General features: G+C 32.6%; 4 protein-coding genes and 2 long non-coding RNA genes across 18 annotated transcripts in view; 4 read left to right on the top strand and 2 right to left on the bottom strand.

Annotated features, from left to right (window-relative positions):
- Nucleotides 1–34,364, top strand: part of LOC143070753 (uncharacterized) — a 73,053-nt gene extending 38,689 nt beyond the window's left edge. The window contains exons 2-3 of the long non-coding RNA XR_012976681.1: nucleotides 33,456–33,580; nucleotides 34,057–34,364. This is a non-coding gene — a long non-coding RNA (uncharacterized LOC143070753). The remainder of the gene's footprint in view (nucleotides 1–33,455; nucleotides 33,581–34,056) is intronic.
- A 14,235-nt stretch (nucleotides 34,365–48,599) lies between these two features.
- Nucleotides 48,600–98,113, top strand: LOC143072902 (exocyst complex component 6B-like). Of its 6 annotated transcripts, XM_076248053.1 has the most exons (27): nucleotides 48,600–48,779; nucleotides 55,200–55,365; nucleotides 56,157–56,295; nucleotides 57,161–57,206; nucleotides 58,147–58,351; nucleotides 59,104–59,265; nucleotides 59,925–59,960; nucleotides 60,776–60,844; nucleotides 63,776–63,859; nucleotides 64,306–64,350; nucleotides 66,159–66,205; nucleotides 69,224–69,344; nucleotides 69,980–70,051; nucleotides 70,592–70,641; nucleotides 71,827–71,980; nucleotides 74,104–74,118; nucleotides 74,795–74,904; nucleotides 75,595–75,706; nucleotides 76,603–76,682; nucleotides 77,509–77,563; nucleotides 79,636–79,708; nucleotides 80,391–80,497; nucleotides 81,683–81,703; nucleotides 85,050–85,191; nucleotides 86,344–86,417; nucleotides 91,496–91,608; nucleotides 92,501–98,113. In XM_076248053.1, exons 1-27 carry the CDS (start codon nucleotides 48,622–48,624, stop codon nucleotides 92,640–92,642), a joined length of 2,598 nt encoding a protein of 865 aa, XP_076104168.1. In that variant the 5' UTR covers nucleotides 48,600–48,621; the 3' UTR covers nucleotides 92,643–98,113. The 6 variants fall into 6 exon arrangements, with proteins under 6 accessions (XP_076104168.1, XP_076104170.1, XP_076104169.1 ...); XM_076248055.1 differs by lacking the exons at nucleotides 59,925–59,960; nucleotides 74,104–74,118 and adding an exon at nucleotides 72,755–72,787; XM_076248054.1 differs by lacking the exon at nucleotides 74,104–74,118.
- An 8,676-nt stretch (nucleotides 98,114–106,789) lies between these two features.
- Nucleotides 106,790–148,289, top strand: LOC143072901 (uncharacterized). Its single transcript, XM_076248052.1, has 4 exons — nucleotides 106,790–107,039; nucleotides 111,084–112,208; nucleotides 138,088–139,970; nucleotides 148,180–148,289. The coding sequence occupies exons 2-4, from the start codon at nucleotides 111,755–111,757 to the stop codon at nucleotides 148,195–148,197; spliced, it is 2,355 nt and encodes a 784-aa protein (XP_076104167.1). The 5' UTR covers nucleotides 106,790–107,039; nucleotides 111,084–111,754; the 3' UTR covers nucleotides 148,198–148,289.
- Nucleotides 148,290–152,100: 3,811 nt separating this feature from the next.
- On the bottom strand, nucleotides 152,101–171,749 carry LOC143072896 (nucleotide exchange factor SIL1-like). 5 transcript variants are annotated; one of them, XM_076248046.1, is made up of 10 exons: nucleotides 171,731–171,749; nucleotides 169,323–169,474; nucleotides 168,636–168,731; nucleotides 167,881–167,997; nucleotides 158,414–158,511; nucleotides 157,542–157,730; nucleotides 157,034–157,155; nucleotides 156,346–156,607; nucleotides 155,641–155,696; nucleotides 152,101–152,539 (listed from the first exon to the last, which is right to left on the bottom strand). In XM_076248046.1, exons 2-10 carry the CDS (start codon nucleotides 169,465–169,467, stop codon nucleotides 152,248–152,250), a joined length of 1,377 nt encoding a protein of 458 aa, XP_076104161.1. In that variant the 5' UTR covers nucleotides 169,468–169,474; nucleotides 171,731–171,749; the 3' UTR covers nucleotides 152,101–152,247. The 5 variants fall into 5 exon arrangements, with proteins under 5 accessions (XP_076104161.1, XP_076104159.1, XP_076104157.1 ...); XM_076248044.1 differs by lacking the exon at nucleotides 171,731–171,749 and adding an exon at nucleotides 171,070–171,212; XM_076248042.1 differs by lacking the exon at nucleotides 171,731–171,749 and adding an exon at nucleotides 170,833–171,057.
- LOC143072898 (mitotic apparatus protein p62-like) lies at nucleotides 171,374–211,424 on the top strand. Of its 4 annotated transcripts, none has more exons than XM_076248048.1 (10): nucleotides 171,374–171,533; nucleotides 178,201–178,298; nucleotides 179,809–179,931; nucleotides 180,325–180,421; nucleotides 181,858–182,009; nucleotides 182,650–182,694; nucleotides 183,080–183,168; nucleotides 184,012–184,033; nucleotides 198,231–198,281; nucleotides 211,277–211,424. In XM_076248048.1, the coding sequence occupies exons 1-10, from the start codon at nucleotides 171,482–171,484 to the stop codon at nucleotides 211,334–211,336; spliced, it is 789 nt and encodes a 262-aa protein (XP_076104163.1). In that variant the 5' UTR covers nucleotides 171,374–171,481; the 3' UTR covers nucleotides 211,337–211,424. The 4 variants fall into 4 exon arrangements, with proteins under 4 accessions (XP_076104163.1, XP_076104162.1, XP_076104165.1 ...); XM_076248047.1 differs by having other exon boundaries at nucleotides 181,858–182,021; XM_076248050.1 differs by lacking the exon at nucleotides 182,650–182,694.
- On the bottom strand, nucleotides 200,249–206,794 carry LOC143072900 (uncharacterized). The gene is made up of 5 exons (XR_012977344.1): nucleotides 206,231–206,794; nucleotides 202,978–203,041; nucleotides 202,401–202,482; nucleotides 201,574–201,707; nucleotides 200,249–200,826 (listed from the first exon to the last, which is right to left on the bottom strand). It is a non-coding gene; the product is annotated as an uncharacterized LOC143072900 (long non-coding RNA).
- Nucleotides 211,425–288,358: the final 76,934 nt, after the last annotated feature.

Here is a 288,358-nt window from a genome sequence, read left to right as displayed (position 1 = left end):
AAGGTCTACTTAACTTTTGAGCTGGGGAGTCTGCGCAGTGGCGGTCTGGACCCCTTCCGTCTTGTCTGTAGGTCTGTATCTGCAAGAAAAAAACAAAGTGCACATAAGTTCCACATTAATACGACAATTTTGGAAAAAGGGTCCACTAACATTAAGGTCTACTTAACTTTTGAGCTGGGGAGTCTGCGCAGTGGCGGTCTGGACCCCTTCCGTCTTGTCTGTAGGTCTGTAGGTCTGTATCTGCAAGAAAAAAACAAAGTGCACATTAGTTCCACATTAATACGACAATTTTGGAAAAAGGGTCCACTAACATTAAGGTCTACTTAACTTTTGAGCTAGGGAGTCTGCGCAGTGGCGGTCTGGACTCCTTCTGTCTTGTCTGTAGGTCTGTAGGTCTGTATCTGCAAGAAAAAAACAAAGTGCACATTAGTTCCACATTAATACGACAATTTTGGAAAAAGGGTCCACTAACATTAAGGTCTACTTAACTTTTGAGCTGGGGAGTCTGCGCAGTGGCGGTCTGGACCCCTTCCGTCTTGTCTGTAGGTCTGTATCTGCAAGAAAAAAACAAAGTACATTAATACGACAATTTTGGAAAAAGGGTCCACTAACATTAAGGTCTACTTAACTTTTGAGCTGGGGAGTCTGCGCAGTGGCGGTCTGGACCCCTTCCGTCTTGTCTGTAGGTCTGTAGGTCTGTATCTGCAAGAAAAAAACAAAGTGCACATTAGTTCCACATTAATACAACAATTTTGGAAAAAGGGTCCACTAACATTAAGGTCTACTTAACTTTTGAGCTGGGGAGTCTGCGGAGTGGCGGTCTGGACCCCTTCCGTCTTGTCTGTAGGTCTGTATCTGCAAGAAAAAAAACAAAGTGCACATTAGTTCCACATTAATACGACAATTTTGGAAAAAGGGTCCACTAACATTAAGGTCTACTTAACTTTTGAGCTGGGGAGTCTGCGCAGTGGCGGTCTGGACCCCTTCCGTCTTGTCTGTAGGTCTGTAGGTCTGTATCTGCAAGAAAAAAACAAAGTGCACATTAGTTCCACATTAATACGCCAATTTTGGAAAAAGGGTCCACTAACATTAAGGTCTACTTAACTTTTGAGCTGGGGAGTCTGCGCAGTGGCGGTCTGGACCCCTTCCGTCTCGTCTGTAGGTCTGTAGGTCTGTATCTGCAAGAAAAAAACAAAGTGCACATTAGTTCCACATTAATACGACAATTTTGGAAAAAGGGTCCACTAACATTAAGGTCTACTTAACTTTTGAGCTGGGGAGTCTGCGCAGTGGCGGTCTGGACCCCTTCCGTCTTGTCTGTAGGTCTGTATCTGCAAGAAAAAAACAAAGTACATTAATACGACAATTTTGGAAAAAGGGTCCACTAACATTAAGGTCTACTTAACTTTTGAGCTGGGGAGTCTGCGCAGTGGCGGTCTGGACCCCTTCCGTCTTGTCTGTAGGTCTGTAGGTCTGTATCTGCAAGAAAAAAACAAAGTGCACATTAGTTCCACATTAATACGACAATTTTGGAAAAAGGGTCCACTAACATTAAGGTCTACTTAACTTTTGAGCTAGGGAGTCTGCGCAGTGGCGGTCTGGACCCCTTCTGTCTTGTCTGTAGGTCTGTAGGTCTGTATCTGCAAGAAAAAAACAAAGTGCACATTAGTTCCACATTAATACGACAATTTTGGAAAAAGGGTCCACTAACATTAAGGTCTACTTAACTTTTGAGCTGGGGAGTCTGCGCAGTGGCGGTCTGGACCCCTTCCATCTTGTCTGTAGGTCTGTATCTGCAAGAAAAAAACAAAGTACATTAATACGACAATTTTGGAAAAAGGGTCCACTAACATTAAGGTCTACTTAACTTTTGAGCTGGGGAGTCTGCGCAGTGGCGGTCTGGACCCCTTCCGTCTTGTCTGTAGGTCTGTAGGTCTGTATCTGCAAGAAAAAAACAAAGTGCACATTAGTTCCACATTAATACGACAATTTTGGAAAAAGGGTCCACTAACATTAAGGTCTACTTAACTTTTGAGCCGGGGAGTCTGCGCAGTGGCGGTCTGGACCCCTTCCGTCTTGTCTGTAGGTCTGTATCTGCAAGAAAAAAAAACAAAGTGCACATAAGTTCCACATTTATACGACAATTTTGGAAAAAGGGTCCACTAACATTAAGGTCTACTTAACTTTTGAGCTGGGGAGTCTGCGCAGTGGCGGTCTGGACCCCTTCCGTCTTGTCTGTAGGTCTGTATCTGCAAGAAAAAAACAAAGTGCACATTAGTTCCACATTAATACCACAATTTTGGAAAAAGGGTCCACTAACATTAAGGTCTACTTAACTTTTGAGCTGGGGAGTCTGCGCAGTGGCGGTCTGGACCCCTTCCGTCTTGTCTGTAGGTCTGTATCTGCAAGAAAAAAACAAAGTACATTAATACGACAATTTTGGAAAAAGGGTCCACTAACATTAAGGTCTACTTAACTTTTGAGCTGGGGAGTCTGCGCAGTGGCGGTCTGGACCCCTTCCGTCTTGTCTGTAGGTCTGTAGGTCTGTATCTGCAAGAAAAAAACAAAGTGCACATTAGTTCCACATTAATACGACAATTTTGGAAAAAGGGTCCACTAACATTAAGGTCTACTTAACTTTTGAGCTGGGGAGTCTGCGCAGTGGCGGTCTGGACCCCTTCCGTCTTGTCTGTAGGTCTGTATCTGCAAGAAAAAAACAAAGTACATTAATACGACAATTTTGGAAAAAGGGTCCACTAACATTAAGGTCTACTTAACTTTTGAGCTGGGGAGTCTGCGCAGTGGCGGTCTGGACCCCTTCCGTCTTGTCTGTAGGTCTGTAGGTCTGTATCTGCAAGAAAAAAACAAAGTGCACATTAGTTCCACATTAATACGACAATTTTGGAAAAAGGGTCCACTAACATTAAGGTCTACTTAACTTTTGAGCTGGGGAGTCTGCGCAGTGGCGGTCTGGACCCCTTCCGTCTTGTCTGTAGGTCTGTATCTGCAAGAAAAAAACAAAGTACATTAATACGACAATTTTGGAAAAAGGGTCCACTAACATTAAGGTCTACTTAACTTTTGAGCTGGGGAGTCTGCGCAGTGGCGGTCTGGACCCCTTCCGTCTTGTCTGTAGGTCTGTAGGTCTGTATCTGCAAGAAAAAAACAAAGTGCACATTAGTTCCACATTAATACGACAATTTTGGAAAAAGGGTCCACTAACATTAAGGTCTACTTAACTTTTGAGCTGGGGAGTCTGCGCAGTGGCGGTCTGGACCCCTTCCGTCTTGTCTGTAGGTCTGTATCTGCAAGAAAAAAACAAAGTGCACATTAGTTCCACATTAATACGACAATTTTGGAAAAAGGGTCCACTAACATTAAGGTCTACTTAACTTTTGAGCTGGGGAGTCTGCGCAGTGGCGGTCTGGACCCCTTCCGTCTTGTCTGTAGGTCTGTAGGTCTGTATCTGCAAGAAAAAAACAAAGTGCACATTAGTTCCACATTAATACGACAATTTTGGAAAAAGGGTCCACTAACATTAAGGTCTACTTAACTTTTGAGCTAGGGAGTCTGCGCAGTGGCGGTCTGGACTCCTTCTGTCTTGTCTGTAGGTCTGTAGGTCTGTATCTGCAAGAAAAAAACAAAGTGCACATTAGTTCCACATTAATACGACAATTTTGGAAAAAGGGTCCACTAACATTAAGGTCTACTTAACTTTTGAGCTGGGGAGTCTGCGCAGTGGCGGTCTGGACCCCTTCCGTCTTGTCTGTAGGTCTGTATCTGCAAGAAAAAAACAAAGTACATTAATACGACAATTTTGGAAAAAGGGTCCACTAACATTAAGGTCTACTTAACTTTTGAGCTGGGGAGTCTGCGCAGTGGCGGTCTGGACCCCTTCCGTCTTGTCTGTAGGTCTGTAGGTCTGTATCTGCAAGAAAAAAACAAAGTGCACATTAGTTCCACATTAATACAACAATTTTGGAAAAAGGGTCCACTAACATTAAGGTCTACTTAACTTTTGAGCTGGGGAGTCTGCGCAGTGGCGGTCTGGACCCCTTCCGTCTTGTCTGTAGGTCTGTATCTGCAAGAAAAAAAACAAAGTGCACATTAGTTCCACATTAATACGACAATTTTGGAAAAAGGGTCCACTAACATTAAGGTCTACTTAACTTTTGAGCTGGGGAGTCTGCGCAGTGGCGGTCTGGACCCCTTCCGTCTTGTCTGTAGGTCTGTAGGTCTGTATCTGCAAGAAAAAAACAAAGTGCACATTAGTTCCACATTAATACGCCAATTTTGGAAAAAGGGTCCACTAACATTAAGGTCTACTTAACTTTTGAGCTGGGAGTCTGCGCAGTGGCGGTCTGGACCCCTTCCGTCTCGTCTGTAGGTCTGTAGGTCTGTATCTGCAAGAAAAAAACAAAGTGCACATTAGTTCCACATTAATACGACAATTTTGGAAAAAGGGTCCACTAACATTAAGGTCTACTTAACTTTTGAGCTGGGGAGTCTGCGCAGTGGCGGTCTGGACCCCTTCCGTCTTGTCTGTAGGTCTGTATCTGCAAGAAAAAAACAAAGTACATTAATACGACAATTTTGGAAAAAGGGTCCACTAACATTAAGGTCTACTTAACTTTTGAGCTGGGGAGTCTGCGCAGTGGCGGTCTGGACCCCTTCCGTCTTGTCTGTAGGTCTGTAGGTCTGTATCTGCAAGAAAAAAACAAAGTGCACATTAGTTCCACATTAATACGACAATTTTGGAAAAAGGGTCCACTAACATTAAGGTCTACTTAACTTTTGAGCTAGGGAGTCTGCGCAGTGGCGGTCTGGACCCCTTCTGTCTTGTCTGTAGGTCTGTAGGTCTGTATCTGCAAGAAAAAAACAAAGTGCACATTAGTTCCACATTAATACGACAATTTTGGAAAAAGGGTCCACTAACATTAAGGTCTACTTAACTTTTGAGCTGGGGAGTCTGCGCAGTGGCGGTCTGGACCCCTTCCATCTTGTCTGTAGGTCTGTATCTGCAAGAAAAAAACAAAGTACATTAATACGACAATTTTGGAAAAAGGGTCCACTAACATTAAGGTCTACTTAACTTTTGAGCTGGGGAGTCTGCGCAGTGGCGGTCTGGACCCCTTCCGTCTTGTCTGTAGGTCTGTAGGTCTGTATCTGCAAGAAAAAAACAAAGTGCACATTAGTTCCACATTAATACGACAATTTTGGAAAAAGGGTCCACTAACATTAAGGTCTACTTAACTTTTGAGCTGGGGAGTCTGCGCAGTGGCGGTCTGGACCCCTTCCGTCTTGTCTGTAGGTCTGTATCTGCAAGAAAAAAAAACAAAGTGCACATTAGTTCCACATTAATACGACAATTTTGGAAAAAGGGTCCACTAACATTAAGGTCTACTTAACTTTTGAGCTGGGGAGTCTGCGCAGTGGCGGTCTGGACCCCTTCCGTCTTGTCTGTAGGTCTGTAGGTCTGTATCTGCAAGAAAAAAACAAAGTGCACATTAGTTCCACATTAATACGCCAATTTTGGAAAAAGGGTCCACTAACATTAAGGTCTACTTAACTTTTGAGCTGGGGAGTCTGCGCAGTGGCGGTCTGGACCCCTTCCGTCTCGTCTGTAGGTCTGTAGGTCTGTATCTGCAAGAAAAAAACAAAGTGCACATTAGTTCCACATTAATACGACAATTTTGGAAAAAGGGTCCACTAACATTAAGGTCTACTTAACTTTTGAGCTGGGGAGTCTGCGCAGTGGCGGTCTGGACCCCTTCCGTCTTGTCTGTAGGTCTGTAGGTCTGTATCTGCAAGAAAAAAACAAAGTGCACATTAGTTCCACATTAATACGACAATTTTGGAAAAAGGGTCCACTAACATTAAGGTCTACTTAACTTTTGAGCTGGGGAGTCTGCGCAGTGGCGGTCTGGACCCCTTCCGTCTTGTCTGTAGGTCTGTATCTGCAAGAAAAAAACAAAGTGCACATTAGTTCCACATTAATACGACAATTTTGGAAAAAGGGTCCACTAACATTAAGGTCTACTTAACTTTTGAGCTGGGGAGTCTGCGCAGTGGCGGTCTGGACCCCTTCCGTCTTGTCTGTAGGTCTGTAGGTCTGTATCTGCAAGAAAAAAACAAAGTGCACATTAGTTCCACATTAATACGACAATTTTGGAAAAAGGGTCCACTAACATTAAGGTCTACTTAACTTTTGAGCTGGGGAGTCTGCGCAGTGGCGGTCTGGACCCCTTCCGTCTTGTCTGTAGGTCTGTATCTGCAAGAAAAAAAACAAAGTGCACATAAGTTCCACATTTATACGACAATTTTGGAAAAAGGGTCCACTAACATTAAGGTCTACTTAACTTTTGAGCTGGGGAGTCTGCGCAGTGGCGGTCTGGACCCCTTCCGTCTTGTCTGTAGGTCTGTATCTGCAAGAAAAAAACAAAGTGCACATTAGTTCCACATTAATACCACAATTTTGGAAAAAGGGTCCACTAACATTAAGGTCTACTTAACTTTTGAGCTGGGGAGTCTGCGCAGTGGCGGTCTGGACCCCTTCCGTCTTGTCTGTAGGTCTGTATCTGCAAGAAAAAAACAAAGTACATTAATACGACAATTTTGGAAAAAGGGTCCACTAACATTAAGGTCTACTTAACTTTTGAGCTGGGGAGTCTGCGCAGTGGCGGTCTGGACCCCTTCCGTCTTGTCTGTAGGTCTGTAGGTCTGTATCTGCAAGAAAAAAACAAAGTGCACATTAGTTCCACATTAATACGACAATTTTGGAAAAAGGGTCCACTAACATTAAGGTCTACTTAACTTTTGAGCTGGGGAGTCTGCGCAGTGGCGGTCTGGACCCCTTCCGTCTTGTCTGTAGGTCTGTATCTGCAAGAAAAAAACAAAGTACATTAATACGACAATTTTGGAAAAAGGGTCCACTAACATTAAGGTCTACTTAACTTTTGAGCTGGGGAGTCTGCGCAGTGGCGGTCTGGACCCCTTCCGTCTTGTCTGTAGGTCTGTAGGTCTGTATCTGCAAGAAAAAAACAAAGTGCACATTAGTTCCACATTAATACGACAATTTTGGAAAAAGGGTCCACTAACATTAAGGTCTACTTAACTTTTGAGCTGGGGAGTCTGCGCAGTGGCGGTCTGGACCCCTTCCGTCTTGTCTGTAGGTCTGTATCTGCAAGAAAAAAACAAAGTACATTAATACGACAATTTTGGAAAAAGGGTCCACTAACATTAAGGTCTACTTAACTTTTGAGCTGGGGAGTCTGCGCAGTGGCGGTCTGGACCCCTTCCGTCTTGTCTGTAGGTCTGTAGGTCTGTATCTGCAAGAAAAAAACAAAGTGCACATTAGTTCCACATTAATACGACAATTTTGGAAAAAGGGTCCACTAACATTAAGGTCTACTTAACTTTTGAGCTGGGGAGTCTGCGCAGTGGCGGTCTGGACCCCTTCCGTCTTGTCTGTAGGTCTGTATCTGCAAGAAAAAAACAAAGTGCACATTAGTTCCACATTAATACGACAATTTTGGAAAAAGGGTCCACTAACATTAAGGTCTACTTAACTTTTGAGCTGGGGAGTCTGCGCAGTGGCGGTCTGGACCCCTTCCGTCTTGTCTGTAGGTCTGTAGGTCTGTATCTGCAAGAAAAAAACAAAGTGCACATTAGTTCCACATTAATACGACAATTTTGGAAAAAGGGTCCACTAACATTAAGGTCTACTTAACTTTTGAGCTAGGGAGTCTGCGCAGTGGCGGTCTGGACTCCTTCTGTCTTGTCTGTAGGTCTGTAGGTCTGTATCTGCAAGAAAAAAACAAAGTGCACATTAGTTCCACATTAATACGACAATTTTGGAAAAAGGGTCCACTAACATTAAGGTCTACTTAACTTTTGAGCTGGGGAGTCTGCGCAGTGGCGGTCTGGACCCCTTCCGTCTTGTCTGTAGGTCTGTATCTGCAAGAAAAAAACAAAGTACATTAATACGACAATTTTGGAAAAAGGGTCCACTAACATTAAGGTCTACTTAACTTTTGAGCTGGGGAGTCTGCGCAGTGGCGGTCTGGACCCCTTCCGTCTTGTCTGTAGGTCTGTAGGTCTGTATCTGCAAGAAAAAAACAAAGTGCACATTAGTTCCACATTAATACAACAATTTTGGAAAAAGGGTCCACTAACATTAAGGTCTACTTAACTTTTGAGCTGGGGAGTCTGCGCAGTGGCGGTCTGGACCCCTTCCGTCTTGTCTGTAGGTCTGTATCTGCAAGAAAAAAAACAAAGTGCACATTAGTTCCACATTAATACGACAATTTTGGAAAAAGGGTCCACTAACATTAAGGTCTACTTAACTTTTGAGCTGGGGAGTCTGCGCAATGGCGGTCTGGACCCCTTCCGTCTTGTCTGTAGGTCTGTAGGTCTGTATCTGCAAGAAAAAAACAAAGTGCACATTAGTTCCACATTAATACGCCAATTTTGGAAAAAGGGTCCACTAACATTAAGGTCTACTTAACTTTTGAGCTGGGAGTCTGCGCAGTGGCGGTCTGGACCCCTTCCGTCTCGTCTGTAGGTCTGTAGGTCTGTATCTGCAAGAAAAAAACAAAGTGCACATTAGTTCCACATTAATACGACAATTTTGGAAAAAGGGTCCACTAACATTAAGGTCTACTTAACTTTTGAGCTGGGGAGTCTGCGCAGTGGCGGTCTGGACCCCTTCCGTCTTGTCTGTAGGTCTGTAGGTCTGTATCTGCAAGAAAAAAACAAAGTGCACATTAGTTCCACATTAATACGACAATTTTGGAAAAAGGGTCCACTAACATTAAGGTCTACTTAACTTTTGAGCTGGGGAGTCTGCGCAGTGGCGGTCTGGACCCCTTCCGTCTTGTCTGTAGGTCTGTATCTGCAAGAAAAAAAAACAAAGTGCACATTAGTTCCACATTAATACGACAATTTTGGAAAAAGGGTCCACTAACATTAAGGTCTACTTAACTTTTGAGCTGGGGAGTCTGCGCAGTGGCGGTCTGGACCCCTTCCGTCTTGTCTGTAGGTCTGTAGGTCTGTATCTGCAAGAAAAAAACAAAGTGCACATTAGTTCCACATTAATACGCCAATTTTGGAAAAAAGGGTCCACTAACATTAAGGTCTACTTAACTTTTGAGCTGGGGAGTCTGCGCAGTGGCGGTCTGGACCCCTTCCGTCTCGTCTGTAGGTCTGTAGGTCTGTATCTGCAAGAAAAAAAACAAAGTGCACATTAGTTCCACATTAATACGACAATTTTGGAAAAAGGGTCCACTAACATTAAGGTCTACTTAACTTTTGAGCTGGGGAGTCTGCGCAGTGGCGGTCTGGACCCCTTCCGTCTTGTCTGTAGGTCTGTAGGTCTGTATCTGCAAGAAAAAAACAAAGTGCACATTAGTTCCACATTAATACGACAATTTTGGAAAAAGGGTCCACTAACATTAAGGTCTACTTAACTTTTGAGCTGGGGAGTCTGCGCAGTGGCGGTCTGGACCCCTTCCGTCTTGTCTGTAGGTTTGTAGGTCTGTATCTGCAAGAAAAAAACAAAGTGCACATTAGTTCCACATTAATACGACAATTTTGGAAAAAGGGTCCACTAACATTAAGGTCTACTTAACTTTTGAGCTGGGGAGTCTGCGCAGTGGCGGTCTGGACCCCTTCCGTCTTGTCTGTAGGTCTGTATCTGCAAGAAAAAAAACAAAGTGCACATTAGTTCCACATTTATACGACAATTTTGGAAAAAGGGTCCACTAACATTAAGGTCTACTTAACTTTTGAGCTGGGGAGTCTGCGCAGTGGCGGTCTGGACCCCTTCCGTCTTGTCTGTAGGTCTGTATCTGCAAGAAAAAAACAAAGTGCACATTAGTTCCACATTAATACGACAATTTTGGAAAAAGGGTCCACTAACATTAAGGTCTACTTAACTTTTGAGCTGGGGAGTCTGCGCAGTGGCGGTCTGGACCCCTTCCGTCTTGTCTGTAGGTCTGTAGGTCTGTATCTGCAAGAAAAAAACAAAGTGCACATTAGTTCCACATTAATACGACAATTTTGGAAAAAGGGTCCACTAACATTAAGGTCTACTTAACTTTTGAGCTAGGGAGTCTGCGCAGTGGCGGTCTGGACTCCTTCTGTCTTGTCTGTAGGTCTGTAGGTCTGTATCTGCAAGAAAAAAACAAAGTGCACATTAGTTCCACATTAATACGACAATTTTGGAAAAAGGGTCCACTAACATTAAGGTCTACTTAACTTTTGAGCTGGGGAGTCTGCGCAGTGGCGGTCTGGACCCCTTCCGTCTTGTCTGTAGGTCTGTATCTGCAAGAAAAAAACAAAGTACATTAATACGACAATTTTGGAAAAAGGGTCCACTAACATTAAGGTCTACTTAACTTTTGAGCTGGGGAGTCTGCGCAGTGGCGGTCTGGACCCCTTCCGTCTTGTCTGTAGGTCTGTAGGTCTGTATCTGCAAGAAAAAAACAAAGTGCACATTAGTTCCACATTAATACAACAATTTTGGAAAAAGGGTCCACTAACATTAAGGTCTACTTAACTTTTGAGCTGGGGAGTCTGCGCAGTGGCGGTCTGGACCCCTTCCGTCTTGTCTGTAGGTCTGTATCTGCAAGAAAAAAAACAAAGTGCACATTAGTTCCACATTAATACGACAATTTTGGAAAAAGGGTCCACTAACATTAAGGTCTACTTAACTTTTGAGCTGGGGAGTCTGCGCAGTGGCGGTCTGGACCCCTTCCGTCTTGTCTGTAGGTCTGTAGGTCTGTATCTGCAAGAAAAAAACAAAGTGCACATTAGTTCCACATTAATACGCCAATTTTGGAAAAAGGGTCCACTAACATTAAGGTCTACTTAACTTTTGAGCTGGGAGTCTGCGCAGTGGCGGTCTGGACCCCTTCCGTCTCGTCTGTAGGTCTGTAGGTCTGTATCTGCAAGAAAAAAACAAAGTGCACATTAGTTCCACATTAATACGACAATTTTGGAAAAAGGGTCCACTAACATTAAGGTCTACTTAACTTTTGAGCTGGGGAGTCTGCGCAGTGGCGGTCTGGACCCCTTCCGTCTTGTCTGTAGGTCTGTAGGTCTGTATCTGCAAGAAAAAAACAAAGTGCACATTAGTTCCACATTAATACGACAATTTTGGAAAAAGGGTCCACTAACATTAAGGTCTACTTAACTTTTGAGCTGGGGAGTCTGCGCAGTGGCGGTCTGGACCCCTTCCGTCTTGTCTGTAGGTCTGTATCTGCAAGAAAAAAAACAAAGTGCACATTAGTTCCACATTAATACGACAATTTTGGAAAAAGGGTCCACTAACATTAAGGTCTACTTAACTTTTGAGCTGGGGAGTCTGCGCAGTGGCGGTCTGGACCCCTTCCGTCTTGTCTGTAGGTCTGTAGGTCTGTATCTGCAAGAAAAAAACAAAGTGCACATTAGTTCCACATTAATACGCCAATTTTGGAAAAAGGGTCCACTAACATTAAGGTCTACTTAACTTTTGAGCTGGGGAGTCTGCGCAGTGGCGGTCTGGACCCCTTCCGTCTCGTCTGTAGGTCTGTAGGTCTGTATCTGCAAGAAAAAAACAAAGTGCACATTAGTTCCACATTAATACGACAATTTTGGAAAAAGGGTCCACTAACATTAAGGTCTACTTAACTTTTGAGCTGGGGAGTCTGCGCAGTGGCGGTCTGGACCCCTTCCGTCTTGTCTGTAGGTCTGTAGGTCTGTATCTGCAAGAAAAAAACAAAGTGCACATTAGTTCCACATTAATACGACAATTTTGGAAAAAGGGTCCACTAACATTAAGGTCTACTTAACTTTTGAGCTGGGGAGTCTGCGCAGTGGCGGTCTGGACCCCTTCCGTCTTGTCTGTAGGTTTGTAGGTCTGTATCTGCAAGAAAAAAACAAAGTGCACATTAGTTCCACATTAATACGACAATTTTGGAAAAAGGGTCCACTAACATTAAGGTCTACTTAACTTTTGAGCTGGGGAGTCTGCGCAGTGGCGGTCTGGACCCCTTCCGTCTTGTCTGTAGGTCTGTATCTGCAAGAAAAAAAACAAAGTGCACATTAGTTCCACATTTATACGACAATTTTGGAAAAAGGGTCCACTAACATTAAGGTCTACTTAACTTTTGAGCTGGGGAGTCTGCGCAGTGGCGGTCTGGACCCCTTCCGTCTTGTCTGTAGGTCTGTATCTGCAAGAAAAAAACAAAGTGCACATTAGTTCCACATTAATACGACAATTTTGGAAAAAGGGTCCACTAACATTAAGGTCTACTTAACTTTTGAGCTGGGGAGTCTGCGCAGTGGCGGTCTGGACCCCTTCCGTCTTGTCTGTAGGTCTGTATCTGCAAGAAAAAAACAAAGTACATTTATACGACAATTTTGGAAAAAGGGTCCACTAACATTAAGGTCTACTTAACTTTTGAGCTGGGGAGTCTGCGCAGTGGCGGTCTGGACCCCTTCCGTCTTGTCTGTAGGTCTGTAGGTCTGTTTCTGCAAGAAAAAAACAAAGTGCACATTAGTTCCACATTAATACGACAATTTTGGAAAAAGGGTCCACTAACATTAAGGTCTACTTAACTTTTGAGCTGGGGAGTCTGCGCAGTGGCGGTCTGGACCCCTTCCGTCTTGTCTGTAGGTCTGTAGGTCTGTATCTGCAAGAAAAAAACAAAGTGCACATTAGTTCCACATTAATACGACAATTTTGGAAAAAGGGTCCACTAACATTAAGGTCTACTTAACTTTTGAGCTGGGGAGTCTGCGCAGTGGCGGTCTGGACCCCTTCCGTCTTGTCTGTAGGTCTGTATCTGCAAGAAAAAAAACAAAGTGCACATTAGTTCCACATTAATACGACAATTTTGGAAAAAGGGTCCACTAACATTAAGGTCTACTTAACTTTTGAGCTGGGGAGTCTGCGCAGTGGCGGTCTGGACCCCTTCCGTCTTGTCTGTAGGTCTGTATCTGCAAGAAAAAAACAAAGTGCACATTAGTTCCACATTAATACGACAATTTTGGAAAAAGGGTCCACTAACATTAAGGTCTACTTAACTTTTGAGCTGGGGAGTCTGCGCAGTGGCGGTCTGGACCCCTTCCGTCTTGTCTGTAGGTCTGTATCTGCAAGAAAAAAAACAAAGTGCACATTAGTTCCACATTAATACGACAATTTTGGAAAAAGGGTCCACTAACATTAAGGTCTACTTAACTTTTGAGCTGGGGAGTCTGCGCAGTGGCGGTCTGGACCCCTTCCGTCTTGTCTGTAGGTCTGTAGGTCTGTATCTGCAAGAAAAAAACAAAGTGCACATTAGTTCCACATTAATACGACAATTTTGGAAAAAGGGTCCACTAACAATAAGGTCTACTTAACTTTTGAGCTGGGGAGTCTGCGCAGTGGCGGTCTGGACCCCTTCCGTCTTGTCTGTAGGTCTGTATCTGCAAGAAAAAAACAAAGTGCACATTAGTTCCACATTAATACGACAATTTTGGAAAAAGGGTCCACTAACATTAAGGTCTACTTAACTTTTGAGCTGGGGAGTCTGCGCAGTGGCGGTCTGGACCCCTTCCGTCTTGTCTGTAGGTCTGTATCTGCAAGAAAAAAACAAAGTACATTAATACGACAATTTTGGAAAAAGGGTCCACTAACATTAAGGTCTACTTAACTTTTGAGCTGGGGAGTCTGAGCAGTGGCGGTCTGGACCCCTTCTGTCTTGTCTGTAGGTCTGTAGGTCTGTATCTGCAAGAAAAAAACAAAGTGCACATTAGTTCCACATTAATACGACAATTTTGGAAAAAGGGTCAACTAACATTAAGGTCTACTTAACTTTTGAGCTGGGGAGTCTGCGCAGTGGCGGTCTGGACCCCTTCCGTCTTGTCTGTAGGTCTGTAGGTCTGTATCTGCAAGAAAAAAACAAAGTGCACATTAGTTCCACATTAATACGACAATTTTGGAAAAAGGGTCCACTAACATTAAGGTCTACTTAACTTTTGAGCTGGGGAGTCTGCGCAGTGGCGGTCTGGACCCCTTCCGTCTTGTCTGTAGGTCTGTATCTGCAAGAAAAAAAACAAAGTGCACATTAGTTCCACATTAATACGACAATTTTGGAAAAAGGGTCCACTAACATTAAGGTCTACTTAACTTTTGAGCTGGGGAGTCTGCGCAGTGGCGGTCTGGACCCCTTCCGTCTTGTCTGTAGGTCTGTAGGTCTGTATCTGCAAGAAAAAAACAAAGTGCACATTAGTTCCACATTAATACGCCAATTTTGGAAAAAGGGTCCACTAACATTAAGGTCTACTTAACTTTTGAGCTGGGGAGTCTGCGCAGTGGCGGTCTGGACCCCTTCCGTCTCGTCTGTAGGTCTGTAGGTCTGTATCTGCAAGAAAAAAACAAAGTGCACATTAGTTCCACATTAATACGACAATTTTGGAAAAAGGGTCCACCAACATTAAGGTCTACTTAACTTTTGAGCTGGGGAGTCTGCGCAGTGGCGGTCTGGACCCCTTCCGTCTTGTCTGTAGGTCTGTAGGTCTGTATCTGCAAGAAAAAAACAAAGTGCACATTAGTTCCACATTAATACGACAATTTTGGAAAAAGGGTCCACTAACATTAAGGTCTACTTAACTTTTGAGCTGGGGAGTCTGCGCAGTGGCGGTCTGGACCCCTTCCGTCTTGTCTGTAGGTCTGTATCTGCAAGAAAAAAACAAAGTGCACATTAGTTCCACATTAATACGACAATTTTGGAAAAAGGGTCCACTAACATTAAGGTCTACTTAACTTTTGAGCTGGGGAGTCTGCGCAGTGGCGGTCTGGACCCCTTCCGTCTTGTCTGTAGGTCTGTATCTGCAAGAAAAAAACAAAGTACATTAATACGACAATTTTGGAAAAAGGGTCCACTAACATTAAGGTCTACTTAACTTTTGAGCTGGGGAGTCTGCGCAGTGGCGGTCTGGACCCCTTCCGTCTTGTCTGTAGGTCTGTAGGTCTGTATCTGCAAGAAAAAAACAAAGTGCACATTAGTTCCACATTAATACGACAATTTTGGAAAAAGGGTCCACTAACATTAAGGTCTACTTAACTTTTGAGCTGGGGAGTCTGCGCAGTGGCGGTCTGGACCCCTTCCGTCTTGTCTGTAGGTCTGTATCTGCAAGAAAAAAACAAAGTACATTAATACGACAATTTTGGAAAAAGGGTCCACTAACATTAAGGTCTACTTAACTTTTGAGCTGGGGAGTCTGCGCAGTGGCGGTCTGGACCCCTTCCGTCTTGTCTGTAGGTCTGTAGGTCTGTATCTGCAAGAAAAAAACAAAGTGCACATTAGTTCCACATTAATACGACAATTTTGGAAAAAGGGTCCACTAACATTAAGGTCTACTTAACTTTTGAGCTGGGGAGTCTGCGCAGTGGCGGTCTGGACCCCTTCCGTCTTGTCTGTAGGTCTGTATCTGCAAGAAAAAAACAAAGTACATTAATACGACAATTTTGGAAAAAGGGTCCACTAACATTAAGGTCTACTTAACTTTTGAGCTGGGGAGTCTGCGCAGTGGCGGTCTGGACCCCTTCCGTCTTGTCTGTAGGTCTGTAGGTCTGTATCTGCAAGAAAAAAACAAAGTGCACATTAGTTCCACATTAATACGACAATTTTGGAAAAAGGGTCCACTAACATTAAGGTCTACTTAACTTTTGAGCTGGGGAGTCTGCGCAGTGGCGGTCTGGACCCCTTCCGTCTTGTCTGTAGGTCTGTATCTGCAAGAAAAAAACAAAGTACATTAATACGACAATTTTGGAAAAAGGGTCCACTAACATTAAGGTCTACTTAACTTTTGAGCTGGGGAGTCTGCGCAGTGGCGGTCTGGACCCCTTCCGTCTTGTCTGTAGGTCTGTAGGTCTGTATCTGCAAGAAAAAAACAAAGTGCACATTAGTTCCACATTAATACGACAATTTTGGAAAAAGGGTCCACTAACATTAAGGTCTACTTAACTTTTGAGCTGGGGAGTCTGCGCAGTGGCGGTCTGGACCCCTTCCGTCTTGTCTGTAGGTCTGTATCTGCAAGAAAAAAACAAAGTGCACATTAGTTCCACATTAATACGACAATTTTGGAAAAAGGGTCCACTAACATTAAGGTCTACTTAACTTTTGAGCTGGGGAGTCTGCGCAGTGGCGGTCTGGACCCCTTCCGTCTTGTCTGTAGGTCTGTATTTGCAAGAAAAAAACAAAGTACATTAATACGACAATTTTGGAAAAAGGGTCCACTAACATTAAGGTCTACTTAACTTTTGAGCTGGGGAGTCTGCGCAGTGGCGGTCTGGACCCCTTCCGTCTTGTCTGTAGGTCTGTATCTGCAAGAAAAAAACAAAGTACATTAATACGACAATTTTGGAAAAAGGGTCCACTAACATTAAGGTCTACTTAACTTTTGAGCTGGGGAGTCTGCGCAGTGGCGGTCTGGACCCCTTCCGTCTTGTCTGTAGGTCTGTAGGTCTGTATCTGCAAGAAAAAAACAAAGTGCACATTAGTTCCACATTAATACGACAATTTTGGAAAAAGGGTCCACTAACATTAAGGTCTACTTAACTTTTGAGCTGGGGAGTCTGCGCAGTGGCGGTCTGGACCCCTTCCGTCTTGTCTGTAGGTCTGTATCTGCAAGAAAAAAACAAAGTACATTAATACGACAATTTTGGAAAAAGGGTCCACTAACATTAAGGTCTACTTAACTTTTGAGCTGGGGAGTCTGCGCAGTGGCGGTCTGGACCCCTTCCGTCTTGTCTGTAGGTCTGTAGGTCTGTATCTGCAAGAAAAAAACAAAGTGCACATTAGTTCCACATTAATACGACAATTTTGGAAAAAGGGTCCACTAACATTAAGGTCTACTTAACTTTTGAGCTGGGGAGTCTGCGCAGTGGCGGTCTGGACCCCTTCCGTCTTGTCTGTAGGTCTGTATCTGCAAGAAAAAAACAAAGTACATTAATACGACAATTTTGGAAAAAGGGTCCACTAACATTAAGGTCTACTTAACTTTTGAGCTGGGGAGTCTGCGCAGTGGCGGTCTGGACCCCTTCCGTCTTGTCTGTAGGTCTGTAGGTCTGTATCTGCAAGAAAAAAACAAAGTGCACATTAGTTCCACATTAATACGACAATTTTGGAAAAAGGGTCCACTAACATTAAGGTCTACTTAACTTTTGAGCTGGGGAGTCTGCGCAGTGGCGGTCTGGACCCCTTCCGTCTTGTCTGTAGGTCTGTATCTGCAAGAAAAAAACAAAGTACATTAATACGACAATTTTGGAAAAAGGGTCCACTAACATTAAGGTCTACTTAACTTTTGAGCTGGGGAGTCTGCGCAGTGGCGGTCTGGACCCCTTCCGTCTTGTCTGTAGGTCTGTAGGTCTGTATCTGCAAGAAAAAAACAAAGTGCACATTAGTTCCACATTAATACGACAATTTTGGAAAAAGGGTCCACTAACATTAAGGTCTACTTAACTTTTGAGCTGGGGAGTCTGCGCAGTGGCGGTCTGGACCCCTTCCGTCTTGTCTGTAGGTCTGTATCTGCAAGAAAAAAACAAAGTGCACATTAGTTCCACATTAATACGACAATTTTGGAAAAAGGGTCCACTAACATTAAGGTCTACTTAACTTTTGAGCTGGGGAGTCTGCGCAGTGGCGGTCTGGACCCCTTCCGTCTTGTCTGTAGGTCTGTATTTGCAAGAAAAAAACAAAGTACATTAATACGACAATTTTGGAAAAAGGGTCCACTAACATTAAGGTCTACTTAACTTTTGAGCTGGGGAGTCTGCGCAGTGGCGGTCTGGACCCCTTCCGTCTTGTCTGTAGGTCTGTAGGTCTGTATCTGCAAGAAAAAAAACAAAGTGCACATTAGTTCCACATTAATACGACAATTTTGGAAAAAAGGGTCCACTAACATTAAGGTCTACTTAACTTTTGTGCTGGGGAGTCTGCGCAGTGGCGGTCTGGACCCCTTCTGTCTTGTCTGTAGGTCTGTAGGTCTGTAGGTCTGTATCTGCAAGAAAAAAACAAAGTGCACATTAGTTCCACATTAATACGACAATTTTGGAAAAAGGGTCCACTAACATTAAGGTCTACTTAACTTTTGAGCTGGGGAGTCTGCACAGTGGCGGTCTGGACCCCTTCCGTCTTGTCTGTAGGTCTGTATCTGCAAGAAAAAAACAAAGTACATTAATACGACAATTTTGGAAAAAGGGTCCACTAACATTAAGGTCTACTTAACTTTTGAGCTGGGGAGTCTGCGCAGTGGCGGTCTGGACCCCTTCCGTCTTGTCTGTAGGTCTGTAGGTCTGTATCTGCAAGAAAAAAACAAAGTGCACATTAGTTCCACATTAATACGACAATTTTGGAAAAAGGGTCCACTAACATTAAGGTCTACTTAACTTTTGAGCTGGGGAGTCTGCGCAGTGGCGGTCTGGACCCCTTCCGTCTTGTCTGTAGGTCTGTATCTGCAAGAAAAAAACAAAGTACATTAATACGACAATTTTGGAAAAAGGGTCCACTAACATTAAGGTCTACTTAACTTTTGAGCTGGGGAGTCTGCGCAGTGGCGGTCTGGACCCCTTCCGTCTTGTCTGTAGGTCTGTAGGTCTGTATCTGCAAGAAAAAAACAAAGTGCACATTAGTTCCACATTAATACGACAATTTTGGAAAAAGGGTCCACTAACATTAAGGTCTACTTAACTTTTGAGCTGGGGAGTCTGCGCAGTGGCGGTCTGGACCCCTTCCGTCTTGTCTGTAGGTCTGTATCTGCAAGAAAAAAACAAAGTACATTAATACGACAATTTTGGAAAAAGGGTCCACTAACATTAAGGTCTACTTAACTTTTGAGCTGGGGAGTCTGCGCAGTGGCGGTCTGGACCCCTTCCGTCTTGTCTGTAGGTCTGTAGGTCTGTATCTGCAAGAAAAAAACAAAGTGCACATTAGTTCCACATTAATACGACAATTTTGGAAAAAGGGTCCACTAACATTAAGGTCTACTTAACTTTTGAGCTGGGGAGTCTGCGCAGTGGCGGTCTGGACCCCTTCCGTCTTGTCTGTAGGTCTGTATCTGCAAGAAAAAAACAAAGTGCACATTAGTTCCACATTAATACGACAATTTTGGAAAAAGGGTCCACTAACATTAAGGTCTACTTAACTTTTGAGCTGGGGAGTCTGCGCAGTGGCGGTCTGGACCCCTTCCGTCTTGTCTGTAGGTCTGTATCTGCAAGAAAAAAACAAAGTACATTAATACGACAATTTTGGAAAAAGGGTCCACTAACATTAAGGTCTACTTAACTTTTGAGCTGGGGAGTCTGCGCAGTGGCGGTCTGGACCCCTTCCGTCTTGTCTGTAGGTCTGTAGGTCTGTATCTGCAAGAAAAAAAACAAAGTGCACATTAGTTCCACATTAATACGACAATTTTGGAAAAAAGGGTCCACTAACATTAAGGTCTACTTAACTTTTGTGCTGGGGAGTCTGCGCAGTGGCGGTCTGGACCCCTTCTGTCTTGTCTGTAGGTCTGTAGGTCTGTATCTGCAAGAAAAAAACAAAGTGCACATTAGTTCCACATTAATACGACAATTTTGGAAAAAGGGTCTACTAACATTAAGGTCTACTTAACTTTTGAGCTGGGGAGTCTGCACAGTGGCGGTCTGGACCCCTTCCGTCTTGTCTGTAGGTCTGTATCTGCAAGAAAAAAACAAAGTACATTAATACGACAATTTTGGAAAAAGGGTCCACTAACATTAAGGTCTACTTAACTTTTGAGCTGGGGAGTCTGCGCAGTGGCGGTCTGGACCCCTTCCGTCTTGTCTGTAGGTCTGTAGGTCTGTATCTGCAAGAAAAAAACAAAGTGCACATTAGTTCCACATTAATACGACAATTTTGGAAAAAGGGTCCACTAACATTAAGGTCTACTTAACTTTTGAGCTGGGGAGTCTGCGCAGTGGCGGTCTGGACCCCTTCCGTCTTGTCTGTAGGTCTGTAGGTCTGTATCTGCAAGAAAAAAACAAAGTGCACATTAGTTCCACATTAATACGACAATTTTGGAAAAAGGGTCCACTAACATTAAGGTCTACTTAACTTTTGAGCTGGGGAGTCTGCGCAGTGGCGGTCTGGACCCCTTCCGTCTTGTCTGTAGGTCTGTATCTGCAAGAAAAAAAACAAAGTGCACATTAGTTCCACATTAATACGACAATTTTGGAAAAAGGGTCCACTAACATTAAGGTCTACTTAACTTTTGAGCTGGGGAGTCTGTGCAGTGGCGGTCTTGACCCCTTCCGTCTGTAGGACTGTATCTGCAAGAAAAAACAAAGTGCATATTAGTTTCACCGTAATACGACAATTTTGGAAAAAGGGTCCACTAACATAAAGGTATACTTAACTTTTAAGCTGTGGAGCTGTGCTGGCGGTCTAGACCCCTCCCGTATTTGTAAAAAACAGAAAAAATATATATATTTAGATTCACATAAATAAGACAATTTGGGAAAAGGTTAATTAACTTAAGTTTTGAACTGTGGGCTGCTGTCGATTTATAATGAACTTGGCACATTAGTTAAAGAGGAAATTTTTTTTTTTAAATTTACAAAAATTTACAAAATTTACAAAATTATTAAAAAGTTGACTATAAAGGGCATAACATTATATTTGTATAAAAAATATCTGTCCATCTGTCTGTAAGAGTGTTTCATAATTTAATTCAACTTTATAGGTCAAAGGTCAAAAACTAACTAAATTAATTTACAGTTCAGAAACCTATGTCCTATGTATGGTAAAGATCGTGTATGCTCTATAACTGAAAACCCTTATGCGTTCAGTGTTTATACTTGACACGTATATAAATCAACAGAGGATGTGTCATAATTCTTGTATAAACTTGTAGGTCAAAGGTTAACGTCTTGGTTTGTTTTCTTGAAAAATCTTTGATTTTAGATATAAAAAAAAACTATTTTAAATAAAATGACAGTGCTGCATTGTTGTTTTATGTCTTTCTTTAACGGTGAACTTTATTGCATTTTATTCTTGTTTTGGCTTTCTGTAGCGGGAACAAGGTATTAATATTTTGAAAAAAATCTTTGTCTTATATATATATATAATTTGGGATTATTTCCCTTGAATTTATAACTTTGGCTATTTTTAGGCTTTAAACCTAAATAAATGTGACAGATGGACAAATATCTTTAATGGGGGAGTTTCAGAATAAAAATATCTATCTTATCTGAAAGTTATAGACTAATCTAATAACACATAATTAGTCGACGTGCTGTATTTGCACAGCATGAGATTTTTGGGGCAGGATAGTAAATATCATGAAACTTTTTAAAACGCACACTAACCCATATCTAATTGTTTAAAATTGTTTAAAATGTTAAGTGTAATTATGCTTTCAACTGCATATGTGTTGTATGATTTTTGATCATGAAACAAGGTATTGAAAAGATAAAACACCCAAATTCGGTTATTATTATATTTTTCTTTTTTAAATCCATATATTGCATTTTTGTTAGAAATGTGATTTTTCGGGCGGGTTGGTCATAGTAAATAACTAAGAACTTTTTTTAATGTGCACTAACCCCTAATGTTTTTTGGCTTAAAATGTTTGTCTATGCTTAACTGCATATTAACTGTGGAAAAAAGTGAACAGAGGAAGTGTGCCATTTTTTATGTAAATGTATGAATTTAGGCCGGTTTTGGTTGAAAATTTCTGATTTTTGGGGTGAAAATTATAAAAAAAAAACCAATTTGTATGTTTTTATACTCTGTGTTTTATGATTTTTTTGTCTTTGAGGCAGATTATTAAAAAGATGAACCACCCAAAATAAGTATTTCTTAGACAGTTTTGGAAAATTCATATTATATTATGTGTTTTATGATTTCTTGTCTATGATACAAGGTATTAAAAAGATGAAACGTCCAAAATGAATTTTTATTAGATAGATTTTGAAAAAATCCATATATTGCTGTTTTTGTTGGAAATTGGCATTTTTCTCATACTCTGTAAATTTCCCTTTTTCAGATGGCCATAGTTTCTTAAAAAGAGCACAAGCCTATGATTTTTTTTATGAATTCACTTCAGAAAACACTTATCTTCCAAAATATTAAATGACCATTTTAAAACTTTAACACAGGAAAAATTTGACTCCTCAGAAGTGTACATCCTTAAGGGGTCACATGACCATTTTGGTCATGTTAACTTATTTGTGGATCTTACTTTGCTGAACATTATTGCTGTGTACAGTTTTTCTCTATCTATAATAATATTCAAGATAATAACCAAAAACAGCAAAATTTCCTTAAATTTCCAATTCAGGGGCAGCAACCCAACAACCAGTTGTCGGATTCATCTGAAAATTTCAGGGCAGATAGATCGTGACTTGCAAAACAATTTTACCCCCATGTCTGAATTGCCCTTAATGCGTTGGTTTCAGAGTTATAAGCCAAAATCTACATTTTACCCTATGTTCTATTTTTAGACATGGCAGCCATCTTGGTTGGTTGACAGGGTCACGGCACACATTTTTAAACTAGATACCTCAATGATGATTATGGCCAAGTATGGTTAAATTTGGACCAGCATTTTAAGAGAATATTTTTGTAAAAGATTAGAAAAAAATAGGAAAAATTGGTAAAAAATAACTATAAAGGGCAATAACTCCTTAAGGGGTCAACTGACCATTTTAGTCATATAAACATATTTGTAGATCTTACTTTGCTGAACATTATTGCTGTTTACAGTTTATCTCTATAATAATATTCAAGATAATAGCCAAAAAACAGTATAATTTCCTTAAAATTACCAATTCAGGGGCAGCAACCTAACAACGGGTTGTCCGATAAACGACGACGGACGACCATGGCGGACCACACCGGATGCAAAATTATGAGAAAAGCTCACTTGGCCCTTCAGGCCAGGTGAGCTAAAAAGTTGATCAACCACCATTTTAGAAATAGTTTGATATTGCTGATAATTACAAAGTATAGATTTTATAAAAATCTGGCAAATATTGTATCCATGAGAGCACTAACAAGGCCATTTTCCACAAATTCAATATTTCCAAGGGACATAACACTTTTAAAAATTGTTTATCGGCCCCAATTAAAGAGCTTGTCAAAAATAAGTCTGAATCGCTCACCCTTATTTTTTGGCATTTATCTTCCGTTTAAGAGTGTAAGTGTCTAATTTCATCATATTTTTTTTTTAATATACATTAATAAGTGTTTGAAAATGTAGTTTTTTGTCATACTTTCTTCAATTTGGTTTGAATTGGTTCAGTAGTTTTAGAGAAGATTTTTTAAAGTTAGAACACATGATAAAGAAATTGTGTAAAAATTGTCCTTAATGAACAGTTGGGACAAGTATGGACAACTTTCAAGCGTTAAACAACTCTGAATTTGGATTGTGATTAAATATTTTACACAACATAGGTTTTTGACACAAAATGAATGTGTTCTAATTGAACTTAAAAAAAAAATTAACCTATTATGGTCCAACACCCAAAACTAAATATATATATATATGGTAAGTTTCAGTATATCAAAGAATCCCAAGAATTATTTTTTTGATGAAATCCAACAAGGTTTAATGTTGTGGACCAATTTAATAATGGGGCCCAAAAACAAAATCTAAAATTAAAATACATGGTGAGATTTAGCATATCAAAGAACCCAAAAAATTCATTTTTTTAAAGAATTACTCTAAATTAAATTTTGGATCCTTTGGACCTTAAAGTAGATCAATTTGTAAAAGGACCCTTGGCCCAAGATTAAAAATCTAAATACAGTAAGATTCAGCATATCAAAGAACACCAATAATTCAATTTTTAATAAATCAAACAAAGTTGAAATTTTGGACCCTTTTGACCTCAATGGGGACCAATTTAATAAAGGGGCCCAAATATCAATAACTAAATACATTGCAAGACTCAGCCTATATTCAGTTTTTGTTGAAATAAAACAAAGTTCAATTTTGGATTCCGATTTGGACCAACTTGAAAACTGGGCCAATAGTACATGTTTAGATTCAGCATATCTAAGAACCCCAAGAAATCATTTTTTGTTAAAATCAAAACTAAGGTTTTATTCTAGATCCCTTGGACCTTACTGTAGACCAATTTTAAAATGGCACCAAAAATTAAGAATCCATATACATTTACATGGTGAGATTTGGTATATCAAAGAACCCAATTCATTTTAATTCAATTTTTTTATGAAATTCAAACAGTTTAATATAGGACCCCAATTTGACTCAACTTGAAAACTTGGTCCAAAATGAAAAATCTAAAAAATGTTTAGATTCAGCATATCAAAGAACTTCAAGAATTCAACTTTTATTGAAATCAAACTAAGTTTAGTTTTGGACACTTAAGACCTAAATGTAGACCAAATTGAAAACGGTCTTTTTCCAAAATTAAAAATCCAAGTAAAAGCTTTCTTCTTCTTCTTCTTTAGGTTTCTAGCGATCCTTCAATTATTGAAGATTATTACTCAGCATATCAAAGAACCCAAATAATTTAATTTTTGATGAAATCAAACAAAGTTTAATTTTGACCCGAATTTAGACCAACCTGAAAACTGGGTACATAATAAAAAATCTAAAAACATGTTTTAGATTCAGCATATCAAAGAACCCCTAGAATTCAACTTTTAATGAAATCAATGGACCCTTAAGACTTTAATGTAGACCAAATTGAAAACGGGACCCAAAATTAAAAATTTAAGTAAAAGCTTTAACTCAAATAATTTAATTTTTAATGAAATCAAACAAAGTTTAATTTTGGACCCCAATTTGGACCAACTTGAAAACTGGGTCCATAATAAAAAATCTAAAAAAAAGTTCCAAGAATTCAACTTTTATTGAAATCAAAGTAAGTTTAGTTTTGGACGCATAAAAGACCTAAAGGTAGACCAAATTGAAAACAGGACCCAAAATTAAAAATCTAAGTAAAAGCTTTGAATAAAATAATTAATTTTTGATGAAATCAAACATAGTTTAATTTTGGACCCTTTGAACCTCATGTGGACCAATTTAAAATGGGGCCCAAATTCCAAAAACTTAATATACGATTTAATCGGATTAGATTCAGCATATTAAAGAACCCCAAGAATTCAAGAATAAAACCCCATTGAAATTAGTCAAGAACCAAGAAATTTATACAAAATATTAAAAAAGTATTGTTTTTGGCCCCTATAATTCCTAAACAGTTTGGGCTGTAACACCAAAAACTAATCCCACCCTTCCATTTTTGGTATGGAACCTTGTGCTTCAATTTCAGAAAGATCTGTACACTTACAAACAAATTATTGTCTGGAAACTAGAAAAATGCTTATTTGGATCCCTTTTTAGGCCCTTAATTCCAAAATTGTTGTGAACATAACCCATAAAATCATTCCCTTAAACTAAGTTATTGTCTGGAAACTAAGTGTCTTTGGAAAACACAGACAGCTACAATGTTATACCAAAATTGTTTGCTGTCTTATATAACAATCTGTTAAAAAAAATTGCTGTAAGAGCGCTAATGCAGCCATTTTCCATAAATTTGTAATTTCCAAGGGGTATAACTTTCTTCAAAAAAGTTAATTGGCCACCATTATAGAAAATAACAGTAACCCTAGTTATTTGAGATCTCTGATGATTTGTTATTAGGATATTTTGACAAATCACAATCAAATTTTAACCATCTTGACACTTACTCATTAGTATGTAGTAGCAGAAAATGAATGCTTGACAACTGAGTTAAAGAACATTTCTATCCTCCTATATAAGGGAACAGCAAGTCTTATAAAGTACATAAAATTCAAAAACTGAAGCGATGAAAATTATCATGAAAGTCAGTGAAGTTGAAAATTAAGTAAGAATGATGTTTAAGAATGAAACATATTACTGAAGCCAAATTAAAATCTGTGTGGTTCCAGTTACCCTACCTATTTTACATTTTAGTCTTAATAAGAGCCTACTCTAAAGATTTAATGGGGGATTTTTCATTAAGTCGGAATAATTTGCTCCTATAGACTCAATGTAAAAAAAAATTTTAAATCCCTACCTATCTACAATGTACCCTACCTTTTGTTTAGATGTAACAAGTTGGGGTCAATATAAAAAAGATGTTGTATGATTGCCAATGAGACAACTATCCACAAAAGACCAAAATGACACAGACATTAACAACTCTAGGTCACCATACGGCCTTCAACAATGAGCAAAGCCCATACCTCATAGTGAGCTATAAAAGGCCACGATAAGACAATGTAAAACAATTCAAACGAGAAAACTAACGGCCTTATTTATGTAAAAAATTGAACAAAAAACAAATATGTAACACATAAACAAACGACAACCACTGAATTACAGGCTCCTGACTTGGGACAGGCACATGCATAAATAATGTGGTGGGGTTAAACATGTTAGCGGGATCCCAACCCTCCCCCTAACCTGGGACAGTTGTATAACAGCACAACATAAGAACGAACTATAAAAATCAGTTGAAAAAGGCTTAACTCATCAGATGGACAAAAATACAAGTGGACGTGGCCCGGTGTCATATGGTATTTTGAACCCCCTAAAAAGTTAACCCGGGGTCAGGTAAAATGACCCCGGGGTCATTATACCGCATGATATTTTGACCCTGGGGTCATTTTTCACATATGGTATTTTGACCCCCCCTGCGGTATATTGAACCCCCCTGTTTTTGATAAATAGTATTGCAGATAATCTAATTTACAATTTATTGGCTATCATTTTTTTTAATTTGTGGGTTTAAGTATGGGGTTCAATATACCACAGGGGGGTCAAAATACCATGGCTAAGCAAAATTTTCAAAATATCTTTTCCAGCATGTTTAACACATACAAACCACTTATTGGAGTATTATAACTATGTTAAGGAGTTAGAATAGCTTGAATTTTTGAAATTCAAGGTCTATAGTAGGGGGGTTCAATATACCGCAGGGGGGTCAAAATACCATGGCTAAGTAAAATTTTCAAAATATCTTTTCCAGTATATACAATACATACAAACTAATTACTGGAGTATTGTAACTTTGTTAAGGAGTTAGAATAGCTTGAATTTTTTAAATTCAAGGTCTATAGTAGGGGTTCAATATACCGCAGGGGGGTCAAAATACCATGGCTAAGTAAAATTTTCAAAATATCTTTTCTAGTTTATTAAATACATACAAACTACTTATTGGAGTAATATAACTATGTTAAGGATTTAGAACAGCTTGAATTTTTGAAATTCAAGGTCTACAGTAGGGGGTTCAATATACCGAAGGGGGGTCAAAATACCATGGCTAAGTATAATTTTCAAAATATCTTTTCCAGTATATCAAATATATACAAACTACTTATTGGAGTATTATAACTATGTTAAGGAGTAAGAATAGCTTGAATTTTGAGATTCAAGGTCTATGGTAGGGGGTTCAATATACCGCAGGGGGGTCAAAATACCATGGCTAAGTAAAATTTTCAAAATAACTTTTCCAGTATATTAAATACATACAAACTACTTACTGGAGTAATATATCTATGTTACGGATTTAGAATAGCTTGAATTTTTGAAATTCAAGGTCTATAGTAGGGGGTTCAATATACCGCAGGGGGTTCAAAATATCATGGCTAAGTAAAATTTTCAAAATATCTTTTCTAGTTTATTAAATACATACAAACTACTTATTGGAGTATTATAACTATGTTAAGGAGTTAGAATAGCTTGAATTTCTGAAATTCAAGGTTTATAGTAGGGGGTTCAATATACCGCAGGGGGGGTCAAAATACCATGGCTGAGTAAAATTTTCAAAATATCTTTTCCAGTATATTAAATATATACAAACTACTTATTGGAGTATTATTACAATGTGAAAAGTTAGAATTGCTAGAATTTAAAAAAAATTAAGGTCTGTAGTAGGGGTTTCAATATACCATGGTAGGGGGGTCAAAATACCATGGCAAAGAAAAATGTTCAAACCATCTTTTCCATCATGTTCAATACATACAAACTACTTATTGGAGTATTATTACTATGTTAAGGAGTTAAAATAGCTTGAATTTTTGGTCTATAGTAGGGGGTTCAATATACCACAGGGGGGTCAAAATACCATGGCGAGGTATGTATTAAACTTGTTGGAAAAGATATTTGAAAATTTTACTTTGCCATGGTATTTTGACCACCTGCAGTATATTGAACCAGTTACTCTAGATCTTTAATTCAAAAAATTCTGGCAATTCTAACTTTTTTTATGTAGTTAGAATACACCAATAAGCAGTTTGTATGTATTAAACTTGCTGGAAAAGATATTTTTAAAATTTTACTTTGCCATGGTATTTTGACCCCCGGCGGTATATTGAACCCCCTACTCTAGGCCTTTAATTTCAGAAATTCTAGCAATTCTAACTTTTTTTATGTAGTGAGAATACACCAATAAGTAGTTTGTATGTATTAAACTTGCTGGAAAAGATATTTTGAAAATTTTACTTTGCCATGGTATTTTGACCCCCTGCGGTATATTGAATCCCCTACTCTAGGCCTTTAATTTCAGAAATTCTGGCAATTCTAACCTTTTTTTTATGTAGTTAGAATACACCAATAAGTAGTTTGTATGTATTTAATAAACTGGAAAAGAAATTTTGAAAATTTAACTTCGCCATGGTATTTTGACCCCCCTGCGGTATATTGAACCCCCTACTCTTGGCCTTTAATTTCAGAAATTCTGGCAATTTAAACTCTTTTATGTAGTAAGAATACACCAATAACTAGTTTGTATGTATTAAACTTGCTGGAAAAGATATTTTGAAAATTTTACTTTGCCATGGTATTTTGATCCCCCTGCAGTATATTGAACCCCCTACTCCAGGCCTTTAATTTCAGAAATTCTAGCAATTCTAACTTTTTTATGTAGTTAGAATTCACCAATAAGTAGTTTGTATGTATTTAACTTGCTGGAAAAGATATTTTTAAAATTTTACTTTGCCATGGTATTTTGACCCCCTCCCCCTTTTTTTACCATGGAAAATCAAAACTGCCCTTATATATATATATATATATATATATACATATGTTATAATTACAAATAATTAAAGCATTCAAGCTACATATGGTCTAGTTATAATGTGTCAATAAGTATTTTGAATGACATTTTGTTGGTAAAGACTTCAGAGCACTTATACCAAGCAAAGATATTTCTTTTAATTAAGCATGGAAAATGTACCTCCCCTTCTTGTATGAATGATTTTTTAATTTATGATAAGCTTTAGAATAATGTAAAATGTTCTAATATTCATCTAGGATGAAAAAAACAGGGGGGTTCAATTTACCATGGGGGTTCAATTTTCCATACAGGGGGGGTTCAATTTACCATAGCGGTATTTTGACCCCGGGGTCAATTTACCATGGGGTTCAAAATACCATATGACACCGGTACTTATACATCCCGACACAAAAAAGACACAATGAACAGATCTGAGAGTACATGCAGTTATCTGACAGCTAGTTCAAAGCCACTAACAACTAATAAAAAATCATGCAACTAAGACTAAACTATCAGTCCGTACACATCCAACATCCAATGGATTTAGTGTAAAGGCGTCATAAACAGCCAGAGAAAAACATGACCTTTTGCAATGCCAAGTTACACTCAGGTATCGACAGATTGTAGATCCATGAATATGTATTTACATATAACATACTAGGAATATTTAGTTAGCTTTTAATTTACTGATAACAAAATCAATAGTTATACCAATAAAAACAATATTCAATGATCTCATTACAGTGCTGAATAGGTAACCTTTTAGAATAAGTTTATTTAATGGAGTGACAAGTTTGCATGGGTCATTTCTCAATTTCCGGGCACGGTTAACAACATTTCCGTAAAAATGAGGATGTGCTATCCTGTTTGAAATAAGTTTTCTACAGATACAACCAAACTTCAAAACCAAATCTTTATATCTATGGAAAAATTTAGTAAAAGTTTTAAGTAATTTATGGTAACGATATCCCTGGTTTAATAATTTACCAGTAATACATAGTCAAGTCAGAATAAATAGCTGTGCCACGAGTGCATGATATGCCCTCGTCTTGTGTAAGAAGTTTTATGCAATAAGCAGAAATAGTTTTGAGATACAGCACGACATGTGAAAAAAGGAAAAAATATACAGATCTTTAGATTAATATAACTAAGATGTGTGTAAAGTTTTAAGCAATAGTCATTAATGGTTTTTAAGATATGATGAAACATGTGAAAGTCCCCCTTTTTTTTTTTTTAAAACTCAATAACTCTAAAGTAAAATTTTGAATCGCCAAAATGTATAGTTTTAAGCAATAATTATAAATCATTTATGAGATACAAAGTGACATTAACCCCCCCCCCCCCCCCCCCTTTTATACAAAAAACTCAATTACTCTAAAATAAAATTTTAAATCATCACCAAAAAGTATACAGATCTTTGGATTAGAATAATTAAAAAGTATGTGAAGTTTAAAGCAATAATCAGAAATCATTTTTGAGATACAGCGCAGCATGTGAAAAAAACACACCCCTGTTTTAGTTGTAGAGTCCCGTTACTCAAAAAGTTTGAATCCTATTTTCACCAAAAAGTATACAGATTGTTTGACTATCATAAGAAACAACTGTCTTCAGTTTCATGAAATTTGGACAAGCGGTTCTCAAGTTACAGTGCGCCATGTGGATTCTGGACAGACAAAAATGTAATACAGTAAGGGACAGACGGACAGAGGGAAGCCAGACATTTGTATACCATTATATGTCACGTCAAAACTTTGCCGTGGGTATAAAAAGTTGGGTATTCCCTGTTTAAGAGTGTACCAGTGTTTAGAAAAGGTATACAGGGTCTTCCTTTTCTAAAATTTATGGTATGAAATTTACCTATGAGCATTTTCAACTACATATCAGTTGTATTTGTAAATACTTGAAGCATTTCAGGAACAACAACGCATGATTAACTGAAGCATTGTTTTTTTCTAGAACTAAAAAAATGCAAATCTTTTATTTAGAAATCAATTGATCAAGCTACATGCTCCAGGTGTAACTGACCAGAACTGAATTATGTTCACCTCTATTGAAAAAAAATCTATTGGTTGAATTTAAATGCCTAAGTGATTAACTATCTTTTTGTCATCTCATAATTGATAAAGATCAACCTTCTTTCCTATTGCTTCTTCTGTTTCTGTCAGATAATAGCCATAATCAACGAACTGGTTATACTGCCATGGTTTGGTGCGCATATTAGACCACCCCTCTCCCCAAAAATTTTAAAATTTAATTCAGCTTTGTCATATGATACATATACATGCCTCATACATTTCAGATCTTTTCATTCATTTCATTCATTTATTAATATATAAAATTGTGCAACATCTTAAACTCATAGGCGGGTCCAGGGGGGGCCTGGGGCATGACTTAAGCGGGCCCTCTCTTAGGTCAGTCAGCGCCCCCCCCCCCTTTTAGGAAAAGTTCTGGATCCGCCACTGATTAACTGTCTTGTAATAATGTTAATAATTTTTAAAATTTATTGACAACAGAGTGGATTGGGGGTACGGTTTTTTTTTTATATTAATCGGTTAACTTCAATTATAGCATTTACTGGTCTACTCGACTCATTTGAATTTGTCAACTTTTATTGGCATGAGAAATTTGGACTTGAAATAAATATGGTGGATCGAAGGTAACAATAAAAGACATTAATCTAGCCATAAACAGAAGGGACATGAAAAGTAGGCTTGGCAAAATACAGGTTAAAGTCCCTAAATATACTTAAAATTCGTTCTTCATCTTTTTGTGATATCCAGTTATCCATCACATTGTTCTGTGTTTACTAACTACTGCGCATGCGTACTAGGATAAAAATTAAAAAAAATATTTATAAAAGAATAGTACCAGCAAAAAATAAATAAATCCTAACATGACGTGGTTAAAACTATTTACATACCTGCTAAGGTTTACTGTTCAATATTGTAGATAATTGTAGGTGTCAACTTTTCTCTAAAATATTTAGTGTAGCGGAAAATCAAATTAACGTGGGAGAGGGGGGAGGAGGAGGTCACATTTCAGTGGCGGATCAAGAAATTTTCATAAGTGGGGGCCTACTGGCTGATTAAGAGGGAGTCCGGCCTACTGGCTGATTAAGAGGGGGCCGCTCCCGTCACCTCTCAGTGATTCCCTATATAATCAACCAAATTTTTTTCTCAAAAGAGGGGCGGGTCCCCTGGCCCCCCTAAATCCTCCTCTGCATTTGGAAGCAGTTAATTCCATTGAGTAATTGTTAAAGGAAAAAAGGAATAATTTTAACAGTAATTTTTATGTCACTGCGACAATATGGTCACGTGAACAATTCAAACAGAAAACTTAAGGCCTTATTTATGTCTGAGACTACTATAACACATAATAGTAGTCTCAGTTTATTAAGTACATTATGAGTTTAGTTGGGTTTTTTTTTAAGTCTGCGTTGTTGTAATAAAGGAAGGCCATTTAAGAGTATTTAGCATGCCTGTATGGTAACGATTATAGTCATACCTAGTCGCACTCCGGGTCACCTCAAGTGTATTGTATTGTTCACCAGTATGAGGGTTCCAAACCAAACAAGCCGCATACTCTAGTTTTGGTCGAACATGTACAAGTGTCGTAAGTAGGTATTCCTGAGACTTAATGACGTCCTTTATGTTTGGGATAGATGTTTTGATATTTCTTTTAACGAAGTCTATGCTTTTGTTTGCATTTTCAATAATATTGTTTGTGTGTTGATCAAGTCCATTTTAAATCAGGTTGAGTAATATCAAGATATTATGATGAAGAGATGATTCTATACAGTATGACTGCGACGAATATAATTATGTTTGACGGTAGCTTTCTTGTTTGAGGCAGTGTCAGGATGAAAAGCCATCAGCCAGTCTTCTGTTATCAATGGTTGTATCATATAGTCTTCGTGTGTTTTAGAGCTTTTTCCTAAAGCATGTAGTTTAAAGGTTTGATTTGCTTTGCTTGAATAAACTTTTTCTCAAGCATCAAATAACATGTAACAAGCTGCATGTGCATATTTGGCAATGAGTGAATATAATTTCATTTATTCATAATTGCTATTAATATTATGGCTGTGGGCTAGCTATTATTCGTTATTTTGCAACACTGCAAATTAAAATAGATCTGGAGACCGGCATTCAGTGGCGGATCCAGAACTTTTCCTAAGGGGGGGCCGCTGACTGACCTAATGGGGGGCCCGCTCCAGTCATGCTTCAATGATTCCCTATAAAATCAATCAAATTTTTCCCACGAAAGGGGGGGGGGGGCGGGCCCCCAGCCCCCCCCCCCTTGGATCCGCTTATGGCATTGTTGATTGTATACTTATTGAAATTTACCTTTTATAATGAATAATTGCTTATCATAAAATTTTATAGTTTTTAACTAATTATTATTCCATTATTGTATTTTCTAGCACTTCTTTTAACATGATGGAGTTGCGAAAATTTACCACAGTTCTATGGACAGCTAAAGGAGAATAATTTCATTTGTCAAAGGACAGGAGACTTTCCATGCCTCAAGACTTTAAAAGCTGAAATTGTAAGGCTTTAAGAAACTAATGTGTATGTATATGGTCTTGTCTTAAGTTTCCATAAAAAACATTAAGTATAATTTAATTTTTTATTTAGACATATTTTTAAGAAAAATGTAAATAATGTTTTAACTTTGTTCAATGCATTTTTATAATTTCTTTAATTGGAAGAAATAAAGAAATAATTTATACCAATAACCTTTTTGATTTAAGCTTTCATATGAACCTTTTTTAAGATCATTACATGGAGCTTACACTGTTTGAAGAGATGTGGGTAAATGCCAATGAGACAACAACTCGACTACAAGAATAATCAAAGGAACATATCAAGATACTTTTTTTAACTGTCTAATCAAATCTAATGCTCCCTACTGTCATATACCAAACAATTAAAAGAGTAAACGCATGCAGTACTTCTTTAAATACATAATGTTTGTCTCTAATTAATAAAGCAGTTGTCTGAACTTGTGTCATATCTTTGTAGGGAAATAAGATGCAGAGAACCATTCATGAAGTGTATACTTGAAACTGATATTTACAATGGTCTTCAGAGCTATAACCCTTAGCCCTAAAGATTACATTACACTACTATTGCTTGCTAATTCTACGAGTATCAACAGTAGAAGAGAAGATTCAGGACTAAGAGATTTTTGCAATTTGATGTGGATGGTGACTTAATCAAATTTGGATGCATTGATGAAATTCATACAACGATGACAGTTAATTCTTTGAACAAGAAAAAGCTGTAGATATTTTCAATGGTAAAAAATAAAAAAGTTATGAACTATAAAATGATTAAAACTGTGTTGAGTTTACAATTTTTATAAAAGTGACAACATTTATCTACATGTAATGAAATATAATAAAACCGAAAGATGCTTTTATTTAGATTGATTGTAAAGTTTGCATGTCTGGCTGGCATGCATCATTTGTCTTTGTTCATGGTTCATAAGTCAGTATAACTTTTCAAAAGGTGGATTGTCCTCTAAGATACTAGAAACAAAATGTCTCTAAATGTCTATTTGGTTTATGGAATGATTGCAAGGTGTACAAGTATGTCAGGCTTGGTTTATCTGTCAGACCTTGACCTCATTGTTATGAATCATTAATATCTTTAAACTTGTAGTAAACTTTTATCTGTTAGACTAATAATATAAATCATTAGCAGGAAACACGTTTCAGCTTGTTTTGGACATCAATCTCTTGGTGAAATTTCTTATTTTACAATTCTTGCAAAAATAATTTATGATCAAAAGAAGATATTCAGAGCAGAATATTTCATTTCTTGTTGCTATATTATACTCATAGGGTTGAGTCTTTTGTAATTTTTATATAAACATGAAGATTGCATTTTTGGGTTCATGCATAATTTTTTTAAGTCAAACAGTCCTAGAATGTAGATGGCAGATTTGCTTAAAATTGGTGTAAGGAAGATATTATTTGAAGCAAACTTTATAAATATATCTTTTCATTTTTCCGTCTTTTAAGTTTTTGCAGTGAACATTTATATATAATTGTCAATACATTTTTTATACATAAATAACTTTGTTAAGAAGATGCGGTTATAATTGCAAATGAGACGACTTTCCACTAGAGAGCAAATGACATGGAACTGAATAACAACTACATGTGACCATATTGCTTTCAACAATGAGAAAAAACAACATTGCATAGAGAGCTATAAAAGGCCACAAAATAGAAATGTCAAACAATTTCGGAGAGAAAAGTAACAGTCTGATTTATGTTAAAATGAATTAAATACAAATATGATATACAGCCGCTTAAGTACATGTTCTCGACTTGGGACAGGCACATCAGAATTCAATAGTGGTGGGCTTAAACATGTTGGCCAGCGCCAAACCCCTTCTAACCTGGGACAACGATTTAACAGTACCATATATGAGAAGAACAATAAAAATCAGTTGATTAGGACTGAACTTATATTGTATTTACTGGCAGTTACTGACAGCTAGTTCAAAGTCAATAACAACTTGTAAAAAAATCAAAATTTCTAAAGACTAAAGTATCAATCAGCACACATCCAATCAATTTAAGTGTAAAAATGTCATTAACAGTCTAATTTATGACTGTGCAACAAGAAATATTACAGAAATCCACCTATAGGATAAAAACAAGTTCATGACAAATGAATAAAAGCACTGATGTCTGATGTCAGAAGATGTAACCAAAGAAAATAAACTGACAATAATACATAAATAACGTCAGACTACTAGCAGTTCACTGACATGCCAGCTCCAGACTACAATTAAACTGATTGAAAAATTATGTCTTCATCATATGAGTATCAGGCACAGTCCTCCCCGTGAGGGGTTTAGTATCATACCATCATAACATATATGAGAAGAACATAACCCGTGTCATGCCAACAATTGGTTTTTAAATAAATGTGTTTAGTTCCGATGCAATGACCCTATAAGTTAATCAATATTACCGCCAAAATATGCAATCTTTAATGACCTGACAACAGTATCGTAACTATCCTTCTTAATAAGTCTATTTAAAGGTTTTGTTAGCTTCTGAGGTGAATACTGACGCATATACAAACAAATGGATAGCGCTATTTTCTTCTCAAAACCAGCGAGGCCGTCCACAAGGACCAACAATAGCATCTGTTTCGTTCGATAATAATTCCCCCTCTTTCTTCCTAAAGATAAACAGAGGGGCCTTTACCATCGCATGAAACTATTAGCCGTGTAAAACAGCGGGACAATGTTAGCATTTAGAAAAAAAATCCGTATAAAATGAAACATTTACAATATTGAATTCGAAGTGTTTTATTTAAGAATTGAATGCTTCTTTTTGTAACTTCATTGGGGTGTAAAAGCGTTGACCGAAGTACATTTTGTATGAAGCGCGGAAGCGCTTCATTCTAAAAATTTGCGCACGGTCAACGCTTTAACAACCCTATGAAGTTACAAAAAGAAGCATTCAATACTTATAATTACATTTTTTAGCTATGATTATGAAAACATGAATTTTATATAATTGTTTTATTTAATTCACCTGTGCACTTTATTGTGGGACCACGTGTTATCATGAATGAAAAGTTTTATTGAGTAATGTAATATTGCTTAAGAAATGACACATGATGTGCAGTTAGCCAATCAAAATGAAGTATTATAATGAAACATACATCTAATTAAGAAATAATTCATTCATGTCATGCTCTATGCTCATTTTAACATGGGTAGGCATTATATGTGTCGATATTTTAAACTGAGCGTTAGCGAGGTGTAAAATGTGGTCATATATAATGCCTACCCATGTTGAAATGAGCATAGAGCATGACACGAAGGAATTATTTCGATTCTAATAGGACAAATACAGTATTTTTATAGGTCGAAGCGTACTAAAATACCGTAAAAATGTTTGGCTTTCACGTTTCCTCCCATGGAGTCTGTGCATTACATTTCATATTTGATAAGTTTAAAATCTACGAGGATGAGCAGGGTAAATATATGTTGTTTTATCAAAATATATAATAAAAGTTTATGCTAGCTGCTTAAATGTATATATTTAAAGGATAACGATGGCAAAAAAGTTAATATACACAGTAAGTTCGTGCGCATGTGTCAAACATATTTTGTGCTTTTAATTGTTTACAAAACGTAATAAGGACGTCATATTAGAATGTAATTATTAAATCTTAATATTATGTAAATGTGAAAAATATTCATTTTATTAATTTCAAATGCAATGGGTTACCCACCTCTCCATCCGAATTATTTTTACTTAATCATATACAACAAAAAGCACCATGATGTATTTTATATATTTGAGGTATAGCAGTTATGTCCAATCGTGTCAGGATAATAGCTAAACTGAAAACAAAATAAAGTCAATATGATTAAATCTATGAGGTTTAACTATTTACTAAGGCCCTTTCCATTTTGGAAAGATGATTGATTTGTTGTTAGGAAAATAGTGCATGCATTTTCAAGAAGGATAGAATATATACAACTCCTTGGTTTGACGTCACAGTCAAAGTATACATAGTACTATCTTGAAAATTGAAAGAAAATAAAAAAATAAAAAGTAAAACATTATTTTTGATACCAATAATGACCAATCGGTATATATATATACACGGCCGACACTCGGCTAACCGAGAGATTGGTCGGTTAATCTATATTGAGTATACGGCTATATGGGAGATTGGTCTGTTAATCGGGTTGGTTATACGTCTGTTAAGAGTAAAACGCACAATTTAATGTTAAACTCTATTAAATATAAAGATTTTTGGCATATTATAAGAACCAAATCAAAAAAAGAAAACTGTCTGACAAAATGATATATATCATAGAACATTTTCCACTTGTAAAAACATTTCATAGTCTACGCAGTTTTCAGTAAAATCAAAAGGCGTCGCGCAAGTATGTAGTATTTATGCTTATACGCATAGCATTTTTTTTAATAAAAGTCGGAACAAACAATTTTAGATATCATTTAAAGGACACAAATAGTACTTTGGTTCTAAAACATAAATTTACATTGGTAAATATTTCATAATTGTATAAAAAGTGAATATTACCACGTTTTAGTGAAAATTATGGGAATAAGTAGATATAGGAAGATGTGGTGTGAGTGCCAATGAGACAACTCTCCATACAAATAACAATTTAAAAAGTAAACCATTATAGGTTAAAGTACGGCCTTCAACACGGAGCCTTAGCTCACACCGAACAACAAGCTATAAAGGGCCCCAAAAGGTCTGTTAATGGGTTGGACATTTGAAATTGTGTCAGTTAAGAGTAATTTAGCCAGTTATTTTTGCTACCTTTATATTTTCCTATAGAAAAAGTTAAGAATGAGATGTTCCTGAGTAAAAAAAAATGATAATACGGTGCAACAGTATCCTACGGAAGCGAATTAGCGCAACACATTTTAAAAAAAAAATTTCGTCCTATATTTGCGTTACAACGCAAACCTTTTGCGTTAAAATGCAAACCTTTGCGATAAAACGCAGACCTTTGCGTTGTAACGCAAACCTTTGCGTTATAACGCAAACCTTTGCGAAATAACGCAAACCTCAAATATCTTGATTTCAATTGTTCATTTAGTTTTGTAAAAAATGTCCGTCTGTCATTCATTTCGGTTGTGATTTACTAGTAAGAGCATTTTTATTTTGACTTTCTTTGCATTTTATTGAAGGGTGTGTCACTTCAATATAGTGTGATATGGATTGGCCGCTGGAATCCGCATGAATTTATTATTAACGTTTTCAATCAGCCTCAATTTTTGTGTCTGTTCAGAGTAGCACGTTCTCAAATCCGACTGAAAGTGTCTTTCTAATACAACACAGGGTACTTATAACGTGTTGTCATTATCATATGCACATGATATTTGTCACTGAACGTTTAAACCTAATTCGTAAGCATCGTCCAATTGGTTCTTTATTTCTAATACTTAATCATATGTTGTTAAAAAAACAGTTTACAAATCATTCTCAAGTAGTAAATGGAAATGAGCAATGCAGCTACATTTGGTCATCTTGAGTTTTAATACATTTTATTCCGTTTAGTTCCTTTCTTCATAAGTGTAGAGGATAACGGCAGTTGTCCGCATGCACGTAAACTTCTAGCATTTGTCACCAATTAGAGTACATCGAAATCTGTTACTGTTTCAACATTGCATGTATTTTCTAGAAGGATAGAATACCTTTATATTTTCCTATAGAAAAAGTTAAGAATGAGATGTTCCTGAGTAAAAAAAAAATGATAATACGGTGCAACAGTATCCTACGGAAGCGAATTAGCGCAACACATTTTTAAAAAAAATTTTCGTCCTATATTTGCGTTACAACGCAAACCTTTTGCGTTAAAATGCAAACCTTTGCGATAAAACGCAGACCTTTGCGTTGTAACGCAAACCTTTGCGTTATAACGCAAACCTTTGCGTTATAACGCAAACCTTTGCGAAATAACGCAAACCTCAAATATCTTGATTTCAATTGTTCATTTAGTTTTGTAAAAAATGTCCGTCTGTCATTCATTTCGGTTGTGATTTACTAGTAAGAGCATTTTTATTTTGACTTTCTTTGCATTTTATTGAAGGGTGTGTCACTTCAATATAGTGTGATATGGATTGGCCGCTGGAATCCGCATGAATTTATTATTAACGTTTTCAATCAGCCTCAATTTTTGTGTCTGTTCAGAGTAGCACGTTCTCAAATCCGACTGACAGTGTCTTTCTAATACAACACAGGGTACTTATAACGTGTTGTCATTATCATATGCACATGATATTTGTCACTGAACGTTTAAACCTAATTCGTAAGCATCGTCCAATTGGTTCTTTATTTCTATTACTTAATCATAATTTTTTTTATGTTGTTTACAAATCATTCTCAAGTAGTAAATGGAAATGAGCAATGCAGCTACATTTGGTCATCTTGAGTTTTAATACATTTTATTCCGTTTAGTTCCTTTCTTCATAAGTGTAGAGGATAACGGCAGTTGTCCGCATGTAAACTTCTAGCATTTGTCACCAATTAGAGTACATCGAAATCTGTTACTGTTTCAACATCCAGGGACGTTTCTTAAACAATTATTATTTTTTCTCTCTTTTTTAGCAATGCATCACTCTCTACTGTCCTTATCTATTATTCTATATTCTGTTACTCCATCCAGATTATCGTGTATACCATGAGGGTTCGGATTTGGGGGGGGGGGGGGGGGGGTTATTTCTGTATTATTTAAATTGTTATGTCACGTTTCCTCCGTGACTTTTTTTCCTTTTACCTTTTATTTATCTTACTCATTATTCTTTCTCTATTCTTTATATTTTAGCATCCCAATATATTTTACTTACTGATGTTTAGTTACATTACGATGTTTATCTCTGAATTATATACTGGTTACCAATGTAGATGACAAGTTGGTGTCATGCATGACAATTAAACAGAATCCACATGACATATGCGACCATTCTTGGATGAAATTATACACTTTTTGAACCGTTTTTATCAATTTTCAATTTCCATTGTTTAAAATGTTCATTGTTCATGTGTTGTTTCCGTATATTTTATGTTTCATTGCTCATGTGTTGTTTACGTATATTTTAGCCGCTCGTCTTGAGCCTACCCATTTGATCCGATAACACCCCATATAGCAATAAAATTATACTTTTATTGCCATTCATAACTCTTAACAGGCCAATTAACAGACTGGGTTTTATACATCCGACTCATTAACAGACCAGGTTTTAAATAAAGATTGATTTATGTCACCAAAATACAGATTTTCGTGAAGATTTTTCACACAATGATTTCTTTATGGTTAACAAACATAATGCCTGTCTTTTCTCGATGTTCAAAATATTGCATGTACGTAATTCAACCAACGTGTCATTTTGTGTAGAGTTTGTGTGTGTAAAATGTGTATAAATTTATTGATGAGTAACCCGCCTTTTCATTTTATAGATCGTACATTGAAGCTAGAAAAATAATAATTACACCACTGGATTCAGTACATTGAATTGTTTTGTTAGACATGAATATTTTTTATGATAAAAATATATTTAAAAAGTTATACAAGAAACATGCTAACCTTTCAATGATTTTCTCGATAACACCTGATTAACAGACTTTAGCCAACCCGATTAACAGACCAACCACCGATATAGCCGCATACTCAATATAGATTAACCGACCAATCTCTCGGTTAGCCGAGTGTCGGCCGTGATATAGCTGCTTGGCATGTCATACAGCCTGCATCCTCTGGAAAATGCATGTATGAACTATTTTCCTAATTGATCAGGTGGAGAATGGGTTCGAGATTTATAATGCTTCTTCTATACCAAAAACAATATATATTATTTTTTAACCAAGGATTTATATGGAAATACTTATAGAATCCTTATTTAAGCTTCTTTTATATCTAAATACAGGAGTTTTACACATTCAATGAAAATATTTTGTTCATCTCGCTTTAAACACAAATCATTAAGAATTGAATGCTTCTTTTTGTAACTTCATTGGGGTGTAAAAGCGTTGACCGAAGTACATTTTATATGAAGCGCGGAAGCGCTTCATTCTAAAAATGTGCGTACGGTCAACGCTTTTACAACCCTATGAAGTTACAAAAAGAAGCATTCAATACTTATAATTACATTTTTTTAGCTAGGATAATGAAAACACGAATTTTGTAATTATTTTATTTGATTCTCTTGTGCACTTTATTGTGGGACCTCGTGTTATCATGAATGAGAAGTTTTATTGAGTACGTGATACAATTGCTTAAGGAATAACACGTCATGTGCAGTTAGCCAATCAGAATAACGTATTGTAATGAAAGATACATCTAATGTAATTATTTCCTAATAAAACGCATCTAAAATAACAAAAAGTCACAGGACATAAAGTCACAAATTTGGTAGGACAAAAAGTCACAGGACAAAAAGTCACAAATAATCTGTGGACAATTGCTTGAATATATAAGAGAAATATCTTGAAATATTTACTTTTTAATACATATTTCCATACTAAAGTTTAAGAAATGTGTCATTATACTTGAAAAATGAAGATTTATTTAATTTTAATCATGCAAAAGAAAGATTTCTTGGCACCATGAAGCCATTTAAGTGCCAAGCCACTATGACATTTTGTTTTTTTAACATTATTTGATCATCTTTGATATTTTTTTGATAAATTTTGTGAACAAAGTTGGTTTATACTATACAATAGTTCAAGAAAAATACAAAATATTTTTAAAGAAATAAGCATTCTTTTATTCAAAGAAAATAATCAGAAAAATGAATTGTGACTTTTTGTCCTGTGACTTTTTGTCCGTGACTTTTTGTCTGTGACTTTTTGTCCTGTGACTTTCTGTCCTACATTCCATGAATATAACATACATCTCAACAATTGCCACTGACGTTATTGTTGTCTGTAAGACTGATAACTCTGGTGCATCAAAACTACTGAAGAAGAAGAATAAGAATATAATCACTGTGCTTAAACGGCTGTTGGTAACTTAACTTAAAGGGAAATTCCGCGATTTTTTACTTATCATCTAATTATGTTCATCTTAACATAAAAAACACATTTGCAAAGTTTTAAATTTATATTCCTTTTAATAACGGAGAAAATCAAGTATTTGTAACTTTTTTGGTTGAATTCTCGAGTGGGTCGTGACGTATTAGCCCGATTTATTGAATTCTGGGAAAAAATAAAATCTGTTTAACTCTTATAGCTTATCGACAATATACGTAATTAAAAGCGCACAGCTGACGAATGGTCGAAGTTATTAACCACAATATAAGAATGAACGAAAATGAATATGCATATACCGTTTTGTATTGATTGAATTAAACTCCTATAAAGTTATCTCTAGTAAATGTTTTTGAATAAATTTAATTAATTATTGTTGAGATTTTTTTCATAAAATATTTATTGAACATTTTTACTGATATTGAACTGAAAATATTTCAGTTCTATTTACCGTTATTGTTTTGATAATCATTTCAATGCAACTAATTTGTGAGCAGAGTGTGTATATTATTTTGTAAAGGTCACTGTATATTTCTCGGCTTGAGGTCAATTCGTTTACCTTGTAGCTATTTAGCCGCAGGTGTGAGTTCAAGCGTACACAGGTATAAATGTTGTTATTTGGAAAGGATAAACAGAAAGGATTAGAAAGAGTATGCTGTCACGATGTTAATACACTAAGATTTAATACACGATGAGAATAAAGATACAATAATTAAATTGTGTAAATTAATTGAAAATAAAATTCAGATTCGTAATTCCGAAAGTGTATAAAAATAAAAGGAAACAATTTTTGATTACTTTCTTAGCGGCAATTGGCGTAAAGATTCAAATATGAAGCAAAAAATAGTAGTTTTAATCTTTTATAAAAACTAAATGCAATATTACCCAATTTGATATACCATTGCACATCTGTTTGATATCATTGACTTTACCGGAATTTCTTAACTTGTATTCAAATCTGGCTGTGTTTAAATGCTAATAAAACTATTACAATTTTAAAGTTTTTAATTGACAAAAAAATACAACATACAACATGCATGATTTTTTTTAGTTTCTTTTTAACATTTTATTCTTACATAATTAAATTCATTTGACAATCATTTACACGAACTTTTTGTGAAAAGAATATCAATTATCTAAGCTAAGGCATTATTTCTTTTGAGGATTTTTGAGGATTTTTTTTAAAATTCTATGATAATATTTGTGCAATGTTGAACATGATAGCCGTCATTAATCCAAATAAGTAATACAGTAGTTGTAATAAAAGTTATATTTTAGTCATGCATAACTGATATTGACGAATTTATAACAGTTCGTCCATACATCGTTGTTCTTGAAACAATCATTATTAGTATACATGTAAGTTTCCTGACGTATAAGAGCCATTGAGGATGAGCTCCAGAGAAATCAGACTAGTGGCGTTTCGTTCGTTTGTTTGTTGGGAAAGGAGAGGAAATGCAACCGCTTGTACAGATAAACGACAGAATTACCATACAAGCATTTATAGTCAACACAATCAGAAAGAGTTCCCATCGTTAGACGGGGAATATGAAGGCTTCCAAGAATGAACAAGTGACATGTCTAACTCTGAACAGTTAGAAAACAGACTATCGACATCGACCGCTTGTTCTTAATATTTGAAACTGTATGCATATATATACGTATACGTTTATGATATATATAGCGATGAGTTCTTGCGTCTGACAAAAACTAAATTCCTTCATGGTTATATCTTGCCATACGTTTATATTGGTTTGTAAGGTGATTACTCACAATCGTTATTTGAAAATCCTGTTTGTGAGATGTAGATTCATTTCAATACAGAAATTTCGTCTATATATTTCACAAGTGTATAACACGGAGAAGCTCTGAAGGTCCATTACTCCCATTTTGTTTGGGTGTGAACTATCGATGTTTACAGCAATATCACAGAATAAGATGATGATGGTAGAAAGAACTATGGGCGTCATGTGGCAAATATTACATGCATATCGGACAATGAGTTGTCAATCTGTATGAAAAGATTTCCAATACAACCATATTATTGAGAAGGAATGTTTACATGCTATACTCTCGTACTAGTATTACAGGGTTCTTGTGGCATTCACCTTAGACACACATCTTTTTAACGATGTTAAAAAAAAAGACAGAACCAATTTAATGTCATATTTCCCTATTTTTTAAATATAACTAAAAGTCTTTTATCTGACAAGAATACCCCTATTTAGCGAACAAGTAATTTATTCTTTTTTTTCTGTTATTGAATACCAAGAAAGAAAATAAATCCCGAAATTAATTTGAAACTTTGATACTCAAAAGTTTCCCAGCAAAATATTCACATTCCCTGGGGATAATTAGTGTTCGTCCAGTGGCATATATAACAATTGTGATGACGAATTACTTCCTTTGTTCGAGAACAATCTTATTGAAATATAAATCTGGGATTTTACTAGGTCCACAGCTTCAATGAACCAAAGCAAAAGTTATACATCGACCTGTATTTAAATCAAATTGGTTCTCTTCTTCTTCTGGTATACAATAGTCTATCGACATTCAATGATTACATACTGTTGGCATACGTGGACTAGTCTATTTACAACACTTTTACCCCTATTTATTCAAAATATATGTTTTTTTCTTATGTTCAATGTATACATGTATATATTTTAAATTGCGCTATAGTTCCGTAACTTTCTATCCAGTCGTATAAACGAATCGTCGGCAAGTGCGTACATTTTTTAAAATCAATATTTCTGGTCTGTTCCAATCTGTCCTTCACTATTGACAATGACTATATATTACATTTTCCCAAATTCACCCTTGGAAAAAATATTTAAATAGATTTTAATTTCATCAAATCTTATTTTTTGGGTATTATTTATATGTTTATGAATTATATTCTTTACACCAGAAATGTTATTTATAAACAAGCGTATGAGTTTAGTAATGACAAGTAAGACAGAGTTGTATATTATTCATCTGATAGTTCAAAATGGAAAGTTATAAGTTATAAGTTATTAGCCGTGTACACTGATCAATACCTGCAGAAGTGAAACGATGCATGAACTTGCAAGCCCGACAGGAAATCGCTTGAATACCTGGACGTGTCACCTCACACCCCTCACAATACCTTTGGAAGTAATACCTTTAGCCATGCTGGTGATCAGATGAGGGAAGATCAAAATATATTTGTTTATTACTTTAAAGAATTATGAACAAATTAGATTTTCGAAAACAATTTTCACGGAACACTTATTTATGATTTCAACTTTGACTTTTCACCTAATTCCAATATCAACAGTTTAAAAACAACAGACCATGGTAATTTAAAAAAAGTAAGAATATTTTTCGTATCAAGTTAGTTAGTCGGATAAAACAGCCGGACGATTGACAAGATATCGACACGCAATTACGACTACATCGGTTACTGTAGTTTTGTTTCTTTGTGGTTTATAGACATATCGTTTTTATTAATCGGGAAAGAAGACAAAATGGCGGATCGCAGAGAATTGATACTCTAAATTTAAAATCGATGGTGATCGCTTATCTAGCGGAATAAAACTTTAATATCTATGAATTTGAGCATTTTTATACAGAATGAACATAATATCAATTTTTGATTTTTTTGCGAAGTTTCCCTTTAAGATGGAGCCGCCTTGAGTCGGTTAGATACGTTTCTTCTATAGAATAACAATACCACGAATGCATCAATTAAACAACTGAATTTAAAAGTTGTATTAATTGTTTAGGGAAACCCCTAAACGGGAAAGGTGATTAAATTCTACAAAGTAAACGATCACAGCACGATTTAAAAAACACTTAGGCTGTCCGTAACTTCAAAACAACTTGTCCGTAACTTTTTTCATCATACCAATAGAGATATCCGTAACTTTCAAAGAATCGACATACGCGGATGTAATGTTTAAATTGATGATAGAGATTGCATCGAATACATATTCACAAAACGAAGTAGATGTCTAGTATGATATAATTCATTGTGTCGATGGAAGACAAAATTGGGAAAAATATGAAAAAAAAACGATAAATCCGCAAAACTCGGGTCTCATTTTGTATAACGTCGGGGTACCCGAATCGCCTAGTTCGGAGGGTTGTTTCCGATCATAGCAGATAAACTGTTGAAACATCATTGTTCATTTTTATTTTTGAACACGTAGACTTCACAAATATTTTTTACACATACATGTAGCATGTATACACTTACTGACTTTCTGCCAGCAACGACAAGGGTAGCGTGAATCCGGGATTTTGGAGGGGAACCCAAATTGCCCAGGCATGCAGTGGATAGACTATACGAGACTTAAAGTGCACAAACTTTTTCCGTCTTTTTGAAAAAGTCAAAAACACTTTTCTCTCATCCCCACAAAAACAAATCCCATCAGCATTGACAGTAAAATAAAAGGGCTGTCAATCTGGATACACTGGGACGTTGCGCACGGTGATATTGCGGCACCCTGGCCAAGATTTACAGTAAATGGGAAAACTTTCACCAAGTTTTCGGGCACACGAAATGACTGTATTGTATTAGCGCCGCACAACAACATGATGAACTAATGACGTGACTTTGTGTTTTTTTATATTGGGGTAGTGAAGGATAAAGGTTGTTTTAATTTTTCAGTAGGAAGTAAAATTTAACATTGCATTGTTAAAACATTGGTTGAAGTTGATTCTATGGATAAAGAAAGATAACCCCAATTTTACAGAATACCATAGGGTTTTGATTGCATTTCATGCAATCTTCACCCCAAAAACCAGTAAGTTAGTAAGTAAGTACAGTCATTTAGAGTCGGCATATATAAACACAATAACAGACAAAACATCTTTCACCGACTTTCAAAATTTCCCCTATTCATTTTTGAATAGTCCGTGAAATTCTAAAACGGCGAATAATTACACCCCCCCCCCCTAATCCCCCGGGGGAACAGTGGAATTTTTTTTAGCCTTTATCCAATCCCTTTGTTTGAATGCTTAAAGACATACGATACAGTTTCGATCCCATAATGATTTTTTGCGAAAATTAGCATACAAGCTTTTTTTCACCTAAGCAATACAAATATGTCAGAAAAAGTCTACCTTTAGGTGTTACTTTAAGAGATATAAGGGGATCGACATTTTAGACATCGTTACTAAAAATTTCGTTTATTTTTATACCATGATCTCTATTCTTTGGATAGACACACCTAAGGCCAAATAAAAATATGGTTCCAGTGACCCTCCCTTCCCTACTTTTTCGTCTTGAATAGCCTATCCTAAAGATTTTATTGTCATTTTTCATTAAGCACTGTTATTTAAAGTCAGAATGATGCTCCAATAGACTTAATGTAAAAAAAAACATAAAATAAAAAAAATCCCTACCTACCTACCCTAACTTTTTTTCAAATATAACTGGAACCACATATACTATTTAATTTGGCCTAACTTTTTTTTATTTCAATAGATCAACACAAGCAGATTTTTGTAGAAACAATATGAAAATCTTCCGTGTTTACATAACATGATATGGTCATAACATGAACGTAACAACCTTTTGGAAATAACTAGTTTTTAACCAAGTTTCAGGATTTTAGGAAAAAACGGCATTTTTTGCGGTATATTTTATTTATCAAATTGAAAAAAAATCAATGTTCACTTTTTTATTATAATTGGTACAAATAAGAGGGAACCATGTACTCGTTTTCAAATTGAATCAGTTTAATAATGAATTTAAAAAAAACAGTCGGAAAATGCATCTTTTCCGGATATATCACAGTCATCACAGTTTGACGTCGCGATACTGGAATAAGCACGGTCAGACAAACGCTTTATATACGAATCAGGCAAGCTTTTTAAAAAAGCTTTTACTTGTTTTTCATTAAACAAGTTTCTTCTTGAATATGTGATGAATTTGTTTTAATTCACCATTTTAAAGGAAAAAAGATTCGAATTGAAATCGAAATATTTCTTAATTTAGGTAAAAGGGGGTGGTGAAGTAATTTTACCACCGGAAGTTGCCTTTGCTTCTGCTCCAAAAATAAAAATAAGATGGCGGAAGCAACACCCAAGAAACCTCCTGATTGGAAACATATAACTGAACCTATTCATGACGCTGAATCCTTGAAACAAGAATCAATCAATGCCAACCATGACCATCTTATAACTGAAATTGAAACTTCTGATGGGCCTTTAGGGACGACGTTGAGGTATACTCCAGTTGTTAATGCAATAAAATGTCCCCTATTTTAGTATTTATTTATGAAGACTTCTCTACTCGGTAACTGGATCTGCCAATGCGTTTTAATTTAGCTTATGTTCTTATTCAATACTTATAACAAACATAATTTTCGTTAAGAAAACTCAACTTTGTTTTTTCGTTATCAACTCGACATGACAACACTAGCTGCGGAACCGTAGCTCTTAGGTCCTTATGTTATTTTTTGACTATGGTCCGCAAATAGTCAAAAAATAACATAAGGACCTAAGAGCTACGGTTCAGCAGCTATGACAACACCAGCTGCATGATCACTGAAGAATTATCCACTATTTGAACTATTTCCCAAAATAATAACAAACAAAAATCCAAACACAATGATGAAAAAAGATTTATATTTACAATATATTCTGTCAGTCACTAAAAAAGTAGCTGACCTTCCTAAATAGTTGACTAAGTTGAACCAGAGATTATAGTACTAGTCTAGTACAGGATCCTAGCTTATACCAGACATATGCACTCCGGTAAATCAGCCCACCCAAGGCTATGGATCTAATATATTTCTGATTAATTATAAAAAAGGATGCATTGTCAATTTATTCACTGAAAACTCATTTTACTTATAGAAGAAGAAGATATTTTATTTCCAATTATGGGCCCCAAATGGCATAAACATTAATAATTTTCATAATACAATACACCTTATCGCTATTTAGTCCATTCCGGGAAAACAGTCATTTATACAACTTTCTGTTTGGGTCACCGGCCGAAAAATGGAGGTCATCAGTAGTGAGCTGAGGGAGAAAAAACTTTAGAAAGTGATCATCAAGAAACTTTGATATAGTATGATCCACTATTTTCGAAATTAAAATTGAAGTAAAAAGATATTTTGTTTGAAGTATTTACGGTAGTTTAAACAGGTCTCATTAAAAAGTATCATGCATGGTGAATTGTTTAAACAGGGTCCCAGATAGCTTCAACTGGATGAAAAAATTGTGTAATTTTAGAACTTATCCGGAATAGAATAAATAGCAATTAGGTGTATACAAACAATGAGATAAATTTTTTTATATTAGGCCCAGATTTTTTAATTTGTTGGTTTACAAATCCGCCTACCCGATTATGCCGATTTGCAGAATAAAAATAAAATTGACTTTTCATGCTTTTTTATCCCCGGAATTGTTAACACTTTATGTTATGAAAACTTCCAATTTACGTTACTTAAAATAAACAAATCAATCATGACTGACCGTGAAATGTCTTTTGCGGATTGAAACCTGTGTAAACCTATTTCACATTAAGTTCGTTATCCATATTTGTCATCATTCCGTAAGCTGGTAAGACAGAAAAATTGAAAATAAACTTGTCCAACCATGGAAGATGTGAAGTTGAAGAACTTAATTAAAACAAATCCTGTGGAATTTTCTACCGACTTGTGTCATTGATAATAAAAAAAAAAATTGTCCATTTGGATAAAAAAAAAAACGGGAAAACATGATAACTGATAAATCGGATATCCTCGTTTTTGCAGTGGACAAGTCTATTATGTTTTTTGACATGTGTGTCCATATTTTAAAAACATCAATATAAACATAAATTGTAAAATGTTAAGAAAAATATATCAAAATGATAACCCCATTTTGAAAAAATGTTAGGCACAATATATTAAAATGTTAAACGCAATATATTAAAATAATATGCTTCACATCTGTTTCTATCACAATATCCACATTTAAAAAAAACCTTTTCCTTCACATATCGAATCAAATTTTTCGACATGCCTAAGAAAAATGAAGTGTTCAGTAAAACCATCACAAGGTATCCCAAAAAAAATGGAATGAGCAACCTTGAACCTCACCGTGTATCATCCTCCAGCGGATATAGGTACTAACCAAGCGGGCATGAGTGATTTTGATCTTACACGGTAACAAAAAATCTTTGTTTTGTTCACATAATATCAATGTTTACTTCAATCTAAACATAACTGCTGTTTTAAGAAATGATTTGGTCGTAGGTTCATGATGATTAGAGATGTCTCATTATTTTCCCAAAACAAGAGGGATTACTAAAAGCATGTGCAAATACTTGTAAAAGAAGTTGGCCCTCGTCTCATCCGATATAATTCTATGTTCATTGCAGCTCTTTTTTTGATAGAAGGTCAATGTGTGTGTGTAATAAGTATAGCTGTTTCAATAATTGGCATTGAAATCTTTCATACATATGGTCCCAGTACACAGTTACCGTCCTTTGATTTTCGTTGTCCACGAAATTGTCCTTAGTGTGGACAGTGTGTAACCAATTTTTGTTATACCTCTTCTAAATTTATTTCTCCATGTTTTTTTCCTCATATAGCAAGTAGAGGGGTGAAATGACACTGTAAAAAAAATTAGGTCATAAATATTAATGTAAAGTAGTGATTAGGTCCAGCTGAAAAAGGTAAAAAATTAGCACTTCGGATGCTGTCAAAAGATTTAGATAGATCTATTAAAAGCAAAAATGATTAGCAGACCGGGATCAAAGAATAGGTGAGCATAGCTGAATCTTCAGTCAACTAATTACAGTTAATGCCCTTGATGAGTATTTTCATGATTTTTTCCACTGTTTTGGTTTATTATCTTGAAAATTGTAATATATAGTATAGATAGAAAATTCAGTTAGCACAAGTTATCAACAATACAAGTTCTACAAATCAGCCTCATTTGTAGAAATCCTCAGTCAACTCATTATTTGAGTTATTGCCCTGAAATAAGAATTACCATCCACATGGGTAGTCAAGGTCATTAAAAAAAACTTTAATGTCATTAAATTAGAATGTTTATCATATTTATGCATTTTTTGCCTTATGTCTTGAAAACTAAAATAGATAAATAGAAATTTTAACAAGAAATATTGATAGCTGGATAAGATCTACAAACAAGACAACATGACTAAAAATAATTTGTCAGTTAAATATACATGTCTTAATTAACTCTTAAAGTTGTTCCCCTTTAATCATGAATTTTACTAAAAAGTTGACATTGTTAAAAGATGCAGGTTAGTGACGCAGGTTCATAAAGCCTCTAGTTATAGAAATACCTGCAGTGTTCTGCCAAGCCCCAGGGCCTTGAAGCACTGTGATACCCTGGGGCTATATTTTCTTCCATAGTATCATCTTGGCTGATTTTTATAATAGAATGGATATGGGCCATGGTGCAATACATTTTGGAAGACCAGTGCTATGTTTATTTCCATGGTGCTATTTGAAAATTCTGGGGAGACTCCGAGATCACAGTACCTGTATTTAGACCTTGATCTGAATGACTTTAAAATAAGGTTTAATTATAGTGGAGTGACAAATCGGGAAAAGTCGCTTAGTTGAGGAGTTTAATGGACCGAAATACCTCACGGCTAAAAATTCACATGAAGATAGAGTAAACATTATACTTTCATTTTATCCCTGTCGTAGAGTTTTCCCACGGTGCAGTTTTTTGTAAAATCGTGTAAAAGTGAGATTTTCTGATTTTTTTCTTTTTCATTTTCAAACACGAGAACGCTTATAATAAATTCCCGAATGAAGATATCATAAACAAATTTGGCATCATATGAAAGAGTGATGTATCAGCTTTTATTTGACATCAAGCTTTAATATCAGATGGACATATAAATTGAGTGAATTGGCCGATTTTCAAATGTATGTAATATTTTTGTCAATCTTACCGTCTATCAAAGTCTATTACATTTCTTATATATATCACCAATAGTAAATTTTCACAAAATATAGTGGAACAACCAATACTTAAGAAGTTTTGATATATAAAAGTTTGATAGAAAATAAAAATCAACTTTTACGAGCATGATGTTTTAAATTAATCGGGACATGAAGTTGCTTTTCAATTACTACAGTGCAGCATGTCTTCATTCATTAAGTCTACAGGATGATTTGTTAGCGGAAGAAAGAAAAAAACATGTTCGTTGTCGTATAGTTTGTGCCATAAACATTTGTTTACAGATATTGCATTTTGTGAGAAAAAAAATCTAAAAAGCTGTTTATGATCGTTTGAGATTTCAAATAATTACAATGAATTCCAACCTCTCTCAGACTGGTAAATATTTTGCCTGGTTAGTAGATGACAATTTTTTTCAAATGGCTAATGATTACAATGCACTCTCATTTGATACTGAACGGAAATGTATACTTAGGCTGAGTGTGTGATATTCCTTTATGAAGAACCAGTACACCCCTGATTAAAATATGGTATTGGTATTGTCCAAAGTTTTTATGTAAAATGGTACAACAGTTATTGAGATTTGGCCAATGACTGCTTTAAAACCATAAAAAAAAATTGTGGTATGATTGCCAATTCGAAAAATCGCCACAAAAGACAAAAATGCACATACATTTACAACTATAGGTCACCGTACGGCCTTCAACAATAAGCAAAGCCCTTACCGCATAGTCGGCAATAAAGGGCCCGAATTGACAAATATAAAACAGTTCAAACAAGAATGTGGCGAGGTTAAACATGTCAGCGGGAGCCCACCCCTCCCCTTACATCGGACATTGGTGTATATAAAAAGAAGATTTGGTATGAATGCCAACGGAATAACTCTTCACAAGAGACCGAAATGACACAGATATTTACAACTATAGGTTACCGCACGACCTTCAACAATGAGCAAATCCCATACCACATAGTCAAAGAGACAATAAGGTTTATTTCAAATGGTGGTAGATCCAAATTGTTATTCAAGTCATTGAATGCAGATCAATAAGGGACTGTATGAAATGTCTTTGTGCACCTGAAAATAAACATGGGTTGATAAGATTTGAAGGTATACTGTAACTATGCACTATCCCACTACAATGATTTTGATTTGGAAGAACATGACAAAATATATATCGGGATATTTTCAAAATCTATATAGACTGTGAAGCAATTTTGTGTAGGATTTGTAAGGGACTGAAGCGGCATATAAGAATTATTCTGCCGCCTCTTTTTGCCAATGAACAGATATTGAAAAGTTATTCCAGGGGTTGCATCATGTTAAAAGCATGACAGTAATGTTTTTTTTCTAATAAGGTCTTATTCTTTGATGTCAAACAAGATGAATTGTGATTTTAGACTGGAGACGTTTCTTCAACCAAAGCCACAAGACAGTTTTTACCTACTCACGACATATGCAACTTTTTAAAAGGATGTCTGGCACACCAACAGAAACTCGTGGCGCTCTTACAGGATGCGATACGTCTTCTACAATCGAGATAGGCAAAAGAAGACAATAACAAGGGGTCGGGAAAAACATGCATGTATCAAAATTTGTCATTCTAGCTGGTTCTTATATTGACACATATTTTGCAGTGAAAATCACTTCACCGCGGATCAAATGATCCCAGAAGCAATGGTCAATCAGTACATGGTGATCTGAATAAACTCATATTGTCGGCGCCATACAATGACATCCACTTTTTTTCTCTAGTATTCCGTTACCTTTTCAAATTGATGTGCATATTGATGTCTAGTGATAGTGTATTATAATTAAACATTGACAACACCTTTTGAAGCGTAATATCCATGTCAATATTTATTTACATATGTATCGGACTTAAGTCTACTATATATTCCATTGTTTATAGATATAAGAAGATATGGTATGAGTTCCAATAAGACATCAAGGTCATTTAACCATTAATGGTCAAAGTTCGGTCTTCAAAACGTAGCCTTGGCTCGCACCGAACAGTAAGGGCTTCAAAAATTGATTAGTGTTAAACCAATGCAATGGTATAATCTATATAAAAACTAAAACGAGAAACATTTATGAACCACATCAAAAAACGACAACCTTGTCTGTTGTTGTTTTATATAAAATTAAAAAAAACGGGGGACACTGTGTCTGTATTTGTGGAGCATTCGTAGCGCATGCTTCCATCTAAAAAAAATCTCAGTTAACATGAGAGACTACCGAGAAATTGTCCAAAATGTCACAAATTTGCAATTTTTTTAAATCCCCCCTTTTGACCTTTGAACGCAGTTTTCAAAAATCTGCACCACTTTGGCACTATACGACATGCCTTAATCAAAGGATATTATATTTATCTACAAAATAAGACCAAAATTAGCCATGAGGTATTTCGGTCCATTAAATTTTCAAATTTACCTTATTTGTCACCGTACTATTAGTAAAGCAGGTAAGGCATAAGATTGTGCAATCATGTAAAAGTTAATTAGATTAGATTTTGATATGAGTAAATAATAGCTATTTTCTAGCTTAAATTTTAAACAAAATAATTATTGAAGTTTCTAGTTGTGTTATACTATTAATTTGAGTTGCTTCTGATAGAATTTGATAGTAATAATTAATAAACTGATTTTAGATGAAAGTATAAAAAGCAAGTTGTGGACATGATAAGCATATGTTTTATGTCTTCTTTTAGGGCTGTTTATGAAGGAAAGGAATTAAGTAAATTCAGAATTCGACTTGATGACAAAATCAGAAACCATGATCGTGAAATTGAGCGCATGTGTAATTTTCACTACCAAGGTTTTATTGACTCAATCAGAGAATTATTAACAGTACGACAAGATGCTGCAAAGTTAAAGGTAAGGTCAATCTTTTATTTGCTGCTTCATAAACATTTTACCAATACATGTATCTCTTTTTATGCCCATTTATGTTTTCTGTGCCTCCATCCATCCGTCTGTTCGTTCGTCCGTTTGTCATGCTTCAAGTTAAAGTTTTTGGTCAAGGTAGTTTTTGGTGAAGTTGAAGTCCAATCAACTTGAAACTTAGTAAACATATTCCCTATGATATGATCTTTCTAATTTTAATGCCAAATTATAGATTTATCCCATTTTCACGGTCCACTGAACATAGAAAAGGATACTGCAAAGTTCAGGTTATAGTTTTTGGTTAAAGTTTTTGGTCAAGGTAGTTTTTATTGAAGTTGAAGTCCAATCAACTTGAAACTTTGTAAACATGTTCCCTATGATATGATCTTTCTGTTTTTATTAGAGATTTCCCCCATTTTCACGGTCCATTAAACATTAAAAATGATAGTGTGGATGGGGCATCCGTGTACTTGGGACACATTCTTGTTATTCATATATTGCACAAATGAATACAACACAATAAAATGCTAAAATACTATAGTTCAAATTTACTCAACATACATGTACATGTAATTATGTAAAAATGGTTAATGATACTATTACTTTTTCATAGGAGTACATGTTTTACATTATTCTGTTCAGTAAGGGATGGGATAAAATGTTTTAAACAGTTTTCTGTAAGAATAGACATTTTTAAATATAAGCTGTTAGGTTACAATAATAAAACTAGTTGGATATTATGATAATTTTGGAGATTGACATGGAATTTTTGTTTTCTTAAGGATGAAGTTCAGCAGGTAGATCAACATCTCCAAGAATCATGTGTTCCACTAATGACAAAAGGAGAAGAACTGGTCAAATGTAGGAGAATACAAGGCAATATTGCAACAGCTGTGGAGAGTCTTAATTTATGTCTGCCAGGTAACTAATAATTTAAAGGGAACTTAAGTCATTTATTTGGGCATTAAATGTTAAGCAACCTATTTTATTCTGTACAAGTATTGAATATTCATCATATAACTGTAAAACCTTAGGGTAATAAACAGGTTTGAAAAATTACCTCAATAGATAGTCAACACTGTGTTGCTTTGTGACTTTGGTATAAACATTTGTGTTGTTAGTGGTGTCCTGTGTTCTATGGAAACTATAAAACTAATTAAAAGGCTAGAATGCAGCTTTTTTTTTTAGAAAATTGTGGTTTTGCTGTTTTAAATTTTTGATAGTCATAATTATCAAAGCAAAACATATATTATTGCTAAGTACAATGTACTGACAAGATTATAAAAAGGATCAAGGTATACCTCAAACTTTTTGAATTTGTATTACATAATCATTTGCCTACTGCACCTCTTAGGATAGTTAGTAGTATTGAAAAGGTTCATGTTAGTCAAATATGGCATTGGATTTCAACTTTATCTTATTTAAAATTTCAAAATTGCAGTTATTTGGTTCTTAGATGGATCTATTTCAAAAGTCCTACCACTAGGTTAAACAAATCTCTTCATAAGATAATTTTTTTGGCTTCAGAACATTATATTTGTTTATATTGTTAAAATAAAATGATGATGTACATTTTTCAGACCTAAAAGCTTTAGGAAACCCTTGACTGAACCTAGAATTGAAAATGTTCTGTTAGGCTTGACTGACAAAAACTTCAAAATCTTAGTACCAATTTTAACCCTTTGGAAACTTGCTCCTTTATATGCATTGACTATGCAATATTTTAAATTTCTAACTGTTGTATTAATGTATTTTGATAGAAAAATCTTTTTAATTTTTTTTTTAGTTCTTGAAATGTACCGTAAACTACAAGAACAGATGACAAGTCGAAGGTAATTATTCAACTTCTACATTTAGTTTCCTTTTATTTTTACATACAGGTATGATAATGACACAACTCACAACTTAAATCTGGTTATCTACAAAATATTTAAAGAGTATGCTTTTCTATATTCCATGTCTGAAACTACACAGAATGTAGGATAAAAGATACAGAGGTGTGGGGGTTTAAAGGGTTGCACAGTTGGAAGAAAAGTGGATAATGCCATGACCCCAAGAGATAAGACGAAGAGACTACATTCAATACACTGCACAAAAAAACTAAAGTTAAGGCAACTTAGATGCAACGGAAATCTGTGTTGAACTTAAGCTTGAGTATGGTTAGCTACTCTTTCTCAACACCATGATGTGTAGAATTTTAAAAAAAAACTCCATTTTACTGACGTTTTATCTGAATGCATATAAGTACTGTAGAAACTATAAATTTTCTTGAGGTTAAAATTTCGTTGTTTTGTCTCTCTATAAGATTTCATGGGGATTTAATTTCGTTGTTTCCTTAAATGTAAGTGGTATTATATGGAGGTTGAATTTTCGTGGGTTTTTTAATTTCGTGGATATATTCTTTCCACTTGACGAAATAAACAAAATTAAATCTCCACGAAATTTATGCTTTTACAGTAATTGAATAACCTTCAGCTTGCAATTGAGAGTTTTCATTTTGATGTCATGTCTTTCCATGTTTAGGATCGCTTTGATAAATTGATTACAATAAAATCATCAATGGATCAATAAATATAGTTTATTTGGCAACATGGTCTATGGAAGTAAAAACTAAGGGAAACAATTTTAACAAACCAATCCCATTCAAGTATAATTGGATATGCAAATCATATATGAATTAAAGACATCAATGTATGTCAAATAAGATATCAATAATACTATCATAATCAAGATATTATGAATTTCTTTGACAATAAGTCTTCTTTATTCTAGGTTTTATCCTGCATTGAAAACATTGGAACAATTAGAGCATACATACCTACCAAGAGTTAACTCCCATTGGTTTGCTCAGACAATGGCTGATGATATTCCTAAACAGAGAGAAAGTATCAAAGAAGCTTCTATGTCTGATCTGAAAGATTTCCTAGAAAATATCAGAAAGCATTCTGGAAAAATTGGAGAAGTAGCCATGTTGCATGTAAGAATGGAGTTAATATTATAGATGTCTAATAACCACCTCATGCAGTATTATAAATGACACAATAAAAAAGAAATATGATATACAGATATTGTACTGAAAAAAAAGTTTGAATACCATTTTCATTTTTTTTTTTTATTAAAGTAACAGTAACCATGGTAACTTATAAGAATTGATATTGCATATCTTCTATCAGAAATTTAAAACTACTGGTATTGCATTCTAGGCATTCCCCATTCACAATACCAACAGGCCAAAAATTTGATTTATGTTTCAATGTGAATAAATCTCTTTATGCTGATCAACTGGTGAGAAAAATGAGCCCATTGATACTGAAAAATGTAAATTGAAACCTGAATTCTGTGTAATAAAATTTTTCTAACCATGCCATTTCAATGAATAACATTCTTAATCTTTTCATGTATGTATGTATATAAAACACACAAGAATTTAAAAGTTCTGACTTTGATAGGTCAAAACATTGTTTTATTGAGAGTAAATTATTGCTTTGTTTTCTAAATTTTTTTTTTTTTTTTTTTACATTTGAATATACTTGTCTCTCACACAATGTGACATAGAAATACTATACATCCATCCATCTGTCTTGTCATTTAAGCCCTCTTATTCAGTTTCATGTCAAATTTCTATGAAAAGATAAAAACAAAATTACATAAACTATTTGAATTATTGCCATTTTGACAATAAAATATTCTATCTTTTTTTCTGTTTGAAACATTTTCTTTATGTTATAGGCAGCTGAACAAAATAATATGGATCCTGCAATTGTAAAAGCTACTCGCAAAAAAATAAAAAAGAGAAGAGCCCCTCCCCCACCAAACCCCTTCACAGGGGAAGTAGATGCCCCACCCCCTCCAGTCATCCAGGACGAAGAGGATGAAATAGAAGATAGTGCAGTAAGTTCATATATAACAAATTATGATCCATTATCATTTTCATCAATGATTGCATTTTTACATAAATGTGAAAAGCTTGAATTAAATAGGACTTTGTCCAAAACACAAAGTTAACCAAAAATAAGGTGTTAGTGTAGTAGAGAATATAATTTTTATATAAAAAAAAGATGACATAAACATATTGTTCACACACGTTCATTGTATAATTAATTATTTTAACATCGTTCATGTGAGTAAGTTTGAATGATCAAGTCTTTTAAGTGTGTATCAATTTCTAAAGAGACTATATATGAATATTTATTTTTGTTATATGTTCTTAATTCAATTTGCTGTTGGGGAAATAGCTGTATTAAGCCTAAGTTTAAAACTAGCTTCAATGGGGAAAAAAGAACATATACTGTAAACAAACTGATTTTGACGAAGTTTTTTTTCACAACGAGAGTAGAAAAATAATGCAAATATAAATCTTGGAGTGGTAAAACTTGCATTTTTTTTTTTAAACAACTTATAGTAAATTTAAAAATTTGAAAATAAAATGTCAGCAAATGGGTTAGAAAGGGCCAAATAGGAAAAAGGTAACGTAAAAATAAGTTTGTTTACAGTGTACATTGTATAGAGTATCACAAGTGATAAATAAATTAGACATACACATTTTACAGGATAGTGATTTTCTAAGTGATGATGATGATGTTTGGGTGAGATGTCTTTTGAATATTTCCTGACCATCTCCTATCAACACAATGCTTGACAAAATGTTTGAAATTACATGCATTTCCTGTTCATAGTTATTGAATTGTGAAAAGAAGAAATGTTAAACAGTATTTAAGATAAGAATTGCATTGCACTTTGATTTGTTTGATGAAATCAAGGAAAAATATGCACGTGCTGATGTTCACCATACATTATTCCAATAAGGGAAATTATTCTTTGCAGAGAATCAGGATTTCCCCTAGGTCAATTTTCTTTTTCATTACCTCTTTTGCCAAAACATCATATTTTTCGTCAATTCATTATTTTTTTTGCCAACTAACAGAAATATATTTTTCTTTTAAAATTTCTTTCTTTCTAAAAAAAAAAATTTGGAATGCCGCATTGTGTCTGTTAGAATTCTACGTATCTATTTTCTAATATACATTGTGATATATAAACACACAATAATAGCTAACATTTACTTTTCAAAAGATATTGTACATTTGCAACATAGATCATAAAATTATCATTTCTGACTACAATTTAAAAGTTAACCATAAGTGATCTTGTTCAAGAACAAAATGACAATAATGAGTGTTGTTTTTTTATTAATCTGTCTTTTTTTTAAATAAGCCTTATGATCACCAGTCTTCCACCAAAAATTTGCCAGAAACCCCCCTTAATATTTATACCTTCCAGTACACTATGCCTTTGCACACAATTTAATTTATAAAAATATTGTATGTTATTTGTAGATAAACTGAATCTGATTAAAGTTGTTAAGAAAATTGCTTATATATTTATTAAATGTTTATTACAGGAATTAAGTGCCCAAGATCTGATAGATTTCTCTCCTGTGTATAGGTGTTTACATATATACAGTGTATTGGTGAGTAAATATATTTTGATTTAAAGGAGACATCTTTTCCATTCTTTTATTTTTCTGTTACAATAGATCATGGATGATTCTTGATTTAATATCTTTTAGAGTAAATGTCTGTGGCCACTGTGTAAAAGTTATTTTGGAAAATGTTTACAATATTGTTCCAATTAATAAAATTAAATTGTTTCCTGGTGACAACTATGAGATTGCTTTAACTCAAAACCTTTAAATATTGGTTTAACTAGAACACAACCATGATATTGCGGGTCAGTGACTGAATTAAAGTATATAACTATGCGTAAGCCTTATTTTAGTATTGGTATTGTAATCTGATAAAGTCATGCCGATGATAAGATTATAAGTTATATGGTTCGCTACTGACCCTCTACAGATCCATAGAGGGTTAGTAAAATCCATAGGGGGTGAGGCTGGAGGCCGAATCCCCTATGGATTTCATTCACCCTCAATGGATCCGTAGGGGATCAGAAGTTAACCGTATAACGAATTTATCGCAGGCTGGATTTTTTCTGCTGCGTTTTGTTGAAAAATAATGAAACACAACAACATTAATAGATGACGTCACCATTAAAGTGTCATGAACCCCCCATGAATTTTACTAACCCCCTACAGTGATAATTTACCAGTGGTGCGATAAGCACAGTTGTATCTGCTTTCAAATCTTTCTGTTTGAACCAGCTGTCGACCTGGAACTTATCAATCATTGGTAATATTAATTATTTGGAAAACAAAAGGTCCTGGAATGGAGTATTATTTAATCAACAGCATTGTCCTATATAAGTTATAAATTAAGTTGAATTCTTTGATTCGCTGTTTTACGTCATGCCTGATAACAAATTGAAAACTGTACCTATACGCCTTATTTTAAGTCCAGATTTTTAGTATTCGTATGGTCATCTTAGAAAGTCTTACTGATTAAAATACTACAATAGGGACAATTTGACAATGATTGAATTTAGTAGTATCAACCCTGTGGTTATGACCCGTGTATATAGCAAAATCCTAAACACACCGTTAGGTGGTTCACCTGTCATATGCGGAACGTACAGATAAGGTAAAAGGTAACAGGTGAATATACTATTGGTATCGGTATCGGATTAGACCCGGAACTTGTTAATTATTGGCAATATTAATTACGTGGAAAACAAAAGGGTCTGGAGTGGTGTAATTTTTGGGGAAAGACGGCTTCAAGCTGTCAATCCCCAAATAGGGTTGACGAGAGTGACATTCCCTCACATCATTCATTTTGTTTTTATAGTGTGGAAACCCCCCCAACAATTCTTACTGAGATTGATGAGAAGAAAACACACAAATGAATAGATTGACTTTAAACACTTTTCTACATATTTCCCTTCTGTTTCTAGCGAAATTATCGTATTTTGAGCTCTCTTTTACACTATTTACGTTTCTTTTACAATCCGGAAAAATCAGTATGACGAGATATTCTAAATATATCCAACCTACATTATATTTTATAATGACGTCATTGTTGGAATGCCACACTATGCAGAAGCAGGGATATTCTTCACTGGTTATTTAAATCATTCTCAGAGTTCGTGCACTAATTATAAATTGTTATTTGTTAAATTTAAACATAATTATGTTTGCTGTAGATTATTCAAACATCAACATGCAATACTTTAATGTGTAGGTCATCAACTTTCAAAGTAAACAAAGTTCGTGGAGAAAATGTGACATTTAGTATATGATTAGTAGTCTTCCATTAAAACTAAATTGTGTGTACCAACAAATAAATCATTGTAATGGTAAAAAAATTTTTTTAAAAAAAATGCATTTTAAATTTTAAACCTATTTATTCATGAAATTTACAAATATTTCAAAATGTAGGATCTGGAAACAAGCTTCACACAGTTTACATCAATCATATTATTTATTATTAGTACCTGTATCCCTGCTGAGACTACTGTGTTATAATAGTCTCAGATCCCTGTGATGAGAGTTGTAACTGGGAACTTTATCAATGGAATTTTAAAATTAAATGGATTTTTCAGTCCTAACTTTCTAAAGAAAAAAATTAAAAATCTTAGAGTACTGTCACAAAAAATGGAAAATGGCCTAGCCTGCAGTTCAGTGGTACACAATTAAGATTTCAGAAAACATTGTAGTTGTTGTTAAATGACAGAAATCAGTTGAATTTTACAAATTAACTTTAATCGAATGTTTAGATTTAGAAGATGCAGATCTCTTGGTCCAAATTGAATCCTAAACTAAGGAAACAAAATTAGATTAAACAACAACAATTGACTTCAATATTGTCAACCTTTCTACATGTTCTAGCTGTTCTTTTTTTCATTCTTTATATGAAGACTATCAAAAGATACCCTCCTTCCCCCTCCCCCCAAAAAAAGAGACAAGGGCTGTCTTTCCCCTCAGAGCTATTCAGCTCTTTGATTAATCAAGACCATTGTCCTATATTAGCTATATATAAAGTTGAATTCTTTGATTTGTCTTTTTTACCCCATGACGGCTGACAAATTTGACCTCGTTATTTTAGTATTATAGATAGATATTCAGATTACAGTTTTTACAATTAAGCAGTGATGTCCCTTAGATAGATGTTAACCAAATTATAGTGTTTTAAGAACTTGTGTTTTTTTTGTCAAATCCATTTTATAATTAGATAATGCTATGATTAATTGGTACTCCAAGTTAAGGTTCTAACTTGCAGCTGTTATTGTTCAGGAGTAATGCCCCAGTATGCCCTTGACAGAAATACTGAGAAATCTGCCCTTTCATACTTCCTTCTTCAGATTGCTGTAAATAGTTCTTTTATTAAATATTCATGAGTAATATGTTGTTCAAAATAGTTCCACAAGAATATTTTACATCTGTGTCTGTATTTGTCAAAGTGGAAAAAACATCTGTTGTTTGCATCAAACCTTTTAATATTTTTTTTAGGGAGATCGAGAAAGATTTGAAACATATTATAGAAAACAGAGATGGAAACAAGCTAGACTGTCATTACAACCTCCGTCAAATATGGTAAGATTAAATATTGTTTGGCAGCTGAAGCAGGCATCACAACAGTCTGATTTGCTGATAAGTAAAATTTCCAAATTAGTTCCCCATAATTGCATTTTTGTTGTCTGCATAATGGATGCAAAGAATTCCTATCTGTCAAAAGTAAATTTTTAAACAACATAAAATATCAGTTGTGAGTCATAAAGGTGCTTTGTAATCAATAAGAAATTGCTTCATATATTACAATAAAAAAAAACTTTGTACAAGATAGGCAAATTACTATATACGAGAGAAAATGCACATACTTTTGAACAGTGGTACTAGAGTGGTTTTTGTTTACAATTTTATACGAAAATCATCCTTTTACTGCTTTAGATGTTAAAAAAAAGTGAATATTTTTATTTGAAATAGATTAAGCCAAAACTATTATTATAAGGAATTGGATAATGGGAAAACTCATGTTTCAGGTCATGTCAATAAAAGATCATACTTCAGGCCAGCAGCAAACAGAAGTGAGATTCAAATTACAGGAAAACAAATATAAGCATTATATTTTCTGTCTTGTTTTAATTCATTTGTATATATCACAACTCAAGCATTTTATTAAAGTCATTCTCTATTGATTATCTACATAACATTTTAATCCACAACTTTTGTTTCTTATTATGTATGATTCTATGACAATATATGTATTTAACATGTACAGTGACTGACTCTTGTCTATATAATTCCCTGTGTTAACAGGAAAATGCCTGTGTTAAAGCGTTGTATTGGCATGACATCAGATGAGCACTATAAGGTGGTATACTTTTTCAGAGTTTACATTTCACTATTTCCACTAAGTCCATCCCAACACTAATATAGCCTCAACTTTATTTCATGGGTCAGTGAAAAGAGGTGGAAATTAGGGTGTTACAGGGAGTCCTGGGCAATAGTGCAGAAAAACAAAACACAGATAAAGTAAGACTGAGCAACACGAAAAGTAAATTGAAGTCTAATATTTTTGTTGACAAATTAACAGACAAGTCGTAGTATAGAAAATACCAACTCAACAGGAACAGATGATACATATTGTATACTTTGTCGGACTTTGTATGCAAATACTTTTGATTTAATTGGAATTAGGTTCATGAACACGTAGGCAAACAATAATTGTTATTATGATAGGTTATTTGTAGAAACAGCGGACAGTAATTCATTGTTTAATTGACATTAAAAAAAACCTAGAGGAGCAAGCTTTGTTTGTAGTAAGTTTGTCTTTCGTTAATATGTTTATGAAAGGTAATGACAAAAGCACTGCATCCCGCCTACAATCTAAACTTTTCAATAGACGTTAAAGATTCATCGAGTACTGGCGAGTACTCAAGCATCATGACCGAGTATCTGAGTATTAAATTTCAGATTGTTTGCCATCCCTAATTATAATTAAAGCAGGTGAGACAGTTCAGCATGTGCACTCTTATTATGAAATAGTATTATATGGCAAAAAAATATGCATAAAATCTTATTCATATGTCTTTTTTATCAAGCTGCATATTATCATGGCAATCTGTTGAATATTCTGCAGGTTTACACCTGAAATGTGAACATAAGCTGCTTATCATTTCTAATGTAAACTTCAGTCATTAAGCTTTGCATAAGGCCCATCCATCAAGGCTTGCTGATTTCTATCATGGCTGTAAGAATTTCTACTACTTGCCACTGGAACAGTGTCTGGCCTTTGGCTACAAAATGTTTACGTGAAGATACTGTATGGCTACAAAATGTTTACGTGAAGATACTGTATGGCTACAAAATGTTTACGTGAAGACAGTATCTTTCTTTTGGCATTAAGAATTTACAAGCATATTTATTATTGCATTTAGAGTTTCTTTCTCTTATCAATATGTGAGAAATTGTTTGTATTACAAGCAATGTACATAGTGTTAAAAGTTTTATTTATGTCCTAAAATATTATCCATGACTTGATATTCAAACGAATCTCTTCACTGAATTGTGACATAAAATTTGTGAGTACTATAGAATGAAATTATGTGTGCTTGTATTTTCTTTGTTGTTAGATTTTAATTGACCTTTAGTTGATCATGCTACCAAGAAGTCATTGTTCTTATGTCTAAAATAAAAACAGGAGTAAACTTGAACCATAAATCTTACATGTAATTATTAATCAATAGATAAAATGTACTGATACTGAGGTTACTAAGTGGAACTCTTTTCCCTATTGATAAGAATGTTTTTGTAAATCAGAGGCATTTGTATAATGTATCAGATTCTCAAACAAATATTTGCAATCTCTTATTCTTTTTTCTTGTCTTTTCAGCATGAGTCTTTAGATAGTTTTAAAAGATATTTTCATGATATTGTTGGGTAAGTACACTTAAAGAATAACAGTTATGTGTTTAGATAGTTGCCACTGTCAATCTGTGATTTGATGGTTAGTTTTACTGGTGACATGGAGTAAAAAAAATAGATGTTTGTGCTTGTCATATTTACAGACCTCATCCAATCAAAAGTGCCTTTATACATCATATCTAATTTATGTACTAGGATATATCAGGGGTGTGGAAATGCTATGCCCGACTCGCCCGACTCGTACATTTGAACAACCGGACAAGTAATTATTTTTGTCTGGGTTGCCCGTGGACAAGTAAAATAATATAAAAGACAAAGTTCAATTCCAACAGAAATATAGAACTAATTTCAACATGTTCAAAATATATAAAGATGTTCAATTTATGTAAAAGAAACCAATGGTTCATGACGATAAATATTACATAATACCGAAAATAGATAGATTAACAAAATAAATAAAAATAAGTATGCGAACCCGAGTTGTGTAACATTGCATTGGTTATGTCCGTTAACACGGGATGGTCGATTAGGTTTTATCCATCATGTACCGGAAGTGTCATTTTATATGATTTTGTATCGAGATTCAGATTGATAAATACTTTATAAAACACTAGGCAAGCAAGACAAAAAGAGTAATGAGTCGAGTAAAAACCCTAAAACGCAAATGGAGGATAAGGAGTATTAAAAAAAAATACGGAAGCGAGAATTTCAGACATCGTGAATATCAGATTGCACCTGGCTATCTAGGATGGAAATTCGGAAAATAAATATTTTTTTTGTCTTTATATTTATAGATCAAAGGTCAACATTATTTGTTGTCAGAGTGGTAAATGGAAGGGACGGTTTAATTGCCCATCAATACAATTATAAAAAAAAACAAAATAAAAAAACCAAGTGTGTTGATCAGTTGAGAGAAACAACAAAAAAGTCAATAGTTTATCCATTATTTAATTTCCATTTCTTCACTCACTGTCCTCTAAACTTGTATATCATTATATGTACCTACTGGCTACAATTTTTATTCCAAAACTGCTGCAAAAATTACCTTTACATGTTATTTCATTGGTTGGTTTGCTGTAAGGTCATGAAGGTTTTTGTCCCATAGATGTTGACCTACTTTACTAAATTTTTACACATAATAAACAAATGGATTTCACTTGTTTGTGATGCAGTTGTAACAGTACTAAGAATCATATATTAACTACAATGAAATACTTTAATATTTATTGGGACCATCAGGGCAAGTAACTTTTTTTTCCGGACAAGTGAACTTTACAGTTTTACTTGCCTAGGGACAAGTGCCCACAGCAAATATTTCCACACCCCTGTATATGTGCAATAAAAATTCTGTATCTTGTGCCCATTACTCAAATAACATCAGGATTATACCATTGTCAAAAAACTATGATAAGTATCAGTGTTATCCCCAGAATTTTCAAATAGAAACATGGAAATTAATATAGCACCGTTTTTTATCAAAAGAATATAGCACCATGGCCCCTGTACGTTCTATCCTGATAACTGCACTCTATAAATTTAGGGTGAAAATATACCTTTAGAATGGTCATTATGGATTTATTTTGTCCATCATTCACATACCTGCCAACTTTCACGATTTAGGCGTGTACTACACGATTTTGACCCTTTGTCACGATTGCACGATCGTGTTCCTGAAAAACCCTCTAAAACACGATTTGGTGAAAATCTACACGAAAAATATTGTTGTTCCCGATTTTGAACTGTGTACAATGGAGGAAAATTGTGTTCAGCCAATCAAATTGTGTGTTTCTCATGATCAAATTAATCAGCCAATCAAAAACGTTTTCTCTCAAGATTGTTTTAACATGCTAGATATTGAACTTGTGTTGTATTCCTGTGTTTGTTGGTCAGAATTGAAAAAACGTGAATGGCAAATGATTTTTCAACTGCAAGGAGGTTCTTACACAGAATAAGAATAAAAGCATGGCTGATTGACAAACTTCAATCATGCATGAATATAATAAATAGTAGTTTATTCACTAATTTATTGACATTACATGTACACTTGCTGTAACATAATTTTATTTATGTATTCAATCATTTAAAGTATAATGTACTATTCATTATTTTTCACATGGACCCCACCCACATTAACATAAGGAATCCCTTAAATGAGGGACTACCCTTAGTCAAGGGGTCACTCTTGTAAAAAAATAAAATAGAAAAATGTAGATTTATTAACTTAAAAATGGGAAATTCTAACATTATATTTGGAACAGCTTTTCTAAATGAAGAGTTCTATTATTTTGAATAATAAAGAAGATATAAGGCCAAGAACATATCAAAATTCTTGGACATGTGGGAAAAGTTTCTTCAAATAATATGAATGTGTGCTCATTTGTACTTAAACAGTGGTTTTTAATGTCCTAAAATTGAGGGGGGATCCCTATGTGTTGTTCCCAACATGATAAAGGTCCTTCTTTGTGTATAATTTTTAATTGGAAAAGTCAACAACTATTTAGTATCCTTACACATGAAAATCATTCCTGGTCTTACAGCTACATGTTCATATTTTCTGCTGATATAATAACTAGAATCATGCAAATAAACTTAAAAAAAAGGGATGTAAGCTCATCTTACAAATATGACACTTTTTCTAGACTACAAAACAGCACGTGCAAAATAGTCGTCGCAAAGAATTTTAAACTTTGAAATTGTTGTCGCGCGCTAAAACCCCCATGGGCATTTTCAAAAGTTGGCAGGTATGCATTCAGTGTATTTTTTTCTTGATTTTGAAATATAACATAGAACACTTTAAAAAATATAATTTGTATGTCGGAGCAATAAAATATTTTATATAAGAGGATTATGCATTTGCCTTGATTTTGTTGTTTATCCAAAAAACTTGAGTAGTTAGTTAAACTTGGTAAATTGTAAATAAATCAATCAGAAAATAGTGTTTGTTTAAAGAAAAGAATTTTGAATATGAAGGTTTGTCAGTTAATATTCATATGTGTACATGTATGTATTTGAAATAGATTTCTTTCATTATAGTTTTTTCGTTGTTGAAGATCATATTTTAAATACAACCCAAGGACTTGTTAACCGGGCATACATTGATGAACTGTGGGAAATGGCAGTGTCAAAACTAGCAGCATCTCTACGAACAAACACAGTATGTATAATAAATATTTTAGCTTGAAAATAGCATACCAAATTAATTACTGGAAATCAACAAATTTTAAGGTTGAGCTATTTACGTGTTTTTCAATAGTAGGAAAAGTAAAATGAATTTAATTCTTGCAAACATGTTTACATAGATGTTCTCATTTATGAATTCATCTGCAAAGTCTCAATATTTCCAAAATAGATTGCTGCTAAAAAAAAGGGGGCACTCACAGTGACACATATTTATAGCTCTCATCCTGCATATGCTGATTGAGAAGCAACTGTCAATAAGTCAGAAACTATAATTTAACTTAGTCAACTAATTTTTACCATGGAGGATCTGTTTCCCAACACTAAAATAAGATAAAATAGAAAAAAGAAATAATGTTTTCAAGCATGTTACACACAATTGAAGAAAAAAGAGGAAGTATTGTGTAAAAAATTACAAAGCTGCTTAAAGTTTAGAGATAAAATAGATAGGTATATACTACACAGCAAACATTTTTACCTAATCCATACATAATTTGCTAGTGAGGAATTCACCTTATAAAAGGTTACAAATGTTAATTTGTATGATTCAAATAGTTATGTCTGTTTCACTGTTTTTATTTACATATTTATTGTTGATATGGGTCATTACAGGTACAATGTAAAGATACCAGTATGCTGTTGGATGTCAAGAACTTAATTATTTTGTTTTGTCACACTTTAAGGGTAAGATATCTTTAATATTTGATGTAGTATGTGTAATATATTGATGAATTTGATTTTTGGGGCAGGGATGCATTTATGTGATCAAAACTCTTACATGGCTGGCTCGGTAGTTTTCAATTTTCCAGACTTTATCATAAACAAAACATAGTGTATTAAGCATAATATTATATACCTCCTATCATTGAACATAATTTATCAATGAAATATATACTCTGATAGTCTGATACTCAAGTTACATTGTATAAACATACTTAAATTGTGCATTATGAATCTTAGTATCTGTTCTAAGTAATATTTAAAACTTGAGTTATCCTCCTTTATCCATAGTTGTACTGGAACCTATTCATAGTATTGCCTTTTAATGCAAAGTTTATTTTTAGATCCCACCTCAAAATGGATGCAGTCTTTACTATTAAGTGAAAACAAGCACTTGATTAAATAACTATTATTAAAGATATTTTGAATTTTCTGTTTTCTCATTTTAACAATTGGTCTAAAGTATGGATCAATCTTTGGTTATAAGGATTATTTTAATTTCAGGGCTATGGTTTTAGTGTTGGTCATGTGCTGGAGCTGCTCCTTGAAATGAGGTAAATATGAATATTTATAATTAGTCTAAATGAAGTATGAAAAAAAAAAAACCAACATATTTTTTTTAAATTTTATTTTTTATAAAAATAATCACTGATATAATTAATCATTAGCATTGGTTAGGTTAATTCCTTGTGACGAGTGATGTTAGCACAAGAAAAAAAAACCTTGATGAATTTCTTGTTTTCAGTATTCTGTGAAATATTTTGTTCGAACTTCTTCTGGATTTTAGTCTTATCTGTAAGAAAGTCTTTGAATTCAAACATGGTTTGTGTTGTTAACATTTAAATATCATGTATGGTGCATGTTCTTTTAGGCATCATAATTTGTAGACATTTTAGTATATTGTTTCCTTTGTCATCACATTTATGTAGCTGTATGAACATACTGAGTTCTGGATGGATTTGCAATCACTCACTGCACTTATGACACTATTACATCAACGGAATAATGTGTCATGATAGTATTACACATCTTCCTGAGGACCTTGCACATTAGAATTCCATATAAGAGCTTGCCTGTTTAGTTATGTTTATGAAAAGAGTGTTCATATTTATATTCATATCACATCAACTTGTTCTCATCCTGAGATGCATGTAGTATTTGCCACTTGAAAATGAATACAAATCCATCCATTCATCCTACTAAGAATAAAAACACTAAAAAAAATTCTTGATCTTTATTTTGCAAACAGTGTAATGTATTATTTTTACAAGAATAAAACTCCATTTGATAAATCGTATTCACAATTTCCTGAAATCGCAATAATTAATCTCTCTTTTTTATGCCCCATTTATGGGCATTATGTTTCTGGTCTGTGTGTCCATGGTCCGTCCCTCTGTCCTGCCTCAGGTTAAAGTTTTTGGTCGAGGTAGTTTTTGATGAAGTTGCAGTCCAATCAACTTGAAACTTAGTACACATGTTCCCTATGATATGATCTTTTAAATTTTAATGCCAAATTAGAGATTTTACCCATTTTCACAGTCCACTGAACATAAAAAATTGTAGTGTGGATGGGGCATCCGTGTACTATGAACACATTCTTATTGGTCATTGTTCAACAAAGGCATTATAATAAATACACACAAACATTTCTGAATAGATATTATGATATCAATATTTTTAAAAAACTTATAGAATTTGCTTTGATGTATCAACAGTATAATCAAATATTTTGATTCCAGGGACCAGTATAATGACGTACTGACACGACAGTGGGTAGACATTTTTAATGAAATCTTCAGTGAAGATAATTATACACCTATCTATGTTGAAAGCATAGAGGAATATACAGCAATAGTCACACAGTTTCCGATCCAGGATGAAAACTTGGAAAGGGTTAGTATTTTTAAAGGGTACTGTGTTATGTTTTCTTATATTTTGTTATTTATTATTCTGTAATTTAATGAGTTATTAGACGGAAAATTAGGTATGCACGTTTAGTAATTCCATTGAAAAATAGGAACAAAATAACAAGCCTTACCTCAAAAGACATCTTGTGTGAAAATTTTAAATGATAGTCAAGTTTCTTTTCAAGGTAGACAAATTAATATTGTCAGATATCAACTGCTTTTATTTGCATTTTGCAAATAATGATTTATTGATTTAATAACAAAATTACTGGCATCAGTTTATAGAACAGTCAACATTTTTGTAATATTAATTAAAAGGAAATATTTAAAATTCTGAGACATTGTCAGGAAAAATTCCTTCAAACTATTTTTGAAGTTCTGATATTATGCAAGTGCCCAGTTGAGTATTATTTAAATTCTATATCTGTAAACCGGTCTACTTAAAATATTCATGAATAAGATGTGTTTTAGTTATCTCCCCTACTTTGACAAATTAAAGTGCCTTCTGTACAATTCATATATAAAAAAAGTTTTGTTAGTGTAAATTAATGAATATACTTATTTATTCTCAGAAATAAGCTTTGTGTTTTCATCAAGTCAACACTTTTAATTATAACACTGTTTTAACCTTTATCAAAACCCACCAGAAAATATTTAATCTTTAACTATTTTCCCAATAAAATATTAAAAAGTGTACCATAATCCTTAGACAAAAAATATCATCATAATATTTAAAATACACAAGTCCTTTTGATTATAGTTATCTTTACGATTGAGTATAAGTCAAAATGGTGTGAGTACAAAGTGGGTCGTAAATAATATTGTAAATTTATATGAATGTTTTCTCTGTATTAATGTTGTGAACTGATTATCATACAAACAATTTCATAATTCATACACATTCTGTGGAAGTTCTTTTATTTGTGGATATTGATTATTTTTAAACTTAGGTTTTGAGACTTCCCTCTTGTCAAAAGAAGTCTGAGACTGTTTTGGGTATAAACTTAGGCCCTTATGTTATTAATGATGCTTCTAAATTGTTTATTAATTTGTCTTCCTGGACTCTTTAGTATTCCAAATGGAAAGCTTTTTCAGAAACTGTGTTGTACTCACTTAAATATATATCATTTGTTTATCACATGTAACAAATCCATGGAAGATATGCAATTTGTTTTATATTGAAATTCAAGATAATTGATATCCAAAAAATATAAGGTCTTTCGCAGTGTTAATATTTACCCAATATTCTTACAACTTATGTTCAATAGTAATTAATTAGTGCTGTTTCCCATATGAGAGAACAGAAAATTTCAAATATACTATACACAAGGACATTATTCAATTCAGGAGAAATTTTATTTGAAGATAAGTTAGATGGTCAAGGTCACAGCAGCTTTGAATAATTGGACTTATGCACCATGTTTTTCCAGTAATTTGTGGTAGTAAAATCCTAAACATCTCCGTTACTAAACTCAATTACATTGTGTAATTTTTCCATATTTTAAATAATTTAGATTTTCTGTTTTCTCATTTCTTAAATCACTCAGTAGCATGTAAACAATAAAATATGTTTAGATCAGATGTCTACCATAGCTTTGTATAAAACTTGGTATTTTTGCATAGATTAATTTTTTTTTATAAAATAGAACTTCACTACTTAAAAAAGTGAAAGAATTCCCAAACTGCCCTTTCATCAGAATATGCAATATTGTATGGATGAAGGAGAAAAGTAGTAAATGTCATTAAGATATCAATACAACAACAAATTGTTAAGTTCACATTTACATGTATGTTGGTGAATATTTGCTCTCTTGAAATATAAAGTACACTTGTAAGCTGTTACAATTTTATATTCTACTCAGGACAAAACTCCTCATATATATATCTGCAATAAACCTATACTAAGATAATAATTAACATGTAAAACAGGTTGCAGCTCTTGTGAGTAAATACATGAAATGTCCTTTTATTTGCATCATATACAAATCCCATGTTTCACATGTGTATATATTCCTTCTGATAATTCCCATTAACTATGAATGCATCAATACCGCTTTGTAACACACAGGAGTTTTAAGTAAAAAAATCTTATGTGAAAATTTTATGTAGTTCATCAAACTGGAGGTATGTATTTTAAAGCTTTAAATAAAAAAAACAATTTTTCAAAGGAATGACATTTTAAAAGCTTTAAATTATTTATCAACTTTACTTTCTCTGACTATTTTTTGAATGAACCATTTATCATCTACCTAAATATTCATTTCGGTATGCATGTTGAAATCAAATATCATTTTTTGTCAGATTTTTTAAAAATTTGTTCCTGCTTTATTTCTTTTTTCTGAAAGAAAGAATAGGTTGATTATTTTTCTTCTAAAAAACTTGTTTACAGGTGTAAACATTGCTTAAAACAACACTGCCTGTCTGTTGCTTTCATATCATATTTGTAAATTATTCTTTTGTTTTTATCTGTTTTATGTCATAATGGTTTGAATTACAGATTTTGTATTTAAAGATTATTTCTGTCATCTGTTTTAGATGAAACATTTGTGGTTATGCTAGGCAAAGTGATTGGCAAATGTTAAGTTTTGATTATTTTTTGTTGAATAGCTGCCTCTTCCTTTTACAATTCAATTTTCTAATAAACATAGTACACATTTTACTCTTAAATTGATACATGTAGGTCTATAGGCATTAGGATGAGATAATATATATTCAAATGTCAAAACATACTTTTATAAAACCTTGTTTTATCTAAGAAAATTACATTTATAATGTATAAATTGTTTTGTTTATTTTTCAGGAATCTTTTCCAAAGAGATTTCCATTCTCTCAATTTGTCCCTGATGTTTACAATCAAGTCAAAGCATATATCAATGCATGTTTAAAATACTCAGCAGATCTGCATTTAAGGTAAGTAAATAAATCATGATAATAAATATAAAGTCAACATTTACGTTTCATGTTCATTGAAAAAATGCACTGTTGCAACCACAATGCCATTGAAAACATCCATGAAAATTAACAAAATAACACATTACATTACTGTGGATTCATTTATTTTCATGGGTACCAATTTTCGTGGTTGGAGGAAAACTTGCATATTCGTGGATGTTTAATTTCGTAGTTTTGACAAAGTATGCATATATTCCTTTAGAAAATTTGCAATTCGTTGAATATTTAAATTCGTGGTTTCCCGGTACCCACGAAATCCACGAAAATTGGTATCCAACGAATAATAATGAATCCACAATATACATAAAAATAATAAAATACAAGACATGAATTTATATAGGTACATTTCATGCAGTTGATAAATTATGGAGCAGCAAACACATTATGTGACAGATGTGTAAGCCATAAAACCAATAAATAATTAATAACGAGGTTTTTGATTCAATAATGAATAATTAAAAATAACCTTTCTTTAATTCTTACTCGATTTATCCATTTCGTATCACACTTGATGCAGTGGTAGAATCTATATATATATATAAACTCTGTATTTTCATTTTCAAATATAAATAGATATAAGACCATGTGGTATGAGTGTGAACACACTTATATTCTTGTGCTTGTGACTGTTTATTTATATCATTGCAGTCACACAGAAATAGATGATATGATAAGAAAATCAACTAATTTGCTGTTGACTCGAACACTTGGGAGCTGTTTGTCTTCTCTTATAAAAAAACCTAGTCTTACATTGTTACAGGTAAGTTTTATCCTTCAGATGCTATTAATTATTGCTGTGCCTTTTTAACATGTATAGTTCTCAGAAATATGGGCTGTTCCAGAAAATACTATGTCCCCTTCAGGAATGGCACTTTTTTTTTTACCCCTACCACCCACAGAAATTAAAAAAAAAATAAAAAAACTGTCCATTTGCATTTTGGTATTTCAGATACAACTACCCACATGATATTAAATAAAAATGCTTTCCCTCGGGGGGGGGGGGGGGGGACATAGTATTTTCTGGAACAGTCCTTTTAGGGCCTTACCTAATTTGGGACATAAAACTATGGTTGTTTGAACAAAATTATGAGATATATTAAAATTGCACTTTTGAATAGGTAACCAATTTTTAGATTACTATCACTGGATATGGTGAAGTTTTAGTTAAGCAGGCTGACCTAAGATATGAGTTGGGTTTTCTATAAACAAAATATTCAATATCTATTCAAAAAGTTTCCTGTATTATATTGTAATGATAATAACAAAACTACTGTTTTCATAGTTTTTTATTATCATATCTCAGGGCAGAATGTATATTCCTTAACGGTTTAAACACTTTGAACAGATTCTCAGTCTTTATACATGTTTAACAATATTTTTATCTTAACATACCACATTTTTATTGCTCTAAAGGAAAGGTATACCATACTCGTTTTCATTTATCTGTCCATGTGTCTTGTACCAAAATCTGTTTTCTATCGTTACTGCTAGTAATTTGGATTTCTATTATCAGGAAGTAGCAAATCTCTATGTAATGGTATTATTGAAAAACTTGACTTTTACTTTGAAGTTCTCCAAAAATGATAGTTGATATGTAAAGATATCCTTACAGAAACAAAATAGTTCATAATTTTTATTATTTTAATTTTATTTTAGTTAATACAGATTTCAATAAACATGAACTACTTAGAGAAATCATGTTTATATTTAGAAGAATATATTTCCAGTATAACTGGGTAAGTCTTTGTTGTATGTGAACATGCTACATATTAAAGAATTTTGGGAGTTTTTTATGAGACACAATATTTATTATATCCCCGCTTTAAAAAATTTGGGGATATATGGTTTTACCTTTGTCAGTCTGTATCTCTGTCCAATGAATATTTTTCGGTCGCATCTTTCTTAGGAACTACTTCATGAGGATTTCCGAAATTTGGTTTCAGGGTTAACATAAGTAAGTTATACTTGTAAGATGTGCTTTCAGATTCATCCCTCAACTTCCTGTTTGCGGAACATTTGTATCATTTAACACATGATAGCCAAACTTGAAAATTTTGGTCACATTTTTCTCAGGAACTACAATACAAGCATTTCTGAAATTTGATTTCAGGTTTTAAGTCAGATATACCGTGTGATGTGCTTTTAGATTCATTACTCAACAACTTCCAGTTTTCTGAAATATTTGGGCGGGGGTATCATCATTGAGCAGTAGCTGACAGTTTCACTTGTTACATTTACTTTTAGCATTTATTTGAAATATTAAAATATCCATGTCACTCTCTCTTCACACATACACTTCTTTATATTTATATTACACTAGTGAAATATCCCTGTTATTTATGACATTTAATTGGTAACCTTAACATGGGATATTAGCCCTAATAATATATATGTATATAAATACATTTGATTTAGTGTAAACAATATTTTATTCAGAAACAGATAAATAAATAGGTACATAAATACAATACATGGATTGGAAAACAATTGACAAGGTACTTATACCAATTCCTCTCCTTTTTATAAAGTTTTTAAGTACACATGTGTAATGTTTCATTACAGTGCTCAAAATGACAGTGTTCATATGGCCAGATTACATGGTACAACTATGTTTAAGGTTAGTACATCATAGGAATAAGAGGGTCTTAGTAGCTGAGTGGTCTTAGTAGTTCATCCACTGTATCAATAACCTGTCAAAACTGAGGTCATGAATTAGAACACCACACATGACAGGTACATTGGACACCACTGTATCAATAGTCTAACAACACTGAAGTTGTCAATTAGAACACCACTGTATCAATAGTCTAACGACACTGAGGTTGTCAATTAGAACACCACACATGGCAGGTACATTGGACTCCACTTTTTCAATAGTCTAACAACACTGAGGTTCTGAATTAGAACACCACACATCATGGCATGTGCATTGGACTCCTATCTTCATTGACTTAGATTGTCAGTTTTTTTCCTGTCAAAGTGCAGTTTTTTTCTCTCGCAGAGAACTCCAGGTTCTTCCACTAATATAAACTTACTGCCACAATGTAGCAGATAGGGCTGAAAATAGTATTAAAAACAATTATCAACTCATCAATCACTCATGTTGTCAAAATATTTATATTAGCTATGAGCTCATTGAATAAGGAAATACAATTGCATATATGTTTATGATTTAAGGTATTAAAGATTAAAAATAAAAAAAACTGTTATATTCCTAGCAAACTACCTTCTGTCTATGAATTTTGTTTCTTTTCAACTGTCTTTTGGATTTCATTGACATTCATTCAAAGATAGATTGCTATATGAAGCATTGAATGGAAACGTGTAATTATATCTCTGACATCTTAAAGGGGAGATAATTAACTATGTGATAAGTAGAAGGTAAATTGTATAGGTTGTTTTTGCTGTAGTTCACTCCCAGCAGTCAATCATGTGTTCAGCATGTACTAATTATTAGGGCCCCGTCAAAGGCGGGTCCCCTATAGTGATCAGTCTGTCCGTCCGTCCATCCGTCCGTCCGTCCGTCCGTAACACTTTGTGTCCGCTCCATATCTAGAGAACCATTATGATTTCATACTTTATACTTTACATGTTTATTAACCACCACCAGAGGGCGTGTCATGATGTATGTACAACTTCCTAGGTCAAAGGTCAAGGTAAAAAAACTTTGGTTTCAGTTGACAACCCTGTGTCCTGTGGTGAAGATCGTGTCCGCTCTATATCTTGAGAACCGTTATGATTTCAAAGTTTATACTTGACATGTATATGAACCAACACCAGAGGGTGTGTCATATTTTATGAACGACTGCCTAGGGCAAAGTTCAAGGTCAAAAACTTTGGTTTCAGTTGACAACCCCATGTCCTATGGTAAAGATTGTGTCCGCTCTATATCTTGAGAACCGTTATCATTTCAAAGTTTATACTTGACATGTATATAAACCAACACCAAAGGGTGTGTCATAATTTATGTGCAACTTCCTAGGTCAAAGGTCAAGGTCAAAAACTTTGGTTTCAGTTGACAACCCCATGTCCTATGGTAAAGATCGTGTCCGCTCTATATCTTGAGAACCGTTATCATTTCAAAGTTTATACTTGACATGTTTATAAACCAACACCAAAGGATGTGTCATAATTTATTTACAACTTCCTAGGTCAAAGGTCAAGGTCAAAAACTTTGATTTCAGTTGACAAACCCATGTCCTATGGTAAAGATACAATTTTTTAATGCACATTATTCACAGCGGGGCCCACAGAGATGGCTCCCATCTCAATGATATCTAGTTGATTTTAATGGCCCATATATTGGCATTATGTTTTCTGGTCTGTGTGTTTGTTTGTCCGTTAAATTGTTCGTCGGTCTGTTCGTTTGTCCATCTGTTCTGCTTCAGGTTTAAGTTTTTGGTTAAGGAAGATTTTGGATAAAGTTGAAGTTCAATCAACTTGAAGCTTAGTACACATGTTCCCTTTGATATGACCTTTCTAATTTTAATGCCAAATTAGAGTTTTGACTGCAGTATCACAGTCCATTGAACATAGAAAGAGATTTGGGCATCCATGTACTATGGACACATTCTTGTTACAGTATAAAATTAAGTACAAATTTAGGTTCAATTATTAGCTTGTGATGTTAAGATTGCAATCATGTTATCAATATTCAAATATTTTTTTATTTTTTTTTCACTATTTAAGGATGCAAAAAGTGATGCAGAGGAACATATATACAAACAGCTGAATTTGAAAATAGATGAATTTATGGATCTTGGTGAGTAACCTTATGACTCGTAAATATGCTCATATTCTTTGCTTGACATACAATGTATATGCATCATAAATCAATTTTAGAATTATGGCCCTTTATGATTGATATAAGAAAATGTGGTATGAGTGCCAATAAGACAACTCTCCATCCAAGTCACAATTTGTAAAATTAAACCATAATAGGTCAAAGTACAACCTTGAACATGGAGCTTTGGCTAACACCGAACAGCAAGCTATAAAGGTCCCCAAAAATGACTAGTGTAAATCCATCCAAACAGGAAATGTATTTTTTAAAGACATGTGCCATTTTAGGTTTTTGGCAACATCATTATTACACTTTTACATTGACAGCACTCAGCAATTGGAGATGAAACACACTGTTCCTCAGAACCCTTTGTAGTGGCAATAGGACATATATAGATATACAGCCGTTCAAGTCTACCATTTATTAACATATAAAATTACTTCCACCCATGCTGACGTCATTGATGTTCTGACGTAGACAAACAAAAGTACTTTAACATAGGAACGTAGTTCGCCCTATATTCACAACACCCTTTAAAAATTTAGACATTGAAGGATGTTTGGTTACTGCATAAAATCTGGTTTAGATCTACAACCTATTCAAGAAAACAGTGTTTATACACTTTGTATTAGTTTTATTAAAACAAATCTTTATGTTACAGCAAGCTATGATTGGTTGTTACCAGAAGCCAAAGGTCATGCCAGTGGCTATGTCATAGATTTAGTGGCATTCCTACAAAGTACCTTTATGTCTTTCACTAATTTACCTGTAAGTATATCAATAACGTATGTAGTACTGTAGTATTATTACTAATGGTGTATTGTATTTTTATTGGTGCTATATAGTATTATAACTAGTGCTGTCGTGTCTGTTTTATTTCCATATTTTCACCCATAATTTACTTTTCTCTTTGTGTTTCTTTTGTGATTCCTTTCATCTTTTTAATGTGTTGGTTTGGGGACAATTTATGCTTAAAAATATAATATAAGAACATGAATTTATTTTACTTACTCAAAAAATAAAACCAATAAAATCAGTGCATAACTTCTTGGTGCAGGAGTTTCTCGCTACATTGTAGACCCATTGGTGGCCTACGTCTGTTGTCTGCTCTATGGCTGGGTTGTTGTCTCTTTGACACATTCCCCATTTCCATTCTCAATTTTATGTGTAATATTCTTTAACAAATTTGATTTTAATCTGAAAAAGAAAGAGAAAAGATGATTACAAGAGATAGTTTACATTGGTTGAATGAAGTTTTTATGTACAATGTATTATCAAACATCACATTAGCTTGTGCTCTTTTAAAAAAATTAAGTTTATCCCAAGTTCGAAATTTCCAATGTTCTTAGCATTGCGTGTTGTATTAAAAACAGAAGATATTCTGATGATATCTGTAATAATTCTATTATCAATTCATAAGCTGAACTCTGTTTGAATTTAGATAAAATTTCTACCCTCAGTATTTGAAACTTCCATGATACACGCATGTTAGAATTTGAAAATTAACACAGGAACAATCAAATTATTTGAAGCTGAGATTAAAAAAAAGTCAACCTCATTTTCGTATCATTGGCAATCATACCATACCACTAACACACATCACTGCCACATTTAAACTTAAAAAAAAGATAAAAAATAGATAGAAAGTTGCTGCAGAAAGATTTTACTTCAAAATAATAAAAGATAATAAATTGAAGTCTTTGGTGATATTGAGTTTGTCATGCATTTTTTTGGAGGGTACAATCACTATTTACTCTTAAAAAACACTGTGGAAAAAAAACACAATGAAGAACTGAAAAATCCAAAAACAAAACAGAAAAAAATTATATAAACTGATTTGGATGTATATTTGAAAGAAAGATTTGTTAAAATGTCAGTAATAACCGTTTTATATTAGTGTTACATATTATATTAGTTAGAAAATATTCATTCATACATGTATACAACTTTCAGGATATATATTTACATCTATTGGTAAAATATTCTAATTCTTTAGCATCTTGTTAGTTGCATTTTCTTGTATTTAAGACATCTTTTGTTATACATGTATTTTAATGCTTCAGTTAGATTGTTCTTCAGCAGTTCTTTTAATATAGAAATTAATTTTTGAGAGAGAAAATAAAGTTTGCTGCCAAAGAATGGTACCCTTAGTATGACCTTGACACATGGTTATCTGTATAATTTGCATGCCTCTACATGTTAATATATTTAAAAACTGATTACGTTTTGATAAATGCAACTTATTTTGACAAAAGGTATGAAATTTAAAAATATCCTGATATTTTGTTTTTAGCAATAAAGAAAAGTTAGTCTATGACTCACTCAACCACAATATAAAATATATATGATAAAATTTCTGCAGTTTTATGGTAATGTTTTTGAGAAAAAGTTATAACTTAAATGAAAATCAGATTGAATGTTCAATACATATTTATCTAGTAACTAACCTTATTCATAACAATATCAATATCACATGAAATGGTGTAATTTGAATTTTCATGTTTATATAATAATTTCCTTCATGATTTCCCATTGGAAGACGTTTATTTGTGGACTCATAAATTGAATTATGAATCATGAAAATGTAAATTTACCTTTACCTGGGGAAACTATGAAACAAAAATTGATGAAATTTGTTAAGATCAATGAAATGTGCTCCTTGTATATAATAAAGTGAAATTGTGATGATGTATTTTTTTTTATCAAAGTCACATCATAATTTTGTGTGTAAAAAGTTCACATTTCCATTTCTTTAATACCGTATGTTGAATATCTTAACCAAATTTCATTAATTGGCCATTTAGGGTCTCTGTGACTGAGTGCAAACCCTCCTCATGGCTGGTGTGCTCAACTTCAAATTTTATTGACTAGAGTCGGCAGTTTCTTGCCAATGTTCCTAGTTTTCTATGGACACTTTGGCTTCCGCATCAACTGGCAACAAATAGTGTTGAAAGTGGCTTTGAAATACAAAAAAGAATTATTGGCCATTCATTAATTATTATAGATCTACTTAGAATGAATGAATGAATGTTTGTTGTTTAAAATGAACACTGATTAGATGTGAACAATGACAATATGATATAGACACTAAAATTTGAAAAATTAAAAAAGATCATAGATAAAACTTTATATACCTGATCTCAGAATACATAAACATGTTTATATATAGATAAAGCATGATTGCACTTATAGAGTACATGCATTTCCCTTTTAAACATAAACAAAAGTATAAATTGTGTTCTTTTTAAGAGATTTTAGTTTACATTTCGTTGCATGATATGAAAAACAGCCGGTATGTATCATGTATGTCCCCTCCCCTTGTATTGTTTCAAATATTCTTCTAAGAATAAATTGTGTTAAGTATGCACTTAAGTTGTTGAAACTTGGAAGATATGGTCCAGTGATGAAGTTTTTTCAAACTTTTGCCAAAGCCAGGTTTAAAATTAAAAAAAAATGAATAAGCATTATATATATTTATAGGAAATGGATTATATTTGTATGACTTTCCAGGGTATTTAACACCACATTATATATCATATGAAAATAAGGAGATGTTGGTATGATTACAATTGAGACAATGATCCATTAAAGTTCAAATGAAGTGGATCTAGGCAATTACAGGCAGCCATATGACCTTCAACAATAAGAAAATCCCATAACGTGTAGTCCTCTATAAAAGGTCCATGTAAATATGAAAGAATTAAATTGAGAGACTAACGGCCTAATTTATAACAAAACAGTTTCCTAAAACAAATATGACAGACCTGAACAAACAACAACAATTGAAATTATTTTCTGACATGGGACTGGCACATAAAGAATGTGGCAAGCTTAAACATGTTTGTGAGTGATCAACCCTCCCCCTAACCTGGGACAGTTGTACAGCATAAAAACAAACTATAAAAATCAGTTGATAAAGACTGAACTCATCAGATGGATACAAATAGAAATACATCTAACAAAAACACAAAGTGGACATGGATGGGTAATTGTACATCCCATATTTCACATAGAACAGAATGAAAATAAATAGCTTATTCTTCACTGCAGCTTTAATATGAAATCGAACATGCCATCTTGTGTCAGGTTTAAGCAAGATGTCCTAGAAAAAAAAAACATTAAGAGACTTATTGTATACCTGTTTTATAATTTTTAAAGAATTTCCCAATTTAAACATCAAAGAGGCATAACGAAAAAGCTCTACAAAAGAGTTTTAGCTATAAACAAATTCTGTAAGAGTGATTGCACATTTTTTGTGGTATATTAGGGTTTAATCTGCACACTAAAAACTAAACAGAAATCATTGCTTACAATTTCCATCTTGCTTGTGACATCTACCATAAGTTTCTATGACCTTTGCCAAACCCTGTCATTAATGCATCAAAGTTCATGTTATAATGCACATTTCTTCATGCCACATTATGTAAACGAATCTTGCTTCATATTAACATATTCTCCTTTAGTATTTATAATCAAGATTAAGCTGGTTTCAGTGTTCGTTAAATACATTATATGAAACTGATAGAAATTAAATTTTGCATCGTCTTAGAAACCATTTATCTATGTTTCTATTGCTCCTTTTGGAAAATAAGGGTATATGTAACTGTGCTCATTAAAAAAATCTACAATCCCTCAACAAATGAATGCATTCAATTATTGTGCATAGGTACGTTTATGTTTTCAAGAAAGTAAACATTTTTAAAATTCATTGACTAGTTGAAAATATGGTTATCCCAATAATAACAACAACCATCATGTACTTTTCCAAAACTAACTAAGATGACATATTCAATTGTAGGTTTTTTTGACAATTTAGAGTGAAGATTTCATATATAAATATTACACAGTGGCCTGTATTTATCATTGTTTAGAATGTATTTTTGTAAGTTCTGCATTTCATAGAAACCAAAAAATGCTTTTAGAGAAATAGATCTGAATTATTTATCATGTCTTTTAACAGACCACATCTTGAATAGGAACATCTCATATATATCATTATAAGGTACTGTAAAGTCAGAAAGTATTCAATGTTTTTATTACAGTAATGTGAAAAATGTGACACCATCAGGGACCAAATGAAAAAACTTTTCCTTAAAAAAATTCCTTTAAAAAATTATCACATTTATTAGATTTTGCGTTTTCTCCATTTGTCATGGATTCCCAATAATGAATGCAGCTATTCTTCTTTCTAAATTTACAGTACATTCCTACAGTCAGTCAAACCATTGCAATAATAAACCACAGTAAGGCAATTTTATAAGAGTTTTGAAAAATATACTGTGGTTGAAAAAATTTGTAGCTTTTTATTTTATTTTTTTAGGAAAAGGTAGCCAAAACTGCCTGTATGTCAGCTTGTAAACACATAGCTAACAGTCTTAAAGAATTCCTGTTGGACAACGAAATACGACAACTGACAATGGGATCACTTCAACAATTCAACCTAGATCTTATACAATGTGAACGTAAGAATAGTTATTATAATTATTTATATTGTAAAATGTGTGATTTTCTTGGCTTAGTTTCTATAAAAGTGGTATGCTAAACAAACTCTTGTTACGTACTGTGGAAACATTATTATTTGTAGGATACCAATTTTCATAGATTTGTTGGTACAGATGAATTTAAATATTCAACAAAGTTCATATTTTCTGTTGGCTTGTATGCAGACTGTTGTAAATGCTTAACCATAAATCAAATATCTACAAAATCCCTATCTTTCATTAATTCACATCAATAAATGATTCAGTGATATAAAGATAAAAGAATTCATGTAATCTGAATTCAGTAAGACTATCAGATTATTACATGGCATTTTTCATATCGCATGTATTAGCAGCCCTAGGTTCAATATCAGCCCAAGAGCCGCATGGCTCGAGGGCTGATATTGACTGAGGGCTGATAATACATGCGATATGAAAAATTACATGTTATGATCATTTTATCATATGCTTCAACAGTAGAGAAAAATAACACATTCATACATTGATTCTTTTATGTGGTTCCCGAAAAGAAGTTCAAAGAGTGAAAAGTTCACGGACGTCGGACCCCAAATGTAATACATTCGATATGAAATCTTTCTATCATATGCCTCAACAGAGAAAAAAAACATATTAATATGGACAAATCTATAAAAAAAAATATTCAACAATCTACATACTGAACAGTGTTTGGAAAAGTCAATGTTTTTTAAAGTAACTTTCTAAATTGTTTGAAACTTAAAAAATGCATTTATTTTATAATTTGTTTGGGTCTTTTTTTTTTTTTACTATTAATTATTTAACACAATTGTCTTAACAGTATCCAAATAATTGTTTAGTACATTACTTTGTAATGTTTTTCACTGAAAACGTAGCATTGTGTATTTTCCGGAATTTGTCGAGTATCATTGGAATGCCATGCGATTACGTTACAGAAAGGCATGTAATAACAATCGAAGCATGTGATAAACTTTTCATATCAGCCCGCTAAGCACCAATTCGAAAAATATGGAATATACGTTAATTTAATGATATTATCATACGGTAAAAATCATATGTTATTTAGTCTAAGTATATGATAATTAATGTTAACACATGATTAAATCTCATTATGATTTGATGTTATTGTTTTTACAGAGTTTGCAGCATCAGAACCTATTCCTGGGGCAAATGATGGCAATCTGCTGCTTGCCTTTGCTGGCATTAGACAGGTAAAATTTCTTCATGTAATATAAGTCTACAACAAAGCACTTTTTATACGACTGCAAAAATTGAAAATTTTTTGGTCGTATATTGGTATCACGTTGGCGTCGTCGTCGTCCGAATACTTTTAGTTTTTGCACTCTAACTTTAGTAAAAGTGAATAGAAATCTATGAAATTTTAACACAAGGTTTATGACCACAAAAGGAAGGTTGGGATTGATTTTGGGAGTTTTGGTCCCAACATTTTAGGAATTAGGGGCCAAAAAGGGCCCAAATAAGCATTTTCTTGGTTTTGGCACTATAACTTTAGTTTAAGTAAATAGAAATCTATGAAATTTTGACACAAGGTTTATGACCACAAAAGGAAGGTTGGGATTGATTTTGGGAGTTGAGGTCCCAACATTTTAGGAATTAGGGGTCAAAAAGGGACCCAAATAAGCATTATTCTTGGTTTTCGCACTATAACTTTAGTATAAGTAAATAGAAATCTATGAAATTTAAACACAAGGTTTATGAATATAAAAGGAAGTTTGGGATTGATTTTGGGAGTCCCAACAGTTTAGGAATTAGGGGCCAAAAAGGGACCCAAATAAGCATTATTCTTGGTTTTCGCACCATAACTTTAGTATAAGTAAATAGAAATCTATGAAATTTAAACACAAGTTTATGACCATAAAAGGAAGGTTTGGTTTGATTTTGGGAGTTTTGGTCCCAACAGTTTAGGATTAAGGGTCCAAAATTGAACTTTGTTTGATTTTGGATTATTGGCCCAGTTTTCAAGTTGGTCCAAATCGGGGTCCAAAATTAAACTTTGTTTGATTTCATCAAAAATTAAATAATTGGGGTTCTTTGATATGCCAAATCTAACTGTTTGTGTAGATTCTTAATTTTTGGTCCCGTTTTCAAATTGGTTTACATTAAAGTCCAAAGGGTCCAAAATTAAACTAAGTTTGATTTTAACAAAAATTGAATTCTTGGGCTTTTTTGATATGCTGAATCTAAACATGTACTTAGATTTTTGATTATGGGCCCAGTTTTCAAGTTGGTTCAAATCAGGATCCAAAATTATTATATTAAGTACAGTGTTTTCCCAAGAAATTTTGGATAGCATCACATTTGACGTAAAAAAATAAATTGTATTTTTTTTCAATGTAATTTATCGTGTCGTGGCAACGCTTTATTTCCTTTATGTTATATATATTATTGTTTATTACAAAATGTATTACATTGTTTGTATGCTATTGGCCCTTATTTGGTAAATAAAATGTTCTATTCCACCCTATTCTTTGTTTTTATATTGTTGAATTCATAACTGAGAATACAATTAAACTACAACCATGATAACAGTATTTTCAGTTTATGTTTTCTATATCCCTTTATGGTTCCAGAATTATTTTTTTCCTCTTAAGTCTAAATAAAAATATATGTGTGGTTCCAGTTACCCTACCTATACCCAGCTAAATGAATGAATGGTTTACTATAGTGCAACCTGTATAGATACAATTGCACTAAATATGTAGGAAAAAACACGGGTTCTTAATAAAAAATTTGAATAGGAAAAATTCTTTATCATGTCTTTGAAACGTATTGGTTCATGGTCCCAGTTGTTTCTTTTTACAAAATGATATATTTTGAACAAAGTTATCTACATTTAGTAGTCTGTTAATGCTTAGTTTTCTATTAATGTATCATTGTTTTCTGTCTACTGTGCCATTTGTGCATTTGTAGTTATTATTGTAAAATGCGGATTTTTGTCATATCTGGTCCGGTTCCGATCAGTAGTTTACACTAAAATATTTTAAAATGGCAGCAGAAAGCAATGAATAATACGAAAATAAACAATGTTTGACAAGAGATTGGGAATGAATGTGGCGTTTTTAATGCATTAGATGGATGAAACATATACACAAGCCAATTTTGATCACTTTCTAAAGAAAGTACAAACCTTATTTAGCCCAAAATCAAAATTTTCACTCTCGATTTACAAAAAGCAATAGGAAGAGAAAGAAAGTAATACTAATATATTAAAAGTCGTAAAAATATAAGACTCGACCTCATTTTAAAAGAGAAAAATTGTTTGTTTCTTTGAAATTTCATTTTGCAAACATATATTTCGATTTTTTTATGATTTTTGATTACGTTTTCTCCTTGTTGAAATTTGCCGATTGCAAACCATGTGGTATTAATCATGTCAAAGTGACAGCTTGGGGTATTCGTATCCAAACAGTTATCACCCAAAGGGCAATTAACACCTATTTAACCACTCTGAATTGCCTCTATTGTCTGACTTGAAGGGATTACAATTAAAAGTGATATATTTTTTTTATGATCATAAGTGGTAATTAGATGAAAGTTCAAAATTTAGGAATGAGAAAAATAACATCCTGAAAATAATTATAGCGTCGCGGTAATTATTAAAGCATCACAGGAAGAAATATAGCGTCGCTGTACCGCGACGCTAAAACAGTATTGTTAGCTAACTTCTTAAAAGCTTTATATTTTAGAAGGTGGAAGACCTGGATGCTTCATACTTTGTATATAGATGCCTCATGTTACGAAGTTTCCGTCACTCACATGTCCAATGTCCTTGACCTCATTTTCATGGTTCAGTGACCACTTGAAAAAAAAGTTCAGATTTTTTGTAATGTTGAATTCTCTCTTATTATAAGTAATAGGATAACTATATTTGATATGTGCGTACCTTGAAAGGTCCTCATGTCTGTCAGACAGTTTTCACTTGACCTCGACCTCATTTCATGGATCAGTGAACAAGGTTAAGTTTTGGTGGTCAAGTCCATATCTCAGATACTATAAGCAATAGGGCTAGTATATTCGGTGTATGGAAGGACTGTAAGGTGTACATGTCCAACTGGCAGGTGTCATCTGACCTTGACCTCGTTTTCATGGATCAGTGGTTATAGTTAAATTTTTGTGTTTTGGTCTGTTTTTCTCATACTATATGCAATAGGTCTACTATATTTGTTGTATGGAATGATTGTAAGGTGTACATGTCTAGCAGGCAGATGTCATGTGACCTTGACCTCATTTTCATGGTTCAGTGGTCAAAGTTAAGTTTTTGAGATTTGGTCTTTTTATCTAATACTATATGCCATAGGTCAACTATATTTGGTGTATGGAAATATTTTATGATCTTTATGTCAGTTGCGCAGGTTTTATTTGACCTTGACCTCATTTTCACAGTTCATTGCACAGTGTTAAGTTTTTGTGTTTTGGTCTATTTTCTTAAAATTAAAGTAATAGGTCAACTATATAGGTTGTATAGAAGCATTGTTAGCTGTACATGTCTGCCTGGCATGGTTCATCTGACCTTGACCTCATTTTCAAGGTCTTTGTTTAGTTATCTTGGTTAATGTTAAGTTTATGTGACAGTTGTATTAAAGCTTAGCTTTATACTTAGGACTATCAACATAATATCAATGATTAGTATAGAAGGCGAGACATTTCAGCATGTGCACTCTTGTAATATTTTATGATGTATTTAAATGAGTAGTTATTGTTGCAAACTCCATTAGAAATTTGAATTGAGATCAGTTTTGGAAAAAGGGAAAGGGGGATGTGAAAAAAATTGGGGGGGGGGGTTAAATTTTTCTCATTTCAGATTTCATAAATAAAAAGAAAAAATTTCTTCAAACATTTTTTTGAGAGGATTAATATTCAACAGCATAGTGAATTGCTCAAAGGCAAAAAAAAAATTTTAAGTTCATTAGACCACATTCATTCTGTGTCAGAAACCTATGCTGTGTCAACTATTTAATCACAATCCAAATTTAGAGCTGAATCCTGCTTGAATGTTGTGTCCATTCTTGCCCCAACCGTTCAGGGTTCAACCTCTGCGGTCATATAAAGCTGTACCCTGCGGAGCATCTGGTTAAAAACAAATTCAGAATTTAGCTGAAAAAAATGGTCATACTGTTTTGAATACATTGAATTATATTTTAATATGTTTTGATATTGCTGAAGGCAAATTTTTATACCCCTGCTTTGAAAAAGGGGGTAGACTGTTTTACCTCTGTCTGTCCGTCAGTCCATCCGTCCCATGAATATTTTCGTCGCATTTTTTTCAGGAACTACAATGCCAGGATTTCTGAAATTTGGTTTCAGGGTTTATGTAAGTCAGCTATACCCTGTGATGCATTTTCAGATTCATTACTCGACAACTTCCTGTTTACCGAACACTTGTATCATTTTACACATGATGGCCAAGTTGAAAATTTTCGTTGCATTTTTCTCAGGAACTGCAATGCCAGGATTTCTGAAATTTGGTTTCAGGGTTTATGTAAGTCATCTATACCGTGATGCGTTTTCAGATTCATCACTTGACAACTTCCTGTTTACCGAACACTTACATATTTTTAAGTTGTTACTTCATCATATGGTACAAAAATCATTAAAAAAATCAATTCTGTTTGGCTGCAGATGACTTTTAAAATGTATATATCATTGAAAAAGCTCCAAATGATCTCCCTTTGGTGCAAAACTTTTTGGCATTAACATTGAAATATCTTTTTTAACTCATTGGTAACCTATATTTTTTATTGTTATTTTCAAATAAGCTGTACTTAAACTAAACTATTGTAAAATTTGAGCAATTTCTGTTATTTAGTTCTTTTTTTATTTCATATTACCTCTATTTCTTCTTTTATTTTAACAGAAAAAAGAACCTTTACTAAAATTTACTAATCTTTCGAAGGCAGATTGTGAGCATAAATGAACCGTGACTTCACTTATTTATTTTATTTTTCTATTAAGTATAAGACAAAGTTCATTTATAGAAAAATATAGCAAAATCGCATATTAGGGACAAAAATTGATTTAGACCTTCCAGCCCCCTTAACACGAAAATTCTCAGCAACTTGCCAAATTTCTGAATTTTCACATTTTTTGCCCGTGTATTCACCTTTACAAAATATTGAAATTCTAACTATTTTTCTTGATTTTGACACTTTCTGTACTTTCACCTGTACTTTTTTTTTTATAAAGCTCAATGTTGGAATTGTGAATAATTAATTGTGTATATATTTTTTATTTGAAAAACTTCATGGTTGGCTACTTTTTTTACTTACAGTTACTTGATTTGTTCCTGAATTGGGATTGGTCTTTGTATTTAGCAGATTATGGACAAACAAATTCTAAATATGTTAGAGTACAACCACAAGTGGCATTAAGTTTATTAGAAAAGTAAGTTTAGATCATTGATAACTTAATAATAAGTATGGATGGTTATTATTTCCATTAGATTGAGTCTGTCTATCAGTTTGTGTTAACTTGTAAGTGTTCTTAATTTTTATAAAATCTGTATCAAATGTTAATATCAGCAATATCTCAGTCTAGTTAGAAAATCAATACTTTTTTTTAATGGATTTATGTCCGTTTGGAAATATTGGAAAGTTGCATTGCATTATCTCTTAAGGCTGCATTTATGGTATGAAATTTATATTGGGTTTATATTGGCATAGTCTAGAAAGAGATCCAAAATCAGCACTTAACAATTATTTTACTGGAGTTATGTCCCTTGAAAATGTGTATTGTATAAGAAGTTGCAGTAAAAGTCTCAAGCCTGCATTTCTATTCAATTTTTTATGAGTTAATATCAAAGGTTTATATCTGTAATGTAAACTGTATGTCCCTTTGTAATTTATATTGAACATTGCATTGTGAGCACTCTCATACCTAAATTTCTTTTTGGATTTGGATTTACTGACACTTTAGTTTATATCAGCAGGGATTATGCACCCTATCAAAATAACATTGTAAGCCTTCTGAAACCTGCATTTGCTTGTAGGATATTTACAGTACTTATGAAAAATTTAAAAGAGCAAAAACAGTTTTGTTTTTGAGATGTGCCCTTGTTCAAACGAAACGTGTGCCTCGGCAGGGGACATTGGAATTCTGGTATTTTTTAACTATTTTTTTCAATATAACACTACAAATATAGAATTGTGTTTAATTTTAGATTCAAGTTTCTCTAAAATTGTGATAAAATTTTGTAAATAAAGTCCTACATGAAATAACGGACCCAATTACGATAATGAATAGAATATTGTATTACACCTTCATTGTTTCATTTTAGGTTGCATAATGCTGATAAAAAGAAGAACACTATTTTCGGTTCCCTGAATAAAAAAGAAAGAGACAAGAAGAAATTATTGGACACTGTTTTGAAACAGTTAAGAGGTTTGGTGAATGGCTCAACTCAACAAATACAAGGGTGACATTCCCTCGCCTAGTAGACAAGTTAACAAAATATTTTAAGATGTGCCATGTTACAAAACCAGTGGATGGCAGAACGAAGTTAGCCAAATTCTCTCGGAGAGAGAAATAAGATTTAATCACATCAGGTTATTTATTACAAGGGAGATAATTGAGAGGCTGGAGTTTCAGTGGAATCACTGCCTCTAATGCTATTTTGCAGACCTGTGATCAGATTTCATGATAACATTGTATTTTGATGATCCCACAATTTCCTATACTATCTGTGATCATTTCCATGGTATTTTATAATAGTATTTGTTAAGTTTGACTTTAATTTACTTTGTTGACCAGTATGTTATTGCATAGCAACTAAAGCAGTCTTTTCCAATTTTCCAATTCCAACTTTTTCACATGTCCTCAAATTGTCCGTTATCAATAGAAATATAATGTTCAGGATTTTTCAGGAATTTCCTGGACAATTGCAATCATCCATGCATAAAACTGCCTCAAGCTGGGAACATAAGCACGTATCAATTACAAATTTTCCAAGTCATAATGGAATCACATGTTTTTCCTCAAACAAAATCTGAAAGTAAAAAAAAAAAGATTCTTCTGTTGGTGTTTATATATATTTTATTGAAATTTAGCTGCACTGTACTAGTCTGTTTATTATTTAAATGGTAGCTTGAACTGAAACCATTAAACACATTTCATTCACAAGTGGCATATTTTACTGCCAATTAAAACTAGTTCAGGGATAGTCAATCTGTATTAAAAAGATAACTCTATATATCCCGATTCAATATAGCAAGCACAAAGATAATAACATTGTGAAGTATGTGTCTGGTTCACAATGTCCAAGGCTTTTTGGCTATGAATACAAGTTAATTAGTAATTTACATCAGATATGTTTAAAGTCGTACAATGAAAGCATAGTTTAAGTATATGGAATTCAATTATTTTTGCTGAATGCTACATTGTGTAGTGCCATTAAAAAGAGTTTTAAAGATAAGTTTTGTGTTGGATTGGTATTTTATTCAGCTTGTTTTCATCAATATCTATAGATCTGCAAAAGTCATATCATTTAACATGTTTCAATAGTTTTTGATCATATCAATCAATCATTTGTTAAAAATATAATTAGTATTTTAAAATGGCCATATATGTTTCATTTACTTGTATTTATCTGTCAGACTGTTATTAAAAGATATGCTGGAATGATTTTTTAAATAATTATGATTTAATTACAAATTATCTTGCATTTTTAAATGTATTTCTACAGCAAATTACTTCTTCAGTGATAGGAAATAAATAATATTTTGTATGTCATGGTGAGATTTATTTTCAGTGTAGATGGTTTTTATTTATTTAAAATATGCCAAATAAGATTTGTACAGAATAAAATTTTATAAAATGTCATAATTTCTTTACAATATTTTGATACAGAATTATCTTGGTAAATGATAAACTTACATTCCATTACTATAATATTGAAACTGTGAGAAAGAAAGAACTTTTCACTTTCTTTTCATGTCCTTATTTTATTTCAGACAGACCAAATAAATGAATATAGTCGTTTAGTTTTAATGTAACAAGAAAGCCGTTTTTGTGCACATGAAGTAGTAAATACAAAAACAAATGTTGAAATTTATGTTTTGCCAATTTTTGCTTTTTTTCAGTTGTCCTACAAAAGTGAGATGAAAAGTATCCTTGAAAACTATATTTAAAGTTAAAAACATATCATGATATTGTCAAAACCTGAAAGCAAATATATAAGTAATTTGATACTTTTAAAACCATGAAGATATGATGTTGTAAAATATTAAAATATATCTAAGAAAACCAGATGATGTAGGAATACAAAATTTATTTAAATGGTGTAATTGTTATGGTCAAGAAATCTCATGTTAGATGTTTAATTTAAAACTATGATGAGTGACATCTTTGTTGAGATTTCATTATTATTTATGAATCTTTCATGGATTAAGTTGATCCACAATTTCAGTAAAAATTTCAATTTTCATAGAAGCTCTACTTTGATGAATTCTGCATCCCAAATCTAAGAATTTGTACATGTAAAAACAAAAATAAGTGAGTCTAGAGCATGTTTACCTAGTGGCTTCCTTTAAAATTCACTCTAGCATAATCTATGAAGCTCAGACTTGTTATTGCATAGTCAGCATCTTTAACTAGAAAACCTACACAGCCAAAGTCAATGTTAATAATTGTATCATTCTGAATATTATGCAATACTCTATGTAAAACAGGTTAAAAAAGATAATCACACTTTTTAAATATGGCTTTGTGCTTATTAAATATGGCTTTGTGGTAAGATTAAGTACAATGACTTATTTTGGGGTCTTCCTAATACATGGCTCTGCGACATCCATCATTTTAGTACAGATTTCTTAATCGTTGATGATTTATGAAGTGTTTTGGAACACCCATCACAGCAAGTTTAGGGATTCATTTTGACAGATTTGAATTTACATACAATGTAGATATATATCAAAACTACTGAGATTTCGATTGGCCACTTCAACCGTGAAATTGAAATGTACGACGGAATCCACAGGTACAATGGACTGTCAATTAAATTTATATTAGTCACAAATTAAAGCACCATTGACCCACAGATATGAAAATCTGTATCAATAAAACCTAGACAAATTATTAAAAATACCTCCCAGCTTTTCATGTTTTATGTTCAAATTATTAATTTCTGTTTAAAGAACATGCTACTAATGATTTTTTTTTTGTCAAATGCTTTATTGAAATGACAGGTATTTTTAAAATTATACAACATTTTGGAATGATAAAGAGTTTGCTCAATTAAATATAAAGAATTTTAAAATGAAATTATAAAAGTAAACTAAAAGAATCTTTTATCTAAGAATGGAAAAGATGCCAAGAAAGTTTTGATACATAAAAAGTGCATTTGTAGATGAAATGAAATTGAATAATTAATTTTAGATTAATGAATTGAAGTTACGTTTGATGCATTGCTTTTTTTCTGATTTTTTTTACGATTGATAGTTAAATGATAAGCTGTTCCAGATAATGACCAATAATATTGAACCTGTATGACCTTTATTGAGAGGTTTCAAAGTACTTTAGGATTAATGGATGCAATAGATTTTTGTTGTGGTTTAAATGTCAATTTAGGTGCCATATTGATTCCTAACAATATATAAACATTGGACATCATGCTTCTTTGCCACTATTTAAATATTAAAATCACACCTTATGAATATTAATATGGATTATTTTGACACTTTGTGGAATGTAAAATGCCATTTTATTGAAAAGGATGAATTTTAGATAATAAAGAAAAATAAGACCTGCAAGTCAAAATTAATGGCCTGAAGTACAGTGACCCTTACATAAACACTGTAAATTGTTCATTGAATGTGATGGTTTTTGCATTTATGAGTCTCCTGTTTTCGAAACCTTTAGTTGGGGAAACTAACTTTGCTAGGAATATTTGAATTTGAAAGTGTTGCACCTATTTCCCATATTGGTTTCAGAGACAGGGGCACTATGTACAGTAGAAACGATAAGCCAAAAAGAGTAGGAGGAAATTTGAAGAAAAGTTACAAAAATAGACGGCATCCCCCCTCATAAGACATTTTGATATAGAACATGGCATTAGGTTTTAGTTTTTTTCCAAATTTAAACAAGGGACATATAAAGTACCACATTTTTGTTATAAATAAACTGATATTACCAACACATGCTTTAGCTATCTATTTTGGGCATTTTAGTATTATGCTAGTGTAGTATTATTTCAGTAAGTATTTGCATTAAATATATATCAAAAATATTTTATGTCAGTTAATATGTGCTCTATAGTATTGCTATGCAAATATTTGTTTTCTTAATTGTTATTGCATACAGATAAGTGCTTTAGATTGTAGTGAGGAAAATATGTAGTTTTTGTCACAAATAGACATACATTTTGTTGAGGGCTATTCCAAAAACAAAAACAAAAACAATATGATGGTCAAGGCACTTTTTTATGGCCGTCATAAAAAACGATTGAGTTTAAGTTCGCAAACATAAACACACAATTGCAACTTCATGACCTACCCTAACCCTTTCAAAAATAATCAAAGTGGCTTTCAACCTCCAATTTATTTTTTTCTGGAATAGCTTTAAACAAAGATTTGAGATGATAGTGCTATTGATCAGAGGTCTTATAGTGTTACAGTATTATAAATTTGAATGTTATGAACAAATTTGTCCTTCCTTGAATAATTCTGTGATAATGTGGCCTACATGTTAAAATTCCAAGAAATGACCCTGAAAAGAAGGATCATAATAACATTCAAATTTAAAATCATCTGTTTTATGATAATAGATCATTTTAGAAATAGATACAGATTAAAACTTTCTGGTATTCATCATTCTAGACGGAAGTTGGCTTCAAAGAGAAATGTTTGAGGCATCATAAATGAACAATCTGCTTCTGTTTGAACATTTATAAGGGGACACCTGTAGGTATTTTAAATAAATTAAAGTGGTTTTCCTCTCTTTTGAGGTCTGTAATCAATATTCAGGTGGCCTTCAACTTAGCTATAGTAGGATCATTGTACTACATTCTGTGTATGTGTATGTTGAAGGATTTTATCAACTTCCTATCTTTTAGTTAATAACTTTGAATTTAAAAACAAATAGATTTTTAAACTAATTTTGTGATATCTTTTGCTTCTGTTCTGTTCTGTCTGTCTTGTTGGAATGATTCATACTTTAATTGCTAACAGAAATTTCTTTTCAATCCATGTTTCTAAATTGATTTGCATTAAGTACATGGGCTGATAATTTGATTGTCTTGTTGCGATTTGATTTTTTTCTCCATTTTTGTATTTATAGCCTCCCACTCATTAGAATTCATTTTAATCACAGTTTATTTTTTTCTCTTAGAAAAAAGAATGAGGCAAATTGAAAAGACAGCAAAGATTGAACTGTTTGCATTAAGTACATTTGCTTATAATTTGATCTTGTATAGTTGCTTTATGATTTTTTGTGTGTATAGCCTCCCACTCACTATTATTCATTTAAGTCAAAGTTTATTTTCTTTACGAAAGGAAAAGAATGAAGCAAATTTAAAAGACAACAAAGATTGATATAACGGTAAAAAGAAATATTTTCTGAAAAGAAAAAAAAAAAGAACGAAGCAAATTTAAAAGACAAAAAAAGAATGAAACAGAAAGCATGTATTCAATTAAAGTTTCCTTATATCAACAGATGCTTCCTGGGAAAAGTAAATTCTCATCTGTCAAGATGTTGACACAACCTTTTCTGTGTATGTTTATCTTACATTATTTATTGGTGCACTACTGTTTGTGTTAACTATGTAAATTGTATAACTTGTTCATAATTGTAACATATTGTTGATTGCTTTTAATTTGTGTAAGCTTCCATTATGAAAGCTGTATTTGAAAGTGCAATATCAAATAAAGACCAAATAAAAATACATAAAGACACTTTGTATCTTTGTTCATGTTTTTCCTTGTTTGTATAGTCTTTAAGGTTTTGTATGGATTTAATATTTGGAATGTGTGTACCCCACCTCAATGACAGGTGGTGTAAAAAAAAATGAAAATATGACTAAGTGACATAAAAGACCGTTATGTTGACATGAGCTTTCAATTTCTTAACCTCTGCATTTCTCATCATTGACACATTTTTTCCCTCCGATTATCAGTCGGTTAAGAAGTGGTGATTATAAGTAATTTAAGCTTGTAGGATGTATTCTGTCAACCATTGTGCTGCATGAATTCAAATGCATGTTTGGATCAAAGTCGTAGATAAGAAAAAATATAGATGTGGGATTATTTTCTGATTTAAGTAGAGGAAGTGTGAATTAACTTTAAAACTGAAAGTAAAGATACAAAAAAGAAAGGTTATCTCAGGTCAGGTTAGTAAAGTAAAGTTCTTGTATATATTCTCCATAAATCTGTATAGTATTGAAAGAAAACCAGGGTTGATTGTGATACATATGATATAGACTTCTGTTATTTTGTCTGGCAGTAAGACCTGTTCTGAGATGTGTCTGGCTTAGCAGAGTGTTAATATGGCAAGCTACACCCATGTGAACAACAATTTGATTAAAATCATATCTTTCACTTAGGAATAATACACTAAGGAAAGCTGGTTTGTGAAATACGAGTATTTGAAAAATTCTAATTTTTTGGCAGAAAAAGATCTTGATTTTAGTATAAAAACCTTACCTTAACAAGTTCTGAAATCAGCAACATTAAAACACAACAGGTGCTTCTCATTTATCATAGACTTTTTTATGCAAAGTAAAATGGATAAAGGACAAAGTGCTTGCAATCTGTTCTGTTAAATCAGACTGACATTGTTATAGTGGTATTACATAAGTTATGTAATAGGTTTTTAGTCCACTACTGTATACAGACTAACATTGGTATAGTGGTATTGCATAAGTTATGTAATAGGTTTTTAGTCCACTACTTTATACAGACTGACATTGGTATAGTAGTATTACATAAGTTATATAATAGGTTTTTAGTCCACTACTTTATACAAGTGTTATCTGTAGAAAATCTAAATGTATTTGTTTCTAAAGTAAGAGATGAAACATGAATATCATGGTGACACTTCTTTATTATCACCCCTCGTAGTTTCTAGCAATTTTGAAACCTACACAATGTATTTCATCCACCTTTTCCTCCAATAAAGTACTTTTTGCATCCCTCACTTTATGTGTGTATTAGGGTTGTTTTCAAAAGTCATTCGGGAATTCCCTGTACTTTGAATATCTTTACTGCATAATTAACTATGATTACAATAAATGGACACCATATATGAACATTATTTCTTTATGTTGTGAATTGTGCATCCTGTTTTTTTGTTGTATTTATTGAGAGTTTTCAATACAAAGACTTCTACATTCTTTTTCTTTCAAACCACTGAATTGAATGGAGAAAAACGTTATATAAATTATATACCATGCTAACTATGCAGTACAGTTTTGTAACCTGTATTGTGAAATAAGATTGGGTTCAAATAAGATAAAGTGAGATACTCCTATATACCTGGTGTATATTTATATATGATCATCAGTCCTATCCCCCAAACTCACAGAATGAACTGCATAAAACACATTTGATTTGAAACAAAATAACATTACCTGAAACATCTGGACTAAACTTAAAAAAGTGGCAAATATGTCATACATATTCATGACCAGATGGATTAAATAATGTCAAAAGTGTCATTGTCAAATATCTTCATAAGAATACCTTTATAAGTGGTAGGTATTAACTATGACATGTAACACATTGTTATTGGTTTAGAATTTTAGTTTAAAATATTTGAAATCTAGGACATTGGAAAATCAATAATAGGAACATTAATGTCTTCAACTATATCAAGATACCAAATCCGTAAAGAAATTATCATATGTATATGAATATGGGATTAACTATTTGAACATAACTATCTCATAAACAGTATCACACAACAGTCGGAACATTTTCGATGAATTTGTAAATGTAAATATATAGAATATAAAAAATGTAACATTATTTTTTCGTTCAATGATATAAGTGTTAACTATTGGACTTGGCAATACAGTTTAAACTAATGTTAACGTAAGAATTATTTTATGATATCTGTTCAACTCTTGGGAAAATACCACAAGACGATAGATGGTTATGTATCCCAACAGTTTTATTTTAAAGTTTTATGGCAACAACAGATTTATCCTTAGGTTACTAGCAAGGGTATAAAAAGAGCTACATAGAAACTGTTTGATGCATTTGCTATTACATCTAGCAGTTGGCCCTTGATTTTTCTTTTATTCTGGTTTGCATGGGCAATATTAAAAAAGGTCCTCTTTCGGTTGTAAATTGTACCAATTGGAAATATCATGGCACGCTATAGGTTACAACATTTACAACTATATTGACAACACTAGTTTTATTGATGCATTTATACTCCCAGATCCGAACATCGTCCTACTTGGATTTATAAAGTTGGTGTGTTGGACGTTAAACACCCTTCCCTGATCTGTTGTGTATTTGTAGCGTCTGTTTGTTTGCCTTAAAATATGAAATAACAACCACAAATTGTTTTGTTATTTTAACATAAAACGTTTTGGCTTAAACATAGCTCAATCATGTTCTGTTATTTTGTTCAATGGATGAACTTGTTTTCGTTACAATGACACAATGTTTTCTTCTCCAAAGTATAGTCTCATGCATGTATTTGAATTTGATTTCATCTTCTTTTGCAATACTACCAACGTTAATTTGATTCTGTTCGCCACCACCACTATAGCATATATAAGTATCTTCCTATATCTACTTGTGTATACCTTAAATACAGTGTTTCTACTGCTCAGCTGGTTCCATCATTAGATGGGTCCCCTCTCCTCGACTGTTTCATCGCTGTCAACGACAATCTCAAGGGGTATGCCGACTGAGTTGATCAGGCTCAATCAGGAACCAGCTAGCTCCTCCACTGCTTTTCTCTCTTCCTCTATACTCAACCAGAGTCTTCCACCGCTAGTCGCCCAACTTTTCCAACCAAACTTCTTCTTACTGGCCATGGTCCAGTTAGTCCTAGGGAATCCAAGACTCCAAAATGTTTGAGAAACAAAGCCTCTACAGCCTACCTCCACTGCAAAATACTATGTCCTCCAAATCTTCTCGTGGATGTCTATTACCAATTTCCTGGTACTTGGCAAGCTTTCTCTCATGGGATTCTTCCATTCTTGTTTCCCATGGCACTGTTGGCTCTACAAGAATGACCTGTCTGCTGATTCTGGACCACGGTACAATGTCTGTTCGGAGAGTAGTTAAAATCTCTTTTTGGAAGTTGGTCATTCCCCTAACGTTGGCTTGCATCTCCCGGTCATTTGCTGTTGCTAGAATACAACTGGTTTTGCTGTATGTGCTTCTTGATGACTCTTCACCTCCTTTGATGAAGTTGATGAATTTTGGCTCCTTCTCTAACTTGGTATTCTTTCTCTTCTGTGTGTCCAAGATTGCTGTTATTTCTCGAAGGACTTGGTCATGACTCCATGTATATCGACCATCCTGCAGAGCTGTACTGCAAGACGACAAAACATGTTCTATGTTTGCTCGCTTACCGCACAACTTACAACTAGGGTCTTCAATCAGTTTTTACATTGTAAGGTTTGTGGGTGTTGGTAGTACGTCGTATACTGATCTTAGTAAGAAGCTTATCTTCTGGCCGTCCATTCTCCACATCTCATACAAACTGGTCTTGCCATTTTCCATTTCATATATTGCCCTTGCTTTTTCATACTGACGGCTCTTGCTTGTCGATCATATTCTTCTCCACGACGAACTTCTTGCTGAACAAATTTCCTTCTATATATGTCTTGCATCTGCTGACTGCCATAATGATTGCTGAATGTTGCCAAAACCAAGTTGCCCTGATGTTACCACTCCCACTTTGTCTCTATGTCTTAATCGGCTCTCTGCATCTTCAACAGCGCTCTTGGCCACCCATTTCTTTCCTGTCCTGAAATCAACATTGGCCTCTTTCACCTTGTCATCTTTACTGTCTCTTAGCATCTTATCTTGTCTGGTTTTTGGTGACTTTGAACTGCTCTGTATTAGAAATAAACTCATCATAGATACCAGGACTAAATTTAGTATATACGCCAGACGCGCGTTTCGTCTACAAAAGCGTCATAGATGGAATTTTGAACTGGTGCTGTACAAGCCAATGCTGCTAAAACTTTTTAGAACCCCAAGCCATTTGCGTAAGTGTCTGTTGAACATCCTCTCTAAACTTTCAACCTTGGTTAGAGGTACTTCGAACATCAACAGAGACCATGTTATCCTTGGTAAATTTTCAACGATGATAGCACCACGCCTTGTATTTCCCAGGTAAACCGGACTTGTCAATAATCTTCATCCACTTTCCTGCTTTTGACTGGTTTCTCCATCCAATTCTGATCTTTCTGTCCTCCACCTTTCCTTTCTTTAATACCAGACTCCTTGACTTTGAAGGCTTGAACTTCATATGTGCCCAGTCTATAATCTCACCTAGCTATTGCAGCATCCACTTGCCTTCCAGATATAACTTTACTGTTATTGTCATGTCATCCATGAATGCTCTTGTTGGTGGCTGACAGGTCTTCTGCTCATCTTCCCTGCTGATTCTACTACCATATTCATTGCTGCGGAGAATAAAACTACTGATATGGTACATCCTGTAAATATTCCCGATTCTAGCCTTTGCCACGCTGTTGTGTATTCTGCAACTGTAAACCTTATTATACAGTTGTTAAAATAGTGCTGAAGCATTTCTCTAACCTTACCAGGTATGTTGAATTTCTCCAAGGTTAAGTCTACTAGCTTGTGTGGTATACTTCCGTAAGCGTTTGCCAGGTTTAACCACAGGACAGTCAAATCGCCTTTGTTTTCTTTGGACTGGTGTGTATGGAATACCGTTTGGTCCTGGTGACGATGCTGCTCTCGCCTTCTTTAAAGTGACATCACTTCATGTGGGTTCTGACATATCAAACTCTACTGTTGGCTTATCTGGACTTATCAATATGGGTTGGTCTCAAAGTTCTTGTTCTCTGTCTAGATCACTATGGGTTTCTCTCAAATAATGTTCAACCTCTTCTTTTGGGCAATCTAATTATAACCGGCCTGATCTTTTATCTTCTAAAAGTTTCTTTACAAAGCCATATTGATTAGCTGTAAATAGTGAACTCGTTCTTGCTCTTCCCTTCGGTTCTTTCTAAGGTTTTCTGCTCTCCTCAACGTTTATATTCATTCCCTGTTGACATCTCTTCTCTCTTTTAATGTCTTTTGTTCGTGTACCTTATTGAAGTTGCGTTGTTTTTTTCCTAATTTAGGCAATTTCACCTACTCCTGTTTTCTTTCATGGCCTGACTTTTACCTTTTTTCTGTTTTTTTATTCCAAACCTGTCTTTCCTTATTGCGTAGATAATGGTAATCATTGCTTTGATCTTTCTGTCTACAGTTCTTGCCAACGCCAACTGTAACACTTTTGATGCGTCTTCATCAAACTACGTACATCCACTTTTTCTTTGAAGCTGCTGTTGACCACTTAATTCGTAATGTTAGTGGATCTCCTTATTTCCCTTGAGGTTTCTCTCCTTCCTGTCTGTTAAGATTCATTCCTAACTGACCACGAGCTTCATTTTTTTCCATGACTTCCTCCTCTTGTACATGGAGGTGTTGAACACTGTGGTGCGTTTCCTGAATCATCTCCTCCTCCGTATCATCAGATTGCCCTTGCGTCGTACGATAATGAGTGTCACTGAGTCTTTGTGCGATGGATCTTGAGTCCTTTCTCATTCTTACATATGTTCCCACAACTACAAACTATAGATGTGTCCATTACCTGTCTCGTTGTTCGTGTTGTTCCAGTTGTTTCCGTTGTTCCTCCTGTTAGTCGATCATCCTACCCCGCTCTCACATGACCATGGGGTGTCTTATAATATATCTGTCCTTAGCAATGCTCTAGGCTCTCCATTGCTGGAGTTAAACTCGGGTCTGTCAAACTGTTGTATGCCTTGGTACCGGTCTTCCCCAGAAGCCAACAGTCTTTCTTTGTTGTCACCATCCTATCCATGGTTGAAAATTAGTCTTTCCTAATAGTCACTGGAGTCACCAGATGTGTGAATATCTTAAATACAGTGTTTCCACTGCTCAGCTGGTTCCATCATCAGGTGGATCCCCTCTCCTCAACTGTTTCGGCACCGACTGAGTTGATCAGGCTCAGTCAGGAACCAGCTAGCTCTTCCACTGCTCTTCTCTCTTCCTCCATACCTAACCAGAAGCTTCCTCCGCCTGTCTCCCAACTTTTCCAACCAAGCTTCTTCTAATTGGTCCAGTTAGTCCTAGGGACCACACGGCTCTGTACACTGTAATGAAAAGTTCTATAACGAACAAACAGACTGATTAAATCAAAATGGTCTCGCTTTAATAGTATACATATGCATGCAGCCAGTCTTCCGATTGTACATCTTTCCTGTGCTTGTACTCGGACTTTCACCGGCCGCACGTTTACAAATATGGCTTTTGATAAATCTTGGGGTCTAGCTTGAAATTTTTATTGGCGAGGATCTATACTAAAAATACATGACAAACAAAATCAGTGACATAGTTCTCTTTGTTGTGTGTTCATTGAGTTATGCATGATTTCCAGTTACTTGTTAATTTGGATACGACAAACAGTAAAACAAGATTAAATGGGATTGTAGATGAATGACTGAATTTATCGGAGATGTAAGATTCTATCTAAAACACTATTATTCTAGAAATGTTGATTCATTTTCGATCTTTTATTACCGACGCGTGGATTATCCATGACTTTGCGAGTTTGAACACTGTCCCTGCACTGATCCACGACCACATCTAACGCTACTGTAAACTGAAGTAAACCTGACACGCGTCATAAATATTTTAAATCAAATTTGTCTATCATATTTATCGACCTTTTACAACTGGCTGTTTTTATGACATTAATGTATTTCCCCAGTGAAGCAAAACATCATCTGATTTTCCTTTGTATCAAAAGTAAAAATGTATTTAATTGATAAATTTTATTTCAAATAGTAAGAGAACAAAGCCTATTATATGTTGAAGATGCCAAATGTATTCGGATACATTTTTATTTAAGAAGGTAATATAAAACCTTTGAATAGCCTATATATGCATAATTGTTCAAACAATATAAACGCCCTTCAAGTCTTTGAATTGTGTATAATCAGTGGAAATTGGAATTTAAAGAGATTTATCGTATGTAACAAGAAACAATATTGGTCATCAATATCGTTTCGTCTTTCTGTAAAACTGTTGAAACCTTTTTTTTTTCAATATAAAAAAACGAAAACAAGAAAACGCCGTAATAGATATGTATAAAATGTATTGTATTAGTTTCACTTCAGTATGAAGCGACATTGTTTTAAGCTTCGAGTATGTCTAAAATTACTTTGAATATGCTTTACAGCTTATATTTGCTCGTCTGTGATATTTAATCCGATTTGGAGATTAGCGAATTTTGCGCGTCCATAAAATTCGCCCGATCGCAATAAAGGCCATACAAAATCATATTCTGGCGAGGATGATCGTAATTGGTTCTGCAATATATTATCCAAATGTATGCTCCATATCTATTTGACATGTGTTCTTTGGATTTGGCAAAACTTTCAGGAATTTTGGTCCTCAATGCTCTTCAACTTCGTACTTTATTTGGCCTTTTAAAATTTTTTGGATTCGAGCGTCACTGATGAGTCTTTTGTGGACGAAACGCGCGTCTGGCGTATATACAAAATTTATTCCTGGTATCTATGATGAGTTTATTTGCATTGATTTGTACTTTTTTTTATATATATATATATCTGAACAATTATCATTCCAAGAGTCTAGGTAGATATGTCACAGTACTCAGCGGCATCCTTAGCACAAAAAAAGTAAATTAACATAATCCGCAAAGAATTTTATTTATATGCCAAACAAAATTTATATTCTGTGTTACAACCCTGGGTGAAGCCAACGACAAGAGGAAAGGAATTGCTCAACTTAAATATTTTATTTTTTGAGAAGTTGGCTGAGTTCTAGACTGTTGGACACAGAGGTAGGGGGTTCAAATCACACTTAATGAATAACAAATTTAACAATGCTGTAAATCTCAAACAATATATAAACTAATATCCGTAAATCGCATAAAATTTTAGTTGTTTAAGCTTGGAATAAGTTATCTACATTGGACAGCTGCGTGTTACTGGAGAACTATAACACATGATGATGATCTGTCGATTTCATAGAACAGCAAATGTAATTATTTTCGCTTTCTAATCCTGATTTCTAATTACACGTGCATTTCCTTTCTAATTGCACCTGATTTTCACGCATCATTAAATAATCACGAGCGTATGCAAAATCAAGTTCCCAACTGTTTGATGAGTTTCCCTTCGAGCACTTAAATCACGACAAAATTCCAATATGTCAATGAAATAAATATAATAACACTTTTTGTTTGCTGTAAATTGTCATTTTAGTTTTTGTGATGAAGCTATTTGAACCTCGTTTACAAAGTAATGGAAAACATATAACTTTACTGATTGAAGCGGGGTAATCAACCATCACATTTAAAACCGTCCTCCAATAAATATGAATAATAAATGCAACGCTATAGAAATTGGCTTTGAGTTACTACATTCAGGTTATTCTTTAGATTACTGATATTTCGGAAATACAAACTCTCGGATAAAGGAGGCTTGATGTAAATATCAGAAAGGTAAAAGTTATTAAACAATATTTCTTCAATAACTTCAAGGCTCTGTGAACACGATTACAACTGTATTTAAACCACATGGCTTTCGTCTATTTACACGTTACATCATGAGAGGAGAGATGCCAAGAATTCAGGTAAGTTATTTGTTAGTTTTGGACACCTTTTGTCTTTTTAGAGTAAGCAATGTATACCAATGTCACTTAAATTATTTGTTTTATGTAAAACTATTCTTTACGATATATTGACACTATTTTCGAAGTATACTTTTTTTTTGACTTATCAGATACTTGTGTATTGATTTTTCTGCAATATTTCTTCTGTGCAGTATAAACTGAAAACCTAAATCTCAAATCGTCTATTCAATATTATCAGAATCTGAAATCTTCTAGCCAAAAATATTTGTGTATGTGCATATCACCAAGGTCATAGCAACTTTTCTGCATGCAAATGGGTTTTAAATGCAATTGTAAATAATCTAAAGTTAAACATTACACATGGCGTCGATATTCGTCAATATATACAATTGGATATATCATGATCGAAAGTTTTATAAGTAGGCAAACATTTCAGATGTAGAAAATATATGTTATTCTCACGTACGACCTAACTGTGTGTTTAAAGTTTGGTTGATTATTATCAGCATCTTTGTTTGATATTACAATGTAAACATGTTTTATTTGTTAGAACCACTTCATGTATATTGTTACTTAAATACACAACGGATTCAGTTCAACTAGTTTTAAATTTGAATTAAATCTTTCAGATTTAAAAATAAACTTCCGGCGATCTTACATCCTTTTATAATCTAATTTAGAATCCCATCAGAGATAAAATTCTTGTTTTGGGGTAGATTTTAGATAAGATTTGGCTGAAGATCTCAACAGGTTTTATTACTACAATGATTATATTGCATACTTTATAAACAGTGCAACATATTCGAATTGTACAGAGTAGAAACTAATACACTGATTAAGATAAAGACAGCATTTTTTAGAACTTTATCTATTTTTCGATGGAGTGGTTCAAATTGTTACTATTGAAGTTTTATTCCAAAATTATTCTTCATCACTGTGTGTCACTCAGACACTAATGGGTTCGAAGCTACCTCGCGGGTAATGATGCACAAATATCATATATCAATACTATATCCCTGTTTATAATTTACTCTTTCAGTCAAAAGTTGGCTTGTTTGATAAACAGTGTAATTCATTTCGCAGTGTCAATATTTTTTCTTCACATTTCAGTGAAAAATTTCGTATTCATTCATACCGTTTGTACTTTGAATTGAAAGTACATGTTACTCACACATACAACATCGCTTAGAAAGATGATAATGGTTTTTACTTGTTTTAAAATAATTTTCACATAAAAGACAATTCTAATAAATATACATATATTTATCTCTTTAAAATACCAACAAAAAGTATAGTTCAAACACTCGGATCTAAAGTGGATGACAAATACATGTCTGAATATTGTATTTTTTCTTGGAGGAATACGTAGACTGTTTTCATTTGGTGCATCACTAAGTTGCAATAGCTTCCTTCTCTCAGAGGGATCAACTGTTGTCTTCCGATAGAAAACCATTCTTATTCCATAAACAGAGGCAGATCCAGATATTTTCATAAAGGGGGGGGGGGGGGGGGGGTGGCGACTGCTTCTCGAGTCATGCTTCAGTGATTCGATAAATAGTCAATTTTTGCCCACAAAAGGTAGAGGCGGGCCTCTGATAAAAGTAAGTTGTGGAGCAGTTTTGAATGGTTTGCTTCCAACTTATTTACCTCGAGTTTGTAACATATCTGTGGAATTATATTGACTTAATTTATACTATAGGTGTAAGAAGAAAACAGATTTATTGCTTTAACTATTGTTTTTATTACACCTTATCCATGTCGAGAAAAGAAACCGCAACGCTTTTTGGACCCACTTTTTCCCCCTAAAAATACAAATGACCTCAAAGTATGAAACAGTTACTACAAAGATACTTAAAAAAACACTTTTATAATTATGGAACTCAACGAGAGAAAAAAAAAAAAACGTAAGCAAGTGTCTACATTTAGAATTATGGATTCTCTATTGAACATTCTAAATATAGATGTTGTTCGTCTTTAAAACACTTTGCAAGACAAAAGATATCTAGTCACCTTTAAATTTTCTAAATATGTTTAAAAAATATAAAAATCATGATAAAATTAGGCGATTGATTTTGATGAGGTTTACAATAGGAAGTCTGCACAACCGATTGTTAAGTCTGTTTGCAATTTAATTGCATGCAAATGAAATGCAAGAACAGGCTTTCAGGCCAAATAAAAATATATTTGTGGTTCCAGTAACCCTACCGTCCCTACTTTTTCGGCTTAAAAATAGCCTACCCTAAAGATTTTATTGTCATCTTTCATTAAGCACTGTTAAAGTAAGAATGTTGCTCCCATAGACTCAATGTAAAAAAAAAACATAAAATAAAAAAAAATCCCTACCTACCTACCCTAACTTTTTTTTTCAGATGTAACTGGAACCACACATACTTTTTTATTTGGCCTCATAATGCGACTAGAAATGAGTTTACAAACCAAATTCATGATAACACCAGATACAAACAATAAGGAATGATGACTGCAATGTCCTACCAAATATTCGTGCCTTTATATATAGATGTCCCTAAGTTCAGAGCACTCTAACCAACCTATTTACGTTATAACAACACATTTTATTGGCTGCATTTATACAATAGTCAAACAATGTTCATTGATGCTCCGTGAAGATGCTCGAAGTTGTCATATTGCCAGTTATCTGTTTTAATGGAAAATAAATCATTTTTTCAATCACAATAAAAATAAGAATGTTCCATTTTAAATACTGAAATTATAAATGAATTGATGAAATCTTACAAAATTGAAGGTGTTCCTTTTGTTGGTACAAAAACCCGCCTTGATTTAATGCACCAAAACTTAATATTCCTGATAATGTTTACCTGCCAATCTTGCTTATGTTTATTAAAGTAGACAGGTATATATGTTGGTGATGAAAATATTACTATTTTACATTTCAGTAGCTTAATTCGTCTGATTTTAAGATAACCATTGCGCAACTTTTTGGTATGCGTTTTATGTAAGGCATTTTGATATGTACTCGACATTACAACACAAGGAAACAAGTTTTCTTCTTCAATTTACATTTTTTTAAGATATGCCTTTAATACGTATAACAAAGCTCACTAGTGATCGAGTTACATACTAAGTTGTCATAATCATATGATTGAATGGTAGAACCTATCATTTTGTATTTACTTCAGCCTAAGATCAGAAAACATACTTGACAACTGAACATAGTTGAGAGGAAAAGTTCACGTTTTGTTCTAAGAGGATGCAGTAATAACAAATAAAACCCAAATTATTATGTGAAACATTAAGTACAGTTTGGACAAATTATCACCGATATTTTATCAGCCAAAATATCCCATTATATACGAGAAAGGAATATAAACATTTCTATGTTATACAGTAGCACTATAAGTATGGCTTAACCTATAATAAAATGATTATGGAGGCTATATTCTCAAACGGGAGTGGCGCTCTCCCGAAACAAGTCATCGCCGAGTAATAACGTTCCCATTTGGACGGTTAACGAAAATAATATCCAATGGGTTTTGTTTATAAGATCTAAAGTTCCATGTCATGGCTTTGCTCCAAAATACCTAATCCAACAAAAATATATTTCTTAACAAAGGAATGCAATTTCATAAAACAGCAGAACCTGCTTAAAATGCAATAAAGTTTGAACTGCTTGTCTTATAAATGAATAAAACAAAATCAGTACACTTGTGTTGAAAAGAAGTTTCAAGTAGTTTAGTAATAGAGAAAACGAATATAAGCTGCTACTATAGTATTTATTTAAGTGTAAAGATGTAAAGCCTGATTATTGCTAAGAAAGAAACTTCCTTTCTGTTTGCAATATTTCGTTACTCTACTATGGGAATGAAAAGATGTTTCTGTCGCAAAAACTATCTAATTAGTTTGTTTGTTATTCCAATAAAAAGGAGTTATATGGTATTTGTATATGTCCAATCTGCCAATCGATTCCCCTAAGCTAATTTATCTTGATCACTTTTTACTAAGCTCATCATCTTAAACTAATGCTCCGTGGTTCACTGATCCTAGACCTAATTTCCTGTGTTTCAGAGAGAAGAAGTTCCACTGGCTGGTTCAAATTGATAGGAACCAATCGCTTGCACAGATAGCGATGATTTACCACAGCTAAACATGTGAATATTTTCTCCTTGGAAAAAACAAACAACTGTCGCGGTTCATTACAAAGTAGAGATGTGTAGACAATAGAAAGACATACATGATGTGATTTATGAAAAACTCTGATCAAACGACGCCTTGATTACCATGGAAATCAATCTAATACGAAAATAGTTTATACTTGTGCATGTAGGAGCACCCTACGCCGCATTAATCGCATTGTGTAACAGAGGAATTAAAAGTAAAAAATTATCTACAGCATGAAGTCTCTTGTTGCAATTTTCTCGTTAGCGGGATAATACATTGGAACTTATACGTTCTCAGTGATTAGAACTTCGTCAATGAATACCAGATTTTTCTTATCATAACAGTATTATCAAAAAACCAACATGGGAATACTAATGTTATATGTCTCTGTTTCAAATTGAAACCTTGAAGAAATATACAAATTGAACTTTTGAACTGTTGATAAATCAAGGGAAACAATCCAATAAAGTGGACTGAATAAATCACCAAACCATTGAGACATTCAATTCCAAATTCAGATATAAGGACATCTCGAAAAGGAGGAATATATCTTTGGACCGGAGAAACGATCCGTAAACATGTTATTAAAGCCGAGAGGGAGTTATGTTAACTCATTGTCATCCATCGTATACTGTGTTATTGCGACTCTTGCCCAGTGTTACATATGCTATTCATATCTAGGACCATACGAGACAACATTGGACGAAAAATGGAGCGGGACATATCGGAGCGGATATGGTGTTAGACTAGGCCTTCCTATTATTGGATTGTTTGTTTTACCACTGTTTATACTCTTCAGTGTTTTTCGAGTTGGAAACTATGCCAACGACGGTTTCAAGATAGGGAGAGACCATGCTCTAACCGCTCAAACGAACTTTTTTGGTGATAGATTTGAGAGAGAGCTGACTAGAAGGGTCTGGCGGAATTTCTGTCCATTTGCACCAACCCTTCATCTTTTTATAGCCTTTTCTCTGATCCTGCCAGACACGATTTTAACTGGACTGGATGTCAAGTATGGCCATCAAAATTCTGGTTAGTATTTATTTTAAGATTAACATTGTGGTTGTTATTGTTAGTTTTTATTATTTATATTTTTCTCAGTTGATAGAACCTCCGGAAGAAATAGAGTAGACATATTGTTAATCTATTCATATAAGGAGCAAGACAGAACTGTGATACATATATTGCTTTTCTACTCATTATATCCGGAGCAAAATAGTAAGTTAAACTGTTGTTCAACTCATCATACATGCCATAATCTGAGCAATATCGAACAGTAAAACTAAATGGGTGGTAAAAAACATCCAACGTGTGGTTCTACATCTTTTCACATTGCTGTTGTTGACACCTTGGCTAATACGATATTTTTTTCGCTATTGCGAAATGTGTTTTTAACGTGAAAAGCTGGCAAGAAAATCATTACTGATGGCAAGTGGTCATCACATTTGATCCATCTGTTCGATTTTGTTCTTAATGATGATGAATCAACTTCTGGACACATTGGACCTAAACAATAGATTCCCTGCTTTGCATTTCGATAAATAATTCATTAAAATGAGATAAACGCTGCATTAATCAGTATTGAACGCATACCTAATTAGTTTATGAAATACCACCTCACAAAGGTTTATTCAGTTTATTTCATAGGTTTTTTTTTCAAAATCCCAATGAAAAATACAGTTAAAGTTTCCTTCATTACATGTTCTCTTTTGTCGCTTTTGCCACTGGACTTTAAGCAAGCAACAATAAATCAATCATTACAGTTATAATGAATGTATTCATTAAGTGGTGTGATCAGACAACAAGAGAAGACACGCAACTATGAAAAAAGATATCATGACTACAAATTTATTGTTTGTATTATATATCCGGGTATTTCTGAATGTTGTAAATGATCGCAAACAAACAACAAATAAATATCAGGCAGAACTGAATCCGTATAACTTGAAGTTGGAGCAAATGAATGGGTATTTTTTTTGTTTTTTGTTTTTTGTTTTTTGTTTGTTTTTTTTTTTTTTGGGGGGGGGGGGGGGGGTATATTACACGTAACTTGAAGTGAAAGCACTGTAGGTACTGATTATTTGAATAAAATGTTTTGAAGAAATGTTGCCAAGATGTCTTAGCGCGTATACGTGAGAAGGTATTTTCCAACCCTCTTCCTCTATTACATAAGTATTGCATTGATTCCCCCCTGATAAAAAAAAACCCCTTTTCGAATCGAATCTTGATGCAAATTTCTGTCAAGACAATTCTCCAGTAGAATTTTTAAACAAAATAAGAAAAAAAATCATGTACTATTCGGTTCGATTATTATTGCGATTCTCGTTCTATTATCAAGCATCCAGCTGAATTTTAAACAACAAAAAGTCACGATATGAACTATGCACATCTAACGAATCAAGTATAATGATGAATAATTCGATATCAAGAGTCAATGACGAAATGACTGAGTAACCAAGAAAAATTAACCAGCTTATAGTACATATATATAAATAAGAAATGTTCCAGAAAGGTCTTTAAACGAGTAGTATTAAAACTAGTATCTCAATTGTTTGTAAAACAATTGAAAGGTCTTTCCTGTAAAAGTGATGTTTTCGTAATGTACTTTGTACGACCTTTCGTTTGATATACGACAAGCATACCTTCTGAAACTTTTCGCTTTTAACACTTAATGACCTCATCCGCCTACATTTTTGAGATCGGAATTATGATATATGTAACATAGAGTAGATGAGCTTTTATTTGATATGCTACAACGCCATGTTAAAGAAAGTTTGATTTTTGTACTTAATAACCCTATCCAACTAATTTTTGGAGGTCGGGAATTTGATATTTCAAATGTACACATCATGACCTTTCATTTGATATACAACAACCCTATCTTAAAAGAAAATTTATTTTTTGCACTCAATGACCTCATCCAACCCATGTTTGGGAGACGTCAATTTGAAATTTGAAATGTACGTTTAATGTTCTTTCATTTGATATGCGACAACCTTACCATCTGAGAAATTTGAATGTTTGCACTAAATGACCCTTACCGTCACCCTGGGATGAAAATGGGGTTAACAATTTTCATTTTTAAGTGGAGTTTATTAAGACCTTCAATTTGATATATCAGATGACCCCATTTGACAAAGTGCAAATAATGATGCAATATCAACTATATAAATAGAAGTTATGAAACTTGCAAGTCAATGCAAAACTTGAAAATTTCAAATTGATTTTTTGGTGTTTTTTTCCATGGAATGTTTTTGGTATTTGGTCAAACATATAACTATGTTAACCTCTTCAATTTCTAAAACATTTTAAGTGGTAAGCTCTTGTTGATTCAGAAATACATGCCTCCGCTCGCAAAACTTCAAACTGCATTATCTCTAAAACGACAATAGATATCTCAAATCTGTTAAATGATAAATGATCTACAGTTGAAGGACAACATTATAGAAAAAGAATTGGGACAATTTCAAAGTTCACCAAGTTCACAATTAATCATTAAATAAATGATGAAATACCAAACTTAAGAACCGGAAGTCGTAGAGACATGGGACTATCACCATTCAACTCAGAACCTCTTGACCTTTTAAATATCACAAGGTCAAGGTCATTGTATACTGTGAAGGTCAAGGTGAAATTTCATCATGACCTAACATTGACTTCAAATTGAAGGTCTTGAATTACTGATCATCTTTGCAGTTTATAGTAGGTTGATATCTGTTACCTTTAAAAAGATATACACACAATACTATACTTTTAAGACTCATCCCGTTGTAACTTTTGAACAGACGGTCGGACATTTTTGGACTTATTGTATAAAATGTAGAGCTCGTCGAGAAAAACATTTTATACGCTGTATGTATGCTGCAAAGTCTTTTCGTTTTCCTAATATGTAAGCTTGAAATTGCAGCGTAATTTTTGTTTGCACTCAGTGACTTTTGACCTTGGGGGAATATTAAAGGTCATATGAATTTAAGATTAATGGTGAAGGTTCTAAGTCTCTATGACTTCTGGTTCTCGAAATAGAATTTTTGAAAAATTATTTTTAATTTTTAAAGGGAAATAACTCCTTATAAGCGTTAGTAACAAATTAATTGTTTATGTTTATAAACATTGCCATCTGTTCTAATACATGCTGTCATTTTCAATTCAATTCTATCTCTAATACTTTTTGAGAAAAATGCAAATAAAAGAAATTGCTTCAAGGGGATATAACTCTCAAAGGGGATGATGAAATCTTATGCAGCCTCATATGGTAATACATCATGGTGAGATTTACATATTGTCCAAATAAAGTCATGATATCTTTTAACGAATTTTGGGGGGACCATGTTGAAAAAAATCAATAAAAGGGAGATTACTTTTAAAGGGGATGGTGAAATCCTACAAAAGTTCATCTGGTAAAAGTTTATGTTAAGGTCTATCGATGGTTCAATTTTGGTATTGATAACTCCGATAAAAGCGGTAGGAGGGCATGCCAAAAAAATGCTGGAAGAAAAAAAAGAAAAAAAAACATTAGAAAAACAATAAGGTCTTTCCTCGGGAAGAGGAAAGACCTTAATAACTGAATGCAATAACGTACAGCTGAACTTCATGTCTTAATTGTTATCTATCTATACTGAATGAATTTATGAATTTGATCCACTTTATCAGGTTTACTGGGTAAAACAAAATCTGTAAACTATCACCACAATCAAGGATGTACAGAAACTCGAACCCCACAATAATCATAAGTATGACAAAATTATAGTATTTAACAACAATTGAAACAATTAAATTGTTAAACAGTGTTTAAGGTGCAATTTTATTTTTTATTAAATGTGGGCTCATTTTTTTAAAAGCACAAAGCTTTCAAAATAAAGGAACCTTTATAATTGTAGTCTGACAGTTTACAGGTATAATTTGTTTAAATTGTATAATTGTGCGTTTTAGGTATTTCAATGGTTCAGTTGCTGCAAAAACAGCAATAAAATACGTACAAGTCGTTAACATCCCAGGATGTTATTTGACTAATAGCAATGAGTAAGCATTTTCAGCTTTCATTTAAATAAAGAAATATAATTTAAAGGGGAATAAAAATTAAAAAAAAAGATGTAGAAAACATATGGCATAATACATGTTTATTCGTGCATAATATATACTCGTAAAAGCACCTGGCCCAAATTTGAGCTATTCTCTAAACTCCTCCGATCCCATAGGGATTAGGGCCTTATATGATCAGGGAAGGAGGCAATAGTACGTTCGTATTGGGATGATATATGATCCTCCATTCAAAAATCGTTGTTTTGGCGCTAAATTGAAATCCCGTTAAGGCTTTTATTTACACCCGGAAAAACGTATTGCACCACCCTCACATGCACATACAAAATATTTGAACATATGATATTATCTATGACACCAAGAGTATATGAATTAGGTCATTTGGTTATATATGAACTACAGGCATGAAAAAGTTAGAAAGGGTGAAGAAAATAACGAATTTGATTAAAAACGAAAGTTTCGAAAAACAATTGAGGTTATTTTGTATACTAAAATGGACAATGCTTATCGTGTCACGGAATAGAAGTTCCTTCATAATATAAGTTCCAAAAGGAATAAATATTTTGGAATATTATTTCCACAGGAATAAATATTACAGTTTAAGTTCCTAACGGAATAAATGGTATAGAATATTTGCTCCAACAGGAATAGGTATATTATGACATTGTTTATAACAAAGTTTCCAGTTGAACTTCTGTCAGGTGGAACAAATATACGTTGACAACCGTTGGATGCTTACAAGTGTAGAAAAGTTCAACAGCACCATTCGTGTTGTTTAGAAAACAAGAATGTGTGTCTGTGGTTACAATTAAGACTACAATGTCAAAATACTCAGTAAAACCACCGTTCATACGAAAAATGTCGAATACCCAGTAAACCCCCGTTCATACGAAAAACGTCGAATACCTTGAATAAAACCACTGTTCACACCAAAGACGTCGAATAATATCTAGTAAAACCACCGTTCATACGAAAAAAGTACGCTATACCGTCTCTTATCTACCGTCTTCCCCTTCTGTGTTTTAAAATGTTGAATTTATTGTTGAAGTCTGCCATTCCTGGTGCAAAACTGGGGATAAATCGGCTAGAACCTGCGTGTACGACAACCAATTATAATTTATAATTTATATACTTTTGAAGTCATAAAAAGTTTTGTTTGTCCCATTTTTGTTTTGGTTTGTGAGAAAAAAAACATGGTGGTGTGATACTTTTCCCCAGGTATTGAAATGTTTGAAATAAACGTAATATTTGGCAATAGATACATTGTATTTGTCGTAAAAATATTGACAAATAATGTCTTAAGACTATCTGGGATGTTGAAAGAGACAAGAACATGACAAGAATTATTATTGTTTATTGATAACCAACGAATTTTTTTTATGTTTGTCGTTTCTGGAACTAGCAAAATAAATTAATGAACATGTATGCATGACTCTGTGGTCTCGACACTGTAGCATTTACAATGTAGTTTGTTATCCTCAATTAGTTTGGAATATCTTTGGCTGAATAATTTTCAAGGTTTTCAAACTATAGTATTGAAAAGAAAATGGTTTCCGAATTTTTTTCCCTGTAGTACAAATAAATATGATTTGGATTTATTGTAATACTTCGTTCCCACGAAACGGTCAGTAAATTTTGGACTAAAAAACAACATTATGAACATAGCCGAACACAATTAACGAACCACAATAACCTAAATAAAACAAGATTTGTCAAAAAAAATTACCATTAATTTCAAAGTACAACGCACCGCAACGTTCCTGATGAGAAAGTTGGACCAAAATAACAATTACGTTAATGAGATGTAGCAACCCAAAGATTAAACACACATAAAAAAAATACCAACAGAAGTTAAACTTCCATTATAGAGGTTAATAACATAGGATCTTCAACAATAGACAGGTGTCAACACAATATAGACCAAGCTTTCAATCACATAGAGTCTGAGAGGAGTTACTACATTTAACGCCAACTTTAGAAATGAATGATAGTAAGACCTTATGGAACCTGGCCATCTTCGAAAAAGCAAAATATTTAAACTCCATTTAAAAAGAAGCCTAGCGAAAAATGAACAAAGAATCCTTAGGGATTTCAATCTAAATTGTAACGATATGTATTTTGACATGTAATTATTCATCTTTGTCAACGCCGGAATTAAAAGTATCGACATCATTTGTTTTTTGAAATTTTACTGAAAAAATATTTTCCAGTCAATATATTAGAAGAAAAGCGCATCTCTCAAGATCAGTTTCCTCTATTAAAATATTAGTAGTGATACAGTGTCATATTTTACAGTTGGTATATGTTTTGTTAAGAATTCTCCTAAAAGTCCGAACTAAGTATAAAACGTTTAAAATTGATGTCTTTTGTTAATTGATCGTATTTTTACGACGTGTGGGAGACATGTTATTCATTGCATATTGCAGCTTAAAATGTAACCCTGCTTGACGTCAGACGTACGACCTAACTTCTGTAACCATACACGTGTTCGATTGGATCGTAAACCGCTTTTGTATTTACATTCTTCTTTCATGGGAAACCACAGAAATATTGTCACACTCTTTGAAATTTAAACTTACAACGATTGGAGAAATATAGATGATATTAAACGGTTCATTGGTTGATTGTACTATTAAAGGGCATTTACGGAAATGCAAATGACATTCTTGTCTCGTTGCGCATTACGCCAATAGTAACGCCGTATAGGGTTTTGAAACTGATAGATTTCTTTGTATGAATTTCACATAAATGATGATCAATTCATCATGATTTTCATGAATATTAGAAAACTTACGTTTATCAACTTCAACAGAAAGACAGCATAATAAATATCTATACAAATGATAAGAAATAACAGAGCTGTTGGGTAAGGGTGAATTAATGACACACAAAACTCTTAGAGAAACATCTCCCCAAGTATGTTAGTTATTAAACCACGCAGATTTGCCACACTCAGTAAATAATCAACTGAAATAACTGACGAAGAAGATTCTACCTTGTGGCATATATAAAAATGTTGCGAAATTAAAATGGAAGTCTTTGAATTACCCAACTTCCCTGTATTATATTACAATCAGTGTTATAGCTATAGTATACAGAGAGAGAAAAAAAACTTCGAAGAATGAGAACGAAGTATAACCAAATGATTGCAACTTCTGCATGGATAAGATCTTTAAATATACTTTATTGATTGATTGAATATAACGCCTTCTTTCTTAAACTCTCATATCATCGGAAAACTCAGACTAAAGCCACAAGTATAGAATGAAATTCAAAACAGTGTAGCTGTGGCCATTGATTGACACATTAAAATCATCCATTGACTGGGACAATTTAGGTGAACGTTTGTATGTAACGACCAATGCTCACTATGTACTTTTTAAAGACACTTAAACTATGGGGTCACCAAAGGTTCTCAACACCTAAATAAAGGAATTCGAAAAATTAATCAGGAATAACACGATATTTTGATTTATATCAATTATATAAATCAAAACACAAAGATTATTCCTGATTAATTTTACGAATTATTTTACAATTAAAGGCGTTAAGAAACCTTTGGTGACCCCACAGTTTAAATGTCTATCGTAGGTACGTCGTGAACAGTGGTCGTTACAGACAAACGTTCACGTAAATTTTCCCAGTCAATGGATGATTTTAATGTGTCAATCAATGGCCACAGCTACACTGTTTTGAATTTCATTCTATTAACACTGGCTATTGGATATCTCAAGTGCTTGCAGCTACCGAATAAGACCAGAGAGTACTTTTGATTAAAAACCACGCCTTCTTGTAATCTCAATTAAATTAGCATGCTTATCACTGTCGAAAATCTTCAAAAAGAATAAGAATTGATGAAATTTAGTATTGCAATGGTATAGCTAGTTTTAAACAACTATACAGCAAGTCGTGCATGAAGACAAGCCCATATGGTAACAGGTTTGTGCATGATGTACGAGTCAAACAAAACGGAATGACAAATAATTGATTAGACAATCTATACTGAGACGTATAAAAGTAGTATAGCTGCACATGTTGCATGCATGTCTTTTTTGCATACAAAGCAGCTGCTTGTAGCTCGTGTATGTCGCTATGGAAAAAAGAGGAAACACAATAACGAAAAATTCCGAGCCATCTAACGCTTTATGTGTGTTTTCGTTGTCAACAGCTGAGCACTAGTTGACTTTGAACATGTTGAAGGGTAACAGTTTGAAACGCCAACGCTTTAACCACAACAAGAGGAAACTGGAGTTTCTATAACTTATTTTTCAATAAATTAACGTCATTTTAATTTAAGCAGGTGCATTACAAAAATAATTTAACGTTCTGTTGTATAATTTCAGAATCTCCTGTTTACCACCTTTTACTTTTTTTGCACGTGCCATTCAGGTTGCTCTTAATACCGAATAGGTATAATACAAAAGCAAACAATAAAAACATGGAATAAAATTTGATTATGTATACTTATAAAGTTAAACTATTTGATGAAAGGAGTTCTTAAGGTGTCAATAAACATTGAATATAAATAAATAAATAAAATGAGCAAACATATAATAATATAAAATGATTCAAATTTCTCATGCAACGTAAATGCGATTGTTATGGTTTGAAAGCAAATTAGTTGACTCTTATAAAAATTTACTGAAAGTTCGTGGGAAAAATGACGATATTTAAAGTTTTACTGTGCAACGGTTATTTATTATAATGAGAAATTTAAATAAGATTTTGTTTGTTACACATCGAGTTGCATACTTTTAGAAATCCGATTAACTTTAAATCATCTTTACATGGTAATAATATTTGCAGTAACTGTTGTGCATAATATTTTACAATTACTGAGCTGTTATGTTTATCTATTATCTAATATCGTTATTTTTTTTAATGTATAAAGCCAGCATAAAGTCATTACGCACAGCGCTCGTGTCATTTGCGGTAACACAACAGTCACTATATATACCGACTTTAAACCGTTTCATGAGTTTATAGTTTGCAGCGGCTTATAGAATTAAAACAAATAGCAGAACAATGTGTAATCATCTGACATTAAAAAAAGCTTTTGTCTGAAAAAAAAATGAAACAAGTTTTAGATAATTTTGATATTTGAAACATCATTAAACAACGATTAAAGAAGCGCACATTGGATTCAAATTTGAATTTCCATTTTTGTTGAACAGAGGAAGTTGCAGGAGATCTCAAACTTACTAGATTGAACTTATGATAAGTGAAACTATAAAACACTGAAAAAAGAAACTCTTTTTCGAAATAAAATTGCACCGTTTGTTATTTTCTGGTTATACACCCTGTAAAAAATAAATTGATACATGTAATATAACACGAGTTAAGTTTTTTGCCTAATGTTTAAGTTCTAAATTGGGCTGTTTTATGTTGGCATATAAAAGAAATTCTAGTCGCAAATGATAAACATTTCTAAACCATTACAATGATCATAACATAATACAGCTGCATAACTATGATTCAAAACGTACATGCTCAAATTGTATACATAACGGCTACATATTAATTTTATTACAGTTTTGATCTCTTTGCTTGCATCTTATTTTAGATAAACTTTAAAATAAACTTAATTCCGATGAAATCTTTTATTTTCAACCTTGAATTTCCGTATTAGTTTATTCTGAAAATCTCTATCTTTTGTAATAGAATACAAACTGCACAGTTATATTGCGTGAAGTTATAGTATTCGATATAATTATGTGACAAACATATTTATTGTATTCAAGTTTGGAAACAGTTCCAAGGTTAATCCAGGCTTTTTAAAACAAGTTTGTTTTTGTAATGACGAAACTATAGATTTATTTTTATAAATGTATGGACAGCGATTTTTTCATTAGCGCGTTTTCACCTTTCATGTTTTGCATATGCAATTTAGTAAAAATCTATCCAGTGTTTATAACAGTTTGATATCAACCAAACCGCCAACATTTGTTGGTATCCACTGTATCGATATCAACCAAACTGCAAAAATTCGTTTGCTTTCATTGTGTCATCGATGTCAAGCAAACCGACAACATTCGTTTGTATCCACTGCATCGATATCAACCAAACCGCCAACATTCGTTTGCTTCGACTGTATCGATATCAACCAAACCGCTAAAATTCGTTTGCTTTCATTGTGTCATCGATGTCAACCAAACCGCCAACATTCGATTGCTTCGACTGTATCGATATCAACCAAACTGCTAAAATTCGTTTGCTTTCATTGTGTCATCGATGTCAACAAAAACGCCAACATTCTTTTGCTTTGACTGTATCGATGTCAACAAAACCGCCAACATTCGTTTGCTTCGACTGTATCGATGTCAACCAAACCGCCAACATGTGTTTGCTTCCACTGTATCGATATCAACCAAACCGCTAAAATTCGTTTGCTTCGACTGTATCGATATCAACCAAACCGCTAAAATTCGTTTGCTTCGACTGTATCGATGTCAACCAAACCGCCAACATTCGTTTGCTTCGACTGTATCGATATCAACCAAAACGCTAAAAAATGTTAGCTTCCACAGTAATGATATCAAACAAACTGTATAAAGTCGTTAGGTTCTACTGTAGGTGTAAGTATATAAGCACCTGACTTTTTTTTGTGTAGTTCAATTTACCCGTAATATCTTGAATGTCCAAAGAAAATTTTCGAACCTTAATTATAAGGCATGATGTTCAGTATGTTAATTTACGTTTACCGGTCAGGTTTTATGTGATAGCCTATAGGAGTGCCGATAATGCATGTTCTCAACGAGTACTTGTATACTGATTTTCCACATAAATAAACCTTGCCTTCTCTGTGCTTTGGGGCCAGACCTTTTCCCGCCAAAAATGAAAATATCATCAATATTAGATATTCAACATCCATTGACGTCTGCTGCTGACAATTGGCATTTTACCACGACTTCTGTGACGTTGAATGTCAAATTTACAGAAATATTTTTCTATCTATTATCCGGTTTATAATTTACTGTTAACCAACATCTACTTTTATACGAAACCACAAGATACCTCGTTTAAATCAAGTCAAGTACAATAGAAAAACCCTGCATGGTGCTCTTGAAATGTGAATCTCATAATAACATACCTTCACAATATCACAAAATATGCATTGACAATTACCATTATCAGAACCTGTGGAAATGTGCATTTCGTTCTTTTATCTTTTTATCAGCTGTAAGGCGTTTGATTACCAATTCAGGTGCAGTCAGAACAATCATAAACAAGGAACAAAATGAGGGTTTCATTAATTTCTGGCGGACGTTTAAGATAATTTTGTATATCACTTATTAATACAATTTGATATAAAATAACTGTACTCCGAGAACTAAACTTAGTCTCAAGATATAAAAATTGTATGACGCCTATAGAAACAGGTAGAATGCGAGGTACATTTCTATTTCTATCTTCATTCGAGCCGAGTACAAATACAGACAATGCTTAATTATTTTCTGCTTACTGCAACTCGTAGTAGAAACATGTACATTGAAGCATTCTATCCTGTTTCGCTCCGAGTAAAATAAAGTTTATAGTTTTACGTGGTTTATGGTTATTCTCTTTATACTGCAACTTTTATAAATGTTCTTAATGAAACAATTTGGTAAAACAATCTTTTCAATCAAAACCATGAATCTACGAAGTATCCGATTTTTTTAGCCACGGTAGCTCATTTTTCGAAATACTACGGATTTTCTACTGTATTTACCAAATCCTTTCGGAGTTTTGGAACCTCTATACTCTTTGACTTCGCACTTTATTTGGCCTTTTCACTGTTTTTATTCGAGTGTCACTGTTGAGTCTTTTCAAGTGTAGACGAAACACGCATCTGACGTACAAAATTTCAATCCTGGTATCTATGATGAGTTTTTCATTGTTAATAAATTACTCCTTTGAATAAACCCAATTGCCGTTTACCCCTCTATGTTTGCTTAAACAGTGACGTGATTGCTGTATGCTTTCTATAACCATATGACGATTATATGATAAAAAACCTTGATAGATCTTCCGTTGCCAATTATTCCTCATCGTCTCTATCTTAAACATGTGTTGAAACAGATCGGTAAAGTCATCGAGATTCCATCGACTGGTAATGTCATTGTTACTATGTTTGACATGTATTATCTTTGATAAAATAGTAACTCAGACATTCATTCTCGCCATTAGAACGCCTGAAGGAATGTGTAGCATAGTCTCTTGTTTTTGTTTACTTATTATTATAGACAGGATGCATTAAATATCATATAAATAAAATTATACGAATATTTGTTATAACATTGAATTCATCAGTATGACGTTGATACGGGTGAAAAATATACGTTCTTTTTTCTGGCAATGTTGTTGTTTTTTATTATCATGTATGTATCTGGATCCCCTCATCCGTAATCAAAAGTTTTGTTTTAATTTCAGTAAAAATGTCTTTTAAATTAACATTATGATTTGTATCGTGTAAAAATATCTAATCTAGAATCGTTGGCTTCGTAGTTTTTCAAAATTCCCTGCGTTTATTTTTAGCCTCCAAAACCATAAAAACTGTAAATTCTTAAGAATTTGATGTAAAACGGAAGTTTCTGAAGTTCTTTGTCAGAGAGGGCGTGTGATCTATCAGATACCATAACAGTATGTGAAATTATTTGAACAATCCACAAGTTGTGGCATCTGGTAAAACAAAACCTTTTGATTTAGAAAACAGAGCTTGTTAACGCCATTAATACGTGGGAGATTCATTTTGTCAAAAAGGTTTTATCGTATGTTATCGTATTAAAGTATAAATCCAAACTCTGTGAATTTCAAATAAATCATTCAACATTTACAATTTATAGTCTTTTATGAGATTTTCAAGACATTAAATTGGAACTTTTAGGCAGGTTATGTAATTCAGTTTTTCAAGGTCATCGGAAAATGGCAGATGCTTGTGTTTTGTTGGTTTTTTATCTAGTGAAAATGCATTTAACAGCAGACAAGTGAAAGTAATAGTCTAATAACGAACTCGCATCCAATAGTCTTATAGCGAACCAAAAGAAGTATAATCTAATAACATACATATACTTTATTGTCATATTGTCATATACACTTGATCTTTTCAGTGTCAAAGAATAAACAAAAAATATAACAAAGAAAAAAGCATTTCAATTGACAATGCAAGTTGAAATCGAAAATTACGAATAACGAACTCATTGACGATAGTTTATGATAACGATCTCGTAGACGATATCCCGACTGCCAGAAGCGTAGCAATGCCATTTTAAGTGTACGCCCAAACCTCGGCGAAGGGTCTTTGAAGACCCCTTCTAAGCGGTCTTAGAGCAGAGAAACACCCATAGAAGCTCTCACGTTTATATCGTGAGAAAGATACATTTGAGTCTGCAATTTCATGGCAGTACACAGGACGGCCTGTTTACGTACAAACTATTTACAATTATTAACTCTCCAATCTAAATACCAACAGAAAAAAAACATTTAGTAGATCTGCATATTGTTTTCGATTGGAAGGAACTTTTCAAGTTAACTCTAATTCAACAAAATATAAAAAGAATGGGTGAACGACGTCTTTTACATATTTTCTTTACGTTTTTATGATTACATTATATTTATATAGATATAAGAAGATGTGGTATGAGTGTAAAACTCGACTCCTCCGGAAATTTTAAGGTCGATTCATCGACTTTCGTTTACCTCTTAGATAATTATCTTTCAACGCATCAGTAAAGACAATTTGTATCTAAAATAGTCCAGCATTTTTCTTTACTATACTACTACATCAACAGCTGTGCATATTAACTAAATATTATTTTTCTGACAGTTATTACCATTTTTTTGTCTTGGTTTATATTATTAGTTTGTACTGAGTGTGATAATTGCAGGGTGTAAACAAAATAGTATATGTATACTATCTATCATGTGCAACATTTGTACATATATATATATACGTATATAGTTGTTAATATCTATGATATTTGGTTTCGGTTGGAGAGTTGTCTGTCTCTTTGGCAATCATACCACATTTTTATTAGCACCGTATCATAAATTAAAAGGGGTACTTCCGTTTAATGCCACATGCTCGAATGAAAATTAACCATTAAAGAGAGATTTAACACGATCAAAATGTGCACTGCAAGAGATTAAACACGACGAAATTGTATATCAAAAGAGAAATGAAACACGACCAAACTGTACTATGAGAAAGAGTTTAAACACGACAAAATTGTACATAAAGAGAGATTATACACGACCAAGTTGTGATACGAGAGAGAGATCAAACACGACCAAACTGTACTATGAAAGAAAGATTAAACACGACCAAACTGTACTATGAGAGAGATATGGGATACGACTAAACTGTGCTATGAGAGAAATTAAACATGACCAAATTGTACATTAAGAAAGAGATTAAACACGTTCAAATTGTACACCAAGAGAGATATTAAACACGACCAATAAAACACGAACGAACTTTACTATAAGAGAGAGAGAGATTAAACCAAATTGTGCTACGAGAGAGATATAAAACACGACCAGACTGTTTATTAAGAAATATTAAACACGATAAAAGTGTTATATAAGAGAGAGACTTAGCACGACTAAAACAAAATTGTCCTATATCTTATTATTCTCTGCATGTTCCAAGTCAGGAAAATGACAATTGTTTCCATACGTTTGATGTGTTTGAGATTTTGATTTTGCCATTTGATAAGGGACTTTCTGTTTTACATTTTTCTTGGGAGTTCGGTATTTTTGTAATTTTTGTAATTTTACTTTTTGCTGGTCTTCCTGTTGGTATTACAATGTCGAACGTAACATGCGTCACAGTTCTAAACATTTTAATTTTCAAGAAGCCAATTAATTCTTCTGTCTTGACACTTAATATATTATATGTCTCTGCATACGACAAACTTAATAGGTTTTAATGTGTTCTGAACATCACATAATGCAGTTAAATCCCAAACCGGCATGCCAATGAAGTTTATATGATGTACGATAACGGTTTTAACAGGATGATAGGGAAATTGTAATGAATCAAACATTTATTTTATGTGTTGCTTAAAACTCGAGACAGATTCACTCCTACTTGTTGAGGCTAAATTTTCAATAACATTGCTTCATTTTATTAAAGTATTTAAATCGATTTAAGATTTCTTTCTTTTTAGAATTAATATATTCCCAATTGCTTTAGTACATATAGTCATTATCTTTGCTGATATAACAATATTTTCTCCCTTCATTACAGCTGTTTATCAGCCATCCTCACATTTCTAATTTCCGTTTCTGTCTTGTATATATAACCTTTGTAATATTATTCATCTGTAATTAATATGAAGCAAATATTATATCTAATGCCGATTTCGCATTTCTTAAAACAAAATTCTTACATGCTTAATCTGTCTGTCTTTAGTTACTAGCATTCGAATATGCAAATTTAATGTACTTTAATATATATCAGACATGAAGTTTTACCCGGAAGAGTAGGATATTGCTATTCATCAAGTAGGTGCGTCTACAAACTTGAAATCAATGCCGAGTTATGTTTTTTTTCTACAGCATGATCGACACCTCTGTCATAGCTCGTAGACTTTAAGTCCCCCGGGATATCACGGTGACACCAGCCAGTAACTCAGTACTTCGGTACTGTCATCATCGGCATGATTAGTGAAGACAATTATGTATATTGTTTCATTGAAACATTTTTTAAAGAACTCATTTAAAATAAAGAAACGCACATCCCTCATGCAAAGCTACGATTTCGTGTCCGTAAACTATTGATCTTTTTAGGCTAAATCAGCTCTTAAATATTTGAATATTATTTTTGGATTTTTCAATAATCAGTTTCCCTTGAACAGCACTGAAATACCCTAATTTCGAATCTGTTACAGTAAAATGAGTACCGTTTTAATATACATATTGATATAATTAGATTTTAGAGTTTCAATAAGACGTTCCTACTCGAAAGCGGTTACAAAACAGATAGATCAATTGAGATTTAATGTTTAAAAACAAACTATTTGATACCCTCTCCAAATTGAGATTATTGGTAAAGAAGAACTACTTTACACCCTCTCCAATGACCAGATCCCCTTTTTGATCTCCTCTTGAGTTTAATCTGTGGCTTAATTACCAGACTAAACAATTGAACGTTCCCTGCAGGAAGATTATTGCATAAAGTAGGCATACCTATCTCCACACCTGAGGTCAGCTGTGGATGATACTGTTTGTGATTACAGCAGATATGTTTATATTAATCAGATGTAGTTTGTGTTGATCTTAGCAACTTTGTTTTGATAACCAGGTTGTAAGGTTAATTGATAAACAGGTATTTTGGACGGATACCTGGTGCTAAAACAGCTGTTATTGACAAGATGCATATTTTGTAGACCATAACAATTTATTTTTTGTATAAATTGTATAAATTGTTGCTTTCTAACATGTCCGATAGGCAACGTGTGTTTTAAGACGGGCATTGGTCTCTTTAATAGCTTAAAAGCATCGTTGTGTAACTTCATTTGAGCTTGTCTTCTTTGGTGACCTTACAACAAAAATTCATGACGGTAGAAGACACATTCATTATTGATGTATTAGATACACCTTGAGCTTAGCCCAAATGGGTGTATCTTGGTCCAGTTCTTTTCAATGTCTTGTTAAATGACATATTTCATTTTGTACAAAAAAGCACCATTTATAATTATGCTAATGACAACACTGTATCATACAGTGATCATAATTTAGATAAAGTTGTTGAAAGTTTAGAAACTGATAGTTTAATCTAATAAACTGGTTTTCTATAAATTTAATGAAGTCTAATCCTGACAAATTCCAGGCTATAGCCATTGGAAAAAAAACAAATAAACAGAATTTGATATTTAATTTAAATGGAATCAAAATTTCTTGTGAAGAAAATGTTAAACTTCTTGGAATAACTACATATTCGGACTTAGACTTTAACAATCATATATCTGAAATATGTAAAAAGGCATCAAGACAATTAAATATTCTAAAACGTATGGGTAAATATTTAAACAGGCTAGGTAGGTTAACAGCATACTACTCATTCATTCTTTCGATTTTTAACTATTGTCCAGTAATTTGGCACTACTGTAGTGAAAAAAATCTTTTAAAATGGAAAAAATTCAAGAAAGAGCGCTACGATTCATTTATTAAGATTATGATAGTCCTTACGAAGAACTGCAAGAAAAATCTAAATTACCATCTTTAAAAATAAGAAGAATAAAAACAATTGCAATAGAAACATTTAAAATAATTCACAAAAATAATCCGAGCTACCTTCATGATTTGATTGATATAAAAATTTTAAACAAGTATGATTTAAGATCACAGAAAACAGCAGTACTTCCAAGAGTTCGAACTACTAAGTACATGAGTATGGCTTAACAGTAACCCAACAATACGAAAAACTATTATGAATGGCAGTTTATGTTTCCAGTATATATATATATAAGAAAATTATTAAAAGATAATAACGGTTTCAATGCATCACTTTTTTACTAGTACTTTCACTGCTTCCGCAGATCTTCAGGTAATGTGACTTGTATATAAATAAAACAATTGATTGACGTTAACAATAGTATGACTTTAACAAATACAAGGGAGACTACTAATGTCATTTTAAGACTTTAAAATGTTACGTTAAAATTAGAATATCATTTATCATTTAATCCCGGGTTGAGAATGTTTATGAATAATTCTTCTTTCTTCCTCCGGAGAAAATCATTTTGACGATTGACCATATACAATGGAAATATTTTAAATCGTCCATTAGAACAACGATGGAAATGGTCGTTTGCCCTGATGAGTGTTAAATCTTCATGGTTGGTTTGCTTTCTATGTAAAGTCATTCTAGTCCGCAGTTCATTTTTTGTCTCTCCAACATAGAATTCCTCACAATTTGAACATATGATAGAATAAATGACGTTAGAACTTTTACAAGACATATTTTGCTTAACAGTAAAATGTTTTCCATTTTTGAAATAAATTGAACTTCCTTCTATTAAATTTGGACAAGTCATACAACGTTTATCGGTACATTTTTTTACAATTGGCACAGTTTCATTAAAGTCAAATTTTGAAGATGTTAAATATCGTTTCAGACTTTTCGACTGTCTTTTGCTGTTGATAATCTTCTTTTTCTGTAAGACTTTGTCCATTCTTTCACTTTTGTGTAAATTTGTTTCAATTTGTCGCATGAAACTAAATATGTCATAATCTCGCGGATTATAAGTTGTGACAAACGGAATAATTTTGTTTAAATTGTTCGATGATTCATCAGTAGTTTCGGATCGCCGTGATTCTGTAATAATTGGTCCTTTTGTTAGTGCCTTTTGAATTCCGTAATTTATTACTTGTTCCGGGTAGTGTTGCTTATGTAAATACTTTTTTAATTCTTCCAGTCTTTTATTGTGTAATATGTCTGTACTTGTAATAGTGATTATTCTTGACGCTAGATTAAAAGGTATATTTAATTTCACATGTTTTGGATGGTTTGAGTAAAAATCTAAATACATATGTGTATCGGTGTCTTTAGAGAAGATATCTGTGACAATCTTATTTTCCTCCGTTATAATAACCAAAATATCCAAAAACGGATTTGCCATTTACATACGTCAAAACTGGAAACGATTTCTTGACGATTGTTTTATAATTTGGAATTCGGATATATCTGTCTCAGATTTTCATTCTGATTTAAATTCTTTAAATCCATATATTCGTTTCACTATTAACAGAAATGTCAGGGAAATGCCGTTTTTGGATATTTTGGTTATTATAACGTAGGAAAATAAGATTGTCACAGATATCTTCTCTAAAGACACCGATACACATATGTATTTAAATTTTTACTCAAACCATCCAAAACATGTAAAATTAAATATACCTTTTAATCTAGCGTCAAGAATAATCACTATTACAAGTACAGACATATTACACAATAAAAGACTGGAAGAATTAAAAAAGTATTTACATAAGCAACACTACCCGGAACAAGTAATAAATTACGGAATTCAAAAGGCACTAACAAAAGGACCAATTATTACAGAATCACGGTGATCCGAAACTACTGAGGAATCATCGAACAATTTAAACAAAATTATTCCGTTTGTCACAACTTATAATCCGCGAGATTATGACATATTTAGTTTCATGCGACAAATTGAAACAAATTTACACAAAAGTGAAAGAATGGACAAAGTCTTACAGAAAAAGAAGATTATCAACAGCAAAAGACAGTCGAAAAGTCTGAAACGATTTTTAACATCTTCAAAATTTGACTTTAATGAAACTGTGCAAATGGTAAAAAAATGTACCGATAAACGTTGTATGACTTGTCCAAATTTAATAGAAGGAAGTTCAATTTATTTCAAAAATGGAAAACATTTTACTGTTAAGCAAAATATGTCTTGTAAAAGTTCTAACGTCATCTATTCTATCATATGTTCAAATTGTGAGGAATTCTATGTTGGAGAGACAAAAAATGAACTGCGGACTAGAATGACTTTACATAGACAGCAAACCAACCATGAAGATTTAACACTCATCAGGGCAAACGACCGTTTCCATCGTTGTTCTAATAATAATAATAATAATTAAAAACCAATTGTTCAAAGAACAATTGAAGGTCTTTCCACAAGTAAAGATCTATTTTATTATTAAAATATTAAAAATCAATCTAAAATGTCAGTTCCTATGACTCTATAATGTATAAATATGAATTTAAAGCAAAGGTCAAAATCTAGAACGTCCTATTAACCTTTGACCTTGACTTCAATTTCAAGGTCACCAACCATGAACCTCAAATAAAAAGACCCTAGGTCTGTAATATGTATGGTAAATGAGTTATATCACTTTAGGCATGATTTTAAATATAAGATGGGCAAAAACTCTCATTTATTGTTTACGCACCCTTCCAACCAAAATTTATAAGTTACAACATGTCGCAACTATCAATTTAGTAAAAATATTTTGTCGATATCTTATAAGGTTTTGAAAATTAGTAAAAATAAGCCAAAATAAAAATTTAAAATATGACCTTGACCTTTGACCTTGACCTAATTTTAATTTTTTTGGACCAAGGATCTCAAATCAAAAGACCCTAGGTCTCTATAACTTATGGTTTACCAGTTAGAAATGCAAATCACTTATATCAAATACATAAGGGGAAATAACTCTCATATGGAGTCCCTGGAAAGCTTCGGTCCAAATGAATTGCCTAATCCTGAAAATGTAACGAGCAATTTGGTAAAATAAATTTGTCGTAATCTTTTACGGTTGCGAAGGAGTAGTGGCCACAAGAAAAACAGTGTTTGGGGAGATAACTCTTACAACGTAAAGTATTTTGTTACGCAGTTGTAAATTTTCAAAGCGTATTAACTATACGACATCATATTCCAAATATCTAAGCAACATCTTTTGAAACATCAATACTACGCAAGAAAAAAATTTAGGCGGAAGAAAAAAAAAAAAAATAATAATCAGAACAAATTCAATAGGTCTTTCCACGGAAAGGTGGAAAGACCTAATAATAATAAATTCTTTATTTAAAGAGGGTAACTCAATTAGAAATAGTCTAATTTTCATTGAGGCCCTCAAACAAAATACATGAATACAGTTAACATTCATACATTCATACATTAATTTACAATATATATTACTAGTATATACACAATTCAATCATTGAAATATACAAAGGGTAATAAATGACAATATTTGATATAGTTTTGTTAGAGGAAAACAAATTAGTTGACTTGCATATAATTTTCAAGAAAATGATTATAACTATGTTTCTTGAATAATTCCACATTAGGACATTTCTTTATTTCGAGTGGTAAATTATTCCGTACTTTGGTTGCAGAATAATGAAAAGATTTTTTATAAAAATTTGTATTTGGTCTTGGAACAAAAAGATCATTATTAGAGACAGATCGTAAGTTGTGGCGTTGCACATCATCAATATTTAGTATTGCTAAGTAATCAGGTGTTAGCCCATTTACAATTTTATACATTAGAATTGATTGTTGGTATTTTATTCTTTTGGTAAAAGATAGCCATTTTAAAGAAGAAAACATGAAATTAGATGGAATAGAAATATCGCATTCCAGTATAATTCTTGCTACTCTTTTTTGAAGTTTTATGATTCTATCTGAATCTTTTTGTAATAAATTTCCCCAAACTGAACTACAATAGTCTATATATGGTAGAATATATGCATTATAAAATAGTTGCCTTGTGTGTATTGGCAAATATACTTTAATTTTATATAAAAGTGATACTTTAGATGAGATAATTTTACATATACGATCAACATGATCTTCCCAACTTAAATTTTCATCAATGTCTATTCCAAGTAATTTGAAAGAATGGACATTCTCAATACATGTTTCGTTGACGGTAATACATAATTCTGATAGTTGTTTAAGTTTTTGTTTTGAACCCAATTTCATACACTTAGTTTTTTGTGCATTGATTTTCATACTGTTATTGTTACACCAAGATTGTATAGCATTTAAATCATTTTGCAATATGCTGTTTATTTTTTCAATGTTTTTATCATGAAAATGCAATGGTGAATCATCAGCATATAAATCCATATTGGATTGTTTAACATGAAGTGGTAAATCATTTATATATATTAAAAATAACAGCGGACCTAAAATAGAACCTTGAGGCACTCCATACTTTACAAACGATTTATCAGATTTAATGTTAGCGTATTGGACTTCTTGTTGTCTGTCAGACAAATATGATTTTATCCAATCTATTATATGTTTTCCGATATGATAAAATTTTAACTTTTCTAGAAGTATGGCATGGTTAATAAGGTCAAAAGCCTTACTGAAATCTAAAAACACTGTACCAACTATTTCTCCATTATCTAAATATTTTAACCATTCGTCAATTAGTTTAGTTAGCGCTGTTTGGCAGGAATGACCTTGTCTGAAACCTGACTGGGCGATATGTAACAATTTTTTATTGTTAAGGAATTCAAAATGGACGATTTAAAATATTTCCATTGTATATGGTCAATCGTCAAAATGATTTTCTCCGGAGGAAGAAAGAAGAATTATTCATAAACATTCTCAACCCGGGATTAAATGATAAATGATATTCTAATTTTAACGTAACATTTTAAAGTCTTAAAATGACATTAGTAGTCTCCCTTGTATTTGTTAACGTCATACTATTGTTAACGTCAATCAATTGTTTTATTTATATACAAGTCACAAAGGTCCAACTTGTTTCACACAGGATAGGCGAACGGCGAACGGCTAACGGCGTACGCCGTATTTTGACTCAAAACAAGTAAACCGGCATATCATCCAACATTAGGAAAATAATAATTTAGCCTTTAAATCTGCATTTTTGCATAATTACATATTTAAGGAGTTTTATTAAAACATTGACGAAAATATTCGTGCTTTAACATTTTTATTATCTTAATTTAATTGTATTTTAGGTTGTCATTGCTTTGTTTTTAAAGAAATTTTCTGTTTCGTAATAGGTTTAGAGATTAATTATTATGTTTTAAAAAAGAGAACGTTTTCTCTTCACCATCTTCGAAGTATGAAGATAAATTGCACATAACAATAATATTTTTTCGTTTACTGGTAGTTTTTCAGTATTTGTAACCTTTAGTTTTTCTCACGTACACTCTTTCCGCCATCTTGAAATGAAAATGCGCCGCCTTCGCCTGAGTCCTGAGATAGGCGAGGGCGGCGTAAGCCGTTATTGCGCGCGCATCCAAAATTTTGTGAAACAAGTGCACCGGGCGTTCGCCACCGGCGAAAGGCGTACGCCTTTTTCCGGAAACAAGTAGGACCATTACCTGAAGATCTGCGGAAGCAGTGAAAGTACTAGTAAAAAAGTGATGCATTGAAACCGTTATTATCTTTTAATAATTTTCTTATATGTTACCAGCATACGGACTTTACTTAACTTTTTCTTATATATATATATATATATATATATATGTTCTTCTTTCATATTTTTGATGCTTTGGCTGCTGGTCTGTCCCCTGAATAATTGAACGTATACAATATTTTTGGGGTTGGATTTTAGTCTAACAGGGAATACTCATCGCTTTTAGGTCACTTTTAGATCATTCACCACATCTACCGCAGGTTATGCCAACTCATAAATAAAAATAAGGAATTCTATGCAATTTATCTATTTTGCGTGAAACAATTAGTCGCAAATTGCATATTACGTGGAACGACGCCTACTATTCGTGATACTTACGAAAATTATTTTTATAATATAATGAAGTAAAATTATATTTTTTGTTGTTTTTTGGACATGATCCAGACAGGTTACATAATAAGTTTTGTTTTATTAATTACTATTCGGTATGTTATGAGAATAAAAGTAGAAGTAAAGTATGTTACAAGTGTCTTCCAAATACACCGACTCTTCCAAGCACATGTAAATGACACGTCAAAGCAATGAAATGTGTACAGCTACAAACAGGCCCTTGGTCAAGGGGAGAGTCATTTTAAAAAGATAAATTCCATTCTTTACATTTGAAGTGTTTATAAAGGGAAATTCATTCTTAAAATTCTATATGTTTTATAGTGTATTCTAAGGTTTATAAATTATGATAAAAATCATTAATTCATTCAAAATTGGTGTTTCAGTCAATCATTAGAATCTCTATTTGATAAATCTTGTCTCTTACAAGTTTTTAAGAGGTGCTGTATAGATTGAAGTGTTTTTGATAGTAGTTTTCTTGACATAATTCCAATTCGACAACAATCGTTTAGTCTGCAGAAACCTATGATTACATCCAATCTAAACTTATGTAATAAAGTCATTCAATTCACCGCTACGACTTTTTTATCTGTGCTCTATTCACTGCTAAGAATGTTTAGCCTTTCTCCGTCATCTGTTTAAAGAACTAGGGCCGATCCATACTGGGCTTAGTTTCCAACCTTGCCCAGTTCCCCGTTTATTGCCCCCGTGTGTGTAAAATTCTACACCCTTCTCATTTTGTATTCATTTAATGTTTTCTCTTAGTTTATGTTTATGGTATCGATATATCTTTTTTATGCCGGTAGGGTATTAAATACCAATGATCAATCAATTTAACAAACATAACATCAATATCAAAATACTTTTAGTAGCTCATACTATCTTCAAAAGACAAGGGAAGGAGGGATGAGCACTCGCACACATGTTTAACATTCTTTATGTGTCTGTACAAATTCAGGAGCCTGTAATCATGGTTGTCGTTGGTTATACCTCTGTCTGTAATTTTAGTATTTTGTAAAGTGCATTGTTATGAATTAGGCAGTCAGTTTTCTGGTTTATATTGTCTGCAGAGTTTTTTTAACCGACTATACAGTATGTGTTTTACTCGTCGGGACCGTACGATGACCTCTATAACTGCTTACATCTACGTCATTTGAACGTTGGTGGATAGTTGTCTCAATGGCAATCATACATCATGTCCTTATTTTTATATTAGAATAGCGAAAATTTTGCCACAGGCTATTCAAGAGGGATGATAACAAATTATAACCATACAAGTATAGTTACGTCGGGAAAAGATATATAAGGATACAAACAATCAGTCTGCGTGGAAATCTATTAAGATTGAAAAGATATATCAATATACTGTAAAAGTTCTCTTAAGAAGATTCCCTTCATTAATCACGTTTTATTCCAGCAGTAATCCTCAAATGAAAATTTTAGCCACTGATTAATATATATCCATTTGCTAACCAGACGTTACAAATATAAAATATACGAGATCGGGGTTTTAACGAATTGGGAAACCAACCATGTTGCATTTCATCATTAAACTCCGCCGAGTTCTATTCTCTAAACCTTAGATCAATGATACTACATAAAATTTGTTATCCGAGTAACTGAATTCCTGACTGTTAGAACGAAATAATAGGTCAAAATAAGTAAACCAAATTTTTTTTTTTTATAAAATTAAGTTTATTTTGTCTGTTATCATTATTATTATCATTATTATTATTATTATTTTAGCCCTGAAAATAAAGTTATGAATCGTTATCGTTAACTGTGTGGATAAAACAAGTGACTGAAGTGTAAACACAGTATAGATATATAGTTTTCAAAGTATTATAATGATGAAAAATGTCTTGTGGGTATATGGATTTTATCGGTACTCAATTTTAAGCCCTTGTGAAATATGAAAATGTTTGAAATGCTATATCAGAACATTTTTCTTAATCGTTTAATGTCTCGTTAAATGACAGTAGTACAAATGTCATATTATGTTTTGTCTGCAATTGCATTTTGGCACATTCATAGAATTGGTTAAATTTTCATACGATAATATGACAATTTACGTAACTCTGTGCCACTTTTTCTGGCGATGAATATGCATTTATGATGCACTTTATTCATTGTTTGCATATCAGTTTGAGCAGGTATGACAATTCCAGACGTTTGTCCACGTAATGTCTGGAATTACAAGACAGACATTTGGACAAGAATGCCAGATTCACACATTACTGAATTAAAGCCAACCACAAATATCACAGCGGTATTTAGAATAACATTAACCGTCCCAATTTTATTGTACAATCTTCAATAATAAATGACTTCAGTGACGCTCAAGGCCAAACGGCCGTATACGAAAAAACAAAAAAACAAACGGCTTTTAAGAGCTGCTCAGCATAACACACAAAAACATATAAAGTTTTAATCTTTATGTTTTAAGCACATGAATATACATTTTCATTTTTAATTAAAATGTTTCTATGTGCTTTTTTAAATACTAGTATATCGTTACGAAATGTATGAACTATTTGCCATTGAATTTTCAGTAAAAACGACAATCAGCCAATAAATATTTTAATTCGACAAAATCAATTAATCTTAACATATCGTTTTATTTCAGATGCTGTATGGTCCACAGATGTCGACTTTTTATATTCAAAGGACAGACCATTACTCACTGATCATGTAGTTCGACTAAACGCCACCCCTACAACCATCAATTTAACGATTCATCCATTGTATACTACCTCAAACAATGGCGGATACCGACCGTCGGCAGCGTTCGTGTACTTCCTATCATCTTTAGCGACATATGCCATTAGGTATGCCTCCGTATTTTGGTATACCAATAAATATCTTTCGATGGTGTTCGTGTTTCAACTATTATTCATGAGTGTGAATTCAATATTTTCGTATAGCGGATTTTCGATTCTATACAAAATTGCTCTAAATTCGAATTTATATGGAAATATAAATCTTAATCTTGGTTGCGGAAGTGTCATTTTTCTCTTCATAGTTTCCGGAATTGTTTTAATTTTGTCATCATTTGCCGTTTTTGAGTACGGATTTAACAAATATTACGACAAATACAAATTAGTTGACAGAAGGCATAATCCACAAATTTATACTCGTAAAATTTTGAAAGACAGGGGTCCGTGTAATGGTCATATTGCTCATACATTTGCCATGATCACTCTTGTGTTGTTGGCCATTTTTAAAGGCCCAATTTTATATGACTTGATATCGGTTTATCGAACATCGAAAGACACCTTAGTGTTAACAACTGTTATTATAGAAGTTTGCTATTTAGTGTTTTGGATATTTTTATGGACTATCTTTACGATCAAGGAAACCTGGCTTTTTAGAATTCTAGATTACGCCAATGTTGGACAGCCTATTTTTGTGATAAAAAGTAACAATCTAACACGAACGCCGTCCATTTCAATAGCCTCTATTGACATAAAGGATCTTAGTCTACCAATGGTGAAGCCAAAACGTCCAGGTTCGATCCAAAGTATGGATATAACTCCGAGTGAAAGTGGTTATGATGAAGGAGAAACCGCTCCGTCGACCGAAGACGAGAAGTTTGGAATAAGTCTTCCACCTTTGAGAGAATATGACGAGCACATGGACCAAAATGACGTAATTTTACGAAGGAGTCGTAATAGACGTAGTGGCGGCCAACGTGTTACATTTCACGATAATGTAAGGGGTTCGTTAAGCACTGAAGCGCTGAACGAATCCCAGCGCAGTAAATCTCCTATGTCGGAAGACATGCGAATGAATGTTACTGCAGATATACATTCTGGTAGTAGAAATAAGTATGTACGTAGAAGCTCTGATCCAGATGCTAAACGTTTGCGGAATAATAGACATAACTGCCATTCAGTACCACGTCAAAATTGTGCAACTGATAAGCAGTTTAATCATGAACTCGCAGATTATATAGCAAATATACAAGAAATTACACAAAATCATAGAGAAACTTCCGTGGATGACGGCGAAAAATGTGAAATTGAAGTTGACTATTTATCGCCTAACCGCAATAGGCCCGAAAAACGTCCTAGAACTCCACAAGGACAAACACCTGAAAGAGTGATACTTCGACATAGTGGTCCTAAAAATTCGCGCGAACAGACACCCGAAAAAATATTAAATAAGAATCTTGTAAATAAATTTAACCGAAATTCAGACCCAGAAACTACTAAAAATAATAAGACAGAAGAACTGGCAAACAACAAAAATGTTAATAAAGCCAAAAAGGGGGAAATAATTTCTAATGAGGACAAACAATTACAAAAACAAAATAACGATTTTTTCACAAGGAGTGAGAAACCAGATATAGTGCCGAATGAAAACAGAAGTCAAGTTTACCCACGTCCGATAAAATTTGTACCAAAAAAGCCAGATAATATCCGAAGAGATTCGGCTAATTATTCACAAACGTCTTCACAGGACACCTCATCGAACGATTCATCGGAGCAGACGACGTTGTTCAGTCAAGTATGACTTTTATTGATACGCATGACTGTTTTATCGCATGATGGTTTCTAAATCATTTTGCAAAAGTACTGTTTTATTTATTACAATATGCATGCTATACTACATACATTACGCTGCATGCTATTAAAAGCGTAAAATTTGTGTATTTTGGCAAAGTTATTTGTTGAGTAATCTACAAAAAGTGTGTTGTTTGTTACATAATCAGCACATAAGGAAACCATCAATCAAATACATGCATCGTAAAATTATGTAAACAATTATTTACGTATACTAGTACACTTTAAAATTAATGCGTTTCCATTAATTCTTTCCTACTACGTGTATGAATTTATAAACAATTTCATATTCTTTAGATTAAAAAAGGCGGGGAAATCATCATGTACTTAGTATACATGTATGTATAAAGGATAAAATTTTCTTCGAAATTTCACGCAAAATAGCAATATCGTACTTCAAGTTTATATCAAAGAAATACCTCATTTATATTTTGTGCAACTCATCTCTTCTTTGTCTGTTATACTGTTACATCTGAAACAAAAAAGACGAAGTTATTATTCTTACAATTTATCATACAAATTATACCTAAATCATGTTGCAATTTGTTTTAAATTTTTGGTGGAATCATTGAAAACAAAACCATCTTTAATATAGCTGCTGGAAGATATCTTGTCTTTAGCAAAAAAGAGTTATAAGTTTGCAAAGCCCAGTGCCAATCATGTGCATAGAATCCTCTGTTGTTTTTTTCTGTTTTGTTTTGTTGTGTTGTTTTGTTGTTGTTTTGTGGGGTAAAAAGGGGAACTTTCAACTCGACCTTTACCTTTAAAAGTAAGATACCAGAAATGAAGCCAACTTGAAGCTATACATTATTTTGTGTGTTACCAAATCTTTGAAATAGATTCCATGTCAAAGCAAGCAATATCAACATGGTCAACTAATCTAGGTTGTACACGACATGTAGATGTTGTTTAAAAATTAGGGTATTTGACAGTAAATATATAATTAATAAAAGAGAACCACAAAAGTTGTTGTTAGTAATTGGTCTCATCAACAAATGAAGATACAAGCATAAGAGATCAAGAGTTCTTTTCAATTTGAAATATTCATCTTAATGATTACAAAATGTCGATTGCATATTTGCCATTTGTTAAGATTTAGAAAAAAGGAAATGAACCGCCCTAACATTAATTTGTAAGTAATTGGAAGTTCCAATTGGATTCTTAAACTGAGAGTTGTTTAAGTTTGACAATGCTATACTAACGAGGTACCATTGGAGCCAAGACAAATATCAATTCAACATCGTTTTCTAACTTAAGTGCCAATGTAATAGATTTTGTCATGCATGTTGTACCACTAAAGACGAGAAGAAAGTACTAAAATCTTTGTTTTATATACACTTTAGACAGTTTTTCGATTGTTTTTTTTTTATAACAAAATTGTATCACCGTGGTATACGTAAAACCATTAAGGAAGGTGAATAAATATAAAAAATAACAAAAACTGAAAAAAATGTAGTGAAATAGCTTATACATATAGTTAGTTCGTGCAAAAGCGTTGCACTCTCTACAAGAGGCATTGAATTCAACGTCCACGTTCTTTTCAGACGTAGCTGCATACGTTTATGCGCAACCATAGACGTCCTACTTTGGCAAGGATTTTACAGACGATATGAAAGAATACCAAAGTGACCATATTTCTATTCAAAAGTCACTTTGTTCAATTTAGAGAACTTATGCCAATATAAAGATTCTGAAAAAAAACCCGAAAACAACACATGATTTTATAATCAGATCGGGTATGATTGCCAATGAGACATCTCTCCACCAAAGTTCAAATCACTAAGATAAATATCTAGCTCATAGAATCTCTATATAGAATGACAGTAAGTTACTAACTATAATATGATATAGTTTTCGTGTCATGTTATCCGGATATGTTGATGATAAAGATTGGAACACTTAAAACGAAAAACGAACTCATTCCTTTACTATATACATACTTATGTCTTTGTACAATTCCAGGTTTGGCACTTCCTTTGTTCCTATTTCATATTTAAAATTAAGGCTATCAAAAGGAAAACAACGGTCTTCTTGTATATTGTGGTCATATTTCAAAGTTGATACAATACTAATACTTTGACTATGCAGTATGTAGCTATACTGACAGGCACTAATATTGCTGGACTGAGTAGTTATATTGTCAATATTCAGTAAACTTTCGTGACCTCTAATTGTTTATGTTGCATATCTGTCCATTTATCGTGTCTCGTCACTTACTTTTTCTTTAATTCTTAATCATAATTTTAAATTTTAATGTGTGACCTGAGCCGGAGAGTTCAACAAGAGTTAAGCGCTTGATTTTTTAAGGGTTGTTGATTTTCTGTTTCTTCTTTTCATGAATGATTGCGTTAAAAGAGCTTTAATCTGTTATAACACACCAGTTTGATGCACATAAACATGAGTTCAATTGCTTTTAGTTTATACCATCAAAGTAGACCAAACATATATATATATATGTGAATCTGTATCTGGATAAATCATTATCCAACAGTTTGTAAACTTTTCAATGAACAGTGATGGCATGGCTCAATTATGAGAAGCGCGATTCCTATCAATCAAGCTAATCCCGGAGTAAGCTAAACAGTTAATCAAGCTGACAGATGAAGCAAACTATTAGGGAAGATTTCAAATTGAAGAATGTAAATTGAATTTTCATCTTGTTGACTTTAAATTACAGATTACGACGAGGTGATAACGAAATGCTACATTTAGAAATCATTATCCATATTTATTGACAATTTTTCTTCTTTCTGAAAAATGATTCATCATGATTATTTCATTGCGAAGAAGTCGTCATAACAAGTAAAAGAATGAATTATATTAGATACGCAGGAACTGTTAGCTACATTGAAAAATTAGTAGATCTAGGAAGATCATTTGCTATTGCAGTATTAGCACCAAAAAACTTGGAATATAATGCCAATTTTTTCCTAGAACATTTCGATAATTTCATACTTTCACAAAAATTATTATGGTTTTCCCACTTACTATCATTTAGTAGTCTACTCTGAAAGCCGCGCGTTAATTATGTGTGATATTTGGAAAAAGGGATATAATAGAAAAAAAAATCGCTAGTCGTACAAAATCACTTTCAGCACAGGAAAAGCAAAAAAGAAACACCACTCATATGGTTGTATTTCATCTCAATTTACAGAAATGCCTTCAATTGGGGGCAAAAAAAAAATAGCCTCACAGCAAGTTCAAAACAAAACCAAGTGCCGTTTGAGCGGAACACTGTGCTAGATACCAATCACTCTGCACTAAAGAACACAGCTTCTGATACATTATAATTATTATCTGTCAAAGAAATCCAACAATATACTGTCGTAAATTGTCTGACAATAGCACAGTAAACAAACTTATAGACAAGACAATACATTATCAACAGTGTACACAAAGATGAATATCAAAGAACTGGGTAAGAAATTACTTGAGAATAGAAAAGTTTTGGCAGACTGCATTATAATGATATATTTTCTAGATGATTTTCTTGTGTTGTTGGGTTGCTCTTTATCTGTTCCTAATAATTCATTTTAAAAGTGAAGTTCTGAAATGAACAAAAAAATAAGTAAAGAACAATTTTTCAATTTACATTTCAAATAATTTGAAAATATCGACGTGTCTTCGGTCTCAAATTTTTTATTTACAGTTTCTACAAACATATAAAATGAATCACATTGACCTTTTATTCTTTTTCGCTAAACAATCTTACAAATGTTAACCATAATATTCTAAAATTCTTTGCTATTTTCAGTATTGAAATATTTAGGTCTTTCCACTTTTCGTGGAAAGACCTTTTGTTTTTCTTCTGATTATTTTTTTTTTTTTTTTTTTTTTTTTTTTTTTCTTCTGCCGTCTGAGATGCTTTTTTGTCTTACAACATATCGAATAGATTTTTTGGCCAATGATGTTGTACAGTAATGGGGGTTTCAAAACTCACCCTGTGTGACCGAGCACTTATTCTTATAGGAGTTATCTCCCCGCGTCCTTTTTTTCTTGTTATCGCTATATCTCTAAAACCGTAAAAGATTTTAACAAACTGTTTTCACCAAATTGTTCGTCTACTCTTGAGAAGGATTTGGTGTATTTGACTTGACTGATCGGAAGACATCTTATGGGAGTTATTTCCCTTTGAAAATTTAAGATAGGCGATATTTTGCTTGTTATCGTTATTCAAAAGAAACTGTTACAGTAAATAATATGATTTGTTTGCCAAATTACTGTTTACAAAAAGGCACAACTTCAAACTATTTCAGTCGAAGTGTTTGGGTTAACCCTTGTAGGAGTTTTCTCCCCTTATGTATTTGAAATCAGTATTTCTCCACAACCATACAAATGATTGACCTCGGGTCTTTGATTTGAGATCACTGACCTATGACCTTGAAATTGAGGTCAAGGTCAAAGGTCAATTTGACGTTCTAGATTTTGACCTTTGCTAAAAATTATTTTCTGTTCTTGATAAAACAATTAAGTGTTCCACATATACCTTTTAATCTTATTTTTTTATATCAATTTGAAGAACTAAATTACATCAACAAGGAGTGACATTTTCTAACATCCTTTTTTAAATTTCATTCTTATTATCGAGGTGGAAAGACCTTCAATTGTTCTCTGAAGAATTGGGTTTTAATCTCATTAGGGTTTTTTTCCAAAAGAAAAGCAAAGGAGTAGAACAATTTTGCAGCAACTTTAAAACACAAGATTAATCCCATTATGTTCCCGTTTTTATATGCACGTCAATCTCTTACATTGATCTATACCACCAGACCATTAAATTTCAATCAAGATTGTTTCTGGTAGATATCATTGTTGATGCAGGTTGTTGCATAACTTGGCGCATCATTTGAAAGTTCTATATTTTGACGTATTTCACAAAAAGCATGCAATATGATCATCAGAATTTGTTTTATACTACAAATAAATACCGAAACTCGGGATACAAAATATACTAAGTTACACATGTTGAACTTGAATTTGAAAAATGTTGAAGACCGCATATTAACTTCTAGGCGTTAATTAATTATGTGTGTGTTTGTTTTAATAATGAATAGCCATCCACCTTCACAAAGCACTCCTCAAACTTATTAGTCGAAGAGAAAATATTTTTTTTTTGCATTTCATTTTGATTCGACTAATAAAAAAAACCCAATCACAGTAAGTGAACTCAAAACAAAGACCAATTTTAATCTCAGACTTTCTAAAAAGAACAGCAAGCAGACACTTAGCAAAATAAATTAGACATAAGACTACCAACAAACTATCGGCAGAAACCTATCAGTAAGCGCGGACTAAAAGCAAAACATTTTGACGTCAGACTTTCTAAAAATTTCCAATCAGCAAGTGGACAAAAAACAAAGATTATTGACGCCAAATTATCATAACCACTCTGCCAGCGCGGACGCAAAAGCAAAACATATTGACACCAGACTATGAAGAACCAATCAGAAAGTGCGGTCGAGAAGCAAAACATTTGGACGTTAGACTTTATTAAAATCCAATCAGCAAGCGAACAAAAAACAAAGATTATTGTCGCCAAATTATCAAAACCACTCATCGCGGACGCAAAAGCAAAACATAAAAAAATGACGTCAGACTATCAAAAACAAATCAGCAAGCGGACACAAAACAAAAATAATTGACGCCAAACTATCAAAAACCAATCCGTAAGAACGGACGCAAAACAATGAGTATTGACGCTAGACTACACGTCAAAATCATGTGCTGTGCCCGATTGTTGATTGTTTATGTTTTATGTACTACATAAAACCAATCAACAAACGGTTACACAACATATGATTTTGACGCCAGACTAGTAAGCGGACGCAAACAACTAACGGTTTTGACGTCGAACCAAGGACGTTTCAATTGTAACATCGTCAATTTGCGACAAGAAGGTTGCATACAAAACAGTGTATACCATAATTTTTCAGTACATAATATCATTCCTAGGTTTTGTGAAAGTTCGTAATCTTTGCTGTATGTTGCTTATTTGTAATCATTTTGATTTAAAGTCTGCTTTTCTTTTTATGATACTCTTTTTGTCTAGTCGTTGAAATTTATTGATTACACATTAGTAAGTTATAACGTTCATCTCCAAATGAAGTGGGCGAGTAATTTACAGGTATATCAGGTAGCTTTACAATGAAATTAACTTTGCATTTAAAATGCAGACAATTTACAGCACGATATGCATTAACAGTGAATGCATTGGTATTACTGTTATATCCATTTGTTTGTCAATCACTTCCATTGCTCTGTATACTAGTAGATCATTAAACATCTGTGAAGGTGGTTTTCTCTCAGACATTTTATAGTCTTGACGAAACATGTTGCTTTTGTATTTGTTTAGCATGAACTAATTGTTCTTTCCAAATTGACTTTTAATATATGTAGAATTAAAAGAACGTTAGATCTGCACGTAAGCTCTGTTGATAGTATGTTGGTTAAGATTTATGTATATACTTTTATTTCAACCAAGGCTAATTGGTACACATAGCATGCATTTTTTAAATCTTGGTGAAATCAATATACATCATTCTTAACAAGGCAAGTACAAATGTTTTACAAAGAAATTGAGAAAACATGTTCCAAACCCTCAACTTTTTCTTCAGTGATCATAAAAGAGAAAGAACGAACTTAATTACAGATGTCTGTTGAATTAAAAGGTCAAAAAATGTGCACCCATACCACTCCTTGAACTTTTCCCTTAGATATTATACTGTCAGATACAAAAGTACATCTTTGGCGTATGTATTGAAGAGTTATACAATGTCATCACGTTTGGACATCAAATGTAAATTATAATAATTTGACAAAGGTTATGTATCTGATGTGACTTAACAAAAGTACGTCTGTACTTAACTTTCAAGACCATGCACATAAAAATAATACCACGTAAATGATTATCAGCAAAATTGTCCATATTTTAGGGGACAGATAACGAATTCTCCTTTTTAACTCTGGCAATGGAACAATTGTAAATCACAACATTTAGCAAGTAGAGCAGTCTTGTTGGAAAGAAAGATAATTAAAAAAGCATAACAATCAAGATGAGAATACCAAATATTTAAAATCAGAAGTTCAAAATAATTCAAAACTCATCAGAAACCTCAAAAGCCAAAACAAGACCATGAGCAATCAAAACCAATAAAAGAAACCCAAGACCAAATGAATACAGAGATTTTGAAATTGCACTTAGAAATAACGCAACTGCAGCAAATTCAAAACTAGGATCCCTTTAATAAATTCAGACTGAAACAAAAAAACCTTCATACAAAACAATACAAGAGCAATCAGAAATGCTAACGATGGTTAAACTTAAAACACATTTCTAAACCATTAAGAATTTAGGAGGACCAACATGAAGTACACAAGTCAAAACGAATAAAGGATTGAGAGTATGCTAATGACAAAAACAATTCAAAACCAAACAGAAATTAAGGACAAACTAGACTATAATGAATTTGAAACTCTTTGATATCAACAAATTACAAAACAACTGCTAAACAGCAAATATATGTTTATTCAAAATTGAAAACAATAATGAACAAGATCTCTACAGAGCTGTAGATAAGTTGTTTTTCTGCATATTGATATACTGCAGTAAAATATCAGACACAAACAACAATGTGAACCTTTACTCTGATAGAGTCTACTGACGGTTGAAAGCTGGAGAGTGACTGAAAGCAATATAACTGGAAAGGATGAGAGTAGCCAATATTCTCCGGTCTATTTAGTTGAATTTCTATATCTCTTGTATTTCAAAGGGTCATAACTCTCCTGATCCTGAGTCTCTAATTTTAAACTTAATATGCAATCCGTTGACATTTCACTTTGCAGCAGAGCAAAAAAAATGTTGGTAGAATAAAGCAAAATTATCATTTCTTAACACTTCGTAAACAATAACAGTTAAAGTGGGCGTCGTAGGTGCTTTGAAGTGTATATCTTTCACTAAGTGTACTCACACAGCATTGAGCTGTGCACTATTTTTGTTCTAAAAGATTATAGTAAAACTATATCACTGTCAGTAAAAAGATGTCTTTGTAATATTGCCAAATGAATCAATAAAACTATGTGCATGTAATTTCATTCTGAACCAGAAGGTATTCCAATACACATATCTTTATATAATATATGTTCTCTCTCTTTTTCAGGAAGAACAGAAGAAATAACAGTAAAGAATCTAGGATTTTTTAAATGAAAAGTTTGACTTTTTTATTTTTGCTGTTTGGATTTGGCTAAATAAAATATTTATTCAGAGTCAGTTATGCCTACTTAAAAACTAATCATCTACCAATGAACCATATACATAAGGTCAAGGTCAGATGAACCATGCCAGACAGACAAGTACACCTAACAATCAATCTATGCATTAAATATACATTTGTAGTTGACCTTTTGCTTATAGTATCTTAGAAAAAAACTTAAGCAATAGGTCAAGCATGAAAACTTAACATTGACCAATGAAGCATAACATTGAGGTCAAGGTCAGATGATACTTGAAAGACAGACATACACACCTTACAATCCTTCCATACAACACATATAGTTGATCTATTACTTATAGTTTAAGAAAAACAGACCAAAACACAATAAAATGCTTTGCTGAGCACAGCCTGATACAACCGCAGAGGTTGAACCATGAACAGTTGGGACAAATTTGGACACAATATTCAAGATGATACATGTACTATCTAAATTTGGATTGTGATCAAATTTTTGACATAATGTAAGATTCTGACACAAAATAAATGTGGTCAAAGTTCATACAAATCAAGCGCGCAATACTGTGCAATTGAAGATTTCTCCTTGAAACTTTTCAAAAATTTGAAAATTTTGAAGAAAAAAATATTAACCCCTTAAAAAAATTGGACCCCCAACTTTTAGATACCCCTTGTAGCAGTAACCAACAAACTCAATCCCAGGCTTTTTTTTTGTAGTATGGGACCTTGTAGTACAATTTTAGAGAGATCCATACACTTAAACACAAGTTATTGTCTGGAAACTAGAAAAATGCTTGTGTTTGGCCCTAATTCCTGCATGTTTGGGACAATTACCCCAAACTCAATCCTAGCCTTCCCTTTGTGATATGGAACATTATCATACAATGTCAGAGAGCTCCATACACTTACACACAAGTTATTGTTCAGAAACTACAAAATGCATGTTTTTGGCCCTTAATACGTAAACTGTTGGCCCCATAACCCCCAAAATGAATCCCAACCTTCTTCTTGTGGCATTGAACCTTCCCAAAGAGATCCATTTACTTAAACTTAAGTTATTGTCTGGAATCCAAATGTGTCTTCTGACGACAACGCAGACAACATCACATCATTAAACTAACCAAAAATAATTTTTGCAGTCTTATAAAAACTTAGCACTGATCAATGAACCGTCATAATGAGGTTATGGTCAGGTAAAACATGCCAAACAGACATGTACATCATTATATATTTACATACACCAAATATAGTCGACCTATTGCACACTGTAGTACAAAAAAAGACCAAAACTCAAAAACTTAGCTTTGACCACTGAACCATGAAAATGAGGTCAAGGTCAGATGACACCTGCCAGTTGGACATGTACACCTTACAATCATTCCATACACCAAATATAGTAGTTATTGCTTAAAGAATCTGATATATGGACTTGACCACGAAAACTTAATCTTGTTCATTGATCCATGAAATGAGGTCAAGGTAAAATGAAAACTGTCTGACGGGCATGAGGACCTTGCAAGGTACACACATACTAAATATAGTTATCCTGTTACTCATATTAAGAGAAAATTAACATTACAAAAAATATTTTTCAAGTATTCACTGAACCATGAAAATGAGGTCAAGGACAATGAACATGTGACAGACAGGAACTTCATAACATAAGGCATCTATATACAAAGTATGAAGCATCCAGGTCTTCCACCTTCTAAAATATAAAGCTTTTAAGAGCTGCCTACAGTTCACTATTCCTATGTGGAGCTTTTTGCAACAAAAATCGTAGGCTCAACAATAAAAAAGGGTGGGAAACATCAAATTCTTTTAATGAAAATAAACCCTTATTAGGTGATTTCCAGGCGATGGTGATATTCCTGACCTGTGTCATGTAGCCATGTTATATAAGTTTTGCAAGCACTCAAAACAAAGATCTTTCATTTACTTATGTCTCTTCGATACCAAATTTCACATTGAAGAAAAATTGTTTTTGCTTGAATATTTAATCTCCTGATTTGGCTTATTATGAATAAAGGCCTATCAGAAAATGTTCGCTTTCTTCACCTATATCCACTGAAAACAAAGAAAAGTGGTAACAGTTTTGTAAAAGCGAAAAGGAAAAGGAAAAATGTATGATACAAATTTTCTTGCACAACTCTTTGTTAATATATCCTTTATCAGGTGCAGGTATGCATTAAACCAAATGCTTCGAAGCAAAAACTTTTTAAATTAGAGGTAATGCAAAACCAATTAGGGGCTACACAGAAAAGCCAAAACAAAACTTAATTCAGTCAAGGAAGGCAACTCATTCAAGAACAGTATTTCTGAAGCCAAACTAAATTTCTACAAGAAAGATAATATGGGCAACATAAACATTTTTCAAATTTCATTGTGCTGTTGCATAATTGGATCGATCTTTGTTCTATGGTCTTTATTTGGAATTATACCACATCTCCCTTTTAATATTTATTTATACTACATTTCCTGTATTCCTTATGACATTTCTTCATCAGTGGAAATGAAAATATGCTTCTCCCACATTTCAAAACCAGACTCTATTTCACAAGAGTGCACACACTGAAATGTCTCGCCTTCTTTACTAATCATTGATATTATGTTGATACTCCTAAATATAAAGCTTCATTACGACTGTCACATAAACTTAACATGAATCATGAAAATGAGGTCAAGGTCAGTTGAACCATATGCCAGGCAGACATGTACAGCTAACAATGCTTCCATACAACAAACATGACAAATATAGTTGAGCCTATTGCTTATAGTTTAAGAAAATAGACCAAAACACAAAAACTTAACACTGAGCAATGAACCGTGAAAACCAGGTCAAGGTCAAATAAAACCTGCACGACTGACATATAGATCATAAAATATTTCCATACACCAAATATAGTTGACCTATGACATACAGTATTAGATAAAAAGACAAAAACTCAAAAACTTAACTTTGACCACTGAACCATGAAAATGAGGTCAAGGTCAGATGACATCTGCCCGCTAGACATGTACACCTTACAATCATTCCATACAACAAATATAGTAAACCTATTGCATAAAGAATGAGAAAAACAGACCAAAACACAAAAACTTAACTATAACCACTGAACCATGAAAATGAGGTCAAGTTCAGATGACATCTGCCCGCTAGACATGTACACCTGACAATCATTCCATACAACAAATATAGTAAACCTATTGCATAAAGTATGAGAAAAACAGACCAAAACACAAAAACTTAACTATAACCACTGAACCATGAAAATGAGGTCAAGGTCAGATGACACCTGCCAGTTGGACATGTACACCTTACAGTCCTTCCATACACCGAATATACTAGACCTATTGCTTATAGTATCTGAGATATGGACTTGACCACCAAAACTTAACCTTGTTCACTGATCCATGAAATGAGTTCGAGGTCAAGTGAAAACTGTCTGACGGGCATGAGGACCTTGCAAGGTACACACATACGAAATATAGTTATCCTATTACTTACAGTAAGAGAGAATTTAACATTACAAAAAATTTGAACTTTTTTTTCAAGTGGTCACTAAACCATGAAAATGAGGTCAAGGACATTGGACATGTGACTGACGGAAACTTCGTAACATGAGGCATCTATATACAAAATATGAAGCATCCAGGTCTTCCACCTTCTAAAATATATAGCTTTTAAGAAGTGAGCTAACACCGCCGCCGCCGGATCACCATCCCTATGTCGAGCTTTCTGCAACAAAAGTTGCAGGCTCGACAAAAATAGTCAATTGTGTGGATATGTTACTTTTCTCCATCTGCATAATTGAGTTATATACATGATATATGTAAAAACAAAATACAAAATAAAAAGAATATATCTATAATCATTTAAAGTAGGCATTTACAAATCAACACATTTACGATTTTCTACAATACAAAAAAGAATACATTCATTAACATTCAAAATTTGCATTTACAAAACAAAACATCTACACTTCACAACAGCAAACATTACAATTCATCCTTTTTATAAGCCACAGACAACTGCTGTCGTAATGAGTTAATGTTTTTATGAATTTGTTGAAAATAATCTCCTTCATCCTCGTCGACTGCCAAAGTTAGATATTCATCTTCTAGTTTATGAAGATAGGATACAATATTATGAAATTTCTTTTCACAACAGTCGTATAAAGATAACATGGCAAAAACAATCTTCTCTCGACTGTCATGGTCTGGTAGTTCTAACAATGGCATCATCGTATCACAGAAACCATGGTCTAATAAACTGTCTTTCAGCGGAATTCTAAAACAAAATATTACATAATGAGATAAAAACAAAAAAATTGAAAATATTTGATTATTCCTGCCAGAACAAAGATAGACGGGAACAACAATAATACATTAAATTTGATCAAATGTTTAAAACATTATGATTTATACTTAAAATTATTTCAATCTCAAAAATAAACAATCCATCACTGCAGATAAGCTAACACAACAGGAATAATTATCCAACCATGGGCAAATTGTGACTTTATGATTGGTTAAAAGCCTTCAAGATGTGACCCCCTATGGATCCCTAGGAGGTTAGTAAATTTCATAGGGTTCATGACGTCACATCTACTGTTAGTAGTAACATCATCTATTGATGTTGTTGAATCTCATTGTTTATTTTTCTACAAAACTCAGCAGGAAAATTTTAGTGTGCAATACATTTGTTATACATTTCATTCCTAACCCCCTACAAACCATAAAGGGTTAGTAAATCCTTCTACCTTTCTCCTATGGATTTTACTAACACTCTATGGATCCGTATTGGGTCAGTAGTGAACCATATAACTTATAATATGTGTCCTGATAATTATATCTCAACTCATATTTTCAAGAATCAAAAACAAGACGTTAATTAGGTGTCTCACATATAAAAAAGTGCATCTAACAATACAACTCATTACTGTTGATGTACATTGTACTAAGCAAAAAGATGTTATTGTAGTCCTTTTTTCTTTAAAAAAAATGTGAAGAAAAGTTTAAAGTTCTTCAAAATCTTGAAAATTTCAAAGTACAAGCAATAAAATTGAGAATGGAAATGGGGAATGTGTCAAAGAGACAACAACTCGACCAAATAAAAAACAACAGCAGAGGGTCACCAACAGGTCTTCAATGTAGCGAGAAATTCCCGCACCCGGAGGCGTCCTTCAGCCGGCCCCTAAACAAATATATACTAGTCCAGTGATAATGAACGCCATACTAATTTCCAAATTGTACACAAGAAACTAAAATTAAAATAATACAAGACTAACAAAGGCCAGAGGCTCCTGACTTGGGACAGGCGCAAAAATGCGGCGGGGTTAAACATGTTTGTGAGATCTCAACCCTCCCCCTATACCTCTAACCAATGTAGAAAAGTAAACGCATAACAATACGCACATTAAAATTCAGTTCAAGAGAAGTCTGAGTCTGATGTCAGAAGATGTAACCAAAGAAAATAAACAAAATGACAATAATACATAAATAACAACAGACTACTAGCAGTTAACTGACATGCCAGCTCCAGACTTCAATTAAACTGACTGAAAGATTATGATTTCATCATATGAACATCAGGCACAATCCTTCCCGTTAGGGGTTTAGTATCATACCATCATAACATATATGAGAAGAACATAACCCGTGTCATGCCAAAAACTGTTTTTAGAATAAATGTGTTTAGTTCCGATGCAAAGACCTTATCAGTGACTCAATATTAACGCCAAAATATGCAATCTTTAATGACTTAACAACAGTATCGTAATTATATCCTTCTTAATAAGTCTATTCAAAGGTTTTGTAAGTTTCTGAGGTGAATACTGACACCTTTGTGCTTATAAAGAATATTTCCATAAAAAATGTGAAATACCTGAATGTATTAGAAGTCTGCATGTTGAGCTATATTTACGAATGATGTCTTTATACCGATGATAAAATTTAGTAAATGTTTTGACTAGTTTGTGATATCGAAAACCCTGGTGTAATAATTTTTCAGTAATACATAAATTTCTCTTGTTAAAATCTAAAACATTGTTACATACACGAGCGAATCGTACAAGTTGAGATATATAAACACCGTAAGATGGTGACAAGGGAACGTCACCATCTAAAAACGGATAATTAACGATAGGAAATGAAAAATCATCCCTTTTATCATAAATTTTAGTACAAAAATGTATTCAGCTTTCCATTAGTGATATAAATATCAAGATCGAGAAAAGGGCAGTGGTCATTGTTAGTATTAGCTTTATTTAAAGTAAGTTCAACAGGATAAATTTCATTAATATACATACTGAAGTCGTCATTATTGAGAGCCAAAATATCATCCAAATATCTAAAAGTATTATTAAATTTGTTTATCAGATGTTGTTTCGATGGGTCTTTGCTTATTTTTGTCATAAATTGTAACTCATAACAATACAAAAACAGGTCCGCAATAAGTGACGATAATCTGACGATATACGGAATCCCCAAAGCGAACAAAAATGTTATCTAGTAAAAATTCAAATTCAAGGGCATATATAGTATCAAAGCATGTCCAATTAACATAGTTTTTTTGTTTATTGCTACTAAAAAATGACCTAAAAGAGTTTGAACATATATATTCACATTCTGATTTTTTGAATGCCCATTTAATTAGGTGTGTGAATTTTTTCTTAATGAGAATGTGAGGCAATGTGGTATACAGGGTAGAAAAATCAAAACTTTGAACAGATTCAAAATCACCAATATAAGCATGCAATTTATCAAGTACTTCCAACGAGTTCTTGACACTCCAAAAGTAATTTATTCCACTATTTTCGAAGGCCTTATTTGAACAATTTATTATCAGGTTTTTAATTGTACCAAGTGTGCTGGTAAGAAGAAAAGACAAACATGATTAAGGCATCTGACAGATCTGAAAAATTCTCAAATGTTACAACTCATCACTGTTAAGCTGCTGAAGCATTGTATATATAAATAAGATGTGGTATGAGTGCCAATGAGTTAGAAAAGTGTGACAAAAAAATATTTGTTGGAAGGACAGACCAACAAAGTGATTGCAACCACAACTACCAGAGTGGGGATATCATGTATCAATAGAAATTAAAACAAGAAGACTATATCTCCATAAGACACTGTACAGTTTGCACTGTCATAATTCCTTGTTCAGTGAACCATGGAATTAGGGTCAAAATCTTAATTTGGCCTTTTAAATTTTGACAGTTCCCGCTCCTGAATAAAAAAAAAGAACATATCCATGGTTTTGATTTGTTGAAATCTTATCAAGATCTATTTATCCAATCTAACTTTAAACAATATCAATATATATTTTTTAGTATAGGCTTCATACATAGATATTCTGATCTGACAGCTAGAAAAATGTTAACTTACTGTTCATACTGTTTGTACTTCTCTTCAGTTGGTTCTAAATGTCCTAGCCAATGTACCTACAAAAAATAGGTTTTCATATGTTATTATGGGAAGTATAAGATAAAAGTTATTTGATATAAGATTGTACCTACAAAAAATAGGTTTTCATATGTTATTATGGGAAGTATAAGATAAAAGTTATTTGATATCAAGATTGTATTTTCAGTATGTACATTTTTGGTTTCTTGATAAAGGAAGAGAAATATCATTTGATATGCTGAACATTCCTTTTTTTATTTTTTTAAATAAACGAATCAAACAAAAAAAAAAATTACATCCAACATGTATATTCAATTGGAATTTGATACTGCACATATAGATAACAGATCATAAGAAACAATCATTTTAATCCAGTTATTATTTGAAATTAGTAATATATTGGTCATGTTTGATTATAAAAATCCTTTATGTTCCTGAAAAGATTATTTTTTTAAATAAGTTAGTTTTATATGTTGTGTTTTGTTTTTCTTTCTCTCATATTTTGTCATGATTTCAGTTTGCCTTTTAACTTATGAGTTTAAATAACCCTTCTTTATCTCAAAACTTGTTTTTAAACACAGATGACAAACAGAAACCATCATCAATACATCAGGTTGGCCCAATAAGACCCAATTAAGTTTTATAAAGAAAATATTGTTGATCAGTCATAGTTGATGTAATATTTACCCTTTCTTCATAAAGATCACTCATCAGTGTGATCACTTTAACTTGTAAACTATGGAGTTTTTTATCCTCAAACAAATACATCAAGGATCTTAAACCTCCAAGTTCAAAGAATTTCTTCTGGGCAAAAGGGAAGTGTCTGACAATGCTAGAGATAGCATACAACACTTTCTTTTTCACTGCAATCTCTGGATCTGTAGCCAATGATCTGATCAGCTGGTGTAAAGCTCCTGACTCAATAGCATTAATCTTGGTTTTAGGATTGCTGTAAAACACAAAAAAAATCCAAATATTATCATAGACTATTCATTCAATGAAAATTTGAGAATAATCTCTATGAATTTTCTAGAATATGACCTGGGACCTGCATATTCTGACACATTACTTAATTTGGATGTTTGTTTCAAAGGAATTCTTTTTTTTTTAATTTTCTTACAATAATGTAAGTTAATAGTTATAAATATCTGGAAACATTAGAGAGGGGAGATAATTTATTTTCTTCAAACACTACAGTGCAGAAGAAAATTATATTCCTTAAAATTGTTTAAATTTATTTCTTTTTCAACACTAGTACATGGCATTAACACTACTCTTCAAATACAGCAATAATAGACACTCAAGACAAATTAGAAAAACTCAAATATATGTTTTATTTATTCAACATGCAAATCTTTCAGTTTTGAGTACTTACTTTTGGATTGCTGAACCAAGGACAAATGCAGACAATGATCTAAGTGTAGTATCTGTGTGATTAAGTCCTTTAACCAGCAAAGAGATCCCTCCTAAATCCCCAAACAAAACAGCATTATCATACTGAAATAAATGTAAATTAGAAAATAATCTTATATCAGTTTACCCCTGCAACATGTTTCGGTGCCTGTCCAAACATAAGATTTTTTTCAAAGTTATGGTCTATAAATGTTTATTGATGAATTTGCTGTTCAAATAAGATCATTGATATATCATTTCAAATAGACAATCAACTAAGATTTTTTTTTAAAATTCACTAAATCTAAACCTCTTTAAAAATATTGGTTAGGAATGTTTCAATCACTGAAGACAGTTAAGGTGAACTTTTTGTTGGTTGCTGTTTCGTTGACAATGATTTATGATTCAAATGATTTCAATACATGTGCTCATTACAGGAAATCAGTAATGCAATAAGATAATGATATATTATGAATGACAATAAAGCATACCTGATGTAGATGATATTCTAAATCCTCTAGCAAAGTCTCCCTGGACTCAGTTGATATGTTTGTGGAATTTAGTTTATCAAAAAGTTCTGTAACAATTTCTTGTCCAGTCTTGACCGCCATGTTTATCTTCTTAAAATCTTCTTTTAATTCGTCATAACTTCTGTATTTTTGTTTTATTTCTTCTGCTTTCTAAAATTGTAAAAAATGTTATACATAAGTTTGAACTACTGAGAGGTCTTTATGAATATATAGAAATAGATGGCCTTTACCATATCTGACATGACTTTTTTTTAAATCCCTAATTAACATTGAAAAAATTTTGTTCTTAAGAAAGATACCTTTTGCACATCCATTAAAAATTGAAAATCAGTGTCTCTCTGCTCACGGAAATCTGAGGTTAATTCAATGAAACTGTTATTTCTGTGGCAATATGGTGATATAGTGTCTTCTAACGGCCCACTAGCAGATTTAACCAGACCCTGTCCAGATTTTATTAAGGAATCCCACATTATTAAACATTATCAAAACACTAATTTAAATTAAAGTTACAGTAAATGGGATGTCAGAATTTGGAAAAATTTGAGTACAATTTTTATATCATTAAAAGGGAAAAATCTATGAACATGTACTAACAATTGTAGATTTGATAATTTTAAGACTAGTTTAAGAATATTTTTTGTTGATTTATATGTGCTTTAGATACAAAAGTTGATCTATTTTGACAGAATTCTATAGTCAATATTTCAGAAAATAAGAGATAAATGCATTATTTTGTTCCAATTTCAGTTATAGTTCAACATACCAAAGTTGTATGCCAACATTGTGTTTGAAGCTTCTTGGAGAAACATTGACAGATGAATGAAAAACCTCACCTTTTCATTAGGAACATCATGTTTTGTTGCTTTGAATTCTTTCAGGGCTCTCTTTAATTCTTCATGTGTAAACTCTTTACTGTCAGTGTTGACCATGCCTAGAAATAAATCCAATCACCACTTAGATTATAATGATAATTGTAAACTTTTTTAAGAAAAATAAAAACCTTACTGAATTGATTTCCATTTAATGCATACAGTTATAGTCATACTACTAGTTAAAATTAGCTTAGAATTTCAGCCTTTTACAAGAAAGAGATAATTTTTGTCTAGGGGCCTACTCAAGTTTGTCTGCAGGTGTGGGATATCCCACTGTCTTAAAGACCAATTAATGGCCTTCTTTTGATTATTTTTTCACTCTTTGACACTCCCCATTTCCATTCTTGATTTCATTCATATACATATCATACTGATATGCTATCAAAATCATTACAGGAAATGATTGATTGATTGATGGTTGGTGTTTTAACGTCACTTTTAAACTGTTTTCATGGTAGTGGAGGAAGTGGGAGTGCCTGGAGAAAACATTCCTATTTAATTAAGATTGGATTAGAATGCACCTACATGAGCAGGGTTTGAACTCACAACCTCAGTGTTGACTGGCTAGTGATTACAATAGTAAAACTGCTTAGATTACATGGCCACTGAGGCCCCTTGCAGGAAATTAAAACATCTAGTTTAACCATTATATGTAAAGATTTGTGTCAGCGTACTGGTCTTTTACACAGCTTAGTTCCTAATGTGGATACTTTTATTTTTGTTTGTTTATTTCAATTTTCATGTTGTAGTCTAAAGGAAATCAGATTTTCTGGCTTTAACAAAGACTGCTTACAAACCTATAGAAAATTTTTAATTCAGATTCTACCACATATAATAAATCCTAAGTAGTTGAAGCACGCTGATATTTACTTGTCCTGATAATAGTTGAGTAATTACCTATTGGAATTTTTCAAGCATGTATCCATCTCAGTATGTACTGATTTATTTCCTTTGCTGTTGAGAAATAAAATCAAATAATTCCAAAGTAAATAAAAATACCAAAACTAAGATCTTGTAAATATTGTATCATTTGTTTTAAATCGTGTAGCCTTTTACTGCAAATTTTTTTTATTTTGACATGAATATTTTGTCAATTTTTACCTATACTGATGAAAACGAAATATACTTATAACAAGAATGTGTCCATAGTACACGGATGCCCCACTCGCACTATCATTTTACATGTTCACTGGACTGTGAAATTGGGGTCAATACTTTAATTTTGGCATTAAAATTAGAAAGACCATATCATAGTTAACATGTGTACTAAGTTTCAAGTTGATTGGACTTCAACTTCATCAAAAACTACCTTGACCAAAAACTTTAACTGAGCTTCACACTATCTTCTTCTTTGTTCAGTGGACCATGAAATTGGGGTCAATACTTTAATTTGACATTAAAATTAGAAAGATCATATCATAGGGAACATGTGTACTAAGTTTCAAATTGATTGGACTTCAACTTCATCAAAAACTACCTCGACCAAAAACTTTAACCTGAAGCGGGACGAACGAACGGACGAACGAATGGACTAACAGAGGCACAGACCAGAAAACATAATGCCCCTCTACTATCGTAGGTGGGGCATAAAAATAAACCTGAACAATCACATTTCTTCAAAGGACATGAAGGACATCATGTCAAGCTTGAACTATAATTTTTTTAGTTGTTAGGGAACCAACTTTGGGGAGTTTTTAATGACCTTGAATAGCTTAAAGCCCTCACACAGTCGATTTAATGAACCATGAAATCAGGGTCAACACTGTAATTTGGCATTTAAAAGTTTCCATATACTGTGTACATGTACTTATTTTCAAACTGATGATACCAGTTTCCTTTCAGAGCAAACTACTTTCACCAAAAACTTTACAAAGAGAATGTGAAGCTTTCTGAGTGGTGTGAGTCAATACTTTTTTTTAAGGTTATAATTTCTCCCATAATTGTATGGAGAGTTGTCTCATTGGCACTTATACCACATCTTCTTATATCTTTATATGGATTTTCTTTTTTAAGTATGGCAGGTTGAAAGCAGTTTTCTTGATTTTTCTTAATCAATAATGTTCTAACCCAATATTTTAAAAGCCAAGGATGTAAAAGTTCTTGAATGAGTAAAGATTTATATGACCAAACTAACCTAAGGTCAACTTTGCCCAAGGAAGCTGGAACCTTTGTTTCCTTATAATTTCTAATATTAACAGAGAATCTAAGAAAGGAATGTTATAATCATGTGAGAGCCAAGGTACTGTCTACTGTCAGAGCTAATGAACACTCAGTAGTAGTCCATCAATAGAGCTATTGACCCAGTGTCAGAAAAAAAAGTATCACTTCATAAATTTGGTGCTTCTGTTAATAGTGCTGAAGGACTAATTTTACACAGTTCATGCCATTTTATTAAGCCCTTCACATAATCGTATATTGTATTGTGTTTTCTAAATAGCAATCTAGCTATATATTTAAGTAATCCTCTCTGACTTCTACATCACTTATGTTGTACTGTTGAGCCTTTAGGGTACTGCCATAGCTTTGTAAAGAGCTTTTACTAACATATCAAAAACAACCCATTGTGATATTGTTACTAACTGTAGACTTTTTTTTAATATCAATATGCAATAAAGGGCTGCGCTTTAGCGCATGATACGCCCGTTGCTCTTTTTACTTGTCTTTTATGCTTTAAATGAATTTATATGATCAACTAGAAATATATATACAAATCAAAAGGGATGTTACATTAATATATTCACCAAAGTTTCATAAAATCCCCCTTTTTTAAGTATAAAAATTCATTACTTAAGAAAACGTAAAATCTAAAATTTATAAAAATGGAAAGGGAGCTTATGTCAATAGATATAAACAATTTATCAAAGTTGCATAAAATTTTGTGAAAGTGTTAGTTATTGTCCCAAAATTGGAAAATCCCCCCTTTTTTAAGCATAAAAATTCATAACACGGAAATGTAAAATCTGAAATTTATAAAAATTAAAAGGGAGCTTACATCAATAGATATAAACAATTCACCAAAGTTTCATGGACATTGGTGAAAGCCTTTTTGAGTTATTGTCCGAAGTGTTGAAAATCCCCCTTTTTTTTATGAATAAAGCCCCATAAATCCAAAACTTAAAATCTGAAATTTATAAGAATTGAAAGGGAGCTTACATCAATAGATATAAACAATTCACCAAAGTTTCATGGACATTGGTGAAAGCCTTTTTGAGTTATTGTCCGAAGTGTTGAAAATCCCCCTTTTTTTTATGAATAAAGCCCCATAAATCCAAAACTTAAAATCTGAAATTTATAAAAATTGAAAGGGAGCTTACATCAATAGATATAAACAATTCACCAAAGTTTCATGGACATTGGTGAAAGCCTTTTTGAGTTATTGTCCGAAGTGTTGAAAATCCCCCTTTTTTTATGAATAAAGGCCCATAAATCCAAAACTTAAAATCTGAAATTTATAAAAATTGAAAGGGAGCTTACATCAATAGATATAAACAATTCACCAAAGTTTCATGGACATTGGTGAAAGCCTTTTTGAGTTATTGTCCGAAGTGTTGAAAATCCCCCCTTTTTTATGAATAAAGCCCCATAAATCCAAAACTTAAAATCTGAAATTAAAAAAAAACGAAAGGGAGCTTACGTCAATAGATATAAACAATTCACTTAAGTTTCATGGAAATTGGTGAAAGTGTTTTTGAGTTATTGTCCGAAGTGTGGACGACGGACGGACAACGGTATACCATAATACGTCCCGTCTAAAAGACGACGGGCGTATAAAAACAGAATTATCAAAAAGATTTTCGATTAGAAATGCTTGTAGATGCTCCACAGTCCCTATACAATTTTGTAGAACTCAGCAAGAACTAACATGACAATACAACATTTTTAATGACAATAATAGAACATGCATGTTATGTATATATAAAAATAATTTCTACAGCCTTGCTTAAAGCCTAGCTTAAGTTATATACAATGTATCTGAGACTAAATAGTTAACAATTTGTAATCAAAGACCAGGTGCATGTGAGCACTGAAGGGTAAAGAATTGCATTCATTTTGCAATTGAAACTAAAAATGAAAAATTGCAGTGTATAAGCATTAAAAGTGAAGGTATAATTGTAATTGTGGACAAGGGAAGATAACTCCAATTTCAAATATTTCTTCAATGAAATTTTTAGTAGAACAAATATAATATTCATGTACAAGATTCATGCAACATGCACATCTAATTCAATTATTTTGACAAGTATGGTTATACAGGTACACAGTTTTATAAAATAAATATTTGAGTATATATTTTTCAAAATATATATGAAAACAAGGATATATATTTTTCGTTTGCAAATGTTTTGAAATGTTGTGCTCAATGCACTAATGTTTGTATATCTCAAAAAACAATGTAGTGATTAAATCTGGAGTATTGGTAACTATTAAGCAATCCACATAAGGGTTTTGTTTGTATAAATCTACTCTTTAAACCAAAAAATTATATACAACCAGTCTTAAAGTACTACAGATCTCGTCCTTTCTGTTTGAGAATGTCGAGGAGACTTGTATCTCTTTTTGCAATATTTGTCTCCCTTTTCGCAATATTTGTCTCTCTTTTAGCAATATTAGTTTCTCTTTTTGCAACATTTGTCTTTCTTATAGCAAGATCTGATTGTCTTTTGACAACTTTTGTTTTTCTTTTACCTAAAATATATAAATCTTTTTCAGTTTATCTATATCAAGTGGGTTTTTTCGAAAATCATTATAAAAATTGTTTTTGTTAGTATGTAAGCATTCCTTAGTCCCTTTGTATATACATGCAAACTTGTACAGGTATAAAAAATAATGTTGTGACAAGGTCAGTGCTGAATACATGACAACATTTTTTATGTTTAATGGAAATAATTCTTGCTGACCAATAAGACAAGTGAATGCACATGCCATCCATAATTATAAGATCTACACTTACTAAATAGGAGATTACTTACACATGATAAATTGAATAAAAAATTAACTTGTAGCTGAGGGAATATAACATCAGTAGCGGATCCAGAACTTTTCATAAAGGGGGCCCGCTCAAGTCATGATTCAGTGATTCCCTATATAATCAACCAAATTTTTCCCACAAAAGGGGGCCCCCATCCCCTTGGATCCGCCTATCAACATTCAGTTAAGTTAAGTACCTGGATGGTGGACTAAAAGGAAGTATGATATATCACTGTGTATACTGTAAATTCAAAAATTCTGGCATTCATCTTTTTCTAATTTTTATTTTTTATACTAGACAAAAATGTGAGATTAATTACTGTCTTTTGGTATGTATAACGCGCACATTTATACCCTAGGTCATGTTTCTTGTAAGAGGGGGGCGTGTTATACATGACTACAAACAATTTCTTAGTCTTTATTTCAGGTCCAAACTCCGACAAAGAAATTTCCAAGTAAAGTGAAGAGTACGGAATATTTTTGCTAAAACCTTGATTGTTTTTATGTTTTACATGTTATATTTGTAATATGTATCGTATTGTTCTTGATTTGTCATGTTTTATTCATATAAAATACATTTTATATCTTTGTTGTTACATTTATCGTGTAAATTTTACCATCTGTTTTACAATCCGGAAATTTGCAGTCTTAATAAAGAGACAATAAAGCTTTCGCTGTCGATTAAATTAGTCTCTGTGTTCCTTGTCATAACTTACTGTTTTTGTATCAGTGTTCATCATAGAGAGTTGAAGAAAAGTGTATAAAAATTGAATAAACCACGCTTGTTTTGAAAAGATGAACCATTTTTTCTAATGTATTGATCAGGCCAAAAAAAAATATACGTCTGTATCCTGCTTCCAAGGCAAATAAATCAGGATCGGTAGGTCGGGATTTTTTTTTTTTTTTTTTTTTCGGTTAAATGTCATATTTGGTTAGGGTCCTGTACCCCAAAATGATTTAATCCCTTTAAAGAAGCTTTAATTGAATAATCCTCCCAGTGCTGACATTTTTTAAACCTTAATTGTAGCACATTTGTGCTGGGAGCAGCCATTTTGATTGTTTGGGCATAGTAAAATACGGATCTGGATCGGACCGGGAATGAATTTTTCCGACCGGAAACGATTTTTTTCCGGATTTGAATAAAAAGATCTAGGGTCGGGGGGTTTGAGTCAGGGTGGGTCGGGAAACAGGAAACAGACATATATTTTTTTTTGGCCTCACAAGTCATGTGGGTCAGTCATGTGACTTAATATTGTAAAGTGATGATTTACTCTATGAAAAATTTATTTGGAAAAATTTGGTTTTACGTTGTAACTTTTCAACTTTTAAACAACTGTTTAAAACCATTCAAACAAGAGTGCACACGCTGAAATGTCTCGCCTTCTATACTAATCATTGATATTATGTTGATAGTCCTCAGTGATATTGTTTACCTCAAATTACAGCCGATATTCGGCTTTTTCCCCTAGAGAAAATTCCCAATCACTAAAAAAAATGGCTTAAAATTCCTCCCAAAAAGTTTAACTTTTTCCCAAAACAGTGATGGCATTGGTAGTAATGTTTGTAAATATCGTTTTCATGTCATTATTTTGATATTAGAAAGCACTTTTGAGATCCGGTTATCTGATCAGAATCAATATGGTGCTTGTAACACAAGTGGTTTTCAATGCATTTAAGTACCAACATTGCTTCTGTTTCTCTCCCCTCTCCGAAAAGTACCTTTCAGGTTCAAAATGTCTGACAACCAAAATATCCATGAAAAAATAGTGCAAAAAAGACAGCAAAGGTCAGTAAAAAATCGGAGATGTGTTTAGAATAAAATATACAAATTTCCTAATTTCAATAAAAAATATCGTTTTTCCCAATAAAAAACGGTAGAGGTAGTTTTGAAAAAAGACAACAATATCACTGGGAGTCCTATATACAACTGTCACATAAACTCAACATTAACCAAGATAACTAAACAAAGACCAATGAACCTTGAAAATGAGGTCAAGGTCAGATGAACCATGCCAGGCAGACATGTACAGCTAACAATGCTTCTATACAACATACATAGTTGACCTATTACTTATAGTTTAAGAAAAATAGACCAAAACACAAAAACTTAACACTGTGCAATGAACCGTGAAAATGAGGTCACGGTCAAATAAAACCTGAGAACTGACATAAAGATCATAAAATATTTCCATACACCAAATATAGATGACCTATGGCATATAGTATTAGATAAAAAGACCAAAACTCAAAAACTTAACTTTGACCATTGAACCATGAAAATGAGGTCAAGGTCACATGACATCTGCCCGCTAGATAGGTACACCTTACAATCATTCCATACAACAAATATAGTAGACTTATTGCATATAGTATGAGAAAAACAGACCAAAACACAAAAATTTAACTATAACCACTGAACCATGAAAATGAGGTCAAGGTCAGATGACACCTGCCAGTTGGACATGTACACCTTACAGTCCTTCCATACACCAAATATACTAGCCCTATTGCTTGTAGTATCTGAGATATGGACTTGACCACCAAAACTTAACCTTGTTCACTGATCCATGAAATGAGGTCGAGGTCAAGTGAAAACTGTCTGACAGACATGAGGACCTTTCAAGGTACGCACATATCAAATATAGTTATCCTATTACTTAAAATAAGAGAGAATTCAACATTACAAAAAATCTGAACTTTTTTTTCAAGTGGTCACTGAACCATGAAAATGAGGTCAAGGACATTGGACTTCGGAAACTTCGTAACATGAGGCATCTATATACAAAGTATGAAGCATCCAGGTCTTCCACCTTCTAAAATATAAAGCTTTTAAGAAGTTAGCTAACACCGCCGCCGCCGGATCACTATCCCTATGTCGAGCTTTTTGCAACAAAAGTTGCAGGCTCGACAAAAATTATGATTGAAAACATGATAATCCCATAATTGTAACCTAAACAAATTTAATTAGGAACAAGGTCAACCTGTCACTGATTTGTTTTGACATCAATTAGACCCATTGATTGAGGTGAGATAATCCGGATTAACAGCTAGAATCATCAAACAAAAAATAAAAAAAATGAGATTTTACCAATTTATTACAGCACTAATGACATTAATTATAATTATTAGACTGATTCCTATGTATTTTATTGTTTGAATCAGAACAATAATTTGGACATTTGATCTTGTCCTTGATACTCAAACCATTTATTAAATTTGGTTTAAAATATTTATCTCAATCTAATTAAATTCTAATTCATTTGTTAGAATACTTTCAATTTCATATTAATTACGTATTCCGTATGGAATTCTCCGACATTAGTGTCCATTTAAAAAACTTCCTGTTAGCCAATTTTGGAGCTGTAACTTTTCTGAAAATGTCTAGGAGTATTATATGACCAATAAACTTTTTTTCTCTCGTTTCTTGGACCACAAAGGGGTGCGCACTATACACACCGAAAGACGGTATTGTAATTTCAGTAAATGCTGCATGCAAATAATGTTATGAGAATGTTAAATGTAGTATATTTATTTTTGCAATATCTTTTCTGTCACAATTTTTTCGCAATAATAAAAAATAAAATACAAATTCTGAATTTACAGAAAGAAGATAATATGAAGGAACACTACTCTTTAATTACTGTAAAAGTACTTTTTCACAGCGTATAAACTTGGGAAAAAAAACTTTTTCTTATTAATCTGCACTACTTTGTCAGTAGAAAATAAGAAATCAGCAACAAGACATGCACCATGACTGCACAAGTTCCCAGCATCACATGAACTATGACATTAACATGCAAAAATTATTTTTTTTTAAATCAGTAAGTTATTGGTTAATGTTGATTTTACCTTGTATCCATTTTATAAGAAATAAATCCAGACTGAGAGTTATAATGATGAGATTATTGACACTGTTTTTTAATTTTGAATCATTGAAGACATTTATGCGAATTTGACTCTCTTAATACAATTTTGGTGTTAAAATTAAAAAAAAAATTGTTTAGAGTCAGAGCAGACACCCATAGCTAAATGCATTCCATGTTACAAATTAAGGTGGTACCCAACAACTACACTAAAATTGATTTGGCTCGTTTAATTTTCATAAAATTTTGACAAAGTATTTACTTTGACCCTTTGACAAAAACATAAAAATTTCAAAAAATTTGAACCAACCATTTTATCAGAAAAATTACACTGGTTATATAGCAGTTTGACAAACACTTATCTTGATCATTGAGAAGCTTAAAATTTCCTTCACAACGCAACTTCATTAAAACGTTTAGCTGATTTTACAGAGTTATCTCCCTGTAGTGTTAGGTACCACCTTAAAGCCATTCTAAATATTTTCGGACCAGAAAATATCTAGGATTTTTTTCTAGTAAGAAACATATCTCACATGCTTTTTAGAATGTCCCTCAATACATGCTTGAATTTCTACAGTTGACATCACATAATGTTACCTTCTTTTTCTCCTCTTTTCCAGTACTTGTGTCCATCATCGCCATCCATTAGTTTTGCTTCATTCAATCCAGTTTCCATATTCATTCTGACATGTAAACCTGCAGGAATTGCCTGACCTGAAAACAACTGGAAGTGATTACTTTGAAATATTTTCTCAGGGTACCATTGTCATGATTGTACCAAAGTACTGGATTTTCTGTTTCCCAGAGTGAGACTAAAACTGCTAACAAGTTATAATCAACAAAAGGCAGGTTTTCAAATGATCTGGAAGTTATAACTAAGAAAATATATATTCTTAGGGTACCATTATACATGTATCAATGTACTGGATATGTTACTGCTAAGAGTGAGACTTAAACTATAAAAAGTTATAATAAAGAAAAGGCAGGTTTTCAAATGATTTTATATCTGGATTCAAAATTCAATGAATCTATTTTTTTTAAACTAACATCAAAACTAAAAAAAATTTAGAAATTTTCATAGTTAGTTCACTGATTCTATTTGAACGAAAAGATATAAATAGTTTCTGCTTTATATTACATCCTTCAAGATGAATCATAAAGCCCATCTGGCATCAACCCAGACTTGACAAATTACTATCTGGTATGCATATACAAGAGTTTGTACACCAGGTCAAAAAGAAAACCTATACAAAATTTCCAAAAAATTAGTGTTGGGACAGTTGCTGTAAAATTTTGTTGTGAATACATCATTGTTCAGCAATTTAAAGAATAAAGCATCTCTATAATCATACCTGGTTGTATTTTCTTCCATTCTTTTTCTGGATAAAACACATTTAATGGGTCTATATTAGTGATCTCTGAGTCTTCATTTTGTACAGATACCTCATCTAAAATAGAAAATATTTGTAAAATGACATTATTGGAAAGGAAAAAAATTCAGGAAAGAATTGTTATTTTTCAATGTAATTATCTTTTGAAGTTACCCATAAGACATGTACACTGCATATTTTACTTGCCAATAATATTTCCACTAGTGTTTGTAATCTGACATCAATTTATGTCAAATTCTGTATGCAAGACTAAAATGTATTTCTGTAAATCAAAGTATACTATAATACTGAACATATTATGACTTAATCAGAAATAAAATGAGAAAACTGATAACTGATAATATAATACAATATGGTTCTACAAAGGAAATTATTTATGCAATGCACAGGAAATCTTATATATTGTACCATAAAACTTTGAAAAATGTAAGAGCTCAAGTTTTTTTGTGCGGTACATGATGCTTATTCTTTAGATTTCTACGAAGTGTTCTTAATAAAATAATTTGATGTTGTTGTCTCTTTCATTTTGGCCATGGTGTGGTCTGATTATTACCCCATTGATATCCTTTCCCTCAACTGTTGAATAGGGTAAAAATAAAATATAAAATGGCATTTTTTTTTTTAACGTACAGACTAATTTAGTCTTACCGTTATCATCATCATTGTCTTTGTTGACAACAGTTAGTGCTCCTGGTGCATGCTCACTGCTTACACACATATAATAACAGCAGATCAAAAACAACACCAAACTGGTTATATTAAATGCTCTAATACTGTTCACCACGTTAAACATTTTCTACCTGAAAATATATTGTGTATATATAACTTCTATTACATTTGTATTTTATTACATGTAACTGCATGCTTGTAAGCAAATATAGATGACTGAAATATGGACAAAAGGAGGTATGGGTAAACAGCATCAATGAGACATCAACCCACCTTCTAATAAGACATCTAGAGGTCATTATCAGTTCCCCATGAAAGGCTGTATTGGATTGCCAATCAGCACCAGTTTCATTATATACAACACTCTTATCTCTATAACATGACTAAAGGAATCTTTCTTCTCATATTGATTCATCTAGTAAATTGTCTCAAAAAGATATAATATTCTGTATCCTTTCCCATTCATCTATTGCAATCGACATGGCTGCATGTACCACACTTGATTCAAAAGTACCAATATTATTACAATATACATACCATATAAAGAATATCTTCCACAGCCACAAGATTCAGGGATTGGGCATACGTATAGAAAGCCACTGAATTAAATCAAATTAAACTTTTCTTGCCATAAAAGTGTTATATGCCATATGGCATCTATGAACTGCTTTTCATTAATAGTGAGCTGTTTAAATTGTAGGGTCAAGGAGGATGGATGTTTTGCATAAATTATTTCTACCCAGGCTAAAGATTATTTAAGCTTTTAAAAAATAGAATTTACTTTTAAATCCTGTCCCATTCACAGTTGATAGTACCAGGACAACGGTATCACCTATACGTATCCTTTGAAGCCAATTTCAATTAAAATCAAATCAAAACAAAGTTTTATTTATTGATGAAACATTGTCAACAAAGTAACACAAGCTGTAGTGAACTTTTAAAATCGACATTATAAATTATACATATTTACACATAAGCATGAAAACAAATACACACCAGAGACATATAATACTTATACATGTACATGTCATGCATGTCTCTGTAAATCACACCCCTTAATGTAATGGTTTGCTGATAATACCAATGTACTGTGAATGGGAGTATATTGAGTAAACCAACATGTGATACAGCTTGGATATGTAACCAGAGAGCATGATTCTTCTTGCAAAATCGCATGTCCACCGGGGCTCGTACCTGGGACTTCTGAGAATACAAGGCAGCATGTTAACAGATTGAGCTAAAGAAGAACTTCCTTAACTCAACCGCTTACAGCTGAGTAAGTATCTACCACATTTTCTAAGGGAAGCAATCCCGTCACAGATATGCACCAGTAATTTTTTCAGGTCATTATGACATTAAATTATGTGATGCTAAACAAGAACTATTAATGATTGCTAACAAATAACATACTAAATATTCGAAAACAAGTTGAAAGAGTATCTAGAACGCATAAAAAATAATACTCACAAATAATCCTAAATATACTCACGTTTAATTTAAATATAAAGTGAAACCTCGAGAGTGAAACATGTGTCGAAAAATCTTGCTTGCTGGGTGAAATTCTTAGTTTTGAATTCGTAAAACGCTGAATAATGTGGGTTTATTTTAAGAATGGATCTTTTATAATATTCTATTAAACTTATACCGAAATCTTGCATCAGAAATGTTTGAATTAAGGTTAATATGACATGTCAACATCTCTGATGAACACGTCGTCTTAACTTACCTTTCGATCCACCTCGTCAAATATCCTTTCTGGTACCTTAATTGAAAAAGTCAACAATAAACAGCATACATTGAAACAGGGATTCAGAATAAATATAATTACGTTCGGATGTTTTTAATAAACGGACGTGAACGGTGAACAGCCTTACAAAATATGAGTTAAGTTTAAACTTTCAGTTTCACTTTCAAATTGAATTGACATAAACCAGTTCTGGTTTGTTGTTTTATTTTACAACGTAGGACAATTCTATAATTAGGAAAGAACTAATTGTAGAACAAACCGGAACCACGTGTATTGAAGGCGTGTTTGATTGCCTCATGAAACCCTAATTGCACGTGCAAATCATGATGTATCAGTCTGGAGCATTTCATTTGTCGCATTTAGCCAGAAGAAGTACAAGGCATAACATCAAATGGACAGACTACCCTCCACGATGAATGAACCTGCAAGAGAGTACTTTTGGGGTAAAATGATTTAATAGTAAACTAACAATTATAGTGCATCTGAATGCACGATTTTACAGTATTTTATGCATTAGAACATACTAATGTTATCGACCAACTTTTAGAACCCGCATGAAATAATTTATATTTATTGTCCTCTCCCAATTAAAATAATCATTTGCTGATCCTTATTCTAACTCTTCCAAGTGTCGTGTTACCGTATTTTATGTCCCATGTCGCAGGCACTTGTTTCTATCCATAGGAAGGTCGACTATCCATTTATATGGATATTCGACCTTCCTATGGATAGAAACAAGTGCCTGTGTCCCATGTACTTTGTGTGTACCGAATCCAGTTCACCTTGGTCACACAATATTCATTATTGTAATAAGGTTTATATAACCATGTAGCAATTAAAATTACAAAATTTTGAAAATGCAATAGTATCAAAACCGCAAAGATGATGAATAATAGGGATGGGCCATTTTGTACATATACCAAGGTGAAATTTCATGCAAAACATTATCTATTGTTTCATTGATTTAATAAAAAAAAAAGAAGATTTTGTGGCAAATAAAACCCAAGCTTTTTTTTGTAAAATATCCATACTTAAATACATTTGTATTATGTTCTATTCGAAACCTCATTTGTACATAAAACATTTATCAATTAAGGTTCATCATAAGGAATTGAAAAATATTTACACCTCAAATTTTACTATGAGTACAGACAAACTGTATATCTAGGAAAGTTTTAAGGCATGACAGGAACTAGATGTATAAAAGTTATATATAGTATACGTTTCAGAAAATTAAAAACTTTCCTGGATTTTGATGTCCAGTTTTTTCCAGTCTGCAAAAGAAAGCAAAATAAACAAACACCTGAGTTTCATTTGATACGGCCCACTCAGTTACAGTTTAAATCACCTATTGTCTGCAGATATTTATGTCCATTTAGGGGAGATTCTCAAACCTCTTTCCCAACTTAGTTTATTTTGGCATCTGCAGCAGCAAAAAAAACTGGATAGCAAAATCTAGTCATGTTTATAATTTTCTAAAACATAAAATGCATTTTAAATTTATATATCTAGTTCCTGCCATCCCTTAAAACTTTTGCAGGTGCATAGGTTTGTCTGTAAAATTTGTGGTGTAATTACGGCCATATTAGCCAAAAGGTTATGATTAACCTCAAATACAAAACTATCAACCTGTAAATAATTATTTTTACAATTATTTATTTGGAAAAGAGCCTATAGAACACTTGAATGCAATGACTCGAATGACTTTAACCACTATCAAACCACTCCTGCATGAAATTCAACCCGCATACTTTATATATCCAATCGAACAGACCTATCTAATATAAATAGCATCAACACATAGTTACACACTTGCATTGATATATATACAACTTTTAATAAAATAAAAACAATTAAATTTAATTCTAAAATTTTAAACATAGATTACTGACTTGTATTTCTATGATGTGCTAGTGTTTATTGTTCAATAGGCCCTGTTATCAAATTGGTCCACATTGAGGTAAAAAGGGTCCAAAATTAATTTTTGATTTTATAAAATATTGAATATGTGGGTTTCTTTGATATATGCCACATCTAAAAGTGTATTTAGATTTTTAATTTTGGGTCTCGTTTTCAAATAGGTCTACATTAAGGTCCAAAGGGTCCAAAATTAAACTTGGTTTGATTTTAATAAAAATTGAATTCTTGGGATTCATTGATATGCTGAATTAAACATGTATTTAGATTGTTTTATTATGGGCCCAGTTTTCAAGTTTGTCCAAATTGTGTCCAAAATTAAACTTTGTTTTGGTTGAATTCAACAAAAATTGAATATATGGGGTTCTTTGATATGCTAAATCTAACCATGTATTTAGATTTTTGGGCCCCATTATTAAATTGGTCCACATTGAGGTCAAAAGAGTAAAAAAAAAAACTGTTTGATTTCATCAAAAATCGAATTACCATGGTTCTTTAATTGATATGCTGAATCCATGTATTTAGATTTTGAATATTGGACCATAATAGGTAAATTTCATTTTTTTTAAGGTCATTATACCACATTCATCATGTGTCAGAAACATATGCTGTTTCAAATATTTAATCACAATCAAATTCAGAGCTGTATCAAGCTTGAGTGTTGTGTCCATACTGGCCGAATTGTTCAGAGGTCGACCTCTGCAGTCTTATCAACCTGCACTCTGCGAAGCATTTTATTGTTAAATAATTTTAAAATGTACATTACTCACTTTTTTTCTATGATGTCCTAGCATTTATTGTTTACAAAAAGTACTAAGGCCTAAAAAAAAAAGATGTGTTTCCGGTAACATCATTTTGAAAAATAGGGTCGGTAGGTCGGAATTCTTTTTTTTTTTTTTTTTTTTTTTTTGACATCGTAAATGAAATCCGGAATATTATCATGGTTTTTCCAAGTCCGGATCCGTAATTAGTTTCAAAAACCGGAAGTGTGCCATTTGCAATGTTTTTGAAGCACCTGCTGTGCAAATTTCTTGGATTTTAACCTATTTGGAATACCTTTTGACATTAATAAAATGTTTTACTGGCTTTCTATGCAAGTAGAAGCAAGAGAGAAAAAATATTATGTCATCTATCAGAAGCCTGTGTCAAAAACGGGGTCGGTTGATACAATTTTTTTTTTTTTTTTTTGAAGATCCAATAAAAAAGTTAGGGTCGGGGCTAAAAAAACAGGGTCGGTCGGGTTACCCGAAACATCGATCTTTTTTTTCTCGGCCTAAACAACCTTTAAATTCCAAAAAAACCTTTGGTCCATATTTATATTTGTTTTAACCAATATCTAAATTTACAAACTTGTTTGAAGGAAATCATTACTAGCACTGCATGCAATAATCCTCTATCAAGCACCAAATTAGTAGTATATAGTACTGCATGCAATAATCCCCTTGATATACAGAATTTTCAATTATATAAGTGAAAGCGTCTGGTTCTTTTCTTTTATCTTGTCATATGTTTAGCATTACAACAAAAGTGTACAAATGTACATATATGTATTAAACATAAAATATAATCACCATCAAATATTTTCTCTAAAAAAAAATGTTAAAAATATTGTCCGCAAACATTTTAATGGAATACTGTACAGGATACTATTTCATTTTTTAGATGTGAGACTACCATCATGTTGTCCGCAAACATTTTAATGAAACACTGTACAGGATAATATTTCATTTTTTAGATGTGAGACTACCATCATGTTTGTGTCCACCTGTGTTGTTGAAATTGCAGTTTTTCAACTTTTTGAGACTGGGCCATTTGTGTCGTCTCAACACATTAGTTTTTATACGCCCGTCATCTTTTAGACGGGACGTATTATGGTATACCGTTGTCCGTCCGTCTGTCCGTCGTCCACACTTCGGACAATAACTCAAAAACACTTTCACCAATTTCAATGAAACTTAAGTGAATTGTTTATATCTATTGACGTAAGCTCCCTTTCGTTTTTTTTTTTAATTTCAGATTTTAAGTTTTGGATTTATGAGGCTTTATTCATAAAAAAAGGAGGATTTTCAACACTTCGGACAATAACTCAAAAAGGCTTTCACCAATGTCCATGAAACTTTTGTGAATTGTTTATATCTATTGATGTAAGCTCCCTTTCAATTTTTATAAATTTCAGATTTTAAGTTTTGGATTTATGGGGCTTTATTCATTAAAAAAAAGATTTTCAACACTTCGGACAATAACTCAAAAAAGCTTTCACCAATGTCCATGAAACTTTGGTGAATTGTTTATATCTATTGATGTAAGCTCCCTTTCAATTTTTATAAATTTCAGATTTTAAGTTTTGGATTTATGGGGCTTTATTGATAAAAAAAGGGGGATTTTCAACACTTCGGACAATAACTCAAAAAGGCTTTCACCAATGTCCATGAAACTTTGGTGAATTGTTTATATCTATTGATGTAAGCTCCCTTTCAATTTTTATAAATTTCAGATTTTAAGTTTTGGATTTATGGGGCTTTATTCATAAAAAAAAGAGGGATTTTCAACACTTCGGACAATAACTTAAAAAGGCTTTCACCAATGTCCATGAAACTTTGGTGAATTGTTTATATCTATTGATGTAAGCTCCCTTTCAATTTTTATAAATTTCAGATTTTAAGTTTTGGATTTATGGGGCTTTATTGATAAAAAAAGGGGGATTTTCAACACTTCAGACAATAACTCAAAAAGGCTTTCACCAATGTCCATGAAACTTTGGTGAATTGTTTATATCTATTGATGTAAGCTCCCTTTCAATTTTTATAAATTTCAGATTTTAAGTTTTGGATTTATGGGGCTTTATTCATAAAAAAAAGAGGGATTTTCAACACTTCGGACAATAACTTAAAAAGGCTTTCACCAATGTCCATGAAACTTTGGTGAATTGTTTATATCTATTGATGTAAGCTCCCTTTCAATTTTTATAAATTTCAGATTTTAAGTTTTGGATTTATGGGGCTTTATTGATAAAAAAGGGGGATTTTCAACACTTCGGACAATAACTCAAAAAGGCTTTCACCAATGTCCATGAAACTTTGGTGAATTGTTTATATCTATTGATGTAAGCTCCCTTTCAATTTTTATAAATTTCAGTTTTACATTTCAGTGTTATGAATTTTTATGCTTAAAAAAGGGGGGATTTTCCAATTTTTGGACAATAACTAAGACTTTCACAATTTTATGCAACTTTGATAAATTGTTTATATCTATTGACATAAGCAACCTTTCCATTTTTATAAATTTTAGATTTTACATTTTCTTGAGTAATGAATTTTTATACTTAAAAAAGGGGGATTTTATGAAACTTTGGTGAATATATTAATGTAACATCCCTTTTGATTTGTATATATGTAACACTCCCAAACGTGTCCTTCCCCCCAAACGTGTCCGATTCTCCCAAACGTGTCTTTTCTCCCTAAACATGTCCGAAATTTACAATATTTCCCAAACGTGTCCGATTTCATAACCCCCAAACGTGTCCGATAATTGTTATTCGCCAAATCGTGTCCAATATTTAACGCCAAAACGTTACACGTCTTTTAGCGCTTTTACATGTATCTCTTAAATAAAATCGCTGATAACGTTTACGGCAATTCTATGATGGGAGACACACGTGATGAAGATGTCATTTATCAGATTAAGTTAGTTCGATGTAGGTTTTTAATGATTATAATAATTGCAAAATTAATCTTTTATTATTAAGTAACTTTAACTGCAGTTGTTTATTGTCCAGTTGCAAGTATTTCATATTCGTTTAGAGCGAACATACACATAGTTCTGAAGTTGAATTAATCGTTAACTTTGATAATTAGTTTGTACTTATAAACTCCGATGTTGCCTTTTATATTTATCCGAATATTGCATGGCGGGGTTTTAACAGTATTTTTTTTACTTTCGTCAATAGTTTGTGTGTATTTCAAAAGCCCATCAAATTATAAACTTGTTATCCGGGTTTTTAATAAATTTTAGGTTTCCACCATCACTAAAGACACACGATACGAAACATAACGTCCAGTGCCAAATATTTCATGCATAAGTTTTATAGATTCTTTTTTTATGAATATTACTGTTATGTGATCAACGCCGGTTTTAAATGCAAATTTATTTTGTAGTGTATAAATAAACTTTAGAATGCTGATTACGTATTGTCCAGTTGCAAGTACTTTATGCATATTTAGAGCGCGCAATAGTTTTGCAAGTTTTAATGTTTTTACAGTTGTACTGTACACATTAACATTAAACTAAACTTTAAACTGATGATCGCGTATTGTCCAGTTGCAAGTATGTCATGCATATTTAGAGAGAACATACAAGTTTTAATGTTTTTGCAGTTCTATTTAGAGAGAACATAGGCTACCTGTTTTTTTTTTGTTTTTTTTTACATTTTAAAATACATGTTTTAATGTTTTTACTGTTCTTTTGTTAAGATAAACTCTAGACTGCTGGTTGCATATTGTCCAGTTGCAAGTATTTCATGCAAATTAGAGAAAACATACAAGTTTTAATGGTTTTTTTTCAGTTCTACTGAATAAATTAACTTTAGACTCTTGATTGCGAATTATCCATTTGTCAGTATTTCATGCATAATTAGAGAGAACATTAAAGTTTTAACGCGCAGAGAAAGGGACACTTTGACCCGTTAACTGTACTGTTTAACTCAGCATGTTTGCTTACAATTTACAAACGAAATAGCTGAAATGACGCCCCCACTTTAAGCCAGTTTAATTCTTCCGTTTTGAAAAAGTACTAACGTGCTTATGTATATTTTTAATGAAATGGTAAAATTAGTATACGTTAATGAAATAGCAATAACCAAATAACGCTTGATATGGACACGTTTTGGAGATTGGACACGTTTAGGGGTTAGTTGAGAAATGGACATGTTTGGGCGTTTATACAAATGACACGCTTTGGCGCAGTTTTCAACTAGACATGTTTGGGGGAATCGGACACGTTTGTGGGGAAGGACACGTTTCTGAGTGTTACATATAAATTTCTAGTTGATCATATAAATTCATTTAAAGCATAAAAGACAAGTTAAAAGAGCAACGGGCGTATCATGCGCTAAAGCGCAGCCCTTTATTTACATGTTCTTCAATGTGTAAACATGGCTTCAATAAATCAATTTTAATTTTTTTTTGTGTATTTCAGGAATTACATTAGACAAAGAAAATCCCACATTTACATGGACATTTGAAGAAGAGGAAGAAGATACAGATTATTTAGTTCACACCTTATTTCTTAAGCAGGTACTATTATATCATTATGGATGAAAAAAACCAACTATTAGTAATGTTCAAGAACTAAATATGCATGGGTTAAACTGACCGTCAACTATTTTTTTTATGTATTACTTTTTTAACACACCTGTCTTGAGAGGACAAGTCAGCTTTTGCCATCACTTTTAGCACATCCATAATTGTAAACTTCAGAAAATATCCCCCATATGAAACTTCTGGGTCAAAAGATTGCCAAACTTGCCTAAATATTCTTGAGCAATTAAGATCAAAACTTGTATCTGAGGATATGTTCCATCAACAAACATTTCCATTCTCTATTTTATGACCTCTGTTGAAAAAATAGTGCATAGTAGTAAAATTCAGCTTTTAGCTTATATCTGGAACTTAAGCAGTTGGAGCAAAACTTGATTGACTCCATGGAATTTACCAAAAAATCAAAACAACCTATTTTGTAGTTTCCTCTGAATTCATAACAAAAAGATCCATACATGTCAACATGGCAGAAATCATCAATTGACCTCTTATATTAGCTGTAGCCCTTTTAAATGACTTTTTAGTGGATACTCTAGTAGAAGCTAAAATGAATTGCCTGTTTTGGATTTGAATTTTTCATATTGATAACTATGTGCTGCAGGCTTTTAACATTTTACAACATGGTTTTGCTCATTGTTGAAGCCAATACAAATTAGGGGATCTGCAGTTAAAGAAATAATTGACACTCAAAAAAAAGTTTTTGTTTGTTATTAGGACATATTATTTTGATTATTTTGCAAAATCTAGCTAGCAATAAGTAAGGGTCTGAGGTTTCATACATGAGCTCCCTTTTGAATTTTATAAACTTTAGATTTTACATTTCCAAGTTGTGGATTTTTATTCTTTAAAAAAAAGGGGTGATTTTTCAGTTTTCAGACAATAACTGAAAAGTGCTTTCAGCAGTCCTTATGCAACTTTTTAGAATTGTCTATCTATTGATGTAAGCTCCCTTTCAATTTTTATAAAATTTAGATTTTACACTTCTGAGTTATGGGATGTTATTCATAGAAAGGGGTGATTATCCAGTTTCATACATAACCTTTAAAGTGCTTTGAGCAGTTTCATTAAACATTTGGTGACTAGTTTATATCAATTAAGATAAACTCTTTAGTTTTTTTTTTACAGTTTTCTGATATGACTTTGAGAAGTAATTGAACTTTTTTCTAAAAAATGCCACAAGCATATCATGGGGGGTCTCATTGGGGGGTTCCGATCCTGGATCCCGCTTACTGTTTTGTCAGATTCCCGTATCCCGCTTACACTATGTACGTAAGCAATTCTCATATTTTTGTCATTTCCCGGGTCCCGCTAGACCTCATTTCCCGTTTTCACGACACAATAATTTGACTTTCACGTGTCACGCTTACAAAAAATCGGCAATCCCGCGTCACGCTTAGACCCCAATGAGACCCACTATCGTGTGCTTATGGAGCAGCTGTCTATTTATATTAGCCTTAGTGTATAATGATATATGTTACCTTTTTAGGCAGTTTTAGGAGCATCTGCAGTAAAAGATGAAAGAAATCTTGTACAAATAGAAACAAAGAATTTTGACCAAAAAGAATTGAAACAACCACTATTATCATTAACGCTGGGGAAAAATGATATGGCAAGTACTACAATATATTATTAAGAAGAAACTGAAGTATTTAGAAACAGGAGCTTTATTTTAAAGTGGATTATTTTCCTTCATAGTGATGGTTCTCTATGTTGAAGAGCAGTCGTGAAAAAAGTCCATAAGATGAATATTTTTGATTTTCTCAGCTATTAAAGTTTCATCACTTTTTCCAAGGTTCAAGTAAACTAATTTGTTGGTTCTGAAAATATGTTATGTTCTAAGGTAAAACTATCTACTTCTCTCTATTCTTATTTGTTTTAGCACTATGTATTGCCATTCAATACTTTCAGAATGGTTGTGAAATTTTATATTCAAAACAACACCTTTTCTGTTTTCCTTTAAGTGCATGCCTTTATTAACCATGATAATGTTTGTGTTTTGTAGACTAGTTTAGATGTGAGTTTTGGTCATGAAGTTGCTGTAGTGTTTCGACTTGTGGAGGGTAGTGGACCAGTTTGTTTATCAGCTCAACAGTTAGTAGGTGAGTTATCAATGATGTAGTGTTTTTCAGTCATAAAGAATAATTTCATAACAGCCCATATCCAGGATAGATCAGCAGTGTAATGCCTTGATTTATTTTAAAATAACACAAGGCCAAAGCAAAAAATGTGTTTCCGCTAATGTGCCAAAAAAAAACACGGGTAGGTAGGTAGGGAATATCATTTTATTTTAGACATTTTTTAACTGGTTACTAATAGGGAATAAGTCTGACATTAACAGTGCATGTTTCAAAATGGCATAAAAGATGCAAGGGTAGGCACTAAAAATTGGGGGTAGGTAGGGTTGGCGAAAACACACGTTTTGTTTTTTTTGGTCTCAAATAGTAGCATATTGCCTATCCAGTAGTATGTGGACATTATTACAATGAATTTCAAAACTTGGCAGCCTAATATGCTTTTTTTTTTTGCAAAACTAAAAATTGCATTTAAACTTGTTTACCATTATTTTTATGCTGTCTTTTTTAGAATTGCAAAAATTAAATACTGGAAGGTGTGTTAGGTAAAAGGAAGAAAATCATTCATTGAAAGTGTTCATCAAAAGTTAGTTTGACTTTCATTTGGCCATCCCTCTGCGTATGTACAAAAATAGTTTCCCCTCTAACTTTAAAACCCCTTGGGCTTTGGGGATGCACACGATCTTTGAATCTGAAAATAAGATTTGTAACTTTTTGAGTTACAGGACTTTATAAATAAAACAGGGGGGTGTTTTTACACATGTCGCACTGTATTTTAAAAATTGATGAATGATTGTTGCTTAAAGCTTTGCACACTTCTTAGTTATATTAACCTTAAGATCTTTAAAAGAGCTATATACTTTATAGTGATGATTCAAAATTCATTTTTGAGTTATTGAGTTTTTTGTAAAAATAAAAAAAGGAGGAGGGGGGGGGGGGGGGGGTCACATGTTGCACTGCATCTCAAAAACGATTTTATGATTATTGCACAAAACTTTACACACTCTTTAGTTATATTAATTTAAAGATCTGTTTACTTTTTGGTGATGATTCAAAAAGTATCTTAACAACCTTTAATGATAATTGCTTAAAAATTTCCACACTCCTTTTAAAATTATATTAATCTAAAGATCTGTATACTTTTTTAGTAATGATTAAAAAAATTATTTTAGAGTTCGAGTTTTTTTGTAAAAAAAAAAGAGGGAGGGGTTCAAATGTAGCACCATATCTCAGAAACTATATGATTATTGCATAATACTTCACACACAAGATGAAGGGCGTAACATACGCTGGTGGCGCAGCTGTGTATTGATATTAAAAGCTCAAATTTAATTAAGAATGAAGTTTGCTGATAATTTTCTGATTCACATTCCCACTAAAACTGGCTTACTATATTTTTTGGTGAATTCTGGAAAAAAAGTTCTTTTGAGGAATTCTTTAATCCAATATTTCTTATTTTCTAGAATATCCAGATGATAGAAATGTTTCACAAGACGAATCAGAATTAGAATGTTCAGAAGTGGAGGAAGACGAGGAAGAGGAAGAAGAATCTCCAAAGAAAGTCGAAGTCACAAAAAAGAGAAAAGCATCATCACAAAAATCTGGCAAAAACAAGGTATTAAAAAAGGTATCCATGATGAAGACAAAAGTTTCAGAAAGTATTTCAGACACATGCATGTTTTTTCCCAAAAGTAGTTGAGTTCTTAAAAATGAAGCAAACACTTGACAGATTAGCTAGAAAAAAAATGCATTGTAATTTGTATGCATGGTAGGTAACTTTACTAATATCCATTAATTTATATTGCTTGCAACTTGAGAAAAAAAATTGACACATATCTGAAGTCTTAAGACCAAAATTTATGAAAATGACAGCTCCAAAATTTTTTTAATAAAAAAAGTCAAATTTATGGAAACTAAAGTTGCCAGCATCCTACCTCATTTCACCTGAAAATAACAAAAGACAAATTTGATTTTCAGATTCTTAATCCAATTCTTGTCTGATGACCAATGGACGTTGACTTATCTGACTAAACTTTTACTTTTGGTTTTGAAAATTTATATTGGGTACTGAATCAATCAACAGAAAGAAGACGTAAAGGATGGGGATATGAAGGAAAAGATATTTTTTCGATCTGTCGTATTGATTAAATATTTTTAATTTAGCCTCAATTGTTGGTTGATTGAGGCATATCTTGTTTTCACTTCCATCTTCACTCCAAAATTTTATTTAATGGGTTAATTTTTTTTTGTTCTAGAAAAAAGGGAAGATGGAAGTGAGCCAAGATGATTCAGAAGATGAGGTAATCCCATTTTGCAACTTTTTGTAGGTTTTAAAGTGGCAAATAAGACTAGAGGGGGGGGGGGGGGAGGGGTCATTTTTAAAAAGTAAATTCTGTTGTTATAGTGTATCAAAATTAAAGCATCTTATCATGTGGGTATGTGTCTAGCCTGATATCTAGTATCCTCTGTTGCCCTTGGTCAAGGCATATAATGTTGAAACGGTTTTATATATAAAGTCTAGAAATTGAGAATAAAAGTAAGAAAGATTCCACACTTACTAATGATGATTCTAAGCATTGCAGTTTCATACAGTATTTTAGTTTAGTTTGACAGAAAATGGCCCTTACCCTACATTTTGCTTTTGTCTATCACATTGTTATGATTAGTTGACCATTTCTATAACAGGACGAGGATGAAGAAGATATGGATGAAGATGAAGATGAAAGTATGGACGATGAGGAAGATGAAGAAGAAATGAGTAGTCCAGAAAAAAGGTAAATATCACTGAACATTTAACCTGAGATAGTTTTGATGGCAGGATAATCTATCATTGAAATAGTGCATGATGTTGCCACATGATGTGAAAAATATGCAACGTCTCAGTGGATAATTACATGTGTGGGTTTTTCAATGTCAAAAATATTTCATCTGTTCTGGTATTAAATCTAACGAACATCTGAAAGTGTTACTTTATAGAATAACAATATTTTTCATGCTCTGTTAATAACAATATAGGATCAATATGTCTTCTGGTCTGTGCATCTACCATCTATGTTCAAGTTTAAAGCAATGTCTTGAATAAGCATTTGCACCACATCTGACTTACTGCCATGAAGATTAATTTGCCTTCCATCTCAGTCAGGGTGTATTGAATTAATAACAATTTCATAGCCATGTTATCATATAAGTTTGGGAATAGGTCAGTTTTAGGGAACCACTAATGACAAGTCATGAAATTTGGTATGCAGTTTTATCAGTATTGACTTATCTTATATCCATGGAAATTAATTTGCAAGTTTACTTTATGGTTTATTGGCTATGATATTTTGCATAATTTACACGGTAGAGGATTGCTGTTTGAATTTCAACATTTGCAAATTTATATCAAAATTATATACTGGCGAGACGTTTCTCTGAAGTCGGAACATGCACTTAAGAAATCAACAGGTATAACAGTATTAGATTAACTGATATTATGACTAACATTTTGAATCAATGTATAAACATGCTTGCTTGAAAATATTCCATGAACAATTATTTTATTCCTAGGTTTCAGATGTTTATGCAGTTATCTTTCTTTGCACAACTTTTTAATGTAATTCAATATTCTATTTCAGTGATAAAAAGAAAGGGAAAAAAGTGAGTATATCTACTAAATTATCCCCACCACATATCCATATTCTTGTCCCAAGTAGGGAACCTTGTTTGTGTTTGTCTTGTGTTAAAAATCTTTTTGTGTTTGTGTTGATATTCTAAAAGTTTAATTCAGTGACTACAGATTATTCAAAGCTAAATATTGTACGGACACCTACCTTGTGGTCATTTGTGTCAAAATTGTAATACATCCCTCCCTCCCATTACCTTTTGTTATCAACTCACGGGGGATATGTTGATGGTTTAAAATACATCCATCCATTTATCGGAAACATATCAATGTTGGGACTTTTGGACAAATTTAATACTTTTTTTTGTAATATTAACTTGACTATGCTACATTGGTAGTTAAATTTGATTTGATAATTTTTAACTGGATTTTTGTGACAAAAATGTCGGTTATTGATTTGGGGATGTACAGCGGGCGGCCGGGTGGGCGGCAATCAAATGTTGTCCGTGCATTAACTCATGAACCGTTCAACCAAAGCTTTTAAAATTTTAATATGTTATTACTGACAACTATACGAAGGTCAAGTTCAATAATGGCGATTTTGACTTTTACCGTTCAGGAGTTATGGTTCTTGAAAGATTGAAAAATGGAGTTTCCAGTCGTGTTTGTGCATTTACGCATGAACTGTTCTACCAAAGCTTCCCAAATTTTAATATGTTGTTACTGATGACAGCATGGAGGTCAAGTTTAATAATGACGATTTTGACTTTTACCGTTCAGGAGTTGTGGTTCTTGAAAGATTGAAAAATGGAGTTTCCAGTCGTGTCCGTGCATTTATGCATGAACTGTTCTATCAAAGCTTCCGAAATTTTAATATGCTGTTACTGATGACAAAATGGAGGTCAAGTTCAATAATGACGATTTTGACTTTTACCGTTCAGGAGTTATAATTCTTGAAAGATTGAAAAATGGTGTTTCCAGTCGTGTCCGTGCATTTTCTCATGAACCATTCAACCAAAGCTTTTGAAATTTTAATATGATGTTACTGATGACAAAATAGAGGTCAAGTTCAATAATGACGATTTTGACTTATACCGTTCAGGAGTTATGGTTCTTGAAAGGTCGTAAAATGGCGTTTCCATTCACGTTGTTGCATTTACTCATGAACCTTTCAATCTAAGCTTTTCAAATTTTAATATGTTGATACTGATGACAAAATGGAGGTCAAATTTGATATTGACGATTTTCACTTTCACCATTCATCAGTAATGGTTCTTGTGATATTGCCAGGACACAAATAAATGTTAATAAATCCGGTTTGCTGTCGTTGTGACAGCCTCTTGTAATGGTATATTTTTGGTTGATTGTCACAATGACACCTGGTAGATAAAAACCCATTTTGAGTCCATTTTATAGAAAGCTCTCATATTTAGTAGGTTTGCTTACCATTAGGTGTTGACTAGTGTTGTTCCGATGATCGGAATAAGTCGGAAATCAGTTGGTTGGGCCTGGCGATGTCGATAATCGATTGGGATTTTGTTCAATCGATTGTCGTTAAAGTTTCCGGACTTTTAGCTTGTCAACTTCCGGTTCGTTTACGGTTTGCATTTTATATGCGCAGTCAAACAAATAATAACAAAAATACAAGTCGATGACAATAACAATGTCAAACATCCTTTAATTACCAATAACCAATTTCCTTCTTTATAAACTTGACAAAAGCATTGACTATACATATTTGCAGATTGAAGGAATGTTATTTAAGATTAATAACTTTGTATGAAATACTTTCCTTCAATACCGGTACTTGTTACGGTATTTACTTGTTACTTGAGAGCGTACAAATCATTCTGATTTTAGACAAAATAATTTATTTGCTTCATTAGAACGTATTGCAAATTGCCTTTTATTAATGTTTTATCCATTTGTAGCATAAAAGACGTCATATTCCTTTCCAAATTGCTTGCCAAACATCGTTTATTTTTGTAAATTTTCCGAAATTTGTCCGCCATTAATAAATATAAGAATCACGAATCGGATACGGTTCAACTATGTAATAATTCCGCATTCTTGCAATTATAAGTTCAGACGCACAATTGACAGAAAATAATGATCACAAAAATGAAAAAAATGCATTCTACACGAATTAACAGACTTTGGCTTAATCCCCTTTGTTTACTGTATATATTATAATGCAAATGCATTGTTTTATTTTTTTCTGTTAATTTTAAATTTCTTAAAGTTAAAAACTTAATATATCTTTTCCTAATTAGAAGCATTCAAATGTTTATACAGCTATGTTATTGAAATTTTATTGTGAGTTACACCATTGAAATTTAGAAATGTTAGTGTCACTGTTGGTAATTAATGTTGTAATTATGAGATAAAATATCTTTAATATGAATCGTGATTCTTATTAATCATTGTTTCAACTGCTAAATAAATAATTATCAAAGGTACCAGGATCATAATTTAGTACGCCAGAATATGAAAGGGAAATAAAAGATCATAAATATGAATATATAAACTCTGCAATGATATGGATTATACACATTAGACATGTACAATGAGACTAAATGCATGATTTCATTTAAAACAAAAGGGCAAGGTATTATGAAGCGATTATAACCCATAGTCGGTTGGTTGCTGTCATCCGATTGTAATAGATAATCGGTTGGTAATTTCAACCGATTATCCAACACTAGTGTTGACCAAAAAGTAGTAATTTCAATTTGATATTTTTTCACAAGTTACATTACTAAGACTTTTTTAGAACTCTACCAACAGTCAAAGGGGACATTAGTTTTGAATTTGGTCTGTCTTGTGTTGTCTGTCTCTCCATCTGTCATTCTAGAAAATAGTGTTCTCTACACTTTTTTTTTCTTTGTGCTTAAGATATTGAATTCATATTTGGTATATTGTTTCATCATGACAAGTTACAGATCAAGTTCAAATTTTTATTTTGGTCTGATGATTTCATGCAGAGTTATAGTCCCATATCTCATATTTTTTGTTTTAAGAAAATCATGTATTGGAATCATTTTTAACATGTATCTTTAAATGAAGATTGTAATGGGGACACTTTCATGAGGAATAAAGGTAAAATTCTTGCCAAATGACTTGAATGGTAATATTTGGTGTATGATGATCTAATTTTCTCTTCTTTTAAGGCAATAAAAAGATCAACTGATTTTGACAAAACCCTTGAATTTTTTTCCAAAATTAACAGTAACAATAATTATTTGAGACCTTGGACAATTCAGGTGATAGATATTTTTATAAATGACTAAAATTCTAACCAATTTGACGCTATTAACTGTAGCTGAAAATGACTGTTTTATGTCTGTCAGACGGTAAAGAGCATTCATACCCTCTTAGTTTACCCACAATTCCTTTCACATCACCATTTTGCAAAGATTAAAATGTGTAACTGCTTTCAAATAGGAGTAGAGAGATCTGTTTGCTAATCCAGTGGACATGATTTAGCTTCATTCTAAGAAGAAAATCTGGATTATCTTCACGTTTTTTCAGATGCCTTGTGGTCCTTGACCTTCAGTTATTTTATTCATCTACATTCAGGATTCACAGGATACTGCCCAAATATTACTAGTACCAGGTCAACTTATTGTACATATATATCAGTCTGGGGGAGTTCGTTTGACCCTGACCTTGTATGCATTTTTTTTTTTTTTTTTTTTTTTTTATATAAAGTTTCTTGGAAAATACAATTGCAAAGTGTACATGGTTCAGCTGCACATTGACCTCATTTTCATGGATTTTTGATAATGTTAGCTTTATGTAATAAAGGTACTAAGGTCTTGACCTATAAGATTTAAAAAAAAAATTGAAGCTTGGTCAGTAAAGATAGATGGTCATTTCAGCATGTAAGCTATTATCTAACCTTTTGTTCTTAAATAGGCTTGCACTGATACACAAGTAAAAATTTGTATCCTACTGACTTTCATTTTGAAAATTGTACATGTTGATCCAGATAATACAAGTTGTAAAGACTAAAGATATAAATGGCAGGTCTTTGATCATTATTTGTCAATGGGTTATAAAAGTGTTATTGGTCTGTAGTTGTAAAAACATTATAGTTATTGAGTGTTTAACTATTGTGTTTATATTTGTGAAGGAAGAGAGTTTGAGTGGTGTATAAATGTTTGTTGTTTCACCTTTGACTAGACCAGTAGGCAGAATAAACAAGTCTTCATGGTTATATTGAATCACATTTGGTCTGAATTGTATACAAGTTCATAAAGGTGAAGAACACATAAGGAGTTGTTATTCTTATAGATATTTTTAGGACAGAGAAAGTTTAATTTTTATTAAACTCAGATGTACCGTTCAGTCATAATATCGTGCAGTAATCCGATTTAAAAAAGTTGCAAAATATTAAAATAAGATTTGGTATGATTGTCAATGAGACAACATTCCACGAGAGACCAAATGACACAGAACAGACTGTCTTGTGGCTCTTCTTGGTCTTATTTGAGTCTTTTAAAATTGTGAAGGTAAACAAAAATCCCTCCATTTGGCTTAATTTCTGATGCACCTTCTCCCATTCAAATATGTACTTTAATTTAATTGAAGGATGTACTAAGTAATAGTTTTGTGAAACCGTTCAATTTCTCCATTTACCAGCAGATTTTTTGCACTTTTAGTTGGTGGTTAAAAAGTTTAAATAAATGTTAAAATTATTCAGCAAATACAGGTGTGTATAAATTGAAATTCCCATTATGAAACAACAGAGAAGAAACTTGAAAGCTTCTTTTGCAACCAATCTCAAAATACAATAACACTTGAAATACCGAAGAAGAAAGCTTCATTGGCAACCATTGTTATCATACAATTAATAATACTTATAGAAGCAAGAGGTACCATGATAAATTCTGATTTTGAAGTATAGGTGAGATAGAACAATTTTTTTACTAAAGTATGCCGTCTTTCATCATAAATCAGGCTGTTGGTTTATTTAATTCGAATGTTTTTACTTCAATATATTTTGCACATCCATAGCCAGTGGGTTCCAGGGGTTTGTATGGTACCTCCTTGAAAAACAAATAAGCACTGTTGGAGGTCGATGTTATAATATTTGAATTGTAACACAGGGGTTTATCTGGGTATTTTGGGAAAAAGGTCCCTGGCCACTTTTGGGATTTTTTTTACACGATTTATATAGAAATTGGGAAAACTACAAATAAACCAGAAGTCAGTTTTAGTATGTATCATACTATAATTTATTAGATTTTTTTTTTTTTTTTTTGTGAAAATAAAGAAAAACTGCAATACATGCTTCATTGTCATTTATAATTTTATTTTTCTGTCCTTTTTGTTTTTAAATGTCTCAAAAAAACGATTTCTCAGATGACTGCTGGTGTTTATTGCTCATCTCATGTTTTTGTAATTGTCTTGTAGGATGTCCGATGATCCCCTAAAATTACCCCCTTACTACTAAAGTCAGTACTACCAAACGGAAATAACTCACAATATTTGCAGACGTATCCCTCTAAGGATTCATTATAGTATAACCATTTATATGTCATTTCATACCTCCTTGCATCAAAAAGTCTTCTATTAGATACATCATATACTTTTAATTTATCATTAAGAGCAGTTTTACTGTCAGTACCAGTGATGTCACTAAGTTTTGAAGAAGCAGGCTGAATTTCTAAAATAGGCGGCAAGTACATGCGGACGGCAAAGCCGTTCGCAGCGACGAGCTTGCTGCTCGTCGCTACTACGGCCGGGGGTCTGGGGACCACTCAAGGGCCCCAGGATTTTTTTTTAAAATGGTGCAAAATCCTGCATTCTGGGGGTGTCCTAGACCCTTATTCAGACCTCTGAAAACATCATTTTTTACTGAAGATAATGTAAATGATTAACTAAAATTAGCAACATGATGGGTAAATTTTCTGTACATGTGATCACATCATTGATCATCTTGATGGACCAATATACATTTTTGTGCATTTTCCTGTAGACTGCTAGTAAATATTTTTGAACTGAAAGAATCCAAAAATCTTAGTTTGAATAGAAACATATTGTCTCTGGTTTGAATTATCACTTGCATTGAATAATTTAGTTTTAAATGAAAATTGTAATTCTGACATTGAGAACATTATGTTTTAATTTTATATTAAAAAAGTGTTGGTTTTGTTTTTACAAAATTAAAAACAATATTCACTGACTAGTAGTCAGCTGGAGCTTCGATTTCAAAGATAAAACTGTTACAGAGGTGCTATATTTTATAAAATCGTATACTCTCCCCAAAAAGATTTGAAAATTTAGACTACAATTCCTGCATTCTGAGCATACCTGGGAGTGATTTAGATGCTTGGGAAAATGTTAATTTTGTCTTATTTTTGTTGTTGACTTCAATCACATTTGATTTTTTTTTTAAATGAGAATCCGTATATAGTATGGCAAGCCGTTCTCGTCAAAACTATGTTTAAACCATTTTTCGAAAAATTTACACACTGAGAATTACAACAAAGCACACTGAGATTTTAAAACTTCAAAACGCACAGTGAGAATTGAAAATTACACACTGAGAATTGAAAATTACACACTGAGAATTAAAAATTACACACTGATATTTCATAAAGACGCACTGAGATTACAAAAATGAAAAATGCACACTGAGAATTGAAAATTACACACTGAGAATTGAAAATTACACACTGCGATTACAAAAAGACACAATGAGAATAAATAAACTGAAAACACACACTGAGAATTTGAAATTACACACTGAGAATTTAAAATTACACACTAAGAATTTAAAATTACACACTGAGATTTGTGCGCACGTTTTATGCGCACATATCTAATTAGCATACTTAATCTGAATCTATTACAAGCTTAAAACAACAAAGGGACAGAACTCGTTAGTCCTTCGATTTGGTCCCAAATTATTAATAAAAAAAACTTTAGAAATACAAGAACAAGAAAAATACCCACTTACTCTTATTACAAAATATAACCAAATGGTGAAACACTTTATTAAAATCATAAGAAAACATTGGAACAATCTGCAAAAGAATGCAGTGAAATGTTTACCCAAGTGTCTATTATAGCATATAAACGTAACAAAAATATAAAAGATTAACTAGCGAAACCAGGGAAACAGTTGGAACACTTTTGAAAAGGGACCAACGGTTTTAAGTAAAAAAAAAATCATCCCGATACACTGGTAGTAATGATCTGAATTATAGGCAACAAACTTATGAATATGAGCGATGTTAAGTCTTGAAATTTATTACGAATGTTGGTTGAAGGAATCGCATTTCATTATAATGACAAGAGTTCTGGAGATCAAGATATTAATCTGTTGAATTATTCATCTCATGAATATTCATTAGTAATTTGCATATTAATCTCTGTGTATTTTTGAAATCTCAGTGTGTAATTAACAATTCTCAGTGTGTGTTTTTCAATTTATTTCATCTCAGTGTGTCTTTTTAAAATCTCAGTGTGTAATTTTGAATTCTCAGTGTGTGTTTTTTATTTTTTTAAATCTCAGTGTGTAATTTCGATTTCTCAGTGTGTTATTTTAGGTTTTTAAATCTCAGTGTGTATTTTTTTCGAAAAAAAGGGTTTAAACATAGTTTTGACGAGAACGGCTTGCCATAATATAGTCCTGGCAAGGCTAATCTATATTAGATTTTTTTCTGGGAAGTCTGTTCTTGAATATATGTAAATAATACACAGTCAAGTGCCTGTGAAATAATAGGTGAAATATTATAATTTTATTTCAATAATAATCGAATTTATTAAATATCTTGATCGATTTATTTGCGTACGTACTTAGTGACGGTATCAGGTCCGTTCGCGCCCAATATAGTTTCGCACCCTACATGTTCGCACCTCACATTTTCGCCCCCCCACGTCCGTTCGCACCCTACATGTTCGCGCCCAATTTTTAATAAAATTTAAGTTAAATTGTTAGAAATTATTGATATGAATATAACAAATAATTGTATTCTTTTTGAATACAATTTGAGAATTTATTGAATAGATTTTTTTTTTATCAATCTGATGATTAATTATTAAATGTTGATTATGTATGATTATTGCTAATTGGTATATATAAACAGCCTAACTTGGTGTTATTGTTGACTGTTGTTTATAAATCATGATTGTTGTTTTAAATTGCTTTAATTATAGCAATACACTTACCATGCATACCAGTTGTTCAACATGTTGTCAGATTCGCACTTAATTGACTAGAAACAGTGAAAAACAAATTATTTCAATACACTAACCAAAACACGATTAAGAATTATTCAACACACAAATGAAATAGTTGTTGTCAGAATAACATAATCTGACTTAAAAACAAGGACTTTTTTTTATAAACTTGTCATGACACAAAAAAACGTCAGTATCTCGAATTATTTAGAAACAATGGCATATATATTTATACCAATACACCTCCAAAAAATTGGTAAAATTGGGTGCGAACGTGTGGGGTGCGAACGAACTTTTCGCAAAATTTGGGTGGGAACATGTGGGATGCGACCCCAATTTTTCTCATAAGACTTGTACACGTATTTCAAACATGTTGTCAAGCTATGTCGTTTTATTTTTTCTTATTTGTTAACTGTTCAGTAAGCAGTAAACTAAAATACTTTTGAACTAAAGATATTTTTAAAAATTATTTGTGGTCGACAATATTCTACTTTCGTTATTGACCTTCATTCTCTGGACACCACGGCACGTGGTCGTGGGCTTTGAAATGTGAACTACAAAAGGTGCTGTTTTCCAGATTCTTGACAACATTATATATATTATACTTTCTTTTATTTGACTGATATATTTTCATAACATGCTATTGTCATCTTTGGCCTATTCCTTCTCTTGAAGCCAAAACCAAACAGGGTCATAATGTCCATCTCTCCGTCTCTCTTTCTATCCTTGCAAACATACAATACTTACCGACTTTAAATAGACGACCAATCAGCGGACTGCATTTACATGAACTATATTTAGTCAAAGGTAAACACTGATTTACATCCTTGTTTATCGCGACTTTAATCGTGGAAGCTGATGCATTGAACAATTATTTGTTAATATTAACCTGATTATCTTTTTTATCTTATTATTTTTTTTTACTCATGCAAAAATAGCCGGCGGGAAAACGACAATAACCGGCGAAAATCGCCGGCTGCCGGCTTCTAACGACATCACTGAGTACTACCCAACACAGTCATGACTTTACTACTACTAGGTTTCATTGTTGGTATTTCATTATTTGGTTTACAGATTTCAGTTTGAGTTTGGAATTTACAAGCTTGGTCCTCAGGTTGTATCAGTAGCGAATCGGTATTGGTTTGACTTTGATCATCATTTGAAATTAAATTGTCATTGGAAGAAACATCAACAACATCGGTAACATTTTCAATTGATTCAGTCTCAGATAATGCTGCCTCTGACTCATTACATGCAGTTGCGGCATCGTCAATAACAGCTCTTGGTTTGAAAAAAGATAAGATTTTACGGGATTTGTTGCCGTCGGTGTTTTTCAATTTCTTCACATAGTATTTACTATTGTGAGACGATATGTTTACAAAAGGAAAGAAGTTAAAAAATATTTTATTTTATTATCAAAATTCGGGGCTTCTTAAAGCGCACATGTGATAAGGATTTCCCGCTTTTTTTACCTTTAAAATGAAGAGCGTAGTTTTGGAAAGGTTAAATTGCGGATTTCAATCCGGACTTTTTGACTACGTTTGGGAATTTTTACACCTGAAATTGGGAAAAATATAGGGGTTTTGCCATTGGGAATGGGTCCGAATACCGGACTCAGTGGAATGCTAGAAAAATCCATGTAACTGTTAAAGTTGAGCGATTACAACCCCCCCCCCCCCCCCCCCCCCTTTCATGTCATTTGGACTTTGGTAAAAAGCAGTCACATTTGCAATCATAACACACCCTTTTTTAGCTCACCTGGCACGAAGGGCCAAGTGAGCTTTTCTCATCACTTTGCGTCTGTCGTCCGGGGTCGTCTGTTCTCTTTTACAAAAATCTTCTCCTCTGAAACTACTGGGCCAAATTAAACCAAACTTGGCCACAATCATTATTGGGGTATCTAGTTTTATATTGTGATAATTTACTTTTAAGAAATAAAACTTAGATATATATAGTCCACTGATACATATACTAAGTTGGAACCTGGAAAAAGTACTGCTGATTTATTGTTTATTGGCTTTAATCTAAAAAATGGCTAACAATCTCTGGGAAAAAATTTCTACATTTGAAGATGGTTACATATTTTAAGTGTTAATTTGGAATGTAGATTTTATTATAACATAGGATGAGTTGGTATTTTGACATTGACATTTCAATTTAAACTGGATTCATTTCAGTGAAGAATTTTAATCTGTATACATAGATTTGTTTCTAAATCAACAATCTTTATGGTATGTTGTTATATGGCCATACAAAATACCACCTGCAAAATGCAAATTTTGAAAAACACTTGTTATTGAAAAAAATCCTTTCATTTTGAAATTAAATTTACTTATTTATTTTGCCTCCCTAAGAGTTTGTGTAGCATGTCATATAAAAAATTATTTGTATTTGGGAAAAAACAAGCAATTGAAATTCAAACTATGAATTTTTCATTGTAGTTTATTTTTTTTAAGAATTAAAAATATTTTTTTTTACAGAACACACAAGGGAAGAAAGGAGGTTAAAAACTTGCTTCAATCTACTTATGTAGTTTTTTGTCCCATTTCTTTTGCAAAGACTATTGAATTAAAAAAAACTACTCAAAGGTCATTTCTGTAAAATAAGAACAGCATTATATGCAAATAAATGTCAAATTTTCTAATTTTGGTTGCAAATGATTCAGTTTTCTCCTTTTATATTGTTTAGAAAAAAATCCAAAAAAACATTGAACATATAAGGGACGACATCAAAAGATCAATGTAAGATAAAAAACTTAACTCAAATAGTTTGGGGGTGGGGGGGTTGAACGGCTGCAAGATTTGGTTATCAGACATTGATTTTTACATATATCCATATTGGTCAATCAATTTTTCCCAAATTAAGTTAAGAGGGGGGGGGGGTTCAGTGAAAAAACTATGTGAAGTTTTTTATCCTTCATTGAACTTTTGATGTCGTCCCTAAATGTTGTATTCACTGAAAAGTGATCAAAAGCCTGAATTTCTGTAAGAAAAATGTATTCAATGAAGAATTTCTGTTTTAATATATAAAGCAATTGTCCGATTATTTTTCCATTAGACTAAGGTGAAATAAGGCCTGGATAAGTTTTGAAAAGAGTGCACTGCATCAACCAGCATGTTACAATTGATGCCATAAAGCTAGTTATAACAGATGTCACGATTCAAATGGTACATATGTTCAGTATAATGAGAAGGTTTTCGTGGATAGTTGATTTCTACAGCGTTAATCTGTGTAGGATTTGACTTGTCACAGGCATGTTGTCAATTCGATTCACTCCCTTCAATTGGTACTAATGACCTTTTCACCACAGCACTCTTCACAGATGACCATGCAGAAAATTATTTTCCCACTTCTGTTGTCAATGGCCACCCAAGAATTTCACCCATTCTGTAAAGGCATATTATAGGTTGTTTAACAACATGGGTGGATCAAGGATACATTGTATAATTTATAGAATATGTTTAGGGAGTATGTACCTTTTATACGAAGATTTGTTATGTTCATTACCATTTTATATTTTAATTTCAAATTCTTTCAATATAAAAATGTACTATGGGATGAAATTTATGTGGAAAATTTTCTACATAATTTAAATCTATATAAAGAATTGAATAAACAAAAATTAATTTTTAGAATTTTATGGATTTTCTCACTTCAAATATATATAAAAGTTAGTTTTCTAATTTTCTTAGGCTTTAAAATATATGAGATTGAAAAACTTCAAAGGATACAATTGATGATACATAGTTTTATACCTCCGACAATAAATTGATGGGGGAATTGTGCAAGTCCTGTTTGTCAATCCATTCATATAAGGAACATGATTTTGGTTTTGGATTGTTGTTTCTCAGCAACTTTGCACAGTTCTGTCAACCACATGGTACCCTGGCAAAAGTTTTTTTTTAATCAGATAGGCATTAAGACTAATAAACACCCGATACTTCAATTTCTCTTTTTGAAAAAACAAAACAAAATGCCTACCTACCTACCCACTGTCTCAACCTTTGGGTAGGGATTGGGCAAACCAAATTATTTTTAATTGTGGCCTTATTAGATTTGTTATAGTTGTTTGCATTGTTGAACAGTCCATTTTTCTTCTACTAGTTTTAATGTTTTTGTGAAACTAATAGATGGACAAAATATGAAAACTGTAAAAATGCCCCATCAATCCCAAGATGGAAAAGACTATCAATATTTTAATCAACTTGGCCTCTTTTAGGAGTTATTGTCCTTGTTTGAATTTTTTTTGACAAATATTGATAAAAACAGAATATATACTTGCCTAATGTCATTGTGATGATGATTTTGTATTCTGTTTTTTCAATTAAAACAATTTAGGTTTAATGTAGCAAGACCTATATGTTCATCTGTATGCATGTAGTGAATCCTGTGTTTGAATTTGTGAGCTCTGCTGACAGACTCTGTTATTAAATGTTGTTCATCAATGGGATGTGTGTAAAACCAAATTTAATCAGACACAGTCAATAAGTAAAATGGGTCTTTTACCTACAAATTTGGCCCTGTAGACTTTAATTTTGAAAGTCTGTCAAGTTAATACATCACTATATTTCTTGTAACCTTCATTACCATAACAAAGTCAGATTATTTTGATTTGTTGTTTACAAGTGATTTTCTGTTTTCCCAGACTGAGGGATGTTCATAGTTCATTTACCATCACATCAACATTGTAAACATGAGTGGTATTTGAAACAAACATGTATTTACCTTTTATCATTGACCTGTCATTATCTGGTAACCTCTTGTTTACATATTAACATATTAATCTAATTATCACCTGGACAAAGTGTTTGACAGGTACACATTTTGGTGTTATAGGGTCATATAAGGTTATCTTTAAATTTTCCTGTACACCTGGGTTCACTTTGAGACATGCTGAGTACACAGCTGATGATTTTTTATGGATGAAGGCCACTTTAAAAGCGTGAGCTTAGTACTTTTTTTTTTGTAAACCTCTAGATATTGAACATCTATGACCATTCTATCTGTCAAGTATGCTGCTTCATCATCAAGAAGTAATCGAAAAACATAGTTTGTGTCTGGTTCTGCTCCAGTTCGACCAAACCTTTGTTGAATCTTTGTCCACCGTAGTTTGGCTTAGCTTTTGACCAGTTTGCATTATTACATAAATTATTTGATTAAACCATTGAACAAATGGTAATTGTAATTATACCACAGTGGCTAGGGGTCACATTTACTGATCTTGAGTTATGCCCCTTTATAAATGGAAAAACTGCTAATTATTGTTACCCATCACTTCCTTAGTTTGCCTCAACCAAATGTTATGAAACTTGTACACAATGCTTATAACCACAAACAGTTCTTGTCCCATCTGGTTGACAAATTAATTTTTTTTTATCCTAAATTTACACATGATCTTCAATTTAAATGTTTGCTCCTTCAAATTCTCAATTACTTTAGCTTGACCTTCAATTTATTTGTTTGCCTTTTGTTTCAATGTTGATTTGGAATATGGACATCTGATCTTTCAAATGTATGAGTGGACAGTTGAAATCTTTGAAACGAGTATTATTTTGTAAACAAGATGCTTAAAGGATTCACTGTTTGTTTTTATTAAAAATTTAGTATTAACAATTGTTTGCTTGTAGGTGTTCTATGAATTATTGACCCCTCAGTGTTTGGTAATATTTGTGACGTTAATAGCTCTTTTTTTTATTTACAATTTCCTTCTTGAACTCCATCTAAATGGGTTAGAAATGTCACCTTACTCGAAGAACAATCTTTCTATGCTGTTAACCAACCAATTTTTGTTAGCATTTTTTTTGGTGACTTTTGAAAGTCAAAAAAATGAACAGAATATAAAACAATGTGAATCATAAACTGTATCTCCTCTTTATATAAGTATACAAGGAAAATAAATTGCCCTAAAGACAGCAAGAAAGAGAAATTCCAAATAAAAGTAACCACGAGAACTAGAAAGATGAGTTGTCTTTTCTTTCTTTTTTTTCTTTTTCATTTCTGTTTACTACACTGACCATTGATTAATAATTATAATTTCAGGAAGCCAAGAAAGATGATGGAAAGGCAAAGAAAGGTGGAAAGATGGCCAAGGTAAGATATCAATTAAAAAGCAAACAAATATTTGTTCTTGTATAAAGAAAGCAGTGTTGCAACCCTCCAATGATCAGGTACAATGACTGTTAGGCCTTGTAGTTTTCAGTCCATGACTAAGTTATAAATGAATTTGAGGGACTACCAAAGATCTGCTTCAAACCTGTTTTCTCAAGCACTGTCAACATTTTTTTCAAATTGTTACAAAATGAATATATTTGTTCAAAACAATAAAAAAAAATGGTCTGGTGTTTTCAGTATGTGTCAGATTAAACTGCACAGCTTAAGGTATTCGGCCCATAATTAGCCAATATACAACAAGCAAAATAATTTATATTTTTATCAAGGATTGTAAGTAGGGGGGTCTAAGAGTTCTTACTATGAAATAAAAATCCGCAAAATATTTGAGGTTAACAGCAGAGCTGGGTTACAGTGCCCCCCCTTTTTTGTCCTCAAATGCCAAATAAGGGGTTTTAATAGGATGTAATTTTAAGAAATCTATATAGTATAATTTACTAATCTATCTTTAAAATGGAACTTTACATGTAACCTTGTAAAATTAAACATAAAAAATAAATTGTTTTTTTGCTATTCTATTTTTAGAACTGTGTTATTGTTACTAATAATAGAAAAAGGAGAAAAGTCTAAAATTTCTCAATTTTATATCTTCACTAGTTCAAAAGTGAATATTTTAGCAGAGCATTAAAAAATGACATTTAAATTAACTTTACATATTGTTCCATCCTAAAAAAAAATTTTAGAAACTTTTACCGTACCAATTTCAAGAAATTTTGATTTAGAATGTCAAGGTCACAGTTCGTAAATGGAGACTTGGTATCCCTGTTCTGATGTTTTTTGGTATAATTTATGTAAATCTTTAGCAAAACTAACCATACTTCATATAATCTTATAATAAGAATAAACTATGATATTTATGACATGTAAAGTTCAAAAGGTCAAAGGTCAAGGTCATTTTTGGAGTTAAAATCAACAAAAATCTCCTTTTTTGCTAAATTTTCAAAAGTGTATCTACCTATTGGTCCCATAATCTTCACAACCTTTGTAAATAAAGACCATTTGATGATATTCAAAAGATCTTGGTTTGGTTTCAACCTTTAGGGGTCAACAGGTCAAAAGGTCAAGTAATTTTAGGAGCTAAAATTATACAATGACCTCCTTTTTTGCTCAATTTTCTATAGTAAACTTACCTTTATGAACTATAATCTTTCATTACATTTGTTAATTATGATAACTTTATGATATGCATTAGATATAGGATTAGCTTCAACCTTGAGGTCAAAAGGTCAAGGGTCAAGGTAATTTTAGGACCTGAAATATGAGAATTCTCTCCTTTTTGCTCATATTTCAAAAGTATATAATAAAAAGAAGATGTTGTATGATTGCCAATGAGACAACTTTCTACAAGAGACCAAAATGACACAGAAATTAAGTTATAGGTAACTACAGCCTTCAACAATGAGCAAAGCCTATACCGCATAGTCAGCTTTCAAAGGTCCAAAATGGCAATGTAAAACAATTCAAACGAGAAAACACACGGCCTTATTTAAAACAAAAAATGATCAAAAAACAAATATTTTACACACAAACAAACCACAACCACTGAATAACAGGCTCCTGACTTGGGACAGACACGTACATACATAATGTGGTGGGGTTAAACATGTTGGACAATATTTATGGTTTTGCTACATGTTTTCGATTTTGTCCAATGTGCAACACCAGACATCACATGAAAGCATTAGGGCTCAGACTGAGGATGCATTTTCTTATATTTCACACCAGCATTAACTAGAGCTCATTAAAAAATACCCCATCATTCCTGTTCAACATTGAACTCAGTTAGGTTAATTATCTCCCATGAAATATTTCAGAAAATGTTTATTCTACTTCATGCACATAATAAATAATAGAAATAATCTTCTTCGATGATATTAATAAACTCTATCACATTTCAATATTTATTTGTACATTATCATGAAAGTATAACATGGTCATGATGGTTCGAAGGATACAAATAAATATTATCATATCTATATATACAATGTACAATCAATATTGAATCTTTTGAATATTAACAATGATCAATAAAGCATGACAATGAGATCAGGATCAATCATACAGTATACCAAATTAAGCAGACCTATTGCTTTTTTAATCTGATACATGGACTTGACCATGGGTACATAACTTTTTTCACGGATCCATGAAATGTGGTCAATGTCAAGGGAAAACAGTTTTACAGACATGAGGAACTTTCAATTCATGCTCATTGCAAGTATAGATATCATATTATTCATAAGAGAGAGAATTAACATTAAAAAAATTAATAAAAATTGCTGAGTTCAAAATATCTGTAATGCAGCAACAACTTTTCTCTTTAGTCTAAGGTTGGTCAAATTCCACACAATTCCTGTTATGTCTTCAGCCCCTGATGGTATTGGAGCTTTTAGTAACACATTATATCAATACTGGCTGCCAGTTTCATAGTCCATCTCTTTGATATGAGAGATAACATCTTGCCTAACTGGAAGTAAAAAAGAAAATTCATCTCAAATTAATTAAAACTTTTAAATTTAGCATTCTGAAGAAGAAAACTATCACTATAGTATATGGTTGAAAGCAATCTGACTACCAAATGTGTTTATGTGTTGCAACACTGAGGGATGTTCCAGAAATAAATGTAGGGGAATCAGGGGTCAGAAGACACTTTTTATTTCACCCCCACCATGCATAATATTTCATTTGTCATTTCAGTGCCTTTTATAGCTGAATATGCGGTATGGGCTTTGCTCATTGTTGAAGGCCTTACAATGACCTGTAGCTGTTAATTTCTGTGTCACTTGGTTTCTTGTGGAGAGTTGTATCTTTGGCAATCATATGACATCTTCTTTTGTATATAAATAGGGGCATTAAAAAAAAGATTGTAAAGTTCTAGATTTCTTTTTTCTTTTTTTTTAATAGAAGTCATTGACTTTCAAATATACACTACAGCTCAGGTGGATTTTGCGTTGTCCACCCGTCCACAGTGGGAGTGGGCAAACTTTCTAGCTTGTCAACTCTGCCCACCCATAGGAGTGGGCATGCAATTTCTTTTGTTTAATCAAAAGACTTGCAAGTACAATCAATTGAAAAAAAGCAGATAAGCATTAGATATCAATATTTTAACAAAAAAGAGATTAAAGTTGGAGTGGGCCGGTGGAAAAAGCAAAATCCACCCAGGCTGTTGTGTAGCACTGTTCAAACATAATTGATTAAATGTTAGCTAACATACTCAATCAGTTGTTTCAAAGTCCGAAGAAGGATGTAGATGTATTCATAGGTCTCTCAACATTTGAAAATGTCTGCTTTGGTGTGGCATTTGGTATCTTGTGGATATATCTGAATCTTGATCTCACAGGCTAATTTCTACAAGAAGCAAATTATAGTTTAACAAATATGTAAACAGCAGAGTAATCTGAGTTCACTTAGTAATAGGCATTTTTAGTTTGATAATGGGTAATTTTTTAATAAAGTTCAATTTGGTTTATCCCTGCCACATTCTGTATGTGCCTGTCCCAAGTCAGGAACCAGTAATTCAGTAGTTGTATTTTAATGCTGTATAACCAATAATTCAGTAGTTGTATTTAGTCTTCTCCTTTGAATTGTTTAAATTTATAGCTGATTATGTAGTATGGGTTTGTCTTATTGTGTAAGGTTGTATGGTGACTTAAAGTGGTTCCTTTATATGTCATGTGAAGTACATGTATTGGGGAGAGTTTTCATATTGGCAACCATACCACATCTTCTTATTTTCAAAATGGCTTTGTACCAATGCAAGCATTATGAATATTTTATCCAACTTTATAGATTTAATTTTCAAACTCTATCCATTATAAGATAAATCATGGACAAATAGAGAAACAAATAGACTAAAATTTTGATAGTACTAAGTAGTTATCAGCTTTTAAACAGGTTAGATAACTCTCTAATACATGTAAACATGGAACATGTACATATGTGTTCATGTTTCATATCTATATTTTTTAAAGACAAGGCATAATATACATGATATAACAATAAACATGAACATGTTTCTTAGAAAACTGCTCTATTTATTACCTTTGCCCATCTGTGTTTGTCTGTGTATTAGGTAAATGTAGCATAAGTTCTCCACAGTCATTAACAAGGTTAATTAGCATCTCTGAAATTTAAATAAAAAGTTCCTTGTCATCATTGATACATTGATCATGTACATGTACATATAGATATACAAATGTAAATAAAAATTGGTTATAATACAATGTAAATTGTATCTATATATAAGTTAAGTTCAGACATGTTTCAAATAATTTTAGGTACAACCATTTATTTCATTCATTTAGACAATGACAGTTTATTATGACACTACAACAATTGACAACAAAATTGCTATCAATCTGAACACAAAAAAAAACCTGTGTATTATTTAATGAAAATACACACCATTAGTCTTTATACATGTATCATGTTTTGATTATTTACTGACCCCTAATGTACATGTAAATTAATAGTGACAGATGGCAGAAATACATATACAACTGTACAAATTACAAGATACATGTATCTTCATTATCATATAAATGAAAGAAGAGTAATACATGTATGCTACATTTCTTGGGATGATAATCAAAAATATCTAAGATAATCTGCAACTTACCTTATCAATTGTGTTTTGTAGGTTTGGAGGGATTAATGTCACATCTTTAACAAGGATGGTTTCTCTAAAAAATGAAATATAAATTTCTGTTACAAAAATGTTCTTCATTTTGATAGCACATAGATAAGGAATGTATATATGTAGCAGTACAATGTACATGTACATCATTTGTACATGTATGTATGTACAAATGATGTTTGTTAGTTTATAATACAAATTTTCTTACCAAATACATGTATAATAAAGTGAAAACTGGACATATATTAAAAAACACATACATTTTATAAATGGATAATATTTGTTGTAAAAATGCTATTTGCCAATGTACATGTACATGATGTAATAAAAAGAATAAATAATCAAAGAATTCAAATATTGAAAAGCTTTACAACTTGTGACCTTACAACGCTGAAAATTTACTCAGGGACAATGCACCTTGGTGAACTTGTGTCTTATTCGCTCAGTCGTTGAATATTTGTCTGTATTTAAATTTTTCGACTAGTTAGGCCAACCTTAAAAATATGTTTGTTTGCAGTTTTCCGACTGTACCTTCAGACTGAAGGGTCGGTAGGTAGGAAAAATATTTTATTTTATCAGCCAAAATACAGTTTAAACAAGCAGTTACACTAAACCAAGTTTCTTGTGAAGAAAAAAAAACATTTTAAAACAACAAACACTGGACATGCTGAAAACCAACATCAAATGAACTGGCATTTTCAGATAAAAAACTTTTTAACCAAAACTGAAACTTTAACATAGTGTCATTATCCAATTTATGACATAAAATATGGTATAATTATTAAATACTGGAACACTTATAAACAAGGAATGTCATTATGACTAGAACTGTTTTAAAGAAATATATTCAGACATGTATGCTTCTTGACCATGTGGACTAGAATGTTTTCATGAGTAGAGTATTTTCATCAGAAAAATGTAGATATTAAAGATTTATAAGACAATTAATGTATTAAAGAGTGTATTTTTAATAATAATAAAAAAAATAACAATTGAATCTTCAATTGAAAAAAGGCAACTCGAAAAAAAAGTATTAAGACATTCGACTGTTTTCATATTTCTAACAGTATTTAATTATATGTGATAAGGTTATATTTTTGCCAGGCTTTAATGAAAACCAAAGAAATCTAGTTTGGGGTGAAATCCATAGCACCCCATTAAAAGTAAATGGTCTGTACTGAAATGTTTTTAATGCATAAAAAAAAATTGGCAGCATAGTTCCTAAGGACATGTTTTAATTGAATTCACACAGGCCACACAGTTTGGGTATATTTAATATTGTAAGAAAGAGAATAATTGCAATGAGTGGGGCAGCCCCCCTTATCCTAAAGGAGCATACTCATTGCAATCGAAGATAGATTTAATATAGAGAGAGTATATTTATTTTTCAAGCTAACCATTCATTTTCTCTACATCTTTGTGTAGTTATGGTTGCTTCTTATTGATTTGGCATGATCTATATCCATTAACATTTCAAATGAGCCCTTCCTCCGTACAGGCGTGTTTACACTGAGATATCCATGAAGATTTAAGTCACGGAGGAGTGGTTTCATCTTTGTCGTCTTCACAACAATTTGTAGAAAATATGCCATACTTCAAGCTGCTGTCGAATTATTTAACCACTGAAATTGGTTCTATAAAGTCAGGCTCCACAGATTCTGTACCCGATTTGTTTGAGACAGAATGGTTATCGTGTCAGTTATGAATTATATCCGCTGCATCATCGTCAATGATATCATCACACATCATTACATGTGCCTGAATCTGTATAAACAGTTTACTAATAAACTTTTTTGTTTGTTATTTGTCTTAAAATTGACACGAGACGACAGCGTAAAGTACTCCTCCGTGACTTCATGGATACCTGTAAACAATTTCCATGTGCTTTATCATTAAATGGTCACATGAACGCTTGACGGGAAGCTAAGAAAAACCGAACTTGAAATGCGTAATTGACCCAGACTTTAAATCATTTCCGGAAAGGACCCAAAGTTCCAGATCGCGTCAATAGAAGTATTAAAAAAAATTTCTTCAAATTTAAAGCAATAAAATTTTCACAGTCGGGAGGATTTTCAAGGGTCGGTCGGTAAACTGCAAACAAACAATATTTTAATTTAAGCCTTATTGTATAAAAAAAATTAATTATAGTATGGATATCAGATTAAAATGGGAAGTACACGTACATTGTTTTGTACATGTAAAGTATCAACTTCTTCTTACATTCATAGAAATTAAACAGAAAAAACTCCCAGATATATACATGTACATGTATGAACGGTCAATTGTTTGTTTGCTCTTTATTTATGTTTCTTTGTATCCTACATCATGTACATGAGCATTTGAATTTTAATCAAATACTGATTAAATTATCAGATGATTTTTAGATGGATATTATCAAATATATATTACTATAGTCATGCTAGTATATACATGTATCAATTAATTAGTTTTGTGGCAGTGTCTGTGTCAATGTGACAAGTTTAACAGCCATTGATGGTTCATGCTACATGATGATCATACATGTACATGTACATTGTATGTGTACCATGGCAATTCAACTTTTGAACATGTTGAAGGGTAGCCTTGGCTTGAATCCCTCAATTGTCTGATAGCATGCATGTTTTCCTATTTAGTTCTACTGCACTTTTGTTTAATGCTTTCTTGCAATTGTTATCAATATGTTTGTATTTGTTTTTTGTCTTGACTTGGGTGTTTGTTCCTAAATTATACAAACATATAAACTGACAGACCTGGATTATTTTTTAAATAATCATTTTTTTCATACATGTATCTAGTTTAGATTACTATGACATCTAAGGCAGCAACCATTTGATTTTCTGGGGGGGGGGGGGGGGGGGTGTGTGGGCTATGGTTTTTTTTTGAAAAAAAAGTTTGTTTCCAGTTTTTGGAGAAAAAAAAAATTTGTTTTTGATTCTGAGAAAAAAAAATTGTTTGTTTCACCCTCAGCTGCCACTATACATGCTATATGTAATGCTAAAACTGAAAGAAAAAAATTGTTTTCGACTTGTCGCGAAAAAAATAGATTGTTCTCGCCGCAGGCGAAAAAAAAAAAATTTGTCCAGAAAAAAAACCATAGCCCCCCCAGAAAATCAAATGGTTGCTGGCTAACGGCTGTTTTGCCAGACAAGCTGGTGTAGTGGGGCATAATTAACATGACAATGTTGTCCAACTCAAGTTTTAAAATGTTTGGATTTGTAAAATTTATGCAAATTACCTGGCACCTGCTCAAAGTTTTACACTGAAGCTTGGCATCAGCTTGGCCTTTGGTTTACTAGGTTCTCCATGTAATAGGAACCATAAGGAAGTCGGTTCAATTCCATCCAGATATACACTTAACATATGAATACAGAACTTTAAAACATAAAAATGAACGATCCATTCAAATCGTCTCCCAGAGCAGATCGCCAGATGAAAAGGACAAGTGCGTGATGTGTTTACATTCCTTCTATCAACTAATCTTCCTATGCCGGTACAACATATTTGACAACCAGTTGCATCCAAACTGCACACATTATTTCTGCATCACGATAAGACGAAGAGACTTAAATCGGCGTACTTATTTTGGTAAAATGCCTTCGTCTGTCTTGGCAGCCGACCGAGTCGTCCATATTTGTTTACCATATAACTTCTGTTTCCGGATTGTCAAAATTGGACAATTTTTCGAAAAAATGAGCGTTTACTCTATAGTTAATGAAAATATACTTCAATTAAGCCTTTCTGATATTTTAATCGTCATTTTAAAAATAATAACTATACTTTCGCTTACTAGGCGGAAAATACCGAGGTGTTGAAAAAATTGACATCTCGGTAAACTCCGGAAAATTTTCCGTAAATCTTTATTATGGGTCGGATACCTTAATGAATAACTTTTAAACATTAAATTTGTTTATTAAACACCTAAAAGTATTTGAAGTGGATCAAAAGATTCAAAACTGCAAATGTGAATTGGTACCAATTTCTACTTTTGTTTCAAGTGTGAAGCTAATGGATATATGTGACATTTTGAAAATCTTAATCTCCACATTTTATAGAATGACTTGCAAACTTTTGGTTTAAAAAGCAAGGTGTTGGGACAACGGGAAGCTGGTACCTACTGTATTTAGTTTGACCCCTGTCATGATGTTGAAATGCACAGTAGGGGGCTGTCCACACAGATCTTTTAGTCATATATACATAGCTACAGACATGAAGATTTGTGTGGAGCATTGTAAATAGTGAGTTTTCATCGCTGGGTATCTCTTTCCCCATTTGTTTATTGAACACTTATGTTTAACAGATTACTGTACTCAGACTGACAATAAACAAACAGATTTACTAGGTTGTTAGAGGCCATTGGTCACTTGTTTATCTCTCAGTTCAAAGAAGGGATTCATGAAAAGTGTGATAAGGCATCAATCGTGTAAGACTTTAAAGGGGGACAACCCAGCATGGTAATTTATGGCTTTGGATTGAATTACCAGGTGTTTTATTGATATTGTTTAAGATATATTGTGGTAGCCTCTGTATTTGGTAGATCCTGTGCCAATTTCAAACTAGGACTTGTGGTTAATATAGGTTTATTGTGTTTGAACAGGTGATGGACAGACACACATTTAAATGTTCAAATCAATCTTGTTTTATATAGACCTAACGAATGGACAGGGAAGAATCGTGATTTAACTTTTGAAATGTATTTTTGCACTTGAAGATCTAACCTTCTACAGGACGGAATGATCTCAATGACTGTGTGAATCAATTCTGGAAAACCACCTTAAAATCAGGGTTATTCAAAAGTATTAGGAGTGACTTTCATCTGTTCTAGCATTTCATTGTGCCTGTCCAAACCGTTTAGCATTTTATTCAATTTTCATGTCCAAACTGTTTAGCATTTAATAGTGTCTTTCCAAACTGTTCAGAATTTTGTTGTCTCCGCTAACCTTGAAATCATATGTTCAGACTTTTCAGATATTTGTTAGTCTTGAAGCTGGTATCTTGCTAACATGGTTTAAGGTCAGGCTACTTCTGTTGTCCATTATTTATTCTAAAGACCTCTTTGTACATTTTGATTTTCCTAATGGTTGGAGATTTACTTTGAATTGTATGTGCTACAATCCTCAGAATAGATTTACAAGGTTGCTAATACAAAATAATTGTTATATTGTAAAATCAACTCCTAAAAATTATTTGATACCATTTGGTATTACATGGTTATAGTGTAAAGATGCATAATTTAAATGGATACGTCAAGTTTTATACTAGTTGACCTTGTTCAACCTAGTTTCAGACCTTGGATCTCCAAAATGATCTGAATCTTTTGCTCCTGTTAGCCTGTTTTGCAGATATTGAGCTGTTAATTTGAATATATAGCTGTTATACGAGTAGTTTAAGATCACATGCAAGTTTGATTAAGGTCGACTTACTTTTGACTGAAAAATTACAAAATGTCAGGCATATGTGTAGTATTTTCTTGGATACAAGATATTCTTTGTATATTTCAAATGTTAATTTTATATTTCATATCGTCTTCAAAGCTTTTGGATATACAGTGGATGAAGCATTTCATAATCTGCAAACAAATTTGGTAGAAATTTTTAAAGCTTCTCAAATGTTTCATTAATTACTGAGAGACAATGGAATTGTTAGCTAGATGATAGATGCAATTTGTGGTATCTTTAACCTCTGAACAAAAATATTTGTGGTCAAATTACGGAACTAGTTTTACAAATTGAATATATTCAAGGCTGCATTACTGAGAAGACTTTAAAAATTTCTAAAAATTAGCTTATTTTTATCTGAAGAATTTGTACCAATATTTGTTCACTGTGCCACTCTCCATGACTATTTAATGATAGACACAACTTGTCAACACTCTTGAGAAAAAGAAGTGGTTTTCTGTGTCCTTAGGAGGTCGTTAATTTTTTTCAAACAGTCTGATTAAGTGTTTAGCTAAGGATTAAAGGTCCCTCTCTATTGCAAAACCTGGATCAGTTCTGCATAACTCCTGATAATATTTTGTTACAGGGCTTTATGTAATGTCGTAGATAATATATTGACACAGTGCTAGTCTAATCGCACTGCCACACTTGAGGTTCATGGCTCCATCGTTGCAGGGGGAAAAATTCAAAATCCTCTTCTGCAAATCTCCGATTACCGCATGTCACTGTGGAATGTGACAGGATTTTCTGTCAATCACAAGCTATTTTTGGTGCAAAATTAATGCAAGAAAGTTAGATAAGTGTTGGAAGTCAATGTCAAGCCTCGTGCTCTTATCGGTGGCCAATTCAGGATTAAGTAAATAGGAAATTGTTGATTTATTGTCGATTAAATGATTAAGGTTTTTAAAAAGATACCCCCTTGAATTTTCAATAGAGATGTGATCTAGTTTTGTTTAGGTTAGAAAATAAAAAATATATTTTTGGGATGAGCTGTTTCATCAAATATTCCATTGATTGTCCAATATCCATAAAATATCCATTGTAAAATAAATGACTACTAGCAAATACAGAAATACAACCATGGGAATAGATGTTTTTTATGTGCTTTTGATTGATTTATGTAAAAGCTGAAATAATTCTTTATTAAACCTTGCAACTTTTTAAATTAAGATCATTCAATTTATAGGTAGCAATTGTAAAAAAGGGTTTCTGACTAATTGAATAACCTTTTAATAAGTATATATTAAAAAAGTATTTTCTTTTCTTGAAATGAGCTTTCAAGCTAGAATGTGCAAGTATATAACGCAAACAGACGTCTATTGGGTCTTTTTTAATATTGTATTGCACGGAGTTGAAATTAGAGATGAGCATTAATAGCATTGAGCTTTTTGAACTTTAAGCTTAAGACTGTAACATTTTATGAGTTTTTGAAGGCTAGGTATTGACACTTTCAAACTTATTCGGAGAAACAGTTGTGTTGTAAAAGATTTTTTTTTTTAAATTACATAATCTGTCAATTGTCTATTGATTCAATTTGAAGTGAAGCTACATCAAAACTTTGCATTGGGAAATTATTTTAAGAAATATAAGTTGCTTGTTACATAAACTAGTAAATCTTGTATCGCTCTACGACCTTGCATTTCGCTGTTGTTTTGCAGGTTAAATGCACTTTCTTAATGGTATACTTCGCCGATGGTGTACAAATTTTTATCAATGACCCACATTTTTTATCATCGATAATTTATTATTTTTAAACTACAAACATTCCACTGTATCATAGCACTTCTGAATTTCAACTTGAAAATTTCATTCATAAAAATATTGGTTGGAAAAGTTAATCAAGCTAGATTGTTTTCAGAAATCTTGAATGAACTAAAGATGTCTGTTTAAATGTTATTTTTTACCCCATGCAAAGAAAAACAAATGGAAATAATAGATTTTTGTTAAATGATTTTGAATCCTATCAGATCTTGGTCTTCAAATGAACTATTTGAAAAACATTTGTTACTTTTTGGACGATATATATAAATCTATTTGAATACAAAAGATTTAGAAATATACAAAAGGTTGAAAGAAATTTCTTTGCTCAAAATAACCAATTGTGTGTTGTAAAGAATATATAGAAAGTTAAAAAAAAAATTCAAAGAGTTTTACCGAGTCTTCCAAAATAAGATTATTATAATTCTTAAGTAAGTTAAAGAACAAGTTTAAAAGGTGATGCATCCATGTTTTTTTTTTGGTAATCTTTTGAGTGACCAATTGGTCAGTTACATGCAGATGATTTTCTTTAGATGTAAGCATTTGTAAGATCATTTTCAAATTTAAAGAAACCTCTGCATGCTTTATCTGTAAATATGATTTAAAACCGCATGCTTTCTGTTAAAGATGGCTAGACATGGGTATTGCTTTCTAGTGGTAATGGTGACAGACTCGGGAGTGAACAATTTTTCTGTTTAAATCAGTTTCATAGTAACTACTTTTAATAATTCAATGAAATTTTCTATAAAGTTGTATTACTATCAAAACATATATCAGTTTGACAACTATTTCAAGGCAAGACATATCTGTCTTAGCAGGTTGTATTACAAATTTTATGGATTATGGCCCTTTGCATGATGAGTTGAGATGAAGTTACAAATGCTTCGTTCATAGAAACTAGATAACTTGATCAGTTTTAAAAAAATTATTCAGAAAATATTTGAGTTCAGGTAGATAAACATACAATTCACAATACACTGCAGTGCATGTATAAAGCAATCTATACTACTCTTTACTTCCAAGGCATCAATTTGTGAGTATAACAATAGAGGATTATAGTACTAAAGTTTTTCTTTATATATTGACAGGTCTCTCCAAAGAAAGATGCTAATTCCAAGAAAGCAAAGAAAACAGCTAAAGCCAAGTAGATAGTATTACCTCTGATTATGGACTTGATAGTGAAAGTGCTGATATTTTCTACATTTTGTTTTGATTAATAAATTTTTCAGAAAACTTGGTTATTGGACTTGTTATAGGTTAATCAGTGAGTAGAGTATTGAGTTTTCAAGGCTCCACTTATTCAAATTAGTCCTATAGTTATCATGTCTATTAGTTGAAAGTTATCTTTATGCAATTTTGATTTTAAGGCTTCTGGTATTTTTTTTTACCCTGGCTCATGAGTCTGGCATATATAGGAATCTTCGTGTCCTTTTGTCACACTTTAGGTTTCATGATAAGAAACAGCTTTTAAAAGCTTTTAAAATTGAGATTTTAAAAACCTGTTTTCAGGCAAAAAATGAAACTCTTTATTGGAGAAGTTTATAAAAGTGATCAAATTGGTATATTTGAAATGTTTACTTTTTCTATTGGCCTTAAATGTTACATGTATGCCCATTTTTGTTTTTTGTTTTTTGCAAATCTATATATAGGTATTTATCCTTTAATAATATAGAACATCGCGATATTTGATATTCGCATTGATTTGCATCCCTGCCCCTGGCAACATATTTTTTGGGGGAAAATCCTGAAATGTACCCATCGCGTCAAAGAGAAACCTGTACACCTTTTTATGTTCAGGCATGTTTGAGTTCACTGCTGTCTTGAAACTTTATAAAGAAAAAAATGTTGATACATCATCTTGCTTTATCTCTTTTCAAAGGAAATACTGTACAAATTAGTCGCAACAGATTTGCCCGTGTGTTTTAACAACAAATTATTTACTAAAAGCACTTGATGACACACTTTAATTTAATTTTTTTTTGTGTATTACAGGGGGGTGGGATAAAGTTTTGTGGGTGGTATTTATGGTAAATAGTCTTTTAACCTGAAATATTTTAGTCTGCACTTTTAAAAATTATTTAATTTTTTAGTATTTTTTAAAATTGCTCAAGACAATTGCAACCAGTTAGACTTTAAGAACATTAAATGATGGACAATAGCTGGTAGATAAATTTGTCTTTTAGAATACAACTGTCATGTAAGAAAAGTGATGATGCTGTGTGGATAAATTTATTGGTTTTCAATAGTTAAATTAAGTGTCATCCCTTCAATCATTTTCACAATTTAACAAATTATGGAATAATAAAGAAGTAGTATCCTGAGTGACTGGTTATATCCCATACTACAGAAATGGTGTGCACTAGCTGCAAGAAAGTAACCAGAAACAAATGCAAAATCTAGACAAAGGAGATGAGAATCTAGGATGGTCTTTTATGCCCCACCCACGATAGTAGAGGTGCATTATGTTTTCTGGTCTGTGTGTCCGTTCGTCTGTCCCGCTTCAGGTTAAAGTTTTTGGTCAAGGTAGTTTTTGATGAAGCTGAAGTCCAATCAACTTGAAACTTAGTTCAAGTGTTCCTTATGATATGATCTTTCTAATTTTAAATTTGGACTTTTGACCCAAATTTCACGGTCCACTGATCATAGAAAATGAAAGAGTGAATTTCAGGTTTAAAGTTTTTGGTCGAGGTAGTTTTTGATGAAGTTAAAGTCCAATCAACTTGAAACTTAGTACACATGTTCCCTTTGGTATGATCTTTCTAATTTTAATGCCAAATTAGATTTTTTACGCAATTTCACGGTCCATTGAACATGGAAAATGATAGTGCAAGTGGGGCATCCATGTACTTTGGAAACATTCTTGTTTTTAGATATGATGTGGTATGAGTGCCAATGAGACAACTTTCCATCCAAGTCTTAATTTGTAAAAGTAAACCATTATCATGAGGTAGAAGTAAAACCTTCAATACAGAGTCTTGGCTCACACCTAACACAAAGCTATAAAGGACATCAAAATGACTTGTGCTAAACAATTCCAACAGGAAAACCAACGGCCTAGTCCGGACTAATCTAAGTAAAAAAATATAAATACTTTTGAACCACGTCAACAAACGACAACCACTGAACATCAAGTTCCTGACTAAGGACAGTTGAAATCAAAATTCCAAGGAAACGTGTATTTTCCTTGAATTTGGAGTTGATAGGTTAAGAGTTACTCTATAAAGAAAAATTGTTTTCTGAGTTGTAATTTCGATCATTTGAGGGCTTTGTATCCAGTCAAGGTCATTGAACATTGCTGTTGTTGACTTGTTATTCCTGTGCTTGGTTGGATTGCAACTTGCACAATTGGAAAGTATATCGGAAAGGGGAAAGAACTTGAAAGATTTGGTCGACAGTCCAGTAAAAAATCGATAACTATTGCTAAAACAGATTATTTTGTTAAGGGTAGTCCGCTTTAGATTATTATCGTTCATGCCGGTAAAAATTAGCCTTGTTGCAATGTAGAAAATAATGTGACATGATTGAAATAGAGACGAACTTTCGACCAGAGATTAAATGATGTTATTAACTAAATGTTGCCTTACAACCTTTAACAATGAGCAAACCCAATACCACATAGCAAGCTATAATAGACCCTACACATGTTGATTATTCTCTTCAATCATAGCAGTAATTTGAAACCTTGCAATAAACATGATTTGTTGTGTATGTACATTTCCGGGAGAGCATCATTTGGCAATGACCGATATTAATATGTCAAGTTGCTGTTGGCTAAACCTTCCTGGCAGATAATTATTCGTACATATAGATAAGCAAGTTAAATGCTCTAAACTTTAATTTGGTGATATGTTTCATCTGGTAGTAAACACTGGAACACTTTAATATCTCAAATCACAATTCTGAAAAAGCTTAAAAATGGTGACCTCTGGAATTGAAGGTTGAGTTATATTTCTAATTGGAAACTTTTTGGAAGCATAAACTAATAGCTTTGTCAGTCTATCAATATGTCAGAAACAAATGGTTATGGTTACTTGCATGTCGTGCTTGATTTGCATGAAACTATTACAGATGAAATATCTCGTGAAATATATACAAGGAATAAAAATATCTACAAAACTTGGTGGAAACGGTCATATAACTCCTTTTAGCAGTTAGTATATGTAACTGATAGGTTTTGTCTCGCCTTGATTGAAACAAAAAGATAGACATGTATGCCATTTCATACGGTGACAACAGTAGCGGCGGCCCCAACAAGATGTCAGTTTGTGATTTGGTCAGTTTATGGGGAACCACATGTGGTAGGTCAATACATGTATATGCATTGACTTGACATATCAACGATATAAGGATGAGGCTTAGAAACTGGGAAATGCGAGGATCTGTCGAGCTTTTTCCCCGTTTCGGACCGAATCCTTATATATATCGTTGATATGTCAAGTCAATGCACTATTATTGTCTTTATACTGCAATCTATAAAAAACATTTTCAATTGTGGTTTAATGTGTTAATGTTATTATTTGCTTAAATATTGAAACTTCTCCCTTTTACAAAAAGGCCTCATATCATGCAGGCGGTGAAATATAAAACACGATGAAATGTACATGCTGAACGAATTTGTTTGAGAGTGAACTAAAATATCAGCAATAACCATAAAACATAATAATTTATAGTTTGCAAACCAAAAATATTAACAAGTGAAATATGTTATTTTTCTAAAAATTGCAAAAGAAATAAATTTGAGTCGTTGTATACATTGGAAACAAGAACTGGTTGAATAGGTCGTATGAATAATTAATTATAATTTCGGAAATTTCTAATTCAGCGGTAAGACCCCTTTGGTTACCGTATCTGTGATACCGCGGTTGTAAAATGGCATCTGGAATTTCTTATGTATGTACTCGAGATTCCGCCAAATTAGACGCACCCCTTGATTGACTGCAAGGGTACAGTGGATCCATGTACGCTCCCTAAGGATTAATGGAGATGTGTCCTTTACAATATTATCCCACCACCAGAACAATCCCCACCCAACACCGCCCAAGGGAGCGTGTAGGACACCGGGAAGTCTGTTATTATGGTGGAGGAAGCCGAAGTACTCGGAGAGAACCACCGGGCCACTCGGTGGAAACAGACAAACCAGAGAGATATCAGAAGATTGATCTCCAGGTCAAAGTAGGGGACAACTTTGACCAACCGAGGCCCCCAAAGTACCCATTCTAGTTTAAACTCCGGTGTGGGTACCAGAGATGTGTGTGAGAGGGTGAAAATTACCCTTCTGATGTACTGATATTTTTAGCACCCCGATTTTATCGAGTCCGGTAATTATAATGTACCTGTGTGAAATCCGAGGTTTATTAATAAGAAGGTGACACTGTATCATATAAAATCTCTACCTTCAGATGAAGTCGTATGATGTAAAAAACTTGAAAAACGGACGAGAATTGTTCAAACTACAACAGTTTAGCATGGAAAATTGTATTTAATTTAGCATATTTTTGCTTTTTACCGTTTGTTTTAAACTGTTCTAAAAGTATTTTCCGGTTAAAAGCGGATCCCGAGTTAAACAGTTAAATATCGATGAATCGATCAGGTTTCACATGATGTTTAACAAAATAATGTAGGCAAATCTAGACATAGATTTGTTTACTGTTGAAATGTGCAAAGTTTATCGAGATTGAAAAAGAAGGATATTTACTTTCAAGTATTCTAAATTTATGTATATGTCATTGATTACATTATTGAAACTGGACAACTAAAACGGGGATAATATTTTCGTAAATATTTTTTTTTTAATTGTTTATTGAGGGCCCTCATGGGGTTTTTGATTATGTGATTATTTGGCCGTTTTTTTAATGATTATTTGATTATTAAGCCAAATATTTCATGATTATTTGATTACCTAGGACTGTATTTTTAGTTTATGATTATTTGATTACTAAAGATAAGCAAATATTTAATGATTATGTGATTATATTGGCAAAAAAATGGTGATTATGTGATTACTAGGACCCCCATGAGGGGCCTCTTTATTGTGGAATGCTTGTATTAATGTAACAAGCTACAGCAAAAATTATAACAAACCGACGAAATGGGCTTGAATCTATCTGTCTTACGGCAAATTCATTTTTACCAAATTAGTTTATGTATCAAGAACTTAAATTGAAGGATAGAACCGTTTAGAATTGTGAATATTTTAATTGACTAATACACGAAAGACTTAGATTTTTCGTATTTAATAAAGGGGGTCCAAATGTAGTTTTTGTACAATCATCTTCTTAACTTACGGAAATGTTTTTTTTAACTGTATGTAAATATTAAAATTGAAAATGACCCAGCCTTGTTCTCCAATTTCGAATGTGATAGGTGTCGATTTAAACTATTAAGACTCAAACTAACCAAAAATAGGGAAAAAAATGACTAAAATAAAAATTGAACGAATGACTCTATTCGGCAGTGTACATCAACGGAATGTAACGAATGGACTATTCGGGTTACCTCGCACGTACATACGACAAAAACTTGTCTGTCCGTAATTCTCCGTGAACACGAAAATGACCGAGAAGTGTCAGTGATTTGATCGATCAACTTCCATGCCAGCTATTGAACCAATTAACGAGTTATCGAAAGATGGGCGGTAACGCAGATGAAACCTTTGAAGTGACAACGATGTTATTCCTTGCAATATTACTTCCATGATATGACATAGAAATATACGGTCAACGCATTTTGACTGCTCAAATAGAACGAGTGCAGTATTCGCATTGGCAAGTCTCATTTCCATGGAGAACATTTGGCCCCGCCCCTTCAACATAATGAGTATAAACAGATCTACATGTCTGTCTGATAGACGTGTTCACCTGATCTTTGTCTCCTACATTTGATCAGTGATCAACTTTCCAATTATGATTCTCAGATACTTCTCAGGTGGCGTAAAGAAGGAGTTATTTGCTGGTGATGCTTGCATAGGAGTCACTTGTCCTGTCGACACACACGGTTTCGCTCCTTTGGATTTGATACGGTTCCCTCAGTTTGTGTTTTTACCTTGATTTATATTTTCTTGCCATGATGGATTTATGAGATTTGCATATCTAATTTAAGGTGAACAGGAACGCCATATTTACCTTTACCACATATTCATGGTTCATATGTCAAGGTTTCTGTGGTTTCTCGCATACCATAAGCACTAAATAAATTGTATTTGATGTTTGCATCTAAGGTTTATACGTTTGTATTGCAGGTTTCGTCTGACAATGCCAATGGCTTCATTTCCATGCATCATCGATTTTGTTTGTGATATTTGTAAAAAAAAAAAAAGGCAAACAATCTCAGGTGTCCTGGAAGGGTGAGGAAATCCTGGTCTTCATTTGACACCCATTGGGTTGAACATGCAAGAACAAATCCTGTAATAAATCTAATTCGGTTGGTGATACATTCGGGGGAAATAGTAGTGGTTACGACAACACAAACATATCTCTCGTCATCTGTGAAACAACTCCTAATGGCGTCCGCAAACTTTTCAAAGAGATGATTTCAAGTTCACCAGTTGGAACTCTTAGTTTAATAGCTACCATTTGAGCAGCAACCCTCTATCAAGTAGATAATGATAAGAAATGCAAGCCCTATAATATCGTATCAACTGGGAGATATATACTCCATATGCACGCGCTACTGGAATGTCGCTACCGTGAAATGGAAAGTTCACAACCGGGAAATGGAAATCATATCTTTTGTCGTAAAGTTTTGTTCTCAATCGACCCTCATTGTTAATTTTTAGATTTGAGTCAAGATATGAGGCAGACTTAAATGTATATGATGAATCCTATTTTTCCAGTTTGATATATATATATATATATATATATATAAGTGTCTAAGAATGTAACATTAACACACTAATGAGTGTTATAAAATTAGTCTTTATATTTTATATATTATTCACGCAATATTTCGCTAAACAAATTAGCTTCATCGTGCGTGTGCATCTAGGTGAAATCGGATGCATGACAAAAAATGTCTTTGTAGTTTGAGCTACACAAAATGTGTGTAAAAGTTTAACATATTAATTTATTGATGGTCTATATTAAACATATTTTTGCCGTTAATTGTACATAATAATTTTTAAATCTAAACTAATAGTTGTTTTAGTTAAATAGAATAAAATTCATGATTTATTCCTTTGGTTTTGGGTAAAACTGTTTTCGATATATTTCGCTAAACAAATTAGCTTCATCAGGCGTGTGCATCTCTCAAGGTGAAATCGGATGCATGACAATAAATATTTTTTGTAGCTTAATCTATACAAGATTTGAGGAAAAGTGTAACATATTTATTGATGTTGCATAAAATATGTTTGTAGCTACAACTACATAAAGTTGGAATAAAAGTTTAACACATTTATAGATGTTCGATTAATTGTATGAATTTCTATGAATTACTTTCAAAAAACATGAAACAACAAATACAATAAAAACATTTATTAGGCTAATGAAATGAATTCACACAACACAATAGTTCAATACTATTCAATAAACAAATTTAAGAATGACCAATATAGAAATTCAAAAATTGTTTATACATAAGAATTAACCCTAAACCAGTAGAGAAAATATTGAAATACCCAAAAGTAAAAATGGGCACGGGTGGGCGGGTTAAAAAATGTTCTCAAAACTACCAAAATGTGTTGATCGACGCTTCAACTCAAATTTCAAAAATAATATATAATAAGAACTAAGTGTTTACCGTGTGAAAGCAAATCTTTGAGTGATGTAAAAAGGTATGTAATTTACACTGGGGTAAAGCTGATGACCGTAACTGCATTCACGGTCATCCCAAGATGTCGGATGAAAAATTAGGTCAGTTTCTTTATTGTCTGTTTAAGTGTTTCTATATCATTTTCTTTACAAATCATACATTGAAACGATGAAAATTAGTAAAAGAATCACTCGGAAATCACTAATTACTTCCGAGAAATGTGCATAAAACGGGAATTTCGATTTGAAAAAATCGTGAAGATGACCGTAAATCACAATCGAGATGACCGTAACAGAAACAGCGATTCATAACAAGGGTGACCGTAATTGGTTTTAAGATGACCGTAATTTGTAAATGATGACCGTAACTTTTAAAGGATGACCCTCAATTCTAAGAAATATCCGTATTTATATAACTACCTTTTTGTATCAAATGATAAATCGTGTTGGTATAAACATATTAATATGAGAGTATTATCCTATAGGTAGAAGAAAATAAGACGTGCTTCAAATTGCAAAGTTTACCATATGTATCTTTTTTTACGGTAGAGGGTTTAATTTTTAAAATGAATTTGCAAAAACACATGCAAATAAACAGGTAGGGAAAACATGCTACAAAAGCGCGATAAAATGACACCTTACAAGTATAATGAAAAAAATGCGGTGCACAGCCTCCAACTACAAAGATTTTTTTTTATTTCTAGGATTCCTTTTAATGCATTATAATAAATACACATTTTTAAAAATGTCAATGCATGTACACCCATTGATATTATATCGTCTTCCATTTTGTGCAAATAAAATCACAGAAAATATTTTGAAAACATCATACGACTAGTGAAGGTGAGCTCCAGCAAAGTTTTGTACGAATAGCGTATCACAAGGCGGAACGTTGTCAATTTGTATATATACAGAAATGTTATTCATACAGTCAGGATTATACTTCGTCAAAATTATCTCCCCATTACGCCAGTTCATGCTCATAACAATCGTAGAAATTGAAGACATTGTAGGGATGACGCTCTGCCAATTTTGCTCTTGAAAACTGACAAATTTATCCACATAGCACCATTATGATCCGTTATATGTCAGTTGTATTTTAAAAGACAAATGTATCTACTAGCAATTGAGCATTAGTTAATGATCTTGTCTGTACTTAAAAATATTGTTTGATCGGATGTCAGGTGGAATTTTCGAAAATTCTGAAGCAGTTTAAAAAAAATTCTAATTAAATATTTCGTGGAAGGGCAGACTAAATATTTTCAGTGGTTGAAGATTATAAACCCTAGTTATCACACACAAGAAAATCATATTTTTTCGAAAATATTCATTTTCATCGTCCAAATTAAAAGACTGTCGTCAAGAACTTTTAGAAAAAAAAATAGCTATTCGAACACACCCACTGTTTTTGTGATTCATTAGATAAATATTTCACTTGACCCATATATTCAATTTTCATCTTTTGTCATTTTTTTACGTTATAAAGTCAACCTGTAGCTTTGATATATAAAAATGATAGAATCTGAAGCGAGATGCTATATCAAATACTCTTGCTTTTTACGTTTTAAAGACAAAATATACACCTCAAACATGCCCCGACATAAAAAGGTGCACTCGATTTTCTCTTTTCGATACAATCGTTACCTATTTTTGGGAAAATTTTCTTGATTCACATAATGGAAGGGCAGACACGAAAATTTCTGAACTAAAAGATTTATATGTTCTCCGTCCCTCGTTAAAAAATAAATAAATCGGAGGTTAAGCATTTTCTACATCCCACTTATGGATACCCATGTCGTCGACTTGATATCTTATTGTTTTGCATTACTATGTAATAGATAAATTGAAAACTTATGCAAATGGAGTTTTTAAAATAAAACACTTCGTAATTGAGAAGAAAATTGTCGTTGTATTTGTTTCTATTAACTTTTAAAAATTTTGTCACTACAGTTAACATTACAGTAAACATTTATCGCCTTCTCTAACAAAGAGCTTCGATTCTTTTGTTCTATTTCAAGAGTGTTTTCGCCTGCATATATCAAGACAAATTAAGATTTTAATCTGCTTGCTCTGGAACCATACACATGGGCTCAATTACCGAATATCCATATGTATTATTAATGTTTTGTATGCTCCATTAATTGGCATTATGTTTTTCTGGTCTGTGCGTACGTTCGTCCGTTCGTCTATTTGTTTGTCCGTTTGTCCAGCTTCAAGTTAAATCAACTTGAAACTTAGTACACATTTTCCCTATGGTATGATCTTTTTAATTCTAATGCCAAACAACAGTTTTATCCCATTTTCATAGTCCACTATACATAGAAAATGAAAGTGTAGATGAGGCATTCGTTTACCAGGGACATATTCATGTTTCTTCAAATTTTCGTCGTATCGCTGTCAATTTGTGTTAAAATTTTAACGTCGTTATCAATAAATATTTCATTGTTTACGAGAAATATGCAATTTACTATCATTGTCATAAATCCCAAATACGGCCAATTATATTATAGTTTAATAAAAGAAATTTATTAAACATATTTATATCCGCCAACCGAGCCCCTATTGAGATCGACAAACTCAACAAAAAGCTTTCAATACAAATACGGATATTTCATAGAATTGACGGTCATCCTATAAAAGTTACGGTCGTCCTATATAAATTACAGTCAGTCTTTACAAATTACGGTCATCCTTTACAAGTTACGGTCATCTTTTTACCAATCACGGTCATCCTTGTTATATGTTACGGTCATCTTGAAAATATTTTGATTATGATTTACGGTCATCTTCACGATTTTTTCAAATCGAGTTTCCCGTTTCATGCACATTTCTCGGAAGTAATTAGTGATTTCCGAGTGATTCTTTTATTATTTTTCATCGTTTCAATGTATGATTTGTAAAGAAAATGATATAGAAACACTTTAACAGACAATACAGAAACTGACCTAATTTTTCCTCCGACATCTTGGGATGACCGTGAATGCAGTTACGGTCATCAGCTTTACCCCAGTGAATTTAACAGGTAAACGAAAGTGAGTAGAATTCAACTAACAAACCAATAAAAAAAAGTTATGACAAATTCAGTATGACGAAAAGAATATAGCATTTAAATAAATAAATTCCTTAGGAACAGAAAAATAATAACTCTAGCAAAAATATAAATTTCTTTCTCAGTAATTAATCATTTTTATCGAAATAAAAATTTCCAAATTACTTTGTATGACTTCAAGATAATTATGGTTTTGATTTGAAATGTGACGTTTTCAAAATCATGTCCTCTTAAAAAGTATCTTGTAATTGGGTAGTATCTTTCTTTTGTATAAAATGACCGATGGTTATTCAGTCGGATGCATGTTAAATAGTGTTTCTGTTTCACCAACGTATTGTAATTTGCAAGTTCCACACGTTAGAACATAAATGCAATTTTGCGTTTTGCAATTTGATGTTATAAATAAGTTGTATTTTTTCTTTGTGACTGTACTGATGAATTGGGTTTCGATGTTGGCGACTTTGCAGCACTTACAATTGCCCCTTCCGCATGGTTTATAACCTCCGATTGTTGATATCATCTCCTGTTTAGATACTTTGGATGTTACTAGAATATCTTTGAGGTTTTTGGGTCTGCGGTAAGCCATAACGGGAGGTGATGGAAAAATCTCTTTTAAGGAAGGATGGGCCGTCTTTTCTTTGTATTCAAGTAAGTTTGTTCGGTCCTTTCTTTTGCTTTACCGAAAGCTTCTGAAATATTTTTGTTCTTATAACCTCTTGATTGAAGTTGCTGTCTAAGTTGCCCCGAACGATGGTTTAATTTTGATTCCGATGAACAAATCCGTTTTAACCTGATGGCTTGGCTGTACGGAATGCTCCGGGCGCAGTGTTTCGGGTGACATCTCTTCGGAGAGAGAAATTGGTGTTTATTAGGTTTTTTTTGGTGTGAAGGTCGGTTGTCATGTGGCAGATCCCTAATCTATGACAAATGTGACGTCATGCCATCCCAAATCTATGGCAGATTTTTTACAATTTTAAGCTATGGTAAGTTTTGTAGTATCCTAGTCTTTGGCGGATTTTTGTTGTTTACATTCTAAATCTATGGCAGCTGTTTAAATGGAAAACAATGCAGTACATATACGACTAATGATTTGTCCTAAAGAAGTTGATATGAACGACAACGGGAGCATGTCTATAAACCTTTGCGAAATAAACATTCCATAATGGTCAAATCGTGAACAATTCGTAGATGATGAATTCATTTACCTTAATACAGACTTCGAGATTGAAATGGTGTGTCCCGTAAAAATAAACATTTTCTAATCTGTGCATGGTACCTGTTTAACCTATTCATTAATCCAACTAGTAAGTCCCTTAACAAACAAAACGGAAGTTTTTTCTCAAACAAAAATAATAAATAAAAAAGTGAACAGTTTTAGTTTTCAAATAATATTTATTTCATTGTTGATACATTTTTTTTTATTAGAAAACGATTTAAATCAAATTGGTACCCGGTATTTTTTTTCTTTCGCTTTAAAAACTTTTCCAGCCGTAGATAACACATTTTCTTAAAATATCATGTACTGAAAAAGAGGTGCCATTGTTCATCGCGGGGTTCATTATGTCCCTCTTCCGGATAATAGGGTCCCATCTTCCTGTAAACCTTCCTCCAATTATTTTCGAAGGACATATCTTTATCTGGAATGGTGCTAAAATCTATGGGTTTTGCAATCGTTAGCGGCGGCGACGATGTAATATGGCGTTAATTCAATTGTGACGTTATCTGCCATAGATTTGATTTGTTTGACTTTTGTAACGTCACATTTACCAAAGATTAGGAATCTGCCATAGATTTGGAACCCACTATAGATTTGAGTCCTACATATATATGCTTTTTGTGCTTCTTTGTTAAATATTTGTTTGTTTTTGTTCTACTTGAGATTGTGACACAGTGATGACTGCTGTACCCCATATTTTGACAATTTTACCTATTATGTCTGTTTTGTTTATGCATCGTTGTAAACATAATGGACTGTCGGCATATAAGGGAGAGGATTAGCGCTATAAAACTAGGTTCAATTCACCATTTTCTACATTTGAAAATGTCTGTACCAAGTCAGGAACATTGACAGTTGTTGTCCATTCGTTTGATGTGTTTTATCATTTGATTTTTTTTCATTTGATTAGGGACTTTCCGTTTTGAATTTTCCTCGGAGTTCAGTATTTTTGTGATTTAACATTATTCCGCTGTTCGAAAGTCATACATCGATTGAGATAAAACAAATCCGGGTTTCACACTAATTTCGAGGTATAAGACTGGCATTCAGAATTAAGAAATTTTTATTAAAAAAAATCGGATGTTTTCAACCATTATAATATTGTTCAAATCTTGTAGTTTATAGTTCCAATTCAAATGTGCTTTAAAAAAATGAACTTATTCCATGGAACTGTTGTAAGAAATTGAAAATATACGAGTCATACTTTCTGAATTGAGACGTCTCTTCAGATTCTTCTTAGAACGACGTAATCCATTCTGTCTCGAATCGAGTTGTCCTATATATCACTGTGCTTGACAAAGGAATAGGGAGCGGAATACAATACGGCATTTTTAGTAGTTTCATATGTGGGCAAAACCTTCGACGTATTTGAGTGCATTCCGTTTTATTCATTATCTTGGAACATATAAGACTCAACACACACCCTAACCACTTTTATTAATTAATCCTACTTCATTTAAATTAATCGAGGATTTATTTATTTCAGGGAGTTCGCTTACCAATTATAGGATTATAATTACGTATTTCTTAATAAAACTGATCCTGCATATAACTAACTACATAATTTGTAATTGCTTTTGCAATTGACTGAACTTTTACCAGTTGTGTAATTTGAAATGGTGAACAGATACAAGCACTCTCAGATCTGTACTTAGTTTCTTTTTGTTGCGGGGATGTATAAGTACCCTGCCACGCACACTCTATGTTTTTGTTATAGCTATTTCTGCTTTGTATGTTTTTGTTATAGCTATTTCTGCTTTGTATCCGTCTGATGAGTTAAGTTTTATTTTTATATTTTGTTTTTAAATTGAGCTATTACACTGTCACACCACTGTCCCAGATTATGAGAGGTTTGGTCCCTTAAAACCTAGTTGAACACCGCCACATTATGTTAGTGCCTGTCCCAAGTCACGAGAAATGGAATACAGTGCTTGTCGTTTGTTGTTTTATATCCTATTTGTTTTTCGTTCATTATTCTGTACATTTCTGTATCTTTCTGTCTCTTGTTGAAAGTTGTCTCATTTGTATTCATACCACAACTTATACTAATATATAGTATAAGCCATTTTTTTTTAATAAAAAAGCGTTTGAACAATCAGCTTTCTGAAAAGTAAAGCAAACCATCTTCCACAAGTACAGGTACACCATTTACAGTTTACTGTGTAAAATAGAATTACCATAGGACAATCCAAATGATGTTACTAGTTATTTGCTATGTCTATCTCACAGTTGTGAAAGGGGTGTAACAAATCAATTACTAAATGTTCTGTCTTTACCTGATTTTGCGTATGACTTTTAGGTAGATGGGAAATATGTTAGTTTGCCCAACAATGTTTGTGTTTATTTTATGTAGATTTTTCTACTGAACACATACCACTTTTAATATTTTCCATTTATTTACTAGACATTAAAGGATGAGAGGCATATACTCAGACGCCTGTACAACAAACGAAGTTTTAACTTTCTAATTATATAAAAATCATTTAGAAATACCAGACAATAAATTAAATTTATATTGAAAATGTATTGGAGATTCCAGTCTGCGGTTTGATAACAAAATCGTCAGGTTGACACAGCCAAACCACATCAATCGCCTCTATCCTTTGAATTCACTACTTAAGTTGATGTGTTTTTGGTTTGCAATTAACTAGTTTGAAACTAACCATGATTTATTTCATTTTAAAATACAATTTATTTGTTCACTTCCGATGTGTGTTTTGGGTTATGTAGATACATTTTATTACGAATCGTTAAAGTAAATATATTCCCAATGTATATACATATTTGAAAAATACTCGGGCCAAATCCACTTTAGATTCGGACTTGAAATATTGAGTGGGACAGATAATTATGGTCACTTCGGGACTTCTAACATCCGGCAGAAAAAATCGTTTAGTAATGCGCGGGAGTAATATGGCTGCCTATCAAATGCCCTCATTTTTCGGTTGAAGTCCAAATTTCTGGCACTTCATACCGGTTGACCTACCTTGGTTTTGAATAACCTACTGATCACATTTAAAATTAATTTCTAAATATGTATGTGATAATTACTATTGGACGCGAGACAAGCAACACTCAATCAATCATGATATAGTTTCGAGCAAATTGATCCTGTCGATCGTTTCGGTTATTTTTACTCGCTATACCAGATTTGCCTACTCATACAATGCACACGATTTGGGGAAAGCATACTAAGCAAATATTACGACTTGATTATAAGTGTCTTTCTCTACATGGTGCAGTTCAATCAAATTGCAATATGCTTTATCAGAAACATAAAGTTATATAATTTCTACTTTATGGTTGCAATGATAGTGGCCTTAAATTCGACATTTTCAAGTGGCGGTAAGGTGATTTGAGTGAACGATGAAAAAAGAGGGGCAATCACGTATTCCGTTGATTTGATTGAATATTTGGAATATTTACATCAAGACTGTCAACATATATGACCCACTTTCTCCAAATTATGTTTGCCCAAATAGAATATTAACATCAAGGAAATCTGTAAACTAAAGCTCTCTGATAATTACTTTCCTTGATTCCAAGTGTTTCACGATCTGTATTTGAAAGCTTTAGATTATATGTCTGATCAAATTGTGATTCCTATCATGAAACGAGACTGGTTTTGGAAAATCTACAAAGTAATCATCGACAAAAGTACTGATCGGAAGAAAATAACAAATAGACTGCATTGTCAATACTGTAAATTTGCTTGGAAAATTAATTTCAACCATGTTTAAAAATTTGATATGATTACGAAACATTTGTAATAATATAGTACTTTTAGCAAAATTATATCGTGTTTTAAAAGGTAATACATGTAGTTTACAATAGTGCGTGCGTGTTATGTCCAATCTACAAGCTGTCTTTTTTTTTCACACTACATTTCACCTTCTTTCATAAAAAAAAAACCCCACAAACATCTAGCGATCAACACGTGGACAAATTTCTATGTATACACTAAACAAGATCAAGCTCCAAATTTTCCAAGTACAAGTACAAGCAAGGTATAAGATTGAGGCGTAAAATTTTCAAAACCCCAAAAATAATTGTAAAAACACATTACAATAATAGACTAGGTTCCTGATACAGCAAGGATTTGTATAATTTAGAGTATACTTAATAAATCAGTATTGCTGACATGGGTACAGGGACGTGAAACGTGAATGGGATCAAAACGAGGCAACAGTAGTTTACCGATGTTAAAAAACTGTTAAAAACCCCAAAAAGACAAACCAAGGGAAAACATATGAAGGAATCGCACGAACTACAACAGGCGAGACCACGTTCGTCGACAGGGTAAGCGTATTCTGCTATTGATGTATACCAAGCATGTGAATTACGACATAATCAAACTAGCTTTTTTGCCCAAATGTGACCTACCGTTTTGACTTATTACCGGGTTAGTACTAACATGATCAACAAGACGGGTGTTAAATATGAAGCAGGATCTGCTTAAATTTCTGCACACATGACCACCTTAAGTTTTTGGTGGGATTCATGATACATAGTCTTAGTTTTCTATTTTGTGTTTAGTGTACTATTGTTTGTCTGTTGGTCATTTCCTTATTAGCCATGGTGTTGTCAGTTTATTTTCCATTTATGAGTTTAAATGTCCCTTTAGTATCTTTCGTCTCATTATTTGAGTATTAGCAATTTAAAAAAAATCTCGATCGGTGAAATAACAACAGGTTCAAGGTAAACTGAAATGCCAGAGAGAGTCGTAAAGTTCATATTACCTGAAATAGATTGATCAATGACTTCTGTTCGTCACTTGGCAACTATCACAACAGTCCAAATCCTGGGTACCCAAAATAAAGACATGGTGAACAACAATTACAACTCTGTTCCCGTGTATTTTGTGTTTTATTTTGCTGTTTTTGCTGTGCATATACTGAGTCTGAGTCATGGATGGACACCCCATATCTTTTCTTTTCTATTACATACAAACAAAGGAGATACCATTCATTTTGCTTTAAATGTTTTCCCGAGCAACAACTTGATCTTTGACTTGTATGTCTCGAAAGAAATTATACCGTATTTTTTATATATTCAATACCAGCAGATGAAACATACCAATGCATAAGCTAATTAAGGAATTTCCGAGCAAAATATTCCAAAATTGATAAAACAAATATTTAACGATAAACATCAGTAAGGTGAAGTGTATACTGAATGCACACAATTGCATATTTAGTAGTGGAATAAAATTATTGAAGATTATTAAACTGATACGATTTAAGAAAGTGACACCATCAAACCCAAATTACCTTACATCTACCTTTAAATTGAACATCAAAGTCGTTTAAATGTGATAGATTTTTATCTGGAAGACCATGAGCCTGCATCTTTCATTCACTTAAACCAAATAATATGCATACTTTGGAAATTAATCATTACAAAATGGTTTATTCGTCCGATGAATAGGACAAAACGTGTTTCCTTAAATAAGTACCACAAGGTGAATTATAAAGAAAATAAGTCATTTTCAATTTCTAATATGATATCTAAATTATGATTTATTTGCAGGATATTTATTAATAACTTACACTTTCTATGCTGAATTAAATATACCTGTTTTATGTTTTGATATTGAGTACGTCTCTTGTAGTCTCAGATTACAGATTCCTAAATATATACTAGAGAAAATACTCAATATGAAGGTTTTCAGGAATTGAACAATAGCCTAAGTTATGGAGAGGATCAACTGCTCAGAAACATGTCAACTCCCGCCACATGCTTTATATGCCTGGTCCAAGCATCGTTGTTGTAAATATTGAATTTGAATCGGTGTCCTTTATTATTTCTTATCTTTGAGGATCATACCACATCTATTTATCTTTATATTGAGAGTTCTGCTTTATCAATATGTAAACTCTATTCTGGATTTACCTAAAAGAAGAAACTGCAAAGTGAAAAAAAAAGTGAAATCAAAGTATTTACAAGAACCGATACACGAAAAATGAATCGGGACTGCATCCACTATGCCGAAAACAAAAAAAGGACGAAAATAAAATCAACAAGAAAACACCAGAGAGAAAACAAAAAAATAAAATAACAATCATTACTTTTTAGTTTAAAACCATTATTTAATCGATGAATTATTTATTAAAAGTGCTTTTCATTCAAATGAAGAAACATATGTAATTTCTTCATAATACGACTGTTTTTATTAATATAGACGATTTTTTAATTTTACACAGTTAACTAAATTTAATATGTAATGTATGTAGCAATTTACTTTTAATTTTGTAATATAGCCAGAAGAAGAAAAAATGGTGATTCCATTTTTTCAACTACTTTTCTAAAAGCCTTATATACGAGCTTTCTTCTTATATCTTTTTCTTAAGATTCTGTCACTTAGTATTTCTTTCAATGCACGTAATACGATGCCTTTTTCCTGTTGTTATACTATTACAAAATTCTTAAAACAGAATTGAATTATAACCGGTTAAAGTTCAATTCTCTCAATTTCATAAATACCTAATATAAATTTTGTGATGCGAATATTTCATTTATTAATATTTTATTATATACTTTATTTTGGTCTCGAGCATCACTGAAGAGACATTTATTATCGAAATGAACATCCATCTGGTGCATACAAATAGTTACCAATCTATTATATTCTCTTTAATATTCAAATTATTCCGTTAGTTTGTTTTGTTTAACTTTCAGAGTTTGGTACTGCGAGTACACGACATATTATATATTCGTTGCCTGACCCAAAGGGACAACTTTAAATTGATGGTACCCCACACGATGAAGTCTACCGACGAAAAACTAAATGAAGGCCAATGTTTTTTTTTATCTATCTCAAATTGTTCACGAGTCGTGCTTAAATGCTATTGGTCTTTTTGTGGTTGCGCTCTCCTTTATGTTTGTCTCTTTTCTTAATAAGATTTTCAATTACTTTGATATTAACTGTAACAATTTGTATGCACTAGATATATGAAAATTTAGCCAATAAATGTCTCTTCAGTGATGCTCGAGACCAACACATATTATATAATAAAATATTAATAAATAAAATATTCGTATCACAAAATTTATATTAGGTATTTATGAAATTCAGAGAATTGAACTTTACCCGGTTATAATTCAAATTTGTTTTAATTCTACGAGTGTTGTGAATTTTGATTATTTATTAAATATTTCAATTTTGAACTTTAATCTTTTTATCTATCGTTTCTAATGCACATAAAAGTATACAATGTGGGCAATATGACACTCGATATTGATAGTTTATGATGTTAACGATAGTACAAAAGATATTAAAAAAATTACATAGAAATTTTTTTATCTAAATATATGCAACATATGCTTCCGGATGCGAGAATTTCTCGTTGCATTGAAGACCTGTTGGCGACCTCCTGCTGTTGTCTGCTCTATGGTCGGGTTGTTGTCTCTTTGGCACATTTCCCATTTCCATTCTCAATTTTATTAACAGTTAACAACGACCAAAAGGAGCTAAAGAATATCTTCTCCTTCATGGTCATTTTCTGCTTTATTGCTCTGTTTCATCCCAAAAATATTACGTTATTTAGTGCTTGCTTTTCCTTTATATAAAAATAAGGACATTTGTTATGGCATAAAGCTGTTTTATACTCTGGAATGTGTAAACAAGATATAAAAATGATGCGGAGATGAAATATTCCTCGTGTTTTGATTAAATGTGTCAATCAGACTGAATTTTTAAACCCTTATTGCCAAACTTCTTAAGCTGAACAAACATATATTGGATAAAGATTTTTAATAAAATGAAAGCTGGATGAATTATTTAAAACATAAAAAAAATATTTAAAACATAAAAAATATGATAAATTATGTAGTCAATTCTTTCTTCAATCCGGTATTACATTCTTTCTTCTTTCCGGTATTACATTCTTTCTTCAATCCGGTATTAATTTTTTCTTTAAATTTAAAACCAAAAGCATCATCAAGAAAATATCAAAGTTTCAGATTTCAAAAAGCTAAAATGACGTTTTATAAAATTTTGATGTGACAAATCGAATTGCCGTAGACATTTCACAAGTCAGATTTCGAAATAATCCCAAAGGTCAATTTCATTTTCTTTCAAAATTTGAAAATTGTTATTTGTCACAAAGTACTAGTCGGAGGCAATTTAAAACAAGTCAGCAGTACTTGCACTGCAGAATGCTTATTCGCCCCCTTGCCTATGTTCATACAGGCCAGGTTAATACCAGTGACCCAATTTTACATGCCTTAGAAAGGCAACTTTAAATTGATTTTCCTAATTATTGTTCGCTTCAACGTATCAACGGATATATCCTAAAAATTCTAAACTAAAAAGCTTTTGATTACGAAACCAGCAAATAGACAAAGCGAAAACCGATGTTCTCTCGTGTTGGACCAGGGTGATTATTCATCGCTATACATTGCCTCTGAAGGCATTATAGATAATCAGCATTGACAACAGTGTATTTTTTTTCCTCTAAAATTGTAATCAAAGGACATCTACTAGTAATCAAAATTTGATCTGAAACGGTGATTTTGATACTTCTAAGTGAGAGATTAAACAATATATTATATAAAAAAAAATAAATCTTTTAATAAATTGTTAGACATATCCAATGCGGTAATTCGATACTGGTCACACGATTCGCATGCAATCAAATTAGATATGTTCAGCAGTTGTAGTCTCATTAGAAACATAAAAAATGTATAAAAAGCATATTGAACAGTATTGAATTAACTGAATGTTGTTAATCTCAAAATGATTATTTAAGACCAAAATTTATTTTGCTAATTTCATATCAAATAAAGGCAACAGTAGTATACAGCTGTTCAAAAGTCATGAATCGATTGATAGAAAACAAATCCGTGTTACAAACTAAAACAGAGGGAAATACTTCAACAATAAGAGGACAACAAAATGGGTTAAAAGATACTATAGCAATTAAAAGACAATTTCTTCACTTCCAATAATGTTTTTGGTTAATAATTTCGTTCTTATTATTATCATGTACTGACTTAAGCGTTTATCCAATAACATGCCATGTGTAATAGTTAGGACCTCACAATACACAAATGAAGCTATAATACTGTCGATAAGATAAAATGATTTTTAAACAAAAATGTTCTAATGTGAAATTAATTTAGAAGAGATTTGACCTTATCTCTAATATAGTACAGACAGTTTTTGGGACAAATTTTGAATAGCTAGTTAAAACAGTTTATCTAGGATTTCAATCATAAGTAATTTCTAATCAAATTTACTAAAACGTGAGAAAATAACACTAATTTCATTTGATGTCATTTGAATTCATAGTTGTAGTTTTGAAAATTCCCATTCATACCCTACTATGGTGATTACGTATGTAAATATTTATAAAATGTGATCTTAATTATGTATTTCTTGCTTCAAATCTACTTTTAATTTTTTACTTCAAGCGTATTAATTCCCTCTTACAAGTAAAAATACATGTTTCATCTTCGTCAAAAATCATATAACATGATAAATCAAACACATAATATTCTTGACAAATAAGAATATCCTATCTCTGTGAAATCTAGTATATCTTCAATTGGAATTAGAATATTATTTCAAATAAAATATGCATTTTAAAGTAAGAAACTGTAAAAAATAGACTAAACAAACATGTAACATATAACATGATTTATTATATGTTTGCAATAAATCTGTTTGTCTTCAATTACCATATCATGTATTAAAACACAGTTTGGAAAACACTAAAGTACACGTTGAAGCGTCAATAAAACAGGGACAAAGCCAAATACTTTATCATGGGTAAGAAAAACCCACGGCAAATATGTCATGGCCATCTTTGACGCAATCTGAAATTAACTGGGTACTACATTCTTTCATATTTCAAAACGCTACTCATATTTGTCTTTTCGATGCTATATTTTCGGCTTTGCTATGTGAGCTCATAGAAAAGAAAAAGAAACTAAACATTTTAGCAAAAGAGAACCGACTAGCGAGCGAGTGGTGTATACAATAAAGGCAACAGTAGTATACCGCTGTTCGAAAAAAAAAAACAAATCCGGGGTACAAACTAAAACTGAGGGAAGCACAATAAATATAAGAGGAGAAGAATGACACAACATTAAAATGTAACACACAGAGTAAGACAGAGGCTATTTTAATAAGACTTATTATAGACCAACTGATTATAGGATTGAATCTAACGAAGACATCAACTTTGTTAATGCCCATATATCTGGACAATGTGTATACATTTGTAGTTAACAAAGAAACAAAAACCGCTAATCTACTCAACCATTTCCAATTCACAGAGAAATTGAATGTGAAGATAATAGCAACCCGACATATAACTATCACAGAATTGTTTATATTTCAACTATCTTTTTTTCAACTAAGAGTAATTAGACAGTTGGTTATGTCCGCTCAACAGGAAGAAAACGGAGAACTCTTGCTGACACGAGAAAATGTTCTAAATGTAAAAATTTAGAGGTAAAGTAAGAACCTTCGACTCTTGAAAACCTCCCAAGATATTTGGATTTAAATTGCTAGTCAGTTGTAGTGTTAACACTACTATTTTTTTTAACAATACTTTCACCAATATTTGATATTTTTTTCTTTAAAAAAAGTAATTTAATTTGAGGCTCGATCACCAATTATGAAATTTCATTGAAAGAAATGGACAATGAACAAAACCGACCATGCTTCAGTATCTTTACATATTAAAAACATTTTCCTCATTTGTAAAACATATATTCCTTTTTTGTGAAGAGGATGGTATCATTTTTCAAAAAGACGAGTGTCGATTTATCAGATTTGTTTGACAGAAAAGAATTTGTTATCTGATAGAATTACATTTGATTTTTAGCAATCACAATTTAAAATCTTGACTTTTGTCTGGTTTTAACCAATATGGCCCTATAAAATGTCTACACATAGTTGATTTTATTCATCTTTAATCTTTTCATATTCCTTCAACGTGTCCATCCAATTGTATTCTAAATACACTAAAACCTTGTGGGAGTTGCATGTTTATATTATTTATTAATGCGCCACATTTCGTCTGCAATAAAGACTATATTTTATTTCTTGTTCATTCTATAGTTATAACGGACTGTATTTATGAACGACATTTTAGTCCAGACATAAATGGTAATAAAAGTTTTTTTTTTAACCTTCAGACTGAAAATATGTTTCTCTCTAAATGCATTATAAACTATCTCAGAGATAAACATTTTGTACTTTTTGCAGCTTGTTCCCACGAAAGGATAAAGGAGTTTCTCATATATATAATTGATTGACAGGTATGCCTGTTGTCACTGCAATACTGTACGTCACATGGTTCCGGACAAGATATGGCGAACATTATTATGCACTTTTGTATCTCACTTGTTTAAAATATGAAATATATTGGGTTTTTTTTATCTCTACCAAGAGATTTAGATACCTGTTTATAAAAAAAGAGGGACGAAAGATACAAGAGGGACAGTCAAATTCATAGTTTAAAAATAAACTGACAACGTCATGGCTAAAAATGAAAATAAAAAGAAACAAATAATAGTACAGAAGACACAACATAGAAAACTAAGACTTAGCAACACAAACCCCAAACAGAAACTGGGAGTTATCCCGTCGTGTTGCTTATGTTATTACACATCCGGTAAATAGTCTAGTTCGGCACGTCACATTCGTGATATGGAACATATCCGATATCATCTGTGAAACGGTGATTCCATAACGTTCAACCAACTCGTAATGGCGTCCATAAAATTTACGAAGGGATGATTTCAACGTCACCATTTGGAACTCTTGGTTTAATAGCTTCTTTGTGAGCAGCAATCCTCTATTAAGGAAATCATTATAGAAAATACAAGCCCGGGAATATCGTATCAATCATGTTTAGTAGATGTGCCAATGACTAGAATAAAATTGAGAATGGAAATGGGTGAACGTGTCAAAGAGATAACAACCCGAAAAAAGAACAGAAACAGCCGAAGGCCACAAATGGGTCTTCAATACAGCGAGAAAATATCACAACCGAAGGCGTGCCCCATCTGTACCCTAAACAAAAATGTGCAAGTATATTATATAAAAAAAAATGATGAGAATCAAACAAAGTTTACGCCATTGCATTTTGAAGTGGCTTACGAGAAATATTCTCAGAATTTCTAAGACATCGAAATAAAGATGCGACATACTTTGATGAAGACCTGCTTGAAACAGTTGTTAAATGCGCTGAACTCTTTAGTGTAGGCAAGGCTGCAACGATATCACAGAAGCACGCCTTTAAATCTAGATGAGGGAAGAGCAATCATATGCTACATCTTACATTATCATAGGTTAAATTTAAGTTATATGTAATTAGTGGTGTTCTCTCTATGTATAAACCATTGGTAATGGATGGTTTACGTATATCGTAAAGATATATAAAACCACCCAATGAACTTGTATTTGCTAATATATCACTACAAAATAATTTAATCAATAATACATTGACCTTACTAATATAAATAAAAAAGCACAAAAACCCGCTGCTTTTGAAACACGAGTAGGTAATGTTCTTTATTTCTTTCAGATGAAATATAACTTTTTTTATCATAACTACAGAATCGTTTTTGTAAGACTTTAAAAATAAATAAGAAATAATATATTAAAACATTTATTAATATATAAAATGAAAAGATTTACAGTTTTACTACATAATTGAAAATGAAAGTTCACTTTTTGGGGAATTTTGTGTCCTCAATGCTCTTTAACTTTATACTTGTTTGGCTTTTAACTATTTTGATGTGAGCGTCACTGATGAATCTTATGAAGACGAAACGCGCGTCTGGTATTTCACATTATAAGCCTGGTACCTATATACACTACTGGGTCGATGCCAATGCTGTTGGACGTTTCATCTCCGAGGGTATCACTAGCTCAGTACTTCGGTGTTGACATGAAAATTATTTGTAATGACATTTTTATAAATTTGCTGTTTGCCAAAGTTTGGATTATCAAAAAAAATAAGGATTTCGTATCCCAGGCATATATTACCGCAGCCGTATTTGGTACAACCTTTTGAGGAATTTTGGGTCCTCAATGCTCTTCAACTTTATACTTATTTGGTATTTTAACTATTTTGATGTGAGCGTCACTGATGAGTCTTATGTAGTCAAAACGTCTTGCGTATCAAATGATGTCTATTCACGCCTTCAATGAAGATGTTCGCATACTAATCTCTACCGTCATTACCTGTACGGTAGAAAATCGGCTTAAATGTCAAAAAAGGCTCGTCTCTGGTAGCGCATTCTCAGTAACCAATGTGGGTCCATGCGATGATCACTACAAATTAACAATAAATTAACTTTCTATTAAGCAATAGAGTTGTGTTAAGCTTTCACCTTAAAATTGTATATTGATCAGCGGTCTCAATGAATAATTTTAAAATGATATACAAGTGGTCTTGTTTGTTGTTCAGAAAGAGATGAAGCCTGTGCACCAATTTAAAAGTATCTGTAATGGGAAATGATTAAACTTAAACCAAACAGACTCGCTTCATACATAAGTCCACAAAAAACAGAAAACAAACATTAGACAACAAGTTTCTTACCTTCATACACTTATGTATATTGAATGGAGTTACTAGTGGCACTCGTCGCTTTACTAATTGCCTGAATTTATAGCATTCGCTGTATCACACTCGAGGAAAAGAGGAGGCTAAACAGACACAGTTGTGTCCACTTCGATATTATAATATAAAATCACATTTGATATACAATTTCTGAACCTCTATCATTTTGAGGACAACTGAAATCTAAATCTTCATTTTATTGACTTGACTATCAGCATTACTACGTTAATTTGTTGACTGTCTGTAATCATCTAAAGTCAACCCCCGAAATAAGTTTCGACAAAAAAAATGTTCAAAATTTTACTTAGCACTTTATATTTTGCTTCCTTCGACATGGTTTTGATAGCACTCTTGGTAACTTATTTTCTAAATCCTTATAGTTCTCATTTTTTAATTATCTGAAAATGAAATTTGACACTCATATCAAAACATGACAATTCTTGAGTTTATTTTAAGTGGCTCAAAAGTAATGGATTTATTATGTACATAAATCTCAAACCTTCGCAGGACAAAAAAAAACAAACTTTCAAGGAAAGCAATCGAAAGCCTGGTGCACAATTTTGACACTAAATGTCGTTTCCTAATCGACAATATTCAAAGACCACTTGTTCGCACTTTGTATTGACATGAAATGTTAGTCATATGGTATTTTTCTTTGAATTTTCCGTTCATTTTCCCCCATGCATAGATTTTTAAAACTAGGTGTAACCCACCAATATTTACACAAGGAAATGCATGTACTAAGCCAGGAATATGGCAGTTGTTTTCCATTCGTTTGATGTGTTTGAGCTTTTTGTTTAGTCATTTGATAAAGGACAGTCTGTTTAGTTTTTCCTTGTAGTTTGGTATATTTGTTATTTTACTTTTTAGTCATAATTTACATTTGAAATATATACTAGTAATGCTGTACAACTTTGTGTTTGATTAAGCCTTCCATTATTTTTTAATATTTAAGCTGACAACCTTCCTTAACTGTATGTTAAACGGAGCCTTGTTAGAATTAATGAGGTTGTACGGAGAGTTTTGTCATTGGCACTCATACCACATCTTCTTATATGAAGTGTGTTTGTTATGGGCACAGATTTGCATTACAGTTGTCTCAATGGCACTCATACCACCAATTCCTATATCAATTGTGTTAGTAATGGGCAGGGATTTGTATCACAACACCGCTCAACTTTTACAACTCAAAGATTGACTGTAAGGGTTTTCTAACAGATAGATATTGATAATCTTCGCAAAAACTATTAGATCTAACACCACATTATGCTTCGCGTTTGTACATTCAACATTGTCAAACAGATGTTTCATCATCATTGGTTTTACTTGCAAACACAGCAATCGTGGTTTTCAGAGTTCTTTACCAAAATCATGGATGTAATTTATATACATTATATATACTGCCTTACAAGTGAAAGGTTAAGCTAGCTATAAAACCAGGTTTAACCAATCATTTTCTTCGGGAAATGCCTGTTCCAAATCAGGAAAAGACATTCGCTTTTCACTTAGTTTGATGTTGTCAGTTTTCATAGAATTTCATTTTTTAGTTTTTCTTGGAGCTCGGTATTTTTGTTTTTTGATATACATGTATGTCAATATAGATTGATGATGTGGTTCATAATTGTTTTTCGTTTATCGTTTTTTATATAGATTAGACCGTTAAACTTTGTTTCACGTTTAAATGGTTTTACATTAGTCATTTTTGAGGCCCTTTATAGCTTGCTGATCGGTTTGAGCCAAGGCTCCGTGTTGGAGACCGTACTTTGACCTATAATGGTTTACTTTTACAAATTGGGACTTGGATGGAGAGTTGTCTCATTGGCACCCATACTACATCTTCTCATATCTATTAGTTAAATCATAAGTTACTATTTGGATTAGACATTTTTTTTATGAGCTGATGCATTTTATATGTATATATAAATATATGTAAAAAAAAGACAATTAATTAAAATTGTATTACTTTGTTTGTATAAAATGTATAGGCAATGAGATAGTTTCATTTATCGGATATCTGTTTACCTTGAAACAATATAAAGTTTTCCCCTTCGGGATATAACACCAAGAATCTTTTAAAATTATGAATATACGCAATTTCCTATGAAAGGTTCATAACGTCTTACGAAGTAAAAACAAAATGCAATACGGATGCTCTACCTTATCACTTTCTTCATTTTGTAGTTTTGTCATATGTTTATTTCACGTTCCGTGTAAGAACACCGCATACATTATTCTGTAACAATTTAAAAGCGTGTTTCTCAATATTTTGAATAATAAAGCAATAGGAAAAAAGAGCAATAAGAACATTCAATATTTAAGCAGTAATCTTTTTCAATCAGTTTAATTGCAGTTTGGAGCTGGCATGTCAGTTACTGCTAAAAGCCGTTTGAAATTGTATATATCATTGTTAATTTACTTCGTTTCCTCTGTTATCTATTCTGACATCGAACTCGGATTTCTTTTAAACTGACTTTTCGCCTGTCCCACGTTAGGAGATTCTGGCCTTATTTAGTCTGTATATTGTTTTTTTTATCATTTATATGTTTCCGAGCTAAGTGTGATGTCCATGAACTAGTAAACATATTTATTTAGGGTTTTACTGAAGCCCGCCTCCAAGTGCGGTTTTTTTTCGCTGTGTTGAAGACCATTGGTGGCCCGGTGCTGTTGTCAGCTCATTGGTCGGGTTGTTTTGTCTTCGACACATTCCCCGCTTCCATTATAAATTTTATGGAAATATAATAAATGTGCGAACAATGGTTATGGTCTCTTTCCAGCGGAAGACGTAAAATATTTTGTATCAAAACATTACATAAAACTGACTTGATTTTTATCTTTTACATGTTCAAACAATATTCATGGCGCTATTTCATGGAGATAAATAAGTGACACTTCCATTAAACATTTTTATTTACTTTATAACAATTCGCACACAGTTGTTTTACATACAGACAGGGTATAAACTGCTTATGAAACATTAACTTGTACATATTTTCCAGATGACTGTCAAATAGTTTACCCTTTAATAGTTTGATATTTGATTTTAAGTGACAAAAGAATGAAAACAAAGAAAACACGTCATTTCAAATGCTTCATAAACCACAACTTATATTTGATGCACCCAAGTTAATCTCTTACATACGTGTAAACAAATCTTCCAAGTCAATATCCGAAATTTAATTCTTTGGAATGCAAACAAAATATTTCGAATCATTTCATTGGATAATCAGGGCATTTTTGTCACGACAAATTGCATAGTTATTTTGACATGCATTATTCCGACAAATTCAATTAATATGAAAATCACTTCCAGGAAACTGCAATATAAATTAGAGAAGATAATACTATGAAGCTATGAATCATTCTGCTGATTTTTTCGTAAAAATAATCAATAACAATATAATTATGTAATTTTCAGAACAGAGCGTAATGGACTTTGGAAGAAATTACGAAAGAAAAGCGAAGAAAGAAAGTGTAACGGATTGTTGAACGATTTAACTTTTCTCGCTGAGCAGTTTACTATTGACATAAAATAGTACTTTCAGTAAATTTACTGTTATCAAATGTTGAATTGTTCGAAATACTAAGGTTTTTTTTCAACAAGGTAACGGTGACTAAGTCAAATTTATCAAATCTTATCGGAATTTTCTGTTTTTAATGCTCTTCTACTTCGCTTTTGATTCTGACTTTAGTTTGTTACCCCGATTTTGTTTTTTGTCCATAGATTTATGAGTTTTGAACAGCGGTATACTACTGTTGTCTTTATTTACACTTTTTTTGGTTCAAGCGCCAATGTGATGTTAATGAAACATGCGTCTGGCGTACCAAAGTAAAAGCCTGTTATCTTTGAGGTGTTTTTTTTTCGCATGAAATATCACAGCACAGGTATTTTGGGTAAATTGACTTTTCGTAAAATGTTTAAATCTTAGGTATTTCTACCCCAGCCAAACGTGTTCTTTATTTGATTTGTCAAATCTTGATTTAAAAACAATTTCAATTCTCTTCAAATTAGTTTTTGTTCTTGTTATGATCATGGATTAATGACCACTTATGAGTTTAATGTAGACTGGCGTACAACATTACAAGCCTTATATCTTTGATGAAGTTTAACAACAGTGTCATTGACATAATAACAGTATTAAATTTTATCATATACATAAATACATTTTTGGAAGTGGTGTGGACTCGGTAGAGGTCACAAACTGGACAGTAAATCCAGATATCACATTACCATACAGCGATGTGGTATGTAGCTCTTGTAAATTAAGATTCGATCAATGTTAATAGTTATTTACATTACCATACAAGCGAGATGTTTGGCTAGCCATTTAACCAGGTTCAACCCACCATTTTTCTTACAATTTCCTGTACCAAGTCAGGAATATGGCAGTTAAAATCAAAGAGTTCATTTCTATTTATGTTGGCGTCTGTTTCTGTTGCACTTCAGAGTTTCTGTTGTTACGTTTTTTTTTCCTTTTATAGTTGATGTGTTTCCCCCGGTTTAAGTTTGTACCCGGGTTTTTTTCTCAATCGATTTAAGACTTTTGAAGGGTATACTAGTACTGCTTTTGTCTTTATTAAAATTAATGGTCGTTTAAATAATTTTTTTAAGGTTCTTTATCTATATAGCAATTTGTGCTCTTGTATTTGATGTTCTATATTTATTTTTTACGTCTTCGGTGTTGCCATGAACATCAATTATATAGTCATTTTTATAAATTTACTGTTGCAAAAGTAAGAATTATTCTAAATACTAAGGATTTTCCCATCCCAGATATAGATGACCTTAGCTGTATTTGTCACAACTTTTTAGAATTTTGGGTCATCAATGCTCTTCAACTTTGTACTTGTTGGCTTTCTTTACTATTTTTATCTGAGCGTCACAGGTTAGTCTTATGTAGTTGAAACGCACGTATGGTATATTATAACTCTGATACCTTTGATAACTATTAGCATGTTGAAATTGTCCTATTGTAATGTTTATTTGTGTATTTCTCTATCTTGCATTTATGTGTACAGTAGTCCTGTCATGTAATGTTGTCATTCTAGTGTTATATTTAACATTGCCATTAAAGCGCGAGGTTTGGCTAGCCGCAAAACCAGGTTGAACTCACCATTTTTTCTTAAAATGTCCTGTACCAAGTTAGGAAAATGGAAGTTGTTATGTTATAGTTCGTTTCTGTGTGTGTTGCATTGCCGTTTTGCTTTTATGTTGCACTACAGTGTTTCTGCTGTTTCGTTGTTTTCCTCTTATAGTTGATGTGGTTACCTCAGGTTTAGTTTGTAACTCTGATTTGTTTTCTCTCAATCGATTTATGACATTCGAACAGCTAAATACTACTGTTGCCTTTATTTATATTGATATTTTACGTAAGATATATGAAGATTGTCTTTATTGGAATTTCAAATATAATACCCATCCATAAATATAGCATATAGCATTACATGAAAGTTTCCAATAAAAAAAATTCGGAACTCTTTTAGCCTGTTAGAAACTTTTAAAATTAGTCATTTTCATTTAATTGAACATAAACGTTCTAGAAATCAATTTGAGAACGCGAGTTAGAAATCACACACGAGTGAGGGGAGAAGGGACAAGAGGCTGATTGATAAGAAGAAAAAACGAAATAATGAAAATTAGCTACAGATTACTATGTTGTGTCTTTTGTACTATTATTTGTCTGTTTTTGTTTTGTTTTGGAAAACTCACAACTACGATGAACTGATTTTCTAAAGACTACGCTCATCCTAGCACTATGAATTATGAAGGTAAGTCATATCTAGGTTTAATCTAGGTTGATCGTTGTGGAATAACCGTTTCACAAATGATATCGGATATGTTCCTTACGTTGTAACTACAGTCCCCTTTCCTTTCATAAATGTGACCTACCGAATTAGACTATTTACCGGATTTGTTATCTCATAAGCAACACGACGGGTGCCACATGTGGAGCAGGATCTGCTTACCCTTCCGGAGCACCTGAGATCACCCCTTTGGTGGGGTTCGTGTTGTTTATTCTTTAGTTTTCTATGTTGTTTTATGTGTGCTATTGTTTGTCTGTTTGTCCTTTTCATTTTTAGCCATGTCGTTGTCAGTTTATTGTCGATTTATGAGTTTGACTGTCCCTCTGGTATCTTTCGTCCCCCTTTTAATGCGAACGTATAAGCAGAGGCTTCGAGTTTTTTAAAACCCAAATATGTTACGCTACATTTCAGTAATATTTTATGCATGTATTAAAGTGCTTTACCATCTTTTAAAGATTTATTATTTTTTTAAATTATGTAATTTATTGACAACCAATGACACCGAGTCAAATTTCCAAAAGGTGATTAAAAACATAAGTCAAAAGATTGCTTTTGAGATAATACATACAGACTTTCCCGAAACCACAATCCCATACTTAAACTAATATATGAAAAAATACACCTGTTGTAAACCACCGCAAAACTTAATCCACCACAAAACTTTTGTGAGTAAAAAAAACCACAGCATATGTATCTAACGATTCTGTAATTTATTCAGTATAAACTGGCTTACCTCCATGTCACCAAGGTCCAAATGACATGCAATTTTCAGGTTGTTTAACATAAACATTTTTCCAATAAAAATTGCTGAAATTAAACTGCTTCGTTTTTTCGGGTCAAAATAAGACACATATAATCAGAAGGCGCAATTGATATGTCTGTTCATGACGACTTCTTTTTTTATAACGAACTTTCAGTTGTTAAATAGCACATTTAAATTGAACACAGTAACCATATGTAGTATATTTTATTTGTCATAAAAAAGATGAATATGCGGTATTACTTCTAATAAAAACACTATCCACCAAATACCACAGGAAGAAGCAACTGAAGGTGACCATATAGCCATAAAAAATCAGAAAAGAACGTACCTAAATGTAAGTTTTAAACAAAACTCATCATAGATAACCAGTATTAACGTACAGCTTTCAATCAGTGGTTGAGAACGCCAGCTTGCGTTTCGTCTATAAAAGATTCACCATTGACGCTCAAATCAACAGTGGTAAAAAAGTTGAATAAAGCAAAATTTGAAAACTTTAAGGACCAAAATTCTTACAGGTATAAGATCGAACGATCCGATTTTCCAAGACGCCCTTAACGAAGACGCCGAGGTTGTGAAACCTAATTTACGGATTTTTTGGTGTTAAAATTTGTTGTTACATAATTTTAGAAATTATTATAAATTAAGGAATGTATCTCCCTCATGCAAAGCTCTGATTCCTTTCACGGATTTGGCTATGCTTTTTGGACCTTTTGGATTATAACTCTTCATCTTTTATATAAGCTTTGGATTTCAAATATTTTGGCCGGGAGCATCACTGAAGAGACATGTATTGTCGAAATGCGCATCTGGTGCAGGAAAATTGGTACAGTTAATGTTATTACTACCACTGGGTCGATTCCTCTGCTGGTGGACTGTTACTCCCCGAGGGTATCACCAGCCAAGTAGCCAGTACTTCGGTACTGGCATGAAAATACGGAGTTTTTTGTGTTATTAAAATTTGCTGTTACAAAATTTTAGAAATTATTATAAATTAAGGAATGTATCTCCCTCATGCAAAGCTCTGATTCCTTTCACGGATTTGGCTATACTTTTTGGACCTTTTGGATTATAACTCTTCATCTTTTATATAAGCTTTGGATTTCAAATATTTTGGCCGCGAAAATCACTGAAGAGACATGTATTGTCGAAATGCGCATCTGGTGCAGGAAAATTGGTACCGTTAATGTTATTGCGAGGTCGCTATTTTTGTTTTGAAATCCTCAATCTGCACATTCATGTCAAATCTATTTTAAAAAAGTGTCACAATGTTTGATAATAAATTAAAACGCGATATAAAGACATTCACATGCCATATATTGTACTGTTTACCAACACTCTTACGTAAGCAATACATATCATCATGGATGACTACTACCTAATGATCTTCAAACCTGATTCAGTAACTTCTTTGTCAAAAGTAATCTTCCACCTGAGAAAATATTACATAACAAACATTTTCTGACATAACATATTTATTGTGAAACAAAGACGCCATTGCCAAGAAATAGTACGGCTGCAGTGAAAAAATGTAATTGCTTTTAAATATGAATATATATAAGCTCTAGGTCTTACAAATATACATATAAAATAAGGTATATGTTTTGGTGCATCTAGTTTAAGTATTGAACAAACGGTATGTTAATTGTGGTGAGAATAAATATATTTCTTTCAATGTCAAATAATGACTTGGGATAAAGTAAGATCCTTAACCGACTCAATGTCATCTCGTAAACCATCCGTTGCGTCAATTTATGAATGAATTACTATTTGATAAATAAATGAACCCGTAAGTCGGCTCCAACTATCTAAATAATTTCATTTTTATTTCAAATTGATTTCCATCTTAACACCTACATCAAACAGGGCTTTTATCTTCTTAACTACCGGAAAATTCCCCATATCACTTTTAGAAGCGATTGCAAATATCATTAAAGATTTATTAATAAAATTACATCGACCAATTTCCAAAACGGAAGTTGGTTTTTAAACTCTCACAAATTGATAAATGAAAACGAAATATATGTAATAAATTCATACATATATATATATTTCATTTACAGTATGCAAAACGACATAGGGATAAGTCATTTTCAAAGCCAATACATGAGAAAGATTAAATCCTCCTTTAGTTAAAAAGAATATGAGGCACATTTTTTGTATGTTTCAAGATAAATTGTGACGGATGCATAAAAGTTATCATTCATGACCAAACTAGGATAAAAGTATTAAACAAAAATCTGCTATCAGATATATGTAAGTTTTTTTCTGATCACTGTCTCATTGACGTAGTGTCTACTAAAACTTTGATTCACATCGACAGTTTAATAAAAAATAAAGTAGATGTTTGACATTTAGGAAAAAAAAAATCATCAAATATACAAGGCTTGTAATAGTGTACAGCAGACGCGGATATTTTCTAAATAAGCCTCATCAATGACGTTCAACGACGCGTAGAAATAAGCTTTACTTGTTCAAGGAGCGTCTATTGTCAAATCTAGAACTACGTGGTACAAATAGTCAAACGTAACAATGGTAAACTTTGTAAGAAGATGGTATACATTATTTTTGTGGAAAACTCAATATATATCAAATAAAAATAAATGATAAATATATTGAATATGATAGTAGAGAAATGACAATCAAACTAACAAAGTAAAGAGGCGAAGGAACCTTAACATTTTGAAAATTCCAAAAACACATTCCAATCTAAATTTATTTGGTTAATATTTTTAGCTCTTTCCGAATGGGTTAAAGCGACTGAATGGGTCTATGAAGAAGTAATACCACTAATGATTCCCCCTATTAGTCTTTGTTAAATTTGCACTTATTAAAAAACTGTGCAGAATTTATCTTTGTTTCAAATAAAGAAATACTTGGCATGAGTAAAGTTTTATCCTGTCCAGTACAATAGAAAAACAATCACATAACAATTCATTACATATACGAAAATAAACATCACTGGAAGTTAACCAATCAAATTTCCCCCTTATTTAACCTGTGTACACGCTTTAGTAACCATGTAAGCTCAAGTTTCCAAAATATTCTATAGAAACCCCAGAGAAAAAAATAATGGTGCTCTGAAATACCCAAGACATATGTTTATGACACAGAAAATGTTTTACTGCAAAAACACAATGTAGGAATAATTACCTACAACTCAAATGCATGGAAATACTTTTTTCGACATATAACCGGACATGATGTACCATGATTTGATGGAATTACACCTGAATACACATGCTACATCTATCTTAAACAGCTATCCTCCCTCCATGACAGACACGTTGTTGTCTCTGCAGATATAGCCACATAGTTTTTTGTGTGAAAATCACATTTCATCAACTAGCTTGATGAAGACATTATGTAATGATACTTTACTTAGAAACACAACATATGCCCCCACCAAATTACAAAGGAAGAAATCCTGAATAATCATTGGTCTGTTTAATGTACAATAGTTTTGAATTTTAACAAGAAATAAAGAACTAGGTCTTCCGTCGCTGTAGGTGATACATATATTACACAAGAGTCCTTACAAACAGTGGATCTTCTAGGTGCTCCACGAAACCTCTTTCTTAATTATAAAAATTTATCTATCAGCCGTGAAACTCGGGCTTCAAAGTTTTTGTGAAACTACCTACTCTAAGAGCAGCAGCGTGAATCATATGTGGATTCTTAAAAAAAACCTCTTATTTCTACCCTTTACACTAGTGTTCCTCTTTCAAAACTAAAGACAATTTGAAAGAATTAGTCCTGCTTGGTAACGGATCGCTGCTTACATAAAAAAAAGGTATATTAAAATAAATACTGAATACGAAGAAAATTCAAAACGGAAAGTCCCTAAACAAATGGCAAAATCAAGAGTTTAAACACATCAAACGAATGGATAACAATTGTTATATAGTTAGTTGCGCTATTACTAACACAATTCTATATTAATATTCTTGCAATTGTTATAAAATACATCAAATTTATTTATCCAATTTTGTCTATTTAGTTGCAGTTTTACGTATTCAAACTGCACTTTCTTTTTGGTGGTGAAAAAAGATGTCGTGTATGTGAAAAAAAGCCTACATTATTACAAATTTACAATTTGCATTCCGCTCATAAATGATTGATGGCGATAAGGTGATAGTCTGCACTATATATATCTTATCTCTTTAGGTCAACAGTCTTATACATTATGATGTTTAAAATATCACAGTGAAGCTAATTTTCTGGAATGTGTAATATTAAAAAATTAAAGTCTGTTAAGTATAACTTCAATTCGACACTTACTTGCGTAATATTATATGATGCACAATAAATGTTGATAATTTTAGGCTCATTGGAGGGGTTTCTGAAATATGTCGAGCAATTTGAATCCCAAAATAAAGAAAATTAAAAATTATTATACTGCTAGAATTTCTGAATGACAGTAATTGTGACATTGTTATAATTATACTAGTTTTAATATTTCCTAATTAAGATGCTAATTTAGTTTTCCTTATGATAATTGGATGGGGTGTATATGTCTATCAACTAAAGCAAATCATTAAAGAATTTCAATAACACTTCAAAGTACCCCCAGTGATCATAGCAAACAATAACATTACCCAATTCGTCTCATCAAAGCAAAACTGGACCTTATTTGAATATTGAAGTCTCTCTACAGACTTATCATATTTCGTTAATTTATAGTTGTTTAATACTAAAGGAAGGAATAATATTCTAACTACTGTGCAAATAAGTTTTAAAAATAAATTTGTGAATAAATTTGTTTAACTTATTAGGTATAACACTGGCATGTGATTTGTATATAGATTTCATCATTGCATCTCTTTGGGGGTATACAAATCATTGATGCTCTCCGTTGGTTATTAAAAATGTCACTAGGTTAATCATGTTATGAATTGATCCAGTTGTGTTCAAAATCAGACTTCATTACAAACATATATATGTCATTAATGTCTACAAAAACTGTCTATCGCAAAGCAGTTATAATCTAGTACACTTAAGTCAGTATTTTGTTAATTGTATTTCTTTAAGTGCTAAATTTATTTAAATAAACCTTGGCCGTTCGTATATTGTTTGGTGCTTTCGTTGCTGGTTATTGGTCTACCTTGCTCTATACTTAGTGGGTTTTTTTTATTTTTCATATGTTTTAATTTGTTCTCAAGATTGTTTGCAATTTGCTTAACTTGCAAGAATAAAAAATTATTTTATTGCATTTTTTACACTTCGTCTTTCCTGGTTATATTGATTTATTCTTTTTTCGATGAACATCGGTCGAAGAAAAACGCCAATCGCAATAACAGAGTTTTCATTTCAAAGACATATAACTAACCAATTGCAGTATGAACAGCGATAAAAAAGAAAATAACAATCTCCAATCTCTAAAGAGTAAACGGATTTTCCCTCTGACAAAAAAAAAATATGCGTTTCCACACTTTAAAGACCTAATTTAGCAGAATTTGTTTTGGAAAGTTTGGTTTTTAATTCTTTTCATCTTTGTAAATGATTTCGCCTCAAACTGTTTTCATTTGAGTGTCACGAGTGAGTCTTAATGGCATACTAAATTATAATCCTGATGCAGTACAAGTTTTTACAACCATTGAGTTAATGCAACATCTTCGTTGCTATGTGTGTTGGCGTTTGCTTTTGTTGCACTTTGTTGTTCATACTGTTCCTTTGTTTTCCTCTTCTAATTGATGTATTTTCCTCAGTTTTGGTTTGGAACCCGAATTAGTTTTCTCTCGATCGATTTATAACTATACTTCTATTGCCTTTTTATGAACGTTTCGTTCGATTGTATTTCTGCTTTGTAGTATGAATTTTTATGAATAAATGTTATATTGATGCTATAGTTTTCTGTTAATTCGAAAAACTATCTTTTTGACTACCTACACCGACCGATTCATTGATGGCCTTTGGTAGAATAAGCACACTTTTAGAAATATTGTTTTTTAAGTGATTTTCAACTTCATAATAAAATTTAGCATGTCAGTTATTATAATTCGAATAACAATCGTACGTTAATTTTGATTTGAAGAAATGCGCGACTGGTGTACTAGATTATCAGCTTGATATCTTTTATGGTAAACTTTTACTCTGCTAGGTCGATGACTGTGATGATTGAAGTTTTGGACCCAAATGTATTACCGGACTAAAAACCAGCACTTGGAATAGCATTGACGTACTGGTTTTCTGTAATAACACCTTCAGTAAATCTTTACAGTCTTATGTAGTCGAAACGCGCGTCTGTTGTAACACTTTATCAGCCAGGTATATTTGAGCAGTTTATACACTACTGATTGATGCCTTCCATATTCAATCAATTGATCGATTAATTCTAAGTAAAATTAGGTATTTACACATGCTTCTTTTCCAAATTTTAGTCTAAGAGTACCAAGGGAGGCAAATCTCGTAAAAAACGGTTCTTACACACATAATTTATAAAGTGTTACTGGCATTTGATACTCACATTTCTTTACGAATATCACAATAATATTGTATCAATAACGGTGATAATATTTCTTTAATATCACTAGTAAATTTAACGGTAAGTGTGTACGACTGTTTCATTTGGAAAAAATGCATAGTTCATCGCTGCTATATATTTTTTTTTATTCGAAATGCAATACAATCAATTAAATCATTTATTCAAGGCTGTGGTCTCAACACAAGAATTAAAATATAAGGAGACAAGTGGTCACCTTGTCTGCAACGTCGTCCTATTAAAAATTAATCTAGATGGGTCCACCTTGAAAATTGTAGAGGTGACTTGATATCGTTATATTAAATTTTAAACAACATCATTTCAAATTATCTAAATATTTTATAAAAAGTAATAAACGGTGTAGAATATCAGTTTATTTAGTAAACTGTATTATATCATAAATCGAACGAGAGTTATCCAGTATGTTTTTACTAATGACGGCAAATTGGTCAAACATTGGTCAAATTGTTTTAGTTTTTCTAACACAAATCAAATTAGAATATTTTGTAAATGTTCTATATGCTCATTGATGATAACTATCCCCCCTTTTTTTCTTAAAGAAGTGTCTTAAATTTTTTGCGACTTTCATACAAGTGAGAGGTTTAACTAGGCATTAAACCAGGTTTAATCCACCATTTCCTTTATAGGAGAATGCATGTACCAAGTCAGGAATATGGCAGTTGTTTACCATTCGTTTGATGTGTATGAGCTTTGATTTTGCGTTTTGATCAGGGGCTTTCAATTTGAGTTTTCAATAGAGTTCTGTATTTTTGTTATTTTTTCTTCTGGTTATTTTTCTTTAGGAGGATCATTTTACAATACTTTGAATCAGAAACCTTACAAACTCAAACGTTGTAGTTCAAGGAATACATAACAAACACTTTGAATTAATAAACAGTATGTTATAAAACTATCAGTGATACAGTAGATTTTTAAAAACTTTTCGCGTTTTTCAATATTTAATAAGCTTTTTAATAGTCGTTTTTCTTCAATGTTACTTTACTTAACTTGGTTTCCTTTCCTACTTTTGGTATTTTCTTGCTTGAAAATTTGTATTATGCAATGCCACCTTAATATAGCTACTGCACTCGATATTTTCTCTTTATCGTACTATCTTACTTTTAAATCATAATTATTCAATGCCACCTTATCAAAGCTATTGCACTCGATATTTTCTACTTTTCAAACTGTCTAATTACTCAAGGCCACCGTAGTATAGCTTCTGCACTCGATATTTTCTACTTTTTTTTTATAATCTTAATAGAATGAAATTCAAAACAGTGTAGCTGTGGCCATTGATTGACACATTAAAATCATCCATTGACTGGGACAATTTAGGTGAACGTTTGTATGTAACGACCAATGCTCACTATGCACTTTTTAAAGACACTTAAACTATGGGGTCACCAAAGGTTCTCAACACCTAAATAAAGTAATTCGAAAAATTAATCAGAAATAACACGATATTTTGATTTATATCAATTATATAAATCAAAACACAAAGGTTATTCCTGATTAATTTTTCGAATTATTTTATAATTAAAGGCGTTAAGAAACCTTTGGTGACCCCACAGTTTAAATGTCTATCGTAGGTACGTCGTGAACAGTGGTCGTTACAGACAAACGTTCACGTAAATTGTCCCAGTCAATGGATGATTTTAATGTGTCAATCAATGGCCACAGCTACACTGTTTTGAATTTCATTCTAAATTATAGATTTTATTGGGCCGATTTTAACTATTCTAGGCTACTGTCATATAGCTACTGCATTCGATATTCTCTGATGTTGTTATTGTCTGACTTGCTCATTCTAATTCTTCGATCTAGGTCAGCTGCTTCGATGGAAAATTCTATTTTAAAATGAAGATCTTCAGTTTTAATATTCAACTGACAGAAAAAAAACTGGCAAGTAACAATAGAACAATTTATCAGTTGTACATTTTTTTTTCAATTTGGATTTAATCTGATACAGATACACTACATTGTATATTTTTATGATATTTATCAGATTCATTCATGTGTTGCACCGTGACAAAACTTCAGATGTTTTATAAGAGGTCTGTCATCTGCTTGCCAATTGAAAGAAAATTATTCAGTTTTGTTTTCTAACCTGAGAAGCTACATTACTATTGTTTGAATTTCGAATAATCTCATGACAAATGTCTATATCTTGTATCTGATTTGAATTATGTGATGTACATATATTTTGTATTCAAATAGTTCCTCATTGATCACAATTCATGTTTTCAAATCCCCCATATGCAATAAATAGAAACCTTCGTGTTTCTTAAGTTCATAGGCTTTGTGCATTCCATCTACTAGTATGTAAATAAATTACATAACAGGATTTTTTGCAATCGTGACATTTAGTTAAAAAGTAATTTAATGGAAAAAATAGTGTGTACATGGCCTTTATAAATGAGAAGATCACATATCATAGAAGTTAATTGAAGTCTTACTTGTTGTTCTTATTAATAAAGCTTAAATCTTTCCGTACCTCGTTTGTACCTTCGTGACTTTATACGATCCTTTTATTAAAACAAATGGCCAATAAACCTATGCTTTGGCCGCCATGCTGGGATTTCTTGATCAAAACAAATTACAAGTTAATTAAAAGTAGAATCCCATTGATGCTATTCTTCTTTATTCCTTGCGTTTAATTATGCTATCAATAAACGCAGCATGGATGTTGGTTTTTGCATGTCTATTTTCTCCCAGTTGAAAAGAATTTTCAAAACTAAAAGTAGTCTATACACCATTCTAATTGCTGAAATGTGAACTGCTAATCTGACATTAATTAAATTGATCAAAGTTAAATAATCACCTGTACATTTACTTATCTTTTTACCTTTCATCCCTTTCATCTTTAATTGCAAATGTAAGGCATTAGCTATAGATCACAAACGGTTTGATATATGCAAGTTTACGAAAAGGTAAATGGAGATTTTTAATTTCCGCAGATTTATTGATTATTAGCAATTTCGAGTTAATATTGTTAGTGGTATACACATCATATTCAAAGATAAAAGAAGACTTAACTATGAATAGACTTTAGTGCTTTAGAAGTGCGTTATATTTTTACTTTCAAAATCTTCAAATAAAAATAAATGTGAAATACCAATAATATGATGTTTATTACGTCACATATTTAATATTCTCCTATAGCATATTTTCATCCAATACAAAGTTACACGAAATGATCCATTTTAAAATTTTACCACAACAATTTCTCCGGAAATTCAAAGTTAATACATTACTGTTTAACATGTCTGGTAATTTGATGCAGTACATTAAACACAAACAAACCACAAAAAAATTAAATACATGTAAATAAATCAGGTAAAGGTTATTTATATGACCTTTGTTTCCTTCCGTATTTTATTGAGACTTTCGTGTTGATCAATCACTTCATGAGTAGGCTAAAAGTTTTTAGTTTTTTTATTCGTTTGCTTTTTAAGGGGTATTTTATATTTCAACTTAACATTTACTTAAATTCAGGCAAAATGTCTTTGCCCTTTATACTTGCGTTTCGTGTACATGGAAATTTACCCATTACCTTTTAGTGCTTTATTTCACTCAAAAATATGGTTTTATTTATAAAGTTTGCTCTTCTTGACATTATTTGTCATAACCTCGGGTAGTTTCATGTTTTAACCAGTTGTTCCTTCGTTAACAGTTATAATTGAATAATGCTCTAAAGTCATTAGGATTTATTTTTGTCCCATATACATCACCTGTCACTTCGATTCGTTGTTCCAAAATTTCTTTTAAGGATGAACAAAGGGCGATTTTCGAGAACAGTAAACGAAATCAAAATAAAGTTTACGATGTTACTAGCTGTTACATGCTTCTCTTGGAACACTTTCATTGCGTATACTTACTACAGTCTCTTTTCATTTGTTCCAAGAAAGTGTGTAACCGACTATTTATACGACACCATAGAGTTTATGTTTCTAAATAGAAGGTTGTCACATGTACAGAAACTACTAAATTTATGTTGTAAAGTCACCACCCGATTGACGTAAAAACCAGCCAACACGTCTTTTTTTCGTGCGTAGAAGAGAATGTCAGAGGTCGACAATCGAGGTGTTATTTCTCTTTGTCGTAAACTGGATCGTTTGCTCGTTTCGTAAACATATATTGGAAAAAATAGCAATTGTCTATAATTCCGTAATGCAAAACCAGATTGCACCTCTAGTACCTTTTTTTTTACTATATTTTCTTCTTATTTCAAGCTTCAATGATTGCGAAAAAGATATCAGATCTCCCTGCAACTCATACAAATCTGTTCACTTATATCAAAAATAATTCCAATACTGATCAAAGAATCTCCCTACTAGTAAATTTTCATATGCAAAATCAAAAGCCATACAAACTAATTGAATGATAAAAAGGTAACATGGAATTTTGGAAATTATGAATATATGTTCAGTGGTTGTCGTTTGGTGGTGTGGTTTATGCATACGTGTTCCTGGTTTTTATATAAATTATACCGTTTGTTTTCTCGTTTGAACGGTTTTACACTAGTCATTTTGGGGGCCCGTTATAGCTTGCGGTTTGGTGCGAGTCAAGGCTCCATGTTGAAGAACGTACTTTGACCTATAATGGTTTACTTATACAAATTGTGACTTGGATGAAGAGTTGTCTCATTGGCACTCATACCACATCTTCTTGTATCTATATATAAAACAACTCAGAAAGAAAACGTTTTACTATAAATGAGGACAAAGGACAGGTTGAAAACTGACTACAAAGATATCACAAACCACAAGTACAAGACGATGTCACTTCTTGACAACTTTTACATACTTTCTTTTGTTTATGTCAGTGATGTGATGTAATAAATCTTGGTCGTTATTACACCCGATGTTCACAGACAGATCGTTCTTCTTTGTGCGTTACCTCGGAAGCTGCAATCATATCAATAAATTAAATATAACATGGTCACAAAGAGGGTAAACAAGGGAGATAAATATGAGCACTTTCTGTAAACCTTCAATTTGTTTAAAAAACATTAGTGGGAAATTCCATTTGATCTTTGATTGTTATATAATTAGTTCAAGTATGATAAACGTTTTGCTGATTCTAGGGACTCTTGGATATATTGTTAGTCCTTAGAAGCTCCTTAATGAAAGTGTTCTTGATATTATATTCGTTAGGTAACACCCTTTGTACTAGAGACATACAACCACTTTACCGATGTCTTGTAAGGGTTTAGAATTGTTAATCATGATACGTTAAGATGTTTCCTGGTGATATACTGTCTACAGTTCTTGTTTATTCTCTGATTTACGGTGTCTTTTAAAAAAAGAATATTAACCTTTCCTTAGCCATAACACAAGGAAGTTAACGTACTAGTATAGCATATTTTTACTATATACTATTGCATAGTAACAACCCAGTAGCTAGTACATTGGTACTGAAATTTAATACAGTCGGTATATATGTTATTAAAATTTGCTGTTAAAAAATTTTGGGAATTGTTCTAAATTGAGGAATATATATCCAACCTGCGAAGCCTTGATTCCTTGCTCGACTTTGGCTTTACATTGTGTCCTTTTTGGTGTATGAACTCTCCATCTTTTTTTTAAATAAGTTTTGGATTTTCACATATTTTGGCCTCGAGCATCACTGATGATATATTTATTGTTGAAATGCAAAGCTGATGTAGAAAATGGTAACGTTACTGATATTGCTTTCAACTTGTTGCTATGTCAAATACAAGATTATTTCTAAGAAAAATTAATCATACATCTAGAAACTTTGGGCTATTTGCTTAGATCTTTGAGACATTCAGTTTAAGATAACCCCATAATAAATTAAACTTGTTTAAATCCTAGATCTTCGCAGATACAATTTTTTGTTCCGGTTTTAAAAGTCGATTTCCGAGAAAGCACCAAAAATCAATATTTAAACATCTAACTTCTTCAAGATTTTATTCTATATTTAGATTTGCTCTTCAATTATCCCAACAACCTGCAATATATTAAGACGAAATACCCAGTAAATAAGTGAAGTGTTTACATCCTAATTCTTCTTTGGTGGTTATACTATCAGTTAAGTAAATAAACGCCTTCTTTTTTTTAGCTTTATTACTTATTTGACTAGTATTTATATTACACAACAGTTATATCGGCACTGAGTATTGACAAAAACAGTCCTAATATACACAAACAAGCGCCCCAAAACCAACAATCCGGTAGCCACGTGTTCGCCCATTCAATGAATTGACAGAAATGAAAAATAAAGAATCTCCTGTGCTCATTCGCAAAATACACAATGAGGAACATTTTAGCCTTAGACTTGTTAGGTTATTTTCGACTTGAGTTTGAAAGTCCCTCTGGTATCTTTCGCTCCTTTTGTACATTTGTTATCTTTATATCTGTAAATCTAATTGCAGCTATATTGGACGGTTGAACGGAATTTGATTAAAATAAGAAAAAATAGAGCATTTTCTGTTACAAAATTTTCGTAGATTTTATAAAAGAGCTAATAAAGTTGTTTCTGGTATTTGCAGTAAAGTAGTTAATACTATCAAACCTACAGTCTACAGTTTCGTATGTTTGAAAGAAACAAAACCGCTGTTTATAGAATCACTTAGGATTAAAACAGAGGTATTTGATGTGCTTTTATTGTTCATCATAAACCCACTTTCCACCGCATGATTATCACATACCAAAATTTCAGGGAATCGTAACTCGCTCCCTTGCTATCAAAGAATGTAAGATGAAGAACTATCAAATAGGGAGACCCTTGTAAACTGGTACGAACATCTACAAAATTACAAGGAGGAAACGTAAATACAGGTGTTATACTATTTCTTAATCTTGACAGGCAAACGATTTATGTCTTATTTTGCAAACAAGAAAGTAGTTCTAATATGTGGAGTATATAGTTTACTTACATGTACACACCTTGGGACGACAATAAATCTTAACATCTTGACATTAAAAACGACATTTTAATATTTAGCTAATGCATTATGCCTATACTAATCTTCCATGAGTTTTTTAAGACCGTCTTTAACCTTAGTTTGTTAAGGGAAAGCTTGAATCAGTGAACAAAGTTAAATAAGTTTCAATTATACATTTGTATTTTACAAATGTATCAGTGTTTATGCAAAAAAGATTTAAAATGTGGTTAGATCTGTCTAAGTCGTACTTTGTGAAATATATACGAAAATAGGTCAAAAACTTTGTCACCAGAGTACGAAAAATCAAAATTAATTTTTTGTATAAAAATGATAGGCGGGCAAAACTTGTCGCTTGAAATACAATGAATAAGATACAAATTGATTCCCGGTGAACCTAGCTTCATATAAATTAGAATTCCAACACTCACGTGGAGATGATGACGCCGTGAATAGTATGTTCATCTACATTTGAGCTACGCAAGATCTACATCATTTTTATTTATGGGTTAAAATATCCCCTATCATAAAAGGAATTTTTCTTACAATTCATGGTTTTTGGTTAATTTTTTGGCACTCGATTGCAATTTGTTATATGAATAGTCATCTTGGCACACAAATACACTAAACTTTAAGCGTAAAATGGGGAATTTCACAGCGTGAAATCGCAATTATTTTTAAATAACGTAAATAATATTTCAATTTTTTAAGTGATTCTCAAATTCTATTTTATAATGTGTGCTCCTTTTCTCTCCTTTATGATATAAATGATGTAAGAGGTCGTATTTTAACATTATAGCATTTGATATTAAGTCAATAAGGATAAAACCATTTTATTGGTTTGAAATGCTTTGTCATTGCAAAGAGAATGTTTATTTATTCATTTAATATATATTTATTAATTGAATTTTATAAAATTTCAGGGGAGTAGTTGTACCACACACAGATACAAAAGTAAGTTCACAAATTAAGAGCAAACGAACACAACTTGTATCTTTCGGGCTGTCGACCAATCGACGACGATAACGGCGAAAAGAAACAAAGATAGGCGAAAAATATCGAAAGGATATTCAAAGTCGCAAACACACTGACAACACACCTTATCGCTATTTGTCCGCCATTACTGGATATCACACAGGTTCCCGTAAAATTTTGACGTCATAAAGCAAAATATCTGACGCCACAATGGAAAAGTGATTGTTGTATGCGTCAAAAGTTCATGAGGACGGGTCAGTCGGGATTAGCGATAAGGTGTATGGCATGTCAAAAATTAAATAAAACTACCAAATGACAACCAAGAGTACACAAAACACAACATGGAAAACGTAAGACTGAGCAACACGAACCCCACTTACATGAAAACTATTTCATAGATATAAGAAGATGCGGTATGAGTCACAATTTGTAAAAGTAAACCATTATAGGACAAAGTAAGGTCTTCAATATTGACCAGATAGCCAATGTTGATACTGCCATCATCTGAAGTCTTAGATGTGTTACAAATCAGTTATGATTACATTTTTATTTAACAGAAAACAAATTTATTGAAATTACTTCTTGCACTGCTAAGTGACTGTGATCCAACCTCTAAAATAAAATAAACAAAAGAAGTCATCTGTTTTCTCTTTTGATCGGATCATTTTTAGAAATGGATTTTTTTCTAACTTAGCCTTTTATTGTTTCGTTGAAGGCCAGAAAGGCAGAGGAGTTCCTACTATTCACAAGGGAAACATTGCACTGAAATGTAAAAATGGCATTGGACACAATAGAATGAAATTCAAAACAGTGTGGCTGTGGCCATTGATTGACACATTAAATTCATCCATTGACTGGGACAATTTAGGTGAACGTTTGTATGTAACGACAACTGTTCACTATGTACTTTTTAAAGACACTTAAACTATGGGGTCACCAAAGGTTCTTAACACCTTAATAAAGTAATTCGAAAAATTAATCAGAAATAACACGATGTTTTGATTTATATCAATTATATAAATCAAAACATAAAGGTTATTCCTGATTAATTTTTCGAATTATTTTATAATTAAAGGCGTTAAGAAACCTTTGGTAACCCCACAGTTTAAATGTCTATCGTAGGTACGTCGTGAACAGTGGTCGTTACAGACAAACGTTCACGTAAATTGTCACAGTCAATGGATGAATTTAATGTGTCAATCAATGGCCACAGCCACACTGTTTTGAATTTCATTCTAACTGGTTTTGGTACATCAATAGTACAATATGCATGAACATGTCCACCTATGTTCATGAACATTTCCACTTATGTGAGGCAAAAACTAATAAAAACACAAATAAAAACTTTAGATTCACGAAAGAAGAAAATTATGTTGTTCATAATTAGCATTGATGTGTCAATTTTTTTTACCGGTATGTAGATATAAGAAGATGTGGTATGAGTGCCAATGAGACAACTCTCCATCCAAGTACGGTCTTCAACATGGAGCCTTGGTTCACACCGAACAACAAGCTACTAGTATAAAATGACCCAAAAAATGACCAGTGTTAAACTATTCAAACGCGAAAGCCAACGGTCTAATCTATATCAGAGTCCTGGTTTAGGACAGACGAAAACAAATGCAAATGTGTTTTCTTAAAGAATATTGGGTTGATTATGTTATAGTTTTGTACAAATCAAGAATTTATTTCATATATGCTCATAAATACCATTTATGTAGCCAAATTGTTGTCTGAAACTTGTAATGGAATTTATGATTATCATGTCGTAGAATTCACTTAACTCAATCCTTCTTTCAATAAGGTATAAGTAAATGTAATATTTCTTAACAAGACTGTTTTTCGTCCTTGGAATTTTAATGTATACTGTTTTGTGAGAAAGAAGAAAGTAAAAGGGTATATAAATATAAATTAAAAATTAAAAGAATTACATATTCTAACGACTGTTGTATGACATCATAAAACGAGCGGTTTCTATATTTCTTTGTGCATTCTAGTTGAGGTATAAAATTTCATTTGCAATGTTTATATGGTTGTCGTGCATTTTCGGTGCATATTTAAAGATCATAAGCATTAAGAACACTACTTCAAATATTCATATATATGAAAATGGAATTTATAAATAACATCCCACTTAATCTACTCAAATTCTATTATATTCTATGCATTAATTTCTTTACACATATCAGATGCTTAAAATTCAAATATGCCAAACAAATATTTGAGCAAAATTTAAATTCGTCCCTTTCTCTTATTAAATATAAAATCTCTTTGATAAAATAAACGGATTGCAAATACAATGACACTTTTTTTAATAATTATAACAAGTATAAGTGACATATGAAAGCCTTGTCATATTTTAATAGTTGTTTAAAATAAACACTTTTGTCAATGATATGAAGTTTTTGTAAATACAACTTTTAAATTTCAGTATTGTCAATTAATTTGTTTGCACCACAGAAGGACATCTAAAAGTTAAAAAAGTTGAATCTTTAACAAATGATTGAGTAGGTCATTTCAGAGAAGTCAAATATTTTTAGGTCAGTACTATTGCGGGCAAAAGTTATGTAGCCGTAAATAGGTCTTTTGTCTGTCGTATTGAGAAATTAAAATTATTATTGATCATGAGGTTTTGTTATAGTAGGTTTTTAAGTATAACTCGATAAATTCTTAGCTGTTGTTTTTTTAATTTGACTAATAAAACTTTGAAACTCCATCACACTTGAACTCAGATGATACATGTATCATCTATTCATTTTAATGTCCTTTTTTACTATATATAACTACACATATAAAAAATATGAGGTATGATTGCCTATGATACAAATCTCTACCAGAGACCAAATGACACTGAAGTTGACAGCTATATGTCATTGTACCACCATCAACAATGAGCAGAATCCATACCGTACAGTCATTTAAAAAAGGCTCCGAAATGACAAATGTAAAACAATTCAAACGAAAAAACTAACGGGCTGATTTATGTATAAAACAATGAACAAAAAAATAAGATATACAACAACAAACGACAACAACTGTATTACAGGCGCCTGCCTGAGACAGGAACTCGCATAATATGGCAGAGTTAAACACGTTTGTGGGCATACATTTTTTCAACTATTAAGTTAGAAGAATTTGGCTTTCCTTTCCCGTTGGTCAAATAGCTCTTATCGTTTCTTCGCATTTATACATCCACTGTCTGATTTCAAATTTTAGGTTTGGGCGTTCTTGTTGAAGGTAAATCCAGAAAGTGCATCAGACGCACGAAATTAAAAAGCATGTGATTTCTGTATTATTTGTCTTTACAATGGTTTTGCTCGGAACATGCCAGATAAAAGTCAATATAGATACAAGGCAAAAGTACAAAAACGGTCTTTATAACAATTACTAGTATGCATTACATTCTCGGTCTTTATGATGATCATGTATTACTTTCTCAGTCTTCATAAGGATCATGTATTGCATGCTCTGTATTGATAAGGACTGTGCATTGCATTTTTCTTTTTAAACATCCTGTACTGAATCCGTCTCTGGGTCATGTTTTCCATTTTCGGTCTTCGTGAGGATCATTAATTGCATTCTTCTTTCTTAAGATCATGTGTTGCATTCTTCTTAATAAACATCATGCTTGCATACTGCTTTATAAGGACCATGTTTGGCAAAACCAGTCTTGTTTCGTATCAAGTATTGCAATTTTATTTTAAAAAAAAAACTGTGCATTACAAATGTTCATTGTTATCGAAAAGTGTGTAAATAATAGTTATCCAAAATCAATAATAACTGTAAACAATTCGGTCATTTGTTCATTCGTTCGTTCTATGACTGATTGATTAATTGACTGTTGGTTGCTTAACGCCTATTATAACTATTTTCATGCGTATTCCGGACGACAAACTATAAATACGGTAGGCACCAGGTTCCGAAAGAATAGACAAAAGTGGTAAATGTTCGTAGTTTTTTTTTACAGCCGTTGTTTTTTTGAATAGGGCATAAAAAATGCCTGTCAACAGGTCACCTATGAAATACCCAGATGAGATCTTTGCATTCTTTGATTGGAATCTTACTATTTATAGAACATTATGTTCAAATTCATGACTTTTATTTCTTTTCTCTTTTTTAATGATTAATACTCCGGCGCTCTTAAGATAGAGATACTCGTGTCAGATAATGCAAATTCATCTAAAATCGAAGGCTTGTAGATTCAAAGTCTTGACAATTTTACACCAAAGTAAACTGTTAAAGTTAAAAGCAACTCAAGATATATAGTTTACAATATAAACGAGAAAGGATGAATATTCTATTGTGTTAAAAGAGCAAAAATTAGGACAATCATTGAAGTTGCTGCCAGCACTTAGGATAACATTTTAATGAATGAAATTCTGAAAAAGAAGTAGTCTAACACACCAATATTTGTCCAGTAAAAGTTTAATACGAATCCTGGTGGCGACAGTGCTGTTTAAGTGTTGGTACTACCTTGAACGTTTATATGTATTAAAATGTTTTGTCAACATATATACCTTTTTATTTGAAGTTTAATACTATGTAAAGAAAACTGTAAACCTCTTTCTTTAGATTCATTCATAAACTGTTATGTTTACTAATATTCCAATCACGTCCTTGATTGTATAATACCTATTACCCGTTAGACTTTAAATATTTGTGGTCTCGAACAAAAGTCTGGTCTCGTGCAAACGCAACTCCTATAAAGTGTCAGAGAGGTCTGTACAATTACCAACGAGCCGCCTACGACCAACGAATGCTTTCATTCATAATTTTTTTTTTAACATTTCCTTGTTTAAGAAAAGGTGATTAATATGTGTGCATACTTTAAGGTGCATGGTTTGTAGTTAGTTATATGTAAATTCACTCCTTCTTACATTTCACGAAAGTTCGTCAGTGCGTGATACTACAGTTTTGAAACCTTTCCAGTCCCTTGTTCAAGGGCGAATGATTGAAGATTAGAACATCTGTTTGTATAATTTATACAGCTATACTGTGTAGGAAACGTTTTTTCATGTTTTTAAGGCTAGCAATCAATACCATGCACTATTTATTAAGTGAACTCATCTTCAAATAATTATAACGCCATGTTATTTTCCTCCTTCTATATTGGCATTTGTGTTGAGTTTTTAAATTTGCGTTTGATTACTATAATGAAAAAAAGGGCATACTTATGTATATGGTGGTACTCGATGGAAAATATGGAAGGAATTGCTTCACTTCGATCAACCACCCCATGTCCACGCGCATTATCACGATACCATGGCATAAAAATTCCTGGTGTAGATAAAAGCGTGACCACGACTGCGTTTTCACCAATGAAAAAAAAAGAAAATATATCTGAAACTTGTATCTCTTTCATTTTTTTTTAATTGTAACTTATATTTCTTGATAAAACAAGCTCATATAATTAACAGTTATAGTTATAGTTACTGTTTTATTTTTTATTCATTATTTATTATTAAATACTATTGCTTGCTCTAATACTTATATAGTTTTGAATATGCATGAAATAAATGCCAGTGCCACTAGACGTTCAGCAACAAAATTACATCAATCTAAACTTCGCTAGATAAACCTTAATCACGAAAAAAACTTTTGTATCTTGTTATTTTATACAGGATTCTTTGGAATATCCTGATACCCTAGAAATAACCTTCTAGATTTTTGTGTTGTTCAAAAACTCTTAATATCATTCTAAGGAATTAAAAATGCTGAAAAAACTTATCAAACAGATGAAGATTTCGAAAAATCCATAGGTATCTATTGGCATATCTCTTTTACACGGTAGTTTCATTTTAAACAGAATAGTACAAGATACCGGAAGATACCAAAGTCCTGCAGTCTTGTAATGATTTACGGATCACATAATCTTGTGTTATCATTGGTAAAGTGTTGATTGATGTAATGATTTCATATCTGCAACAGTTGGAAACAGGTTGCATTGGCTTCTCTTTTTCATATTAATAGCGTATGTTTAAGAAATAATTGATGCAAGCCGTAGTATACTTTTATTACTACCACTGGGTCGATGCCTCTGCTGGTGGACTATCAGTCCCCGAGGGTATCACCAGCCCAGTAGCCAGTATTTTGGTACTGGCATGAAAATGCGGATTTTTTGTGTTATTAAAATTTGCTGTTACAAAATGATGGAAATTATTATAAATTAAGGAATGTATCTCCCTCATGCAAAGCTCTGATTCCTTTCACGGATTTGGCTATACTTTTTGGACCTTTTGGATTAGAGCTCTTCATCTTTTATATAGGCTTTGGATTTCAAATATTTTGGCCACGAGCATCACTGAAGAGACATGTATTGTCGAAATGCGCATCTGGTGCAACAAAATTGGTACCGTTAATTTTATTATAGTAATTTTAACATTGGTAAGCATTATATTCGTGATTATTTTTGCCCGAGCGATAGTGAGGGCTAAAATAACACGAATATAATGCCTACCCATGTTAAAACTACAATAAAGATTATAGCTTGCATCAATTATTTCGATTCTGATTAGGACAATTCAGGTAATTTCTATGTCCGATGTTTATAAGTGTAGAAGGTTTGTTTACGCTCTTCCATGAAACTCCCTTTTTTGTTTGTTAACGAGCAAAATTTTAATGACTGGCATTGTAATTTTTCAGAGGGAGGAGTTTGAACAGCCAGCATGAACGGATGTCGTATCTATAGGTCAAATATGTCAATTTCCAATTGCACACATTACAGTCATAATAAATGAATAAGTAACAACATGTGCATCATTTAAAAGAGTTTGGAAGTGTTTTAAGTTATTCTTCAGTAGTCAATATACGCATGCACAAACAAATGTTATTGGATTTAGAGCATGTGTTTTATTCACAAAGCGAAAGAAGCACGTCATATTAGAATTGATTGTAAACTAAACCAATTAAGATTCAAAACAGGTTTAAGTTTTTAGGCTACCAAATGTGTAAGAATTTTTAGAAAGGATTGAAATGTATTCAATTGATATTGGCCTTACCTCTATATATAAATGTAAATCTAGTTCTATCTTTTTTAAAAAGTCGACTTTTAAATCAATATAGGTATTTCAAACAAATTAAATATACATTTTTATTATATAAAAAAAGGTCAATGAATACAATATGAAGATTTAAAGTTGGATTGAAGGACGATTTTATATCGCATTTAAGGTTAATTAAGTACTTTGAGATTGCTTTCAGTAACTGCCAGCATTCTTTAGTATTGCAAACTATTGTTTTGTACTTAAATATTTTTGTTAACTATCATAGCGTTATTTTAGTGCTAACGGGTTTTCCTGTACTGATTTTTGTTTTGTGTTAGTCTTTAATCGAGATTTTAAGGTAGAGAGCAGCTGGATTTTCTTCACCTTAAACTTGTGGCTCAGAATAAGTATTCAGTTCTTTTATATAAAAGGTCTTATCTAGAAATTAACGTTATAAGTGTTGATATTATCCATTAGAATAACGTATTTCATAAATAGATATAAAAAAATAAAAACACCAGGTATGAAATACAGGTTCGAGCAGACCGACAGAGTCAACAGCCACTTCAGTGTCAGAACAAATTCGTTGCAGAATTTCGAATTTTGTTGAGTACGTCTTTGACTACTTTAAATCGAACCAGACAATACACGTGCACAAAGACACTTTGTAAGAAGGATCCGATGTAATAAGATTCATTATAGCTTTTCTTTAATTCATTTTGTAGATATGGTACTAGTGGTAGTGCCCATACTTTTCTATGCTACCTCCTTCTTATACCAATACAAAAAATCCTTTTGACGAGAAAACTTAAAATAGTATGTGCAAAGTTCAATAAAGAAGTCGAGATTTTAAAAGGACACTGATGCAGGAGGAATTGCGGATTTATTGTGCGGACGGACAAAAACGGACGGACGAACAGATGCAAGAATCCCCCAATTTATTGAGCGGATAGGTGGTATAACAGTTGTTAGAAGAAGATCTTAAAAGAAAAAAGTTCAAACATTTTAAATATATATATATTTTTTTTAATTAAAAAGCACATTTTTTTTTTAATTAAAACGCACATATTTTTATGTTCAACAAGGCATACATAGTCAAATATATAAAATTGTATCAATTAATATGTATTGGGAATGTGTCAGATCTGTCACACCATAAAGCATGTAATTTGACTTAAGATTGAGAAAAGGTCACACAAGGTGTGGATTTGAAATGTAATAAATAATTGCAAGCATTCTCAAACATAATTTAAAATGTATAAAAAATGATATATGTACGATTAAAAATTAATAAACTGATGAAACTTTTTTAAGAAATCATTTTATTTTTAATTCATCAGGTGGCGTTGATGAGCAATTTGAACTTTTTCAGCTGTTTTTACAAACACGTGTTCAATGTCAAAAGATAAATATGATGAAAAATATAATTAACATTCTGCACAAATTATGACGTTTATTGCCACATCAAAGCCGCAACACATTTTCTTTTTAAAATGCACATATATTTAAATGTATCTATATTTTATTTTATTTTTTATTTATTAACTTTTTTAATTTACATTCTTTTGAAGTATGAGAATAAATAGAAAAATGCAATTAATCTTTACTGACTAAGCTTTTCTTCCGATTTTTGCCGTGACGTTCAGAAATTTAAATTAAAAGCATAATACAATACATATTTGGTTTAAATTATTCAAAGTGAGATTTCCTTTGATTCAAATTTCCAGACATCACATAAATTTGTTGATAAAAATCTATAAAAATAAAAGCTAAATGTTGACATAACGCCATTCTGTATACTAACTGCAAGAAAGGAACGTGAAATTGCTTAATTTCCATTTGTGATTCACCCTAAATCGACAGTAGAGTGAAAATTATCCATAAAAAAGTAATTACGGATAACGTAATGTGTAAAACTTGAAATAAAAAAAATAATTTTATCACCTATCACCAAATGTCTGAATGAGGAATCAGAAATCGTGTAATAGTTCAAGCGCTTCTTATCGCAGGAAATCTGCATCTATAAATAAAACGTATAATGCTCTTTCTTGTTTACCATATTTACAGTTTACAGACATATCCAAATGTATGAATAAAAATACGTTTCATAACTGTTTACTTTTATGTTAATGTATCTGTGCCCACGTTTATGTTTGGTTGATATATGGTTTTCAACACACTTGGTATGGATACTTTCTGCTCACTTCGCTGATTTACTCATTTCCTCATCAATTCAAACCCATCTCATTACTTGTAAAATTGAGAATGGAAATCGGGAATATGCCAAAGAGACAACAGCCCGACCAGAAAGCAGATAACAGCTGATGGCTTCGAATGGGTCTAAAACGCAGCTAGACAATCCCGCACCCGGAGGTGGGTCTCAGCTGGCCCCTAAAAGTGTGTACTAGTTCAGTGAAAATGTTCGTCATACTAAATCTCCAAAACATATAAATGAACTAAAATTATAAAATCATACAAGACTAACAAAAGACAGAGGTTAATTGTGTAGGCAATAAATAGAAGAAATAACAAATTATTCGAATTAACAAAAAGAGAGGTGTGTCAATTTATTAGATAGAATAGATCTCTTCCATATGATTATGACTAAATCCATATTTTCTTATCCCCTCTCCTCCAAAAAAATCGCCTAGATAAAAAAAAGAGACTTTTATTGTGTTCTAAAGTTCTTAAAAATATGCGAATGCTTCATTTAAAATCACTGAGTGTTTTAAGATATAAAAAAGAAGATGTGGTATGATTGCCAATGAGACAACTATCCACAAAAGACCAAAATGACACAGAAATTACCAACTATAGGTCACCGTACGGCCTTCAACAATAAGCAAAGCCCATACCGCATAGTCAGCTATAAAAGGCCCCGATAAACAATGTAAAACAATTCAAACGAGAAAACTAACGGCCTTATTTATGTATTTTAAATACAAGGTGCTTACCATTTTTTTTTAAGAATAGTCATGTTTTGTTTGTCACCATGATGATTTGGGAACACTATATATTCACTTTATTTTAGTAAACCCAATATAACCCAAGGTGTTGGCTTGGTCAAATTAAGAAATTGACATATGGTATGAGCTCTTGCTGATTTCTAGATGGAACCGTAATGTTTGCAGTGTTTTAATGTGTTGTCATAGTTACATTTAAATCAATTTTTAAACAAATTTATAGTATCAATACACGAGAGCAAACTAAACGTGACCAACCTTAGATACTAGGCAAAAAATGTATATATCGTGCTGTATGATAAGTTCGCCAATTCACGATATAAAGTGGTTTGTCCGTGTTAAAAAAACTTATTCAACCTACAAAATTGTAGATTTTGGTTTGCTTTTCAAACTGATGAGTTTCATGCAAAGAAAGTGTACATCTGGCGTACTAACTAAGTTCTTATCTTCTATACTATTAAACGAGGAGACCTCATTTTGTGTGTCGCTTCTCTTCCTTCCACAATAAATCAATCATCATGCCTCTGTGTCCTATAGGTAACATGCATAGTCGCATTTTTCATCCATTCTTATGATTATTCAGATTGAGTTATTTTGGGAGAAAAACGACAAAAAAGGAGTCCGGATATGATTCCGTCATCAGACTGGCTTTAAGTCATAGATATGATTTCCGGTTTGAAACATGCACAAATACAACCAATCGTATGATAGATAACAAAAAGGAAAAATAAATAAGCCAATCAGAGCGTTCTCCATATAATGGCTTTAGATTGCAAGACTCACAACTTCGCTTTTAGCTACATGTAAACCACGATTATACTACTTTAATATATAGGTACTCTCTGTATTCTGTCTACTGTTTTCTTTGAAATGTTTACTATTTAAGGGGTCATACCAGTTGCATATATATTAAAATAAGTAAAACATGTGACACAAGTACAACCAATCGTATGATAGATGACAAAAATGAAAAATAAATAAGCCATTTAGCGTTCTCCATATCATGGTGTTTAAATCGCAAGAATCACAACTATTCTACCTCCTTAGAGAGGACAATTATTTTTCGCGTTTCGTATATATCATGGTGTTTGAATCGCAAGAACCACAACTATTATACCTCCTTAGAGAGGACAATTATTTTTCGCGTTTATCTACATGTAAACTACGATTATACTCCTTTAATATATAGAGACTCTCTGTATTCTGTCAAGGACTTTCTATGTTAGTATAGAAAGTCCCTGATTCTGCTACTGTTTTCTTTGAAATGTTTACTATTTAAGGGGTCATACCACTTGCATATATATATTAAAATAAGTAAAACATGCTCAACTTTATCTAAAACCATCTCGAACAAAACCTTTAACCTGAAGCGGGACAGACGGACGGACGGGCGACCGAACGCACGGATGCACAGACTAGAAAACATAATGTCCATAAATGGGGAAAAACAAAATATTGTTGAAAGGGAAAATAGTGATTTGGCAAAAATGAAAGTAAAGTAGAGATTAGAGGGAGGCAGGACCTTTTTCGGGGCGTCGGGATCGGGTGTTTTTAAGCTCGGGATTTGAGGATTGATCCTTACGGGATCAGGGAATATATTTTTCGATTTCGGAATATGAATTTCTTTAATTTCTGCATCTCAGGATTTCATGGTTATAAGCCCGGGATTTTGGGATCAGGACCCCTCCGACCACCCCTCAAATTAGCCTTAGTCGGTCTTAGTCATTTATACATGATTCATATCCTACCAATGGCATGTTAATAAGGCGCTTAAAAGAAAAAGCACTGATGGGTTGTCCTAGAAGCATATTTTGTTTGACTAATAATGGTCTATATATAAGCAGTTACATTTATTACATGTTTGAAACGGTGCACATTTTTATTGTAGCAAAGGAGAAGAATAATTGTGGTCTGAGACCAGAAACACGAAAATGAATTCAATTTAACAGAAAGGAAACAAATATCGGACTTTGGAATAAGGGAGAGGGCTTTTGGTACCTTTTATGAAATTCTTCATACATAATATCTTTTACATAAAATCATCCTACACCAGTTCACAAGCTGTATGAGCGCGATTTTGCGGGTGTGTTCTAGTACTATATAAAGATAAGTTTTTATTACAGCTTGTTAAATGATAAAAGCTGTTTCATGTCAGTTATATTTCCGCGTTACGGTTGCTGTCTATAATAATTAAATTTCTATTGTTTTATTAAATCAGAAAACGAAACTATGATTCGTAAATATGTTGAGGCGGAGAGAGCTGTGGTGTTTTAACGAAAATTTAAATTATTACGACCTAAAAATAGGACTAAATGTAAAAGTAAAAAAAACCATTAAGTTTCCAAAAAATATATACTTACATGAAAAAACATTACATTGACAACAATTATTTAATGAAATATTTATTGCAAGTGCAGTCAGAATGTCGAAAAAGTGTAATTCTTTTAACAAAAGGATATAAAGCCATTATGTTTATATAAATTAAGTCTCCCCTGTAGCATTTTAGACTTGTATCACTATACTACATCAGATAAATGTTAAAATTACGTATTGTTAAAGAAAGCAAAAAATATGCAATCTTCTTTATTGTAAAATATTGTTTGAAAGACTAATTTTTTACTGATAGTTATCAATGAATATATTACTTTTTCAATACGTGTGGTATTTTCAAGTGTTTTAACCACACAGGTTTTTCTACATTTTCCAAAATAGATGATCGGTTACAATGCAAATTAAATATTCTTCATATAGAATGTATTGTAAAAGACGAAATTGACTGATTTGTTGATATACATTTCAGAAGATGTCAAAATATTTAATAACGAATTTGTTTGTCAATTTAAAAGTCCCTGTCAAAAGACCGTCTGATACCCCACAATGTTCTTTTCCAGCGACACACTAATAAAACATGGTACTTCAAAACTATAAATTCAATATTTTTAATAGACAACAAGGTCTAAGGGTCATTACAGAAGTTCTCTTTTTTGTACCTTGTTTGAATTGGTTTATTTGTAATGCTATCCAATGTATGACATTTCTGCAATTTGTTTTAGTCAAATGGTTTAAAGTGACGATTAAAAAGGTCTTTAATAATTCCAAAAACACTACACTATTTCATTCATTAAATATTGTATAGCAAAAATCTGTGAAGTCTTCTATACTTTATAACGTGTATTAAACTTCAAAGGTAATTTTTTGCCGCGAGCTTAAGCAAGTCAAAGCATTGCATGTCTGATTTTACACATGATTAATGTGCTGTCTAGGTGGGAACTCCTTACGGACACTCAGATTTTTTAAAGAATAAAATTCAAAACTATGAATTACAAATTTTTGGTGTTGATTGTACTATCTGGTGATGTCTATCTGTAAGCAACTATGTTACACAGCAATGCAATTGTCTAGTGTTATCTATCTGTAAACAACTGTACTTCAGAGCAATTATGTTCTAGTGTTGTCTATTTGTAAGCAACTATGCTTCATAACAATGTATTGTCTAGTGTTGTATATAATTTGTTATCAACTGAGCTACAGAAAAATGCATTGTCTAGTGTCATATATTTGTTAGCAATCTTTGCTGCAGTATATTGTATTTTCTAGTGTTATCTAGTTTTAAGCAATCTTTGCTGCAGTATATTGTATTTTCTAGTGTTGTCTAGTTTTAAGCAATCTTTGCTGCAGTATATTGTATTTTCTAGTGTTGTCTAGTTTTAAGCAATCTTTGCTGCAGTATATTGTATTTTCTAGTGTTGTCTAGTTTTAAGCAATCTTTGTTGCAGTATATTGTATTTTCTAGTGTTGTCTAGTTTTAAGCAATCTTTGCTGCAGTATATTGTATTTTCTAGTGTTGTCTAGTTTTAAGCAATCTTTGCTGCAGTATATTGTATTTTCTAGTGTTATCTAGTTTTAAGCAATCTTTGCTGCAGTATATTGTATTTTCTAGTGTTGTCTAGTTTTAAGCAATCTTTGCTGCAGTATATTGTATTTTCTAGTGTTGTCTAGTTTTAAGCAATCTTTGCTGCAGTATATTGTATTTTCTAGTGTTGTCTAGTTTTAAGCAATCTTTGCTGCAGTATAGTGTATTTTCTAGTGTTGTCTAGTTTTAAGCAATCTTTGCTGCAGTATATTGTATTTTCTAGTGTTATCTAGTTTTAAGCAATCTTTGCTGCAGTATATTGTATTTTCTAGTGTTATCTAGTTTTTGTATTTTCTGGTGTTGTCTAGTTTTAAGCAATCTTTGCTGCAGTATATTGTATTTTCTAGTGTTATCTAGTTTTAAGCAATCTTTGCTGCAGTATATTGTATTTTCTAGTGTTATCTAGTTTTAAGCAATCTTTGCTGCAGTATATTGTATTTTCTAGTGTTATCTAGTTTTAAGCAATCTTTGCTGCAATATATTGTATTTTCTAGTGTTATCTAGTTTTAAGCAATCTTTGCTGCAATATATTGTATTTTCTGGTGTTGTCTATCTATATGCAACTTTTCTACAATACACTCTATTGACTAGTGTGAAAGGTTTTTTTGCTACTGTACATTGTATCGTCTAATTATTTAAGATTAATTGCAACTCGCATTTTTTATTTGTAAGCAATCTTCGACATAATACATTATTTGGTCTAGTGTTGTCTATATGCTATCTTTCTTTTCTACAGTATCATGTGTTGACTAGTCTATCTGTAACAAATCTTTGCTATAATCAAGTGTACTGTCTAGTTGTTTCTACATGTATTAAAAGAAATTTGTCAAAGATACCAAATTTATATTTTGGTACGACAGCTGCGAATTTCGTCTACAGTAAAACTTGTCAGTGACGCTCGAATAAACAATCAAGAGTATGTATTTGAATAGCATTGAGCATTGAAAACACGATATACCGAAAAGTTTTGCCATACACTGCTACGGTAATCTAGTAAATCCTAAGCATTGAGAACCTAATATTACAAAGGTTTCTGCCAAATACAGATAAGGTAATATATTCCTAGGGTAGGACATCCTTAGTATTTCGAAAAATTTAAAGTTTTGTCAACAGTAAATGTTCACGTTAAATGTTATTCATGTCTTTGATTTTCTTAAGGATTTCTTCCTTTCCAAGTTGGCCACATTTTCTTTCCTTATAAAATTCGTTACTCCAACAATATACACAATGAAGATTATATAACTTGTTACGCAATTTTCGCGGTTTAAGACAGTTCATTAAAAACATTTGGCTTTCTCTATAATTTTTGTTTCAATTACATCAAAGGGACCTGCATATTAATACATATATGAAATGTAATGTGCACCTCAACCTTGAGCAAAGGATAAACACGCTGGTCCTTTTTAATATACAGTTTCGTATTAATTTGTGTTAGTAAGATGTTTTTAACATAACAAAAGCAGTAAATTATTTTGAAGAATGCGATCAAGTTTGTTATCATTTGCATTAAAAAGTCTTTCATCTAATCTGTGACCCCCTTTCTTCATTTGCATTCTAGATTTTAGTTTACTTTTCTCTAAATATGCTAAAAACATTTTTACAGAAGATTGAAATCTAATCTTATAGTTAAAGATTTGTTTTCTTGCTTGATATATGAGCATATTACATTAAATTAGAGAAGCTTTTTTTATGTCGGATCATAAAAGGAAATGAAAAAGTCCCGGATGAATGGAAAAAATACCCGGATGACCATTGGTACTTTAACTAAACTGTGTATCATGAAACGCAAAGATACAATTACAACCTGAGATATCATCAAATATGTAAAACTCTTCACAGTTGGCAAAATAGAAACTTAATCCTATCTCACCTAGTCAACAATGGTTTTCATTTTTAACAATGATTATAGGTTCGAAGACATGATACATTTTTTTAAAAAGTACAAATGAAAAAATTCTTTATTACTGGGTGTTTTATGTTCAAAACATAACATGCTGTTATTTTGACAAGAAATAAACTAGTTTATGAATAAAGAAATAACATTAATTAGACGTTTGGACACAATTCATAAATTTTTAACCTTTTGTATTCCGAACTCGGTTCTGATGCGTTTTAGTTGAAAAGTTTGCGCTCCCTTGTGAAGAATATATATAAAGCTTATCGCTATATCTTCAACTTATAAGAGCTTAAAAACCCGAGAAAAGTGGTATGTTAAATGTTAAAATCTGCAAAAATATTCAATTAAACCCATATTTAATAGCTTTTTCTTATATAAATCATAGCAATAATGTCTGTGATGATCACGATATTAAAATAAAACTATTAAACTGTGTATTTAAAGAATATTTTAAATCATTTATTAGTTTTGGGAAAAGTTACGAAACTTAATAAGACAAATTAAAATATTTGACAAACACATTTCTTGCTCAAAACGCCTACAGCGAAAAAAAAAATGAAAAGTAGATATCACAAGAAAAAAATCATGTTGAAAAAGTAATGAAAAATGGGCCAAAAACTTGTTCCCTTATAAAAATTTCCAACATTATACATATAAGGTTATACATATACACGCACAAAATCATATGGATATGAAAATAACATCCATTTTTAATTTTTGATAGATTCAAAGTTTGTTTACTGAATTTCACTTTTTAAGCATGTGATTTGATGAGACGGACAAATGATACCGCATAAACCAGGTCTGAAAGGGAAATCTACGATCGAGGACCGTTTATACAACATGTATGTCAAAATATGCCTGTAATTCAGTGGTTGTAGTTTGTTGCTGTATATCATATTTGTTTTCGGTTATTGTTTTGTACATAAATCAGGTTTCTGGTTATAACCGTAATAACGTTTGAATTATTTTAGATTTGTCATTTCGGAGCCTTTTATCTTTATAGCTTGCTATTCTGTATAGGTTTTGATCATTGTTAAAGGTCGTACGGTGACTTATAGTTTCTATCTGCAACGTCATTTTGTCTCTAGTGGAGATTTGTCTCATTGGTAGTCATTTCACATTTCCTTATTGTTATGTGTCAGAACTTGCCATGTGATATGACATTTATATATGAACATTTCTATCAACTGAGACTGGTAAGCGGGAAAAGGACATTAAGCTGTATTTCCCCCAAGTCTAAACATGGCAATTGAATCAAAGAAGAGCCCACACTTATCCTTAAATAATTACACCATCCTCAACATACATGTGTGTTTTTGAAAACCGAAATGCAGAAAATTGTAATATCAAGGAATAAAGAAGTAAACTTTAAACAACTACTGCTTTTTGAGCCATATCAAGAAGAAGTGTATATATCTCTTTGGAATTGCCAAACTACAACAAGACAGACAAAAGAAATACAGCATTTTGCATGCTGTGTAAACGGCCCTGACATACGTGCTGTCTGAATTTTACGTGTTCAATCAATTTCAACGTGCACAAAATGTGTTTCTAGGATTAAAAACGACAAGAGCGAAATATCGTCATTGCTACTGAAACTGATTCCAAGCGTGAGCACTGTTCTCAGTTGCTACCTGGTTATGATTCCATCTGCACTTATTCCAGAACGATCCACTTAGCAGAAACCTATCCCTTAAAATGTATTGTGAATTTAATTTCATCCTGAATAGCGTAAAATATAAGCCACTGGACGTTCAGCAAGCGAAAAGGAATTAGTCAATACAAATATTAAAACATGCACTACCTTTTCCTTTAATCTTGAACTTCTATTTTGTTATGTCTGCAGGCATGTTGTATGGACATGTTGGTGAACGAAATGTTTTATATTTCATGATTTATTAAATTAAATTATGCAGACTTGCACTTTTTTATGATAATTGCGTAATTTCTTTTGACTTCTGCATATTTGAAAAAAATTTTATGACGTTTTTTATTTAATCTTTGCATTGTAACTGGTAATCAAATTGTCAATGGGGGAACATGAAGGGCGTAAGATTAGTAAATTCCAAAGGGGATTATGAAATATTTTAATTATTACACTCCGTCATAGTTACAATCTGTAAATGAGATGAATTGAATGGTGAGGCTTTATTTTATGTAATTCAGTTTGTGCAATGGCTGATTGCTTGGCTCTTTTTAAGGTATACACAAATTTTTGAAAGAAAACCAAGTTTAGGTCCTTTCAGTGAAAAAAAAGGTGGAAAATCATCTACAAATTTAAACATTTTATAGACATCGGAATGTTAAGGTCTTATAATCCAATTACATGAAAGAATACAAACCAACCTTGTATACATTTTTGAAACTTCCGATTAAAAATAGCCAAGGATTATAATCACAACAGATAAACAGGGAATTCCAAGGAAACAAAACAATTCAACACAGGTGATACGTATCATAACTTTATTTAAATTCAGCGTTGCAAAAACATATATGACGAGTGTCAAGGATTACTCTTTATTTGGAATATGTCAGTGAAATACATAACAAATGTGTTGTATAAATTTTTTATATGAACGAATTATTTACATGTTCAAACGAACTCCAGTTGTCGTAAAGTATATTTTAAAAATTTGAATGATATTTCTATTTCAACAACTCTAATAATATTTAATTGTACTACTAGTATATAAGACTTAAACTTACTGGCTAGTATTCTTTTGCTATAGTTACTAAACAGGAAGATTTGTAAACTAAATGATTGGTAAACAGTATAATCATTATGCAAAAATACATCACATTTTCCACTCAATATATACTAGAACATAAAAAAGTTTGACAAATCCAGAATCTCCAAAGGTATAATAACTCTTGTAAAAAAAGAATAATTTTGAGTATAGATTCCAAAATATAGACCAGAAGCTTCCCGTTCATAGATTTTCCTATATTGAAGCTGTTGAAGAATGCATATTGCTCAGACATGGTTGTGACTTAATATGTAGCGTTTGCTGCTCACGTGGGTTTTATGATCTTGGTTTTCAAATCTTCCACGACCTACATAACATGTGAAACTTGTGGAAAATAAAATTGAGAATGGAAATAAGGAATCCATGTTCCCTTTCGGATCAACTGAAATCTTCTTTCTTTTGGTTGTATTCGTGTTTCTTAAGTCTTTTGCCTTCTATATTGAGTTTGTAGACTGTTGTTCGTCTTTTAGTCGTTTTTCGCTTTTTGCCATGTTGTTGTCAGTTAGTCTTCGACTTATAAGTATTCCTTTGGTATCGTCCACCTATTTTTCAGTCTTGCTGGCATCATCATGCAGATTTTAACAGAATTACACAAAAAAAAAAGGTTTTTAAAAAATGTTATTTTAGCTAGCTAAACCCCCAATTGTATGACAGTTATCATAATAGTTCTGTTAAATTTATATTATTGGGTGAGCAACTAAAACAGATATAATTACTTGGTAAACGTGACAATCTTTGGGATCTAGCAGCAAAAATGTAAACATACATCAAAGACATACAAACAAAACTGACCTAAAAATTCGAACAAAAATACCTGCTTCAAACTAATTTAACCCCACCAGATTATGTATGTGCTTGTCCATATTTTGGGGAACTGTAATTCAGTGGTTACCGTTTGTTGCAATATAGATCAAGTTCGTTTCCGTACATTATATTTTGTACATAAAACAGGCCGTAGGTTTACTCGTTTGAATTGTTTTACATTTACAAGGCTGTACATTGAACTATAGTTGTTAACTTCTATGTCATGTGATCTCTTGTGAAAAGTTCTCTCATTGGTAATCATACCATATCTTCTTATATTTATTTATACAAATACATCTGACAAAGTGCGTGTAGTTAATAGTACAGTTTACTAGTAAAACATTACTTTATATATTGCCAACGAGACAACATTCTAATAGAAAAAAATGAGAATGGAAACAACTAGAGATCATTTTGAGAATGGAAATAACTAGAGACCATATGAAATAGAAGTTAACAAATCAAGGTCAGTCTCACCATACAGCAATCAACAATGAGCAAAATCCATACCGCATAGTCAGCTATAAAAGTCCTCGAAATTACAAATGCATATCAATTTAAAAAAGAAAACTAAAACCGATGAATTAAAATCTTGTAAAATATGACTACAAGGGTAACCAAAACGAAAACAACACTATAAAAACCTCATGCGTCCGAATCGTACCTCCTCACTCACCCACTTCAGTAATTCACAAAGCCAACAACTTGATAACTGGATACAAAAACACCGAGTCACGCCAAGAGCCTGACGTCCATTTATTATATATGCCTCAAACCAGGCTTGCTACTTTTGGGTTAAATCATTGCTGTCACTGCAGTTTTAAACTGTCAGTCAAATAAATAGACAAACGAGATTCTAGTATGTATAGAAATACATAGAAGGCCAAGACATAAACAATTTCAACAATCTTATTGAGCATTAGGCACGTATTTTAAATTTCTGAGTGTTTAAATAATATATTTCATTGGGATTCGTATTCACCTATTTGTACTTACAGAAAAAGGACGAGAATTAAATCACAAAACTATTAAGAAATGCCTTTGCATTGATGAATAATTACATTAGATGTATGTTTCATTATAATATTTTATTCTGATTGGCTAACTGCACATCACGTGTTATTCCGTAAGCAGTTGCATTGCTCAATACAACTTTTCATTCATGATAACACGTGCTCCAACAATAAAGTGCACAGGTGAATTAAATAATAAAATATATAAAATTCGTGTTTTCATAATCATAGCTAAAAAATGTAATTATAAGTATTGAATGCTTCTTTTTGTAACTTTATAGGGTTGCAAAAGCGTTGACCGTGCGTACATTTTTAGAATGAAGCGCTTCCGCGCTTCATACAAAATGTACTTCGGTCAATGCTTTTACACCCCAATAAATTTACAAAAAGAAGCATTCAATTCTTAAGTGAATGATACAAATCGTATTAATATCAAATACTTATTCAGGAAATTAGATATTATTTATATTTTTTGTTATACTTACTTGAAAAAAAAAGAAAATGTTTGGCATTTAAAGTACATATTCAAAACAAAAGGCTATAACTCGTGCACGTAATTTTTGTGGTTGAAAAAACGTAAAAATAAAGTTGATTGTGTTAAAGTTGAAAATGGTTAGCTTCTGGAGTATGTTACTTTACAATAGGTCGAAACATGCAACTCGTATTTTCAGATAATGTTCTAGTAAGTTCGATGACACTGACTGTTTTTATCTGATATTCACATCAAAATATGAGATTTCCAACTGCTTTTATGACGAAGAACATATTAATTAATCTGTATTTGTATACAAAAAAAAACTTGACACTGACTGAAAACGTTAAAATACATTTGTCATGATTTATAACCATTGTTAAGGTTTCCATTTGAACAAATAAATGTTAATTTGTATCTCTGTTTCATTTTTTACGATCTTAAAATAGTAGAAAATGTTAAATAATGTTACCTTATTCTGCATGTCTCAAAATACCGACTTGGCTATACAAAAAAATACTGATAAGGACCGATGAAACATTTCTTATTGAATTATGCACTAATTCGTTCTTGTCTATTGCGTGAAAAATGATATATTCAAGCATTTTTGACACATCACATTTTTCGTCTTATAAAAAACGGACAAACGTTAGACAGATAATCTAGTCATTATCCCATTGTTATGACATTCTAGCCAGTATAACTGAAGCCTGAAAGATTACGAAGCGACGATGTTACAAAAAGGTAAATATGTTGGAAATTCGTAGACAATTACAAACCTTGGGCAACCATAAAAAGTACATAGAGAGACGCCACTCTCAACCACAGAACAATTACAAGATCGGTAACACCATGGAAAAGGTCAGAAATTGGCACCAAACTTGACAGTACAAAATTATTAAAACAGTCATGAAAAGATAAGAAACGGGGATCTAATTTATCAACGGGATATTAATAATACAAAAAAAAAGTAAAGAAAAGAACAGAGGCGGGTCCACAAGACAGTGAAGTGCCATGATAGTATGATAGAGACTGGAACACAACTAACCCATAGATTAATCATAAGACCAGAACAACCACAACAAGAAGAAAGACTGGCTTACAACTAACCCATAGGTAAATATGTTAATTACAAGACAACTATAATGGAAGACAATGACTGGCTCACAATTAACCCATAGATTAATCATACGACCGGAACATCATAAAAAAGGACAGAGATTGATAACAATCGTCATCCATAGGTTAAATACGATACCGGAACACTTATTTAAAGAAATGATACTAGAACACAACTGACCTATATGTGTTATCATAAAACCGGAACAACTATAATCAAAGTACTGAAGTACTGAACATCGGATGACCGCAGTTTCTGATGGTCGCAAGCAAATGTCTCAGTAAAAAAAACCACATCTCTATAGCTGAAAGTTAGTTTAAGGTACATTTTAGATATATATTTCTCTGAGACAAGTTCGTATGTGAATGATATGGATAAATGACAGGGAATTAAACCTCATCGTAATAACTTTTATATTGTAGTAATATAATTATTTGTTATCAGTATACTGTGGTTTGTTGTTACATTATAACAATATTTGTATGACACACAACAAATACATGGATTAAACACAAGACCAGAACCATAGAAAGGAGGGATACTAGCATACAACTAAGTTATTAAGGTATACTAACATCCTTTCGAAGTAGCCTAGTCTAACAGCCAGATATATCGGTTATCTGTCGGACTAGTCTACTCTTAAAGTATGGTAGTTTACGTAACCTAACAATGACTTCACAGTTCAGCTAACAAGCGAGCTAACCAAAGATATTACATTTGGCTGCACACTCAATGAAATCGGCTGTAACTATTTTCAAAAGATGGGATATTAGTTCAACTATGTCATTTCAAACGAATTTTTCAATCTCTTCGTTGCTGATATTTAGGAATACGTGTATTACACGTGACATTTGATAAGATCCGGATAAGTCCGCTGGAATAAAGATGTTAAATAAAATACAAGCACGTTTTTACCATATCCTTGACAAAGAACGGGAGATGGAGGGGAAAGTTAAGCCAAATTTATTGACTTTATAATGATGAAATATAATGAAAAATGTTAACAGAACAGCATTCATAGTAGAAAGATAAACCCATTTGCAGGGAGCTTGTATCTATTACGAAAAAAAAAGAAAAATAAATATTTGTTTTAACAGTCACAGAATAGGTCCCAAAATTGTTTTATTTTATTGATGAGAAATAAACGGACTTTTTAAAAAAAATAAATGATCTCATTCTGCCATTGTCAAATATGGAATATATTTTTAACAAATTTGGGAGCACATCGTTAACATACTAAGTATACTTCAACGTGGTAGGTCCTTTTTTCCCTTTCAATGAACTCTTACCACTGGTATCATTCTTCCATGTTGCACGCAAAGTTTCATATGCTTCATGTCCATTAGTTTATGTGACAAAGGGGCTCACAAAAGGGACACACGCATCGCAACAAAGCATAGGATGTTTAAATTGTAATTTTCATTAACTGTTTTTTAATTAAGACTAACTGTCAAATGATACATGTCGAAATTATTGACCCACAAAATTTTAGACGTTGAAATAAACCTCGAAGCTTTACGAAATAAGAATAAACCGACTTGGCCTCACAATGATGTGGTTTCAATTTTTACTTTTGAATATTTAAAATACCTGCATTACCCATCATTTTAAGCAGTAGTTTGTATAAATAAAGAATTCATATCATATAACAAATAATTATGGTGTTTTCAAGTCATTCTTTACAAAACAAAGTATAATTAATTTTCAGATTTCGTGATAGTGTGTTTACATGATGTTTAACCCTGCTGCAATAATTTACTTGACTTTCACTTGTTTTTTTAATGTTAGTCACTTAGTACTCTGTAGACCACAACCCACGTTAGCCACAGATTGTATGTGTACTTGGTGCTTTAATGAAATTTAATAAGAGTACACAGGAGCACAAACATGCCTATACAGTAAAGGAACATAAAATAAGAAGGATAATGTTTATTTTCCCCTAAAATTCAGTACAGGCAGCTAAGGCATGTAGAATTCGACTGATCACTTAATATTATAAAAATGTTAAAACGAGGATAAACACAAGAGGAAGTAAAACTGGTGATGCAGTACAGAAAATAAATCAACCTAAGAAATATATAATATAAGTAAGAACTTTTGATACTACAGCCAAGCTTAGACTTCCAGACCAACATACTTTGTCATTTCAACATGTAAATTCTTTAGTTTTTAGTAAGTTTTGTTTTAGGGTTAATGATTGTAGTTGAACCAACGTGTTTTATTATATAGATATAAGAACTTTCAAGGTGTGTTATTAGTGCCAATCAGACAACTCTCCGTCCAAATCACAATAAGTAAAAGTAAACCATTTTAGGTCAATGTTCGGTCTTCGAAACGGAGCCGTGGCTCACAACGAACAGAAAGCTACAAAAAAATGACTAGTGTTAAACTGATCAAACATGTCAAAAACGGTCTAATCTATATAAGACCGAGAAACTAGAAACACTTATGAACCAAATCAACAAACGACAACAACTGACAATTAGGTTCCTTATCTCATCTAGTTACTTCTATGATCTATTGATGTTCTTCATATCGCATCCTTCGGGAGAGGTTTAGCATACTTTTATAGACAACGTTGAAAGACTTTTATATTCTTTAAAACTTATTTTAGTTTTCGCGTTGTTTTGTTTTCTCTTATGTAGACATATATCTTACTAGTATAAGTTGTTCCTCACATTTTGAATAACAGAAGAATGTTTATCAATGGTTTAACATTCAAAGTAGACGCACTTACAGTTTTGGTCCTAGTGTGGTCGCAGTTTTTTTAAAATTAAATCATGCCACGTTTATTTAAAAATCCGAACTATTCATGGAATTTCACATATTCATTTACCAGAACTACTTGCCTAATTAATAATTATTGAACTCGACGAATTTTGATGATGGTTTGCAACAATAAAAATTCAACCTGCATCCCGTTTCATATATCAAATATATGGATAAATTCAACAAAAAGATAATTTTCACAAAATGCATCTTATACGCATAACTTATGGGCATTGTTAATTTTGACTATTTTATTCATTGTGTCTGTTTAGTTTACGCATCAATGTAAATATAACCGAATTTGATAAGACTGTCATCAAAGTGAGAGAGTTAGCGCTATAAAACCAGGTTTACTCCACCATTTTCTACATTTTAAAATGCCTGTACCAAGTCAGGAATATGACAGTTCTTGCCCATTCGTTTTTGATTCGTTTTGTTATTTGATTTTGCCATGTGATTATGGACTTTCCGAATTGATTTTCCTCTAAGTTCAGTATTTTTTTTATCTTACTTTTTAAAACGTAATGAGAACATTGAATACAAATTACAGCATGTATATATACCTTTTTGTGTTTTCCTTTCCAAACAGAAAATTACTGCAAAAAATCCCCAATAAAATGAAACATACCTTAAATATCTATAACATGTCATACGATGTAATGTGTAATTAGGCTTCAGGTATAACAAACTTAAAACAGATAGAACAAGTAGTTTTCATCTTATTACGTCTGCATTACAGACGTATAACATACAGTCCGATATGAACTCTCAGTACCGTAAACATATCTGACATACATCTAACTAAAATCAAAACAAAGAGGCTCTTTATGATAGTCCTAGTTTTCATTAAGTTAGCTTGCAAAATCGTCTATTGACGTGAAAGAGCTCCAAATCAACGTCACTTGGCCTGACATGATATATCGTTCTACCAACAAAAACACGTTTTAATTTTGTTTTTGTTGATGGTTACATTTTTTTCTTCCGAGACTCACAGTCATATGTATTTTACAAGACAAACAACACGATCAACAAAGCTGGTATTTTTTTGCGCCTGTTCCAAGTCAGGAGCCTCTGACATTTGGTAGTCTTGTATGATTTTTAATTTTAGTTTCTAATGTTTATTTCAGAGTTTAGTATGACGTCCATTATAACTGAACTAGTTTATATTTTTGTTTAGGGGACAGCTGAAGAACGCCTCCGGTTGCGGGAGTTTCTCTCTGCATTGCAGACCCATCGGTGGCCTTCGGATGTTGATTGCCATTTGGTCGGGTTGTTGTGTATTTGACACATTCCCTATTTTCATTCTCAATTTTATAACATTTTTTATATCATACTTAACTTGATGATAAGCCTTGTAGTTCCAAATCATATTATAACAATAAATATCACATGGAAATCATAAGTAGTAATATTTGTGTTCACGTCACGTTGTTTTCGCACCAACACTAAAAAGAGCTTAACTAGAAAAATCGTCTGTCTTTATTTCAAAGAGTTGCACCTTATTTCGCCATTTCAAAATCTATCCTGTTCTTTGCAGTCTGTGTAATATTTACATTAGCGCAAACCAAAGCCTTGTGATTGGTTAAAAACGTCCCTTTTTGTTGTTGTGGGGATGTATAAATACCCTGCCACGTCCGTCTGTGTTTTGTCTGTTATTTTATTATCGTGAAACGGTTGATGTTCTAGAAAGTTTTTTGATATGTCAAAATCATATTTGAATTTTGTTTGTTTGAATTTTGATTGAGCTATAACACTGTGCCACAGTGGTCTAACAAAACGATTTGAAATTGAAAGCTAAGCAGGTTACTAAAGAATAAATCACAATATGCATACCAGTACTTATCTTTTTTACAGCTTTAACAAAAGTCTATAATATTCATTGTTTTTTTTTGTAGTTCAACATCCTCTTCAACAAGAAGACTTCTGAAATAAATAACCTTGTGGACAACATGACTGGTGTAAAGTGTGAACAGCGACAGTGTCTTGACACATAAGTTTGTATCAAACAAATTTTGTCTGATCCGATTTTATTGACCATGAACACGTTATCATTACAAACGTTTTACTAACAATGATTAATGGCGTTCGTAATTTAAGGAAACAGTGATTGACAAACATGGTATGATTGTGTTTCTTTAAGAAAATGAAATCTTTATTATGGATTTATGAATTGCAAGCTAAACATTCAAAACTTATAGAACGTGTGAAAGTTTACAATTAAAACAATTCTTACAAGCAAAAAAAAAATGTCAAACCGCACATGTGTAAATTTCTATGTAATGAAATGTTGTAAAAAATGACTCAAATCTGTAGAACTCAACTCTTAGTTCTTTAGTTAAGTTTAACATGTGTGTCTACGATAAACATCAATAATACGCCACAAGAACATTAACTAAAATTCATATAAGAACATGTAGCACAACGATCTCCCCTCTAAGATGAGCCGAGCATGAGGCTTCATGAAAGGCTGGTATTCTGAATTTATACGTCCACTTTCGCTTCACACACAAGTATACATTATTTTTTAATGGGTCAACGCCTGCCCCCAGTTGCTGGGTTTTCTTGCTGTGTTGAAGACCCATTGATGGCCTTGGACTTTTTTCTGCTCTTTGGATAGGTTGTTGTCTCTTTGACAGATTCTCCATTTCCAATCTCAATTTTATTGTACATGTTTGGATTTGAAATTTATTATCATCAAACCTCTTTCAATCAAAATAAATCTAAATAGTATATAATGACTTGGTATATGCATATTTTTCAAATAAATTATTATCATATGTTTAAAATAGAAATTAAACTATTTTAGATAGTTTTGAAAATGAACAATGTAACGGTTAACAATAAAATCAAGTCTATCATTCAGACGATTAATCTGTATGTATAGACAGACAAGGGGTTGTTCTCAAGAATAATCTATCCTTTCAGCACACTAATTTTCAATGCTGAAATTACAGTATTGTTCATGTATCATTTATCAAACGCCCCCAAAAATAACATTGTTTAGTATGAATGGGCCATTTTAAAACGCAGACGTTTATTCGACAGAAAACGATGTTACGGATTGCTAACCCAGATTTATTGCAACAAATAATTGAACACAAAACAAAATAATTAAATTTTATAGCTTTTGTTATGCTTTGAACATTTTATAGGGTCTAATACAGTCTCCTCTCTTTAATTCACAAGTCGTCTGATGAAACAACAAATATTTGAAAGCCCACTTGCGACACCACGTGACCATTAAATGACTGTGAAATGAAATTAAAACCGCAACAAATAATGTGAAATTTACATCTATTGACACAAATAACTTATCCATTTGTTATAGTAAAGCAGTAAAGGTTAACAATAAAATGCGTCTTCATTCAAAGATATTGCACTTTTTGAGCTGATATTGTAGAAATATTTCGCAATGATTTACGAAAGGAAGATGAAATAAATACCTTTGGTGTTTTTGTCCGTGTCCTTTACTGGAATTCTAGTATACGTATGTCATCTCTGTAAATGCTTTCTTTTTATATGTTCTCTACAATATAAATTTAAATGTTATCTTCTCATATTAATATTTAGTTCATTTAAGTCACATCTTTCTTCTTTTTCTACTGCAGTGTTAATATATAACTATAATCAATTTTGTCTTCATCCTTTGACTAAGTTACTTAGTTTTATCATATGTTTACGAACGCATTGTGAAATATACCACTGAAAAAGAAGATATACTGAATATGAAGGACATAACTAATTTATGCAAGAAGTCATTTACAGAAACCACTGGATCAAAATTACCCATTCCGACTGCACAAAGATGCGTATTTGTATTTTCAAAACAGCCAAACTTATGTCCGTATTTACAAGGGTTAATACTGGGTGGGAGAAGTCTAGGGATGACCAAATGTCAATACCCAAATCATCTATTGGATTTAGTAAGAAGCGTTACTTTGCAATTATCATTTGATGGTTTATAACATTACCAATATTAAAAGCAAATATTTACTAAGACAAGAACAATTTAACAAATAAAGAAAATGATCTGCGAAGTATACACCAATAAGGTTAAATGCAATTTTTTTTTATTCGTAAATATGGATGAAATATTTGTCACTGAAAGTTAAATAAACTATATCTATCAATTAACTAATCACTTTGAGTGCATGCGATGTGTTTCTGGGATGACCTTCATCAGGTCAATAGTTGAAAAAAACAAATCAATAAAACATCTGAGAGCATCAAAATAATAAGGGATCAAACTCAATCAGAAATACTACACAAAGAGCAATTGGTCTTAGTGCTAAAAGCTTTATCAACGATAGAAAATTGGATGATATTTTACAAAAGCCTACCAAGCCACCCGAGTAGCCATTTAATGACCGTTTTTTATTATCCCATTTAACATAAGAATAAATCATTTTTCTTATTAATTATTTCCCAAAGAATTTGAGCTATGCTATTTAAGATAAAATGAGCTCGATTAAATGAGCTTAGTTCAGTTCAACAAAAGTAAGTTGCTAATAGAAAGAGTGAACAAAGGTCATTTCTTCAAGTTATAATTGAGAGAAAATGGAGTCATTCAAAAAAGCCGTTGTCTGACCGATTAAGTAAGGTCAACGTTTTGGATAAGCTCCGACTTAATAGCCACTCAGCATGCACACTGTACAAGAAAATAGGGTAATTATTTCAGTGATCACCTTTGGATAATTTCTGAAAAAGACTTAACTTTTTCAATTCTTTAATACTTTTAAACTACATTTCCAATTCAACGAGCTATGCACTCTGATAAAGAACAAGTCAAAATTATCACATGCGCATTATACAAACAGCAATGATGCATATGATATACATGTCTACTCCTTCTCTATATTAAATGGTTGTAGGTTGCATTTTATACTTCAGCTGATATTCGAGTAGAAAACGTGCAAAGTTTGAAATTCTTTTCCTTTGAGTGTCAATATATTCATGTTTAAGTGATCTTATAACATTCCAGTTACAATGTGACATGGAATTAATAAATTCCGAGAGAGTCATAACCAAAAGGATTAACTTATTAGTATCGTTGAACAAAACTTCAGACTTGCATATTACATAGTCATACATTTATACCATATACGCTAGAAGTTTCCAAGGATATACTACCTTAATCTATTGACTTTTTATACCGTAAATATATTTCAATTTCAGTCTCAATTGAACATACAACACAATTTTTGTTAAGCCTCGGTCACGCCTTACCGGATAGCTCGAACGGACGCCTAACGGATAACTTTTTTTCAATCCGTTCATGTCCGTTAGACGTCCGTTCTTATCCGTTAGGCGTCCGTCAATATCCGTTGAATGTCCGTTAAGCGTCCGTTTTATCCGTTGACGTCCGTTCTGTCCGGTGGAAAATTTTGAGCATGTTCAAAACTTTGAACGGACGTCCAACGGATAAAATGTCCGTTGAACGTCCGTTAGGCGTCCGTTAGGCATCCGTTTTGTACGGTACTCGTCCGTTTTGTATCCGTTACGTGTCCGTTATGCATCCGTTGGAGATCCGGTAGACCAATTCACCAACGGACGTCTACCGGACGCCTAACGGATAAAACGGATGTGAAACGGACATTAACGGAAGGAAAACGGATAAAACGGATGCCTACCGGATGTAAAACGGACAAATGCCAATTGAAATTTCGCGTCAGAAATTCCAATAATTGGTATGTCAGATTTTCTTGAGTGTCATGAATATTTATTATTCGTGATGGATCTTGGAGTAAGAGCACGTCTTCGCTACCAAGCAGCTCTTATTCAGGCCAGACTCAACTTAAATGTAGCAAATATAAACCTTATAGCTGTCGAAAGGAGAAGACAAAGGAGATGGTGGACACGACCATGGCTTAGTCCTGATAGACGACGCAGTTTTGGTCTATATGATCAACTCATGACCGAACTTAGGCGGGAGGATCGGCAGTCCTTTGTACACTTCCTTCGAA

Source organism: Mytilus galloprovincialis, chromosome 4 (assembly GCF_965363235.1).
Source record: "Mytilus galloprovincialis chromosome 4, xbMytGall1.hap1.1, whole genome shotgun sequence".
Lineage (NCBI taxonomy): Eukaryota > Metazoa > Mollusca > Bivalvia > Mytilida > Mytilidae > Mytilus > Mytilus galloprovincialis.
This window is presented reverse-complemented; position numbering and strand designations above follow the sequence as displayed.

Bases quoted from the DNA above. Each gene is read 5' to 3' on its own strand.
- LOC143072902 (XM_076248053.1), top strand. From the start codon at position 48,622: ATGGCGGAAGCAACACCCAAGAAACCTCCTGATTGGAAACATATAACT. The intron at 56,296-57,160 runs GTAACTAATAAT...TTTTTTTTTTAG, and splicing joins TCTTAATTTATGTCTGCCAG to TTCTTGAAATGTACCGTAAA. The intron at 63,860-64,305 runs GTAAGATTAAAT...CTCATGTTTCAG, and splicing joins TACAACCTCCGTCAAATATG to GTCATGTCAATAAAAGATCA.
- LOC143072896 (XM_076248046.1), bottom strand. From the start codon at position 169,467: ATGTTTAACGTGGTGAACAGTATTAGAGCATTTAATATAACCAGTTTG. The intron at 167,998-168,635 runs GTATGATTATAG...AGTTGTTTTCAG, and splicing joins ATGGAAGAAAATACAACCAG to GTCAGGCAATTCCTGCAGGT. The intron at 158,512-167,880 runs GTAACATTATGT...ATTTATTTCTAG, and splicing joins GAAAAGAGGAGAAAAAGAAG to GCATGGTCAACACTGACAGT.
- LOC143072898 (XM_076248047.1), top strand. From the start codon at position 171,482: ATGGACAGACTACCCTCCACGATGAATGAACCTGCAAGAGAGTACTTT. The intron at 184,034-198,230 runs GTGAGTATATCT...TTATAATTTCAG, and splicing joins ATAAAAAGAAAGGGAAAAAA to GAAGCCAAGAAAGATGATGG. The intron at 198,282-211,276 runs GTAAGATATCAA...ATATATTGACAG, and splicing joins AAGGTGGAAAGATGGCCAAG to GTCTCTCCAAAGAAAGATGC.
- LOC143072901 (XM_076248052.1), top strand. From the start codon at position 111,755: ATGTTATTAAAGCCGAGAGGGAGTTATGTTAACTCATTGTCATCCATC. The intron at 112,209-138,087 runs GTTAGTATTTAT...GTTTTATTTCAG, and splicing joins GTATGGCCATCAAAATTCTG to ATGCTGTATGGTCCACAGAT.